We start from the raw sequence: 228291 nt of genomic DNA, 5'->3' as shown, positions 1-228291 counted from the left end.
AACGGCACTCAGTAGAGAGCAAACCTCCACCTGGTTGGCCATATCACTCAATGGTGAAGAATCACTTTAAAAATTCAACGAGCTGGATCCGGATCCGGATCTTCACCAAAATGGAATCGATTCCTCCTTGTCACACACACAACCTGTCCAACAAGTTTCGCCCAAATCCATCCATAACTTTTTGAGACGTCTTGTTCACAAACGGATAGACAGACGGGGGTGAAAATATAACCTCCGTCCACCTTTGGTGGCGGAGGTAATTAGATGTTTAAAATTTTAATTGGGTTGTTTTTCCAACACACTAACATTTAACCAGCCAGGTGTAATGTCTCCAATTTGAAGAATTATCTTTTGCTGTCCATTATTAACATATATACTGTACAATCCTTTAACAGGATTTCACCATATTTGTGGCCTCTGCAGGCATGTTTACCTCCGCCACCAAAAGTGGGTGGAGGTTATGTTTTCACCCCTGTCTGTCTGTTTGTCTGTCCATTTGTCTGTCCATTTGTGAACAAGATGTCTCAAAAAGTTGTGGACGGATTGGGACGAAATTTGGCACACATGTAGCATGTGTGACGCGGACGAAATGATTAGATTTTGGTGAAGATCCGGATTCTAGAATTTTTAAAGTGATTAATCACCATTGGGAGATAGTGCCAAAAAGATACATAGCAGGATATCTCAAAAAGTTGTGGACGGATTTCGATGAAATTTGGTGGACCGATTGGGTGTGTGACAAGGAAGAATCGATTCAATTTTGGTGAAGATCTGAATATGGATTCGGATATGAGAATTCTTTAATTTTGTAAGTGATTCTTCACTATTGAGAGATTGGGTGAAAAGCGATATATAACATGATATTTTAAAAAGTTATGGACGAGTTATGTCTAAACTTGGTGGACGAGTTGTTTAGGTGACGAGAACAAGCCGATTAGATTTTGGTGCAGATCCGAATCCTGATCCGGCCTATCAGTGGGATACAAGACATAAACTGTTCAGCCGGGCGGAGGTATGCGCTCTACCGATTGCCGTTCTAGTCTTGGTTTTATAATAATACAAAAATAATAACAATAATTATAATCTATATCTATACTAGAGGGAAGATGATGGCGCACCATTGCAAATCCCCACACCTCACACCTAAATCAAAGTTTAACTACAACGGCACTCGGTGCAGTTCATGTTGCGCATCCCACTGATAGGTCGGATCTGCATCCGCACCTGAACCAAAATCTAATTGGCTTGTTCTTGTCACCTCACCAACTCGTCCAACAAGTTGTCATAATCCATTCACAATTTACTGCAATATGCTGTATATTGTTTTTGTCCTTTCTCTTAATGGTGAAGAATCACTTAAAATTTTGAAAAACTCTTGTATCCAGTTCCGGAATTTCACCAAAATCGAATCATTCATCCTTGTCACACACCCAACCTGTCCACCGAATCCGTCCATAACTTTGAGATATCCTGCTCACAGACAGAAAAACAGACAAGGGTGAAAGCATAACCTCCATCTTCCTGTGGTGGTGGAGGTAAATATGGCAAAAGGTTACACCAAGAATGACCCAATATGAAATTTTGAGGTTTTTTTTTTCCTGTTTGGCCCTTGTGACCCTAAGTCCCCACCCCTTGAGGCATGAATAACCATTCCTTGCACGCCTTGAGACGCATAGGGCTGCCAAGGCAGTTTCATTGGCTAAGGAGTACAATCCTGAACGGGTCTCCACTCTGACGCGGGATGGCTTATTACCCCAGTAAGCTTGTACTCATTTTGCCGACTTCGGAAGGACAAGCTGCGTCAACCCACCTGGTGTTATTTAAATGGCATGACAGGAGCTTGGACTCAAGACCCGAAGATCTTAAGCCAGCCACCTTGACCGTCAAGCCAACACCAGGATTCCAACTCCTGAAAAACGTCCATCAATGCCGTCAGCCCCATACCAAAGTTGAAGCTGAACATTTTATCCACTCAAATAAAGAAGACTGTATCGCCAAAAGACAGTAAGCAGGCGATGATCCAGACTGGCCGCCATCTTTTCACCAGGTTACTTGTATTGAGCCAGAGTAGACAGATCAACCTGCGGGATGTCCTGAAGTTCACAATTGGTGCACTATAATTTCCTTTTGCAAGCTCTGATGGAGGACTTGCAAAAACCGCAAATCAACCTTGCTGACGACTATCGAGGCCAAATGCAACAAAGTGTTTAGTTTGGTCCAAGTCAAACGAGCAAAGTTTGCCACTCCAAGTGATGTCCCGATCCTTCACTGCAGTAGAGCCAATCATCAGGTGGCAATGGCCCCTCGGTGTTCCTTCGCATGTCCATCAACACAAGGACATGGCTGGGTTGCAGACTAAAGAGTTGTTGTCATACGGATGTATCGGCTTATCGCGTTATCTACATTTTGATGGAGGTCATGTCAAACGTTTGGCAACCTGGAAGGAAGACTTTATCGGTACTGTAGTCATATTTTGATCCACATCCACAATACTACTATTCCTAACCCTACGTCCGTCAGTGGCCGGTGCTTTCGTGGAATGTACGTCATTTTATCTCTTGTACAAACGGAGCAACTTCTGTCCCGTTGTTTGAGATGATTGCTATTTTCTAAGTTGCCAAGCATGACATAATGCAAATGTGCTGCTTTTTTACGTTTTGAAATCGGGTTCAATACTGTTGGTCTCTCACCACAATAAACACCACACATCTGACATCTTTAACGGTCATTGTACCCTCTGTTCCATCACAGTATCCTTAAGAGGGCTTCCACACAATCCTACCCTCTATGGGAAGTAGCCATGGTAACGGGATCATTGCCTCATCCCAGAGGGATATCTATCTTCCTGAAGTCAGCCCTTTCTCTCCGTAAAACCTTGGAACCGACCCGGTCACCTGTAACAGTTCCCACTTGCCCATAGTTGATGCTGATGAAGATCTGGTAACTGGTAACCTTGACAGCAGTGGATGGAAAGCTATGGGGCCTTGTACATGGTCCCATAAGCCCTCTTTCCGCATGGAATGGCATCTTTAATGGTTTGCTGTAACCTGGCTAAATGTCTGGCGTGCATTTCAAATTATAAAATGGAGAGCAAGTGCTGACACAATTCCCAAAGCCCATGGATGAGTGTTTGGAAAGTTATGAAGCTGTAAACATACATCAGTTATTTTCCCCTTATGAACGGATAAAGGCGTTTTCAAGTTGTCGTCATAAGGCCGTCTTTAACATTCATGGTGCCATATTTTTAGGACCATTGTAAAGTGGTGCAATGGAACTCTGACAGAAATTTGAGGTATCTGGGATCCTTGGTACAATAGTCACAATAGACGTAGTCTGGTCACACACAGTCAGTCATGGCTGTTGTCTACCGCCCTCCCAAACCACACCCATCATTCCTGTCTGACTTCTCCTACTTTCTGACCCAGCTATGTTCCCTCTCCCCCTCAATCCTCCTCCTTGGTGATTTCAATATCCACATGGACTCCACTGACTCCACGCTAACCACTGACTTCACTGATTTACTCACCTGCTTTAACCTCACTCAACATGTCAACTTTCCTACCCATAACCGTGGTCACATTTTGGACCTTGTCTGCTCTACTGGACTAATTTTGCACCATCTCTCTGGCTCTGACCTCACTCTCTCTGACCACCTAGCCATCACTCTGACCATCAACATCCCCGCCCCAGCACCAAGGCATTATCGCACTATCAACTTCCGTAAGCTAAACGCTCTTTCACCTACCTCATTCTCATCGACCCTCTCTGAAAAAATGTCCACTTCTCCCTTCGTTGACCTCCACACCCCTTCTGACCTCACTGACTACTACAACCACACTCTCTCCTCCTGCCTTGACCAACTTGTGCCTATAAAAACCAAAACAGTTTCTTTCACCCATTCTGCTCCCTGGTTTACCCCTGAACTCCGCCTGATGAAAACTCGTGCTCGCCAACTTGAAAGACTCCGCAATAAAACAGGTCTCACAGTTCACTCCCAGGCCTACAAGGACCACATACAACACTATAAAGATGCCCTCTCCCGCGCCCGCTCCGCCTACTACTCTCAAATTATCCACTCTGGCTCCGGAAACCAAAAAGCACTCTTCTCTACAATAAACAAACTCCTCAGCCCCCTGAACACCACCACCCAGTCATTCACAATAGACAACTGCATCTCCTTCCTTTCATTCTTCCAACGCAAAATTGAAAACATCTACAACAGCTTGACCACCACCGCACCCGCTCCCCCTCAAACCACCTGCCCCCCCTTATCCTGCCATCCCCTGTCTCAATTCTCCCCAGTCTCCCCTACTGACCTCTCTGAACTCCTCATCGGAATGAAAACTGCCACCTGCACTCTTGACCCCATCCCCTCCAGCTTTGTCAAGGCCTCCCTTCCTGCTCTCTCTCCACTTATCATTGCAACAATAAACTCCTCCCTGTCTACAGGCATCGTCCCACCATCCCTCAAAATTGCTGCTGTTACCCCCATTCTGAAAAAACCTGGACTAAACCCTGACACCCTAAATAACTTCAGACCCATCTCCAACCTACCCTTTCTGTCAAAGGTTTTGGAACGCGCTGTAGCCACTCAACTCAAACATCACCTCTCTGCCAATAACCTGTATGAAACATTCCAATCCGGATTCCGCTCCAACCACAGTACTGAAACTGCTCTCCTCAAAATCACCAACGACCTTCTCCTCTCCTCTGACGCTGGCAACCTCAACATTCTCATCCTCCTCGACCTCAGCGCCGCCTTTGACACCATCGATCACACCATCCTCCTCACCCGACTTGAAACCACCTTTAACATTACCGGCACTGCCCTCTCTTGGATGAAATCATACCTCTCTGACAGACGTCAGTTCATCTCCATCAATAACTGCAAATCCCCTACTGCTCCCCTCCCCCAAGGTGTCCCCCAAGGTTCAGTTCTTGGCCCCCTCCTCTTCATCCTTTACCTGTCCCTCCTCGGTCACTTAATCCGCCGTCATGGTCTCCAATTCCACTGCTTCGCCGATGACATCCAGCTTTTCATCTCCACCAAGTCCATCTCCACCGCCACCCACTCTATCCTGACAAACTGCATCACTGAAATAAAATCCTGGCTTCAAATCAACTTCCTCAAACTTAACTGTGATAAATCTGAAATAATCATCATTGGCCCAAAAACGCTCACCAAGTCCACCCATAACTTTGCCCTCAACATCGACGGTTTCCCAGTATCCACCTCCCCTCACATCCGGAATCTTGGCATCATCTTTGACCAAACCCTCTCCTTCGACAAATACACTAAACAGATCACAAAGACAGCCTTCTTTCACCTGAAAAACATCGCCCGTCTCCGTCCATCCCTCTCCTCCGTGGCTGCAGAAACCCTCATCCACGCCTTCATCACTTCCCGTCTGGACTACTGCAATAGCCTCCTTTATGGTTCACCCTCAACAATCACCAATAAACTCCAATACATTCAGAACTCCGCTGCCCGTCTACTCACCCATTCCCGGACCCGTGACCACATCACCCCCGTCCTTTACAAGCTTCACTGGCTCCCCATCTCCCAGAGAATCCAGTACAAAATCCTCCTCTTGACCTACAAAGCCCTCCATAACCTTGGCCCCATCCTACCTGGCTGACCTCCTCTCCAGACACACTCCCACCCGCAACCTCCGCTCTGCTGGTACCAACCTCCTGACCCCCCCCCCCCCCCCATCCGGACCAAATTTAGATCCTGGGGGGACAGGGCCTTCTCCATCGCTGCTCCCACCCTCTGGAACTCGCTACCTCACACCATCAGAGACTCCTCCTCACTCACCACATTCAAAACATCACTCAAGACCCACCTGTTCAACACTGTATTCAACATTTAACCCACAGCATCTAACCCCTGACTATCTCCTCTCCTTCTCCCTCCTTTGTGCTTTGAATATTTCCCTATTGATTCTTCTTTTTTTGCAATTGTTTTTATGTTTTGCTATGCATTATGTTTTGCACTCTGTCAAAGCGTCTTTGGGCTTCCTGAAAAGCGCTATATAAAATAAATGCATTATTATTATTATTATTATTAATAGTTAGAGGGACAAACATAGTCTCATGGACGGAAAATGTACTTTGTGACCCCATAGTTGCCACTTCGAGGTCATAGTGACACTATTTGGCACAGCACCTCGTGGAGAACTTTTAATACAGCACCAGGCATGGCGTTGGCTACGGAAAAATGACAAGAACACAGAGAACCATGACGTAAAAAAAAAATATATATATTAATTGGACTGCCGGGTTTCGAACAGCTGACTTCCTCCTACGCTCGGAGCAGACGGTCAAAGTATGATGTATAAACCGAGTCCGGTGTTGCGCTTCATTTATATATTTCGCTCGCTCCCGCCCTTTTCGTTGGGACGGCGTTTCGTGATTTACGTCGAGCGCTGGGCTTGTTCTTTTAGGCGGTGTATTGAATTGCATTTTGCAATTTTGGGGGGGAGGCGAAATTCCATTATGTCTGAGCCGTGGGAACTATCGACTCTCACCACGTGCTCTCGGTAGCCAGTACCTTAGTATGTATCTACAAGATTGGGGGTTCGTAAGCCTGCTTGCTGAATTCTTAAGTGTCCATTTAGTTAAGTAAGGCGTCAAAACGAAACCACTTCCGATTGCTTTGACACTTGTTTGTTTAGGATTACTGCTGAATGTGTAATTGCCCCCATCAGGCATCAGGACGTGCGTTGCACGCTCTGTATCACGTGTTCTGTTCATGACTACTCGCAAACGACGCGTGGCTGGAGGCACGTACTCCGCATTAATTACCACAACTGCGGACTGGTTCGACGACTTAGGGAGGAATGATGTTTTTGTCGGCAATTAGTTCCATCGCAAAACAAGCACGTTTCGAGTCGTTACGATCACTCTCACTGATAACGTGACGTTCAAAAAGGTTTGCGAACTCAGGCGGTGTATGTGTAAGTGTAATCGAAATTCTACGTGGCGTTTGAAAACGTTCCAAACCAGCTCGCCAGGCTAATTTTTATTTTTATTTATTTGTATTTTGGAGCTTCTTATATGACGTAACATACCATAAGTTTTCATGAGTAAAACAATCTCGCAAATAAAAGAAAGGAATCAAACATCCATTAAACAGCGCTCCTGTAACAATACACCGCCAAGGATTGTATGCTCTTCCCTACACAGCCAGCGCATACATTTCAATAAGTGTAAAGGGGGATATTAAAGCAGAGTAAAGTAGACAAAATAAATATGAAAGTATAGCAAGATTGATAAACAAGTGGAATGATTGCGCTGCATTCCGATGACGCGGATATTTCGTGGCCTTCAAAAGGATCCACATGCAGCTTCCACTCCGCGCTCCGCCCTTTATAGGCAGCTGGTCAGCAGCTTTTCCCGGATAGGGTGCTCGTGTGATCAATGAGAAGTCCTGCGCATCCGGTCTTCAACCGATTAGCTGGTCAGCTTGGTGAGAACAGGTGGAGAAGACGGGACACCTCCAGGTGAGACTGCTGCTGGGTCTTGACCAAAATGTCATTGAATCAATTGTTCGGAGAAAGATTTTTATTTTATTTTAAATTCACCAAACGTTGGGCACTGGGGGCAGGTACCGGAGAATGCAGACAGGAAGTAGATTTCCATTGAGAAGTGAATAAAACTTCTTGTCGAATTCAAACTTTGATGCACGAGAGACGTAGTTTGTAAGTTTAAAGAATAAATGGTGAAGTGGTTTTTGTTTGGAATTCAGGAATTGCAGGTAGTCGCTCTGAGGTTGAAATTGCGTCACTGACCATTCCCTTCCCTGTTCGTGTTTATATGTTTTCCGGCTCCTCCGAGGCGTCTCAACGGAGCATTTTAAAACTCTTGATGATCCATGACGTCGATGCGCAAAGAATGACGTAGCCCTCTTTTCCATTTCCATCGAGTTGGTGAGATAATTAACTTGAAATGTAATTACGTGACTATCACGTCCAATGATACCTGCCTCCGCTGCTGAAGGTGGACTGACGTGGAGGTTGTTTTCACACCTGTCTGTTTGTGAGCAACGTATTTCAAAAAGTTGTGGACGGATTCTGACGAAAGTTGGTGGACAGGTTGGGTGTTTGACAAGGAAGAATTTATTCGATTTTGGTGAAGATCCAAAACTCACAATTTGAGTGATCGTTCACCAGTGCCAAAAACAATATATAGTATGATATTTCAAAAAGTTGTGGACGGATTTGGGCGAAACTTGGTGGATGAATTGGGTAAGTGACAAAAACAAGTCTATTCGATTTTGGTTCAGGTCCGAATCCAGATCCGGCCTATCAGTGGGATACAAAACGTAAACTGTTCACCTGGTGGAGGTTTGCTCTCTACCGAGTGCTGTTCTAGTTGCTGCGTGTCGAGTCGGGATACCTCTGTTATTGGCACATCACCTGACACTATCTTATCATAACTAGTGGGGTCACCCGTGGGAATCCCACGGGCATGGAGGTGTATCGTTGCGATCGGTGCAGCCGTTTTTGCGGTACCCGGGACGATAACGTTATGCGGGAGCCCAAACCTGAAAATGCTTGAGACCAAAGCTGAAATTGGAAAAACAATATGGCCTATTTTACTCCAGGGGGTCCCAGGATTAATAATAATAATAATAATAATACATTTATTTTATATCGCGCTTTTCAAGAAGCCCAAAGACGCTTTGACAGAGTACAAAAAAACAAGTGCAAAAAGACAAAAATCAATAGGTAAATAATAATCAAAGCAAAAGGAAGGAGAAGGAGAAGAGATAGTCAGGGGTTAAATGCTGTGGGTTAAATGTTCAATGCAGTGTTGAACAGGTGGGTCTTGAGTGATGTTTTGAATGTGGTGAGTGAGGAGGAGTCTGATGGTGTGAGGTAGTGAGTTCCAGAGAGTGGGAGCAGCGATGGAGAAGGCCCTGTCCCCCCAGGATCTGAATTTGGTCTGGATGGGGGGGGGACAGGAGGTTGGTACCAGCAGAGCGGAGGTTGCGGGTGGGAGTGTGTCTGGAGAGAAGGTCAGCCAGGTAGGATGGGGCCAGGTTATGGAGGGCTTTGTAGGTCAAGAGGAGGATTTTGTACTGGATTTTCTGGGGGATGGGGAGCCAGTGAAGCTTGTAAAGGACGGGGGCGATGTGGTCACGGGTCCAGGAATCGGTGAGTAGACGGGCAGCGGAGTTCTGAATGTATTGGAGTTTATTGGTGATTATTGAGGGTGAACCATAGAGGAGGCTGTTGCAGTAGTCTAGACGGGAGGTGATGAAGGCATGGATGAGGGTTTCTGCAGCCGTGGAGGAGAGGGATGGACGGAGACGGGCGATGTTTTTCAGGTGAAAGAAGGCTGTCTTTGTGATCTGTTTAGTGTATTTGTCGAAGGAGAGGGTTTGGTCAAAGATGATGCCAAGGTTCCGGATGTGAGGGGAGGTGGATACTGGGAAACCGTCGATGTTGAGGGCAAAGTTATGGGTGGATCTGGTGAGCGTTTTTGGGCCAATGATGATTCTTTCAGATTTATCATAGTTAAGTTTGAGGAAGTTGATTTGAAGCCAGGATTTTATTTCAGTGATGCAGTTTGTCAGGATAGAGTGGATGGTGGTGGAGATGGACTTGGTGGAGATGAAAAGCTGGATGTCATTGGCGAAGCAGTGGAATTGGAGACCATGACGGCGGATTAAGTGACCAAGGGGGGACAGGTACAGGATGAAGAGGAGGGGGCCAAGAACTGAACCTTGGGGGACACCTTGGGGGAGGAGAGCACTGGGGGATTTGCAGTTATTGATGGAGATGAACTGGCGTCTGTCAGAGAGGTATGATTTGATCCAAGAGAGGGCAGTGCCGGTAATGTTAAAGGTGGTTTCAAGTCGGGTGAGGAGGATGGTGTGATTGATGGTGTCAAAGGCGGCGCTGAGGTCGAGGAGGATGAGAATGTTGAGGTTGCCAGCGTCAGAGGAGAGGAGAAGGTCGTTGGTGATTTTGAGGAGAGCAGTTTCAGTACTGTGGTTGGAGCGGAACTCCGGATTGGAATGTTTCATGCAGGTTATTGGCAGAAAGGTGATGTTTAAGTTGAGTGGCTACAGCGCGTTCCAAAACTTTTGACAGAAAGGGTAGGTTGGAGATGGGTCTGAAGTTATTTAGGGTGTCAGGGTTGAGTCCAGGTTTTTTCAGAATGGGGGTAACAGCAGCAATTTTGAGGGATGGTGGGACGATGCCTGTAGACAGGGAGGAGTTTATTGTTGCAGTGATAAGTGGAGAGAGAGCAGGAAGGGAGGCCTTGACAAAGCTGGAGGGGATGAGGTCAAGAGTGCAGGTGGCAGTTTTCATTCCTATGAGGAGTTCAGAGAGGTCAGTAGGGGAGACTGGGGAGAATTGAGACAGGGGTTGGCAGGATAAGGGGGGGCAGGTGGTTTGAGGGGGAGTGGGTGCGGTGGTGGTTAAGCTGTTGTAGATGTTGTCAATTTTGCATTGGAAGAATGAAAGGAAGGAGATGCAGTTGTCTACTGTGAATGACTGGGTGGTGGTGTTCAGGGGGCTGAGGAGTTTGTTTATTGTAGAGAAGAGTGCTTTTGGGTTTCCGGAGCCAGAGTGGATAATTTGAGAGTAGTAGGCGGAGCGGGCGTGGGAGAGGGCATCTTTGTAGTGTTGTAGGGATTACCCACTCAAATATCGTTGTGATCGTTTCAGCCGTTTTTGCGGTACCTGGGAACGGACGGATGGGCGGACGGACGGACAGACGGACGGACATTTGGTGAATTGTAAAATTAGATGTCTGGCATGTCTATCGTTTGTTTGATTACTGTTTTGCTGAATGCATTTGTGGGAACATTAATTGACGAGGATTTCCTATCCATTGACAGGATTCATTGATTGCATCAAAATCATCGACAGCTGATACAGAACAGGATTGTGCTGTGGCATGATGGGTATGTGTAGACCCTGTCTGTTCTTGCCTCCACTGCTACTGCTGGTCCTCGCCTTGAAGCACCACGACGGAGCCAAATCAAAGAGCGCTGACTGCTTCTGTCAGGTGTGTGAATACACCTTGGTCTGATTCGTCGATGACACTGCAATGGTGTATTTGATGTTGGTGTTATTTTGCTATAATCCTGAGAGTTTTTAAAGTTGGGTGACGCGTTGATAAATTTTCTATCCGCTTTCACCCACTGGAATCGTAAAGTACTGGATGGTGAGTATGGCATGGTTTAGGTTGTACATACCCTTGAGCAATTACTAACAAATTACAGGCTATTCTTCGAACCAGCAAGAGGGTGAGCAAGCATTTACCTTGCAGGTGCACCTCCCTGAAGTGCTATCAATGACTTTGGGTTTGGGTGTGGGGAGCCAAATGGCTGGCTGTAAGCCAAAATTTCCTTACAATGATTGTGTACCATTTATTTCCTTACAATGATGGTGTTGGCTTAGCGGTTAGGGTGCCTGCTTGGGATCCTAGGATCCTGGGTTCGAATCCCGGTCGATCGCTGAATTAACGCCGGGGGGGTTGACTCAGCCTGTCATCCTTCCGAGGTCGGCAAATTGAGTACCAGCTTGCTGGGATGAATGATCACGGTGTGTACCCCGATTTAGAATAGGTACACCGTATCCCTGCGCATCGAAGAGCGTGACCAAGGGTTGGCGTCAGGAAGGGCATCTGGCCATAAAAACATTGCCTCAAACAGGGAACCATGATTGTCATGGGGCCTGCAAGGCTAACCCCCGCTCTAGCGGGGAGAATGGCCTTAAAACGATCATTCATATTCATTCATTCAATGATGGTGAACCATTACAGGATAAAACTGATAATTAAAAAATGCTGAGCAAGGCTTGGTGATATAGATTGTAGTAGATCTGAGAACCAGTATGGACATGTTCGCTCGTTGACAAGCGGCACTGTTACGTAGATTTTCGTATTTCTTCGGGAAGGTGCGGGGCTAATAAGTTGCGCAATAGACTTCCTCCATCCATATCGGACGGTATGTCGGTAATGATTTGTATTGGGTGAGATAAGCCGAAGGGAGTGTCGAAGAGACCAGCTCGATTCGTTTAGACCCGTGCGGCGCAGGCTTTATTAGCAAAAACTGGACAACCTCGATGCATACCTAAGCCCGACACCTAATACAGAATTCCAACCTCTCGGCCAATTGCAATTGCAGCTATAATTTGGAATGTCGCATGGGGGGGAGTGAGAAAGAAGAACAACAACAATTAGTTGGCCTACTGTAAACGATTCTGTGACTATCACGTCACACATCAATCCTTGATATCGCAGTGACATATTGGTAATGGAATGATCTCGGGCTTGCAGTATGGAGGACCTGGAATGACATTTAGTAAAGGGCTGACAGGATGGCCTTCAGGTACACACTCGCCTCTGAGTTGTCTCGACTGGGTTCGAATCCTGACCCAGCTATAAACTGTCATCCCGCTGATTCATCAATTTGTGTGCAGTCCCTCAGATCGACGTTAAACGGACGTCCCCTCTGCCAGCATTTGTTGGTGGACGTTAGCGATCCCACGGTGTCCTTCGCGAGGAGTAGGCGATCCATCGCCGGCTCCCTGAACAAATTACAAATAATTCCTGCCCGAACCTGCCCCGGGGGCAATTCATCAGCGGCACAGCCTTGCCCTCAGCCAATGATGCTACCCTGCAGTCTTGTGCTGCATACAGACGAAGGAACATTTAGTAAAAGTTAACCTGGATAATCATTAAGTGTTATTCGATTTGTAAGTGAACTAGCAGGATATACCCATCACACAGCCAAACCTTTATAAGCAACAGGGATAAAACCACTATGGCCCTTGACAACACGCAGTTGTACAAAGGGTGAAGAAAAAAAAATGAATGATCGTTTTAAGGCCATTTTCCCCGCTAGAGCGGGGGTTAGCCTTGCGGGCCCCATGACAATCGTGGTTCCGTGTTTGAGGCAATGTTTTTATGGCCGGATGCCCTTCCTGACGCCAACCCTTGGTCACGCTCTTACGATGCGCAGGGATACGGTGTACCTATTCTAAATCGGGGTACACACCGGGATCATTCATCCCAGCAAGCTGGTACTCAATTTGCCGACCTCGGAAGGATGACAGGCTGAGTCAACCCCCTGGTGTTAATTCAGCGATCGACCGGATTCGAACCCAGGATCCTAGGATCCCAAGCCTGCACCCTAACCGCTAAGCCAACACCAGGACACAAAGGGTGAAGAGATTACACAAATTATAAAACACATGATTTATCATCTCTGTTTTGGACATGATGCACGTTTAAGATGGAAAAAAAAAAATCTACTTGTGAATAAATGAGTGTTTAGGGTTATAGGTATACGAGACGACTTTGTCTGTTTTGTTCAAGGCTGTGAGGTGGCACGATATTTATTAGGGTTTTTTTTCTTTTCTTTGTCACCCAAGGTTATTATTACTGTAACTGGTCTCCAGGTGTAGAAATCTTTTCCAGTAAATGTAATATTTATTTTTATCCATCGGTCTTTTCCATCCACCTACAACATGGGATCCATTTTGTTTATAACCTCGTTTGTTGTGTTAGCTGTACATTGATGGCTCGGCACACACAGTTGTACAACCCCCAACTTGTGAATACTTGCACCTATCAAATTGTCATTATTGCTCGGAAATTGTTCAGGTGTTTTGCGAGTGAGATGAGATGCTTACTTTGTTCAGTAAGCATCTCATCTCGTGGCATAATCTTTAATTGGATCATTTATTGGGTATTTGTTCCACATCCAAGACGTGTGGAGGAGCTTGTGATTCGGTGTCAGGGTTGGCATGAGGGGGGGTCTGGTGGGGCTTGTGTTTAATGTTCTCAATGTTGAAATGGGGGGGAGGGAGGGTTTGTGTTGGTTGCTATGATACTTGGTACCAGATGTTTATTCTCTTTTGAAAACGGTTTGATAAAAGGAATTCATTGTTTTGTGACTTAAGATGATGAATGGCCAAATTAATTGTATCTCTGCTCTAATGCATGTTTAACATGTTCATGGAGGAGCCATTACGCATGTGCAGAGACAAATGCAAACGGTTACCTTTTGGGGAGGAGATGTTTACTTCCTGGTGCTGTAGTCTGAGTACTGGTTATACCAACTTGTGATGTCATTTCCACAATCAGTGGGGCAATTGATGAGAAATCTTTTCTGCTCTCTATGGGATGCTAACTTGTATGGTTTATCTGTGCTCTATCCTAAGTGCTGAGCGTCGTGCAAAGAAGCAACACGTACCATTTTTGAATTGGTGTTTTGTATTACTCGGACGGGATTCGTACCGCCAAGCTCCCAGACTAGGTGCGCATTCTAACCACAATGCCACTGAGTTTGGTGTAATTTCCTCAAATATGTATGTTATCTCAAGTAAGCAAAATCTGTCCATTATTTTTAAATTACTTTTTTAGCGCATGTACAACTTTACCCTATTTGTAAGTGACATAAACCTGACTCGTCATCGGACTCCAACCATTGATGTTTATCGTTTGGCTCCTTGTCCACATGCTCCATTCCACCCAGTGTTAGTGCAGTGATGTTGTGCCGTATCGCTCTTTAGGTCTCGATATGTTTCAAAAATAAAAATCCAAAGCTTAGTATTTTACTTTTCAAACCCATGAGAATCTCCTTTTCTTCCTGTATGAGTTGTATAATCGTCACATTATTGATAATTGCTACAATTTTTATGTTCAGTCTTTGATACAAAGTCAAGTTTGACTGTTATTATAAACTCCTTTTTTTTTTCTTTTTTTTGTATACTGAATCGAGGCTCGTGAAAGCTAACATTTATTTCACAAACAAATCAACCAGACAAACAAAATATATAAAAGAGGGAGCGGAAGACAAGATGGGGAGAGAAGGGGAAGCACACAAACACAACATTTGAGAGCAGGGAGAAGTGTGGGAGGGCGAGGGCTTGGGGGGAGGAGGCGTGGGAAGGGGGGGGAGGTATAAAACGCAAGGAGACCAAGGACTTCCAGGACAGAAGTTGGTATTTCAAAAAAAGTGTAGGATTTAGGGTGAAATTAGTGGGGGTAGAAAAGATCAAGGTTTTGGATGGGGGAAGATAAGAGATGGTGGTGAACAGCTGTTTTAAAGACCTGGAGGGTGGAGTGGGATTGAAGAGAGTGAGGGAGTTTGTTCCAGAGGCGGGAGAAAAGAGGAATGAAGGAGTGAAGGTGAGCAGAGAGTCTTGATTTTGGCAGTTTAACCATAAGAGGGTTGCAGGCAGATCTTGTGCGACCTGTAGGAATATTTGGGGGACAGAGCCCAGAGAGAGCTGGGGGGGCAAGGCCAGAGAGGAGTCGGTAGAAGACGGAAAGACACCAACCAAACCACCAAAGACACCAACCTGCCTGCAGTGAGTGAGTGAAAGGCCCTTGGAGTTCGCTTCATCGCGGGAGATTCCAATGATTCTGAATGCTTTGGTTTCAACAGCGTGAAGACGAGCTCGGTGTGAGGCAGGAGCACCAGACCAGAGGGGAGAACAGTATTCCATAGAGCTGCGGATGAAAGCCTTGTATGTGGTGAGGAGCTCAGGTGTGCCAAGGAAGGACTTCGCACGACGGAGGATGCCCAGTCGGCGACTGGCTTTGGAGGCCAGATTTGAAATGTGGTTTTCCCAGGAAAGATCATGGCAGATAGTGAGACCCAAAAGCTTGAGTGACAGAACTTATTGGAGAGGATTATTCAGAAATTGGATGGGAGGGTTGTCCAGTAGGTCTTTTCGGAGAGACATCGTAAGAGTGTGAGATTTGTCAGGATTGAAAGACATGTTCCACTTGTTTGCCCAGTCTGTGATTTTGTCCAGGTCTGCAGAGAGTGAGGAGGCTGCAGACTGCCGATCTGAGGGATGAGGAATGGAGCGACAGAGAGTAGAGTCGTCGGCAAAGAAACTTAATTACTTTTGCCACCGAGGGTGGACGGAGGTTATGTTTTCACCCTTGTCTGTCTGTTTGTCTGGCTGTTAACAGGATATCTCAAAGTTAAGGATGGATTCGGACAAAATTTGCAAAATTTGTGTGACAAGGATGAAATGATTACCGTATATTTTGTTGAAGATCCAGAAAGGGATCCGCATACGAGATTTCATTTTTCTTTTTCAGTGATTCTTCACCTTTTGAGAGATGGGGCCAAAAACGATATTTAGCATGGTATTTCAAAGTTATTGACGAGTTATGAAAAAACTTGGTGGATGAATTGGTGCGGTTCCAAAAACAAGCTTAAATTTTAGTTAACATCCAGATCCGGCCTATCATTAGGTAAACTGTTTCTGGTTCTGCCTTTTGTTATGGTTCTGCCCCTTTGTTATGGTTCTGCCTCTTCCTTGTGATTCTTGTCATGGTTCTGGTTCTTCTTCGCTGGTTCTTCACGGCACGTCAGATTATCACAAGGTGAAATCAGTCTTGCCTCACAATAGAAGAGATGCAGGGAAAAGATCCATACAAATCTCTGGTCATGTGGTCTTGCCAATAAATTTTCAGGACTTTGCGAATTGATCAGGTGTAGGTACCATCCATTGAGTTGTTCAGGATTTACACCCATGTAGAATAATCGACTCGACACTAGTTTTGAAGATCGTTAGCTTTGTTTGCACATTGGGAGATTTCCCAAATTTGTTGAGGGCGTGAACTGCCACCCTATCCTGGGTTTTTCTGCATCGTCACGCTATGTTAGTGTCGGTGCCATTAGTGTATTTTAAAGGCATTTACTTTCTCTATTGGATTGCCATCAACAGTAGGTATCAGCAGAAGGATTGCCGTGCATATACTTAGTGTTTTTCAGCGTTGAGTACCAGTCCAATAGACATGGCAGCAGTTTCAACCTTGTGAAGTAGAAGTTCATCTTCACGTAACAAGTCCGAGGGGAGTGCCATGTTATCGGCAAAGCCCAAATTAGATGTGTGCTGGATGTCTGCGACTTCGACACCGAGAGAGAGAGTTGAACCATCCCAGTGTACTATTGATCAGTTCTTGGGGCGTAGTCCCAGGCAACGGTAAGGAGCGAGCGGATCACCTTGAACGCATTGATTTGGGAAGTTTCAGGAGTTGGTATGAGCCACTGCAGTGGTATCTTCATTCATGATTTGTATGGCCTTAACTATCGACTCAGGGATGCCATATGCATGGATAATTTGGAGAAGTTTATTCCTGTCAAAGGAATCTAAGGTTTTCTTGTCGTTGATGAAGATGATTTGTGGCTTATTTCCTCAATGATGCTCTGGAGAGCAAGAAGATGTAGATTGAAGAGGTCCAAACCATTTTTATTTGGGTCAAGGGTCTTTTCTAGTTCAGGGCGAATTCTGTTAAGGAGGTGCTTGTAGATTTTTGCTGCAGTTTGGGTTAGACATATTCCACAGTAATTTTCAGGGAGCATGAAATTTCCTTTCTTGGGTATCAGTAGGTACAATGCCTGTGCTTTGTTTCAACACATTATTTATTGTGTATTGGTATTGGGTTTTTGTATTAAAGTCTGCTTTTGTCAGATGTGTGGTGAACATTTAACAGGATAAAGGAATATATTGTTACGATGTCATAAATCATTAGGGGGGGGTGGGGGGGGGGGCGATACAAGCATACCTGACACAAGGCATTATTGTCCCCCGTCGCACCGCGGAGCGAAAGGGGGACGATGGTGCGTCCGTGCGTGCGTAAGCGAAGGACCAAATTCCAATTTGGTGTGTGGGTGCAGCCCACGTCAAAATCCAAGATGGCCGCCGCCATGTATGTGTGAACCTTGTGAGCGGAATATCTTGAAAAATAAGCGAAGTACCAACTTCTAATCTGGTGTGTGGGTGTATCTCGGCATAAGGAAGAACGCTATTGAAAATTGGGTCGCCACGTCAAAATCCAAGATGGCCGCCACCATATATATGTCTGAACCTTGTGAGCGAAATATCCCAGAAAAATAAACGAACTACTAACTTCTAATCTGGTGTGTGGGTGTATCTACGCATAAGGGAGCACGCTATTGAAAATTGGGTCACCACGTCATAATCCAAGATGGCCGCCTTGCGTCTTCCACTTTGTCAACTCACATCACTTCAACGACGGAGGACCTAGTCGTAACGCTTGTGTTTTCAGGTTGTCTGTCCGTGATAGGTTTTTGTCCCCCGTCGCACAGCGGAGCGAAAGGGGGACTATGGTTTTCCCCTCCGTCCGTGTGTCCGTCCGTCTGTGCGTGCGTGTGTGCGTGTGTAAGCGAAGGACCGCATTCGAATTTGGTGTGTGGGTGCAACCCACGTCAAAATCCAAGATGGCCGCCACTATGTATGTCTGATGCCATGTATGTCTGAACCTTGTGAGATGAATATCGTGAAAAATAAGCAAAGTACCAACTTCTAATCTGGTGTGTGGGTGTATCTAGGCACAAGGAAGAAGGCTATTGAAAATTGGGTCGCCACGTCAAAATCCAAGATGGCCGCCGCCATGTATGTCTGAACCTTGTGAGCGGAATATCTTGAAAAATAAGCAAAGTACCAACTTCTAATCTGGTGTTTGGGTGTATCTAGGCACAAGGAAGAACGCCATTGAAAATTGGGTCGCCACGTCAAAATCCAAGATGGCCGCCTCCATGTATGTCTGAACCTTGTGAGCGAAATATCATATCATAGCATGTTTTCTGCGTCTTCCACTTTGTCAACTCACATCACTTCACCGACGGGGGACCTAGGCGTAACGCTTGTCGTTACTGCGATAACTTGAGAATGGCTGAAGGGATCTAATTCAAATGTAAAGATTAACTGATTAGATTTTGGAGTCCCGAGGTCAGAGGTCATGTCAGGTAAAAATGTGACAACTTGATAGCTAAATGGATTTAAAGCAAACTTGGTTCAAGTATTATAGTGATGTAATAATGTGGGCGGAGGCATATCGGTTGATGTGACATTGAAGTGTCGTTCTAGTTTGTTTGTTTTTTCCTTCCCCTTCCCTCTTTCTATTTGCACTTGTGGGACATAGCTGGTACTGTTTTGTTTGCCGAAAGAAAAAAAAATCCTTTTGCTCAGAGTAAAATGAGAGGGTTATTGTCTGATTGACACCGACGCAGAAGACAATGACTACACTAGATGGAGCATGCTTGGATACACATGGGAAGGCAGTTCTTTAGGTGGGGATAAGGGGATGCAGGTGAGCATGAGGCCTGGACTTTCAAAGGTTGACAGAGGGGATTGCTGAGAGAATTTCTTGCCCTCTGGTAGAGCTGGAGAGGGGCAAGAAGGTTTAAATGAAAGACTACGAGACATTATAAAGGATCAAATGACTGACCAGTTTATGGCGAGAAAGGTGCAAGCCCTGCACGGCAGCTTCTTGATGGGTTCTCCGAGGAAGAGGTGTTGAACAGGTGCACCACCCTGAGAGGGAGACAACCACTCTATTGTGATAATACATCGTACATTTTTGCAGGATATGAGTTTCTTCAGAAACAAGGAAGTACTTGGCCTGCAGCAGAATGACCAGTGTTTTACCTGGATTTAGCAGCTAGCTTGGATATGTGGGCTGCCCAGGAAGGCTCATGGCGCATGGTGAGAGGGAAGTGTTTGATGCATTGAACTTCTTTCAGCAGTTGATCACAGAAATTGACTTGTGGGTTTCCTTGATTGTCCTTGTGAAGAGAAATTAAGGATGTAGGACTTGGCTGGATTGAGTCGTATTATAAATCGACGCACATGGAGTCATTGACAAAGAGTGAAAAGGAAACTCCATGACAGTGGGACCAGAGATGTAATAAGCAAATGAATGAGCCGAAAACACGAAAGAGTAGGGGAGTATGTCAGACACGGTAACCTGCAAGCAACAGGGCAAGTCAGGTTGGGCTGAAGATGTTAGAAAATATTGGAGGGGGTGGGAGGGTGGCGGGGGTGTTTGTTGGATGGCCTAGAGATGCGTATAATCGTTTACAAGCTGTAGAGCCTGGCTATAAACTCAGCCGACCCAGCTATAAACTGTCATCCTTGTGATTCGTCGGTATGTGTGCCATTCCACGGATGGATGTAAAGTGGGCTTCCCACCTGTCGGTATTGGCTTGTGGACGGTAAAATCCCATGGTGTCCTTCACAAAGGGTAGATTAGTCGTCACCGGCACCCTGACCAAACTACAAATTCCTGCCCTAAATAATGGTAACCTAACCCTAACCTTAACAGCAGACCACCTGGTATAACCCTCGCCACGGAACTACTTCGGCGTTAATGGACCTGTCTGGCTGTCTAGCGTTAATGGATCAGAATATGAATACAGAGGGAGGATGTCATTAAATGGTGGTTCTTTATATATATATATATATATTTTTTTTTTTTGGAAGGCTGCTTATAGGGATTTGGGTGCTGCTTCTCTTTTTGGGATGGGAGGGTGGAGTTTTGTTGTGTGACATCTTCAAAATTAGGATGGAGTAGGGATGTTGTCACGTAGAAAAGGCTTTTCGAAGGTGACGGAGTTTAATGGAAACCATAGTGTAACTCGTATCCCAAGTTTCTCTGAGAGGCTCGACTGTATTAGATTTTCTCTTTACACTGCTGCAGCCTCGGTGGAAATTATTTGGCTATGGTGGTAGTTGGGAAGCATTCCAGGATTTCAATCCAGCCGTGATGACAGAGTGTTTATCAATGTGCAAGTACGGATGTTGTGTGGCACTTATTTTGTGTGAAAGAGCTGACTGTTGGAGGCGATGATTATTGTAGTGATTGCGCAGAGGAAGTTGGCATACAAGGAAGGAGTGAGAAATGGGGAAGGAAGAAATGCACAGGAAGCACAAGTAAGGACCTACAGACAGGGCAATAAACCCAGTGGACTTGATAGAGAATTTATGTGTAAGCAGACGGGAAAATCTGACAGGGTAAATGTAGACGTGGATAGGACAGGAGAGTTTGTGAGAATATAAAGGACTAGCTGAAATACCTGGCGTTGCTGGGTGGTCTGGGGGCTGGTGGGGATGGAGGTAGGAGGGGGATAAGGGAGGTAAGTGATTAGGGGGAGAGGGAGGGGAAAGATGTACTACATGTACATCTTTTTGGGGGAGGGAGGAGGGTGACTTTGGCAAGCCCCTCCATTGTAGGGGGAGGGGATTAGGGAAGGAGGAAAAAAATTACTTGTGCAAAGAGTGCTTTAACCTCAGTGTTGCCCAAGTAAAAAAGGAAATTTAATAACTTCTGCCACCACCACCAGGTGGCGCTACACGGTACACATTTACATAGAGAATTTATGCCCCTCCTCCGGCCACATAGCCTATGACAAAGTTGTATTTATACCCCGAGTAAAGTATAAATTAGTTTATAGCTGGAGTACCCGGCATTGCTCAAGCAAAAAAGAAACTAACATTTTCGAAATGAGGGCAAATATAATGGAAAAGCAATTGCATCCAAATCAGAATCCATCACAAATGTCAAATCATCATTTTACCTTTTCGTTGAATATATATGCTGGTGAATGTGCCGTTGATCATGTTTCTGAGATAAGTTTGTTGACGTTCAGGAATAAGAAGACTTATCACCAACTTCGACCGCTTCCGGAATTGTTTGATTGAATCCGATTTGTTTGAATATTTGTGTTCAAATGTCTGGTAATTGTTTTGTTTATTTATGTGTGTGTGTACTTGTATATAACTTTCATCAATGAAAAAGGCTCTGGCACTATAGAGTGAATTTTTTTTTTTTGTTTGCTAAAAAAAACAAGTACAAAAAGTTTTAATTAAAACAAAAGCCGCGTCGATGTTACACAATGCCTAGATGCAGCTATGCCTATAACGTCGATGTTATAGGCACAGGACATTCCTATTGATTCGATTACTTGATGTTATTTTTGTGCAAAGTGAAAATATATCTCGGCAATTTCCCGTGTGTGGCGACGAATTTTTAATATATCTCGGCATTTTCCCGTCTGTTATTTCAGGTGGTGTATGACTGACCATGCCGCGATTAAAAAATATATATCTCGGCAATTTCCCGTGTGTGGCGACACGTGAACGAAGCTATGCTCCTCTCTCCACATTATTGTGACGACGTATAAATTAAATATTTCATCGTGACGATTGTCATCAAATGGACGAATTTTTAATATATCTCGGCATTTTCCCGTCTGTTATTTCGGGCGGTGTATGACTGACCATGCCGCGATTTAAACAAAATATATATATATCGGCATTTTCCCGTCTTATTTCGGGCGGTGTATGACTGACCATGCCGCGATTTAAAAAAAAAAAATCTCAATGGACTTGAAGTTACAGGCCTTTGAGAATTCATTTCGTTCTCTAAAGGGCAACTTTCATCGGATTTTCTTCCCATTTTTTTCAACCGAGTCTAAAACTATGTTAGCGACTGTGAAAAATGAAATGATATATCGAATTTGATTTAAAATAAAACTGTGTGAGAGAGGAAGACACCACGGGCCTACAAAACAGGCCTCAAAGCTATGCGAGTTAATAAAATGGTGGATATTTGTTTATATGAAGGCTCTCCCAGAATGGGTGGAGCTATGGTTCCCAGAATGGGTGGAGCTTTGAGGTTTTGTCTTCTCTGCAAGAACAAGAAGAACAACAAGAAGAAGAACAACAACAACAGCAGAGGGCACTCTATGAGCAGCGTCTGCGACGCGGCTAAAAATCGACTTTTTTTTTTTTTTTTTTGTTAATATTTCAAAAAGTTTGTTTTAGCAATGTAAAGGTATGACTGTGTTCAGTCTGAACTGCATGGAAATCAAAATGCCGGTGGGTGAAGTGGGCCTTCATCCTAATGTCATTGTGGGTCAGTCAGGCCAGCTGTCCAACCAATGGGTAGAAAGAGAAATATATGGACAGAAAACTGCCACTACTTGTATAGATTATATTGCGGAAACTATTCCTGGCAGGGAGATTGGATTAGATAGCGTTTACATCCCCTCTGTCACCAATCTGGGGGAAATGCCAAGCACACCAAGATGCGATCCCACCCCTCAGTAATACGTCTAATTGGGGACGTTTCAATTTAATCAAGAAGCAATGATCACCATTCATCATCCAGCCGTTTCCATGCTTGTATGTGTAAGCCGTGATTCGTACGGACGGACGGACAACCCGAAAACATAACGCCTTTTGGCGAAGCAGCCATGAGGTACGTACGTCCGTCCGTACGGGCTAAACCTCATTTTTCTCAGCAACCACATGTCCAATTGAGACGAAACTTTCAGGGTAGGCGTGACACCATGTGGAATGTTTTTATAATTGTGATGTCATAGGTCACGTGGTTTGGCAGCCATCTTGGATTAAATGCAAATAATTAAAAAATGATTGGTCGGAAACCGCTGAATGGAAAAATTTGAAACTTGCCACATTGTCAAGTACTCCAAATGGGGAACAAAAGCATAATGATGACATCATAGATGAAGTGGTATACCAGCTAAAAAATGTTTTAATCGAATTCCTTATCCTAAAAATCTGAAATTGCATGCACATGATCTATGATCCATTTCTATTGAAATATTAAATTTATGACATCATAGGTCACATGGTTTGGCAGCCATATTGGATTGAAGGAAAATATTCAATAATTATATCTCTGAAACCGCTCACCATATCGATGCGAAATTTTACAAGTATATAACAGCACTGCTGCATATCGTTTGAAAATGATGATGTAGGTCACATGGTTTGGCAGCCATCTTGCATAGAAAGCTATCCTTATCCGATCAACACAAAATTTCACAAACGTGATCCCCTAACCATACATATGCAGAGTGTACATTTTTAAAGGTCATATGTCATGTGGTATGGCAGCCATATTAGCTTGAAAGCCGATATGAAAAAAAATCCCTTCTCTGAAACTGTTCACCGATCGTTGTGAAACTTGTGATACTTGAGAACAACTGAAGGGATTTTAATCAAACTTGTTTATTTTTAGGATGGTGACTGATGGCATCTACCCATTGTGGGACTATGTGGAGGCATATTGGCGACAGTCGCATTGTTCTCGTCTTTTTTTGTGACCAGATGCCGCTCTTCCTGACACTACCACAGAATCAGCTGTGGACCTAGCCTTTGTCTAAAGAGCCATACCCTGCAAGGCTGCAGGGGGGTTTGCAATCAGTTTCATTCTCCTAGGTGGATTTCCCACCAAGGTTAAAGAACTCCACCTACTTTGTTTGCTATGAAAACTGAGCAAGTGCTGCCTGGTTGGATTTGTCAGGAACAAATAGGTTAGAGGGTAGGTGGGATGACGTGATAGGAAGTTGCTCAGCCACCAACTTGTCCATGGTGGGAGAGTAGGCATTGCACATCATACTAGGTGTCATTTTCGATGTGGTTCTTCATTGTTCAAGTTATGAGGATCGGAAGAAAGTTGATTGTTGAATCAGGAATGGCGAGTTGCTCTGGTGTATTTGTTTAGGTGGTTAGACAGGTGGTGAATGTTGATTTTTGGATCCTGTTCAGGTTTTTTTTTTTTTTTTTTTAATGGCGAAGCCATCTAGAACAGTATGTATGTATGTATGTATGTATGTATGTATATGTATGTCCCCTCGAACGTATACCAATCAGAGCTGAGGATCTGGTCACATGACAGGGTGATGTGATTACGTCTGATGTCATTACGGCGGTGCGGCAGCTGACTCTCCGCACACCGCCATTTTGATTCCAACGTCATTCAGGCCGAACATATCGTCAAACCTGTCATATATCACAATCGCCATGCTCTTCCTTTACGTTTTTCATTCAGTGTGAAACACAAACAAACCGATTGTTAAAATGATCATCAAATATCGAAAGCATAGGCGTTACGGTTCTTTCAACGACACAGTACTTGTATGTTGTAGGCCTTGGGCTTCATGCCTTCATGGCACACCTTCAAGCAGCTTCAGACAAATTAACCCAGGTTTCTTAATACAGTAGTATTGTTTTCGTAATAATAATAATGGCGTTGATACTAATAATAATCAGATGAGAACATGTATTGATCATGAACCATTTGAGTATGGTTCATGATCAATGATGAGCGGTGTTCAGCACTAATATTAATAACCGATGAAGTAGGGAATTAGCCTCAGTTTTTTTAATGGTAATAGCATTTTTGAAATCTTACTATAATTCACCAAATGCTCGTTCAAGGGTACCGCAAAAACAGCTCAACCGATCGCAACGATATTTTGGGTGGGTAATCCTAGGACCCCCTTGAGTAAAATACGCTATATTGTTTTTCCAGTTTTTCCAAACACGATGGAATAATATTTACCGATATGAACAGTGATGTGGCTTTTGTTGGAATTCTACGTACCAGGAGAGAGTAGATCGACTCCTGACGAACTCTTCCTATATAAACATGCGGCTCCGAAGTAACACGGCAGCGTGTGCAAAGCGACTGCGAAACAGGTGTAGCGGCCACTTCCGTGTTACAGATTCGGCACGCACTCTTCACACATAAACGTGCGACTGAGAAAGACATGTAGCAGCCGCTTCCGTTTTGCGGAATTCAATCTTTTTTCAAAATGGGCGCCATGTACTGTTTAGATTTTGATGATTTGCGTGTGATATGATTCAACGGATGTTTATATGAATCGTTTAAAATAAAAAAAGCCTTCAATTTCTGATATTTTGCTTTTTCATTTGGGCTTCCCAATTGAAGCTCTGCCCGTGGGGCAGGTACCGTTGCTAGTAATGATAACGTAACGTTAATATTATAGTAAATCGTATCGTAACATTAATCCCTTCGTAGTGACTGCAAACTTACTGGAAGTTAAAATATATCAGTTTTGTGTCTGTTACGTCATTACGACGGCTGACTTCACCGATCGACATTTGAATTTACAAGTATACCCGCTCACTATGGGAGTGGCAGGAAGGGTCATTCCTCTTTGGGGTATATAGATTACAGTCGATCTATGGTCGGGTCTCAAGAACATTGGGTGTGTGTTCATTTACGAAGGTTCTTGTGGAGAGATCGCCATTTGGTTTAAGCATTCGAGCAAGCACTCCAATCAAAACCATTATGGAACGGCTGGCTGCTTGGTAAATGAGCACACCTCCAACCCTTGTGGTGTACATAGATTATGGTAGATCTTCGCTCAGTTCTGTAAGTAAAACTTACCTCACGGATGTCTGGATTCCTCAAAATTTCTTTGTTTAATGTTGTAGACAGCATTAACGACTGTTTAAAAAGCTAATCATATGTGTTTGTGGTTTATAATATTTTACAAGCCCGGCTACGCCGCTGTTAGAATTTTGGTCTTGTTTTCCTGCACTTGAACTCTCTTGTATGTGGCCCCTGTTCTGCCAAAATTGTGTGAAATGCATTAATCTATCTATAATTCCAGTAATCTTTGTATGTGTGTTTGTTTGTTTGTTTGTTTGTTTGTCTGTGACCGCTGTTTCTCGACAACCACGGGTCCGATATACTTTAAACTTGCCAGGTATATTGCTGGGGACCCGAGGATGTGCCTTTTCAAGGTTTCATATTAATCGGACAAGTACTTACCGAGCTATGTCCAAAAAACGATTCAACCAATCAGAGCAGCGAGCTATCGCGTGTGCCGAACGTGGCGAACACACTCTGCCTCGGACGGCACATTTGAGAGCGTATTCATTTATTTCACGTTGGCAAACTATGTTGCCGCTATGTTGGCGTTAAACGATGTTTTAAAACTAATTAAAACTACTTTGCGATTCATCGTAACTGCGATTCGTAACTGCCGTTCGCTTTGGCTTTGCGAATGGACCAAACCATTTCATGTAAATAGAGGGGGGGGGGGGGGGGGGATTGTCACCGTACTCGCAAGCCGTTCGCTTTGGACCAAACCATTTCATGTAAATAGAGGGGGGGGATATAATTTTAGATATAGATATAGTACGGGCATGCCCTAGTAAAAATGATTTGGGCTATTTTTATTTACTTATTTAATCAATTATTATTATTTTTTTTATTTTTTTTGAGATTACTACTTTATCTAGAAAATTTGTATTATGGCATTTTAAAGTAGAGAATGCCAAATCCTTGTGTGAGAAATTGCGTACATTAGTTGCTCACCAAAATGGCAGATTCAATGCTGAACAGTTATCCGACATTGCTTAGAAACACCTGCATGCGTCTTCCAAATAAATCTTTGGCATATTCGAGAGAATATGGTATTTAAACGGAATCATGTAATACGGCACTATAGAATGAAGCAAAGTTATCAAACACTTGCGAGTTAGCTTTAATGCGTCGGATCATGGAGATCAAATAGTGAACTGTTGGGTAGTACAGTTGGTTGTGTGCTCATCTCTGAGCTGTCTGTTTATGGATGTTCCCCTTGTGAAGTAGAAAATTATTCGTTGCTCTTCCATGAGTCTCGTTCTTGTACAAGGAGACAGATGGAATGGAATGGAATGGAATGGAATGAAAAGAAAACAAAACAACAAAACAAAAATACTGTTCAAGTGCAATGCTGATGGAAGATGCAGAATCTCGAAGTATGCCGTTCCTAAAGTTGAACACAACTGATTGTCCAGTTTGTATTTTCTTAATTGCCCATGTTAAAGATACTGAATGGGATTTTAATTTTTTTTCTAGTCTTTTGTGCTAGTTATATTTCTTGCGTAATCGTGTCTTCAGAAAGTATTCACACCCAATTACTTTTTTCACATTTTCTTGTTGCAGCCTGAATTAAAATTAGGTCAAATTGAGGTTTTGTTTTGTCATTGATCTACACAATACCCCAAAATGTCAAAATGGAATTTTGTTTTTAAAAATTTTTTTACACAATAATCTACCATATATAACACGATGTGTATTTGTGTCTGTCCCCCTCCATATAAAGGTAGGTTTTAAAGGCTTTGACTAGCGCTTTAGGAGAGATTTGAGTTTGGTTTTAATGGGCGATCTTTGAACATGACTGTGTCCACCGGTTAAAAGACCTAAAAGACTAAGGATCCAAATGACCCAGAGGATCCAAATGACTCAGAGGACCCAAAATACCCCAATGACCCAGAAGAGCCCAAGGACTCTGAAGACCCAATGGACCCCAAACACCCAAAATACACCAAAGACCAAAAAGACCCTGAAGACTGAAAGGATCTAACAGACCCAGAAGACCGAAAATATCCCAACGACCCCAAAGACCCCAAAAAATCCAAAGTCTGAAAAGATCAAGAGGACCCAGTGGACCCCAAAGTCCCCAATTACCCCTAAGCCTTTTTGCAAACTCCAGGTGTGCTGTCATGTGCCTTTTTCTCAGGAGTAGCTTCTGTCTGGCCACTCTCCCATAAAGCCTAGATTTGGGAAGTGCTGCAGAGATTGTTGGCCTTCCAGCAGGTTCTCCCATCTCAGCCAATGAACTCAGTAGTTCTGTCAGAGTGGTCAGAGTGGCCATTGGGTTCTGGTTCACGTACCTGGTGAAGGTCCTTCTTGCCCGGTTGCTCAGTTTGGTCAGACGGCCAGCCATAGGAAGAGTCTGGGTTGTTACATATTCTTTCCATTTCCTAAGGATGGAGCTCACTGTGCTCTTGGGAATTTCCAACACTCTATAAATTGTTTTATGTCCTTCCCCAGATATATGCCTCCTCAAAATTATATCTTGGAGTTCTACGGACAGTTCCTTGGACTTCATAGTAGAGTTTCTGCTCTGACATGCACCATCACCTGTGGCACCTTATATAGAAAGGTGTGTATCTTTCTAAATCATGCCCAATCAATTGAATTGCCCACAGGTAGACTCAAATCAAGTTGTAGAAACATCTGAAGGATGATCAAAGGAGATTGGATGCACCTGAGCTCAATTTGGAGTGTCATAGCAAAGAGGTTGAATACTGGTGTAAATAGATATTTGTGTTTCATATTTTTATTATTTTGTAAAAATTTCTTTAAAAACCATTTCCACTTTGCCATTATGGGCTATTATATGTCGATCAGTGACAAAAAATGTCGATGTAATCCATTTTAAATTCAGGCTGAAACACAACAAAATGTGAAAAAGTCAAGGGGTGTGAATACTTTCTGAAGATAGTCAATCAATCCAATTTCGGTTTATCAAAGAATGTTATCTTTTGTGAATTAATCCACCATATGGTCTACAGTGCTCCATTCCAAAGATGGGCAGAGAGAAGATGAGCTGGTCATCTACTTAGAATGCCAACTAATGCTGGAAAGTCTCACAACCTTGTCACCAGACAACAGCGTCCGCTCTGAGTCTAGGAGGTCGGTGGTTCGAGTCATACCGAAGACTTTTGAAAATGCTATGTGCTGCTTACTTGCTTGACTCGAAGCATATATAGAAAAAAGGATAGGATGGACAAACACAGACAAACAACCATAGGGTGGCAATAGTAGTGCAGGCTTTGGGCCTCATGACCTCCTGCATCGCAGTTCCTTATAAAGGAACATATGCAAACACCTGGGTAAATGAGGGACATCAGGTATATTGAAAGCAATGGCTTCCACACAGGTGTGGCCCAAGTGTTAATTAAGCAAATAGCATCCGAGCATGCTTAGGGGCATGTCTAAAAATGCTGCACAGGCCTGGTTGCCTAGAATTATGGCTAGCATGTCTGCAAGAGGAGACCTTGGTGACTTTGGAAGAGGGGTGGTTGTTGGGGAGCGTTTGGCAGGAGCTTTAGTAACAGACAGCTCAACTTTCTGATGTTGCACGAGCACTGATGTCGGCCTGGAAATCCGAGGGAAAGACGTTAGCAAAAGGCAACAGTGGGCAGAAGCACATACTCTAGGATTGTGATATCCGTACGTTAATTTGAAGTGCAAGCCAAAGCAGGTGAAAAACTGCCGATCAATTGACTGTAAATTTCAATCTGGAGCACGAGCAACCAGTTTCATAAAAAAAACGGTCCGCAGACAACTCCACAGAGTGGGGGATACCATAGTCTGGTTGCAGTGTACAAATCACTCATCACACCTGGCAATGCGTGTTTGCGAGTCCAGTGGTGCAAAGGGCATAGGCAATGGACTACCGAGCAGTGGAGAAATGTGATATGGTCAGATGCATCAACCTTCACCATGTTCTCGACAAACGGACGAGTGCACATGTGGTGCCAACCTAAAGAACTCCACAACGCTGAGTGCCTTGTTCCAACAGTGAAGAATTCTGCCGTTTTTTTTTGTTTTTTTTGTATACAAGATCGAGGCTCGTGAAAGAGCTAACATTGATCACACAAAAACTCAAACCGACACATAAAACGCAATAAGGGGAGCGGTAGACAAGATGGGGAGAGAGGGGGAAGGACACAAACACAACATTTTGAGAGAAATTTGGGGGGAGGTGGGAGAGGTATAAAACATATGAACACTGCAAGGACTTCCAGGAAAGAAGTTGGAATTTCAAAAAAGTGTATCTGGGGTGAATTAGCAGGGGTAGAAAAGATCAAGGTTTTGGATGGGGGAGGATAAGAGATGGTGGTGAACAGCTGTTTTAAAGACCTGGAGGGAGGAGTGGGATTGAAGGGAGTGGGGGAGTTTGTTCCAGAGGCGGAAGAAAAGAGGAATGAAAGAGTGAAGGTGAGCAGAGAGCCTAGATTTTGGCAGTTTAACCACAAGAGGGTTGTTGGCAGATCTTGTGCGACCTGTAGGAATATTTGGGGGACAGAGCACAGAGAGAGTTGGGGGAGCAAGGCAGGAGAGGAGTCGGTAGATAGTTTGATGGTTTGGTTTGATGGTAGATGGTTTGGGTGCAGTCATTCCCTTAGAAGGCAAGGTCAATGCCAATCGCTACGTAATTGTACTGAGTGATCATCTTCACACCATGCTGCAGACTTTCTTTCCTGCTGGGAGGGGTGTCTTCCAGGATGACAATGCCCCCATCGACATAGCACGTGTGGTCACCCATTGGCTTGATGAAAATGACACTGATGTTATCGATTATGGCATGGCTCTCTCAGTCACCAGATGGCAACCCAATTGAACGTTTATTAGATATTTTGAAACAATGTCCGGGGGTTTGCCATTTGCATCAGACAGGTGAGCTTTGATGACGATTTGACTGAGCGGTTTGTAATTCAGAAATTTTCCCGTGTGTGTGTGTGTGTGTGTGTGTGTGTGTGTGTGTGTGTGTGTGTAACAAAATTGATGGCTTGGCCTGTTTATTCTTCACATCTGGACCCTAGGTCCTTCTTGTGGTTAATGTGCAAGTAATTGAGTTTTTTTTTTTTATGAATAAAAAAAAAACAACAAAAAACAAACAAACAAGAAAAAACAATACCAAAAGTCTAACGGTGGCGTAGCTGGGCTCGTTTGATACTTTAGTTGAAGAGGATAGTATGACCTGGGTGGAGATACCAGTTAGCAAATAATGTACGTACTGTATTAAAAATTTTTTTGCATTGAGACACTGGTTTAGTCTATGTTGAGTCAACAATGAACCCAACCATACACCGCTTCAATCTAGAAACTTTGCAATAACGACAAAGGGATTGCAGTGTTACGATTATATTTACTATATTAGTGTTGGTATTATTATTATTATTATGACGAAAACAATACTGCTTTATAATAATAATCTTACTATAATTCACCAAATGTCCGTCTGTCCATTCCCAGGTACCTCAAAAACGGCTGAACCGATTGCAACGATATTTTGGGTGGGTAATCCTGGGAACCCCTGGAGTAAAATAGGCTATATTGTTTTTCCAGTTTTTCCAAACATGATGGAATAATATTTACCGATATGAACAGTGATGTGGCTTTTATTGAAATTCTACAAATACTGTTTAGATTTTGATGAGAATTATGAACCTGCCGTGAATGCGGAAGTGGACAAATTACGGCATTAAGCTGGTTTGATAATATCCCAATACAACCTTCATTTAAAACAGTATTTTGTTAAAGTATTGTTTGTGAAATAAATGTTAGCTCTTTCACGAGCCTCGATTCAGTATACAAAAAAAAAAAAAAAAAAAAAAAAAGTATCAATGATGATTGGAATTGAGTGAATACAATTACGATTTTGAATTCGTAATTGTGTTCACCCAACCGTACGGAACTTCACCTCAGGATTTAAATATTTGTTTATGCCACAAATGTTGGTAAAAGTTTATTTTTTATATTGATGCTATTTAATTTGTGATTGGAGTTATGCTGCTTGGAATGAAAAAAGAGATATCGAGTTCGAGTGAATGCCGTGATGGTTTCTACTTTCTAAACGTGAAATTCGCGGATCGCCATATGCAGATTCGCCATTGACTGTGTATGGAACAAACATACCCGTTTGTTTGCGAACGGGTACGTTTTTCATGGAAGTCCTTCACGAACTTGCTGTCCATGTCTGACGTGCGACTGAATGTGCTACAGGAATGTGGAATTTATTGGTTTCATGCTTTGGCATTCGCCGTTTCTGCATTGTCTGTTTGCTTCTGGCCTCCCACCCGTGCGTAGCACGGGTACCTCACCAGTAATAATAATCGGTTTATTCCAAAAAGACTTTTGCAGCCATAGGCTGAATTAGTTAATTTACAAACACTGCATTTTGATTACAATAATAATATAAGATGCAGCAAGATGTAAGTTATAAAATGCATAAACCAATGTAAAGTTATTTCAACACAAAGGCCAGAAGGAAAATATGAAAGGCAATATTGTGGTAGAGCAATTTGGGTATTGCAATTTGAAATATCAAAATAATTAATTGTGGTAGAGTAGACCCAGAGTGGTGCACAAGAAAGGCACCATGAAGTGTAGCGAGAAAAAATAAATAAATAAATAAAGCTGTACCAGGCCTCTCCATGAAGTTCAACCAGACCGAAGAAGCCGTGGAGACGATGACATTGACCGTCTCCCCAACCTCCATCCCACAACTCTGGCGATATCCACAGCGTTTGCGCAGAAAAACAAAGGTCCCATGCACACGCAGCAGAGAACAGCAAGGTCCACACGCAGACCAAGCATTGGCGGAGGGGCGCAGGAACGAGCACGGTGGGCCCGATGGCGAGCAGAGGGAGTGCTGCCGTGGCATGAAGGGAGCGCTCCTCTGTGATGCCAAGGCAGATCCAAAATGTCGCCGACAAAATCGAGGAGAAGCATGCAACACAGAGCCAGGTGCGCAACACAGAGCCAGGTGCGCAACCAGGGCCGAATCGGTCAAAATCCAGGGCAGTTCCCGTTTGGCCAGCATCCCAAGGACAGCACGAAGGCAAAATGCAGAGCCAAGAATATGGCACCACTCATGACTCGCAAGTTTTCAGGCATTCTTCCATCACGATCCTTGCTCAAAACCCCGCCGATGAAACCCACCGCCAGAAACCTCCCGGCCACTGCAAGAGGAGGCCTGAAAGGTAATGAACCCGAATATCACATAAATTGCCACATCCACAAAAAGGGGCACGCAATCCATGCTGGCAAGGGAGGGAGGGTGCACCTCACTGGCACCGAGACCATTAGAGGGTCGGTCACTGCAGAACCATGTAGGCCTCAGAAGCAGAACCCCAGCACTGAACCGTGTGATACAGGGAGCTCAAGGTGTCTGGACAGTCATTATGAATCCATATTGTAGCATTGGAACTCCCTCATTTGCTAAATTTAAATATGAATTAAAATAACCTAAAAACAAAACTGCAAAACTTAAGGAATCTTTTTCACCACGAGATACGCACGATACTGGATAATCCCGGTATTACTATTAGTTTACTCTTTGTTTCGAGTCAACGATGAAATGACCATACACCGCTTCAATCTATAAACTTTGCAACAGCAACAAAGGGATTGCAGTGTTACGATTATATTTACTATATTATTAGTATTAACGCCATTATTATTATTACGAAAACAATACTACTGTATTAAGAAACCTGGGTCAATTTGTCCAAAGCTGCTTGAAGGTGAGCCATGAAGGCATGAAGCCTAAGGCCTATAACATATAAGTACTGTGACGTTGAAAGAACCGTAACGCCTATGCTTTCGATATTTGATGTTCATTTTAACAATCTGTTTGTTATGGTTTCACACTGAATGAAATACGTAAAGGTAGAGCATGGTGATTGTGATGTATGACAGGTTTGACGATATGTTCGGCCTGAACGAAATTGAAATCAAAATGGCGGTGTGCGGAGTCAGCCGCTGAACTGCTGTAATGACATCAGACGTAGTCACATCACTCTGTCATGTGACCAGATCCTCAGCTCTGATTGGTATACGTTTGAGGGGACATACATACATACATACATACATACATACATACATACATACATACATACATACATACATACATACATACATACATACATACATACATATATACGGACGGACGGACAAACGTCGTTCTAGACTGCTTTGCCATATGGGCTACGCCGTAAAAATTAGTAATATAGGAACCAAAAACATTTGCTTCGATGTTGTTGGGATGTTGGTCATATTACACCCTAATACATCTCAGTTGAATATGGCAGGATTTGAAGACTGGCAGACAGAAGACGTTTATTAGGACCTAGATTTTAGGACCTTTTTCTGAAAACTTGTCTTTGGTTAACGACTTGAACTGTATCGAGCCCCATTGGGGCACCCTCTCGTTGACTGGATTTGTGTTGTGTAGGGTATATACGTGTATCGGTTAAACTGAACAGCTCTGTGAGATATCTTGATTTTCGATGTTTTTATATGTTTTTATTTTAACCTCGAAAAAGATAAACCGATTTGAAAGTTTTTCAAATCCAGTGATCGAAACTGAGCTCCACATATGGGCAGGTGAGGGGAGTATGACAAAAACCCTCAATAGCCGCAAGAGATGCACCTAAATCCTTAGAATCTCAGGTTTAATATATATATATTAAAAATTATATATATATATATATTAAAAAGGTGGGGTGGAGGGGAGGAGGTCAAAGATTTATCTCTTTGACGTTTGACGTCGTGTTTTTCAAATTGATTTTTTTTTCTTTCCACGAGCCAAACATTGGGTGGTTAATTGGATGGAAATTAGTGGGCAATGAGCATCATTGTGTTCGATACTTTTTCTTTTTTGCCAATATCTAAAAAGCTCAAATATATTTTTGAAACTTCGATTTCTAAGGGCCCTCTTGAAGTAGTTAATGAAGCAACCAAATTTCTTGTCGTGTGAAGGACTCTGGTGTGAGTATGTAATATGTAGACATATTTGTATCGTCCACTTTCATGGTACTTTCCCAAAGGATTGCCCTGCTGGAAAATGGTTTTCTTGATTATTTTTTTCCCACACTCCGTTCTCCATGCGATTGGCTCCCTCTGATTTGAGTGCCTATGACGTTTTACGTCCACATCACACACTTCCTAACATGTGCACGCTCTGTGATGTTCCTTGTGCTTGTAAAAAGTCGTTTTAGTGATTGCAATAACTCCTAGGAAGAATGGTTTAAAGCGCTGCATTCGAGTGGCCTTATTTTGCTTGTACCTATGGCTATTTACAATCGGAAATTGAAAGCTTCGTCCTGGTTGAATGGATTCCTGCAGATTGATGAACATTCTCTTGTCTTGTCATCAATGTCTATGTGTATTGCTGCGTGCGGAGCGTGCTCTAACCTTTTCTTTCGAGCTCTATTCCCCACCGTGGCCGAGCCCGATAGGCGCCCCCGGCGGGTTTGGCCATTTTTGGTAAACTGCCGGCTCCACGGTGATGGCATATTGGTGTGGAGACTGCGACGAGAGTGTGGATGTGCGGAGTTTTCTGCTGATTTCGTGCGACTTGCCGGTACCATAGAACTCCATCGCGGGGGTGCAGAATGCGGTAGGATCGCGAACCTTTCGGACACAGGACCTGATACTGGTTCTGTTTAAAGATCTGCATCCCAGGCTCGACGGGTGATGAGTTCTTGCCAAGCTCAAGTTCTCCTTTCATTGCTGCCTCTCGCTGTAGCACTTACGCAGACCAAGGTGCACATCTTGCTGTGGCTACCTGTCAAGTCAACGAGTAGTTTGTGGGAGTCTGGTTAAGAATGGATGAACAGTCCAGTAATTGGGATCTCGTAATTCGATATGTGTAAATGTTGCGGTTGTGAAAGTGGTGGCTTCTGAGGGATGTGATTTGGACATGTACATGTGAGGTGTTGCAACCATGTTGGACTGAATGGTTATACTGTATTGTGTATTGGGGACACTCCAAAATTATGTTTCCCTTGTGCTGCTTCACCTGGGTGTACCCAGTTATCCTTGCAGATCTGTATGGGTGGATTGGTGATCTTTTCAGGGGTAAATGTAGCACACTGTGCATTCATTTTTTGATTGTATTGTGGTTTACCCCAATTCCCCTTTGCAATATTGCTTTATTATCAAGAAAACTGTGCAAGAGGAATTCCCTCCAGGTGTTAATTGCTTCGAAGTTGCAGTAGCCTGCCACTGAGATGGTGGTGTACCATTTAATATCGATTGGTTTATCTGAATCACAAACGAGGCACGAGTTTCATTTGATTGACATCTTGACATTTAACCCTATCCTAACCCAATCCTTTCACTGGTTTATTTGACCGTCGGTGACCCCGAGGCACAGCATGCTCATGTATCCCTCCCTGTCTTGCAGCTGAGCGGTGGCCTCGACGATTGCTCCTGCGATATTGAAAGTATTGATGATTTCAACAACTATAAAGTGTTCCCAAAGCTTGAGAACCTTCTGCAGAAGGATTACTTCCGCTATTACCAGGTGGGGTTGCTATGGACACCTTCCTCTGGGTAAGACCTGTGGGTACTGGCACTGCAACAAGGGACATATTCCACGTTATGATTATACAACTCGTTATGCTTTGTGTGTTTTTGTGCAATATTTTGTTACCGACGCCACTGAAGGTGGATTTGGTATGTTTTTCAACCCTGGCTGCCTTTGTCCGTTTTTGTTGTCTGTGAGCAGGATGTCTCAAAGTTGTGGATGCATTTGGACATGTTTAGTGTTTGACAAGATGAATTGATTATATTTTGGTGAAGATCTGAATCTGGATACTGTAAATTTTTAGTGATTCTTCACCATTGAGAGATGCCAAAAGCTACATACTGTATAGCACGATATCTCCACGTGGACGGATTCTGACGAAACGAGTCGGACGAATTGGTCAGGTGGCAAGATCGAGCCAATTCGATTTTGGTTCAGGTCCAGATCCATATCTGGCCTGTCAGTGGGATACAAAATGTAAACTGTTCAGCCTGGAGGAGGTATGTGCTCTACTGGGTGTCTACTGAGTGCCGTTCTAGTTTGTGATGCGATGCAATGAACTGCAAATTGCATCCTGTATATCAGGTTGGACAGTTTATGTAACACTCTACCCCCCCTCCCCCCCCCCCCCTTCCAAAGAACCCCTACCCTCCTCCCCCACAACCACTGAGGTGCTAGTCTTGTCGAAATTCCACCATTTTTCAGACATCTGTGGATTGTCTCCATTGATTTGGATGCATGTTTTTGTTCTTTTAATAACGTGTATAGTTTCTCCTCATTTCTCTCTGGCTGGCAAGCTAGTAGGTCTAGAATTATAGACCACCTTCCAGCCAGAGAGTGCCAGCCAAAGCAGCAAACTTGCACACACTATAGGTACGCACACTTGCGTCTTCTCTGCCTCTAAGCTGTCTAGCCTGGGCCCGAATCACGACGCAGCTAAAAACTGTCATCCCGCTGTTTCACGGGCAGGGCGATTCATTGTGTGCGCCATCCCTACAGATGGACGTTAAACCGTGTGTCCCATCTGCTGACATTAGTCGGTGGATGTTGACGATCTCACGATGTCTTTCACAAAGCGTAGGCGAGCAATCATCAGTGCTCTGAACAAATTATAAATTTCTGCTTTAACCTACACGGGGCACACAGCCATGCCCCCAGCAATGGTGCTGGACTCTGCAAAAGACTGCATGCAAAATGAATGACTGAATGAATGAATATGAAAGAATGAATGAATGGATGGAAACAATCTCTCGATTGGTCAACTTTGTGGGGTTTTTTTTAAATCTCCCTCCTCCTTTTGCCCATCTACTGGTTGTGAATGTAAAGCATGAATTGTTCTCGTCGATTATGGAATACCTGTGTATTGAAAATTTTGTGTAGTTTCTAGTATATCTGATACAAATTATACAAGATAGTAGCGAATTGGTCAAACTGAACCACAGTGATGGAAACGATCAGGAACATCACATCTGCCTCATCCCCACCCCTGTCTCCTCTCCCCAACCTTGTCTCCTCCCTCCTCCTCCCCCCCCCCCCACTCCACGCCCCCCCCCACTTGAACCCCAAAGTTCCCTCCACAATTTAACCTATTTGCATCTCTCCACTCCATTTTTTTTGTTCTGTCAAGCCAATCAATATCTGTCCTACTGACCACACCTCAAATTTCTGACTTTTCTGACCAGGTGAACTTGAAGCGGCCGTGCCCATTCTGGCGGGCAGATGGACATTGTTCCATCCGTGACTGCCATGTGCACCCTTGCAGCCCGGTTCGTTGGTCTTTGTAATTCCTGATCCCTTTCCTCACTACCTGTGCATTTCTTCCACCGTACATTACTTTGTCTTGCTCTCTTCTCAACCCACACCTCCTCCTCGCCATCCATTAATTACTGATCTTTTAATACGACATCCATGCTCACATAGGACCAGTCTTTACAAAAATGTCCCTCTTTATAATGTGTTTACAGAATGAAGTGCCCCAGGAAATCAAAGGAGATGAACACAGCAAGGTTTTGATTACTCATTCTTTGGTTTGAATTGTTAAATGGATAGTTAACTGTTACCTATTTTAACGCACGTGCACGTTTTGTTCCACTTTTGTTTGTTTTCTGGTTTTGTTCCTCTGCTTCCTCATCCATGATGCGCAATTGTAGATCTCTGTTCCAAACTGCATCGTCTAATCCTACGTCTCACTTTGCGCAATTGCCTTGTCTTGGTTCATGTTTTACGATTTGATACGTTTGATACGTTTGCCTATTTTTGGGGTTCTATCAAGTCTTCTATGTTGCGCTCTGATCTCGCAAACGATTGAGGTGTGCCTTGAGTTGATATTTGCCTTTTCCTGGTGGATTCTACATTGAGATAAGATGTGAAATGTAATGAATAAGGAATCAATTAAATTGCCTGATTGGCTTGTACGTTGCAGTATTTCGAGGAGGCAAACAAGATGGACATAGAGGACTGTGAGGATGAGAGCCAGCTGGGTGCCGTTGATAATACTTTGAGGTGATTAATGACTTTTGCTGCAATGCCTTAAAGTGTTCACTTTGAGTTTGGCGTTTTTGTTAAAGTTCAACACAATTAACTGAATGATTGGTGTTATTTTTGTGTTGGTTTTATTTAATTATTTTCATAGCTCTTTAATGACTCTTTGAATCTTATTTTTGTCAAGGTATCCCTGCAAAGGTACTTTTTGGCCTGAAGGGTTATTGGAGCTCTAACCTCCTGTACAAATTGTGGCGTACGTATAGACAATTATAAAATTTGTGCCTCATTCCAAGGGGCGTAACCACTCGGGTGTTCTTTCTGAACCGTGCACAGAGTTGACCACTTGTTCTCCATCCAACTCTTTCCGCCGAATCCACTAACATCAAAGGGTAATGCTATAATTGCGGATCTCTCTATGCAGGTCACTCACTGACTCCCCCAGATGTCATCTATCCAACATGAACCTTTCTCTTTCCTCCACACTCGCTTGTCTTTCCTTGGCCATTGCTTGTACTGCTTTAACAGACGCTGCACCAGTGCTGGTGGTAATGTTGCCATGTGCAGTGCCTTCATAAAGTATTGTCGCGTGACTACCCTGGGGTTAACACCGCAGGGCGACACGGATGACCAAATAAGCTTTAAACTCCAAGGCGTTCAATCCAACGGCGGACCTTCGTTACACGCAAGGGAAAGGAGGCCAAAGAGCTTACCTTCACGAGTCCACCCAACGTCCTGGACAAACAACAACAACATGCATTTTAAGGCCACTTTCCCTGCTAGAACGGGGGTTAGCCTTGCGGTCCCCATGACAATCTTCTCCATTTTGCCCTATTTTCTGCATCTCTCCTTGTTTAACCCCCTTGCCCGCATTTCTTCTTCCACCATCTTTAGCCAAGTCTTTCTCGGTCTTCCCCGTCCTCCACTTCCTTCTACATTCATTTCCATCACTCTTCTCAACCAGTCACTTTCATCCTTCCTCAACACATGACCAAACTATCTCAACCTGTTCCTCTTCACAGCATCAATCACAGGCTCTATTCCCATCATCTTTCGCAATTCATCATTTGTCTTCCTCTCTCTCAACGATACTCCGCACATCCGTCGAACCATTTGCATTTCCACCCTTTCCAGCCTTCGTTGCTGCTCTACGTTCATTACCCATGTCTCGCTCCCATAAATCATAACGCTTCTCTCACATGCAGCATACACCTTTCCCTTCAGCTTCAATGACACTCCCCTCCTCATCAGCACACCACTCAGTTCCCAAAACTTATTCCATGCATATCTCACTCTAGCAACCGTTGCCAAGTCTGATCCACCTTTTCCATTCAGCATGTCTCCGAGGTAGCAAAATGTTTTCACACCTTCCAGTTTCATGCCGTGTCCAAGATCCAACTCAACATTTCCTCCATCTGCAGCTCCTTCTGTGCACACCTTGCATTTTAATGTAGCTGCCACACTGGTTAATGACCCTCTTAGACCACTGCATTTTTGATGAACCCACTCAGCACACATTGTACATTGAATGGAGTTCACTCTGACAGTCCGACACCCTTTCTGCACACAGCACATGGCCACTTCCCAGTTCTTTCCACCAAATCAGCTCCATCAGCAAACTCCAAAATCCTTTCACCTTCTCCATTTCTCACACCATATCTGTAACCCCCATGAACTCCCTCAAAACCGTCCATACTCCTTCCTACATGTCCATTTAGGTCTCCTCCTAACACAACAACTTCCTCATCTTTCACGTTTTCCATCAGCTTCTCTATCGCACACCAGAACTTCTCCTTCTCTTCATCGCTCCGACCTACCTGCGGAGCATATCCCGAGATGACGTTCACCAAAAGCTTTCCAATCATCATTTTCACCATCATCAACCTATCACTCACTCTAGTCACAGTCACCGACGTCCTGGACCCTGCAATAAATCGACTCAAACCAACATGGAATTAAAATGTACAAAAATACTGGATTTTTTTTAAAGAAAATGCCGGTAACAAAGAAAACACGATAAAGCAATATTTCTAATTGGAGCACTCCCATACAAACCTGAATACAGACAAAGGGAAATATAACTGAAAAATAAATATGCGTTGCTTGTGGCACTTGGCTCAAATCGGCTGGGGTGTCTCGTCAGGAATTGTCAAGATTGTCTTAGGCCTTGGTGTCTTTGCGTGCGAAGTAGGCTTCGCGCGCGAAGCGGACAGCCTTGGCATGCAGCTCGCTCTTCCAGCCACGCCTGTCCTCACGATCTCTGCACGGAAAACCACAGTTCCCAGCCCGCAGTTCTGCCTCATCACGACCACTATCAAGATGTTGGAACACGACCATCTGCGATGAATCCTCCTTGTGCAAGAGAGCAAAGTGCGACCGTTCACTTATAGGGTCCAGAACGAGAAGAACCAAGAGGACATCCATGCCGAGAGAGATAAAATGTTGATGCTGAGAGAGAGCTTTTCGTCGACCGTTCACCAACAAAGTCCGGACCAAAGAGAGAAAATGTCCACCCCTCCAATTGTTTTGTACTTGAGGCTCTGACGTCATCCCACGACGTCTCCATCTCCGCTCCTATCAGTGAGTCTCATCTTACCAGTCCTTATGCCAATCAAATCCCGGACCAATCACTGCTCTTCTAGGCGTGGCCTCCTGAACCTGCCTGTGTCTGTCTGCTCACCAAGTCGGTGTTATCAGCGGTAATGCTTGATGCCTGGTTTCCGGTTGGTTTTTAATTAGTGTGGTTAATGGCCGATTTCTTACTCGGTGTTTGTAGTGCGGTGTCATAAGGAACACAGGAAAAGATTGCAGAGGCAATTACAAACAGGGGATTAATTTACCCATAATCCCTCAGTAAGTAACAAACCCCACCCCTCTCATGGGGAAGAAGATACACTTTCATGACATCCGGTCTACACAAATTTCCTATTTATTACATGGGGTTTCTTCTTCTTCACGACAGTCAGAGCACACCACTTATGCACTCTACCTGTCTCTTAGGTAATCATTGTCTACCCCCTACAAACGTAACAGCATTCACACCCATTGACTTTTTCACAATTTGCTGTGTTGCAGCCTGAATTAAAAAATTGATGAAACCGAGATTTTTTTTGTCACTGATCTGGTGAAAATTGTTAAACATTAACAAAAATCAGTGACATTATTTTTTTTACAAAATAATTAAGAATGTAATACAGAAATATCTAATTTACATAAGAATTCAACCACCTGAGTCAATACTTGGTAGAAGGGCCTTTGGCAGCGATTACAGCTTTGAGTCTTCTTGAGTATGTCTATCAGCTTTGCACATCTGGATTTGGGGAGTTTCTCACATTCTTCCTTGCAGATTTGCTCAAGCTTTGTCAAGTTGCATGGGGAGTGTCGGTGAACAGCAATCTTCAAGTTTTTTCACAGATTCTCAATGGGATTAAAGTCTGGGTTTTGACTGGGCCACTCAATGATTTTCACGTTCTTGTTCTGAAGCCATTGCAGGCTTTGGCTGTATGCTGGGGGTCATTGTCCTGTTATAACGTAAATCTTTGCTGTGGTCTAAGGTCTTTTGCACTCTGAAGCAGGTTCTCCTCAAGGATTTACCTGTATTTGGCTCCTTTCATTGTTCCCTCTATACTTAAAAGTCTCCCAATCCCTGCCACTGAAAAGCATCCCCATAGCATCATGCTGTCACCACCATGATTCATGATGGGGATGGTGTTCGATCTGCAAATCTGCAAACTGCAGCAATGTATTGTACTTCTTCTACTGCTGTTCAAACTGTAATGACTGGTTGAGTGGGCCTCAATGCTCAATTGCAACTCTGTCCTCTCCTGCTGCCCCAGCTCTTTTCCAAATCTTGTGGCAACTTCAACTGCCACCATTCTATCTGATCTCCCTTTGCATTGGTCATCACTTCAGGCCTGACCCAATCTGTTGGATTCTCTAAATGGCTCCCACTTCTTTACTAGATATGGTCATGTGCAACTACCTCTCCGAACCTTTCATCTTCCTTGACTCCCTTCGGCTCCTCAGGTCATGTATTCTTACGCCCCTGCGTTTTGTTTATTTTCTGGGCAAAGTCCTTTCTCTGCCCTCTGCTTAAGGCCTTTGGAAATGCCCAGGAAAATGGTTTCTCTCTGAGTTGGTAATGCTGATTCCAATATTGCTCCCCCAACCTCCTTGAGCACAACACCCTCCATGTTGTAATCTTGTGGCATGAGGCTGAATCTTAGGGTTTTCTTCATTCACCAGAAGGTTGTTGGAATTCAGTTTGGAACATGCTCTGTTCGGTTTGCTTCTGCAGTCCAATCCTTGCCTCACCAAGTTTCAAGTGTTCTATCTTGGGCTGTGTCATTCTCTTCATGCCGAGCCTTAACGTCTGCTCCCCATTGCTACCTTATGGCCTCTCACATGTCTACTTTTGTACTTTTTTCTATACCCACTGAAATTTGTGCCTCTTTCAACTACTCTCCTTGTGCTTTGGTGCATCGATGTGTTCTCCTACACCTGTTTCTAATTTGGCCCATTTTCGTATTTGTTGTCCAATTGCTGTCTTCTGCTCTTCCTTGAACCTCAACATGAATTTTATAAATAAATAGAGCATGTGCTCATTTGTTTTCCCCTGCTCTCTAACCCTATCTTTAGTGACCAGAGCAAGAAGGCCTTCATTGACTGGGCGCGGCATGATGATTCACTGGATAGCTTTTGTGAAGCTGATGGTGAGCTAAAATGGTTTATTTTAATCCTGCTAACCCAAATTTATTGATTTATTTTTCTTTTACAAATATCGAAAAAATTTTGGTACAACAACTAATCTCTGCACAATTGCAACATACAACTGTATTTAATTTATGGAGCACTAGCAGGAGGAGTACCTGACATTGCTGGAGGGGAGGGGGGGGAAATAAACAAATTCTACTAGCCGGATCCGGATCCGGATCTTCACCAAAATTGAATCCAACCTTCCTTTTCACACACACAACCTGTCCACCAAGTTTCGTCCAAATCCGATCCATAACGTTTTGAGATATCCTGCTTTATGTTGGTTTTAGCCTCGTCACTCAATGGTGAAGAATCACTTAAATTAAATAATTCTCATGTCTGAATCCATATTCAGATCTTCACCAAAATCGAATTGTCATTGTCACACACACAACCTCTCCACCAAGCTTTGTCCAAATCCGTCTACAACTTTTTGAGATATCTTGTTCACAGACAGACAGGGGTGAAAACATAACCTACATCCACCTTTGGTGGCAGAGGTAATTATAGATAGTAATAGTTCTTTCTCTAAGCAATACAAGTACATGGAAGGAGCACACGATCAACTCAGTGTTATAAAATATCCCCTAGTTTTGCTTGTTTTACATCTGTGATCATCACAAATGGATATGCAATATTATATTGTGAAGTACATGTTTTTGATGAAACCCATCAGCCTCGTGATGGAAGGCTCACCTATTAAGTTATGAACTGAGAAAATTACAAACTAGCAACATCGCTCCAAGCACCAATGAAATGAAACGGCCTAAATGAAAACAAATTGCACAAAAAAGTGCAAACAAACAAACATCGAAAAATAGCACTCAAAGCTGAGCAACAAAGTCATTACAAATATTTAAGCAAAAAGACATGAAGCAAATGGAAAGATGAGCTAATTGGTGAAACCAGGGTGTGTTGCATTACCACGCAGCTTGTAGTGTGCTTCCCAAGCGGCTAAAGCACCCCACCAAAACGGATGATAAAGAATGGCTGGCTTGGCAAGCGATTAGTGATTCATATTTAAGATCAGGCATTTGATGATGAGTGTTTTATCATACAGAAACAGTTGACCTGTTTCAAGGCAAGGCATTTATTTTTGTAGGCCGAAACAAAATGATGGATAAGTCCCCTGTGAGGGATAATGGGCTGATCAAGGATAAAGTCTGTTTTTGTTGTAATTTAATAAGACAGTTAATTATCTTTAAAAGCGGTGTTCAAATTTACCCAATCGCCTAGTTTTTATTCATGCACTCCCGTGGAGTTCCCTTAGTATGCGTGCAAAGTTTCGGGCTGCTAGGTTTCATGGTTTTGGAGTTGTGGAGGAGACACACACACAGACATTTATTATTATATAAATTCCATTTCCTTTATTAAATTGATATATGTGGGAAAATTACATGCCCAGACCAGGAATCGAACACAGGTCCTCTGGAAAACCGTCCCAGTGCTCTGCCATCTGGGCGATCCTGATTGAGCATGAAATATTCCCGCACATATGATTGCCGCTCTCTTTCCATCAATGCTTCCAGGGCACTCGCTGCCAACCATAGGAACACCAACGGCCTGAACGCGAGAAGGTCTTCCTCCAATGGGTGGACAAATCGATTCCTGGTCAGGGCATGTAATTTTCCCGCATATATCAATTTAATTATTTAATCCTGTTCATAAATTTAATTTCCTTTATTAGTTTATTTTCTTTCTTAGAATTTTGATATATTTGTATACAGACTTACCTGCACAACTCCATGATGAAATGCTCTAATGCTAACCTGTTTACAAAATGATAATGTAAAATCTATTTGTTTTGTTTTCTCATCGGTTTCCTTTTTTTTTTTTTTTTCTCTGGGATAATTTCCAAGCAGATGAAACGTCTCCAGACATGGAATATGTGGATCTCCTCCGAAATCCTGAGCGATTTACTGGCTACAAAGGTGCTAGTGCAGCACGAGTGTGGAATGCCATATATGAGGAAAACTGCTTCAAGTACGAGTTATTGCCTTTATTTATTTATTACTTGTGAAAATCTAAGATTTTTTTCAGTATATTGTTTGGTCTTGTGCGTTATTCTGTCTGTCTGTTTGTCTGTATGTCTGTTTGTTTGTCTGTCAGTTGCCTACAGGTCACAATTTTAAACATCTTCACAAAACTTCAAGTTGTAGAGGTCGTCACAATTGAGAAGCCTATTGATTTTGAGAAGGATATGTGAAACCTTTTTTTGTAAAACCAAAATTGTAAAAAAAAAATTTGGGGGGGAAATATCAGTTATTTAATGATATCAACAGGTTACAAATCTCACATACTGATGGAGTGATAGAGGACAAGTATACATGGACAAATAACGGTAGTCCGTCTGACCCAATCTGTAAACCTCCTAACCCATATTTCTGCAACTTGTCCGTCCTCTCCCCTGGACCCACTAATGACTAACTTTCCATCCAGTCTTTCGTGTTCCTCTTCAATATATCAATACAACAACACAACAACATGCATTTTAAAGGCCATTTTCCCTGCTAGAGCGGGGGTTAGCCTTGCGGTCCCCATGACAATCTTCTCCATTTTGCCCTATTTTCTGCATCTCTCCTTGTTAACCCCCTTGCCCGCATTTCTTCTTCCACCATCTTTAGCCAAGTCTTTCTCGGTCTTCCCCGTCCTCTGCTTCCTTCTACATTCATTTCCATCACTCTCCTCAACCAGTCACTTTCATCCTTCCTCAACACATGACCAAACCATCTCAACCTGTTCCTCTTCACAGCATCAATCACAGGCTCTATTCCCATCATCTTTTGCAATTCATCATTTGTCTTCCTCTCTCTCAACGATACTCCGCACATCCGTCGAACCATTCACATTTCCACCCTTTCCAACCTTCGTTGCTGCTCTACGTTCATTACCCATGTCTCGCTCCCATAAATCATAACACTTCTCACACATGCAGCATACACCTTTCCCTTCAGCTTCAACGACACTCCCCTCATCATCAGCACGCCACTCAGTTCCCGAAACTTCTTCCATGCACATCTCACTCGAGCAACCGTTGCCGAGTCTGATCCACCTTCTCCATCTCCTTCTAGTCTCCGAGGTAGCAAAATGTTTTCACACCTTCCAGCTTCACGCCGTCTCCAAGATCCAACTCAACATTTCCTCCATCTGCAGCTCCCTCTGTGCACACCTTACATTTGAATGTAGCTGCCACACTGGTTAATGACCCTCTCAGACCACTACATTTTTGATGAACCCACTCAGCGCACATTGTACATTGAATGGAGTTCACTCCGACACCCTTCCTACACACAGCACAGGGCCACTTCCCAGTTCTTTCCACCTCACCACATGCTTTACCACTTGCCATCACCTTCGTCTTTCCGATATTCACCTTCAGACCTTTTGTCTCCATACATTCCTTCCACGTGTTCATCTTTTCCTTCAGTCCATCCATACTTTCCGCAATCAACACCAGATCATCTGCATACAACAACTCCCACGGTAAACCCTCCTTTACGTTCTGAGCCAGCACCTCCATCACAGCTACAAATAGTAGTGGACTTATACCGACCCCTGATGCACTCCCACCTTCACCTCAAACTCACCACTGTTCCCGTCCTTCGTCCTTACAGCTGTGCGCGCTCTTTTGTACATTGCCATCACTACTCTGATCAACCATTCCTCCACTCCTAACTTCCTCAATGCCCATGTCAATACTTTGCGTGGTACCCTATCGAATGCTTTCTCCAGATCAACAAACCCAAGAAACAACTTCTTCCTCTTCTCTATGTGCTTCTCCTGCAACTGCCTCACAATGAAAAGCGCGTCTGTCGTTCCTCTTCCTGGCATGAATCCAAACTGCATTTCGTCGATCTTCACTTTCTTCCTTATCCTCCTCTCCAACACCCTTTCCAATACCTTCATTCCATGCTCCAATAACTTTATCGCTCGGTACGAGCCACACTCCAGAGGGTCACCTTTCCCCTTGTATAGAGGGACGAGGGTACTCAGTTCCCAATCCACTGCAATGCGGCCTTCTTTCACCACCAGATTACAGATCTCTGTCATTCTCTTCACACCCCAACTTCCTGCTGCCTTCAACATATCTCCCACAACTCCCGTCGGCCCTCCCGCTTTTCTACCCTTCATTGCTTTTATCGCTTCCTCAACTTCCTTCTCAGTTATCTTCTCTGCCGGTCCTAAAACTGGGTTACTCTCTATGTTGCCATCCCATTCATTCTCTGTATTCAACAGCATTTCCATATATCTTTTCCATCTTCCTTTAATTCCATCTGGGTCGACAACGATTTGTCCCACTTCATCCTTCAAGCAACTCACCCCCATCACATCACACCTCTCTTTCGCTATCTGCTTTGCAATCCTGAATACTGCTTTCTGACCCTCTTCCGAATCCAAGCGTTCTCCGAACATTTTCCTACATGCCTCCTGCGCCTTTGCTACCTCTTTCTTTGCAGCCTTCCTGGCTGCCTTATAACTTTCATGCTCTGCTGTTTCTGCTCCCGTACCCTTCGCCTTCTGCCACTCCTTGAACTTCTTCCTCTTCTCGTCAATCCTCTTTCCAACTTCATCATCCCACCACCATGTTTCCGAGTGCTTCGGTGGTCCTTTTGTCCATCCACATACCTCACCAACGGCTCCCAACAGACTAGCTTTCATCGACATCCAACCACTTTCAAGCTCAACCACATCATTCTCGACCCTACTCAGCCTCTCTTTTAATGCCTCCCTTACTGTCACCTCTTTCAACCTCCACACCTTCATTCTCGGTTGGTACTTCACCCGCCGAGCTCTCCTCGCACCTTTCACCCTTACGTCGCAGACAACCAAGTGGTGCTGTGAAACAGCCTCCTCCCCCGGGATCACCTTTGTGTCCCGGAGGTGCCCTCTATTTCGCCTACGCACCATCAGGTAGTCAACAGTTGTCGTTGACCCACCTGACGTGTATGTAACAAGCTTATTATCCTCTTTCTGGAACTGAGTATTACAAATCAACAAATCAGCTCCATCATCAAACTCCAAAATCCTTTCACCTTCTCCATTTCTCACACCATATCCGTAACCCCCATGAACTCCGTCAAAACCATCCATACTCCTTCCCACATGTCCATTTAGGTCTCCTCCTACCACAACAACTTCCTCATCTTTCACGTTTTCCATCAGCTTCTCTATCGCACACCAGAACTTGTCCTTTTCTTCATCGCTTCGACCAACCTGCGGAGCATATCCCGAGATGACGTTCACCAAGAGCTTTCCAATCATCATTTTCACCATCATCAACCTATCACTCACTCTAGTCACACTCACCACACTGTCTACAAACTCCTCAGAAAACAGGACACCAACACCATTCGCGCCCTCCGGGCACCCTTGCTACACAAACTTGTATTTCTGTCCCTGCCTACCCTTCACCATTCTCACACCACTTCCCTTCCATCTCGTCTCTTGCACACAACATATGTCCACTCTTCTTCTGACCAATACTTCCACCACTTCTCCTGATCTCCCTGTCATTGTCCCTACATTCCATTTCCCAATCCTCAGAAACCGATCTCCACTTCGGGCTGTACCCCGCTCATATGTACTTGTAATTGTCATGGTTCCCTTTTTGAGGCAATGTTTTTATGGCCGGATGCCCTTCCTGACGCCAACCCTCTTAGTCGTCTTTTACGACACGCAGGGATACGGTGTACCTATTCTTATCCAGGGTACACACCGGGAGCAATATCAATGTTGGTGCAATATCCTCATGACCTCCAATTTTGGTGTTCATATTATGTTGTAATGCTGGTGCTCTTCCAACCACCACTGCTTTTGTTGCAGGCCACGCTCTGTGTACAGACCACTTGGGGCTCAGGGTTGGCACAGCTGTGCTGGTAAGTATTTGGAAAATTAACTTCTATCCTGTCCATGTGTTAGAATACCCAGAGAGGCTTGCAATCGGTTTGTAATGCAGATTTGCTGGAGAAAAGGAATTATTTTGAAAATGGATGATATGCTGCCTGGCTTTAATTGGTGAAGAAAAATAGAGATGCGTACACGTTTTGGATCTCCACGATGTTCTATGGTCTAAGGGGTCTATTCTTTGAGGATGAACTAGTCATGGAAATTCTCTGGTTGTAATGTTCTCAATCTGTTTGGAGGAAGGTGCAATGTTTTAAAATGCCCAAGTGCCATTGAGTCAATAATTTCAACCAATGCTCTAAGGCACAAGGAATGCCATTTGGCCCATCAGGCCTGCGTTACATCTCCACCACATCATTGTAAATCTTATGTAGGAGTTTTCACTTATTTGAAGCAGACCTGTTTTACTTGTTGACAAATGGTTGAAAATGACGTACAATACATTTGTACATCTTCTTGAACAGAGCTCGCTTTTTATTTTTTATTTTTGAGACTGTACAGTTTTTGCATAGAGGGTACATTTTATGAAAATGTTTTGCACATTAAGCCCGATTCCAATAAACTAGATTATACTTCCTTGTTTCCACTCCCACAGGGCAAGACGATGGTAAGATACGAATGAGTTTGAAGGAGATGGAGGTGTTGGCGGTTTGTTTGTGAATAATGTTTTCTGTGGCTAGTGATTTGTTTAAAAATAATCAATAACGATTGATACAGTAAAAGTTTATAAAATAAAAAGCTGTACTTGGTCAGTAGAGCCGACCTTTCGGCGAGAATTCACTCACCTTGGTCACGGCAGATGTTGAATTTGTGTCCTTCAACATCTGCCCGAACCGAGACGAGTTTATTCTCGCCGCAACATCGGCTCTGCCGACTAGCAAGTCCAGCTTTTTCAATTTAATTCGACTGGATGAATCATACACCCTCATCAATTTAATAATTGATATTGGTGTTTTTGTTTATAATGTGGTGGTGGTGGTAGTGGTTGTGGTGGAGGATAATGTTCTTGTATCTTAAATGCAATATGATTATTTGCAAAGGGTAAACCATTGCTTATACACTGTTGCAAGATTTTCTTTGTTCATCCCTATCTGTTGCACTCCAACTTCCCAAACCTCTCCTCCCACCAGGTGAGAGCTTTTATGAATGGTTAGAAGGTGAGTTGTTTGCAAAATGCTCGTTACATATGAATCTTGTGCTTTGCTGGAATCTAACATCAGGACTTTGATTTATTTGTTTCTTCTGTTTGAACTATTGTTTCCTTCCATGGACATGTCTGTTTGACATTGTGCTGGATAAATCTTAGTAATACAGTCTACCTGGTTGCCCTTCGTAGTCATTGAAGGCTTTTTGCATGTGACAACCTGGTTAATTTGTTTATTATAGAGGAATTGCTACTTCGACGCCAACCACAATCTAAGACAACAAGCGGCGTAATCTGACGATGAAGAACCTCCAAGAGGACCCAACCACTCACGTTGCAGTCCAGGCAGGAATTGGTGATTTGTTAAAGATGCCAGCGATAACTCCCCACTCTTCACGAAGTACACCGTGGGGTCATTAATATCCACCAACTACACATTATTTGGTAGATGTTAAAGATCCCAGTGTCTTTTGAGAAGAGTAGGCGAGGTATTTCCAGCACCCTGGACAAATTACAAAATTCTTCCAAAATTACCTTTAATATAATAATAATAATAATTCATTTATTTTGTATAGCGCTTTTCAAGTAGCCCAAAGGCGCTTTGACAGAGTGGAAAACATAATGCATAACAATACATGAAAACAACAATTGCAAAAAGACAAGAATCAATGGGGAAATATTTAAAGCAAAAGGAGGGAGAAGGAGAGGAGATAGTCAAGGGTTAAATGCTGTGGGTTGAATGTTGAATGCAGTGTTGAACAGGTGGGTCTTTAGTGATGTTTTGAATGTGGTGAGTGAGGAGGAGTCTCTGATGGTGTGAGGTAGCGAGTTCCAGAGGGTGGGAGCAGCGATGGAGAAGGCCCTGTCCCCCCAGGATCTGAATTTGGTCCGGATGGAGGGGGTCAGGAGGTTGGTACCAGCAGAGCGGAGGTTGTGGGTGGGAGTGTGTCTGGAGAGGAGGTCAGCCAGGTAGGATGGGGCCAGGTTATGGAGGGCTTTGTATGTCAAGAGGAGGATTTTGTACTGGATTCTCTGGGGGATGGGGAGCCAGTGAAGCTTGTAAAGGACGGGGGTGATGTGGTCACGGGTCCGGGAATGGGTGAGTAGACGGGCAGCGGAGTTTTTTTTTTTTTTTTTTTTTTTTGTATACAAGATCGAGGCTCGTGAAAGAGCGAACATTAATCACAGAAAGACAAACAGACACATAAAACAAATAACATCGGGAGCGGTAGACAAGATGGGGAGAGAGGGGGAAGGACACAAACACAACATTTGAGAGCAGGGACCGAGAGACATGGAGACATCGAGAGATCTGTGGGAGGGAGAGGGCTTTGGGGGGGAGGCATGTGAAGGGGGGGAGGCATGTGAAGGGGGGGAGGCATGTGAAGGGGGGGGGGGGGTGGGAGAGGTATAAACATATGGACACTGCCAGGATTTCCAGGAAGTAAGTTGGAATTTCAAACAAGGTGGATCTGGGGTGAATTAGTGGGGGTAGAAAAGATCAAGGTTATGGATGGGGGAAGATAAGAGATGGTGGTGAACAGCTGTTTTAAAGACCTGGAGGGAGGAGAGGGATTGAAGGGAGTGTGGGAGTTTGTTCCACAGGCGGGAGAAAAGAGGAATGAAGAGGAATGAAAGAGTGAAGGTGAGCAGAGAGCCGAGATTTCGGCAGTTTAACCATCAGAGGGTTGCTGGCAGATCTTGTGCGACCTGTAGGAATATTTGGGGGACAGAGCACAGAGAGAGCTGGGGGAGCAAGGCCGGAGAGGAGTCGGTAGAAGACAGAAAGACCACCTACCTGCCTGCGGTGAGTGAGTGAAAGGCCCTCAGAGATAGCTTCATCGCGGGAGATTCCAATGATTTTGAAAGCTTTGGATTCAACAGCGTGAAGCCGAGCCAGGTGTGAGGCAGGAGCACCAGCCCATAGGGGAGAACAGTATTCCATTGAGCTGCGGATGAAAGCCTTGTAAGTGGTGAGGAGCTCAGGTGTGCCGAGGAAGGACTTCGCACGACGGAGGATGCCCAGTCGGCGACTGGCTTTGGAGGCCAGCTTGGAAATGTGGTTTTCCCAAGAAAGATCATGGCAGATAGTGAGACCCAAAAGCTTGAGTGACAGAACTTCTTGGAGAGGATTGTTGAGAAAGTAGATGGGAGGGTTGTCCAGTCGATCTTTTCGGAGAGACATAGTAAGAGAGTGAGATTTGGCAGGATTGAAAGACATGTTCCACTTGTTTGACCAGTCTGTGATTTTGTCCAGGTCTTCAGAGAGTGAGGAGGCTACAGACTGCCGATCTGAGGGAAGAGGAATGGAGCGGCAGAGAGTGGAGTCATCAGCAAAGAGATAGAGAGGATTTTCCAGAGAGTCAGAGAGATCATTGTTAAAGACCAGAAAAAGCACAGGGCCCAGCACACTTCCTTGGGGAACTCCAGCCTGAACAGGAAGGGGAGATGAGAGAAATCCATTCAGGGCCACACGTTGACTACGACCAGAGAGGAAGTCCGCAAGCCATGCATGGAGATTTCCATGGATACCATAGGAGGAGAGTTTGGTGAGCAGAGCTGGGTGCCAGACCGTATCAAAGGCCCTTGATATGTCAAGGGAGACAGCTCTGATTTCCTGTTTGGCATTGAGGACCTCCATCCATTGTTGAGACAGCAGAAGCAGCATGTCCAGAGTAGAGTGACCTGGTCTGAAACCAAATTGATGATCAGAGATCAAGCCATTGGAGAAGAGGAAAGATTTCATATCCGAAGCAATGATGGATTCCATGACTTTGCTGATAATTGGGAGCAGGCTGATTGGTCTGTAGTCGCAAGGATCTGTTTTTGCACCTTTTTTGTGTAAAGCGGTAATGTTAGCTGATCTGAGTTAGCTGAGTTCTGAATGTATTGGAGTTTATTGGTGATTGTTGAGGGTGAACCATAGAGGAGGCTATTGCAGTCGTCCAGACGGGAGGTGATGAAGGCGTGGATAAGGGTTTCTGCAGCCATGGAGGAGAGGGATGAGCGGCGACGGGCAATGTTTTTCAGGTGAAAGAAGGCTGTCTTTGTGATCTGTTTAGTGTATTTGTCGAAGGAGAGGGTTTGGTCAAAGATGACGCCAAGATTCCGGATGAGAGGGGAGGTGGATACTGTGATACCGTCGATGTTGAGGGCAACGTTATGGGTGGATTTTGTGAGCGTTTTTGGGCCAATGATGATTATTTCAGATTTATCACAGTTAAGCTTGAGGAAGTTGATTTGAAGCCAGGATTTTATTTCAGTGATGCAGTTTGTCAGGATAGAGTGGGTGTCGGTGGAGACGGACTTGGTGGAGATGAAAAGCTGGATGTCATCGTGAACATTAGAACTTTAGTCGAACATTAGACCTGGCCAGCCGGTTCGTGAAAGCCTCGGGCCAAAAACATTCCCCGACTGGCCCCACAAGCATGCCACTATTGTGGGAATAATTGCGACTGTTTGCGTAGTAGTAGTAGTAGTAGTAGTAGTAGTAGTAGTAGTAGTAGTAGTAGTAGTAGACGTAGACGACGACGTAGACGACGACGTAGACTTTCAGCACATCCTATTATAGTATATTGAATTTTCCCAAATATAAATCAGTTAATTGATGAAGTTTTGAGTAGTTTATGGTAGTTGCACCTGATATCTTGTAGGTGCTTGCTTTTTCGTTGGCAATTAAAACCCGAGTGTCGTTCCTGGATCAGAGTGGGTAAAGTTGGTGAAAGAGCTCGTTGACCCTTAATTAAATATCGATTTTGATACATGTGAACTGCATATGGGGTGAAGCATCACCTCCCCTCTTCCATATGGTTTTCCTCCTATCCATGATGCCCATCAACATTGATTGACAATTGTTGCTTTCTTATTGCAGGCCTGTGCTTGGAGAAGCGTGTTTTTTACCGGCTCATCTCTGGCCTCCATTCCAGCATAAACGTGCACCTTTGTGCCCAGTATCTCAATGAAGGTATTTTGTTCACTCTATCTAATAACTTTGGTCTCAACGACTGTAGCTAGTTCACTCTACCTGTTTGGTTTGATCTGTATTCTTGATTTTTGTCATTTGTCTGTGATGTAGTGCTGTGCATCACCAACATTTGGTTGTCTCTGAGTGTTCATTTGTTATCGGTTCATTTTTGTGGTACAGTTTAGCTTTTTATTTTGTATACAAAGTCGAGACTCATGGAAGAGCTGAAGAGCAGAGCTTGGTGGGAAAACAACCAAGCTTTTGGGTTAAAAACAACCAAGCCAAGGTTTTTTTTGTTTTTTTTGTCACTCGAGCTTTTGGGTCTCACTATCTGCCATGATCTTTCCATTGGAAAACCACATTTCCAAGCTGTCCTCCAAAGCCGGTCGCCAACTGGGCATCCTCCTTCGTGCGAAGTCCTTCCTTGGCACACCTGAGCTCCTCACCACATGCAAGGCTTTCATCTGCAGCTCAGTGGAATACTGCTCTCCCCTCTTGGCTGGTGCTCCTGCCTCACCTAGCTCGGCTTCACGCTGTTGAAACCAAAGCTTTCAGGATCATTGGAATCTCCCGCGATGAAGCTATCTCTGAGGGCCTTTCACTCGCTCACCGCAGGCAGGTAGGTGGTCTTTCTGTCTTCTACCGACTCCTATCCAGCCTGGCTCCCCCTGCTCTATCTGTGCTTTGTCCCCCAAATATTCCCACAGGTTGCACAAGATATGCCAGCAACCCTCTTCTGGTGAAATTGCCAAAATCAAGACTCTCTGCTCACCTTCAATCTTTCATTCCTCTTTACTCCCACCTCTGGAACAAAGTCCCTCACTCTCTTCAATCCCTCTCCTCTCTCCAGGTCTATAAAACAGCTGTTCACCACCATCTCTTATCTTCCCCCATCCAAACCCTTGATCTTTTCTACCCCCATTAATTCCCCCCAGATCCACTTTTTTTGAAATACCGACTTCTTTCCCGGAAGTCCTAGCAATGTCCATGTTTTATACCTCTCCCACCACCCCCCCCCCCTTCCCATGCCACCCCCCCAAGCCCTCTCCCTCCCACAGATCTCCCGATGTCCCTGTTTTCTGCTGTTGTACTTGTGTGATTTCCTCTCTCTCCCCATCCTGTCTCCCGCTCCCTTTATTTTATGTTTTGTGTGTCTGTTTTTTTTTGTGATTAATGTTAGCTCTTACACGAGCCTCGATCTTGTATACAAAAAAACCCCCAAAAAACAACAATAGTGTGTGGGGCCACTTGGAGAAAGAATGAATAGGTGAAGGGAAGAATGAGAGCAAAGTTGAGGGGGAGGACGACACTGAACAAGCTGGATGCAAGCTCCAACAAGCAGGAGGCAGAAGGGGGAAAACTGATGATGAAACAAAAGTAGAATGAAAAGGAGGGTGACTGAGAGAGGGGGAAAACACAAGAACCTAGCAATGAAGTGGTGTGCTTTGGAAAGTTAGAGGGTAGAAAAGATGGTGAGTATGAATGGGGGATGACTTGCTGGTGATCAACATCGATCTTGAAACCCAGGAGTGGGGAATGGGGTTGAACACTGACTTGGGATCTTAAGGTCCTGAGGTAAAGCCCCAGCTTTGTCAAAATAACACTAGGTGGGTCGAATAAGCCCTCCCATCCTTCCGATGTCGGCAAAATGAGTACCAGCTTGCTTGCTGTCAAGTAGTGACCTGTCCAGGATTGTGATCCCCTAGCCAATGACACTGCCTCGGCAGCCTTATGTGCCTGACTGTGATCTTTCCATCATAAGATGACGTAAAGGTAATTGAGAGACAATACTGAAGTGTGCACAGTACTGGCGTTCCATTTCGGTGGGATGAGACTGGCATCAGATTATCTCCTCACCGAGTGAGGGTCATTAGTGAACCAGTTGGATTTTGATAATCTTTCGCATTGTAATTTCCTCAAGACTCACTGAAGTTCCTTGAGAAGCTCTGAATAATCCAAGTCCATAAATACTGCTACCTTCAGCTGGATTTAAACAATTTAGCATTCCAGACTATTCTGTGTTCTTCCTCCTGGACCATAATGTTTGTATGTCATGAAAGGATGTCCTGGCGGACCCCGACATTCACGGTTGACGTGCGTGGACCCAAGGACTTGGTACTTTGTACTTGCTTGATTATCCATTTTCACCTATGGGTGTGGATCTCAGGTTAACATTGTGGACATTTTCTGTTTAAGGAAAAAGCCTGGGTTACGACGATCGCAAACCCTCTGCATGGAGAGGTGAATGAGGGTGGGGGAAGGGGGGAGGGGGGGGGGGGAGAAGATTATAGATAAGTTATGATGTGGTGAGTGGTTGCTTGGTTTCTTACACAATTTTTTTTGTCATATATTTTTATCGTGAACTGCAAGTGATTATTTAATTATTTATCTATTCTTTAGTCTCATGATTCCTTTAGTCCACATGCGATTAATGTGTAGTGTATGGCACAAATCTTGCACCGATCAGCGAGGCTGGTTCCTGGTACGTTTATAAATGAAATTCTAACACAAGGTCTGTGATGCCAGGATGTTTAAAATTATGCACTTTAAACTCCATGGTTATCTTAAGATAATCCACAATATGGTATCTTCAAGCTTAAACTCGAGGAGTTGAAACTGCAACCATTTCTGGGATCAAGATGCGTTTTGGCGACCCCACATTATTGAAGCAAAACAAACAGGTGGTTTTTTGTTTTTTTAAAATAAAATAACGACATTTTTGGCCAAAGAGTGAGCTAACCTTTTTGGAATTTTATTTTTAAGCATTTTAAATGAAACTAATCATTTGCATTCATCTATCTATAATTCCATTAATCTCTGTGTATGTGTGTGTGTATGTATGCGACAACGATTTCTCGACAACTACCGGTCCGATATACTTGAAACTTGCCAGGTATATATATTGCTGGGGACCCGAGGATGTGCCTTTTCAAGGTTTGAAATTAATCGGACAATTACTTACCGAGCTATGTCCAAAAAACGCTTCAACCAATCAGAGAGCAGCGAGCTATCACGTGTGCCGAACGTGGCGATCAGACTCTGCCTCGGACGGCACATTTGACAGCGTATTCATTTATTTCACGTTGGAAAACTATGTTGCCGTTAAACTATGTTTTAAAACGAATTCAAACTGCGATTAAATTAAAACGATTCATCGGAACTGCGATTTGCGAACTTCCGGACAGTGACGACTTCACTTCCGGCAGCCAATCACAGAACGCTTTGTTGCGTAGGCGTGGCCGATGTGAGACGAGCGGAGCTGAGCGCGTTACGAGCTGACCGCCATTACGGTACGTAATTCGATTTCTTATGCGCATTATTTCTCCCAATTCAGTCAGAGCGAAGGGCGGAAGCGAAGAGCGTTGTTTTTTTTGTTTACGGGCGTACGGGCGGGGTAGAGCGTACGGGTAGCGTTTTTTTTTTTTTTGGCAAGGAACGGGCACCCACGTACGGGCAATGCCCTAGTGTTTGTAAAATTTGAACATTTTCCCTTGTAAATCACGAACCGCCGGAAACTGGTCCCCCTTTTCCTCTTGAAACATTGCCCTGACATTTGCGGCATTTTTCAGGAACGCATCCCCCGCAAATGTTGGGGGTGCGACAGTACTCCTACATCCCAAGCATATACTTGTTAAATTAAACAATTCTTTCCTGATTTCTTTAAATATTTACCTCCGCTACCTAAGGTGGACCGAAGCAGCCTGTCATCTACCTAAGGTGGTTGGAAGTTTTGTATTCACCCCTGCTTGTTTGTCCGTTTGTCTGTGAGCCAGATATCTCAAAGTTGTGGACGGATTTGGACGAATCTTTGTGGACAGGTTGGGTGTGTGACCAGGATGAATTGATTAGATTTCGGTGAAGATCTGGATCCAGATACTGGAATTGAAGTGATTCTTCATCATTGAGAGATACGATAGGGCCAAAAACGCCATATCAAGAAGTTTTGGACAAAATTTGGCAGATGTGCTGGTTAGGTGACAATAACAAGCAGATTAGATTTTAGTTAGGCCGGATCTGCATCTGGACCTTATCAGTGGGATAGAAAACATGAAGTGTGCTCTACCGAAAACATATAGTGGAGGTATGCGCTCTACCGAGTGCCCGTTCTAGTGATGATTGCAATAATTCCACAAGTAGTTTTTGTCAGAGTCGAGGGAATATTTTAATGTTGTGATTAATTTATTCAGATTATCATATTATTTATTCATATGTTTTCTTTTTATACTCTGCCTCCCACCTGTCACATCCTTGGAGGTGTGTATGGTTCCCACTGGGGTCCAAACCCACAGGAGTTTCAACAGCGCTTTGATCCACTGCTAACTCGTGGTGAAGGGCCACGGCGTCTACGTAACCTCTACTTCCTCTACTTGATTGAACTGCGGGCTCTCTCTAAAGCAGCAACCTATTTCCAGCGGCCTGGCTTGCGACTCTACACTGGCAGTGGACCCACTGATGCTGATACAAAAGCATTTTTGCTGGGCCTGCTGAATCTGACACTGTGAGGTTTACTTTGCTTTGTTGCTCTTTTGCTTATCCTGTCCATATCCATGTTTCACCAGGTGCAGTTATCTAATTTTAAAGTTTAAACTATGGTACACCATTCATTGTCACTGAAAGGTCGAGGGATATGAGCTGCTTATTTCATGTTTTGTTTTTATTATTATTAGTCCCCAAGCTGGAGGGGACTACTGTAGGTTTGCTGTGTGTCTCCGTCTGTCTGTCCGTCCAACCTGTGGTTTTCTGCACTTTTCTTCCATACCCTTTAACATATTCAACTGAAACTTGGCACATGGCTTTATTATAAGTTACAGAACATGTTCGAGTTCCTGGGTGTTTCTTCAATTTTTTTAAATTCTGTAAAAAAAAATCTAACATTTATTGACACCGGTAGGGGATTATTATTATTATTATTGTTTTTTTTTGTATACAAGATCGAGGCTCGTGTAAGAGCTGGCACATTAAACACACATTAGCACATATAACAGAAACATCAACTGACACATAAAACAATAAAGGGAGGGGGAGACAAGATGGGGGAGAGAAAGGGAAGCACACAACCACAACAGTAGAGAACAGGGACATCGGGAGATCTGTGGAAGGGAGAGAGCTAGGGGTGGGGGGGGGGGGGGTGGAGCAGGGGGAGGGAAGGGGTACACGGTATAAAACAAATTGACACGACAAGGAATTTCAGGAATGAAGTCTGAGATTGAAAGACGTGGATTTGGGGTGTTTTAATGGGGGTATAAAAGATCAAGGTTTTGGATGGGGGAAGATAACAGACAGAGGGGAGTCGGGTATCGTAAAGCAATTCTCACCCTGGTTTGCTGAGGTTGATGGAATGGCAAGATATCTATTGAATTAATTTTGGCAATACAAGTACGGTACTGTAATGCTCTCTCGAGGCAATTCTTCCCGTGTACCCCACCATTTGAAGGGGCTGGGGCTTCGGATGTTTGCAATTCCCATGGAGGCTCATCAGTCATGTCGTATCCTGTCTGTTCCATATGTGTGAAGATTCTTATGTTTCCTTTTTAAGCTGATCAACTGTGATTGCTTCCATTATTCTTCGTCAAACTATTCCACACTATTCAACACTATAACTACTCTAAATAAATTAAGATCTTGCTATTTGTAGCTGTTTTCCTTTCTCTTCAAGTTGCCTTCTCCTAATTTTCCACCACGACTCCCAAATTAAATCTGCTTTTGTTTACTTGGTAACGATCCTTTTATATATGTAACTCATTTCTGTCATGTCTGCACATTATCTTCCCCAATGTCTTGTTTGATCTATGCTCTTAACCAAGACTTAACAGCCCAGGAACCAACATGGTTACTTTATGCTGAACCTTTTGTGCAGCTGCAGTGGAGTTTCCTTAAGAACACTAGTAATGAATCTCGTTGTAGCGAACATCACTTTTGGTAGACAATATATTTTTTATGCCTCTGCCGCCAAAGTCGCTGGAGGCATTATGTTTTCGGGTTGTCCGTCCGTCCGTCTGTCCGTGATAGGTTTTTGTTACTGCAATGACTAGAGAACGGCTGAAGGGATCTAATTCAAACTTAGAGCAGGTATGTATAATGAAGTAAAGATTAACTGATTACATTTTGGGGTCAAGAGGTCAAAGGTCAGAGGTTATGTTAAGTAAAAATTATGTTGCCGTACCAACTTGTGAACCAGTAATGGGATTTTGAACAAACTTGGTATAAGTATATATTTTGTTGCAAAGATGAACTGGTTATTTTGGCATCAAAGGTGAGTAGTGAGGTGATATTGGTGGTCAGAGGTCATGTCAGGTAAAATGTGATACTTGAGGGCAGCTGAATGGATTTAAATCAAACTTGGTGCAGGTATACATAATGATGTAATAATGTGGGAGGAGGCATATCGGTCGACGTCTTAACATCGAAGTGTCGTTCTAGTTTATAATAAATCGAATTAAGTATGGTGAATCGTAACACACAGAATATTTAAATTAAAAATAAAAACTTTATTGAAATATTGTGGAGAAATTAAGTGAAGCTATTGTGTCTGATCCAACAAGTGTGATTATGGTCAATAATGACTCAAAGTTGAAAAACAGGTGAAAAGTATAAATTTACATTTTGATTTTTTTTTTTGTGCCTTTTCATCTGTGAAATTATGATGGAATCTCACTCACCATTGGTTGTTAAAATTCATAACTGCATTGTTCCGGTGTTTCTGGTTTGGTCCAACTTCCTTTGTAGTTTAATGTCTCCTGTTATCTGTCGCCCCTCTTCACTTGCCCAGTTCCTTCCCCATGCACTTTGATGAGACTTCAATGTTTTGTGGGGATGGACAAGCTGTAGAATCATTGAAGGTAGGATTATTTTATCTTTTGCCAAACCTCTAATCTGTCTTGTATGAATGAATGAATGAATGAATGATCGTTTTAAGGCCATTTTCCCTGCTGGAGCAGGGGGTTAGCCCTGCTGGAGCAGGTTAGTCATGGTTAGCCCCATGACAATCATGGTTCCCTGTTTGAGGCAATGTTTTTATGGCCGGATGCCCTTCCTGACGCCAACCTTTGGTCACGCTCTTACCGCAGGGATACGGTGTACACACCGTGATCATTCATCCCAGCAAGCTGGTACTCAATTTGCCGACCTCGGAAGGATGACAGGCTGAGTCAACCCCCCTGGCGTTAATTCAGCGATCGACCGGGATTCGAACCCAGGATCCTAGGATCCCAAGCCGGCATGCTAACCGCTAAGCCAACACCAGGGCTCGTGGGAATTGGGAATTCGGACTGTAGGGATAATGGGAATTCGGACTTTTTTGGGGGAATGAATAAGGGAGGGATATTGGATCCTGGCTTTGGGGATCTAAAGCACCAAGCCCAGGTAAACACCAGTGATGTCTCGAACATCAATAATTGAAGTTTATTATGGTTATGTATAAACAGCATTAATAATTAATGAGTAATGATTTAAATTATTCATCCTTCACAGGAACAATTCCGCCTGCATTTCAAGAACATCTCACGAATCATGGACTGTGTCACCTGTGATAAGTGCAGGCTTTGGGGAAAGCTACAGGTGAGAATGTGTCAATCAAACACTCTCTCTCCTTTCATCCCTTCACAGGACCTCCCTCCCTCCTCCTCCTCCCTCTCCACCCCAACCTAAGTCAATAGACACAAGCCCCCTCTAGGTAATTGGGGGGCTTATGCCGAGAGCAATCTCACCATAATTTCTCGACTTGTTAGGTGGTGCATAACGAGGTTGTAGGCAATTGAAGAATTTGCTTGAGGAAGTACGAGGTTATAAATGGCATTTTCCATTAAGGTTTGACCCCAATCCTCGTGCTAGAGTGTAGACTATCTAAGCCTGCACTGGACTTCAATTGACCCACCCACCCTACCCCTTTCCCCATTTTGAATGATTTAAAGAATGACATTTGACATTTTAGATGTCATCAACTGTGGCAATTGACTAACAATGGTTCGGGTTCGCACAAACTCTTGAATCGTCTAAAAATGTAAATAACTCCAGAGTTTAATGGGTACTCCAAAGCCTCAATAATCCACCCTTTTATGATTCCTGACCTAACAAAGCCCATGATCTTGATGTTTCTGACATTGGCCTCTATCGTCAGACAAACTGCAAAGCCCTGCGATAATTAATATGCAACTGGAGCTGATTGGTCGGCTCACTCACAAAGTTTACGAGGTTAGAAATTATCTTTTTATATAGCATCCTTGATTATCGGCTTTTTACATATTTTGATACGCATTGCCCTCTGCCTAAAGGATGGTGCAAGTTTGACGATGAGCAAATGGTTAGAAATGACACTTTGTAATACATGGATTTCCTGAGATCCCAGCAGAGATACACATCTCATCAGGTGCAAACTGTGAGTGAACAGGATAAATAAAATCAAACGGAACGGAATCAAAGGAAGCGGTTCAGTTTGGCATTTTTAATATGAAATAGGCAAAGCCTAGAAACAAACGAAACCCTTTGGAATTGCCCTTTGGAATTACCCTTTGGAATTGCCCTTTGGAATTACCCTTTGGAATTGCCCTTTGGAATTACCCTTTGGAATTGCCCTTTGGAATTACCCTTTGGAATTGCCCTTTGGAATTACCCTTTGGAATTGCCCTTTGGAATTACCCTCTGGAATTGCCCTTTGGAATTACCCTTTGGAATTGCCCTTTGGAATTGCCCTTTGGAATTGCCCTTTTGAATTGCCCTTTTGAATTGCCCTTTTGAATTGCCCTTTGGAATTGCCCTTTGGAATTACCCTCTGGAATTACCCTCTGGAATTGCCCTTTGGAATTGCCCTTTGGAATTACCCTTTGGAATTGCCCTTTGGAATTGCCCTTTGGAATTGCCCTTTGGAATTGCCCTTTGGAATTACCCTTTGGAATTGCCCTTTGGAATTGCCCTTTTGAATTGCCCTTTTGAATTGCCCTTTTGAATTGCCCTTTTGAATTGCCCTTTTGAATTGCCCTTTGGAATTACCCTCTGGAATTACCCTCTGGAATTGCCCTCTGGAATTGCCCTCTGGAATTACCCTTTGGAATTGCCCTTTGGAATTGCCCTTTGGAATTGCCCTTTGGAATTACCCTTTGGAATTGCCCTTTGGAATTACCCTCTGGAATTACCCTCTGGAATTGCCCTCTGCAATTGCCCTCTGGAATTGCCCTTTGGAATTGCCCTTTGGAATTGCCCTTTGGAATTGCCCTTTGGAATTGCCCTTTGGAATTGCCCTTTGGAATTGCCCTTTGGAATTGCCCTTTGGAATTACCCTTTGTAACCCTTTAGAATTAAACATAGTGGGTTAGAAAGGTTCTCCATTTTTAACGGATGGAAGGAAGGAAAAGTCAATTATTGAAGCAGCTTCACCACTTAAAAATATATTTTTAATTATTTGTTAGAAATGTTACCAATAGTCCAAAAAGGTTAGGTCGGTCTTTTGACTGCCACTGGTAACATGTAACGCAGTGCTACCTGCCACATGGTCAAGTAGTCAGCGACTAAACCGACTGCCCTCACTGGCTTGCTAATGGGGAGGGTGACTGACACCCTGCAGAACAAAAAACTATACCTGTTAAAGGGCAGATGAGCTCCCTTGGGGAGCCAACGGCCATCCAGTAAGGAGATGGTGTCTCCTAAAAAAACACCCATCGGGTTGGACTGGTCTTTTCTGTAGTAGGTTGTAGGTTATAGACAGCAACCGCCCAGGGTAGTACTCCCATTCTGACTTAGGAGCATTAAAGTGGTGCCCAGAACCATCTTGCACTCTCCGTGTCAGGATTGCTGGTCTTACTTTCTGTCTCACTCGTACTACAGCTAGCTCGTACTACAGCTACAGCTAGCTCGTACTACAGCTAGCTACACTAGCTAGCTAGTGCAGCCTAGCTTTAATCTCTTCCTTGCAAACAAACGTCATACACTTTTCTGACTCATTTTCACTCATCACGTTTATATTCTCTTATTTCTCTTTATGCAGTTATTTTATTTAAGGCCTGGCCTCGGTAAGGACTATATAGTCCGTGACTGGAGCCTTCAACATAAAAACGTCCAATAATTCCAAGGAAAAGGTGAAAAACGATGCACATTTCATTCTAATTGGATGAGGGACTAAAGGCCTTCAATAACTTGTGTGTATGCTCGTCCTTTTTCAAAATGAGCAGGTGTTGTGGAAGAAAAGTGGTAAAAAAAAGACTTTAAAATATTTCCTTTTTCATTACAGTGAAAGTTTTTATTTTTATGGAAGAGTTCAGTAATGCATGTGCTCCAATTTTTTTATTCCATTGTTATAGCATTGAAAAGGAGTCATTTTATTGTGAAAGAACTGAACGAGACTTGCTTTACTCTGCCAAACCCCCCGATTCCTTTCTTACCTGAATGCGGACCCTGAATGTGGTGATCAATGCCCACAAATGAGCGAAAGCGTTGCAAATAATATCGACGTTCTTGCATCTCGATTCGTGAAGAAAGATATTCCATATTCCATATTCATTGTGATTGTCACTGAATAGTTATGCAGCCATTTTATGCCGCGATCCATTTTCCCCAGATAATTATTCGGTGAGTCACTCACCCTCCTTTTGGAGATGAGCAATTACGATTGTTTTGCCATGAATGGTGACTTCAAACTATTCGAGATGATTCTCGGTAAATAAACGAGGGGTGTTGCTCTTGGAGTGTGGATTTTAACAACTGGTTAGCAAACGTCAAACCAATGCGAGATACAAAATGAGGTGTGCAACATTATTTTATTTTTTTTAATTTTTTTAAATACACATAATCGAGGCTCGTGAAAGAGCTAACATTTATCACACAAACAAATCAAACAAACAAAGTGTATAAAAAGGGGAGCGGTAGACAAGATGGGGAGAGAAGGGGAAGCACATAAACACCAACATATGTGAGGGACATCGGGAATGTGTGGGAGGGAGAGGGCTTGGGGGGAGGCGGTGTGGGAAGGGGGGGGGGGGGGTGGGGAGGGGGGAGAAGTATAAACACAAGGACACCAAGGACTTCCAGGAAAGAAGTCGGTATTTCAAAAAAGAGGATTTGGGGTGAAATTAGCGGGGGTAGAACAAATCAAGGTTTTGGATGGGGGAAGATAAGAGATGGTGGTGAACAGCTGTTTTAAATACCTGGAGGGTGGAGTGGGATTGAAGGGAGTGGGGGAGTTTGTTCCAGAGGCAGGAGAAAAGAGGAATGAAAGAGTGAAGGTGAGCAGAGAGTCTTGTTTTTGGCAGTTTAACCATAGGGTTGCAGGCAGATCTTGTGCGACCTTTAGGAATATTTGGGGGACAGAGCCCAGAGAGAGCTGGAGGAGCAAGGGCGGAGAGGAGTCTGTAGAAGACAGAAAGACCACCAACCTGCCTGCGGTGAGTAAGTGAAAGGCCCTCGGAGGTAGCTTCATCACGGGAGATTCCAATGATTCTGAACGCTTTGGTTTCAACAGCGTGAAGACGAGCTAGGTGTGAGGCAGGAGCACCAGCTCAGAGGGGAGAGCAGTATTCCATTGAGCTGCGGATGAAAGCCTTGTATGTGGTGAGGAGCTCAGGTGTGCCAAGGAAGGACTTCGCACGATGGAGGATTCCCAGTCGGCGACTGGCTTTGGAGGCCAGATTTGAAATGTGGTTTTCCCAGGAAAGATCATGGCAGATAGTGAGACCAAAAAGCTTGAGTGACAGAACTTCTTGGAGAGGATTATTCAGAAAGTGGATGGGAGGGTTGTCCAGTCGGTCTTTTCGGAGAGACATCGTAAGAGAGTGAGATTTGTCAGGATTGAAAGACATGTTCCACTTGTTTGCCCAGTCAGTGATTTTGTCCAGGTCTGCAGAGAGTGAGAAGGCTGCAGACTGCTGATCTGAGGGATGAGGAATGGAGTGGCAGAGAGTGGAGTCATCAGCAAAGAGATACAGAGGATTTTCAAGAGAGTTGGAGAGATCATTGTTGAAGCCAGAAAAAGCACAGGGCCCAGAACACTGCCTTGGGGAACTCCAGCCTGAACAGGAAGAGGAGATGAGAGAAACCCATTCAGGGCCACACATTGACCGACTAGAGAGGAAGTCCGCCAGCCATGCGTGGAAATTTCCATGGATACCAAAGGAGGAGAATTTGGTGAGCAGAGCGGGGTGCCAGACCGTATCGAGGGAGACAGCTCTAATTTCCTGTTTGGCATTGAGGACCTCTATCCATTGTTGAGACAGCAGAAGCAGCATGTCCAGAGTAGAGTGACCTGGTCTGAAACCAAATTGATGATCAGAGATCAAGCCATTGGAGAAGAGAAAAGATTTAATATCCGAAGCAATGATGGATTTCATGACTTTGCTGATAATTGGGAGAAGGCTGATTGGTCTGTAGTTACTAGGATCTGTTTTTGCACCTTTTTTATTCTTACCGTTAAAATCATTGAGAAAATGAGAGCTCTTGAAGGTTGACACGGCGTTGACATTGTCGAACTTGTGATAATAGTAGATTGCTGAAACCTTGTGCAATGATGTTCAGAGTGTAGAACGAGTTGGACAGGAAGTGCCAACGCTGTTCGAATTAATTTTCTCCAAGATGGCGGCCAACATAGTCACGTGGCCTGTGGGCTAGGTAGATATTGAGGTCCTTTTGAAGGAGAGCGTCAAACTAGCTGATGTTCACAGGAGACGGTCTGCCGAATTTTATCCTTTGCTTTCACGCAGTTGTTTACATGAGGCAGGGAGTTTTAAAATGGCCACAAATTAGTATTTCATTTTGAGCATTCTTGTCTAAAACAAATTGCTACCACTCAAACAAACGAACTTGGCAAAGCTCTAATTTGGCTAATTGCTGGATTTCTCTACTGGGAATTGCAGAAGAATTGGATTACTGTCTTGGAAGCGAGTCCGACAGGATGGTGCACAGGTAGTGCACTTACCTTTTGAGCTGTATGGTCTGAGTTCATTAGGCACCTTTGAAATGACGTAATCTGCCCCAGATTGTGTGCATACCTCCAGGCTATCTTGCCAGTCATGCATGTACAACAAAAGAGAACACACATGTCGTGGTCATGCTATTTTCAGGCCCCCAACATGATAGGAAATATGGGAGGACTATTCGTGAAGTACCCTGAAGCCTTTAATGAAGAGGGTTGGGTCAGGAAGTATTAATGGTGGGGGTAAGAAGTGGAACATTTAATGGAAGAGACAGATCGACCTCAGTTGGAAGAATCCGGATTTTCTCGCACATAAAAAATATCACGGTACTGGTATTTGTTGTTTTGAGCACAATGTTATTGTTACGGACGCGGTTTGGATGTTATTTTTGACCGAGCGGTTGGTATGACCGCGACCGAACAGTTATTCCCCGACTAGACCCCGATTCCACCCAGACGTTGACCAAATCGCGCTATGCTAAATCAATGATGGAAAGGACACAACGACTGGGATAGATGAAACGACGCAAGGGTACAGTTCTCAAGACCTCCGGAGGAGGGTATAATTACAGTGGTGGAGAAAAGGGGGTAGATTACACGGTAGTGAGGTAAAGACACAGAAGAGATAGGCACTTAAATTACAGTCTTATCTTAGCCCAGACAGACCACAGACAAACGGAACAAGGCTGACTTACACAGGGATTGATGGCAGGAAGGGACAGGTAGTCGATAGCACAAGGTGCACCTTGGCTCGGGGACAGGATAAAGCACGGTCCAGTCCAGAGATGCGGGGAGGCCTCACAGCGCTCGGAGGGTACGTCTTGCTTGCTCCAAGCTCAGCGCGCATCTGACGTCACCTCCCTCTTCCTGCGCATGCTCAGCGGGGAGTGACACGCCCTCGGCTGGTTGGCTCCGCCCCCCTGGGGCCGGTCCGCCGCTTCCATTGGGTGCGGGGGTTACCGGGCTCCGCCCTTGACGAGGAGCTGACAGGGAGCCCCTATTTGGTAACCCCGTCGAGCACATGTTCGATGGCGGCTCGCTGGGAAGGCCTCATGCCCTCCCAACACCCCCTACCAACCAAGTCGGAGTGAGGACGCGCACTCCCTGTGCACGCCGCCGCCGTTGCTGTTGTTGTTGTTGTTGCTGAACCGTGAGGAAGAGCTGCGGGGAGGTATTGGGAGGTCCTAAACTTCCTAACGGTGCCATACAATCACATTCTGGTGCAACGAAGGGTCAGAATTAATGGAAACGAGTCCTTAACTGACATAGACTAAGAATAACTAGCAAGATGTCCTATAGTTGTCTTACATGAGATGCGGTGAACCTGGGCACGACATTTAATGGGGGAAATAGGGGGAGGTCGGGTCTACAGAGTGTTGTTTACAGAAAATGGGACTAGGGAATGGGGGATTGGGGATAGTTGGGAAGTATTGAGGAAATAGGGGAATATTTACAAGCGGATATGGATGGATGCAAATCCCATATCCGCAACATTGCACCCTTCTCTACCTCGGGGCGTCCCGACCCGATAAATTTTTACCTACTTTAGTGTGGCACTCAGATGTAGTTCCCTCTACTATTAACTCAACCCTGAGTGCGACAGTTTTACAGATGTTCACAAATGAGTAAATATGTCCCCCTGCGACGTTGCACCCTTCTCCTAACAGAAACACACCCACAGGATAACCGAATCGCGGAAAGCATCCTCAAACTAAACATACAGCCGGTAGGGAGCATTATTTATACAACACTGATATTTACACTACGATCCAGGACCTGTTCTTTGAGGAACACATGCAGATGTTATGCATAGGGAGAGCACGCATGCCAGCATCGATACACCAACCCACGAGTGCCCTGTGGCCCTACGGCCTTTAATAATGTGCAGAGCACCCCGTCCAAGCACCAAAAGCACCACCCCATACGCACAGTCAGCACCATCCGGTGCACCAATAAAGTGTTCAATAACAATGCACAATCAAGTGTCCATGGTCACCGGTGGTGTCGCAGCCGGCCGATGTTCTGCCGCTGGTCTTGCCTTCATGGAGTGCACTTGGCCTTCTGGCTTCTTTAGAAATAAAGAAAGGCGCCAACCGCGTCCATTTCTAAATTGTGGCCGTCAGGGGGGCCAACTAAAAGTGGTTCACCTGTATGGCATAGGTGCCACGTTGACCCAGAGGTCCATCCACGGGTGGTGCTTGACCGCAAAAGAACTGCGGTCCATTGTGGGCGGCCACAAAAATTGTGGTCCATATGGTGTATCGATCCAGGCAGCAAGCAGCGGAAGTACAGGCCCACAACTGCGGAGCCAGCACCTCTCTCTCCTCTCTCTCTGCCCCAAAGCCAGATCCTCGGAGGTGGGAGACAAAAGAAGACAAGTGAGTAAGGTGGTAAGGGCGCAAAAGTGCATGCAATTCAAGGTAATGCACACTGGGGGCACATGGGAACCAGGTGAGACAGGCACGTTCCTACCGTACGCCCCCCCCCCCCCACCAGGTAACCTACATTGCCCCTCCCTTACCCCTTACTGTATCCACAAAACACAACACTACCCATAAACATATACTTTACACATCAACAAACGTCCCTACTGTCTTCCCCGTTCCTCCCATAAACCAAATTCGTCTTCTCTCCCTCCTAACCAATCAAATTTGCCATTTCCAACTCTCATCAAAATTTGCCATCTCCAACTCAACATCAAAATTTGCCATCACCAATTCATCATCAGTCCCTCCTAAGGAGGGAGAGATGGAATCACCCCAATGTCTCATCCACGTCGTGATGCGTCTCACAAATCCACACAGCAATTCTCCTTTCCTGCAACACAGAACAAAGGAACACAGGTGTGGAGTCATCATCACCACCTCACGTAAGTGGCTGTGTATGGTGCGACAGGTTCATCAATCCTAACTATTTCCTAAATGACTTTAACAACTTTACATTACCCGGGGTCTTTCCCTGCCAATCCATTGGCCAACTTACACTATGGGTTCTAAAAACCAATTCCCATTGACCAAACTGTGGTGCTTCTCAATTTGGGGTCTCACTCCCCCGATTCAACACTCGGTGCCCCCGCACAATTTCGGTGGCTGGGTCGTGTGACGCTCCCAGCTGGTCCGCCCACCTGCACACCTCTACCACTGTTGTTGCCTACCGAGCTCACCTGCTCCTCCCCCTAACCTAACTAACTGGGGAAGGCCCTCTCACACTCTCACCCCCTCAGTGCCCTCTCTGGCACGGGCTGCCCGATCCACACCCGGGATCCTCAGGCACCCACTGACACTAACGGCTCCCAGAGCCCACCTGCGGCCTCACCTGGCCGACATCTAACAGTGGCGGAGTGCCCAACCATTCACACTCATACTAACAGGCCACACGACCAGCCAATTTCACCACACCAATGCACCCATCCACAATACCATTCTGCAACCGCACCACAAATGCCAATATCCAACCACAATTTACCTATACCTTCTAACTATTCTTTAAACTACCCTCCCCGGGTACTCGTGAAAAGGGGTCCACTCTTCCCCCATCCACACCTTCGCACCATGCACACCACTCCGTACCACTTACTCCAACTCTCTCCACACCACTCATTCTCCGCTCCATATATTCCACACACCTGTACTTGCACACCTGTGCTCGCATACTTGGTGCCGCCTGCACCCTTCTCTCCCCCAAGCGCATTCGCGCTGATCCACGACACTCACTACTCACCATGACACTCATCCGCAATGCTCTCTCATTCATCACTTGTACACTCACACACACCTCGGAGCATTGCCTCACCGATGCCTCATTTGAAGCTGCTCACCAGCACTTCCATTCACACTGCATCATCTACTCTGTCTACTCCCTTCTAAAACTCGCGCTCCTCCGTCTTCCCTTACACTCAGCGCTCCCACGTCATTATCATCCACTCTAATCTACCTGCGTCCCCTCTACAGGTATCCTTGTCACTAACTAATCTTAACGTTACCTAATGTCATCTTCGCTAGATCCCTACACAATATCCTAACCCACCCGGGCTAGTTTTCACTGCCATACACCCCATAATCTATAGCGCATTTGCCCCATTCATGGGAAGGGTGGCAGGGATGCCACCCTTACCCACAGGGCCCATCGCTCATCAATCCCCCAGTCCTCTGGCACGAATAAGCCCCCCTTATTCAGAGGCACTGGGTCCCGCCTCGGCATCTAAAGCCGAGGCAATCCACGGGGGCGCCTGCTCGCCGGTGTAAGGCCTTATCCGGTCGGCGTGGACGATCCGAGGGAGGGCTCGTGGCCCCATTTTGATTTTTACTACCACGTCACAGACTTGCGACAGGACGACCCCCGGGCCTTGCCAGGGAGAGGTGAGTTTCGGGCACCTACCCTTCCTCCTCCGGGGATTGAAGAACCAAATCTTCATCCCCGGAGTGTACTGACTCCCCTGGCTCCGGTGGTCGTACCTGCGCTTCATCTTCTCCCCCGCCAGATGGAGTTGGCGGCGGGCGAAGGCATGGACTAGCTCCATGCCTTCCTCTAGGTGACGGGCGTACCCCTCCCTCGGCGGGTTAACCACTGTGTCTGGCACGGGACCGCATAGCAAGTCGGCGGGAGCCCGTAACTCCCGCCCATACATAAGCAACGCTGGACTGCATGCGGTGGCCCCGTGCTGGCTGGTTCGGTAGGCCATGAGCAAATAAGGGAGATGTTCGTCCCAGTCATCCTGACGGGTGGCGGTGAACAGTGCCAGTTGTTGGATTAAAGTTCGGTTGAATCTTTCCACCATCCCGTCAGATTGAGGTCTTAAAGGCGTTGTTCTTGTTTTCCGAATTGACAGGAGACTGCACACATCTTTTAGCAATTTGCTCTCAAAATTTCGTCCCTGGTCGGTGTGCAACTCCTGTGGAATCCCATGCCGGCACACAAATCCTTCCACGAAGGCCTGCGCTACCACCCCTGCTTCTTGGTTGGGGAGGGCGTAGGCCTCCGGCCACTTGGTGAAGTAGTCCATCACAACGAGGATGTACTTGTTACCTAGGCGGGTGCGGGGTAGTGGCCCTAGGATATCCATGGCCACCCGCTCTAGGGGGGCCCCCACCTGGTGTAATTGAAGGGGGGCCCTCATCCTCCGTGCTGGTCCCTTTTTGGCAGTACAGGCGTTGCATCTCCGACACCAGTCCTGTATGTCGCGCCCCATATTCACCCAATAAAACCTCCGGCGTACCTGCGATGTCGTCTTTGTCCTGCCCAAATGGCCACCGGGGCGGGTACCATGCACCTGTTGCAATATATCGGTCTTAAATTTATTTGGGACTACCACCAGCCAGGAAGTTTTATCAGAGGGAACCTCCACCCACTTGCGATACAAGATGTTATCCTTCAATTCCAGGGTTTTCCACTGAGCCCAATATGCCTTGGTCTGTGTCCCGAGGGGGGTGACCTCTTCCCCATTAGGTCTTTGCCCCAATCTCACCCATTCGTGCACCGGCCCCAGTACGGGGTCCTCCCGCTGGGCCGCGCTCCAAGCCAAAGTTCCGAATTCCTCATCTGCGGTTAGTGGCAAAATTGGCCCTCTCACCCGGGTTGCACGGACAACGAGGGTCGGGTCTGAATCGCCCAATTGTTCCCTCTCCTCGTGTCTCGCACAAAATTTGCAGTTTTCCCCCAGACAAGGACGCCGAGAGAGTGCGTCCGCATTACCATGGGCCTTCCCGGCCCTATGGGCCACATCAAAATCGTACTGCTGCAACTTTTCCAACCACCTTGCAATTTGGCCCTCCGGTTCCTTGAACCGAAGGAGCCATTGCAAGGAGGAATGGTCAGTTCTAACCAAAAATTTCTGCCCGTACAAGTACGGGTGGAAATGGTTCATGGCAGCCAGCATAGCCAATAACTCTTTGCGAGTGACACAATAATTTCGCTCAGGCCTACTTAAGGCCCGACTATAGTAACCAATCACTCTCTCCACGCCCTCCTGTGTCTGAGACAAAACTGCGCCCAATCCTTCCTGGCTCGCATCCGTGTCCAGGGTAAATGCCCCGTTGCTAGTGGGGTAAGCTAGAAGGGATGCGGATGTTAGACACCCCTTCAATTTTTGGAAGGCCTCGTGGCACTCCCTTGTCCAATTAAATCTCGTCCCCTTCTCCGTAAGGCGGTGAAGGGGCCGAGCCAACTCCGCAAATTTCGCCACGAAGCGCCGGTAGTAGGAGCAGAGTCCCAAAAATCCCCGCACCTCTTTGATGGTACGTGGTGCGGGCCACTCCTCTACCGCTTTAATTTTGTCTGGGTCTGTTTTTACCCCCTCGCAACCGATGACGTGGCCTAAATAGGCCACCTCCTTGGCAAACAAGGTGCACTTACTGGGGCTCAGTTTCAACCCTGCCTGTCTGAGGCACCTAAACACCTGGTCCAAATTAGCTACTGCCTGGGGGAACGTTTTGGCATGTACTAGGACGTCATCCAGGTACACCAGGCATGATTGCCATGGCATGCCGCCTAGTACATGTTCCATCAATCTTTCAAAGGTGGCGGGGGCGTTACACAAACCAAACGGCATCACAGTAAACTGATACAGTCCCTTACCTGTGGAAAATGCCGTTTTCTCCTTCCCTGCCCTATCCATCTCCACCTGCCAATACCCACTCTTGAGGTCCAAAGTTGAGAACCAATTTGAGCCCGCAACGGCATCGAGGGTGTCATCAATCCTTGGCAGGGGATATGAGTCCTTGAGTGTCACGTTGTTTAGCTGGCGATAGTCCACACAGAACCGCGTGGTCCCATCCTTCTTTTTGACCAGCACAACAGGTGACATCCAAGGACTTCCCGAGGGCTCGATCATGCCTGCGTCGAGCATTTTTTCAACCTGCTCGTCAGCTTCCGCCCTCTTGCTCCAAGGGAGCCGTCGGGCGGCCTGACGAATAGGCCGGGCCTCACCGGTGTGGATCTGATGTTTCACCAGGCCCGTACGTCCAATATCCTCGGTGGACAGGGAGAAGAGGTCCAAATGGGACCCAACCAGTTTGTGTAAGGCCTCCCTCTGGGTACCTCCCAACTCTACGCTACTACGATTTACCATCTCGCAAATGGGATCGGGCCAATTCCTACTTCTTATTGAAGGCTCCCCCCGGGGCTGGCTCGGCTGGACGTTCTCGCCCCTCACTGTCGCGACTTCCTCAACTGGGGTGCAGCCAGCTACCCTCGTGCCCCTTACTATAGTGCGTGGTTCTGTACTTATATTTATTACTCGGACGGCCACTACCGGTCCGTCCGTTTTTAGAAGGGTGCGGCCCACGATTAAACCCGGTATGGACTGTGCTGCCACCGGTTCGACCAGGCCGCAGGACTCCTGCCATGTTGGGCGAGCTGCCCATTGGGCCGGCACTATCGCCTCGGCCCTTGGAGGGATGGTCACGGCCTCGGAAGCCTCCAGCTCCGCTCTCTCGGCCGTGCTCACTCCCTCTAACAGCAGCTCTTCTACTCCCACCTGCAGGATCCCCCGGCACACGTCGATTTTACAACCGCTGGCAGTCAACAAATCCAACCCTATTAAACATGGGTCGCACACCTCCGCCACCCAAACATCTATCTCCCTCCTTACCGACCCTAACTTGAGGGTCATAGAACCACGCCCTATGATCGGGGCCGTTACCCCGGTAGCAAGTTGCAAACTATAATTTTGCAGGCGCTGGATCTTATCCCAGCCACCTGCGCTCGAATCAAGGACCACAGGGCTGATGATCGTGGCGCTAGCTCCTGTGTCCACTACGGCGTCTACCCCCACGCCGGCAATTTTGCATCTGATTGTCAGGCTACCGGTTCCAATTTGGCCACAATAAATGACCTGTCGCGTCAATGAGGGCTCTCCTCCATCCTCTTCTGCCGAACACCGCCCTACGTGCCCGACACCTTCTAGTTTCCCGGGGTCTGGCGGGGGGGTGTCTGGGGTCGGCTAACCCGCTCCCCCCTGGGCGGAGTTGAGGACCTCAACCGCCGGGGATCATCCCGGCGCGTGGCTCGACAGTGCCGCGCCAGGTGACCCAGACGGTTGCAAGTATAGCACCTCACCTGATAAGGTGCTTGTCTCCGGAATTCCAAATCCCCCCCCCCCGAAGGTCCGAATTGGATTACCCGCTCGTGGTCCACCGCGGGCCACCTCCGGGGCCGCCTGCCATGGTCCAGGTCCCACCAGGCGCTGGTCCACCAGCCTCCGGACCATGCCCGCCAGGTCAGGACTCACGTCGGGGGCGGGCCCCCTAAGGGGTCCGCCCTCCATCGGGGGTCCCACCTGGCGGACCACCATTGCGTGACGCTCGCTCCCCCGGGCCAGGGGCCTCGCTGCTTCCCAACGGGCTGCAGCGTCAGCCGCCTGGCTCAGAGTCTGCGGGCGCCACATGGCGAGCTGTTGCCGGAGCTCAATATCCGGGAGGGCCTGGATAAAATGGTCCAGCGCCAGGCTTTCCCGGGAATCCGCTGCCATGTTAGCATGTGCGATCCCCACTGCGCGGCGAATGTCGTGGGCAAGTTCCCCGATGGCTTCCTGGGGCTTGCGTTTTCGCAGCGCGAGCTGAGCTTTAACAAGCTCGCTCTGCTGTTCAATGCCGAATCGATTAATTAGGGCGTCGCGGAGGGCTGGCAGGGTGAGAGCACCCGGTGGTAATGCCGTCAGCACCTCCGCCGCCGCGCCGCGCAATGCGGCCACCAGGTGTACTCCACCTTCGTCCTCACCCCAACCGTTGCCCTTACACACACAGTCAAACTGCGCCAGGTACGCGCGTAGATCACTCTTGCCGTCATACGGCGCGAGTGGGACCTTGTGGGACCACCTCGTATGCGAGTCGTTGCCCGCCTGCCGGACCCCGTGCGTCGCCCCTTGCGGGGTCAGCGCGGGGCCGAACTGGCCGGGCCCCCACAGTACATTACCCCCAAGGGGCTCCCATGCCTCCCCTGTCCCTCTAAAAACTACCCCTGTTGGTGTCGATGCATGGGGCACACTTCCGCACCCCGCTACCCATTCCATACCACCACAACCTTGCTCACTCACACCTCGCACCTCTCCCATCACCGGACCCTCTCGCTCGCACTCTCGTTCCATACCCTCCGGACCAGCCATACACCTCACTCTTGGCCTCTCACGAACATCCGGGTCCATCTCGACCCCCAAGCTTATTAAATCACCTGGCGCATCATACGCACGACCATATTGGTCACCACTTACACCGGGTCCTCTTTCTCTTCGCTTCTCCTCCATCACCTGCGAATCCCTCATCCGGTTAATGAGCACATCATCACGATCCGAACACAGACTTTGGACCAATTCTTTTACTTCCTCCTTTATCTCTTTCTTATCCTCTCTCCGTCGCTTCTTAATTTCGCTCACCCCTTCTTCCACTTCTTCTAATTTCTGCTTCACCTCCATCTCCTCGTGCGCCCCCTTAAGTTCTTCCTCTAACTCCACCTTATTTTTTTCTATGTGCTCCCGCACCTCCCGCTCTTTAACCTCCATCACCTCTACCACCTTGTTCATTTTCCTCGTCAGGTCCTCATGTACCGTCTGACACTCTTTTTTAATTACCCCTACGTCCTTTTTCATCTCCTTCTGTGTCGATTTTAAACCCTCTATTACCGCTGTGTTCTTCTTTACCTGGTCCCCCAACTCCTTTTGTCCCACTGTCGGTTGTTCTACTCCCAGCGTCAACTCCTCTATACCACCTTGCAATTTTACAGTCCCCTTTCTCACCTCCTTCTCCATGCGCTCCTTACAGTGCCTCACCTCCTCGCGCACTCCTCCGACCTCCTCACTCACACCTCTTCTGATCTCCTCTCCCATCACTTGCATCTCCTGCCCAGATGCCACCCTCATCTGCTCCATTTCCTCCCTGTGAGCATCCAATTTAGTTTCTACCCCCATTCTGACCCCTCTATCTGCTGCCCCATTTTTTTAACTTCCCTTTCCGCTTGGTCCCTCATGTCCCTCAATTTGCCTTCCATACTGTTTTCTAACCCCTCTAACCCCTTTTTCATCCCTTCCATTTGATTCTCTTGAGCGGCCATTCTGTTTTCTACCCCCATTAACCCATGTTTCACCCCTTCTATTTGATTCTCTTGAGCGGCCATTCTGTTTTCTACCCCCATTAACCCATGTTTCACCCCTTCTATCCCATTGTCTAACCCCTCACCGGTACCCCTCGCTTCGTCCCTCATTACCCCCATTTGGCCCTCCAATCGCTCACCCAATCACTCAATTTGGCTCCCCATACTCATCTGTACAGCTGCCTGTAGCTGCGCAATGAGGGCTTGCATGTCAATCGGCTGCATGTTAAAGCTCGTTGATACAGCGGGCTCGGCTACCGCGCGCTCGTGCGAGGCGCCTTTTTGCGCGCCTGAAACCTCGTGCGCGAGGACGCCATTTTGCGAACCTGCCGCCCTCACTGCTTCGCTCTCCTCATGTCCCTCAATTTGGTCCTGGATCGACCCTGCCTCACTCTCCTCTACCGGAACCCAGCCGTCTTGATCTCCCATAGCGCGACTTTCAAAATTCGGGTTTTTTGTAAAACAAAATCAAATTTCGGTGTCTTTATAATTTTGACCAAATTTTTTTCCTACATGTTTTTTTTAAAATTTGGTTCGGGCCTCGAATCTCACTCCTCGACACCAATTGTTACGGTAATAACACAATTGGTGTCCAAAATTTGGGCTAAATAAATTTAGTCCCAGGTTCGAATCCCACTCCTGACACCAATTGTTACGGACGCGGTTTGGATGTTATTTTTGACCGAGCGGTTGGTATGACCGCGACCGAACAGTTATTCCCCGACTAGACCCCGATTCCACCCAGACGTTGACCAAATCGCGCTATGCTAAATCAATGATGGAAAGGACACAACGACTGGGATAGATGAAACGACGCAAGGGTACAGTTCTCAAGACCTCCGGAGGAGGGTATAATTACAGTGGTGGAGAAAAGGGGGTAGATTACACGGTAGTGAGGTAAAGACACAGAAGAGATAGGCACTTAAATTACAGTCTTATCTTAGCCCAGACAGACCACAGACAAACGGAACAAGGCTGACTTACACAGGGATTGATGGCAGGAAGGGACAGGTAGTCGATAGCACAAGGTGCACCTTGGCTCGGGGACAGGATAAAGCACGGTCCAGTCCAGAGATGCGGGGAGGCCTCACAGCGCTCGGAGGGTACGTCTTGCTTGCTCCAATCTGACGTCACCTCCCTCTTCCTGCGCATGCTCAGCGGGGAGTGACACGCCCTCGGCTGGTTGGCTCCGCCCCCCTGGGGCCGGTCCGCCGCTTCCATTGGGTGCGGGGGTTACCGGGCTCCGCCCTTGACGAGGAGCTGACAGGGAGCCCCTATTTGGTAACCCCGTCGAGCACATGTTCGATGGCGGCTCGCTGGGAAGGCCTCATGCCCTCCCAACACCCCCTACCAACCAAGCCGGAGTGAGGACGCGCACTCCCTGTGCACGCCGCCGCCGTTGCTGTTGTTGTTGTTGTTGCTGAACCGTGAGGAAGAGCTGCGGGGAGGTATTGGGAGGTCCTAAACTTCCTAACGGTGCCATACAATCACATTCTGGTGCAACGAAGGGTCAGAATTAATGGAAACGAGTCCTTAACTGACATAGACTAAGAATAACTAGCAAGATGTCCTATAGTTGTCTTACATGAGATGCGGTGAACCTGGGCACGACATTTAATGGGGGAAATAGGGGGAGGTCGGGTCTACAGAGTGTTGTTTACAGAAAATGGGACTAGGGAATGGGGGATTGGGGATAGTTGGGAAGTATTGAGGAAATAGGGGAATATTTACAAGCGGATATGGATGGATGCAAATCCCATATCCGCAACATTATTATTACTGTTACCCATGCTCTGTGTATTGTGTTGCAGACACAAGGCTTGGGCACTGCTCTGAAGATCTTGTTTTCAGAACGGGAAATTCTTTCTTTGCCTGTGCGTGGTTCCTCACAATATTTCCAACTCACCCGTCAGGAAATCGTTGCCCTTATCAATGCCTTCGGCAGGTAATATCGCCTTTCACCCTCTTCACACTGCCCCTCCCTAGCATGTATAGCATATGCAGCATTGTATAACCAGTTTTTTCAGGTGTATGGCTCGCACCCAAACCCACAAGCGATGAAAGACTGGAACCGTAAATGCCGGAAGTTCATAATCCCACGGATAGCTGGCTTGAGAGTCAATTTGGACGTTGTGACACGGCTGTGTCTTGTGCATACCTAAATGCAAGGGATTGGCTTAATTCCCCTCCAGGTGTTTCCAATTAACCAGATCAGTGGAAAATGTGGTGGAAACCAGACATGCATGCATAAATTTCGAAATTAATAATTTAATTGCACACATAAATTGCATCTACGAGACAGATGGTATCGAAATACCAAACATAAAAATAATACGATATAATAAACACAATTATTAATACACAGTACTTGGTACAATAAACCTGATCCTGACGGAGGGCCCACACAGTCATTCACACTGAACTGGGCGAGATAATTAAAGGGGGTTTAGTTTTCATCCCCATGATGAACACAGCGGGTTCTTTCGTGCTGGAGTTGGCAAAGTTCACAACTCGAGTGTGGTGTAGTTCAGCGAATGGGCGAGAGAGTGAGAAGTAGGTCAGCTGCCCCACCTTTTTTGGACTGCCCTCCCACCCAGTCCTCAAGGTGTTGTTGCCAGTGTCTCGCAGACGAGCCGATGAACTGCCATGCTCGCGCATGGAGACCGTGTCAGCCAATCGACGCCAAGCGACGCAGGCCAATGGCACTGACCTTGAAAATGGAAACAAAAATGGAGTTGAATATTTGACACGGAGTTCGGTGAGGTTAAGGGTCTATATCGTAACTTATTGGTGCCATTATTTTAGGTCTTATGGCTATGCGGTTCGATGATCTAGTTCTCGTATTGAAGGATCTTCTAGTTTGCACCACACTTTATTCCATGGCTAAAGGAGGACATGGGAACTGCCGTAACCTTGCTTTAACTTTAGTGACCGCACTGGCTTGGTGTCTACAACAACAAACAACATGCATTTTAAGGCCATGTTCCCTGCTAGAGCGGGGGTTAGCCTCTGTCATCATTTATTGCTGTCTGTCATCAGGTGTCTGTCATCATTTATTGCTCTGAAATTGATGTTGATGCAATTTTGTCTGCAGGCTTTCTACAAGTATCCGGGAACTGCAGAACTTCAAAGACATCCTGGAGAAAACCAGCTGAGGTCATCAATTATTGCGATCTACGTTTAATTTATTTTAAAAGGCCATGGCAGATAACACCACCCCACCCCACGCCACCTCCTTTCCATTGAATGTCGATGTTGCCTCGCTTATCTCTGTACTCGATGCACCACTTTGCTTTCAAATTGTCAGCAAGGCCATACCTTGGACATTATTGTGAGCAATGCTTTGTCTCACCCCCTCTGCCCACCACCTCCCTCCGGTTTGGTTTGAAACTTGCTTTGGAAAAATTTTCCACACTCTCGTATCGTGTTCCATTATGAGTGCGTTTACACACACTTTAACCACTTTTTAACTGTTACATTGTACGTCAGCATTTTAAAAGACTGAATCATTCACAATTTGATCAGACAGCAAATATACAACAACAACAGGCATTTTAAGGCCATTTTCCCTGCAAGAGCGGGGGTTAGCCTTGCGGTCCCCATGACAATCTTCTCCATTTTGCCATATTTTCTGCATCTCTCCTGGTTAACCCCCTTGCCCGCATTTCTTCTTCCACCATCTTTAGCCAAGTCTTTCTCGGTCTTCCCCGTCCTCTACTTCCTTCTACATTCATTTCCATCACTCTTCTCAAACCAGTCACTTTCATCCTTCCTCAACACATGACCAAACCATCCCAACCTGTTCCTCTTCACAACATCAATCACAGGCTCTATTCCCATCATCATTCACAATTCATCATTTGTCTTCCTCTCTCTCAACGATACTCCGCACGTCCACCGAACCATTCGCATTTCCACCCTTTCCAGCCTTCGTTGCTGCTGTACTTTCATTACCCATGTCTCGCTCCCATAAATCATAACACTTCTCACACATGCAGCATACCCCTTTCCCTTCAGCTTCAACGACACTCCCCTCCTCGTCAGCATGCCACTCAGTTCCCGAAACTTCTTCCATGCACATCTCACTCAAGCAACCGTTGCCGAGTCTGATCCACCTTCTCCATTCAGCATGTCTCCGAGGTAGCAAAATGTTTTCGCACCTTCCAGCTTCACGCCGTCTCCAAGATCCAACTCAACATTTCCTCCATCTGCAGCTCCCTCTGTGCACACCTTACATTTGAATGTAGCTGCCACACTGGTTAATGACCCTCTCAGACCACTACATTTTTGATGAACCCACTCAGTGCACATTGTACATTGAATGGAGTTCACTCCGACACCCTTCCTGCACACAGCACACGGCCACTTCCAAGTTCTTTCCACCTCACCACATGCTTTACCACTTGCCATCACCTTCGTTTTTCCGATATTCACCTTCAGACCTTTTGTCTCCATACATTCCTTCCACTTGTTCATCTTTTCCTTCAGTCCATCCATACTTTCTGCAATCAACACCAGATCATCTGCATACAACTCCCATGATAAACCCTCCTTTACGTTCTGAGCCAGCACCTCCATCACAGCTACAAATAGTAGTGGACTTGGTACTGACCCCTGATGCACTCCCACCTTCACCTCAAACTCACCACTGTTCCCATCCTTCGTATCAGACAGCAAATATGTCAAGAAATATTTATTATATGAAGACAAATTGATTTCCAATTTTCCTAAAACCAATTTTCATCCAATCGACCTGAAATTTCAATTTACCATTTGAGTTTTGTCATCAAATTTTCAACAAAGCTTTGTTATGATAATATGGAGAAGGGAAATTAATAATTTGGTGAAAAGGTCAAAGGTCAGCATCACATAAAATCATCAATTTTCATCCAATCGACCTGAAATTTAAAGAATTTGCATTTTGGGTCACTTGCATTTGTTGACCAATGAAAAGCTGCAAGGCGATTTTTTTTTTTTTTTTTTTTTTTTTTTTTTTATCAAAGATCAAGGCTGCATAAACCGTCGATTTTCATTTTGTATTTCTTTTAAACTGTTTTCGTCTTGTTGAGCATACGGAATAAGAAATCTGAATACAAGTGGACACGGCCGGGCTTTGCATTATCAGATGCTTTCTAATTTGATTTGAGTTGTTGCGTTTAGTCGTGCAAATGTTCTATAAAAATGTAACTTTGGCTCTGGGATTTAATCCTGGGATCAGTTACTTACAATGCTCGAAGTGAAATACTCAATGGATTGATTTGAATTTTGGACCAAGACAAGTTTGTAGAGGTCATTGTTACTATTGAGGGGGGGTATATCGTACTTACAAATGCACTCTCCCTGTAATTCTGTTTTGGTCTGTAATTAAAATTGAGCCGAAAACAAACAGTTCCCATGAAGACCAGACTAAGTGCTAAAGATATATATATATATATATATATATATATATATATAAAGAAGTTTTGAGAATGAAAAACAAAATATGGGTAATTGAAATGTTTTATGTTTTATGTATTATGTGGTTGAATGGGGGAAGGAAGTTTGAAAATAAAAAATTGGTGGATTATTTTTTGCCAATTAGCAGACCACAGATTATTGTGGATGTGGCAATGGTGATACAATGTAAATACAGTGTGCTCGTACAAAATGTTTGCAGGTGATGGATGGAAGGCAGAGATGGGTGTGAGCTTTCGTGCTCTTCCGCCAATACTCTTTTGACCATTTAAGATGAACAGCAACCCCTGTTATGAAAGGTTGTGCAATTCCAAGATTATACAGTTTGTTCGATATTCCATGGATCCTTTATGTATTTTTTTTTTCTCTGTATCGCTCACTTGTATTTGATTGTACAAGGATATAATATCATTTTCTGCATAACAATGTGTAAAACGCCTTTCCAGTTTACGGTAGCTACACTGTCAAGCCACACGATTGCTCAACGATCACGTGATCTCTCGTTGTGGTCACCAAATCTGCCTCAAGCTTCAGCTTGCTTTGTGTTCCGACTTTGCTGTTTCATTCTGCTATATGAACTTGTACAAATGGTTATTAAATAAATGAGCTAAGTTTTACACGTTGTCTTTCCATTGCTATTTAAATTGTCTTTTGTTAAGGTGGCAGGAGAATGTGAGCTGTGCAATGCCAAGATCAAGATTCCTCAAGGATTATGTGTCTATATTGGAATGAATGCTATTGTTTCCATTGTTGCTCAAACTGGATGGTGGTATCTGGCGGCCTCTTTTGTCTGACATGGCAACCTCACCTGACACCATTGAGGTCACCTGCAGCAAATTTTCTTCAGAAGTTTGAAATAATAATAATAATGTCGAGTTTACTGCTACCCACCACGACTGTTAACCAGTCAGATGTAAGACTGTAAAACGCCGAAGGAGTCGTTTCGTGGATAGGGGAATCCCTGAGTATGCTGGGTGGTTGCCTACTCTGCTTTTTATTTATTTATTATATTAAACAAAGTGTCTAAGCATACTTTGTCTGAACCCCCAAGGATTTGCCAATGGATCTCTTGAGGAATGACAATAATTTATTAAAACACAACGCAACAAACGGACAAGCCCTCATGAAACAGACTTTGACATTAATTAATAAATACACACTTAACCATGCAGAGAAACAAAGTAAGGCCCCATTACCATTTGCCAAATCACCAGGTGTTTTGTTTATGTTTGATTTTGCAAGTATATTGGTCGGTTGCATTTGTGGTTCTGTCTGTTTGTTACTTGCCGGAATAGATTCCGGCAAGTATGTTGGTTGGTTGGTTTGTCTGTCTCTGTCTTTGTGCGCAGTACTACGTCTACATCGTTGCACATAGCATCACCATACTTTACCCACGTATTTGTCTTGCACTGGAATAGACTGTGCCCAATTTTAACTCTATAGGCCCAAGGTCAAGCTCAAGGTCATCCAAAACTTGAAATCAGGGGGGTTGAGTTTTCATTTAAAATATATTTCAAACCACTATAACTCAAAGTACAAGATATATGCATACACTTACTTTTGCTGACATATAGGAAGTCACATACAACATTTCATTTGGCTCAATGACCTTTGACCTTGAGTGACCTTGAAAGGTCAAACTCAAGGTCAATAAAAAAGTACATTCCGGCAAGTCCTTGGTCTCTGACCAATTTCTAGTTTGTCTGTCACCGGCCTGCAGGTCACAATTCTAAACCGATCGTCACAAAACTTCACTAAGTTGTATAGGTCGTCCCAATTGAGAAGCCTATTGATTTTGAGGTCAAAGGTCATCTGGAGGTCAAATTTCTAAAATCGCCATTTTAAATCCGATTGACTTGAAAATTGAATAGCATTTGTATATTGTCACTAAATTGGAAAATAAACTATTTTTGAGGTCAAAGGTCACCTCAAGGTCAAACTTCTAAAATCATGTTTCATCTGAAAAATCGTCACTTTTTATCCTGTTGACCCGAGCTTTGATCAAGATCGTCAATTTTAATCTTGTTGAAATGGACAATTTGCTGTATTAATGGCAACCTTGGGGGGGGGGGGGGGGGGGGGGGGTGGATTTTGCAAGTACTGTGTCATGCGTTGCATGTTTATTTAGTTTTTTAGAGCTGTGGCATCCTGGATGGTGGAACGGAGCTGCTGGCAGACTGCATTTTCTCCTTCCACGTCAAGGCGTGTTGCTGTTGTGGCTGACGGCCATCTCCAGAGGGAGTGGGACAGTACCAGAAGAGCGGAGGAAAAACCTCTCACGAATAATTTGGTAGCCTCAGGAACCCTAGCTGTCCATCTTTCTTTCTTTCCTTTTTTTTTCTTTTTCTTTTTTTTGTATACAAGATTGAGGCTCGTGAAAGAGCTAACAATCAATTAATCACATAAAACACAAAATAAGGGGAGCGGTAGACAAGATGGGGAGGGAGGGGGAAGAACACAAACACAACATTTGAGAGCAGGGACATCGAGAGATCTGTGGGAGGGAGAGGGCTTGGGGGGAGGTGGGAGAGTGTTACGTGCTCCTCCCCAACCCCCTGGTCACGGTGTACCTCTGAGCCCTGAGAGGAGTCACGGCAGAAAAATGTGTTATTCTGTATGTCAAAGATCAATGGTGAAGCCACACCAATTGTTACCAACAAACAAATATTGTATTAAGATCACACAAGAACAACAGTACAACAATAATAGTAATCAAAAGTACAATCAATATATATCCTATGATTGTACCATCAGATTCGTACAATATAACTCACTGTGCTCCAAGTGAGCGAAAAGAAGAAGATTCCCAATGTCTCTATTCCTGCATCAAGCCAAAGTCGTATTCCGGCATCAAGCTAAAGTCGATCCCGGCTTCAAGCCAAAGTCGATCCGCTCCAGCGATCGTCAGAATGATGTCTAATCGAGACCAGAATCCCGTTCGGATGACAGTCACAGTCACGTGGCCAAAGCTGCACCAAGACGACGGAAATCCAAAGGCGCCTGGGAAATCACACCCTCGGGTATGGACGTTTCACGGCTCACAGTCGGCGAACCTCAGATTTACCTTCAAAATCCGTGTTGCACACACACACACCAGATAAACGTCTGACTGCGGTGAGAATGGCTGAAGCGAAGCAAAGAGACCTTGCTCGACGCACAAAGTGCGTGAGTCAAAATGGCCGACGGCCCGTACTCGAGACAACGGCACGACGAGGATTCTCTTCGGAATCAATCGCAAAACCTGACACGCAGGTGAATCTGTCACAGCGATAACAACTCTGTCGCAGGAATCCCTCTCCTGGGAAACCCGAAGTTCATGCGTGACTTGCTCGCCAACGTTCGCTCCAGACCGCAAAGCAACTATGCTTCTTGTCCGACTTCACTCGCTCCGCCTTCTTTTCTCCTCTCTTCTTCCTCTTCGTCATCGTCCGGTTCCTGATCCGGTTTCTTTTCACACTAACTTTTTCACCTTTTGAAAACAGTTCATAAACAATAAACCTTTTGCAAACAATAATTGTACATGGAATCAAAAATGTTTACAGTGGATGAAAACCACAACAACGGAAGTGACGAATCCGTAACAAAGAGGTATAAAACATATGGACATTGCAAGGACTTCCAGGAAAGAAGTTGGAATTTCAAAAAAGTGTACCTGGGGTGAATTAGCAGGGGTAGAAAAGATCAAGGTTTTGGATGGGGGAGGATAAGAGATGGTGGTGAACAGCTGTTTTAAACTGGAGGGAGGAGTGGGATTGAAGGGAGTGGGGGAGTTTGTTCCAGAGGCGGGAGAAAGGGGGAATGAAGGAGTGAAGGTGAGCAGAGAGCCTAGATTTTGGCAGTTTAACCATAAGGGGGTTGCTAGCAGATCTTGTGCAACCTGTAGGAATATTTGGGGGGCAGAGCACAGAGAGAGCTGGGGGAGCAAGGCCGGAGAGGAGTCGGTAGAAGACAGAAAGACCACCTACCTGCCTGCAGTGAGTGAGTGAAAGGTCCTCGGAGTTAGCTTCATCGTGGGAAATTCCAATGATTCTGAAAATTTTTATTGCCTCCCTTCACTTCACACACTCACACAGCCCCCCATGACTTTGGGCAGGGCCAGAGTCATCCAACGCCAGAGGGAAATACAACCAATGTCCAGGTGCCATGACTCGCCGCAATCCCTCACGTGCGTCTCATGAGATTGAGAGTCCACGAATCGCGTGGGGAAACCTTGAGGCCATCATGCCTGAGAAGAAAGGCGTTGCACCGTTTTAGACACTGCTAGCCCAGACGGACTTGCTCGGCTCAGACAAGAGGGACATAAATCAAGATGTCCTTAGCCTAAGCACTAAATTGGATAAATCCTGCCACCCCTACTTCCATGCAGGTTATGCATTGGACAACTTCTGTTTGAACATAGATTAAGACAGGAAATGATGCTGAACTCCACATGAGCCCATTACCATTATGAGCATCAAGGACCTTGCTTCTGACTATTATCCTCCCCTTGAACATACCTTGACTTTGAGTAATGGCCACAGCAATTGTAGGTGTGCATCAGCACAGCTGTTTGTGCTTGTCAGAAGTCGCTCGACTTCCTATGTAGTGCACTCCATAGGTTTAATACAACAAAATCCTCAAAATAAATCAACCAAGATGCAAACTTGGTATCCTATAAAGTACCTACCAGTCGTCTGGAGGATTTCACATCCAATAACATGAAGCTCTTGGACAGCATAGCTAAGTTATAAAACTGACCGACGCAAAATAGACCGATTTGTAATCGTATTATTCTTTTCAGACAACCGAACACAAAAATTGTTTAAGTTAAGGACTTTGTTTAAACACGAATTGACTGCCTTTTATAGTTGGAAGGTCCATGACTCCTGGAATTTTTCACAACTTGAAAGGATTCCATGAAAATTAAGCAAAATTGTATTGGAGGGGAAACGAGGTGCCAATCACACCTAAATAGGTGTTGGGTAGGTATATATTGCGTACAGTCCAACAGTGGGGACAACAGACCTAGTTTTAAACCTGACCGTCTCCAGTTTAGACCTTTCACACTCCTTAGACCCCTTCAGCTCTTCTTTTTAGACCTATCATTTGCAATCGAGGACCTTTCCTTTCATTTTAATAAATATGTACACTCCATGCCATCTACAGACTTGGCATTTAATATGGAATATTTTTTTTTTCTTGACTTGTCTTTACTTTCTTAACTCAGTATATCAATCTGGTGAGTTTCTTTTACACTTTGGTGATTTATTTGTTAAAAGAACCATGTCACTGATTGTCGCAGCAAGAAGTCAACAACAGGATTATATCACAGGTGGCGTGGCAAAATGTACGGACAGGTGCATTTGATGATTGGCTTCACAGTCGGGTATACAAGGGTTGTTGCGTTCTGTATTAGTGGAAAACAACTGCTGCACGTCTCCAAAAGTTATTGCCGCTTCCTCTGGAGATGGTCCGTCAACTCGACAATGCTGTTTGTCATGGAGTGGTGGCTTTACGAAATTACGGCATGAAACAGCATGCTATTGCTCGGCAGTATGGCATCACTCAAGGTCAGGTGTCAAAGATCCTGAAACGAAATGCTCAGAGGGGTGTCCCTACTCCAATACCGAGGCTAGGACGTCCCCGCAGAACCACAAAGAGGGATGATCGCCAGCTGCACCGGTTAGTCCGCAATGGCCGTACCAGTCAGCTAATCGGCTTAGGGCTGAGTGGCAGCAACTGACAAATGTGCCTGTATCCAGAAGGCTAGTCAACCAACGACTGGCTCAAGCAGGCTATTGTGCCAGGCGTCCCCTGAGAAAGCCACGCCTGACCAGACAACACCGCCAGCGCCGATTGCAGTGGGCCAGAGAGCACCGTCAATGGCAGCCAGGACACTGGAATCACGTGATCTTCAATGACGAGTCTAAATTTCTGGTCTATCGTCAAGATGGCCGCGTCCGAGTGCACAGACAAGTGCATGAAGCCTACAACAAAGATTGTATCGTGCCAAGAGTCCAAGCTGGAGGTGGTGGGGTGACCGTTTGGGCTGCTTTTCATGCAGGGGGCAAAACTGACCTGGTTGTTCTGAATGGAAACCTGAACCAGTTCAAGTACAGGGCCATTCTGGAAGAAACATTGCTTCCATTTGCTCGTGCAGCCTTTCGAGGAAACTTTGTCTTCCAAGATGACAATGCACGGCCTCATCGTGCTCGCATGATCCAACACTTTCTTGCTGACCGTGGTGTAGAGCATATGGAGTGGCCTGCCATGTCCCCAGATATGAATCCGATAGAGAACTTGTGGGCAGAATTAACGCGGAGTGTTAACCTCCCCACTGCCAAATCGACAACTTGGACCAGCAGCCGACGTCTGTGCGTGAATTGCAGCAGACTATTGTCACTGCATGGCAAGCGATTCCTGTCCAAACCTTGACAAATCTCATGAACAGCATGCCTCAACGTGTACGTGCTCTCCTGAATGCTCGTGGGGGTTACACGAAGTACTGAACTGTAATTTTACTGTCCGTAATCCCAGTCGTAATTTAACTTTTGTTTTTGTTAAAAAAATTTTTGGCTAATGTGCAAAATAAAGAGATACTTCTGGAAAACGTACAGAAGTTTAACACAGTACTGTCCATGAATTGAGTTCGATATCAGTTTACATCACTTTCAAGGATCAATTTATTTGTTTCGAAATGTCAAATGTGGTTTTTGTTTCTTTTAAAGGTCACATTAACAAAATCTAGAATAATTTCAACATAATTCCAATGAACTTTTGGTTCTAAGACATCTTGAAAAGTAAGTTCACCCCCACAAAAAAAATATTCCATATTAAATGCCAAGTCTGTATATACAGTATATAAAACCTAAAAACATGGGTGGTGAAGCGTTGGTTGACTCACTTGAGCATGTCTATTAATAAGGTACTGTTTGAACACGAGTTTGACTGTGACTACGTCTGTTAATAATGTACCTTAGGTCCATTAGACTTTTAAGACCCTTTATACACCTTAGTCCATTTTCAGTTGTTTAGACCCTTTTTGACTCTTCAATTCAGAGTGAGTAGTTTACCTACTTTACTGGATTATGCATATCATGGCGGAGTGGCATCCCGTCCAGGATTGTACTCCTTGGTAACCCTATGTGGCTCACGGTGTGAAAGGAATGGTTGCTGTACTGTGCATGCGTGTAATACACTTTTGGTAAAACAAACTCACTACAAACTATAGCTACATGCGTCTGAGGCCAAAAAGTTAGAGGAGGATTTCTAAATCAGAATTTTGTGCTGATCATGAAAACTGATTTCTTAGTTGACGCAGCTGCTGACGTTTTGGTGAAAACGCCAATGTGCCAAAGATTCGTTTTTCATTTTAAATATTCGCCAAAGAGGAATAAAACGTTTTATTTGGACAAACATTCCTTTACATGTAATCCTCACGGTTTTCATTTAAGTATTTTATTCATATATTTGCTCCATCGTTCATCCCAGCTAACACAAAACATTTTGACATTTGAAAAAGGTTCGTCAAACTTTATGAAAAAATTTTTTTTGAATGTGCAAACTAAAAATCGCGAAAGCATTATGAGCAAACTTTGCATGCTAACAGCTTTTGAAAACATTTCCACGTTTGTGATGTTAATACCAAAATATTTTTCAATTTTTGGAGAAACCGTATCCCACCACATTCACCATTCTACTGTTTGCATGAAGGCAATGTTACTATGCAGCTTGGCTCCACTCGTTCTTTAGGCTCCGCCTCGTTCTTTAGGCTCCGCCTCGTCCCCTTCGCTCCGCCTCGTCCACTCATTCGACTCCTCCCTGATTTTTCTCACCGCCGGTTCCCCCTCCCCTCATCCCCCCACGCCCAGCTAGCATCTGGATGCACATGGCGCATGAATACGCGAGCTAGAACCACCGAGCGCATTGCTTCCTGTGACCCAGGGCTCCACGACCAAAGGTCTAGCTCGGTCCAGCCTCCAGGTTGGTCGATCCATCCATCCATCCCTCGATCTTACTGGCCATCGCGTCCGCCGTGTATTCGTGTCCCATTCTCCATTCCATAATTCCTCCGTTGTAATTCCAATAGTCGTATTGTTATTTTCCATCTCAAAGCATCCTCTATAATATCCATTCCTCTCATCTGTTCACTCTATCGACTCATTCTAATCCTTAATATCCGTTTTGTTTTTTCATCCATTTAATATCCATCCTTGTTTTATTTTGTTGGCTCGTTTGCATCCATTCGGTTCATCTACCGCCATTCATGTTTCCAACCGTGAGTCATTCACTTCGAAATCATTGTGGTGTGTACATTGGGCAATTGAGACGCATTAACACAACGTGTCCATCCCTCTTGTTAATATGTCGTCCTCTTCTTCTCCGTATCCCTCGGCATTCATCAGGTCCACACTACCGAGCCTCCCCGCGCCCCTCCATTCTTCTCATCTCCCAACTTATCCCCACCTCCATTATTGATCCCCCTCCTTCCCTACTTATCCCCTTCTCAATTATTCATTAATGGCGTTGCACAGCGGGACTCTCCCAGGGTGCCTGCAAAGCCGGCGAGGTCGCCCACGGAAGCTACTCCCGGCCTTCGATCGCTTTTCTCTGCCTCCAAGCGTGAATCTCCGCCTCCAAGCGTGAATCTCTGCCTCCAAGCGTAAATCTCCGCCTCCAAGTGCGAATCTCCGCCTCCAAGCATGAATCTCCGCCTCCAAGCATGAATCTCCGCCTCCAAGCATGAATCTCCGCCTCCAAGCGCGAATCTCCGCCTCCAAGCATGAATCTCCGCCTCCAAGCGCGAATCTCCGCCTCCAAGCGCGAATCTCCGCCTCCAAGCGTGAATCTCCGCCTCCAATCGTTAAAAAAAACAATTCCGGCAGAACATCCACTGGAAAATTGTAAATTTGAATCATTGAATGACCTGTTCTTTCGAACAATAGTACAAGCAAGTCCTTAGAGCGGCTAATACTGTAACGTATTGGTATGAACACCATCCCAGAACTACTAATAAATTGCTGATTATTGCCTGTTTGCGTTTAACAGTAGGCCTCGAACCAGGGTGCATTTTGTAAAAAAATTCCAGGGGGAGGATAAAATTGACAGACATCATGGCAAGCCTTACTACATCTGTGGTACATAATCTAACCCTAACCAAACTGGGTGATTACGAGCTTTAAAACACAGAATAAATTACAGGCCAATTAATTTACACCATTGGTGTCCTAATGCATGTAACCCTTATTCACATGTGTTTGTTGTGCATAAGGGTGTGCAAAAATTGCAGTGTTTTAGGACATGTGACTACTAATTGTCATGTGACACCTGAACGGTAGATCCAATTTGAACGTATGTGGTATCAAAATGTGCGCAACACCCTCGGGGAAAAAATGTCACGAGAGGAGAATTTGAAATTCCAAGCGGTTGCAAAAAAAGTTTGGGTGGGCCTCCCAGCCCCCTCACCCCCAGTGTGGTTAGGGTTAAACAGTTTAGATTAATCAATAAGTATGATAAGATAATAAGATAATTATATAATGAAACAATTTGTAAAAAATATTTTGGAATCACATGTTTGCCAAATCTGCTGTCATGCATAATGCATTTATTTTGTTATTTTTCCTATTACAACTTACAAGTAAAACATTGCAATAGCGACATGAAGCTGAAAAGTAACATGACAATTAAAATATATCGCTAATACATTTATCACACTGAAAAAAAGTAATGAAAAAATAATTTTGTAACTATGTAAGCTCTACATATTATACAGATTCAAAAGTTATTACCGCTTAAATCAAAGTTTGATATTTTTCTTGATACGAGTAAAACCTAGATAAAAAACAATTGATAAACTTGCCATTTTGCCGAAAGGCTGGATCATTCTAACAGAACAGTTTGGTTTGGTAGGAGACAGTTTCCTCTTTCCTCATCTTTACTGTAGGGTTGTCCTCAGCGGGGTGGTGCCCCTCTTTAATCCACAATTTTGCACATTTCTCAGCTTCAGATATCACATTTTTCCATTTCAGATATATGGCACAAGACAGGAAATACCACAGGCTGCACCCAGCAAGATGCAGTGAGTTACAATCAACGACACACCTTGTCAGGGACAGTCTCAGGCTGCCTGGGTACGCAGCTGACATGAGCGGGGAGAGTGGGCGTAGCTTATTGGATTGGGGTGAGACTGCCAGCTGTGCTGCAAAAGCCTGTTCTGTGGGGGAACCCCGACAATGCGCTCGCACAGACTCCATGTCTCTAAGCACAGAGCCGGACATGCCTTTTATACTCTTGACCCCCCACCACAATCCATGACACACTTAAGCCTTCTCCGCTCGGAATTATTGGTGTTTTACTCAGTCCGTGGGTGGGGCTGCCCTCCCTCCTCACCCCCCGCCACTCAGCGCTTTTGTGGCGCTCCACTGTCTTGACAGCCTTCCCGCCTAACCTCATACCCCCAGCCTGCTGGACACTTTAAAATAACATTTAAGACAGATTACAGAGGTTGAGAACATTAAAAAGGGTATGAATGAAAAGTGGTTTTAGACACACACACACACACACACACACACACACACACACACACACACACAGCCGCCGAGAGGTGGGAGGAGGGGAGGGGGGTGACCACCCCGAGGCCCGGACCTAATAGGGGCCCGTAATTATTCGTTCAATTTTTTTTGTTTCATATAATGATTGTTTGTGATGATGAAACACTGTGCACAGCTTTATTTTGTGTCTCCCTCCAAGTCACTCAGGGCATTCCCCTGCATACTATTGCCATGGGCAGTAACACCCTCCCTCGTGAAAGAAACTACTGTGGGAACAACTTACATTATGATAATTGCGGTGATGACGGAATGACGTAAATTAACACAGGAATGTTGTCCAAACCCCATCCGGATGAAATGAGTTAATAAACTAATCCGTTCAGTCTATACCATAAGAGAGCAATGTGTGTATATGTATGTTTGTGTGTGTGTGTATGTGTGTGTGTATGTGTGTGTGTGTGTGTGTGTGTGTGTGTGTGTATAATATTAAATATAAATTATTTTTATTGGGTGTAGGTAGGGGAGTGTTTCAGGCACCAATAAAATAAATAGAAAAAAAACAAACAAATTGATTTCCCTTAACCATGGCATGTGTTTGGTCTGACGAAAATACGGAAACCTCCTATAGGTTGATTTGAAAAATTAAAAATTTTTTTATTGAAGGGGGCCTGACACTTGGTATTGCCCCACGGCCCATTCTGGCTCTCAGTGGCCCTGCACACACACACACACACACACACACACACACACACACACACACACACACACACTGGGGGCTGATAGATGACATCTTTCTATGTATAAAGGTTTGCATATTCTCTATCACAATTAATTATCACACTTATTCTAATACATACAATATGGGAAATAACTATCACTATACTTCGTGTTATGGATTCGGCCCTAATTATTGTTGGTATTATTCTTATTGTTGGTTCTCAGTAAGGGTTATTGTGGTTAAAAGGTTTAAAAGTGCTCCTGGTAAAATGTGGCCGGAAATCGGATGGTGACCCGGAAGGCAAAAAGGGAGCGAGGAAGAAGAGCGCGTAAGGCGGCAAAAAAAACGAGGCGTTTGGGAACAGTTCCACAGTCCACACCCAGCTTGGTCGAGCGTCCATGGAGAGGGAACTTTGAGTCCTGGAAAGGAATCTCGTGCGATCGTTGATACCGCTGGTGTCGTGGAAAAGCCTGTGAAGCTAGGTACAGGTGGGAGATTCCGGAGAATCTTCGCCTAGCGGCTGCGACCCGAGGAAGAAGATACCGCCATTTCGGGGACCTCACGCGTCGTTCGCGGACCCTTGATTAGTCGCGTCCGCTGGTTCAGCCCTCCGGTGGTTTGCCGAGGATGTGGGTGCGCGACAGCGGCCTTTGAAGAATACGGTGCGGTTCGCGACTGCACGGTGTAGGTGCACGTTTGGATAGCGTCTTTTGGGATTCCTCTTTCCACCGCCAATTGGGGTTGGCTGGGACCACGTGACGGTCCCCGCCTTACCCTCTTACCCTCATCTCCGTTCCCGCCTCATCGCCATCGCCTCTACGCCGGGAGCACCGTTGTGTGCTAGAGACATTGAGAAGGGCTCTGCTTCAGTCCCTGGGGGTGCCGTGAGTCTGAGCTGGGGTACCATCTTAAGATTGGATTGCAGGGGTGATTGCCCCCATTGTTGTAGGGTGCTTTTTGGTGTGCTTTTAATATAATATTTGTTCATAACCCTTGGGGTGGTTTCATTATTGATTTGATTGTTTCATTTGATGGTTTCATTGAGAGTTTCATTATTGATTAATTTCAACAAAGGATAACATATTTTTCTGCCGGGGACCCTCTCGGGGTTCGGAGGTTTACCAAGACCAGGGGATAGGGGAGGACCCCGTAACATTTGCTAAGTTACCCCTACAAAACATTGCCATAACATTATCAACAAGAAAGAGCAATCAGAGATTGCAGACAATCACCAGGATGTGTTTTAGTGGTTTTAGGGCTTTTGTGTTAAAACAAATATGGCGGCCGAACCACGTGACCGATGACGTCATCTTTTTTTCTCCACCAGTTTATCCTTAGATGACGCTCACGAAATTTCATCTTGATCGGTTGAAGTTTTCTCCTTGTTGAATTATGACATCATAATGGAGGCACCTATGACATCATTAACATATATTATTCCCCATGGAGAGTTCTTTACAATGAGTCATTTCCCAATTTTTTCTATTCAGCGCTTTCGGAGATATAAAAGGTGCAAAATTTTTGGGTTTTTCCAAGATGGCGTCCATACCACGTGACCTATGACGTCATAATTATCATTAAAATTTATACAGGAGGATATGCACCCATGGTGAAAATTTCCTGTCAATCGGACCAACGGTTGCAGAGAAAATCATATTGATTCTGTGCGGACAAACAGACAAACGGACTCAAATAGCGTATTTTAGGTAGTAGGTCAAACTGACTACCCTCACTGGCTTGCCAGTGGGGTGGGTAACTGTGACACCCTGCAGAACTAAAAACGATACCTGTTAAAGGGCAGATGAGCTCCTTTAGGGAGCCAACGGCCATCCAGTAAGGAGATGGTGTCTCCCAAAAAACACCCATCGGGTTGGACCGGTCTTTTCGGTAGTAGGTTGTAGGTTATAGACAGCAACCGCCCAGGGTCGTACTACCGTTCTGATTTAGGAGCATTAAAGTGGTGCCCGGAATCATCTTACACTCTCCGTGTCAGGATTGTTGGTCTTACCTTCTGTCTCACTCAAACAATATCTACCGGGCTAGCTTCAATCTCTCTTCCTCGCAAACAAAGATCATACACTTTTCATCATACACTTTTCATCATACACTTGTCATCATACACTTGTCATCACACACTTTTCATCATACACTTTTCATCATACACTTTTCATCATACACTTTTCATCATACACTTGTCATCATACACTTGTCATCACACACTTTTCATCATACACTTTTAATCATACACTTTTCATCATACACTTTTCATCATCATCATCATCATCATTCACTTTTCTTCATACACTTTTCATCATACACTTGTCATCATACAGTTTTCATCGTTCACTTTTCATCATACACTTGTCATCATACACTTGTCATCATACACTTTGACAAGAGGACACTTTGACAGTCATACACTTTGACACTTTGACACTTTTAACACTTTGACACTTTAACACTTTTTGACACTTTGACACTTTGAACCTTTGAAAGTCATACACTTTGACAAGAGGGTACTTGTCATCATACACTTGTCATCATACACTTGTCATCATACACTTGTCATCATACACTTTTCATCATACACTTTTCATCATCATCATCATCATCATCATCATCATCATCATCATCATACACTTTTCATCATCATCATCATCATCATCATCATCATCATCATTCACTTTTCATCATACACTTGTCATCATACACTTTTCATCATCATCATCATCATCATTCACTTTTCATCATCATCATCATCATACACTTTTCATCATCATCATCATACACTTTTCGTCAACATCATCATCATCATTCACTTTTCATCATCATCATCATACACTTTTCATCATCATCATCATACACTTTTCATCATCATCATCATCATCATTCACTTTTCATCATCATCATCATACACTTTTCATCATCATCATCATACACTTTTCGTCATCATCATCATCATCATTCACTTTTCATCATCATCATCATACACTTTTCATCATTCACTTTTCTTCATACACTTTTCATCATTCACTTTTCTTCATACACTTTTCTTCTCTTTTATTTCAGGCCTGGCCTCGATGAGGGTTAAATAGTGCGTGTGTGGTGCCTTCAACATAAAAAAAAACATTGCAATAACCTCTTCTCTGGCGAGGGTAATAAGAAATCTATACCATAATAGAACATCGTCCCTCAAATAGTATCCTCAAACACCTTCCTGCTGAAATTAAATGTCCTGAAGCAACACTTAGTCGTGAAATGAGAGTGGATCTTTCCAGACTCCGGTGCAGACACCACCCCTCATTATACAATATCAACAAAGGCTTCAACCCACACAAAACCCAACATGTCCTCTCTGTCTATCCGCCCCACAGAGCACCACATATCGTGACTGGCTGCCCCCAACCTGGTCCAACACAGACATCTCTTTAACAGCTCTTCTTCACTGTCTCTCTGGAAGCGTCTGGTGGACGCTGCTGGATACAATCGAGTTCCTCCTGTCTTCCTGCTTGACGAGGGAAAGAGGCAGCAGCAGGAACAACAACAACAACAACAACAGTACGTACTCAATTAATCTCGACCTCCCCACTTTAATTTCTTCCATGATGGTTTTCTTTCTACCTCCTCCTTGCTCACTCTATCTGGTCAAAAGATTCGCAATGTTGTTTTTGTGCTCGATAAAAATAAAGGATTCTCATTTCTGTGCAATGATTTTGGTGAATTTCCAAGCTCTAAATATCCAAATAATAGAACCGATTTTACATTCGTTTAAAAATCTGAAACCTCGTTTCTGTTTTGTATTTTTTGATTTCGAGATTTCACTCATCCTCATTATTTACAGATTTCACTCATCCTCATTATTTACAGATTTCACTCATCCTCATTATTTACAGATTTCACTCACCCTCATTATTTCCAGATTTCTCTCATCCTCCTTTATTTCCAGATTTCACTCACCCTCATTATTTCCAGATTTCTCTCATCCTCCTTTATTTCCAGATTTCACTCACCCTCATTATTTCCAGATTTCACTCACCCTCATTATTTACAGATTTCACTCACCCTCATTATTTACAGATTTCACTCACCCTCATTATTTACAGATATCTCTCATCCTCCTTTATTTCCAGATTTCACTCACCCTCATTATTTACAGATTTCACTCACCCTCATTATTTACAAATTTCACTCACCCTCATTATTTACAGATTTCACTCACCCTCATTATTTACAGATTTCACTCATCCTCATTATTTACAGATTTCTCTCATCCTCATTATTTACAGATTTCACTCATCCTCCTTTATTTCCAGATTTCACTCACCCTCATTATTTCCAGATTTCACTCACCCTCATTATTTACAGATTTCACTCACCCTCATTATTTACAGATTTCACTCACCCTCATTATTTACAGATTTCACTCACCCTCATTATTTACAGATTTCACTCATCCTCATTATTTGCAGATGTCACTCATCCTCATTATTTACAGATTTCACTCACCCTCATTATTTACAGATTTCACTCACCCTCATTATTTACAGATTTCACTCATCCTCATTATTTACAGATTTCACTCATCCTCATTATTTACAGATTTCACTCACCCTCATTATTTACAGATTTCTCTCATCCTCCTTTATTTCCAGATTTCACTCAACCCTCATTATTTACAGATTTCACTCATCCTCATTATTTACAGATTTCACTCATCCTCATTATTTACAGATTTCACTCATCCTCATTATTTACAGATTTCACTCATCCTCATTATTTACAGATTTCTCTCATCCTCATTATTTACAGATTTCTTTCATCCTCATTATTTACAGATTTCTTTCATCCTCATTATTTACTGATTTCACTCATCCTCCTTTATTTACATATTTCAATCATCCTCATTATTTACAGATTTCACTCATCCTCATTATTTACAGATTTCACTCATCCTCATTATTTACAGATTTCTTTCATCCTCATTATTTACTGATTTGACTCATCCTCCTTTATTTACATATTTTACTCATCCTCATTATTTACAGATTTCACTCATCCTCATTATTTACAGATTTCACTCATCTTCATTATTTACAGATTTCACTCCTGCTCCTTTATTTACAGATTTCACTCATCCTCATTATTTACAGATTTCACTCATCCTCATTATTTACAGATTTCACTCATCCTCCTTTATTTACAGATTTCACTCATCCTCATTATTTACAGATTTCACTCATCCTCCTTTATTTACAGATTTCACTCATCCTCATTATTTACAGATTTCACTCATCCTCCTTTATTTACAGATTTCTCTCATCCTCATTATTTACAGATTTCACTCATCCTCATTATTTACAGATTTCACTCATCTTCATTATTTACAGATTTCGCTCCTGCTCCTTTATTTACAGATTTCACTCATCCTCATTATTTACAGATTTCTCTCATCCTCATTATTTACAGATTTCTCTCATCCTCATTATTTACAGATTTCTCTCATCCTCATTATTTGCAGATTTCACTCATCCTCCTTTATTTACAGATTTCTCTCATCCTCATTATTTCCAGATTTCTCTCATCCTCATTATTTACTGATTTCTCTCATCCTCCTTTATTTACAGATTTCACTCATCCTCATTATTTGCAGATTTCACTCATCCTCATTATTTACAGATTTCACTCATCCTCATTATTTACAGATTTCTCTCATCCTCATTATTTACAGATTTCTCTCATCCTCCTTTATTTACAGATTTCACTCATCCTCATTATTTGCAGATTTCACTCATCCTCATTATTTACAGATTTCGCTCATCTTCATTCTTTACAGATTTCGGTCAGCCTCATTATTTACAGATTTTACTCATCATCATTATTTAGAGATTTCACTCATCCTCATTATTTACAGATTTCACTCATCCTCATTATTTCCATATTTCACTCATCCTCATTATTTCCATATTTCTCTCATCCTCATTATTTCCATATTTCTCTCATCCTCATTATTTCCATATTTCTCTCATCCTCATTATTTCCAGATTTCACTCATCCTCATTATTTACAGATTTCACTCATCCTCATTATTTCCAGATTTCTCTCATCCTCATTATTTACAGATTTCACTCATCCTTTATTTACAGATTTCACTCATCCTCATTATTTACAGATTTCTCTCATCCTCATTATTTACAGATTTCTCTCATCCTCATTATTTACAGATTTCACTCTCCCTCATTGTTTACAGATTTCACTCATCCTCATTATTTACAGATTTCACTCATCCTCATAATTTACAGATTTCACTCATCCTCATTATTTACAGATTTCACTCATCCTCATTACTTCCAGATTTCACTCATCCTCATTACTTCCAGATTTCACTCATGCTCATTATTTACAGATTTCTCTCATCCTCATTATTTACAGATTTCACTCATCCTCCTTTATTTACAGATTTCACTCATCCTCATTATTTACAGATTTCACTCATCCTCCTTTATTTACAGATTTCACTCATCCTCATTATTTACAGATTTCACTCATCCTCCTTTATTTACAGATTTCACTCATCCTCATTATTTACAGATTTCACTCATCCTCATTATTTACAGATTTCACTCATCCTCATTATTTACAGATTTCACTCATCTTCATTATTTACAGATTTCACTCCTGCTCCTTTATTTACAGATTTCACTCATCCTCATTATTTACAGATTTCACTCATCCTCATTATTTACAGATTTCACTCATCCTCCTTTATTTACAGATTTCACTCATCCTCATTATTTGCAGATTTCACTCATCCTCCTTTATTTACAGATTTCACTCATCATTATTTACAGATTTCACTCATCCTCCTTTATTTACAGATTTCACTCATCCTCATTATTTACAGATTTCACTCATCCTCATTATTTACAGATTTCACTCATCCTCATTATTTACAGATTTCACTCATCTTCATTATTTACAGATTTCACTCCTGCTCCTTTATTTACAGATTTCACTCATCCTCATTATTTACAGATTTCACTCATCCTCATTATTTACAGATTTCACTCATCCTCCTTTATTTACAGATTTCACTCATCCTCATTATTTACAGATTTCACTCATCCTCCTTTATTTACAGATTTCACTCATCCTCATTATTTACAGATTTCACTCATCCTCCTTTATTTACAGATTTCACTCATCCTCATTATTTACAGATTTCACTCATCCTCATTATTTACAGATTTCACTCATCCTCATTATTTACAGATTTCACTCATCTTCATTATTTACAGATTTTACTCCTGCTCCTTTATTTACAGATTTCACTCATCCTCATTATTTACAGATTTCTCTCATCCTCATTATTTACAGATTTCTCTCATCCTCATTATTTGCAGATTTCACTCATCCTCCTTTATTTACAGATTTCTCTCATCCTCATTATTTCCAGATTTCTCTCATCCTCATTATTTACTGATTTCTCTCATCCTCCTTTATTTACAGATTTCACTCATCCTCATTATTTGCAGATGTCACGCATCCTCATTATTTACAGATTTCGCTCATCCTCATTATTTACAGATTTCACTCATCCTCATTATTTACAGATTTCTTTCATCCTCATTATTTATTGATTTCACTCATCCTCCTTTATTTACATATTTCACTCATCCTCATTATTTACAGATTTCACTCATCCTCATTATTTACAGATTTCACTCATCCTCATTATTTACAGATTTCTCTCATCCTCATTATTTACAGATTTCACTCATCCTCATTATTTACAGATTTCGCTCATCCTCATTATTTACAGATTTCACTCATCCTCATTATTTACAGATTTCTCTCATCCTCATTATTTACAGATTTCTCTCATCCTCATTATTTGCAGATTTCACTCATCCTCCTTTATTTACAGATTTCTCTCATCCTCATTATTTACAGATTTCTCTCATCCTCATTATTTACAGATTTCTCTCATCCTCCTTTATTTACAGATTTCACTCATCCTCATTATTTGCAGATTTCACTCATCCTCATTATTTGCAGATTTCGCTCAGCCTCATTATTTACAGATTTTACTCATCCTCATTATTTAGAGATTTCACTCATCCTCATTATTTACAGATTTCACTCATCCTCATTATTTACATACTTCACTCATCCTCATTATTTGCAGATTTCACTCATCATTATTTACAGATTTCACTCATCGTCATTATTTACAGATTTCTGTCATCCTCATTATTTACAGATTTCACTCATCATCATTATTTACAGATTTCACTCATCCTCATTATTTACAGATTTCACTCATCCTCATTATTTACAGATTTCACTCATCCTCATTATTTACAGATTTCACTCATCCTCATTATTTGCAGATTTCACTCATCATTATTTACAGATTTCACTCATCGTCATTATTTACAGATTTCTGTCATCCTCATTATTTACATATTTCACTCATCATCATTATTTACAGATTTCACTCATCCTCATTATTTACAGATTTCACTCATCCTCATTATTTACAGATTTCACTCATCCTCATTATTTACAGATTTCACTCATCCTCATTATTTGCAGATTTCACTCATCCTCCTTTATTTACAGATTTCTCTCATCCTCATTATTTACAGATTTCTCTCATCCTCATTATTTACAGATTTCTCTCATCCTCCTTTATTTACAGATTTCACTCATCCTCATTATTTGCAGATTTCACTCATCCTCATTATTTACAGATTTCGCTCATCTTCATTCTTTACAGATTTCGCTCAGCCTCATTATTTACAGATTTTACTCATCCTCATTATTTAGAGATTTCACTCATCCTCATTATTTACAGATTTCACTCATCCTCATTATTTCCATATTTCACTCATCCTCATTATTTCCATATTTCTCTCATCCTCATTATTTCCATATTTCTCTCATCCTCATTATTTCCATATTTCTCTCATCCTCATTATTTCCAGATTTCACTCATCCTCATTATTTACAGATTTCACTCATCCTCATTATTTCCAGATTTCTCTCATCCTCATTATTTACAGATTTCACTCATCCTTTATTTACAGATTTCACTCATCCTCATTATTTACAGATTTCTCTCATCCTCATTATTTACAGATTTCTCTCATCCTCATTATTTACAGATTTCACTCTCCCTCATTATTTACAGATTTCACTCATCCTCATTATTTTGCAGATTTCACTCATCCTCATAATTTACAGATTTCACTCATCCTCATTATTTACAGATTTCACTCATCCTCATTACTTCCAGATTTCACTCATCCTCATTACTTCCAGATTTCACTCATGCTCATTATTTACAGATTTCTCTCATCCTCATTATTTACAGATTTCACTCATCCTCCTTTATTTACAGATTTCACTCATCCTCATTATTTACAGATTTCACTCATCCTCCTTTATTTACAGATTTCACTCATCCTCATTATTTACAGATTTCACTCATCCTCCTTTATTTACAGATTTCACTCATCCTCATTATTTACAGATTTCACTCATCCTCATTATTTACAGATTTCACTCATCCTCATTATTTACAGATTTCACTCATCTTCATTATTTACAGATTTCACTCCTGCTCCTTTATTTACAGATTTCACTCATCCTCATTATTTACAGATTTCACTCATCCTCATTATTTACAGATTTCACTCATCCTCATTATTTACAGATTTCACTCATCCTCATTATTTACAGATTTCACTCATCCTCATTATTTACAGATTTCACTCATCCTCATTATTTCCAGATTTCACTCATCCTACTTTATTTACATATTTCTCTCATCCTCATTATTTCCATATTTCTCTCATCCTCATTATTTCCAGATTTCACTCATCCTCATTATTTACAGATTTCTCTCATCCTCATTATTTCCATATTTCTCTCATCCTCATTATTTCCAGATTTCACTCATCCTCATTATTTACAGATTTCACTCATCCTCATTATTTACAGATTTCTCTCATCCTCATTATTTACAGATTTCTCTCATCCTCATTATTTACAGATTTCTCTCATCCTCATTATTTGCAGATTTCACTCATCCTCCTTTATTTACAGATTTCTCTCATCCTCATTATTTCCAGATTTCTCTCATCCTCATTATTTACTGATTTCTCTCATCCTCCTTTATTTACAAATTTCACTCATCCTCATTATTTGCAGATGTCACTCATCCTCATTATTTACAGATTTCGCTCATCCTCATTATTTACAGATTTCACTCATCCTCATTATTTACAGATTTCTTTCATCCTCATTATTTACTGATTTCACTCATCCTCCTTTATTTACATATTTCACTCATCCTCATTATTTACAGATTTCACTCATGCTCATTATTTACAGATTTCACTCATCCTCATTATTTACAGATTTCTCTCATCCTCATTATTTACAGATTTCACTCATCCTCATTATTTACAGATTTCGCTCATCCTCATTATTTACAGATTTCTCTCATCCTCATTATTTACAGATTTCTCTCATCCTCATTATTTACAGATTTCTCTCATCCTCATTATTTGCAGATTTCACTCATCCTCCTTTATTTACAGATTTCTCTCATCCTCATTATTTACAGATTTCTCTCATCCTCATTATTTACAGATTTCTCTCATCCTCCTTTATTTACAGATTTCACTCATCCTCATTATTTGCAGATTTCACTCGTCCTCATTATTTGCAGATTTCGCTCAGCCTCATTATTTACAGATTTCACTCATCCTCATTATTTACAGATTTCACTCATCCTCATTATTTACAGATCTCACTCATCCTCATTATTTACAGATTTCACTCAGCCTCATTGTTTACAGATTTCACTCATCCTCATTATTTACAGATTTCTCTCAGCTCATTATTTCCATATTTCTCTCATCCTCATTATTTGCAGATTTCACTCATCCTCATTATTTACAGATTTCACTCATCCTCATTATTTACAGATTTCACTCATCCTCATTATTTACAGATTTCACTCATCCTCATTATTTACATATTTCTCTCATCCTCATTATTTACAGATTTCACTCATCCTCATTATTTCCAGATTTCACTCATCCTCATTATTTCCAGATTTCACTCATCCTCATTATTTTACAGATTTCACTCATCCTCATTATTTACATATTTCACTCATCCTCCTTTATTTACATATTTATCTCATCCTCATTATTTACAGATTTCACTCATCCTCATTATTTACATATTTCTCTCATCCTCATTATTTACAGATTTCACTAATCCTCATTATTTACAGATTTCACTCCTCCTCATTATTTCCATATTTCACTCATCCTCATTATTTCCATATTTCTCTCATCCTCATTATTTGCAGATTTCACTCACCCTCATTATTTACAGATTTCACTCACCCTCATTATTTACAGATTTCATTCATCCTCATTATTTACAGATTTCACTCATCCTCATTATTTACAGATTTCACTCAACCTCTTTATTTACAGATTTCACTCATCCTCATTATTTACAGATTTCTCTCTTCCTCATTATTTACAGATTTCTCTCATCCTCATTATTTCCATATTTCACTCATCCTCATTATTTCCATATTTCTCTCATCCTCATTATTTCCATATTTCTCTCATCCTCATTATTTCCAGATTTCACTCATCCTCATTATTTACAGATTTCACTCATCCTCATTATTTCCAGATTTCTCTCATCCTCATTATTTACAGATTTCACTCATCCTTTATTTACAGATTTCACTCATCCTCATTATTTACAGATTTCTCTCATCCTCATTATTTACAGATTTCTCTCACCCTCATTATTTACAGATTTCACTCTCCCTCATTATTTACAGATTTCACTCATCCTCATTATTTACAGATTTCACTCATCCTCATAATTTACAGATTTCACTCATCCTCATTATTTACAGATTTCACTCATCCTCATTACTTCCAGATTTCACTCATCCTCATTACTTCCAGATTTCACTCATGCTCATTATTTACAGATTTCTCTCATCCTCATTATTTACAGATTTCACTCATCCTCCTTTATTTACAGATTTCTCTCATCCTCATTATTTGCAGATTTCACTCATCCTCCTTTATTTACAGATTTCTCTCATCCTCATTATTTCCAGATTTCTCTCATCCTCATTATTTACTGATTTCACTCATCCTCATTCTTTACATATTTCTCTCATCCTCATTATTTCCAGATTTCACTCATCCTCATTATTTACAGATTTCTCTCATCCTCATTATTTGCAGATTTCACTCATCCTCCTTTATTTACAGATTTCTCTCATCCTCATTATTTACAGATTTCTCTCATCCTCATTATTTACAGATTTCTCTCATCCTCCTTTATTTACAGATTTCTCTCATCCTCATTATTTACATATTTATCTCATCCTCATTATTTCCATATTTCTCTCATCCTCATTATTTACAGATTTCACTCATCCTCATTATTTACAGATTTCACTCATCTTCCTTTATTTCCAGATTTCACTCACCCTCATTATTTACAGATTTCACTCACCCTCATTATTTACAGATTTCACTCACCCTCATTATTTACAGATTTCACTCATCCTCATTCTTTACATATTTCTCTCATCCTCATTATTTCCAGATTTCACTCATCCTCATTATTTCCAGATTTCACTCATCCTCATTATTTACAGATTTCTCTCATCCTCATTATTTGCAGATTTCACTCATCCTTTATTTGCAGATTTCGCTCAGCCTCATTATTTACAGATTTTACTCATCCTCATTATTTAGAGATTTCACTCATCCTCATTATTTACAGATTTCACTCAGCCTCATTATTTACATATTTCACTCATCCTCATTATTTACATATTTCTCTCATCATTATTTACAGATTTCACTCATCCTCATTATTTACAGATTTCACTCATCCTCATTATTTCTGTATTTCACTCATCCTCATTATTTACAGATTTCACTCATCCTCATTATTTCTGTATTTCACTCATCCTCATTATTTACATATTTCTCTCATCATTATTTACAGATTTCACTCATCCTCATTATTTGCAGATTTCACTCATCCTCGTTATTTACAGATTTCACTCATCCTCATTATTTACAGATTTCACTCATCCTCATTATTTAGAGATTTCACTCATCCTCATTATTTACAGATTTCACTCATCCTCATTATTTCCATATTTAACTCATCCTCATTATTTACATATTTCTCTCATCATTATTTACAGATTTCACTCATCCTCATTATTTGCAGATTTCACTCATCATTATTTACAGATTTCACTCATCGTCATTATTTACAGATTTCTGTCATCCTCATTATTTACAGATTTCACTCATCATCATTATTTACAGATTTCACTCATCCTCATTATTTACAGATTTCACTCATCCTCATTATTTACAGATTTCACTCATCCTCATTATTTACAGATTTCACTCATCCTCATTATTTGCAGATTTCACTCATCCTCCTTTATTTACAGATTTCTCTCATCCTCATTATTTACAGATTTCTCTCATCCTCCTTTATTTACAGATTTCACTCATCCTCATTATTTGCAGATTTCACTCATCCTCATTATTTACAGATTTCGCTCATCTTCATTCTTTACAGATTTCGCTCAGCCTCATTATTTCCAGATTTTACTCATCCTCATTATTTAGAGATTTCACTCATCCTCATTATTTACAGATTTCACTCATCCTCATTATTTCCATATTTCACTCATCCTCATTATTTCCATATTTCTCTCATCCTCATTATTTCCATATTTCTCTCATCCTCATTATTTCCATATTTCTCTCATCCTCATTATTTCCAGATTTCACTCATCCTCATTATTTCCAGATTTCACTCATCCTCATTATTTACAGATTTCACTCATCCTCATTATTTCCAGATTTCTCTCATCCTCATTATTTACAGATTTCACTCATCCTTTATTTACAGATTTCACTCATCCTCATTATTTCCATATTTCTCTCATCCTCATTATTTCCATATTTCTCTCATCCTCATTATTTACAGATTTCACTCTCCCTCATTATTTACAGATTTCACTCATCCTCATTATTTACAGATTTCACTCATCCTCATAATTTACAGATTTCACTCATCCTCATTACTTCCAGATTTCACTCATCCTCATTACTTCCAGATTTCACTCATGCTCATTATTTACAGATTTCTCTCATCCTCATTATTTACAGATTTCACTCATCCTCCTTTATTTACAGATTTCACTCATCCTCATTATTTACAGATTTCACTCATCCTCCTTTATTTACAGATTTCACTCATCCTCATTATTTACAGATTTCACTCATCCTCCTTTATTTACAGATTTCACTCATCCTCATTATTTACAGATTTCACTCATCCTCATTATTTACAGATTTCACTCATCCTCATTATTTACAGATTTCACTCATCTTCATTATTTACAGATTTCACTCCTGCTCCTTTATTTACAGATTTCACTCATCCTCATTATTTACAGATTTCACTCATCCTCATTATTTACAGATTTCACTCATCCTCATTATTTACAGATTTCACTCATCCTCATTATTTACAGATTTCACTCATCCTCATTATTTACAGATTTCACTCATCCTCATTATTTCCAGATTTCACTCATCCTACTTTATTTACATATTTCTCTCATCCTCATTATTTCCATATTTCTCTCATCCTCATTATTTCCAGATTTCACTCATCCTCATTATTTACAGATTTCTCTCATCCTCATTATTTCCATATTTCTCTCATCCTCATTATTTCCAGATTTCACTCATCCTCATTATTTACAGATTTCACTCATCCTCATTATTTACAGATTTCTCTCATCCTCATTATTTACAGATTTCTCTCATCCTCATTATTTACAGATTTCTCTCATCCTCATTATTTGCAGATTTCACTCATCCTCCTTTATTTACAGATTTCTCTCATCCTCATTATTTCCAGATTTCTCTCATCCTCATTATTTACTGATTTCTCTCATCCTCCTTTATTTACAGATTTCACTCATCCTCATTATTTGCAGATGTCACTCATCCTCATTATTTCCAGATTTCGCTCATCCTCATTATTTACAGATTTCACTCATCCTCATTATTTACAGATTTCTTTCATCCTCATTATTTACTGATTTCACTCATCCTCCTTTATTTACATATTTCACTCATCCTCATTATTTACAGATTTCACTCATCCTCATTATTTACAGATTTCACTCATCCTCATTATTTACAGATTTCTCTCATCCTCATTATTTACAGATTTCACTCATCATTATTTACAGATTTCTCTCATCCTCATTATTTGCAGATTTCACTCATCCTCCTTTATTTACAGATTTCTCTCATCCTCATTATTTACAGATTTCTCTCATCCTCATTATTTACAGATTTCTCTCATCCTCCTTTATTTACAGATTTCACTCATCCTCATTATTTGCAGATTTCACTCGTCCTCATTATTTGCAGATTTCGCTCAGCCTCATTATTTACAGATTTCACTCATCCTCATTATTTACAGATTTCACTCATCCTCATTATTTACAGATCTCACTCATCCTCATTATTTACAGATTTCACTCAGCCTCATTGTTTACAGATTTCACTCATCCTCATTATTTACAGATTTCTCTCAGCTCATTATTTCCATATTTCTCTCATCCTCATTATTTGCAGATTTCACTCATCCTCATTATTTACAGATTTCACTCAACCTCTTTATTTACAGATTTCACTCATCCTCATTATTTACAGATTTCTCTCTTCCTCATTATTTACAGATTTCTCTCATCCTCATTATTTCCATATTTCACTCATCCTCATTATTTCCATATTTCTCTCATCCTCATTATTTCCATATTTCTCTCATCCTCATTATTTCCATATTTCTCTCATCCTCATTATTTCCAGATTTCACTCATCCTCATTATTTACAGATTTCACTCATCCTCATTATTTCCAGATTTCTCTCATCCTCATTATTTACAGATTTCACTCATCCTTTATTTACAGATTTCACTCATCCTCATTATTTACAGATTTCTCTCATCCTCATTATTTACAGATTTCTCTCACCCTCATTATTTACAGATTTCACTCTCCCTCATTATTTACAGATTTCACTCATCCTCATTATTTACAGATTTCACTCATCCTCATAATTTACAGATTTCACTCATCCTCATTATTTACAGATTTCACTCATCCTCATTACTTCCAGATTTCACTCATCCTCATTACTTCCAGATTTCACTCATGCTCATTATTTACAGATTTCTCTCATCCTCATTATTTACAGATTTCACTCATCCTCCTTTATTTACAGATTTCTCTCATCCTCATTATTTGCAGATTTCACTCATCCTCCTTTATTTACAGATTTCTCTCATCCTCATTATTTCCAGATTTCTCTCATCCTCATTATTTACTGATTTCACTCATCCTCATTCTTTACATATTTCTCTCATCCTCATTATTTCCAGATTTCACTCATCCTCATTATTTACAGATTTCTCTCATCCTCATTATTTGCAGATTTCACTCATCCTCCTTTATTTACAGATTTCTCTCATCCTCATTATTTACAGATTTCTCTCATCCTCATTATTTACAGATTTCTCTCATCCTCCTTTATTTACAGATTTCTCTCATCCTCATTATTTACATATTTATCTCATCCTCATTATTTCCATATTTCTCTCATCCTCATTATTTACAGATTTCACTCATCCTCATTATTTACAGATTTCACTCATCTTCCTTTATTTCCAGATTTCACTCACCCTCATTATTTACAGATTTCACTCACCCTCATTATTTACAGATTTCACTCACCCTCATTATTTACAGATTTCACTCATCCTCATTCTTTACATATTTCTCTCATCCTCATTATTTCCAGATTTCACTCATCCTCATTATTTCCAGATTTCACTCATCCTCATTATTTACAGATTTCTCTCATCCTCATTATTTGCAGATTTCACTCATCCTTTATTTACAGATTTCGCTCAGCCTCATTATTTACAGATTTTACTCATCCTCATTATTTAGAGATTTCACTCATCCTCATTATTTACAGATTTCACTCAGCCTCATTATTTACATATTTCACTCATCCTCATTATTTACATATTTCTCTCATCATTATTTACAGATTTCACTCATCCTCATTATTTACAGATTTCACTCATCCTCATTATTTCTGTATTTCACTCATCCTCATTATTTACAGATTTCACTCATCCTCATTATTTCTGTATTTCACTCATCCTCATTATTTACATATTTCTCTCATCATTATTTACAGATTTCACTCATCCTCATTATTTGCAGATTTCACTCATCCTTGTTATTTACAGATTTCACTCATCCTCATTATTTACAGATTTCACTCATCCTCATTATTTAGAGATTTCACTCATCCTCATTATTTACAGATTTCACTCATCCTCATTATTTCCATATTTAACTCATCCTCATTATTTACATATTTCTCTCATCATTATTTACAGATTTCACTCATCCTCATTATTTGCAGATTTCACTCATCATTATTTACAGATTTCACTCATCGTCATTATTTACAGATTTCTGTCATCCTCATTATTTACAGATTTCACTCATCATCATTATTTACAGATTTCACTCATCCTCATTATTTACAGATTTCACTCATCCTCATTATTTACAGATTTCACTCATCCTCATTATTTACAGATTTCACTCATCCTCATTATTTGCAGATTTCACTCATCCTCCTTTATTTACAGATTTCTCTCATCCTCATTATTTACAGATTTCTCTCATCCTCATTATTTACAGATTTCTCTCATCCTCCTTTATTTACAGATTTCACTCATCCTCATTATTTGCAGATTTCACTCATCCTCATTATTTACAGATTTCGCTCATCTTCATTCTTTACAGATTTCGCTCAGCCTCATTATTTACAGATTTTACTCATCCTCATTATTTAGAGATTTCACTCATCCTCATTATTTACAGATTTCACTCATCCTCATTATTTCCATATTTCACTCATCCTCATTATTTCCATATTTCTCTCATCCTCATTATTTCCATATTTCTCTCATCCTCATTATTTCCATATTTCTCTCATCCTCATTATTTCCAGATTTCACTCATCCTCATTATTTCCAGATTTCACTCATCCTCATTATTTACAGATTTCACTCATCCTCATTATTTCCAGATTTCTCTCATCCTCATTATTTACAGATTTCACTCATCCTTTATTTACAGATTTCACTCATCCTCATTATTTACAGATTTCTCTCATCCTCATTATTTACAGATTTCTCTCATCCTCATTATTTACAGATTTCACTCTCCCTCATTATTTACAGATTTCACTCATCCTCATTATTTACAGATTTCACTCATCCTCATAATTTACAGATTTCACTCATCCTCATTACTTCCAGATTTCACTCATCCTCATTACTTCCAGATTTCACTCATGCTCATTATTTACAGATTTCTCTCATCCTCATTATTTACAGATTTCACTCATCCTCCTTTATTTACAGATTTCACTCATCCTCATTATTTACAGATTTCACTCATCCTCCTTTATTTACAGATTTCACTCATCCTCATTATTTACAGATTTCACTCATCCTCCTTTATTTACAGATTTCACTCATCCTCATTATTTACAGATTTCACTCATCCTCATTATTTACAGATTTCACTCATCCTCATTATTTACAGATTTCACTCATCTTCATTATTTACAGATTTCACTCCTGCTCCTTTATTTACAGATTTCACTCATCCTCATTATTTACAGATTTCACTCATCCTCATTATTTACAGATTTCACTCATCCTCATTATTTACAGATTTCACTCATCCTCATTATTTACAGATTTCACTCATCCTCATTATTTACAGATTTCACTCATCCTCATTATTTCCAGATTTCACTCATCCTACTTTATTTACATATTTCTCTCATCCTCATTATTTCCATATTTCTCTCATCCTCATTATTTCCAGATTTCACTCATCCTCATTATTTACAGATTTCTCTCATCCTCATTATTTCCATATTTCTCTCATCCTCATTATTTCCAGATTTCACTCATCCTCATTATTTACAGATTTCACTTATCCTCATTATTTACAGATTTCTCTCATCCTCATTATTTACAGATTTCTCTCATCCTCATTATTTACAGATTTCTCTCATCCTCATTATTTGCAGATTTCACTCATCCTCCTTTATTTACAGATTTCTCTCATCCTCATTATTTCCAGATTTCTCTCATCCTCATTATTTACTGATTTCTCTCATCCTCCTTTATTTACAGATTTCACTCATCCTCATTATTTGCAGATGTCACTCATCCTCATTATTTACAGATTTCGTTCATCCTCATTATTTACAGATTTCACTCATCCTCATTATTTACAGATTTCTTTCATCCTCATTATTTACTGATTTCACTCATCCTCCTTTATTTACATATTTCACTCATCCTCATTATTTACAGATTTCACTCATCCTCATTATTTACAGATTTCACTCATCCTCATTATTTACAGATTTCTCTCATCCTCATTATTTACAGATTTCACTCATCCTCATTATTTACAGATTTCGCTCATCCTCATTATTTACAGATTTCTCTCATCCTCATTATTTACAGATTTCTCTCATCCTCATTATTTACAGATTTCTCTCATCCTCATTATTTGCAGATTTCACTCATCCTCCTTTATTTACAGATTTCTCTCATCCTCATTATTTACAGATTTCTCTCATCCTCATTATTTACAGATTTCTCTCATCCTCCTTTATTTACAGATTTCACTCATCCTCATTATTTGCAGATTTCACTCGTCCTCATTATTTGCAGATTTCGCTCAGCCTCATTATTTACAGATTTCACTCATCCTCATTATTTACAGATTTCACTCATCCTCATTATTTACAGATTTCACTCAGCCTCATTGTTTACAGATTTCACTCATCCTCATTATTTACAGATTTCTCTCAGCTCATTATTTCCATATTTCTCTCATCCTCATTATTTGCAGATTTCACTCATCCTCATTATTTACAGATTTCACTCATCCTCATTATTTGCAGATTTCACTCATCCTCCTTTATTTACAGATTTCTCTCATCCTCATTATTTACAGATTTCTCTCATCCTCATTATTTACAGATTTCTCTCATCCTCCTTTATTTACAGATTTCACTCATCCTCATTATTTGCAGATTTCACTCATCCTCATTATTTACAGATTTCGCTCAGCCTCATTATTTACAGATTTTACTCATCCTCATTATTTAGAGATTTCACTCATCCTCATTATTTACAGATTTCACTCATCCTCATTATTTCCATATTTCACTCATCCTCATTATTTCCATATTTCTCTCATCCTCATTATTTCCATATTTCTCTCATCCTCATTATTTCCATATTTCTCTCATCCTCATTATTTCCAGATTTCACTCATCCTCATTATTTCCAGATTTCACTCATCCTCATTATTTACAGATTTCACTCATCCTCATTATTTCCAGATTTCTCTCATCCTCATTATTTACAGATTTCACTCATCCTTTATTTACAGATTTCACTCATCCTCATTATTTACAGATTTCTCTCATCCTCATTATTTACAGATTTCTCTCATCCTCATTATTTACAGATTTCACTCTCCCTCATTATTTACAGATTTCACTCATCCTCATTATTTACAGATTTCACTCATCCTCATAATTTACAGATTTCACTCATCCTCATTACTTCCAGATTTCACTCATCCTCATTACTTCCAGATTTCACTCATGCTCATTATTTACAGATTTCTCTCATCCTCATTATTTACAGATTTCACTCATCCTCCTTTATTTACAGATTTCACTCATCCTCATTATTTACAGATTTCACTCATCCTCCTTTATTTACAGATTTCACTCATCCTCATTATTTACAGATTTCACTCATCCTCCTTTATTTACAGATTTCACTCATCCTCATTATTTACAGATTTCACTCATCCTCATTATTTACAGATTTCACTCATCCTCATTATTTACAGATTTCACTCATCTTCATTATTTACAGATTTCACTCCTGCTCCTTTATTTACAGATTTCACTCATCCTCATTATTTACAGATTTCACTCATCCTCATTATTTACAGATTTCACTCATCCTCATTATTTTCAGATTTCACTCATCCTCATTATTTACAGATTTCACTCATCCTCATTATTTACAGATTTCACTCATCCTCATTATTTCCAGATTTCACTCATCCTACTTTATTTACATATTTCTCTCATCCTCATTATTTCCATATTTCTCTCATCCTCATTATTTCCAGATTTCACTCATCCTCATTATTTACAGATTTCTCTCCTCCTCATTATTTCCATATTTCTCTCATCCTCATTATTTCCAGATTTCACTCATCCTCATTATTTACAGATTTCACTTATCCTCATTATTTACAGATTTCTCTCATCCTCATTATTTACAGATTTCTCTCATCCTCATTATTTACAGATTTCTCTCATCCTCATTATTTGCAGATTTCACTCATCCTCCTTTATTTACAGATTTCTCTCATCCTCATTATTTCCAGATTTCTCTCATCCTCATTATTTACTGATTTCTCTCATCCTCCTTTATTTACAGATTTCACTCATCCTCATTATTTGCAGATGTCACTCATCCTCATTATTTACAGATTTCGCTCATCCTCATTATTTACAGATTTCACTCATCCTCATTATTTACAGATTTCTTTCATCCTCATTATTTACTGATTTCACTCATCCTCCTTTATTTACATATTTCACTCATCCTCATTATTTACAGATTTCACTCATCCTCATTATTTACAGATTTCACTCATCCTCATTATTTACAGATTTCTCTCATCCTCATTATTTACAGATTTCACTCATCCTCATTATTTACAGATTTCGCTCATCCTCATTATTTACAGATTTCTCTCATCCTCATTATTTACAGATTTCTCTCATCCTCATTATTTACAGATTTCTCTCATCCTCATTATTTGCAGATTTCACTCATCCTCCTTTATTTACAGATTTCTCTCATCCTCATTATTTACAGATTTCTCTCATCCTCATTATTTACAGATTTCTCTCATCCTCCTTTATTTACAGATTTCACTCATCCTCATTATTTGCAGATTTCACTCGTCCTCATTATTTGCAGATTTCGCTCAGCCTCATTATTTACAGATTTCACTCATCCTCATTATTTACAGATTTCACTCATCCTCATTATTTACAGATCTCACTCATCCTCATTATTTACAGATTTCACTCAGCCTCATTGTTTACAGATTTCACTCATCCTCATTATTTACAGATTTCTCTCAGCTCATTATTTCCATATTTCTCTCATCCTCATTATTTGCAGATTTCACTCATCCTCATTATTTACAGATTTCACTCATCCTCATTATTTACAGATTTCACTCATCCTCATTATTTACAGATTTCACTCATCCTCATTATTTACATATTTCTCTCATCCTCATTATTTACAGATTTCACTCATCCTCATTATTTCCAGATTTCACTCATCCTCATTATTTCCAGATTTCACTCATCCTCATTATTTCCAGATTTCACTCATCCTCATTATTTTACAGATTTCACTCATCCTCATTATTTACATATTTCACTCATCCTCCTTTATTTACATATTTATCTCATCCTCATTATTTCCATATTTCTCTCATCCTCATTATTTACAGATTTCACTCATCCTCATTATTTACATATTTCTCTCATCCTCATTATTTACAGATTTCACTCATCCTCATTATTTCCAGATTTCACTCATCCTCATTATTTCCAGATTTCACTCATCCTCATTATTTTACAGATTTCACTCATCCTCATTATTTACATATTTCACTCATCCTCCTTTATTTACATATTTATCTCATCCTCATTATTTCCATATTTCTCTCATCCTCATTATTTACAGATTTCACTCATCCTCATTATTTACATATTTCTCTCATCCTCATTATTTACAGATTTCACTAATCCTCATTATTTACAGATTTCACTCCTCCTCATTATTTCCATATTTCACTCATCCTCATTATTTCCATATTTCTCTCATCCTCATTATTTGCAGATTTCACTCACCCTCATTATTTACAGATTTCACTCACCCTCATTATTTACAGATTTCATTCATCCTCATTATTTACAGATTTCACTCATCCTCATTATTTACAGATTTCACTCAACCTCTTTATTTACAGATTTCACTCATCCTCATTATTTACAGATTTCTCTCTTCCTCATTATTTACAGATTTCTCTCATCCTCATTATTTCCATATTTCACTCATCCTCATTATTTCCATATTTCTCTCATCCTCATTATTTCCATATTTCTCTCATCCTCATTATTTCCATATTTCTCTCATCCTCATTATTTCCAGATTTCACTCATCCTCATTATTTACAGATTTCACTCATCCTCATTATTTCCAGATTTCTCTCATCCTCATTATTTACAGATTTCACTCATCCTTTATTTACAGATTTCACTCATCCTCATTATTTACAGATTTCTCTCATCCTCATTATTTACAGATTTCTCTCACCCTCATTATTTACAGATTTCACTCTCCCTCATTATTTACAGATTTCACTCATCCTCATTATTTACAGATTTCACTCATCCTCATAATTTACAGATTTCACTCATCCTCATTATTTACAGATTTCACTCATCCTCATTACTTCCAGATTTCACTCATCCTCATTACTTCCAGATTTCACTCATGCTCATTATTTACAGATTTCTCTCATCCTCATTATTTACAGATTTCACTCATCCTCCTTTATTTACAGATTTCTCTCATCCTCATTATTTGCAGATTTCACTCATCCTCCTTTATTTACAGATTTCTCTCATCCTCATTATTTCCAGATTTCTCTCATCCTCATTATTTACTGATTTCACTCATCCTCATTCTTTACATATTTCTCTCATCCTCATTATTTCCAGATTTCACTCATCCTCATTATTTACAGATTTCTCTCATCCTCATTATTTGCAGATTTCACTCATCCTCCTTTATTTACAGATTTCTCTCATCCTCATTATTTACAGATTTCTCTCATCCTCATTATTTACAGATTTCTCTCATCCTCCTTTATTTACAGATTTCTCTCATCCTCATTATTTACATATTTATCTCATCCTCATTATTTCCATATTTCTCTCATCCTCATTATTTACAGATTTCACTCATCCTCATTATTTACAGATTTCACTCATCTTCCTTTATTTCCAGATTTCACTCACCCTCATTATTTACAGATTTCACTCACCCTCATTATTTACAGATTTCACTCACCCTCATTATTTACAGATTTCACTCATCCTCATTCTTTACATATTTCTCTCATCCTCATTATTTCCAGATTTCACTCATCCTCATTATTTCCAGATTTCACTCATCCTCATTATTTACAGATTTCTCTCATCCTCATTATTTGCAGATTTCACTCATCCTTTATTTGCAGATTTCGCTCAGCCTCATTATTTACAGATTTTACTCATCCTCATTATTTAGAGATTTCACTCATCCTCATTATTTACAGATTTCACTCAGCCTCATTATTTACATATTTCACTCATCCTCATTATTTACATATTTCTCTCATCATTATTTACAGATTTCACTCATCCTCATTATTTACAGATTTCACTCATCCTCATTATTTCTGTATTTCACTCATCCTCATTATTTACAGATTTCACTCATCCTCATTATTTCTGTATTTCACTCATCCTCATTATTTACATATTTCTCTCATCATTATTTACAGATTTCACTCATCCTCATTATTTGCAGATTTCACTCATCCTCGTTATTTACAGATTTCACTCATCCTCATTATTTACAGATTTCACTCATCCTCATTATTTAGAGATTTCACTCATCCTCATTATTTACAGATTTCACTCATCCTCATTATTTCCATATTTAACTCATCCTCATTATTTACATATTTCTCTCATCATTATTTACAGATTTCACTCATCCTCATTATTTGCAGATTTCACTCATCATTATTTACAGATTTCACTCATCGTCATTATTTACAGATTTCTGTCATCCTCATTATTTCCATATTTCACTCATCCTCATTATTTACAGATTTCACTCATCCTCATTATTTACATATTTCTCTCATCCTCATTATTTACAGATTTCACTCATCCTCATTATTTACAGATTTCGCTCATCCTCATTATTTACAGATTTCTCTCATCCTCATTATTTACAGATTTCTCTCATCCTCATTATTTACAGATTTCTCTCATCCTCATTATTTGCAGATTTCACTCATCCTCCTTTATTTACAGATTTCTCTCATCCTCATTATTTACAGATTTCTCTCATCCTCATTATTTACAGATTTCTCTCATCCTCCTTTATTTACAGATTTCACTCATCCTCATTATTTGCAGATTTCACTCGTCCTCATTATTTGCAGATTTCGCTCAGCCTCATTATTTACAGATTTCACTCATCCTCATTATTTACAGATTTCACTCATCCTCATTATTTACAGATCTCACTCATCCTCATTATTTACAGATTTCACTCAGCCTCATTGTTTACAGATTTCACTCATCCTCATTATTTACAGATTTCTCTCAGCTCATTATTTCCATATTTCTCTCATCCTCATTATTTGCAGATTTCACTCATCCTCATTATTTACAGATTTCACTCATCCTCATTATTTACAGATTTCACTCATCCTCATTATTTACAGATTTCTCTCATCCTCATTATTTACAGATTTCTCTCATCCTCATTGTTTACAGATTTCGCTCATCCTCATTATTTACAGATTTCGCTCATCCTCATTATTTACAGATTTCTCTCATCCTCATTATTTGCAGATTTCACTCATCCTCCTTTATTTACAGATTTCTCTCATCCTCATTATTTACAGATTTCTCTCATCCTCATTATTTACAGATTTCTCTCATCCTCCTTTATTTACAGATTTCACTCATCCTCATTATTTGCAGATTTCACTCATCCTCATTATTTGCAGATTTCGCTCAGCCTCATTATTTACAGATTTCACTCATCCTCATTATTTACAGATTTCACTCATCCTCATTATTTACAGATCTCACTCATCCTCATTATTTACAGATTTCACTCAGCCTCATTGTTTACAGATTTCACTCATCCTCATTATTTACAGATTTCTCTCAGCTCATTATTTCCATATTTCTCTCATCCTCATTATTTGCAGATTTCACTCATCCTCATTATTTACAGATTTCACTCATCCTCATTATTTACAGATTTCACTCATCCTCATTATTTACAGATTTCACTCATCCTCATTATTTACAGATTTCACTCATCCTCATTTTTTGCAGATTTCACTCATCCTCATTATTTACAGATTTCACTCATCCTCATTATTTCCAGATTTCACTCATCCTACTTTATTTACATATTTCTCTCATCCTCATTATTTCCATATTTCTCTCATCCTCATTATTTACAGATTTCTCTCATCCTCATTATTTACAGATTTCTCTCATCCTCATTATTTACAGATTTCACTCATCCTCATTATTTCCATATTTCACTCATCCTCATTATTTACAGATTTCACTCATCCTCATTATTTACATATTTCTCTCATCCTCATTATTTACAGATTTCACTCATCCTCATTATTTACAGATTTCGCTCATCCTCATTATTTACAGATTTCTCTCATCCTCATTATTTACAGATTTCTCTCATCCTCATTATTTACAGATTTCTCTCATCCTCATTATTTGCAGATTTCACTCATCCTCCTTTATTTACAGATTTCTCTCATCCTCATTATTTACAGATTTCTCTCATCCTCATTATTTACAGATTTCTCTCATCCTCCTTTATTTACAGATTTCACTCATCCTCATTATTTGCAGATTTCACTCGTCCTCATTATTTGCAGATTTCGCTCAGCCTCATTATTTACAGATTTCACTCATCCTCATTATTTACAGATTTCACTCATCCTCATTATTTACAGATCTCACTCATCCTCATTATTTACAGATTTCACTCAGCCTCATTGTTTACAGATTTCACTCATCCTCATTATTTACAGATTTCTCTCAGCTCATTATTTCCATATTTCTCTCATCCTCATTATTTGCAGATTTCACTCATCCTCATTATTTACAGATTTCACTCATCCTCATTATTTACAGATTTCACTCATCCTCATTATTTACAGATTTCACTCATCCTCATTATTTACATATTTCTCTCATCCTCATTATTTACAGATTTCACTCATCCTCATTATTTCCAAATTTCACTCATCCTCATTATTTCCAGATTTCACTCATCCTCATTATTTCCAGATTTCACTCATCCTCATTATTTTACAGATTTCACTCATCCTCATTATTTACATATTTCACTCATCCTCCTTTATTTACATATTTATCTCATCCTCATTATTTCCATATTTCTCTCATCCTCATTTATTTACAGATTTCACTCATCCTCATTATTTACATATTTCTCTCATCCTCATTATTTACAGATTTCACTAATCCTCATTATTTACAGATTTCACTCCTCCTCATTATTTCCATATTTCACTCATCCTCATTATTTCCATATTTCTCTCATCCTCATTATTTGCAGATTTCACTCACCCTCATTATTTACAGATTTCACTAATCCTCATTATTTACAGATTTCACTCCTCCTCATTATTTCCATATTTCACTCATCCTCATTATTTCCATATTTCTCTCATCCTCATTATTTGCAGATTTCACTCACCCTCATTATTTACAGATTTCACTCACCCTCATTATTTACAGATTTCATTCATCCTCATTATTTACAGATTTCACTCATCCTCATTATTTACAGATTTCACTCAACCTCTTTATTTACAGATTTCACTCATCCTCATTATTTACAGATTTCTCTCTTCCTCATTATTTACAGATTTCTCTCATCCTCATTATTTCCATATTTCACTCATCCTCATTATTTCCATATTTCTCTCATCCTCATTATTTCCATATTTCTCTCATCCTCATTATTTCCATATTTCTCTCATCCTCATTATTTCCAGATTTCACTCATCCTCATTATTTACAGATTTCACTCATCCTCATTATTTCCAGATTTCTCTCATCCTCATTATTTACAGATTTCACTCATCCTTTATTTACAGATTTCACTCATCCTCATTATTTACAGATTTCTCTCATCCTCATTATTTACAGATTTCTCTCATCCTCATTATTTACAGATTTCACTCTCCCTCATTATTTACAGATTTCACTCATCCTCATTACTTCCAGATTTCACTCATCCTCATTACTTCCAGATTTCACTCATGCTCATTATTTACAGATTTCTCTCATCCTCATTATTTACAGATTTCACTCATCCTCCTTTATTTACAGATTTCACTCATCCTCATTATTTACAGATTTCACTCATCCTCCTTTATTTACAGATTTCACTCATCCTCATTATTTACAGATTTCACTCATCCTCCTTTATTTACAGATTTCACTCATCCTCATTATTTACAGATTTCACTCATCCTCATTATTTACAGATTTCACTCATCCTCATTATTTACAGATTTCACTCATCTTCATTATTTACAGATTTCACTCCTGCTCCTTTATTTACAGATTTCACTCATCCTCATTATTTACAGATTTCACTCATCCTCATTATTTACAGATTTCACTCATCCTCATTATTTACAGATTTCACTCATCCTCATTATTTACAGATTTCACTCATCCTCATTATTTACAGATTTCACTCATCCTCATTATTTACAGATTTCACTCATCCTACTTTATTTACATATTTCTCTCATCCTCATTATTTCCATATTTCTCTCATCCTCATTATTTCCAGATTTCACTCATCCTCATTATTTACAGATTTCTCTCATCCTCATTATTTCCAGATTTCACTCATCCTCATTATTTACAGATTTCACTCATCCTCATTATTTACAGATATCTCTCATCCTCATTATTTACAGATTTCTCTCATCCTCATTATTTACAGATTTCTCTCATCCTCATTATTTGCAGATTTCACTCATCCTCCTTTATTTACAGATTTCTCTCATCCTCATTATTTCCAGATTTCTCTCATCCTCATTATTTACTGATTTCTCTCATCCTCCTTTATTTACAGATTTCACTCATCCTCATTATTTGCAGATGTCACTCATCCTCATTATTTACAGATTTCACTCATCCTCATTATTTACAGATTTCACTCATCCTCATTATTTACAGATTTCTTTCATCCTCATTATTTACTGATTTCACTCTTCCTCCTTTATTTACATATTTCACTCATCCTCATTATTTACAGATTTCACTCATCCTCATTATTTACAGATTTCTCTCATCCTCATTATTTACAGATTTCACTCATCCTCATTATTTACAGATTTCGCTCATCCTCATTATTTACAGATTTCTCTCATCCTCATTATTTACAGATTTCTCTCATCCTCATTATTTACAGATTTCTCTCATCCTCATTATTTGCAGATTTCACTCATCCTCCTTTATTTACAGATTTCTCTCATCCTCATTATTTACAGATTTCTCTCATCCTCATTATTTACAGATTTCTCTCATCCTCCGTTATTTACAGATTTCTCTCATCCTCATTATTTACATATTTATCTCATCCTCATTATTTCCATATTTCTCTCATCCTCATTATTTACAGATTTCACTCACCCTCATTATTTACAGATTTCACTCACCCTCATTATTTACAGATTTCACTCATCCTCATTATTTACAGATTTCACTCATCCTCATTATTTACAGATTTCTCTCATCCTCATTATTTGCAGATTTCACTCATCCTTTATTTACAGATTTCGCTCAGCCTCATTATTTACAGATTTCACTCACCCTCATTATTTACAGATTTCACTCATCCTCATTATTTACAGATTTCACTCATCCTCATTATTTACAGATTTCTCTCATCCTCATTATTTGCAGATTTCACTCATCCTTTATTTACAGATTTCGCTCATCCTCATTATTTACAGATTTCACTCACCCTCATTATTTACAGATTTCACTCACCCTCATTATTTACAGATTTCACTCATCCTCATTATTTACAGATTTCACTCACCCTCATTATTTACAGATTTCACTCACCCTCATTATTTACAGATTTCACTCATCCTCATTATTTAGAGATTTCACTCATCCTCATTATTTACAGATTTCACTCATCCTCATTATTTACATATTTCACTCATCCTCATTATTTACATATTTCTCTCATCATTATTTACAGATTTCACTCATCCTCATTATTTACAGATTTCACTCATCGTCATTATTTCTGTATTTCACTCATCCTCATTATTTACAGATTTCACTCATCCTCATTATTTCTGTATTTCACTCATCCTCATTATTTACATATTTCTCTCATCATTATTTACAGATTTCACTCATCCTCATTATTTACAGATTTTACTCATCTTCATTATTTAGAGATTTCACTCATCCTCATTATTTACAGATTTCACTCATCCTCATTATTTACATATTTCACTCATCCTCATTATTTACATATTTCTCTCATCATTATTTACAGATTTCACTCATCCTCATTATTTACAGATTTCACTCATCCTCATTATTTCTGTATTTCACTCATCCTCATTATTTACAGATTTCACTCATCCTCATTATTTCTGTATTTCACTCATCCTCATTATTTACATATTTCTCTCATCATTATTTACAGATTTCACTCATCCTCATTATTTGCAGATTTCACTCATCCTCGTTATTTACAGATTTCACTCATCCTCATTATTTACAGATTTCACTCATCCTCATTATTTAGAGATTTCACTCATCCTCATTATTTACAGATTTCACTCATCCTCATTATTTCCATATTTAACTCATCCTCATTATTTACATATTTCTCTCATCATTATTTACAGATTTCACTCATCCTCATTATTTGCAGATTTCACTCATCATTATTTACAGATTTCACTCATCGTCATTATTTACAGATTTCTGTCATCCTCATTATTTACAGATTTCACTCATCATCATTATTTACAGATTTCACTCATCCTCATTATTTACAGATTTCACTCATCCTCATTATTTACAGATTTCACTCATCCTCATTATTTACAGATTTCACTCATCCTCATTATTTGCAGATTTCACTCATCCTCCTTTATTTACAGATTTCTCTCATCCTCATTATTTACAGATTTCTCTCATCCTCATTATTTACAGATTTCTCTCATCCTCCTTTATTTACAGATTTCACTCATCCTCATTATTTGCAGATTTCACTCATCCTCATTATTTACAGATTTCGCTCAGCCTCATTATTTACAGATTTTACTCATCCTCATTATTTAGAGATTTCACTCATCCTCATTATTTACAGATTTCACTCATCCTCATTATTTCCATATTTCACTCATCCTCATTATTTCCATATTTCTCTCATCCTCATTATTTCCATATTTCTCTCATCCTCATTATTTCCATATTTCTCTCATCCTCATTATTTCCAGATTTCACTCATCCTCATTATTTCCAGATTTCACTCATCCTCATTATTTACAGATTTCACTCATCCTCATTATTTCCAGATTTCTCTCATCCTCATTATTTACAGATTTCACTCATCCTTTATTTACAGATTTCACTCATCCTCATTATTTACAGATTTCTCTCATCCTCATTATTTACAGATTTCTCTCATCCTCATTATTTACAGATTTCACTCTCCCTCATTATTTACAGATTTCACTCATCCTCCTTATTTACAGATTTCACTCATCCTCATAATTTACAGATTACACTCATCCTCATTACTTCCAGATTTCACTCATCCTCATTACTTCCAGATTTCACTCATGCTCATTATTTACAGATTTCTCTCATCCTCATTATTTACAGATTTCACTCATCCTCCTTTATTTACAGATTTCACTCATCCTCATTATTTACAGATTTCACTCATCCTCCTTTATTTACAGATTTCACTCATCCTCATTATTTACAGATTTCACTCATCCTCCTTTATTTACAGATTTCACTCATCCTCATTATTTACAGATTTCACTCATCCTCATTATTTACAGATTTCACTCATCCTCATTATTTACAGATTTCACTCATCTTCATTATTTACAGATTTCACTCCTGCTCCTTTATTTACAGATTTCACTCATCCTCATTATTTACAGATTTCACTCATCCTCATTATTTACAGATTTCGCTCATCCTCATTATTTACAGATTTCTCTCATCCTCATTATTTACAGATTTCTCTCATCCTCATTATTTACAGATTTCTCTCATCCTCATTATTTGCAGATTTCACTCATCCTCCTTTATTTACAGATTTCTCTCATCCTCATTATTTACAGATTTCTCTCATCCTCATTATTTACAGATTTCTCTCATCCTCCTTTATTTACAGATTTCACTCATCCTCATTATTTGCAGATTTCACTCGTCCTCATTATTTGCAGATTTCGCTCAGCCTCATTATTTACAGATTTCACTCATCCTCATTATTTACAGATTTCACTCATCCTCATTATTTACAGATCTCACTCATCCTCATTATTTACAGATTTCACTCAGCCTCATTGTTTACAGATTTCACTCATCCTCATTATTTACAGATTTCTCTCAGCTCATTATTTCCATATTTCTCTCATCCTCATTATTTGCAGATTTCACTCATCCTCATTATTTACAGATTTCACTCATCCTCATTATTTACAGATTTCACTCATCCTCATTATTTACAGATTTCACTCATCCTCATTATTTACATATTTCTCTCATCCTCATTATTTACAGATTTCACTCATCCTCATTATTTCCAGATTTCACTCATCCTCATTATTTCCAGATTTCACTCATCCTCATTATTTCCAGATTTCACTCATCCTCATTATTTTACAGATTTCACTCATCCTCATTATTTACATATTTCACTCATCCTCCTTTATTTACATATTTATCTCATCCTCATTATTTCCATATTTCTCTCATCCTCATTATTTACAGATTTCACTCATCCTCATTATTTACATATTTCTCTCATCCTCATTATTTACAGATTTCACTAATCCTCATTATTTACAGATTTCACTCCTCCTCATTATTTCCATATTTCACTCATCCTCATTATTTCCATATTTCTCTCATCCTCATTATTTGCAGATTTCACTCACCCTCATTATTTACAGATTTCACTCACCCTCATTATTTACAGATTTCATTCATCCTCATTATTTACAGATTTCACTCATCCTCATTATTTACAGATTTCACTCAACCTCTTTATTTACAGATTTCACTCATCCTCATTATTTACAGATTTCTCTCTTCCTCATTATTTACAGATTTCTCTCATCCTCATTATTTCCATATTTCACTCATCCTCATTATTTCCATATTTCTCTCATCCTCATTATTTCCATATTTCTCTCATCCTCATTATTTCCATATTTCTCTCATCCTCATTATTTCCAGATTTCACTCATCCTCATTATTTACAGATTTCACTCATCCTCATTATTTCCAGATTTCTCTCATCCTCATTATTTACAGATTTCACTCATCCTTTATTTACAGATTTCACTCATCCTCATTATTTACAGATTTCTCTCATCCTCATTATTTACAGATTTCTCTCATCCTCATTATTTACAGATTTCACTCTCTCTCATTATTTACAGATTTCACTCATCCTCATTATTTACAGATTTCACTCTTCCTCATAATTTACAGATTTCACTCATCCTCATTATTTACAGATTTCACTCATCCTCATTACTTCCAGATTTCACTCATCCTCATTACTTCCAGATTTCACTCATGCTCATTATTTACAGATTTCTCTCATCCTCATTATTTACAGATTTCACTCATCCTCCTTTATTTACAGATTTCTCTCATCCTCATTATTTGCAGATTTCACTCATCCTCCTTTATTTACAGATTTCTCTCATCCTCATTATTTCCAGATTTCTCTCATCCTCATTATTTACTGATTTCACTCATCCTCATTCTTTACATATTTCTCTCATCCTCATTATTTCCAGATTTCACTCATCCTCATTATTTACAGATTTCTCTCATCCTCATTATTTGCAGATTTCACTCATCCTCCTTTATTTACAGATTTCTCTCATCCTCATTATTTACAGATTTCTCTCATCCTCATTATTTACAGATTTCTCTCATCCTCCTTTATTTACAGATTTCTCTCATCCTCATTATTTTTCATATTTATCTCATCCTCATTATTTCCATATTTCTCTCATCCTCATTATTTACAGATTTCACTCATCCTCATTATTTACAGATTTCTCTCATCCTCATTATTTACAGATTTCACTCATCCTCATTATTTACAGATTTCACTCATCCTCATTATTTACAGATTTCTCTCATCCTCATTATTTACAGATTTCTCTCATCCTCATTATTTACAGATTTCTCTCATCCTCATTATTTGCAGATTTCACTCATCCTCCTTTATTTACAGATTTCTCTCATCCTCATTATTTGCAGATTTCTCTCATCCTCATTATTTACTGATTTCTCTCATCCTCCTTTATTTACAGATTTCACTCATCCTCATTATTTGCAGATGTCACTCATCCTCATTATTTCCATATTTCTCTCATCCTCATTATTTGCAGATTTCACTCATCCTCATTATTTACAGATTTCACTCATCCTCATTATTTACAGATTTCACTCATCCTCATTATTTACAGATTTCACTCATCCTCATTATTTACAGATTTCACTCATCCTCATTTTTTGCAGATTTCACTCATCCTCATTATTTACAGATTTCACTCATCCTCATTATTTCCAGATTTCACTCATCCTACTTTATTTACATATTTCTCTCATCCTCATTATTTCCATATTTCTCTCATCCTCATTATTTACAGATTTCTCTCATCCTCATTATTTACAGATTTCTCTCATCCTCATTATTTACAGATTTCACTCATCCTCATTATTTCCATATTTCACTCATCCTCATTATTTACAGATTTCACTCATCCTCATTATTTACATATTTCTCTCATCCTCATTATTTACAGATTTCACTCATCCTCATTATTTACAGATTTCGCTCATCCTCATTATTTACAGATTTCTCTCATCCTCATTATTTACAGATTTCTCTCATCCTCATTATTTACAGATTTCTCTCATCCTCATTATTTGCAGATTTCACTCATCCTCCTTTATTTACAGATTTCTCTCATCCTCATTATTTACAGATTTCTCTCATCCTCATTATTTACAGATTTCTCTCATCCTCCTTTATTTACAGATTTCACTCATCCTCATTATTTGCAGATTTCACTCGTCCTCATTATTTGCAGATTTCGCTCAGCCTCATTATTTACAGATTTCACTCATCCTCATTATTTACAGATTTCACTCATCCTCATTATTTACAGATCTCACTCATCCTCATTATTTACAGATTTCACTCAGCCTCATTGTTTACAGATTTCACTCATCCTCATTATTTACAGATTTCTCTCAGCTCATTATTTCCATATTTCTCTCATCCTCATTATTTGCAGATTTCACTCATCCTCATTATTTACAGATTTCACTCATCCTCATTATTTACAGATTTCACTCATCCTCATTATTTACAGATTTCACTCATCCTCATTATTTACATATTTCTCTCATCCTCATTATTTACAGATTTCACTCATCCTCATTATTTCCAGATTTCACTCATCCTCATTATTTCCAGATTTCACTCATCCTCATTATTTCCAGATTTCACTCATCCTCATTATTTTACAGATTTCACTCATCCTCATTATTTACATATTTCACTCATCCTCCTTTATTTACATATTTATCTCATCCTCATTATTTCCATATTTCTCTCATCCTCATTATTTACAGATTTCACTCATCCTCATTATTTACATATTTCTCTCATCCTCATTATTTACAGATTTCACTAATCCTCATTATTTACAGATTTCACTCCTCCTCATTATTTCCATATTTCACTCATCCTCATTATTTCCATATTTCTCTCATCCTCATTATTTGCAGATTTCACTCACCCTCATTATTTACAGATTTCACTCATCCTCATTATTTACAGATTTCACTAATCCTCATTATTTACAGATTTCACTCCTCATTATTTCCATATTTCACTCATCCTCATTATTTCCATATTTCTCTCATCCTCATTATTTGCAGATTTCACTCACCCTCATTATTTACAGATTTCACTCACCCTCATTATTTACAGATTTCATTCATCCTCATTATTTACAGATTTCACTCATCCTCATTATTTACAGATTTCACTCAACCTCTTTATTTACAGATTTCACTCATCCTCATTATTTACAGATTTCTCTCTTCCTCATTATTTACAGATTTCTCTCATCCTCATTATTTCCATATTTCACTCATCCTCATTATTTCCATATTTCTCTCATCCTCATTATTTCCATATTTCTCTCATCCTCATTATTTCCATATTTCTCTCATCCTCATTATTTCCAGATTTCACTCATCCTCATTATTTACAGATTTCACTCATCCTCATTATTTCCAGATTTCTCTCATCCTCATTATTTACAGATTTCACTCATCCTTTATTTACAGATTTCACTCATCCTCATTATTTACAGATTTCTCTCATCCTCATTATTTACAGATTTCTCTCATCCTCATTATTTACAGATTTCACTCTCTCTCATTATTTACAGATTTCACTCATCCTCATTATTTACAGATTTCACTCTTCCTCATAATTTACAGATTTCACTCATCCTCATTATTTACAGATTTCACTCATCCTCATTACTTCCAGATTTCACTCATCCTCATTACTTCCAGATTTCACTCATGCTCATTATTTACAGATTTCTCTCATCCTCATTATTTACAGATTTCACTCATCCTCCTTTATTTACAGATTTCTCTCATCCTCATTATTTGCAGATTTCACTCATCCTCCTTTATTTACAGATTTCTCTCATCCTCATTATTTCCAGATTTCTCTCATCCTCATTATTTACTGATTTCACTCATCCTCATTCTTTACATATTTCTCTCATCCTCATTATTTCCAGATTTCACTCATCCTCATTATTTACAGATTTCTCTCATCCTCATTATTTGCAGATTTCACTCATCCTCCTTTATTTACAGATTTCTCTCATCCTCATTATTTACAGATTTCTCTCATCCTCATTATTTACAGATTTCTCTCATCCTCCTTTATTTACAGATTTCTCTCATCCTCATTATTTTTCATATTTATCTCATCCTCATTATTTCCATATTTCTCTCATCCTCATTATTTACAGATTTCACTCATCCTCATTATTTACAGATTTCTCTCATCCTCATTATTTACAGATTTCACTCATCCTCATTATTTACAGATTTCACTCATCCTCATTATTTACAGATTTCTCTCATCCTCATTATTTACAGATTTCTCTCATCCTCATTATTTACAGATTTCTCTCATCCTCATTATTTGCAGATTTCACTCATCCTCCTTTATTTACAGATTTCTCTCATCCTCATTATTTGCAGATTTCTCTCATCCTCATTATTTACTGATTTCTCTCATCCTCCTTTATTTACAGATTTCACTCATCCTCATTATTTGCAGATGTCACTCATCCTCATTATTTCAGATTTCGCTCATCCTCATTATTTACAGATTTCACTCATCCTCATTATTTACAGATTTCTTTCATCCTCATTATTTACTGATTTCACTCATCCTCCTTTATTTACATATTTCACTCATCCTCATTATTTACAGATTTCACTCATCCTCATTATTTACAGATTTCACTCATCCTCATTATTTACAGATTTCTCTCATCCTCATTATTTACAGATTTCTCTCATCCTCATTATTTACAGATTTCGCTCATCCTCATTATTTACAGATTTCGCTCATCCTCATTATTTACAGATTTCTCTCATCCTCATTATTTGCAGATTTCACTCATCCTCCTTTATTTACAGATTTCTCTCATCCTCATTATTTACAGATTTCTCTCATCCTCATTATTTACAGATTTCTCTCATCCTCCTTTATTTACAGATTTCACTCATCCTCATTATTTGCAGATTTCACTCATCCTCATTATTTGCAGATTTCGCTCAGCCTCATTATTTACAGATTTCACTCATCCTCATTATTTACAGATTTCACTCATCCTCATTATTTACAGATCTCACTCATCCTCATTATTTACAGATTTCACTCAGCCTCATTGTTTACAGATTTCACTCATCCTCATTATTTACAGATTTCTCTCAGCTCATTATTTCCATATTTCTCTCATCCTCATTATTTGCAGATTTCACTCATCCTCATTATTTACAGATTTCACTCATCCTCATTATTTACAGATTTCACTCATCCTCATTATTTACAGATTTCACTCATCCTCATTATTTACAGATTTCACTCATCCTCATTTTTTGCAGATTTCACTCATCCTCATTATTTACAGATTTCACTCATCCTCATTATTTCCAGATTTCACTCATCCTACTTTATTTACATATTTCTCTCATCCTCATTATTTCCATATTTCTCTCATCCTCATTATTTACAGATTTCTCTCATCCTCATTATTTACAGATTTCTCTCATCCTCATTATTTACAGATTTCACTCATCCTCATTATTTCCATATTTCATTCATCCTCATTATTTACAGATTTCACTCATCCTCATTATTTACATATTTCTCTCATCCTCATTATTTACAGATTTCACTCATCCTCATTATTTACAGATTTCGCTCATCCTCATTATTTACAGATTTCTCTCATCCTCATTATTTACAGATTTCTCTCATCCTCATTATTTACAGATTTCTCTCATCCTCATTATTTGCAGATTTCACTCATCCTCCTTTATTTACAGATTTCTCTCATCCTCATTATTTACAGATTTCTCTCATCCTCATTATTTACAGATTTCTCTCATCCTCCTTTATTTACAGATTTCACTCATCCTCATTATTTGCAGATTTCACTCGTCCTCATTATTTGCAGATTTCGCTCAGCCTCATTATTTACAGATTTCACTCATCCTCATTATTTACAGATTTCACTCATCCTCATTATTTACAGATCTCACTCATCCTCATTACTTACAGATTTCACTCAGCCTCATTGTTTACAGATTTCACTCATCCTCATTATTTACAGATTTCTCTCAGCTCATTATTTCCATATTTCTCTCATCCTCATTATTTGCAGATTTCACTCATCCTCATTATTTACAGATTTCACTCATCCTCATTATTTACAGATTTCACTCATCCTCATTATTTACAGATTTCACTCATCCTCATTATTTACATATTTCTCTCATCCTCATTATTTACAGATTTCACTCATCCTCATTATTTCCAGATTTCACTCATCCTCATTATTTCCAGATTTCACTCATCCTCATTATTTCCAGATTTCACTCATCCTCATTATTTTACAGATTTCACTCATCCTCATTATTTACATATTTCACTCATCCTCCTTTATTTACATATTTATCTCATCCTCATTATTTCCATATTTCTCTCATCCTCATTATTTACAGATTTCACTCATCCTCATTATTTACAGATTTCACTCCTCCTCATTATTTCCATATTTCACTCATCCTCATTATTTCCATATTTCTCTCATCCTCATTATTTGCAGATTTCACTCACCCTCATTATTTACAGATTTCACTCATCCTCATTATTTACAGATTTCACTAATCCTCATTATTTACAGATTTCACTCCTCCTCATTATTTCCATATTTCACTCATCCTCATTATTTCCATATTTCTCTCATCCTCATTATTTGCAGATTTCACTCACCCTCATTATTTACAGATTTCACTCACCCTCATTATTTACAGATTTCATTCATCCTCATTATTTACAGATTTCACTCATCCTCATTATTTACAGATTTCACTCAACCTCTTTATTTACAGATTTCACTCATCCTCATTATTTACAGATTTCTCTCTTCCTCATTATTTACAGATTTCTCTCATCCTCATTATTTCCATATTTCACTCATCCTCATTATTTCCATATTTCTCTCATCCTCATTATTTCCATATTTCTCTCATCCTCATTATTTCCATATTTCTCTCATCCTCATTATTTCCAGATTTCACTCATCCTCATTATTTACAGATTTCACTCATCCTCATTATTTCCAGATTTCTCTCATCCTCATTATTTACAGATTTCACTCATCCTTTATTTACAGATTTCACTCATCCTCATTATTTACAGATTTCTCTCATCCTCATTATTTACAGATTTCTCTCATCCTCATTATTTACAGATTTCACTCTCCCTCATTATTTACAGATTTCACTCATCCTCATTATTTACAGATTTCACTCATCCTCATAATTTACAGATTTCACTCATCCTCATTATTTACAGATTTCACTCATCCTCATTACTTCCAGATTTCACTCATCCTCATTACTTCCAGATTTCACTCATGCTCATTATTTACAGATTTCTCTCATCCTCATTATTTACAGATTTCACTCATCCTCCTTTATTTACAGATTTCACTCATCCTCATTATTTACAGATTTCACTCATCCTCCTTTATTTACAGATTTCACTCATCCTCATTATTTACAGATTTCACTCATCCTTCTTTATTTACAGATTTCACTCATCCTCATTATTTACAGATTTCACTCATCCTCATTATTTACAGATTTCTCTCATCCTCATTATTTACAGATTTCACTCATCTTCATTATTTACAGATTTCACTCCTGCTCCTTTATTTACAGATTTCACTCATCCTCATTATTTACAGATTTCACTCATCCTCATTATTTACAGATTTCACTCATCCTCATTATTTACAGATTTCACTCATCCTCATTATTTACAGATTTCACTCATCCTCATTATTTACAGATTTCGCTCATCCTCATTATTTCCAGATTTCACTCATCCTACTTTATTTACATATTTCTCTCATCCTCATTATTTCCATATTTCTCTCATCCTCATTATTTCCAGATTTCACTCATCCTCATTATTTACAGATTTCTCTCATCCTCATTATTTCCAGATTTCACTCATCCTCATTATTTACAGATTTCACTCATCCTCATTATTTACAGATATCTCTCATCCTCATTATTTACAGATTTCTCTCATCCTCATTATTTACAGATTTCTCTCATCCTCATTATTTGCAGATTTCACTCATCCTCCTTTATTTACAGATTTCTCTCATCCTCATTATTTCCAGATTTCTCTCATCCTCATTATTTACTGATTTCTCTCATCCTCCTTTATTTACAGATTTCACTCATCCTCATTATTTGCAGATGTCACTCATCCTCATTATTTACAGATTTCACTCATCCTCATTATTTACAGATTTCACTCATCCTCATTATTTACAGATTTCTTTCATCCTCATTATTTACTGATTTCACTCTTCCTCCTTTATTTACATATTTCACTCATCCTCATTATTTACAGATTTCACTCATCCTCATTATTTACAGATTTCACTCATCCTCATTATTTACAGATTTCTCTCATCCTCATTATTTACAGATTTCACTCATCCTCATTATTTACAGATTTCGCTCATCCTCATTATTTACAGATTTCTCTCATCCTCATTATTTACAGATTTCTCTCATCCTCATTATTTACAGATTTCTCTCATCCTCATTATTTGCAGATTTCACTCATCCTCCTTTATTTACAGATTTCTCTCATCCTCATTATTTACAGATTTCTCTCATCCTCATTATTTACAGATTTCTCTCATCCTCCTTTATTTACAGATTTCTCTCATCCTCATTATTTACATATTTATCTCATCCTCATTATTTCCATATTTCTCTCATCCTCATTATTTACAGATTTCACTCACCCTCATTATTTACAGATTTCACTCACCCTCATTATTTACAGATTTCACTCATCCTCATTATTTACAGATTTCACTCATCCTCATTATTTACAGATTTCTCTCATCCTCATTATTTGCAGATTTCACTCATCCTTTATTTACAGATTTCGCTCAGCCTCATTATTTACAGATTTTACTCATCCTCATTATTTAGAGATTTCACTCATCCTCATTATTTACAGATTTCACTCATCCTCATTATTTACATATTTCACTCATCCTCATTATTTACATATTTCTCTCATCATTATTTACAGATTTCACTCATCCTCATTATTTACAGATTTCACTCATCGTCATTATTTCTGTATTTCACTCATCCTCATTATTTACAGATTTCACTCATCCTCATTATTTCTGTATTTCACTCATCCTCATTATTTACATATTTCTCTCATCATTATTTACAGATTTCACTCATCCTCATTATTTACAGATTTTACTCATCCTCATTATTTAGAGATTTCACTCATCCTCATTATTTACAGATTTCACTCATCCTCATTATTTACAAATTTCACTCATCCTCATTATTTACATATTTCTCTCATCATTATTTACAGATTTCACTCATCCTCATTATTTACAGATTTCACTCATCCTCATTATTTCTGTATTTCACTCATCCTCATTATTTACAGATTTCACTCATCCTCATTATTTCTGTATTTCACTCATCCTCATTATTTACATATTTCTCTCATCATTATTTACAGATTTCACTCATCCTCATTATTTCCATATTTTACTCATCCTCATTATTTACATATTTCTCTCATCATTATTTACAGATTTCACTCATCCTCATTATTTGCAGATTTCACTCATCATTATTTACAGATTTCACTCATCGTCATTATTTACGGATTTCTGTCATCCTCATTATTTACAGATTTCACTCATCATCATTATTTACAGATTTCACTCATCCTCATTATTTACAGATTTAACTCATCCTCATTATTTACAGATTTCACTCATCCTCATTATTTACAGATTTCACTCATCCTCATTATTTGCAGATTTCACTCATCCTCCTTTATTTACAGATTTCTCTCATCCTCATTATTTACAGATTTCTCTCATCCTCATTATTTACAGATTTCTCTCATCCTCATTATTTACAGATTTCTCTCATCCTCATTATTTGCAGATTTCACTCATCCTCCTTTATTTACAGATTTCTCTCATCCTCATTATTTGCAGATTTCTCTCATCCTCATTATTTACTGATTTCTCTCATCCTCCTTTATTTACATATTTCACTCATCCTCCTTTATTTACATATTTATCTCATCCTCATGATTTCCATATTTCTCTCATCCTCATTATTTACAGATTTCACTCAGCCTCATTATTTACATATTTCTCTCATCCTCATTATTTACAGATTTCACTAATCCTCATTATTTACAGATTTCACTCCTCCTCATTATTTCCATATTTCACTCATCCTCATTATTTCCATATTTCTCTCATCCTCATTATTTGCAGATTTCACTCACCCTCGTTATTTACAGATTTCACTCACCCTCATTATTTACAGATTTCATTCATCCTCATTATTTACAGATTTCACTCATCCTCATTATTTACAGATTTCACTCATCCTCATTATTTACAGATTTCTCTCATCCTCATTATTTACAGATTTCACTCTCCCTCATTATTTACAGATTTCAGTCATCCTCATTATTTACAGATTTCACTCATCCTCATAATTTACAGATTTCACTCATCCTCATTATTTACAGATTTCACTCATCCTTATTACTTCCAGATTTCACTCATCCTCATTATTTCCATATTTCTCTCATCCTCATTATTTGCAGATTTCACTCACCCTCATTATTTACAGATTTCACTCACCCTCATTATTTACAGATTTCATTCATCCTCATTATTTACAGATTTCACTCATCCTCATTATTTACAGATTTCACTCAACCTCTTTATTTACAGATTTCACTCATCCTCATTATTTACAGATTTCTCTCTTCCTCATTATTTACAGATTTCTCTCATCCTCATTATTTCCATATTTCACTCATCCTCATTATTTCCATATTTCTCTCATCCTCATTATTTACAGATTTCTCTCATCCTCATTATTTCCATATTTCACTCATCCTCATTATTTCCATATTTCTCTCATCCTCATTATTTCCAGATTTCACTCATCCTCATTATTTACAGATTTCACTCATCCTCATTATTTCCAGATTTCTCTCATCCTCATTATTTACAGATTTCACTCATCCTTTATTTACAGATTTCACTCATCCTCATTATTTTCAGATTTCACTCATCCTCATTATTTACAGATTTCGCTCATCCTCATTATTTACAGATTTCTCTCATCCTCATTATTTACAGATTTCTCTCATCCTCATTATTTACAGATTTCTCTCATCCTCATTATTTGCAGATTTCACTCATCCTCCTTTATTTACAGATTTCTCTCATCCTCATTATTTACAGATTTCTCTCATCCTCATTATTTACAGATTTCTCTCATCCTCCTTTATTTACAGATTTCACTCATCCTCATTATTTGCAGATTTCACTCGTCCTCATTATTTGCAGATTTCGCTCAGCCTCATTATTTACAGATTTCACTCATCCTCATTATTTACAGATTTCACTCATCCTCATTATTTACAGATCTCACTCATCCTCATTATTTACAGATTTCACTCAGCCTCATTGTTTACAGATTTCACTCATCCTCATTATTTACAGATTTCTCTCAGCTCATTATTTCCATATTTCTCTCATCCTCATTATTTGCAGATTTCACTCATCCTCATTATTTACAGATTTCACTCATCCTCATTATTTACAGATTTCACTCATCCTCATTATTTACAGATTTCACTCATCCTCATTATTTACATATTTCTCTCATCCTCATTATTTACAGATTTCACTCATCCTCATTATTTCCAGATTTCACTCATCCTCATTATTTCCAGATTTCACTCATCCTCATTATTTCCAGATTTCACTCATCCTCATTATTTTACAGATTTCACTCATCCTCATTATTTACATATTTCACTCATCCTCCTTTATTTACATATTTATCTCATCCTCATTATTTCCATATTTCTCTCATCCTCATTATTTACAGATTTCACTCATCCTCATTATTTACATATTTCTCTCATCCTCATTATTTACAGATTTCACTAATCCTCATTATTTACAGATTTCACTCCTCCTCATTATTTCCATATTTCACTCATCCTCATTATTTCCATATTTCTCTCATCCTCATTATTTGCAGATTTCACTCACCCTCATTATTTACAGATTTCACTCATCCTCATTATTTACAGATTTCACTAATCCTCATTATTTACAGATTTCACTCCTCCTCATTATTTCCATATTTCACTCATCCTCATTATTTCCATATTTCTCTCATCCTCATTATTTGCAGATTTCACTCACCCTCATTATTTACAGATTTCACTCACCCTCATTATTTACAGATTTCATTCATCCTCATTATTTACAGATTTCACTCATCCTCATTATTTACAGATTTCACTCAACCTCTTTATTTACAGATTTCACTCATCCTCATTATTTACAGATTTCTCTCTTCCTCATTATTTACAGATTTCTCTCATCCTCATTATTTCCATATTTCACTCATCCTCATTATTTCCATATTTCTCTCATCCTCATTATTTCCATATTTCTCTCATCCTCATTATTTCCATATTTCTCTCATCCTCATTATTTCCAGATTTCACTCATCCTCATTATTTACAGATTTCACTCATCCTCATTATTTCCAGATTTCTCTCATCCTCATTATTTACAGATTTCACTCATCCTTTATTTACAGATTTCACTCATCCTCATTATTTACAGATTTCTCTCATCCTCATTATTTACAGATTTCTCTCATCCTCATTATTTACAGATTTCACTCTCCCTCATTATTTACAGATTTCACTCATCCTCATTATTTACAGATTTCACTCATCCTCATAATTTACAGATTTCACTCATCCTCATTATTTACAGATTTCACTCATCCTCATTACTTCCAGATTTCACTCATCCTCATTACTTCCAGATTTCACTCATGCTCATTATTTACAGATTTCTCTCATCCTCATTATTTACAGATTTCACTCATCCTCCTTTATTTACAGATTTCACTCATCCTCATTATTTACAGATTTCACTCATCCTCCTTTATATACAGATTTCACTCATCCTCATTATTTACAGATTTCACTCATCCTCCTTTATTTACAGATTTCACTCATCCTCATTATTTACAGATTTCACTCATCCTCATTATTTACAGATTTCACTCATCCTCATTATTTACAGATTTCACTCATCTTCATTATTTACAGATTTCACTCCTGCTCCTTTATTTACAGATTTCACTCATCCTCATTATTTACAGATTTCACTCATCCTCATTATTTACAGATTTCACTCATCCTCATTATTTACAGATTTCACTCATCCTCATTATTTACAGATTTCACTCATCCTCATTATTTACAGATTTCACTCATCCTCATTATTTCCAGATTTCACTCATCCTCCTTTATTTACATATTTCTCTCATCCTCATTATTTCCATATTTCTCTCATCCTCATTATTTCCAGATTTCACTCATCCTCATTATTTACAGATTTCTCTCATCCTCATTATTTCCAGATTTCACTCATCCTCATTATTTACAGATTTCACTCATCCTCATTATTTACAGATATCTCTCTTCCTCATTATTTACAGATTTCTCTCATCCTCATTATTTACAGATTTCTCTCATCCTCATTATTTGCAGATTTCACTCATCCTCCTTTATTTACAGATTTCTCTCATCCTCATTATTTCCAGATTTCTCTCATCCTCATTATTTACTGATTTCTCTCATCCTCCTTTATTTACAGATTTCACTCATCCTCATTATTTGCAGATGTCACTCATCCTCATTATTTACAGATTTCACTCATCCTCATTATTTACAGATTTCACTCATCCTCATTATTTACAGATTTCTTTCATCCTCATTATTTACTGATTTCACTCTTCCTCCTTTATTTACATATTTCACTCATCCTCATTATTTACAGATTTCACTCATCCTCATTATTTACAGATTTTACTCATCCTCATTATTTACAGATTTCTCTCATCCTCATTATTTACAGATTTCACTCATCCTCATTATTTACAGATTTCGCTCATCCTCATTATTTACAGATTTCTCTCATCCTCATTATTTACAGATTTCTCTCATCCTCATTATTTACAGATTTCTCTCATCCTCATTATTTACAGATTTCACTCATCTTCATTATTTACAGATTTCACTCCTGCTCCTTTATTTACAGATTTCACTCATCCTCATTATTTACAGATTTCACTCATCCTCATTATTTACAGATTTCACTCATCCTCATTATTTACAGATTTCACTCATCCTCATTATTTACAGATTTCACTCATCCTCATTATTTACAGATTTCACTCATCCTCATTATTTCCAGATTTCACTCATCCTACTTTATTTACATATTTCTCTCATCCTCATTATTTCCATATTTCTCTCATCCTCATTATTTCCAGATTTCACTCATCCTCATTATTTACAGATTTCTCTCATCCTCATTATTTCCAGATTTCACTCATCCTCATTATTTACAGATTTCACTCATCCTCATTATTTATAGATATCTCTCATCCTCATTATTTACAGATTTCTCTCATCCTCATTATTTACAGATTTCTCTCATCCTCATTATTTGCAGATTTCACTCATCCTCCTTTATTTACAGATTTCTCTCATCCTCATTATTTCCAGATTTCTCTCATCCTCATTATTTACTGATTTCTCTCATCCTCCTTTATTTACAGATTTCACTCATCCTCATTATTTGCAGATGTCACTCATCCTCATTATTTACAGATTTCACTCATCCTCATTATTTACAGATTTCACTCATCCTCATTATTTACAGATTTCTTTCATCCTCATTATTTACTGATTTCACTCTTCCTCCTTTATTTACATATTTCACTCATCCTCATTATTTACAGATTTCACTCATCCTCATTATTTACAGATTTCACTCCTCCTCATTATTTACAGATTTCTCTCATCCTCATTATTTACAGATTTCACTCATCCTCATTATTTACAGATTTCGCTCATCCTCATTATTTACAGATTTCTCTCATCCTCATTATTTACAGATTTCTCTCATCCTCATTATTTACAGATTTCTCTCATCCTCATTATTTGCAGATTTCACTCATCCTCCTTTATTTACAGATTTCTCTCTTCCTCATTATTTACAGATTTCTCTCATCCTCATTATTTACAGATTTCTCTCATCCTCCTTTATTTACAGATTTCTCTCATCCTCATTATTTACATATTTATCTCATCCTCATTATTTCCATATTTCTCTCATCCTCATTATTTACAGATTTCACTCACCCTCATTATTTACAGATTTCACTCACCCTCATTATTTACAGATTTCACTCATCCTCATTATTTACAGATTTCACTCATCCTCATTATTTACAGATTTCTCTCATCCTCATTATTTGCAGATTTCACTCATCCTTTATTTACAGATTTCGCTCAGCCTCATTATTTACAGATTTTACTCATCCTCATTATTTAGAGATTTCACTCATCCTCATTATTTACAGATTTCACTCATCCTCATTATTTACATATTTCACTCATCCTCATTATTTACATATTTCTCTCATCATTATTTACAGATTTCACTCATCCTCATTATTTACAGATTTCACTCATCCTCATTATTTCTGTATTTCACTCATCCTCATTATTTACAGATTTCACTCATCCTCATTATTTCTGTATTTCACTCATCCTCATTATTTACATATTTCTCTCATCATTATTTACAGATTTCACTCATCCTCATTATTTACAGATTTTACTCATCCTCATTATTTAGAGATTTCACTCATGCTCATTATTTACAGATTTCACTCATCCTCATTATTTACATATTTCACTCATCCTCATTATTTACATATTTCTCTCATCATTATTTACAGATTTCACTCATCCTCATTATTTACAGATTTCACTCATCCTCATTATTTCTGTATTTCACTCATCCTCATTATTTACAGATTTCACTCATCCTCATTATTATCTTGCCAAAACGAAGTTTTTGCAAGATGTATTAGTCTGCTTGTATGTTTGTTTGTTTGTTTTTTTGTTTTTTTGTTTGTGGTTAATCATTTTTTTTTCACGTTTAGATCACTCTGTAGACCACAGTTATTATTGGAAACTCCTGTAACTTCGCATATCAGAGTCCTATAGAGATACCCTTCAGCACACAAAATCTTGAAGGTCAAGGTCAAAGGTCAAGGTCACTTTGCGGTCAATCATGGAGGTCGACGAAACCCTTATTTTTTGAGTAACTTTGATCGGATCGTCTCCAAACTTCATGGGAATCTAGTATATGGTCCGGCGCTCAGCTGATTAGTTTTTGGTGGCGATCGGCCTTGACCTTCATGGTTAGCGCTGGAGGTCGAAAAATTATTGACCCCAAGGTCAAATTTTGAAATCGTAGGTACCATATTGAGTAATACCTCATATGAATGCCCTTGATGAGTGCTTCCCAGATCTGTAAACAGTTTGACGCTATGACGTCATTTGATGACGTCATGACGAAAAAACGGAATTTTCATGAAAAAATTATTTCCTCAGTTCTCATCAAAATCTTTCAATATTTCATGTGCGTTGGTCATGGAGACATACTATTCACCATACGAAATTATTAAGGTCAAGGTCAAATGGCAAGATACGGTTCACCCTGTGGGTGACATATGTTCATTTCTGTATTTCACTCATCCTCATTATTTACATATTTCTCTCATCATTATTTACAGATTTCACTCATCCTCATTATTTCCATATTTAACTCATCCTCATTATTTACATATTTCTCTCATCATTATTTACAGATTTCACTCATCCTCATTATTTGCAGATTTCACTCATCATTATTTACAGATTTCACTCATCGTCATTATTTACGGATTTCTGTCATCCTCATTATTTACAGATTTCACTCATCATCATTATTTACAGATTTCACTCATCCTCATTATTTACAGATTTCACTCATCCTCATTATTTACAGATTTCACTCATCCTCATTATTTACAGATTTCACTCATCCTCATTATTTGCAGATTTCACTCATCCTCCTTTATTTACAGATTTCTCTCATCCTCATTATTTACAGATTTCTCTCATCCTCATTATTTACAGATTTCTCTCATCCTCATTATTTACAGATTTCTCTCATCCTCATTATTTACAGATTTCACTCATCCTCATTATTTACAGATTTCACTCATCCTCATTATTTACAGATCTCACTCATCCTCATTATTTACAGATTTCACTCAGCCTCATTGTTTACAGATTTCACTCATCCTCATTATTTACAGATTTCTCTCAGCTCATTATTTCCATATTTCTCTCATCCTCATTATTTGCAGATTTCACTCATCCTCATTATTTACAGATTTCACTCATCCTCATTATTTACAGATTTCACTCATCCTCATTATTTACAGATTTCACTCATCCTCATTATTTACATATTTCTCTCATCCTCATTATTTACAGATTTCACTCATCCTCATTATTTCCAGATTTCACTCATCCTCATTATTTCCAGATTTCACTCATCCTCATTATTTCCAGATTTCACTCATCCTCATTATTTTACAGATTTCACTCATCCTCATTATTTACATATTTCACTCATCCTCCTTTATTTACATATTTATCTCATCCTCATTATTTCCATATTTCTCTCATCCTCATTATTTACAGATTTCACTCATCCTCATTATTTACATATTTCTCTCATCCTCATTATTTACAGATTTCACTAATCCTCATTATTTACAGATTTCACTCCTCCTCATTATTTCCATATTTCACTCATCCTCATTATTTCCATATTTCTCTCATCCTCATTATTTGCAGATTTCACTCACCCTCATTATTTACAGATTTCACTCATCCTCATTATTTACAGATTTCACTAATCCTCATTATTTACAGATTTCACTCCTCCTCATTATTTCCATATTTCACTCATCCTCATTATTTCCATATTTCTCTCATCCTCATTATTTGCAGATTTCACTCACCCTCATTATTTACAGATTTCACTCACCCTCATTATTTACAGATTTCATTCATCCTCATTATTTACAGATTTCACTCATCCTCATTATTTACAGATTTCACTCAACCTCTTTATTTACAGATTTCACTCATCCTCATTATTTACAGATTTCTCTCTTCCTCATTATTTACAGATTTCTCTCATCCTCATTATTTCCATATTTCACTCATCCTCATTATTTCCATATTTCTCTCATCCTCATTATTTCCATATTTCTCTCATCCTCATTATTTCCATATTTCTCTCATCCTCATTATTTCCAGATTTCACTCATCCTCATTATTTACAGATTTCACTCATCCTCATTATTTCCAGATTTCTCTCATCCTCATTATTTACAGATTTCACTCATCCTTTATTTACAGATTTCACTCATCCTCATTATTTACAGATTTCTCTCATCCTCATTATTTACAGATTTCTCTCATCCTCATTATTTACAGATTTCACTCTCCCTCATTATTTACAGATTTCACTCATCCTCATTATTTACAGATTTCACTCATCCTCATAATTTACAGATTTCACTCATCCTCATTATTTACAGATTTCACTCATCCTCATTACTTCCAGATTTCACTCATCCTCATTACTTCCAGATTTCACTCATGCTCATTATTTACAGATTTCTCTCATCCTCATTATTTACAGATTTCACTCATCCTCCTTTATTTACAGATTTCACTCATCCTCATTATTTACAGATTTCACTCATCCTCCTTTATATACAGATTTCACTCATCCTCATTATTTACAGATTTCACTCATCCTCCTTTATTTACAGATTTCACTCATCCTCATTATTTACAGATTTCACTCATCCTCATTATTTACAGATTTCACTCATCCTCATTATTTACAGATTTCACTCATCTTCATTATTTACAGATTTCACTCCTGCTCCTTTATTTACAGATTTCACTCATCCTCATTATTTACAGATTTCACTCATCCTCATTATTTACAGATTTCACTCATCCTCATTATTTACAGATTTCACTCATCCTCATTATTTACAGATTTCACTCATCCTCATTATTTACAGATTTCACTCATCCTCATTATTTCCAGATTTCACTCATCCTCCTTTATTTACATATTTCTCTCATCCTCATTATTTCCATATTTCTCTCATCCTCATTATTTCCAGATTTCACTCATCCTCATTATTTACAGATTTCTCTCATCCTCATTATTTCCAGATTTCACTCATCCTCATTATTTACAGATTTCACTCATCCTCATTATTTACAGATATCTCTCATCCTCATTATTTACAGATTTCTCTCATCCTCATTATTTACAGATTTCTCTCATCCTCATTATTTGCAGATTTCACTCATCCTCCTTTATTTACAGATTTCTCTCATCCTCATTATTTCCAGATTTCTCTCATCCTCATTATTTACTGATTTCTCTCATCCTCCTTTATTTACAGATTTCACTCATCCTCATTATTTGCAGATGTCACTCATCCTCATTATTTACAGATTTCACTCATCCTCATTATTTACAGATTTCACTCATCCTCATTATTTACAGATTTCTTTCATCCTCATTATTTACTGATTTCACTCTTCCTCCTTTATTTACATATTTCACTCATCCTCATTATTTACAGATTTCACTCATCCTCATTATTTACAGATTTTACTCATCCTCATTATTTACAGATTTCTCTCATCCTCATTATTTACAGATTTCACTCATCCTCATTATTTACAGATTTCGCTCATCCTCATTATTTACAGATTTCTCTCATCCTCATTATTTACAGATTTCTCTCATCCTCATTATTTACAGATTTCTCTCATCCTCATTATTTACAGATTTCACTCATCTTCATTATTTACAGATTTCACTCCTGCTCCTTTATTTACAGATTTCACTCATCCTCATTATTTACAGATTTCACTCATCCTCATTATTTACAGATTTCACTCATCCTCATTATTTACAGATTTCACTCATCCTCATTATTTACAGATTTCACTCATCCTCATTATTTACAGATTTCACTCATCCTCATTATTTCCAGATTTCACTCATCCTACTTTATTTACATATTTCTCTCATCCTCATTATTTCCATATTTCTCTCATCCTCATTATTTCCAGATTTCACTCATCCTCATTATTTACAGATTTCTCTCATCCTCATTATTTCCAGATTTCACTCATCCTCATTATTTACAGATTTCACTCATCCTCATTATTTATAGATATCTCTCATCCTCATTATTTACAGATTTCTCTCATCCTCATTATTTACAGATTTCTCTCATCCTCATTATTTGCAGATTTCACTCATCCTCCTTTATTTACAGATTTCTCTCATCCTCATTATTTCCAGATTTCTCTCATCCTCATTATTTACTGATTTCTCTCATCCTCCTTTATTTACAGATTTCACTCATCCTCATTATTTGCAGATGTCACTCATCCTCATTATTTACAGATTTCACTCATCCTCATTATTTACAGATTTCACTCATCCTCATTATTTACAGATTTCTTTCATCCTCATTATTTACTGATTTCACTCTTCCTCCTTTATTTACATATTTCACTCATCCTCATTATTTACAGATTTCACTCATCCTCATTATTTACAGATTTCACTCCTCCTCATTATTTACAGATTTCTCTCATCCTCATTATTTACAGATTTCACTCATCCTCATTATTTACAGATTTCGCTCATCCTCATTATTTACAGATTTCTCTCATCCTCATTATTTACAGATTTCTCTCATCCTCATTATTTACAGATTTCTCTCATCCTCATTATTTGCAGATTTCACTCATCCTCCTTTATTTACAGATTTCTCTCTTCCTCATTATTTACAGATTTCTCTCATCCTCATTATTTACAGATTTCTCTCATCCTCCTTTATTTACAGATTTCTCTCATCCTCATTATTTACATATTTATCTCATCCTCATTATTTCCATATTTCTCTCATCCTCATTATTTACAGATTTCACTCACCCTCATTATTTACAGATTTCACTCACCCTCATTATTTACAGATTTCACTCATCCTCATTATTTACAGATTTCACTCATCCTCATTATTTACAGATTTCTCTCATCCTCATTATTTGCAGATTTCACTCATCCTTTATTTACAGATTTCGCTCAGCCTCATTATTTACAGATTTTACTCATCCTCATTATTTAGAGATTTCACTCATCCTCATTATTTACAGATTTCACTCATCCTCATTATTTACATATTTCACTCATCCTCATTATTTACATATTTCTCTCATCATTATTTACAGATTTCACTCATCCTCATTATTTACAGATTTCACTCATCCTCATTATTTCTGTATTTCACTCATCCTCATTATTTACAGATTTCACTCATCCTCATTATTTCTGTATTTCACTCATCCTCATTATTTACATATTTCTCTCATCATTATTTACAGATTTCACTCATCCTCATTATTTACAGATTTTACTCATCCTCATTATTTAGAGATTTCACTCATGCTCATTATTTACAGATTTCACTCATCCTCATTATTTACATATTTCACTCATCCTCATTATTTACATATTTCTCTCATCATTATTTACAGATTTCACTCATCCTCATTATTTACAGATTTCACTCATCCTCATTATTTCTGTATTTCACTCATCCTCATTATTTACAGATTTCACTCATCCTCATTATTATCTTGCCAAAACGAAGTTTTTGCAAGATGTATTAGTCTGCTTGTATGTTTGTTTGTTATCTTGCCAAAACGAAGTTTTTGCTAGATGTATTAGTCAGCTTGTATGTTTGTTTTTTTGTTTGTTTTTTTTTTTGTTTTTTTGTTTGTGGTTAATCATTTTTTTTCCACGTTTAGATCACTCTGTAGACCACAGTTATTATTGGAAACTCCTGTAACTTCGCATATCAGAGTCCTATAGAGATACCCTTCAGCACCCAAAATTTTGAAGGTCAAGGTCAAAGGTCAAGGTCACTTTGTGGTCAATCATGGAGGTCGACGAAACCCTTATTTTTTGAGTAACTTTGATCGGATCGTCTCCAAACTTCATGGGAATCTAGTATATGGTCCGGCGCTCAGCTGATTAGTTTTTGGTGGCGATCGGCCTTGACCTTCATGGTTAGCGCTGGAGGTCGAAAATTATTGACCCCAAGGTCAAATGTTGAAATCGTTATTTTTTGAGTAACTTTGATCGGATCGTCTCCAAACTTCATGGGAATCTAGTATATGGTCCGGCGCTCAGCTGATTAGTTTTTTGTGGCGATCGGCCTTGACCTTCATGGTTAGCGCTGGAGGTCGACCTTGACCTTTGACCTTGACCTTCAGATCACTGTAGACCACAGTTATTATTGGAAACTCCTGTAACTTCGCATATCAGAGTCCTATAGAGATACCCTTCAGCACACAAAATTTTGAAGGTCAAGGTCAAAGGTCAAGGTCACTTTGTGGTCAATCATGGAGGTCGACGAAACCCTTATTTTTTGAGTAACTTTGATCGGATCGTCTCCAAACTTCATGGGAATCTAGTATATGGTCCGGCGCTCAGCTGATTAGTTTTTGGTGGCGATCGGCCTTGACCTTCATGGTTAGCGCTGGAGGTCGAAAATTATTGACCCCAAGGTCAAATGTTGAAATCGTTATTTTTTGAGTAACTTTGATCGGATCGTCTCCAAACTTAATGGGAATCTAGTATATGGTCCGGCGCTCAGCTGATTAGTTTTTGGTGGCGATCGGCCTTGACCTTCATGGTTAGCGCTGGAGGTCGAAAATTATTGACCCCAAGGTCAAATTTTGAAATCGTAGGTACCATATCGAGTAATACCTCATATGAATGCCCTTGATGAGTGCTTCCCAGATCTGTAAACAGTTTGACGCTATGACGTCATTTGATGACGTCATGACGAAAAAACGGAATTTTCATGAAAAAATTATTTCCTCAGTTCTCATCAAAATCTTTCAATATCTCGTGGGCAGACATTCCTCAAAGAGTCGCTTCTAGTGGATAGCAGTTCTGTTCACCTCAGTGTGACCTGAAGCAAGTCACTCATGTTCACATTTTGGCAAGATACGGTTCACCCTGTGGGTGACATAGGTTTATTTGTTTTTTTGTTTTTTTGTTTGTGGTTAATCATTTTTTTTTCACGTTTAGATCACTCTGTAGACCACAGTTATTATTGGAAACTCCTGTAACTTCGCATATCAGAGTCCTATAGAGATACCCTTCAGCACACAAAATTTTGAAGGTCAAGGTCAAAGGTCAAGGTCACTTTGCGGTCAATCATGGAGGTCGACGAAACCCTTATTTTTTGAGTAACTTTGATCGGATCGTCTCCAAACTTCATGGGAATCTAGTATATGGTCCGGCGCTCAGCTGATTAGTTTTTGGTGGCGATCGGCCTTGACCTTCATGGTTAGCGCTGGAGGTCGAAAAATTATTGACCCCAAGGTCAAATTTTGAAATCGTAGGTACCATATCGAGTAATACCTCATATGAATGCCCTTGATGAGTGCTTCCCAGATCTGTAAACAGTTTGACGCTATGACGTCATTTGATGACGTCATGACGAAAAAACGGAATTTTCATGAAAAAATTATTTCCTCAGTTCTCATCAAAATCTTTCAATATTTCATGTGCGTTGGTCATGGAGACATACTATTCACCATACGAAATTATTAAGGTCAAGGTCAAATGGCAAGATACGGTTCACCCTGTGGGTGACATATGTTCATTTCTGTATTTCACTCATCCTCATTATTTACATATTTCTCTCATCATTATTTACAGATTTCACTCATCCTCATTATTTCCATATTTAACTCATCCTCATTATTTACATATTTCTCTCATCATTATTTACAGATTTCACTCATCCTCATTATTTGCAGATTTCACTCATCATTATTTACAGATTTCACTCATCGTCATTATTTACGGATTTCTGTCATCCTCATTATTTACAGATTTCACTCATCATCATTATTTACAGATTTCACTCATCCTCATTATTTACAGATTTCACTCATCCTCATTATTTACAGATTTCACTCATCCTCATTATTTACAGATTTCACTCATCCTCATTATTTGCAGATTTCACTCATCCTCCTTTATTTACAGATTTCTCTCATCCTCATTATTTACAGATTTCTCTCATCCTCATTATTTACAGATTTCTCTCATCCTCATTATTTACAGATTTCTCTCATCCTCATTATTTACAGATTTCACTCATCCTCATTATTTACAGATTTCACTCATCCTCATTATTTACAGATCTCACTCATCCTCATTATTTACAGATTTCACTCAGCCTCATTGTTTACAGATTTCACTCATCCTCATTATTTACAGATTTCTCTCAGCTCATTATTTCCATATTTCTCTCATCCTCATTATTTGCAGATTTCACTCATCCTCATTATTTACAGATTTCACTCATCCTCATTATTTACAGATTTCACTCATCCTCATTATTTACAGATTTCACTCATCCTCATTATTTACATATTTCTCTCATCCTCATTATTTACAGATTTCACTCATCCTCATTATTTCCAGATTTCACTCATCCTCATTATTTCCAGATTTCACTCATCCTCATTATTTCCAGATTTCACTCATCCTCATTATTTTACAGATTTCACTCATCCTCATTATTTACATATTTCACTCATCCTCCTTTATTTACATATTTATCTCATCCTCATTATTTCCATATTTCTCTCATCCTCATTATTTACAGATTTCACTCATCCTCATTATTTACATATTTCTCTCATCCTCATTATTTACAGATTTCACTAATCCTCATTATTTACAGATTTCACTCCTCCTCATTATTTCCATATTTCACTCATCCTCATTATTTCCATATTTCTCTCATCCTCATTATTTGCAGATTTCACTCACCCTCATTATTTACAGATTTCACTCATCCTCATTATTTACAGATTTCACTAATCCTCATTATTTACAGATTTCACTCCTCCTCATTATTTCCATATTTCACTCATCCTCATTATTTCCATATTTCTCTCATCCTCATTATTTGCAGATTTCACTCACCCTCATTATTTACAGATTTCACTCACCCTCATTATTTACAGATTTCATTCATCCTCATTATTTACAGATTTCACTCATCCTCATTATTTACAGATTTCACTCAACCTCTTTATTTACAGATTTCACTCATCCTCATTATTTACAGATTTCTCTCTTCCTCATTATTTACAGATTTCTCTCATCCTCATTATTTCCATATTTCACTCATCCTCATTATTTCCATATTTCTCTCATCCTCATTATTTCCATATTTCTCTCATCCTCATTATTTCCATATTTCTCTCATCCTCATTATTTCCAGATTTCACTCATCCTCATTATTTACAGATTTCACTCATCCTCATTATTTCCAGATTTCTCTCATCCTCATTATTTACAGATTTCACTCATCCTTTATTTACAGATTTCACTCATCCTCATTATTTACAGATTTCTCTCATCCTCATTATTTACAGATTTCTCTCATCCTCATTATTTACAGATTTCACTCTCCCTCATTATTTACAGATTTCACTCATCCTCATTATTTACAGATTTCACTCATCCTCATAATTTACAGATTTCACTCATCCTCATTATTTACAGATTTCACTCATCCTCATTACTTCCAGATTTCACTCATCCTCATTACTTCCAGATTTCACTCATGCTCATTATTTACAGATTTCTCTCATCCTCATTATTTACAGATTTCACTCATCCTCCTTTATTTACAGATTTCACTCATCCTCATTATTTACAGATTTCACTCATCCTCCTTTATATACAGATTTCACTCATCCTCATTATTTACAGATTTCACTCATCCTCCTTTATTTACAGATTTCACTCATCCTCATTATTTACAGATTTCACTCATCCTCATTATTTACAGATTTCACTCATCCTCATTATTTACAGATTTCACTCATCTTCATTATTTACAGATTTCACTCCTGCTCCTTTATTTACAGATTTCACTCATCCTCATTATTTACAGATTTCACTCATCCTCATTATTTACAGATTTCACTCATCCTCATTATTTACAGATTTCACTCATCCTCATTATTTACAGATTTCACTCATCCTCATTATTTACAGATTTCACTCATCCTCATTATTTCCAGATTTCACTCATCCTCCTTTATTTACATATTTCTCTCATCCTCATTATTTCCATATTTCTCTCATCCTCATTATTTCCAGATTTCACTCATCCTCATTATTTACAGATTTCTCTCATCCTCATTATTTCCAGATTTCACTCATCCTCATTATTTACAGATTTCACTCATCCTCATTATTTACAGATATCTCTCATCCTCATTATTTACAGATTTCTCTCATCCTCATTATTTACAGATTTCTCTCATCCTCATTATTTGCAGATTTCACTCATCCTCCTTTATTTACAGATTTCTCTCATCCTCATTATTTCCAGATTTCTCTCATCCTCATTATTTACTGATTTCTCTCATCCTCCTTTATTTACAGATTTCACTCATCCTCATTATTTGCAGATGTCACTCATCCTCATTATTTACAGATTTCACTCATCCTCATTATTTACAGATTTCACTCATCCTCATTATTTACAGATTTCTTTCATCCTCATTATTTACTGATTTCACTCTTCCTCCTTTATTTACATATTTCACTCATCCTCATTATTTACAGATTTCACTCATCCTCATTATTTACAGATTTTACTCATCCTCATTATTTACAGATTTCTCTCATCCTCATTATTTACAGATTTCACTCATCCTCATTATTTACAGATTTCGCTCATCCTCATTATTTACAGATTTCTCTCATCCTCATTATTTACAGATTTCTCTCATCCTCATTATTTACAGATTTCTCTCATCCTCATTATTTACAGATTTCACTCATCTTCATTATTTACAGATTTCACTCCTGCTCCTTTATTTACAGATTTCACTCATCCTCATTATTTACAGATTTCACTCATCCTCATTATTTACAGATTTCACTCATCCTCATTATTTACAGATTTCACTCATCCTCATTATTTACAGATTTCACTCATCCTCATTATTTACAGATTTCACTCATCCTCATTATTTCCAGATTTCACTCATCCTACTTTATTTACATATTTCTCTCATCCTCATTATTTCCATATTTCTCTCATCCTCATTATTTCCAGATTTCACTCATCCTCATTATTTACAGATTTCTCTCATCCTCATTATTTCCAGATTTCACTCATCCTCATTATTTACAGATTTCACTCATCCTCATTATTTATAGATATCTCTCATCCTCATTATTTACAGATTTCTCTCATCCTCATTATTTACAGATTTCTCTCATCCTCATTATTTGCAGATTTCACTCATCCTCCTTTATTTACAGATTTCTCTCATCCTCATTATTTCCAGATTTCTCTCATCCTCATTATTTACTGATTTCTCTCATCCTCCTTTATTTACAGATTTCACTCATCCTCATTATTTGCAGATGTCACTCATCCTCATTATTTACAGATTTCACTCATCCTCATTATTTACAGATTTCACTCATCCTCATTATTTACAGATTTCTTTCATCCTCATTATTTACTGATTTCACTCTTCCTCCTTTATTTACATATTTCACTCATCCTCATTATTTACAGATTTCACTCATCCTCATTATTTACAGATTTCACTCCTCCTCATTATTTACAGATTTCTCTCATCCTCATTATTTACAGATTTCACTCATCCTCATTATTTACAGATTTCGCTCATCCTCATTATTTACAGATTTCTCTCATCCTCATTATTTACAGATTTCTCTCATCCTCATTATTTACAGATTTCTCTCATCCTCATTATTTGCAGATTTCACTCATCCTCCTTTATTTACAGATTTCTCTCTTCCTCATTATTTACAGATTTCTCTCATCCTCATTATTTACAGATTTCTCTCATCCTCCTTTATTTACAGATTTCTCTCATCCTCATTATTTACATATTTATCTCATCCTCATTATTTCCATATTTCTCTCATCCTCATTATTTACAGATTTCACTCACCCTCATTATTTACAGATTTCACTCACCCTCATTATTTACAGATTTCACTCATCCTCATTATTTACAGATTTCACTCATCCTCATTATTTACAGATTTCTCTCATCCTCATTATTTGCAGATTTCACTCATCCTTTATTTACAGATTTCGCTCAGCCTCATTATTTACAGATTTTACTCATCCTCATTATTTAGAGATTTCACTCATCCTCATTATTTACAGATTTCACTCATCCTCATTATTTACATATTTCACTCATCCTCATTATTTACATATTTCTCTCATCATTATTTACAGATTTCACTCATCCTCATTATTTACAGATTTCACTCATCCTCATTATTTCTGTATTTCACTCATCCTCATTATTTACAGATTTCACTCATCCTCATTATTTCTGTATTTCACTCATCCTCATTATTTACATATTTCTCTCATCATTATTTACAGATTTCACTCATCCTCATTATTTACAGATTTTACTCATCCTCATTATTTAGAGATTTCACTCATGCTCATTATTTACAGATTTCACTCATCCTCATTATTTACATATTTCACTCATCCTCATTATTTACATATTTCTCTCATCATTATTTACAGATTTCACTCATCCTCATTATTTACAGATTTCACTCATCCTCATTATTTCTGTATTTCACTCATCCTCATTATTTACAGATTTCACTCATCCTCATTATTATCTTGCCAAAACGAAGTTTTTGCAAGATGTATTAGTCTGCTTGTATGTTTGTTATCTTGCCAAAACGAAGTTTTTGCAAGATGTATTAGTCAGCTTGTATGTTTGTTTTTTTGTTTGTTTTTATCTTGCCAAAACGAAGTTTTTGCAAGATGTATTAGTCAGCTTGTATGTTTGTTTTTTTGTTTTGTTTTTTTTTTGTTTTTTTGTTTGTGGTTAATCATTTTTTTTCCACGTTTAGATCACTCTGTAGACCACAGTTATTATTGGAAACTCCTGTAACTTCGCATATCAGAGTCCTATAGAGATACCCTTCAGCACCCAAAATTTTGAAGGTCAAGGTCAAAGGTCAAGGTCACTTTGTGGTCAATCATGGAGGTCGACGAAACCCTTATTTTTTGAGTAACTTTGATCGGATCGTCTCCAAACTTCATGGGAATCTAGTATATGGTCCGGCGCTCAGCTGATTAGTTTTTGGTGGCGATCGGCCTTGACCTTCATGGTTAGCGCTGGAGGTCGAAAATTATTGACCCCAAGGTCAAATGTTGAAATCGTTATTTTTTGAGTAACTTTGATCGGATCGTCTCCAAACTTCATGGGAATCTAGTATATGGTCCGGCGCTCAGCTGATTAGTTTTTTGTGGCGATCGGCCTTGACCTTCATGGTTAGCGCTGGAGGTCGACCTTGACCTTTGACCTTGACCTTCAGATCACTCTGTAGACCACAGTTATTATTGGAAACTCCTGTAACTTCGCATATCAGAGTCCTATAGAGATACCCTTCAGCACACAAAATTTTGAAGGTCAAGGTCAAAGGTCAAGGTCACTTTGTGGTCAATCATGGAGGTCGACGAAACCCTTATTTTTTGAGTAACTTTGATCGGATCGTCTCCAAACTTCATGGGAATCTAGTATATGGTCCGGCGCTCAGCTGATTAGTTTTTGGTGGCGATCGGCCTTGACCTTCATGGTTAGCGCTGGAGGTCGAAAATTATTGACCCCAAGGTCAAATGTTGAAATCGTTATTTTTTGAGTAACTTTGATCGGATCGTCTCCAAACTTCATGGGAATCTAGTATATGGTCCGGCGCTCAGCTGATTAGTTTTTGGTGGCGATCGGCCTTGACCTTCATGGTTAGCGCTGGAGGTCGAAAATTATTGACCCCAAGGTCAAATTTTGAAATCGTAGGTACCATATCGAGTAATACCTCATATGAATGCCCTTGATGAGTGCTTCCCAGATCTGTAAACAGTTTGACGCTATGACGTCATTTGATGACGTCATGACGAAAAAACGGAATTTTCATGAAAAAATTATTTCCTCAGTTCTCATCAAAATCTTTCAATATCTCGTGGGCAGACATTCCTCAAAGAGTCGCTTCTAGTGGATAGCAGTTCTGTTCACCTCAGTGTGACCTGAAGCAAGTCACTCATGTTCACATTTTGGCAAGATACGGTTCACCCTGTGGGTGACATAGGTTTATTTTTTTTGTTTTTTTGTTTGTGGTTAATCATTTTTTTTCCACGTTTAGATCACTCTGTAGACCACAGTTATTATTGGAAACTCCTGTAACTTCGCATATCAGAGTCCTATAGAGATACCCTTCAGCACCCAAAATTTTGAAGGTCAAGGTCAAAGGTCAAGGTCACTTTGTGGTCAATCATGGAGGTCGACGAAACCCTTATTTTTTGAGTAACTTTGATCGGATCGTCTCCAAACTTCATGGGAATCTAGTATATGGTCCGGCGCTCAGCTGATTAGTTTTTGGTGGCGATCGGCCTTGACCTTCATGGTTAGCGCTGGAGGTCGAAAATTATTGACCCCAAGGTCAAATGTTGAAATCGTTATTTTTTGAGTAACTTTGATCGGATCGTCTCCAAACTTCATGGGAATCTAGTATATGGTCCGGCGCTCAGCTGATTAGTTTTTTGTGGCGATCGGCCTTGACCTTCATGGTTAGCGCTGGAGGTCGACCTTGACCTTTGACCTTGACCTTCAGATCACTCTGTAGACCACAGTTATTATTGGAAACTCCTGTAACTTCGCATATCAGAGTCCTATAGAGATACCCTTCAGCACACAAAATTTTGAAGGTCAAGGTCAAAGGTCAAGGTCACTTTGTGGTCAATCATGGAGGTCGACGAAACCCTTATTTTTTGAGTAACTTTGATCGGATCGTCTCCAAACTTCATGGGAATCTAGTATATGGTCCGGCGCTCAGCTGATTAGTTTTTGGTGGCGATCGGCCTTGACCTTCATGGTTAGCGCTGGAGGTCGAAAATTATTGACCCCAAGGTCAAATGTTGAAATCGTTATTTTTTGAGTAACTTTGATCGGATCGTCTCCAAACTTCATGGGAATCTAGTATATGGTCCGGCGCTCAGCTGATTAGTTTTTGGTGGCGATCGGCCTTGACCTTCATGGTTAGCGCTGGAGGTCGAAAATTATTGACCCCAAGGTCAAATTTTGAAATCGTAGGTACCATATCGAGTAATACCTCATATGAATGCCCTTGATGAGTGCTTCCCAGATCTGTAAACAGTTTGACGCTATGACGTCATTTGATGACGTCATGACGAAAAAACGGAATTTTCATGAAAAAATTATTTCCTCAGTTCTCATCAAAATCTTTCAATATCTCGTGGGCAGACATTCCTCAAAGAGTCGCTTCTAGTGGATAGCAGTTCTGTTCACCTCAGTGTGACCTGAAGCAAGTCACTCATGTTCACATTTTGGCAAGATACGGTTCACCCTGTGGGTGACATAGGTTTATTTGTTTGTTTTTTTGTTTTTTTGTTTGTGGTTAATCATTTTTTTTTCACGTTTAGATCACTCTGTAGACCACAGTTATTATTGGAAACTCCTGTAACTTCGCATATCAGAGTCCTATAGAGATACCCTTCAGCACACAAAATTTTGAAGGTCAAGGTCAAAGGTCAAGGTCACTTTGCGGTCAATCATGGAGGTCGACGAAACCCTTATTTTTTGAGTAACTTTGATCGGATCGTCTCCAAACTTCATGGGAATCTAGTATATGGTCCGGCGCTCAGCTGATTAGTTTTTGGTGGCGATCGGCCTTGACCTTCATGGTTAGCGCTGGAGGTCGAAAAATTATTGACCCCAAGGTCAAATTTTGAAATCGTAGGTACCATATCGAGTAATACCTCATATGAATGCCCTTGATGAGTGCTTCCCAGATCTGTAAACAGTTTGACGCTATGACGTCATTTGATGACGTCATGACGAAAAAACGGAATTTTCATGAAAAAATTATTTCCTCAGTTCTCATCAAAATCTTTCAATATTTCATGTGCGTTGGTCATGGAGACATACTATTCACCATACGAAATTATTAAGGTCAAGGTCAAATGGCAAGATACGGTTCACCCTGTGGGTGACATATGTTCATTTCTGTATTTCACTCATCCTCATTATTTACATATTTCTCTCATCATTATTTACAGATTTCACTCATCCTCATTATTTCCATATTTAACTCATCCTCATTATTTACATATTTCTCTCATCATTATTTACAGATTTCACTCATCCTCATTATTTGCAGATTTCACTCATCATTATTTACAGATTTCACTCATCGTCATTATTTACGGATTTCTGTCATCCTCATTATTTACAGATTTCACTCATCATCATTATTTACAGATTTCACTCATCCTCATTATTTACAGATTTCACTCATCCTCATTATTTACAGATTTCACTCATCCTCATTATTTACAGATTTCACTCATCCTCATTATTTGCAGATTTCACTCATCCTCCTTTATTTACAGATTTCTCTCATCCTCATTATTTACAGATTTCTCTCATCCTCATTATTTACAGATTTCTCTCATCCTCATTATTTACAGATTTCTCTCATCCTCATTATTTGCAGATTTCACTCATCCTCCTTTATTTACAGATTTCTCTCATCCTCATTATTTGCAGATTTCTCTCATCCTCATTATTTACTGATTTCTCTCATCCTCCTTTATTTACATATTTCACTCATCCTCCTTTATTTACATATTTATCTCATCCTCATGATTTCCATATTTCTCTCATCCTCATTATTTACAGATTTCACTCAGCCTCATTATTTACATATTTCTCTCATCCTCATTATTTACAGATTTCACTAATCCTCATTATTTACAGATTTCACTCCTCCTCATTATTTCCATATTTCACTCATCCTCATTATTTCCATATTTCTCTCATCCTCATTATTTGCAGATTTCACTCACCCTCGTTATTTACAGATTTCACTCACCCTCATTATTTACAGATTTCATTCATCCTCATTATTTACAGATTTCACTCATCCTCATTATTTACAGATTTCACTCAACCTCTTTATTTACAGATTTCACTCATCCTCATTATTTACAGATTTCTCTCTTCCTCATTATTTACAGATTTCTCTCATCCTCATTATTTCCATATTTCACTCATCCTCATTATTTCCATATTTCTCTCATCCTCATTATTTCCATATTTCTCTCATCCTCATTATTTCCATATTTCTCTCATCCTCATTATTTCCAGATTTCACTCATCCTCATTATTTACAGATTTCACTCATCCTCATTATTTCCAGATTTCTCTCATCCTCATTATTTACAGATTTCACTCATCCTTTATTTACAGATTTCACTCATCCTCATTATTTACAGATTTCTCTCATCCTCATTATTTACAGATTTCACTCTCCCTCATTATTTACAGATTTCAGTCATCCTCATTATTTACAGATTTCACTCATCCTCATAATTTACAGATTTCACTCATCCTCATTATTTACAGATTTCACTCATCCTTATTACTTCCAGATTTCACTCATCCTCATTATTTCCATATTTCTCTCATCCTCATTATTTGCAGATTTCACTCACCCTCATTATTTACAGATTTCACTCACCCTCATTATTTACAGATTTCATTCATCCTCATTATTTACAGATTTCACTCATCCTCATTATTTACAGATTTCACTCAACCTCTTTATTTACAGATTTCACTCATCCTCATTATTTACAGATTTCTCTCTTCCTCATTATTTACAGATTTCTCTCATCCTCATTATTTCCATATTTCACTCATCCTCATTATTTCCATATTTCTCTCATCCTCATTATTTACAGATTTCTCTCATCCTCATTATTTCCATATTTCACTCATCCTCATTATTTACAGATTTCTCTCATCCTCATTATTTCCAGATTTCACTCATCCTCATTATTTACAGATTTCACTCATCCTCATTATTTCCAGATTTCTCTCATCCTCATTATTTACAGATTTCACTCATCCTTTATTTACAGATTTCACTCATCCTCATTATTTACAGATTTCACTCATCCTCATTATTTACAGATTTCGCTCATCCTCATTATTTACAGATTTCTCTCATCCTCATTATTTACAGATTTCTCTCATCCTCATTATTTACAGATTTCTCTCATCCTCATTATTTGCAGATTTCACTCATCCTCCTTTATTTACAGATTTCTCTCATCCTCATTATTTACAGATTTCTCTCATCCTCATTATTTACAGATTTCTCTCATCCTCCTTTATTTACAGATTTCACTCATCCTCATTATTTGCAGATTTCACTCGTCCTCATTATTTGCAGATTTCGCTCAGCCTCATTATTTACAGATTTCACTCATCCTCATTATTTACAGATTTCACTCATCCTCATTATTTACAGATCTCACTCATCCTCATTATTTACAGATTTCACTCAGCCTCATTGTTTACAGATTTCACTCATCCTCATTATTTACAGATTTCTCTCAGCTCATTATTTCCATATTTCTCTCATCCTCATTATTTGCAGATTTCACTCATCCTCATTATTTACAGATTTCACTCATCCTCATTATTTACAGATTTCACTCATCCTCATTATTTACAGATTTCACTCATCCTCATTATTTACATATTTCTCTCATCCTCATTATTTACAGATTTCTCTCATCCTCATTATTTGCAGATTTCACTCATCCTCCTTTATTTACATATTTCTCTCATCCTCATTATTTGCAGATTTCTCTCATCCTCATTATTTACTGATTTCTCTCATCCTCCTTTATTTACATATTTCACTCATCCTCCTTTATTTACATATTTATCTCATCCTCATGATTTCCATATTTCTCTCATCCTCATTATTTACAGATTTCACTCAGCCTCATTATTTACATATTTCTCTCATCCTCATTATTTACAGATTTCACTAATCCTCATTATTTACAGATTTCACTCCTCCTCATTATTTCCATATTTCACTCATCCTCATTATTTCCATATTTCTCTCATCCTCATTATTTGCAGATTTCACTCACCCTCGTTATTTACAGATTTCACTCACCCTCATTATTTACAGATTTCATTCATCCTCATTATTTACAGATTTCACTCATCCTCATTATTTACAGATTTCACTCAACCTCTTTATTTACAGATTTCACTCATCCTCATTATTTACAGATTTCTCTCTTCCTCATTATTTACAGATTTCTCTCATCCTCATTATCTCCATATTTCACTCATCCTCATTATTTCCATATTTCTCTCATCCTCATTATTTCCATATTTCTCTCATCCTCATTATTTCCATATTTCTCTCATCCTCATTATTTCCAGATTTCACTCATCCTCATTATTTACAGATTTCACTCATCCTCATTATTTCCAGATTTCTCTCATCCTCATTATTTACAGATTTCACTCATCCTTTATTTACAGATTTCACTCATCCTCATTATTTACAGATTTCTCTCATCCTCATTATTTACGGATTTCACTCTCCCTCATTATTTACAGATTTCAGTCATCCTCATTATTTACAGATTTCACTCATCCTCATAATTTACAGATTTCACTCATCCTCATTATTTACAGATTTCACTCATCCTTATTACTTCCAGATTTCACTCATCCTCATTATTTCCATATTTCTCTCATCCTCATTATTTGCAGATTTCACTCACCCTCATTATTTACAGATTTCACTCACCCTCATTATTTACAGATTTCATTCATCCTCATTATTTACAGATTTCACTCATCCTCATTATTTACAGATTTCACTCAACCTCTTTATTTACAGATTTCACTCATCCTCATTATTTACAGATTTCTCTCTTCCTCATTATTTACAGATTTCTCTCATCCTCATTATTTCCATATTTCACTCATCCTCGTTATTTCCATATTTCTCTCATCCTCATTATTTACAGATTTCTCTCATCCTCATTATTTCCATATTTCACTCATCCTCATTATTTCCATATTTCTCTCATCCTCATTATTTCCAGATTTCACTCATCCTCATTATTTACAGATTTCACTCATCCTCATTATTTCCAGATTTCTCTCATCCTCATTATTTACAGATTTCACTCATCCTTTATTTACAGATTTCACTCATCCTCATTATTTACAGATTTCACTCATCCTCATTATTTACAGATTTCGCTCATCCTCATTATTTACAGATTTCTCTCATCCTCATTATTTACAGATTTCTCTCATCCTCATTATTTACAGATTTCTCTCATCCTCATTATTTGCAGATTTCACTCATCCTCCTTTATTTACAGATTTCTCTCATCCTCATTATTTACAGATTTCTCTCATCCTCATTATTTACAGATTTCTCTCATCCTCCTTTATTTACAGATTTCACTCATCCTCATTATTTGCAGATTTCACTCGTCCTCATTATTTGCAGATTTCGCTCAGCCTCATTATTTACAGATTTCGCTCATCCTCATTATTTACAGATTTCACTCATCCTCATTATTTACAGATCTCACTCATCCTCATTATTTACAGATTTCACTCAGCCTCATTGTTTACAGATTTCACTCATCCTCATTATTTACAGATTTCTCTCAGCTCATTATTTCCATATTTCTCTCATCCTCATTATTTGCAGATTTCACTCATCCTCATTATTTACAGATTTCACTCATCCTCATTATTTACAGATTTCACTCATCCTCATTATTTACAGATTTCACTCATCCTCATTATTTACATATTTCTCTCATCCTCATTATTTACAGATTTCACTCATCCTCATTATTTCCAGATTTCACTCATCCTCATTATTTCCAGATTTCACTCATCCTCATTATTTCCAGATTTCACTCATCCTCATTATTTTACAGATTTCACTCATCCTCATTATTTACATATTTCACTCATCCTCCTTTATTTACATATTTATCTCATCCTCATTATTTCCATATTTCTCTCATCCTCATTATTTACAGATTTCACTCATCCTCATTATTTACATATTTCTCTCATCCTCATTATTTACAGATTTCACTAATCCTCATTATTTACAGATTTCACTCCTCCTCATTATTTCCATATTTCACTCATCCTCATTATTTCCATATTTCTCTCATCCTCATTATTTGCAGATTTCACTCACCCTCATTATTTACAGATTTCACTCATCCTCATTATTTACAGATTTCACTAATCCTCATTATTTACAGATTTCACTCCTCCTCATTATTTCCATATTTCACTCATCCTCATTATTTCCATATTTCTCTCATCCTCATTATTTGCAGATTTCACTCACCCTCATTATTTACAGATTTCACTCACCCTCATTATTTACAGATTTCATTCATCCTCATTATTTACAGATTTCACTCATCCTCATTATTTACAGATTTCACTCAACCTCTTTATTTACAGATTTCACTCATCCTCATTATTTACAGATTTCTCTCTTCCTCATTATTTACAGATTTCTCTCATCCTCATTATTTCCATATTTCACTCATCCTCATTATTTCCATATTTCTCTCATCCTCATTATTTCCATATTTCTCTCATCCTCATTATTTCCATATTTCTCTCATCCTCATTATTTCCAGATTTCACTCATCCTCATTATTTACAGATTTCACTCATCCTCATTATTTCCAGATTTCTCTCATCCTCATTATTTACAGATTTCACTCATCCTTTATTTACAGATTTCACTCATCCTCATTATTTACAGATTTCTCTCATCCTCATTATTTACAGATTTCTCTCATCCTCATTATTTACAGATTTCACTCTCCCTCATTATTTACAGATTTCACTCATCCTCATTATTTACAGATTTCACTCATCCTCATAATTTACAGATTTCACTCATCCTCATTATTTACAGATTTCACTCATCCTCATTACTTCCAGATTTCACTCATCCTCATTACTTCCAGATTTCACTCATGCTCATTATTTACAGATTTCTCTCATCCTCATTATTTACAGATTTCACTCATCCTCCTTTATTTACAGATTTCACTCATCCTCATTATTTACAGATTTCACTCATCCTCCTTTATTTACAGATTTCACTCATCCTCATTATTTACAGATTTCACTCATCCTCCTTTATTTACAGATTTCACTCATCCTCATTATTTACAGATTTCACTCATCCTCATTATTTATAGATTTCACTCATCCTCATTATTTACAGATTTCACTCATCCTCATTATTTACAGATTTCACTCATCCTCCTTTATTTACAGATTTCACTCATCCTCATTATTTACAGATTTCACTCATCCTCCTTTATTTACAGATTTCTCTCATCCTCATTATTTCCAGATTTCACTCATCCTCATTATTTACAGATTTCTCTCATCCTCATTATTTCCAGATTTCACTCATCCTCATTATTTACAGATTTCACTCATCCTCATTATTTACAGATATCTCTCATCCTCATTATTTACAGATTTCTCTCATCCTCATTGTTTACAGATTTCTCTCATCCTCATTATTTGCAGATTTCACTCATCCTCCTTTATTTACAGATTTCTCTCATCCTCATTATTTCCAGATTTCTCTCATCCTCATTATTTACTGATTTCTCTCATCCTCCTTTATTTACAGATTTCACTCATCCTCATTATTTGCAGATGTCACTCATCCTCATTATTTACAGATTTCACTCATCCTCATTATTTACAGATTTCACTCATCCTCATTATTTACAGATTTCTTTCATCCTCATTATTTACTGATTTCACTCTTCCTCCTTTATTTACATATTTCACTCATCCTCATTATTTAGAGATTTCACTCATCCTCATTATTTACAGATTTCACTCATCCTCATTATTTACAGATTTCTCTCATCCTCATTATTTACAGATTTCACTCATCCTCATTATTTACAGATTTCGCTCATCCTCATTATTTACAGATTTCTCTCATCCTCATTATTTACAGATTTCTCTCATCCTCATTATTTACAGATTTCTCTCATCCTCATTATTTGCAGATTTCACTCATCCTCCTTTATTTACAGATTTCTCTCATCCTCATTATTTACAGATTTCTCTCATCCTCATTATTTACAGATTTCTCTCATCCTCCTTTATTTACAGATTTCTCTCATCCTCATTATTTACATATTTATCTCATCCTCATTATTTCCATATTTCTCTCATCCTCATTATTTACAGATTTCACTCACCCTCATTATTTACAGATTTCACTCACCCTCATTATTTACAGATTTCACTCATCCTCATTATTTACAGATTTCTCTCATCCTCATTATTTGCAGATTTCACTCATCCTTTATTTACAGATTTCGCTCAGCCTCATTATTTACAGATTTTACTCATCCTCATTATTTAGAGATTTCACTCATCCTCATTATTTACAGATTTCACTCATCCTCATTATTTACATATTTCACTCATCCTCATTATTTACATATTTCTCTCATCATTATTTACAGATTTCACTCATCCTCATTATTTACAGATTTCACTCATCCTCATTATTTCTGTATTTCACTCATCCTCATTATTTACAGATTTCACTCATCCTCATTATTTCTGTATTTCACTCATCCTCATTATTAACATATTTCTCTCATCATTATTTACAGATTTCACTCATCCTCATTATTTGCAGATTTCACTCATCCTCGTTATTTACAGATTTCACTCATCCTCATTATTAACAGATTTCACTCATCCTCATTATTTAGAGATTTCACTCATCCTCATTATTTAGAGATTTCACTCATCCTCATTATTTCCATATTTAACTCATCCTCATTATTTACATATTTCTCTCATCATTATTTACAGATTTCACTCATCCTCATTATTTGCAGATTTCACTCATCATTATTTACAGATTTCACTCATCGTCATTATTTACGGATTTCTGTCATCCTCATTATTTACAGATTTCACTCATCATCATTATTTACAGATTTCACTCATCCTCATTATTTACAGATTTCACTCATCCTCATTATTTACAGATTTCACTCATCCTCATTATTTACAGATTTCACTCATCCTCATTATTTGCAGATTTCACTCATCCTCCTTTATTTACAGATTTCTCTCATCCTCATTATTTACAGATTTCTCTCATCCTCATTATTTACAGATTTCTCTCATCCTCATTATTTACAGATTTCTCTCATCCTCATTATTTGCAGATTTCACTCATCCTCCTTTATTTACAGATTTCTCTCATCCTCATTATTTGCAGATTTCTCTCATCCTCATTATTTACTGATTTCTCTCATCCTCCTTTATTTACATATTTCACTCATCCTCATTATTTGCAGATGTCACTCATCCTCATTATTTACAGATTTCACTCATCCTCATTATTTACAGATTTCACTCATCCTCATTATTTACAGATTTCTTTCATCCTCATTATTTACTGATTTCACTCTTCCTCCTTTATTTACATATTTCACTCATCCTCATTATTTACAGATTTCACTCATCCTCATTGTTTACAGATTTCACTCATCCTCATTATTTACAGATTTCTCTCATCCTCATTATTTACAGATTTCACTCATCCTCATTATTTACAGATTTCGCTCATCCTCATTATTTACAGATTTCTCTCATCCTCATTATTTACAGATTTCTCTCATCCTCATTATTTACAGATTTCTCTCATCCTCATTATTTGCAGATTTCACTCATCCTCCTTTATTTACAGATTTCTCTCATCCTCATTATTTACAGATTTCTCTCATCCTCATTATTTACAGATTTCTCTCATCCTCCTTTATTTACAGATTTCTCTCATCCTCATTATTTACATATTTATCTCATCCTCATTATTTCCATATTTCTCTCATCCTCATTATTTACAGATTTCACTCACCCTCATTATTTACAGATTTCACTCACCCTCATTATTTACAGATTTCACTCATCCTCATTATTTACAGATTTCACTCATCCTCATTATTTACAGATTTCTCTCATCCTCATTATTTGCAGATTTCACTCATCCTTTATTTACAGATTTCGCTCAGCCTCATTATTTACAGATTTTACTCATCCTCATTATTTAGAGATTTCACTCATCCTCATTATTTACAGATTTCACTCATCCTCATTATTTACATATTTCACTCATCCTCATTATTTACATATTTCTCTCATCATTATTTACAGATTTCACTCATCCTCATTATTTACAGATTTCACTCATCCTCATTATTTCTGTATTTCACTCATCCTCATTATTTACAGATTTCACTCATCCTCATTATTTCTGTATTTCACTCATCCTCATTATTTACATATTTCTCTCATCATTATTTACAGATTTCACTCATCCTCATTATTTGCAGATTTCACTCATCCTCGTTATTTACAGATTTCACTCATCCTCATTATTTACAGATTTCACTCATCCTCATTATTTAGAGATTTCACTCATCCTCATTATTTACAGATTTCACTCATCCTCATTATTTCCATATTTAACTCATCCTCATTATTTACATATTTCTCTCATCATTATTTACAGATTTCACTCATCCTCATTATTTGCAGATTTCACTCATCATTATTTACAGATTTCACTCATCATCATTATTTACAGATTTCACTCATCCTCATTATTTACAGATTTCACTCATCCTCATTATTTACAGATTTCACTCATCCTCATTATTTACAGATTTCACTCATCCTCATTATTTGCAGATTTCACTCATCCTCCTTTATTTACAGATTTCTCTCATCCTCATTATTTACAGATTTCTCTCATCCTCATTATTTACAGATTTCTCTCATCCTCATTATTTACAGATTTCTCTCATCCTCATTATTTGCAGATTTCACTCATCCTCCTTTATTTACAGATTTCTCTCATCCTCATTATTTGCAGATTTCTCTCATCCTCATTATTTACTGATTTCTCTCATCCTCCTTTATTTACATATTTCACTCATCCTCCTTTATTTACATATTTATCTCATCCTCATGATTTCCATATTTCTCTCATCATTATTTTCAGATTTCACTCAGCCTCATTATTTACATATTTCTCTCATCCTCATTATTTACAGATTTCACTAATCCTCATTATTTACAGATTTCACTCCTCCTCATTATTTCCATATTTCACTCATCCTCATTATTTCCATATTTCTCTCATCCTCATTATTTGCAGATTTCACTCACCCTCGTTATTTACAGATTTCACTCACCCTCATTATTTACAGATTTCATTCATCCTCATTATTTACAGATTTCAGTCATCCTCATTATTTACAGATTTCACTCAACCTCTTTATTTACAGATTTCACTCATCCTCATTATTTACAGATTTCTCTCTTCCTCATTATTTACAGATTTCTCTCATCCTCATTATTTCCATATTTCACTCATCCTCATTATTTCCATATTTCTCTCATCCTCATTATTTACAGATTTCACTCATCCTCATTATTTACAGATTTCACTCATCCTCCTTTATTTACAGATTTCACTCATCCTCATTATTTACAGATTTCACTCATCCTCCTTTATTTACAGATTTCACTCATCCTCATTATTTACAGATTTCACTCATCCTCCTTTATTTACAGATTTCACTCATCCTCATTATTTACAGATTTCACTCATCCTCATTATTTACAGATTTCACTCATCCTCATTATTTACAGATTTCACTCATCTTCATTATTTACAGATTTCACTCCTGCTCCTTTATTTACAGATTTCACTCATCCTCATTATTTACAGATTTCACTCATCCTCATTATTTACAGATTTCACTCATCCTCATTATTTACAGATTTCACTCATCCTCATTATTTACAGATTTCACTCATCCTCATTATTTACAGATTTCACTCATCCTCATTATTTCCAGATTTCACTCATCCTACTTTATTTACATATTTCTCTCATCCTCATTATTTCCATATTTCTCTCATCCTCATTATTTCCAGATTTCACTCATCCTCATTATTTACAGATTTCTCTCATCCTCATTATTTCCAGATTTCTCTCATCCTCATTATTTACAGATTTCTCTCATCCTCATTATTTGCAGATTTCACTCATCCTCCTTTATTTACAGATTTCACTCATCCTCATTATTTACAGATTTCTCTCATCCTCATTATTTACTGATTTCTCTCATCCTCCTTTATTTACAGATTTCACTCATCCTCATTATTTGCAGATGTCACTCATCCTCATTATTTACAGATTTCACTCATCCTCATTATTTACAGATTTCACTCATCCTCATTATTTACAGATTTCTTTCATCCTCATTATTTACTGATTTCACTCTTCCTCCTTTATTTACATATTTCACTCATCCTCATTATTTACAGATTTCACTCATCCTCATTATTTACAGATTTCACTCATCCTCATTATTTACAGATTTCTCTCATCCTCATTATTTACAGATGTCACTCATCCTCATTATTTACAGATTTCGCTCATCCTCATTATTTACAGATTTCTCTCATCCTCATTATTTACAGATTTCTCTCATCCTCATTATTTACAGATTTCTCTCATCCTCATTATTTGCAGATTTCACTCATCCTCCTTTATTTACAGATTTCTCTCATCCTCATTATTTACAGATTTCTCTCATCCTCATTATTTACAGATTTCTCTCATCCTCCTTTATTTACAGATTTCTCTCATCCTCATTATTTACATATTTATCTCATCCTCATTATTTCCATATTTCTCTCATCCTCATTATTTACAGATTTCACTCACCCTCATTATTTACAGATTTCACTCACCCTCATTATTTACAGATTTCACTCATCCTCATTATTTACAGATTTCTCTCATCCTCATTATTTCCAGATTTCTCTCATCCTCATTATTTACAGATTTCTCTCATCCTCATTATTTGCAGATTTCACTCATCCTCCTTTATTTACAGATTTCACTCATCCTCATTATTTACAGATTTCTCTCATCCTCATTATTTACTGATTTCTCTCATCCTCCTTTATTTACAGATTTCACTCATCCTCATTATTTGCAGATGTCACTCATCCTCATTATTTACAGATTTCACTCATCCTCATTATTTACAGATTTCACTCATCCTCATTATTTACAGATTTCTTTCATCCTCATTATTTACTGATTTCACTCTTCCTCCTTTATTTACATATTTCACTCATCCTCATTATTTACAGATTTCACTCATCCTCATTATTTACAGATTTCACTCATCCTCATTATTTACAGATTTCTCTCATCCTCATTATTTACAGATTTCACTCATCCTCATTATTTACAGATTTCGCTCATCCTCATTATTTACAGATTTCTCTCATCCTCATTATTTACAGATTTCTCTCATCCTCATTATTTACAGATTTCTCTCATCCTCATTATTTGCAGATTTCACTCATCCTCCTTTATTTACAGATTTCTCTCATCCTCATTATTTACAGATTTCTCTCATCCTCATTATTTACAGATTTCTCTCATCCTCCTTTATTTACAGATTTCTCTCATCCTCATTATTTACATATTTATCTCATCCTCATTATTTCCATATTTCTCTCATCCTCATTATTTACAGATTTCACTCACCCTCATTATTTACAGATTTCACTCACCCTCATTATTTACATATTTCACTCATCCTCATTATTTACAGATTTCACTCATCCTCATTATTTACAGATTTCTCTCATCCTCATTATTTGCAGATTTCACTCATCCTTTATTTACAGATTTCGCTCAGCCTCATTATTTACAGATTTTACTCATCCTCATTATTTAGAGATTTCACTCATCCTCATTATTTACAGATTTCACTCATCCTCATTATTTACATATTTCACTCATCCTCATTATTTACATATTTCTCTCATCATTATTTACAGATTTCACTCATCCTCATTATTTACAGATTTCACTCATCCTCATTATTTCTGTATTTCACTCATCCTCATTATTTACAGATTTCACTCATCCTCATTATTTCTGTATTTCACTCATCCTCATTATTTACATATTTCTCTCATCATTATTTACAGATTTCACTCATCCTCATTATTTGCAGATTTCACTCATCCTCGTTATTTACAGATTTCACTCATCCTCATTATTTACAGATTTCACTCATCCTCATTATTTAGAGATTTCACTCATCCTCATTATTTACAGATTTCACTCATCCTCATTATTTCCATATTTAACTCATCCTCATTATTTACAGATTTCTCTCATCATTATTTACAGATTTCACTCATCCTCATTATTTGCAGATTTCACTCATCATTATTTACAGATTTCACTCATCGTCATTATTTACGGATTTCTGTCATCCTCATTATTTACAGATTTCACTCATCATCATTATTTACAGATTTCACTCATCCTCATTATTTACAGATTTCACTCATCCTCATTATTTACAGATTTCACTCATCCTCATTATTTACAGATTTCACTCATCCTCATTATTTGCAGATTTCACTCATCCTCCTTTATTTACAGATTTCTCTCATCCTCATTATTTACAGATTTCTCTCATCCTCATTATTTACAGATTTCTCTCATCCTCATTATTTACAGATTTCTCTCATCCTCATTATTTGCAGATTTCACTCATCCTCCTTTATTTACAGATTTCTCTCATCCTCATTATTTGCAGATTTCTCTCATCCTCATTATTTACTGATTTCTCTCATCCTCCTTTATTTACATATTTCACTCATCCTCCTTTATTTACATATTTATCTCATCCTCATGATTTCCATATTTCTCTCATCCTCATTATTTACAGATTTCACTCAGCCTCATTATTTACATATTTCTCTCATCCTCATTATTTACAGATTTCACTAATCCTCATTATTTACAGATTTCACTCCTCCTCATTATTTCCATATTTCACTCATCCTCATTATTTCCATATTTCTCTCATCCTCATTATTTGCAGATTTCACTCACCCTCGTTATTTACAGATTTCACTCACCCTCATTATTTACAGATTTCATTCATCCTCATTATTTACAGATTTCACTCATCCTCATTATTTACAGATTTCACTCAACCTCTTTATTTACAGATTTCACTCATCCTCATTATTTACAGATTTCTCTCTTCCTCATTATTTACAGATTTCTCTCATCCTCATTATTTCCATATTTCACTCATCCTCATTATTTCCATATTTCTCTCATCCTCATTATTTCCATATTTCTCTCATCCTCATTATTTCCATATTTCTCTCATCCTCATTATTTCCAGATTTCACTCATCCTCATTATTTACAGATTTCACTCTTCCTCATTATTTCCAGATTTCTCTCATCCTCATTATTTACAGATTTCACTCATCCTTTATTTACAGATTTCACTCATCCTCATTATTTACAGATTTCTCTCATCCTCATAATTTACAGATTTCACTCTCCCTCATTATTTACAGATTTCAGTCATCCTCATTATTTACAGATTTCACTCATCCTCATAATTTACAGATTTCACTCATCCTCATTATTTACAGATTTCACTCATCCTTATTACTTCCAGATTTCACTCATCCTCATTATTTCCATATTTCTCTCATCCTCATTATTTGCAGATTTCACTCACCCTCATTATTTACAGATTTCACTCACCCTCATTATTTACAGATTTCATTCATCCTCATTATTTACAGATTTCACTCATCCTCATTATTTACAGATTTCACTCAACCTCTTTATTTACAGATTTCACTCATCCTCATTATTTACAGATTTCTCTCTTCCTCATTATTTACAGATTTCTCTCATCCTCATTATTTCCATATTTCACTCATCCTCATTATTTCCATATTTCTCTCATCCTCATTATTTACAGATTTCTCTCATCCTCATTATTTCCATATTTCACTCATCCTCATTATTTCCATATTTCTCTCATCCTCATTATTTCCAGATTTCACTCATCCTCATTATTTACAGATTTCACTCATCCTCATTATTTCCAGATTTCTCTCATCCTCATTATTTACAGATTTCACTCATCCTTTATTTACAGATTTCACTCATCCTCATTATTTACAGATTTCTCTCATCCTCATTATTTACAGATTTCTCTCATCCTCATTATTTACAGATTTCACTCTCCCTCATTATTTACAGATTTCACTCATCCTCATTATTTACAGATTTCACTCATCCTCATTACTTCCAGATTTCTCTCATCCTCATTATTTCCATATTTCTAGTCGTCGTCAACGTGTGGCCCTGAATGGGTTTCTCTCATCTCCTCTTCCTGTTCAGGCTGGAGTTCCCCAAGGCAGTGTTCTGGGCCCCGTGCTTTTTCTGGTCTTCATCAATGATCTCTCTGACTCTCTCGAAAATCCTCTCTATCTCTTTGCTGATGACTCCACTCTCTGCCGCTCCATTCCTCTTCCCTCAGATCGGCAGTCTGCTGCCTCCTCACTCTCTGAAGACCTGGACAAAATCACAGACTGGTCAAACAAGTGGAACATGTCTTTCAATCCTGACAAATCTCACACTCTTACTATGTCTCTCCGAAAAGATCGACTGGACAACCCTCCCATCTACTTTCTCAACAATCCTCTCCAAGAAGTTCTGTCGCTCAAGATTTTGGGTCTCACTATCTGCCATGATCTTTCTTGGGAAAACCACATTTCCAAGCTGGCCTCCAAAGCCAGTCGCCGACTGGGCATCCTCCGTCGTGCGAAGTCCTTCCTCGGCACACCTGAGCTCCTCACCACATACAAGGCTTTCATCCGCAGCTCAATGGAATACTGTTCTCCCCTATGGGCCGGTGCTCCTGCCTCACACCTAGCTCGGCTTCACGCTGTTGAAACCAAAGCTTTCAGAATTATTGGAATCTCCCGCGATGAAGCTATCTCTGAGGGCCTTTCACTCACTCACCGCAGGCAGGTAGGTGGTCTTTCTGTCTTCTACCGACTCCTCTCCGGCCTTGCACCCCCAGCTCTCTCTGTGCTCTGTCCCCCAAATATTCCTACAGGTCGCACAAGATCTGCCAGCAACCCTCTGATGGTTAAACTGCCGAAATCTCGGCTCTCTGCTCACCTTCACTCTTTCATTCCTCTTTTCTCCCGCCTCTGGAACAAACTCCCTCACTCCCTTCAATCCCACTCCTCCCTCCAGGTCTTTAAAACAGCTGTTCACCACCATCTCTTATCTTCCCCCATCCAAAACCTTGATCTTTTCTACCCCCGCTAATTCACCCCAGATCCACCTTGTTTGAAATTCCAACTTCTTTCCTGGAAGTCCTGGCAGTGTCCATATGTTTTATACCTCTCCCACCGCCCCCTTCCCATGCCCCCCCCCCCAAAGCCCTCGCCCTCTCTCAGATCTCTCGATGTCTCCATGTCTCTCGGTCCCTGCTCTCAAATGTTGTGTTTGTGTCCTTCCCTCTCTCTCCCCATCTTGTCTACCGCTCCCGATGTTATATGTTTTATGTGTCGGTTTGTCTTTCTGTGTGATTAATGTTCGCTCTTTCACGAGCCTCGATCTTGTATACAAAAAAAAATAAAAAATAAAAAATAAAAATTTCTCTCATCCTCATTATTTGCAGATTTCACTCACCCTCATTATTTACAGATTTCACTCACCCTCATTATTTACAGATTTCATTCATCCTCATTATTTACAGATTTCACTCATCCTCATTATTTACAGATTTCACGCAACCTCTTTATTTACAGATTTCACTCATCCTCATTATTTACAGATTTCTCTCTTCCTCATTATTTACAGATTTCTCTCATCCTCATTATTTCCATATTTCACTCATCCTCATTATTTCCATATTTCTCTCATCCTCATTATTTCCATATTTCTCTCATCCTCATTATTTCCATATTTCTCTCATCCTCATTATTTCCAGATTTCACTCATCCTCATTATTTACAGATTTCACTCATCCTCATTATTTCCAGATTTCTCTCATCCTCATTATTTACAGATTTCACTCATCCTTTATTTACAGATTTCACTCATCCTCATTATTTACAGATTTCTCTCATCCTCATTATTTACAGATTTCTCTCATCCTCATTATTTACAGATTTCACTCTCCCTCATTATTTACAGATTTCACTCATCCTCATTATTTACAGATTTCACTCATCCTCATAATTTACAGATTTCACTCATCCTCATTATTTACAGATTTCACTCATCCTTTATTTACAGATTTCACTCATCCTCATTATTTACAGATTTCTCTCATCCTCATTATTTACAGATTTCTCTCATCCTCATTATTTACAGATTTCACTCTCCCTCATTATTTACAGATTTCACTCATCCTCATTATTTACAGATTTCACTCATCCTCATAATTTACAGATTTCACTCATCCTCATTATTTACAGATTTCTCTCATCCTCATTATTTACAGATTTCTCTCATCCTCATTATTTACAGATTTCACTCTCCCTCATTATTTACAGATTTCACTCATGCTCATTATTTACAGATTTCTCTCATCCTCATTATTTACAGATTTCACTCATCCTCCTTTATTTACAGATTTCACTCATTCTCATTATTTACAGATTTCACTCATCCTCCTTTATTTACAGATTTCACTCATCCTCATTATTTACAGATTTCACTCATCCTCCTTTATTTACAGATTTCACTCATCCTCATTATTTACAGATTTCACTCATCCTCATTATTTACAGATTTCACTCATCCTCATTATTTACAGATTTCACTCATCTTCATTATTTACAGATTTCACTCCTGCTCCTTTATTTACAGATTTCACTCATCCTCATTATTTACAGATTTCACTCATCCTCATTATTTACAGATTTCACTCATCCTCATTATTTACAGATTTCACTCATCATTATTTACAGATTTCACTCATCCTCATTATTTACAGATTTCACTCATCCTCATTATTTCCAGATTTCACTCATCCTACTTTATTTACATATTTCTCTCATCCTCATTATTTCCATATTTCTCTCATCCTCATTATTTCCAGATTTCACTCATCCTCATTATTTACAGATTTCTCTCATCCTCATTATTTCCAGATTTCACTCATCCTCATTATTTCCATATTTCACTCATCCTCATTATTTCCATATTTCTCTCATCCTCATTATTTCCAGATTTCACTCATCCTCATTATTTACAGATTTCACTCATCCTCATTATTTCCAGATTTCTCTCATCCTCATTATTTACAGATTTCACTCATCCTTTATTTACAGATTTCACTCATCCTCATTATTTACAGATTTCTCTCATCCTCATTATTTACAGATTTCTCTCATCCTCATTATTTACAGATTTCACTCTCCCTCATTATTTACAGATTTCACTCATCCTCATTATTTACAGATTTCACTCATCCTCATTACTTCCAGATTTCTCTCATCCTCATTATTTCCATATTTCTAGTCGTCGTCAACGTGTGGCCCTGAATGGGTTTCTCTCATCTCCTCTTCCTGTTCAGGCTGGAGTTCCCCAAGGCAGTGTTCTGGGCCCCGTGCTTTTTCTGGTCTTCATCAATGATCTCTCTGACTCTCTCGAAAATCCTCTCTATCTCTTTGCTGATGACTCCACTCTCTGCCGCTCCATTCCTCTTCCCTCAGATCGGCAGTCTGCTGCCTCCTCACTCTCTGAAGACCTGGACAAAATCACAGACTGGTCAAACAAGTGGAACATGTCTTTCAATCCTGACAAATCTCACACTCTTACTATGTCTCTCCGAAAAGATCGACTGGACAACCCTCCCATCTACTTTCTCAACAATCCTCTCCAAGAAGTTCTGTCGCTCAAGATTTTGGGTCTCACTATCTGCCATGATCTTTCTTGGGAAAACCACATTTCCAAGCTGGCCTCCAAAGCCAGTCGCCGACTGGGCATCCTCCGTCGTGCGAAGTCCTTCCTCGGCACACCTGAGCTCCTCACCACATACAAGGCTTTCATCCGCAGCTCAATGGAATACTGTTCTCCCCTATGGGCCGGTGCTCCTGCCTCACACCTAGCTCGGCTTCACGCTGTTGAAACCAAAGCTTTCAGAATTATTGGAATCTCCCGCGATGAAGCTATCTCTGAGGGCCTTTCACTCACTCACCGCAGGCAGGTAGGTGGTCTTTCTGTCTTCTACCGACTCCTCTCCGGCCTTGCACCCCCAGCTCTCTCTGTGCTCTGTCCCCCAAATATTCCTACAGGTCGCACAAGATCTGCCAGCAACCCTCTGATGGTTAAACTGCCGAAATCTCGGCTCTCTGCTCACCTTCACTCTTTCATTCCTCTTTTCTCCCGCCTCTGGAACAAACTCCCTCACTCCCTTCAATCCCACTCCTCCCTCCAGGTCTTTAAAACAGCTGTTCACCACCATCTCTTATCTTCCCCCATCCAAAACCTTGATCTTTTCTACCCCCGCTAATTCACCCCAGATCCACCTTGTTTGAAATTCCAACTTCTTTCCTGGAAGTCCTGGCAGTGTCCATATGTTTTATACCTCTCCCACCGCCCCCTTCCCATGCCCCCCCCCCCAAAGCCCTCGCCCTCTCTCAGATCTCTCGATGTCTCCATGTCTCTCGGTCCCTGCTCTCAAATGTTGTGTTTGTGTCCTTCCCTCTCTCTCCCCATCTTGTCTACCGCTCCCGATGTTATATGTTTTATGTGTCGGTTTGTCTTTCTGTGTGATTAATGTTCGCTCTTTCACGAGCCTCGATCTTGTATACAAAAAAAAATAAAAAATAAAAAATAAAAATTTCTCTCATCCTCATTATTTGCAGATTTCACTCACCCTCATTATTTACAGATTTCACTCACCCTCATTATTTACAGATTTCATTCATCCTCATTATTTACAGATTTCACTCATCCTCATTATTTACAGATTTCACTCAACCTCTTTATTTACAGATTTCACTCATCCTCATTATTTACAGATTTCTCTCTTCCTCATTATTTACAGATTTCTCTCATCCTCATTATTTCCATATTTCACTCATCCTCATTATTTCCATATTTCTCTCATCCTCATTATTTCCATATTTCTCTCATCCTCATTATTTCCATATTTCTCTCATCCTCATTATTTCCAGATTTCACTCATCCTCATTATTTACAGATTTCACTCATCCTCATTATTTCCAGATTTCTCTCATCCTCATTATTTACAGATTTCACTCATCCTTTATTTACAGATTTCACTCATCCTCATTATTTACAGATTTCTCTCATCCTCATTATTTACAGATTTCTCTCATCCTCATTATTTACAGATTTCACTCTCCCTCATTATTTACAGATTTCACTCATCCTCATTATTTACAGATTTCACTCATCCTCATAATTTACAGATTTCACTCATCCTCATTATTTACAGATTTCACTCATCCTTTATTTACAGATTTCACTCATCCTCATTATTTACAGATTTCTCTCATCCTCATTATTTACAGATTTCTCTCATCCTCATTATTTACAGATTTCACTCTCCCTCATTATTTACAGATTTCACTCATCCTCATTATTTACAGATTTCACTCATCCTCATAATTTACAGATTTCACTCATCCTCATTATTTACAGATTTCTCTCATCCTCATTATTTACAGATTTCTCTCATCCTCATTATTTACAGATTTCACTCTCCCTCATTATTTACAGATTTCACTCATGCTCATTATTTACAGATTTCTCTCATCCTCATTATTTACAGATTTCACTCATCCTCCTTTATTTACAGATTTCACTCATTCTCATTATTTACAGATTTCACTCATCCTCCTTTATTTACAGATTTCACTCATCCTCATTATTTACAGATTTCACTCATCCTCCTTTATTTACAGATTTCACTCATCCTCATTATTTACAGATTTCACTCATCCTCATTATTTACAGATTTCACTCATCCTCATTATTTACAGATTTCACTCATCTTCATTATTTACAGATTTCACTCCTGCTCCTTTATTTACAGATTTCACTCATCCTCATTATTTACAGATTTCACTCATCCTCATTATTTACAGATTTCACTCATCCTCATTATTTACAGATTTCACTCATCATTATTTACAGATTTCACTCATCCTCATTATTTACAGATTTCACTCATCCTCATTATTTCCAGATTTCACTCATCCTACTTTATTTACATATTTCTCTCATCCTCATTATTTCCATATTTCTCTCATCCTCATTATTTCCAGATTTCACTCATCCTCATTATTTACAGATTTCTCTCATCCTCATTATTTCCAGATTTCACTCATCCTCATTATTTCCATATTTCACTCATCCTCATTATTTCCATATTTCTCTCATCCTCATTATTTCCAGATTTCACTCATCCTCATTATTTACAGATTTCACTCATCCTCATTATTTCCAGATTTCTCTCATCCTCATTATTTACAGATTTCACTCATCCTTTATTTACAGATTTCACTCATCCTCATTATTTACAGATTTCTCTCATCCTCATTATTTACAGATTTCTCTCATCCTCATTATTTACAGATTTCACTCTCCCTCATTATTTACAGATTTCACTCATCCTCATTATTTACAGATTTCACTCATCCTCATTACTTCCAGATTTCTCTCATCCTCATTATTTCCATATTTCTAGTCGTCGTCAACGTGTGGCCCTGAATGGGTTTCTCTCATCTCCTCTTCCTGTTCAGGCTGGAGTTCCCCAAGGCAGTGTTCTGGGCCCCGTGCTTTTTCTGGTCTTCATCAATGATCTCTCTGACTCTCTCGAAAATCCTCTCTATCTCTTTGCTGATGACTCCACTCTCTGCCGCTCCATTCCTCTTCCCTCAGATCGGCAGTCTGCTGCCTCCTCACTCTCTGAAGACCTGGACAAAATCACAGACTGGTCAAACAAGTGGAACATGTCTTTCAATCCTGACAAATCTCACACTCTTACTATGTCTCTCCGAAAAGATCGACTGGACAACCCTCCCATCTACTTTCTCAACAATCCTCTCCAAGAAGTTCTGTCGCTCAAGATTTTGGGTCTCACTATCTGCCATGATCTTTCTTGGGAAAACCACATTTCCAAGCTGGCCTCCAAAGCCAGTCGCCGACTGGGCATCCTCCGTCGTGCGAAGTCCTTCCTCGGCACACCTGAGCTCCTCACCACATACAAGGCTTTCATCCGCAGCTCAATGGAATACTGTTCTCCCCTATGGGCCGGTGCTCCTGCCTCACACCTAGCTCGGCTTCACGCTGTTGAAACCAAAGCTTTCAGAATTATTGGAATCTCCCGCGATGAAGCTATCTCTGAGGGCCTTTCACTCACTCACCGCAGGCAGGTAGGTGGTCTTTCTGTCTTCTACCGACTCCTCTCCGGCCTTGCACCCCCAGCTCTCTCTGTGCTCTGTCCCCCAAATATTCCTACAGGTCGCACAAGATCTGCCAGCAACCCTCTGATGGTTAAACTGCCGAAATCTCGGCTCTCTGCTCACCTTCACTCTTTCATTCCTCTTTTCTCCCGCCTCTGGAACAAACTCCCTCACTCCCTTCAATCCCACTCCTCCCTCCAGGTCTTTAAAACAGCTGTTCACCACCATCTCTTATCTTCCCCCATCCAAAACCTTGATCTTTTCTACCCCCGCTAATTCACCCCAGATCCACCTTGTTTGAAATTCCAACTTCTTTCCTGGAAGTCCTGGCAGTGTCCATATGTTTTATACCTCTCCCACCGCCCCCTTCCCATGCCCCCCCCCCCAAAGCCCTCGCCCTCTCTCAGATCTCTCGATGTCTCCATGTCTCTCGGTCCCTGCTCTCAAATGTTGTGTTTGTGTCCTTCCCTCTCTCTCCCCATCTTGTCTACCGCTCCCGATGTTATATGTTTTATGTGTCGGTTTGTCTTTCTGTGTGATTAATGTTCGCTCTTTCACGAGCCTCGATCTTGTATACAAAAAAAAATAAAAAATAAAAAATAAAAATTTCTCTCATCCTCATTATTTGCAGATTTCACTCACCCTCATTATTTACAGATTTCACTCACCCTCATTATTTACAGATTTCATTCATCCTCATTATTTACAGATTTCACTCATCCTCATTATTTACAGATTTCACTCAACCTCTTTATTTACAGATTTCACTCATCCTCATTATTTACAGATTTCTCTCTTCCTCATTATTTACAGATTTCTCTCATCCTCATTATTTCCATATTTCACTCATCCTCATTATTTCCATATTTCTCTCATCCTCATTATTTCCATATTTCTCTCATCCTCATTATTTCCATATTTCTCTCATCCTCATTATTTCCAGATTTCACTCATCCTCATTATTTACAGATTTCACTCATCCTCATTATTTCCAGATTTCTCTCATCCTCATTATTTACAGATTTCACTCATCCTTTATTTACAGATTTCACTCATCCTCATTATTTACAGATTTCTCTCATCCTCATTATTTACAGATTTCTCTCATCCTCATTATTTACAGATTTCACTCTCCCTCATTATTTACAGATTTCACTCATCCTCATTATTTACAGATTTCACTCATCCTCATAATTTACAGATTTCACTCATCCTCATTATTTACAGATTTCACTCATCCTTTATTTACAGATTTCACTCATCCTCATTATTTACAGATTTCTCTCATCCTCATTATTTACAGATTTCTCTCATCCTCATTATTTACAGATTTCACTCTCCCTCATTATTTACAGATTTCACTCATCCTCATTATTTACAGATTTCACTCATCCTCATAATTTACAGATTTCACTCATCCTCATTATTTACAGATTTCTCTCATCCTCATTATTTACAGATTTCTCTCATCCTCATTATTTACAGATTTCACTCTCCCTCATTATTTACAGATTTCACTCATGCTCATTATTTACAGATTTCTCTCATCCTCATTATTTACAGATTTCACTCATCCTCCTTTATTTACAGATTTCACTCATTCTCATTATTTACAGATTTCACTCATCCTCCTTTATTTACAGATTTCACTCATCCTCATTATTTACAGATTTCACTCATCCTCCTTTATTTACAGATTTCACTCATCCTCATTATTTACAGATTTCACTCATCCTCATTATTTACAGATTTCACTCATCCTCATTATTTACAGATTTCACTCATCTTCATTATTTACAGATTTCACTCCTGCTCCTTTATTTACAGATTTCACTCATCCTCATTATTTACAGATTTCACTCATCCTCATTATTTACAGATTTCACTCATCCTCATTATTTACAGATTTCACTCATCATTATTTACAGATTTCACTCATCCTCATTATTTACAGATTTCACTCATCCTCATTATTTACAGATTTCACTCATCCTACTTTATTTACATATTTCTCTCATCCTCATTATTTCCATATTTCTCTCATCCTCATTATTTCCAGATTTCACTCATCCTCATTATTTACAGATTTCTCTCATCCTCATTATTTCCAGATTTCACTCATCCTCATTATTTACAGATTTCACTCATCCTCATTATTTACAGATTTCTCTCATCCTCATTATTTACAGATTTCTCTCATCCTCATTATTTACAGATTTCTCTCATCCTCATTATTTGCAGATTTCACTCATCCTCCTTTATTTACAGATTTCTCTCATCCTCATTATTTCCAGATTTCTCTCATCCTCATTATTTACTGATTTCTCTCATCCTCCTTTATTTACAGATTTCACTCATCCTCATTATTTGCAGATGTCACTCATCCTCATTATTTACAGATTTCACTCATCCTCATTATTTACAGATTTCACTCATCCTCATTATTTACAGATTTCTTTCATCCTCATTATTTACTGATTTCACTCTTTTTTTTTTTTTTTTTTTTTTTTTTTTTTTTTTTTTTTTTGTATACAAGATCGAGGCTCGTGAAAGAGCGAACATTAATCACACAGAAAGACAAACAGACACATAAAACAAATAACATCGGGAGCGGTAGACAAGATGGGGAGAGAGGGGGAAGGACACAAACACAACATTTGAGAGCAGGGACCGAGAGACATGGAGACATGGAGAGATCTGTGGGAGGGAGAGGGCTTTGGGGGGGAGGCATGTGAAGGGGGGGAGGCATGTGAAGGGGGGGAGGCATGTGAAGGGGGGGGGGGTGGGAGAGGTATAAACATATGGACACTGCCAGGATTTCCAGGAAATAAGTTGGAATTTCAAACAAGGTGGATCTGGGGTGAATTAGTGGGGGTAGAAAAGATCAAGGTTATGGATGGGGGAAGATAAGAGATGGTGGTGAACAGCTGTTTTAAAGACCTGGAGGGAGGAGAGGGATTGAAGGGAGTGTGGGAGTTTGTTCCACAGGCGGGAGAAAAGAGGAATGAAAGAGTGAAGGTGAGCAGAGAGCCGAGATTTCGGCAGTTTAACCATCAGAGGGTTGCTGGCAGATCTTGTGCGACCTGTAGGAATATTTGGGGGACAGAGCACAGAGAGAGCTGGGGGAGCAAGGCCGGAGAGGAGTCGGTAGAAGACAGAAAGACCACCTACCTGCCTGCGGTGAGTGAGTGAAAGGCCCTCAGAGATAGCTTCATCGCGGGAGATTCCAATGATTTTGAAAGCTTTGGATTCAACAGCGTGAAGCCGAGCCAGGTGTGAGGCAGGAGCACCAGCCCATAGGGGAGAACAGTATTCCATTGAGCTGCGGATGAAAGCCTTGTATGTGGTGAGGAGCTCAGGTGTGCCGAGGAAGGACTTCGCACGACGGAGGATGCCCAGTCGGCGACTGGCTTTGGAGGCCAGCTTGGAAATGTGGTTTTCCCAAGAAAGATCATGGCAGATAGTGAGACCCAAAAGCTTGAGTGACAGAACTTCTTGGAGAGGATTGTTGAGAAAGTAGATGGGAGGGTTGTCCAGTCGATCTTTTCGGAGAGACATAGTAAGAGAGTGAGATTTGGCAGGATTGAAAGACATGTTCCACTTGTTTGACCAGTCTGTGATTTTGTCCAGGTCTTCAGAGAGTGAGGAGGCTGCAGACTGCCGATCTGAGGGAAGAGGAATGGAGCGGCAGAGAGTGGAGTCATCAGCAAAGAGATAGAGAGGATTTTCAAGAGAGTCAGAGAGATCATTGATGAAGACGAGAAAAAGCACAGGGCCCAGAACACTGCCTTGGGGAACTTCCTCCTTTATTTTTCCTCCTTTATTTACATATTTCACTCATCCTCATTATTTACAGATTTCACTCATCCTCATTATTTACAGATTTCACTCATCCTCATTATTTACAGATTTCACTCATCCTCATTATTTACAGATTTCTCTCATCCTCATTATTTACAGATTTCACTCATCCTCCTTTATTTACAGATTTCGCTCATCCTCATTATTTACAGATTTCTCTCATCCTCATTATTTACAGATTTCTCTCATCCTCATTATTTACAGATTTCTCTCATCCTCCTTTATTTACAGATTTCTCTCATCCTCATTATTTACATATTTATCTCATCCTCATTATTTCCATATTTCTCTCATCCTCATTATTTACAGATTTCACTCACCCTCATTATTTACAGATTTCACTCACCCTCATTATTTACAGATTTCACTCATCCTCATTATTTACAGATTTCACTCATCCTCATTATTTACAGATTTCTCTCATCCTCATTATTTGCAGATTTCGCTCAGCCTCATTATTTACAGATTTTACTCATCCTCATTATTTAGAGATTTCACTCATCCTCATTATTTACATATTTCACTCATCCTCATTATTTACATATTTCTCTCATCATTATTTACAGATTTCACTCATCCTCATTATTTACAGATTTCACTCATCCTCATTATTTCTGTATTTCACTCATCCTCATTATTTACAGATTTCATTTATCCTCGTTATTTACAGATTTCACTCATCCTCATTATTTACAGATTTCACTCATCCTCATTATTTAGAGATTTCACTCATCCTCATTATTTACAGATTTCACTCATCCTCCTTTATTTACAGATTTCTCTCATCCTCATTATTTCCAGATTTCTCTCATCCTCATTATTTACTGATTTCTCTCATCCTCCTTTATTTACAGATTTCACTCATCCTCATTATTTGCAGATGTCACTCATCCTCATTATTTACAGATTTCACTCATCCTCATTATTTACAGATTTCACTCATCCTCATTATTTACAGATTTCTTTCATCCTCATTATTTACTGATTTCACTCTTCCTCCTTTATTTACATATTTCACTCATCCTCATTATTTACAGATTTCACTCATCCTCATTATTTACAGATTTCACTCATCCTCATTATTTACAGATTTCACTCATCCTCATTATTTACAGATTTCTCTCATCCTCATTATTTACAGATTTCACTCATCCTCCTTTATTTACAGATTTCGCTCATCCTCATTATTTACAGATTTCTCTCATCCTCATTATTTACAGATTTCTCTCATCCTCATTATTTACAGATTTCTCTCATCCTCCTTTATTTACAGATTTCTCTCATCCTCATTATTTACATATTTATCTCATCCTCATTATTTCCATATTTCTCTCATCCTCATTATTTACAGATTTCACTCACCCTCATTATTTACAGATTTCACTCACCCTCATTATTTACAGATTTCACTCATCCTCATTATTTACAGATTTCACTCATCCTCATTATTTACAGATTTCTCTCATCCTCATTATTTGCAGATTTCGCTCAGCCTCATTATTTACAGATTTTACTCATCCTCATTATTTAGAGATTTCACTCATCCTCATTATTTACATATTTCACTCATCCTCATTATTTACATATTTCTCTCATCATTATTTACAGATTTCACTCATCCTCATTATTTACAGATTTCACTCATCCTCATTATTTCTGTATTTCACTCATCCTCATTATTTACAGATTTCACTCATCCTCATTATTTCTGTATTTCACTCATCCTCATTATTTACATATTTCTCTCATCATTATTTACAGATTTCACTCATCCTCATTATTTGCAGATTTCATTTATCCTCGTTATTTACAGATTTCACTCATCCTCATTATTTACAGATTTCACTCATCCTCATTATTTAGAGATTTCACTCATCCTCATTATTTACAGATTTCACTCATCCTCATTATTTCCATATTTAACTCATCCTCATTATTTACATATTTCTCTCATCATTATTTACAGATTTCACTCATCCTCATTATTTGCAGATTTCACTCATCATTATTTACAGATTTCACTCATCGTCATTATTTACAGATTTCTGTCATCCTCATTATTTACAGATTTCACTCATCATCATTATTTACAGATTTCACTCATCCTCATTATTTACAGATTTCACTCATCCTCATTATTTACAGATTTCACTCATCCTCATTATTTACAGATTTCACTCATCCTCATTATTTCCAGATTTCACTCATCCTCCTTTATTTACAGATTTCTCTCATCCTCATTATTTACAGATTTCTCTCATCCTCATTATTTACAGATTTCTCTCATCCTCATTATTTACAGATTTCTCTCATCCTCATTATTTGCAGATTTCACTCATCCTCCTTTATTTACAGATTTCTCTCATCCTCATTATTTGCAGATTTCTCTCATCCTCATTATTTACAGATTTCTCTCATCCTCATTATTTGCAGATGTCACTCATCCTCATTATTTACAGATTTCGCTCATCCTCATTATTTACAGATTTCACTCATCCTCATTATTTACAGATTTCTTTCATCCTCATTATTTACTGATTTCACTCATCCTCCTTTATTTACATATTTCACTCATCCTCATTATTTACAGATTTCACTCATCCTCATTATTTACAGATTTCACTCATCCTCATTATTTACAGATTTCTCTCATCCTCATTATTTACAGATTTCTCTCATCCTCATTATTTACAGATTTTGCTCATCCTCATTATTTACAGATTTCGCTCATCCTCATTATTTACAGATTTCTCTCATCCTCATTATTTACAGATTTCTCTCATCCTCATTATTTACAGATTTCTCTCATCCTCATTATTTGCAGATTTCACTCATCCTCCTTTATTTACAGATTTCTCTCATCCTCATTATTTACAGATTTCTCTCATCCTCATTATTTACAGATTTCTCTCATCCTCCTTTATTTACAGATTTCACTCATCCTCATTATTTGCAGATTTCACTCATCCTCATTATTTGCAGATTTCGCTCAGCCTCATTATTTACAGATTTCACTCATCCTCATTATTTACAGATTTCACTCATCCTCATTATTTACAGATCTCACTCATCCTCATTATTTACAGATTTCACTCAGCCTCATTGTTTACAGATTTCACTCATCCTCATTATTTACAGATTTCTCTCATCCTCATTATTTACAGATTTCTCTCATCCTCATTATTTACAGATTTCACTCATCCTCATCATTTACAGATTTCACTCATCCTCATTATTTCCATATTTCACTCATCCTCATTATTTACAGATTTCACTCATCCTCATTATTTACATATTTCTCTCATCCTCATTATTTACAGATTTCACTCATCCTCATTATTTACAGATTTCACTCATCCTCATTATTTCCAGATTTCACTCATCCTCCTTTATTTACAGATTTCTCTCATCCTCATTATTTACAGATTTCTCTCATCCTCATTATTTACAGATTTCTCTCATCCTCATTATTTACAGATTTCTCTCATCCTCATTATTTGCAGATTTCACTCATCCTCCTTTATTTACAGATTTCTCTCATCCTCATTATTTGCAGATTTCTCTCATCCTCATTATTTACAGATTTCTCTCATCCTCATTATTTGCAGATGTCACTCATCCTCATTATTTACAGATTTCGCTCATCCTCATTATTTACAGATTTCACTCATCCTCATTATTTACAGATTTCTTTCATCCTCATTATTTACTGATTTCACTCATCCTCCTTTATTTACATATTTCACTCATCCTCATTATTTACAGATTTCACTCATCCTCATTATTTACAGATTTCACTCATCCTCATTATTTACAGATTTCTCTCATCCTCATTATTTACAGATTTCTCTCATCCTCATTATTTACAGATTTTGCTCATCCTCATTATTTACAGATTTCGCTCATCCTCATTATTTACAGATTTCTCTCATCCTCATTATTTACAGATTTCTCTCATCCTCATTATTTACAGATTTCTCTCATCCTCATTATTTGCAGATTTCACTCATCCTCCTTTATTTCCATATTTCTCTCATCCTCATTATTTGCAGATTTCACTCATCCTCATTATTTCCATATTTCTCTCATCCTCATTATTTCCATATTTCTCTCATCCTCATTATTTCCATATTTCTCTCATCCTCATTATTTCCAGATTTCACTCATCCTCATTATTTACAGATTTCACTCATCCTCATTATTTCCAGATTTCTCTCATCCTCATTATTTATAGATTTCACTCATCCTTTATTTACAGATTTCACTCATCCTCATTATTTACAGATTTCTCTCATCCTCATTATTTACAGATTTCTCTCATCCTCATTATTTACAGATTTCACTCTCCCTCATTATTTACAGATTTCACTCATCCTCATTATTTACAGATTTCACTCATCCTCATAATTTACAGATTTCACTCATCCTCATTATTTACAGATTTCACTCATCCTTTATTTACAGATTTCACTCATCCTCATTATTTACAGATTTCTCTCATCCTCATTATTTACAGATTTCTCTCATCCTCATTATTTACAGATTTCACTCTCCCTCATTATTTACAGATTTCACTCATCCTCATTATTTACAGATTTCACTCATCCTCATAATTTACAGATTTCACTCATCCTCATTATTTACAGATTTCTCTCATCCTCATTATTTACAGATTTCTCTCATCCTCATTATTTACAGATTTCACTCTCCCTCATTATTTACAGATTTCACTCATGCTCATTATTTACAGATTTCTCTCATCCTCATTATTTACAGATTTCACTCATCCTCCTTTATTTACAGATTTCACTCATTCTCATTATTTACAGATTTCACTCATCCTCCTTTATTTACAGATTTCACTCATCCTCATTATTTACAGATTTCACTCATCCTCCTTTATTTACAGATTTCACTCATCCTCATTATTTACAGATTTCACTCATCCTCATTATTTACAGATTTCACTCATCCTCATTATTTACAGATTTCACTCATCTTCATTATTTACAGATTTCACTCCTGCTCCTTTATTTACAGATTTCACTCATCCTCATTATTTACAGATTTCACTCATCCTCATTATTTACAGATTTCACTCATCCTCATTATTTACAGATTTCACTCATCATTATTTACAGATTTCACTCATCCTCATTATTTACAGATTTCACTCATCCTCATTATTTCCAGATTTCACTCATCCTACTTTATTTACATATTTCTCTCATCCTCATTATTTCCATATTTCTCTCATCCTCATTATTTCCAGATTTCACTCATCCTCATTATTTACAGATTTCTCTCATCCTCATTATTTCCAGATTTCACTCATCCTCATTATTTACAGATTTCACTCATCCTCATTATTTACAGATTTCTCTCATCCTCATTATTTACAGATTTCTCTCATCCTCATTATTTACAGATTTCTCTCATCCTCATTATTTGCAGATTTCACTCATCCTCCTTTATTTACAGATTTCTCTCATCCTCATTATTTCCAGATTTCTCTCATCCTCATTATTTACTGATTTCTCTCATCCTCCTTTATTTACAGATTTCACTCATCCTCATTATTTGCAGATGTCACTCATCCTCATTATTTACAGATTTCACTCATCCTCATTATTTACAGATTTCACTCATCCTCATTATTTACAGATTTCTTTCATCCTCATTATTTACTGATTTCACTCTTCCTCCTTTATTTACATATTTCACTCATCCTCATTATTTACAGATTTCACTCATCCTCATTATTTACAGATTTCACTCATCCTCATTATTTACAGATTTCACTCATCCTCATTATTTACAGATTTCTCTCATCCTCATTATTTACAGATTTCACTCATCCTCCTTTATTTACAGATTTCGCTCATCCTCATTATTTACAGATTTCTCTCATCCTCATTATTTACAGATTTCTCTCATCCTCATTATTTACAGATTTCTCTCATCCTCCTTTATTTACAGATTTCTCTCATCCTCATTATTTACATATTTATCTCATCCTCATTATTTCCATATTTCTCTCATCCTCATTATTTACAGATTTCACTCACCCTCATTATTTACAGATTTCACTCACCCTCATTATTTACAGATTTCACTCATCCTCATTATTTACAGATTTCACTCATCCTCATTATTTACAGATTTCTCTCATCCTCATTATTTGCAGATTTCGCTCAGCCTCATTATTTACAGATTTTACTCATCCTCATTATTTAGAGATTTCACTCATCCTCATTATTTACATATTTCACTCATCCTCATTATTTACATATTTCTCTCATCATTATTTACAGATTTCACTCATCCTCATTATTTACAGATTTCACTCATCCTCATTATTTCTGTATTTCACTCATCCTCATTATTTACAGATTTCACTCATCCTCATTATTTCTGTATTTCACTCATCCTCATTATTTACATATTTCTCTCATCATTATTTACAGATTTCACTCATCCTCATTATTTGCAGATTTCATTTATCCTCGTTATTTACAGATTTCACTCATCCTCATTATTTACAGATTTCACTCATCCTCATTATTTAGAGATTTCACTCATCCTCATTATTTACAGATTTCACTCATCCTCATTATTTCCATATTTAACTCATCCTCATTATTTACATATTTCTCTCATCATTATTTACAGATTTCACTCATCCTCATTATTTGCAGATTTCACTCATCATTATTTACAGATTTCACTCATCGTCATTATTTACAGATTTCTGTCATCCTCATTATTTACAGATTTCACTCATCATCATTATTTACAGATTTCACTCATCCTCATTATTTACAGATTTCACTCATCCTCATTATTTACAGATTTCACTCATCCTCATTATTTACAGATTTCACTCATCCTCATTATTTCCAGATTTCACTCATCCTCCTTTATTTACAGATTTCTCTCATCCTCATTATTTACAGATTTCTCTCATCCTCATTATTTACAGATTTCTCTCATCCTCATTATTTACAGATTTCTCTCATCCTCATTATTTGCAGATTTCACTCATCCTCCTTTATTTACAGATTTCTCTCATCCTCATTATTTGCAGATTTCTCTCATCCTCATTATTTACAGATTTCTCTCATCCTCATTATTTGCAGATGTCACTCATCCTCATTATTTACAGATTTCGCTCATCCTCATTATTTACAGATTTCACTCATCCTCATTATTTACAGATTTCTTTCATCCTCATTATTTACTGATTTCACTCATCCTCCTTTATTTACATATTTCACTCATCCTCATTATTTACAGATTTCACTCATCCTCATTATTTACAGATTTCACTCATCCTCATTATTTACAGATTTCTCTCATCCTCATTATTTACAGATTTCTCTCATCCTCATTATTTACAGATTTTGCTCATCCTCATTATTTACAGATTTCGCTCATCCTCATTATTTACAGATTTCTCTCATCCTCATTATTTACAGATTTCTCTCATCCTCATTATTTACAGATTTCTCTCATCCTCATTATTTGCAGATTTCACTCATCCTCCTTTATTTACAGATTTCTCTCATCCTCATTATTTACAGATTTCTCTCATCCTCATTATTTACAGATTTCTCTCATCCTCCTTTATTTACAGATTTCACTCATCCTCATTATTTGCAGATTTCACTCATCCTCATTATTTGCAGATTTCGCTCAGCCTCATTATTTACAGATTTCACTCATCCTCATTATTTACAGATTTCACTCATCCTCATTATTTACAGATCTCACTCATCCTCATTATTTACAGATTTCACTCAGCCTCATTGTTTACAGATTTCACTCATCCTCATTATTTACAGATTTCTCTCATCCTCATTATTTACAGATTTCTCTCATCCTCATTATTTACAGATTTCACTCATCCTCATCATTTACAGATTTCACTCATCCTCATTATTTCCATATTTCACTCATCCTCATTATTTACAGATTTCACTCATCCTCATTATTTACATATTTCTCTCATCCTCATTATTTACAGATTTCACTCATCCTCATTATTTACAGATTTCACTCATCCTCATTATTTCCAGATTTCACTCATCCTCCTTTATTTACAGATTTCTCTCATCCTCATTATTTACAGATTTCTCTCATCCTCATTATTTACAGATTTCTCTCATCCTCATTATTTACAGATTTCTCTCATCCTCATTATTTGCAGATTTCACTCATCCTCCTTTATTTACAGATTTCTCTCATCCTCATTATTTGCAGATTTCTCTCATCCTCATTATTTACAGATTTCTCTCATCCTCATTATTTGCAGATGTCACTCATCCTCATTATTTACAGATTTCGCTCATCCTCATTATTTACAGATTTCACTCATCCTCATTATTTACAGATTTCTTTCATCCTCATTATTTACTGATTTCACTCATCCTCCTTTATTTACATATTTCACTCATCCTCATTATTTACAGATTTCACTCATCCTCATTATTTACAGATTTCACTCATCCTCATTATTTACAGATTTCTCTCATCCTCATTATTTACAGATTTCTCTCATCCTCATTATTTACAGATTTTGCTCATCCTCATTATTTACAGATTTCGCTCATCCTCATTATTTACAGATTTCTCTCATCCTCATTATTTACAGATTTCTCTCATCCTCATTATTTACAGATTTCTCTCATCCTCATTATTTGCAGATTTCACTCATCCTCATTATTTGCAGATTTCACTCATCCTCCTTTATTTCCATATTTCTCTCATCCTCATTATTTGCAGATTTCACTCATCCTCATTATTTACAGATTTCACTCATCCTCATTATTTACAGATTTCACTCATCCTCATTATTTACAGATTTCACTCATCCTCATTTTTTGCAGATTTCACTCATCCTCATTATTTACAGATTTCACTCATCCTCATTATTTCCAGATTTCACTCATCCTACTTTATTTACATATTTCTCTCCTCATTATTTCCATATTTCTCTCATCCTCATTATTTCCAGATTTCACTCATCCTCATTATTTACAGATTTCTCTCATCCTCATTATTTACAGATTTCTCTCATCCTCATTATTTACAGATTTCACTCATCCTCATCATTTACAGATTTCACTCATCCTCATTATTTCCATATTTCACTCATCCTCATTATTTACAGATTTCACTCATCCTCATTATTTACATATTTCTCTCATCCTCATTATTTACAGATTTCACTCATCCTCATTATTTACAGATTTCACTCATCCTCATTATTTCCAGATTTCACTCATCCTCATTATTTTACAGATTTCACTCATCCTCATTATTTACATATTTCACTCATCCTCCTTTATTTACATATTTATCTCATCCTCATTATTTCCATATTTCTCTCATCCTCATTATTTACAGATTTCACTCAGCCTCATTATTTACATATTTCTCTCATCCTCATTATTTACAGATTTCACTAATCCTCATTATTTACAGATTTCACTCCTCCTCATTATTTCCATATTTCACTCATCCTCATTATTTCCATATTTCTCTCATCCTCATTATTTGCAGATTTCACTCACCCTCGTTATTTACAGATTTCACTCACCCTCATTATTTACAGATTTCATTCATCCTCATTATTTACAGATTTCACTCATCGTCATTATTTACAGATTTCACTCAACCTCTTTATTTACAGATTTCACTCATCCTCATTATTTACAGATTTCTCTCTTCCTCATTATTTACAGATTTCTCTCATCCTCATTATTTCCATATTTCACTCATCCTCATTATTTCCATATTTCTCTCATCCTCATTATTTCCATATTTCTCTCATCCTCATTATTTCCATATTTCTCTCATCCTCATTATTTCCAGATTTCACTCATCCTCATTATTTACAGATTTCACTCATCCTCATTATTTCCAGATTTCTCTCATCCTCATTATTTACAGATTTCACTCATCCTTTATTTACAGATTTCACTCATCCTCATTATTTACAGATTTCTCTCATCCTCATTATTTACAGATTTCACTCTCCCTCATTATTTACAGATTTCACTCATCCTCATTATTTACAGATTTCACTCATCCTCATAATTTACAGATTTCACTCATCCTCATTATTTGCAGATTTCACTCATCCTTATTACTTCCAGATTTCACTCATCCTCATTACTTCCAGATTTCACTCATGCTCATTATTTACAGATTTCTCTCATCCTCATTATTTACAGATTTCACTCATCCTCCTTTATTTACAGATTTCACTCATCCTCATTATTTACAGATTTCACTCATCCTCCTTTATTTACAGATTTCACTCATCCTCATTATTTACAGATTTCACTCATCCTCCTTTATTTCCAGATTTCACTCTTCCTCATTATTTGCAGATTTCACTCATCCTCATTATTTACAGATTTCACTCATCCTCATTATTTACACATTTCACTCATCTTCATTATTTACACAGATTTCTCATCCTCATTATTTACACATTTCACGCATCCTCATTATTTACACATTTCACTCATCCTCATTATTTACACAGATTTCTCATCCTCATTATTTACAGATTTCACTCATCCTCATTATTTACACATTTCAGTCATCCTCATTATTTACAGATTTCTCCCATCCTCATTATTTACAGATTTCACTCACCCTCATTATTTCCAGATTTCTCTCACCCTCATTATTTACAGATTTCACTCATCCTCGTTATTTGCAGATTTCACTCACGCTCATTATTTCCAGATTTCTCTCACCCTCATTATTTACAGATTTCACTCATCCTCCTTATTCACAGATTTCACTCATCCTCATTATTTACAGATTTCTCTCATCATTATTTGCAGATTTCACTCATCCTCCTTTATTTACAGATTTCACTCATCCTCATTATTTACAGATTTCACTCATCCTCATTATTTACACATTTCAGTCATCCTCATTATTTACAGATTTCACTCACCCTCATTATTTACAGATTTCACTCATCCTCATTATTTACACATTTCAGTCATCCTCATTATTTACAGATTTCACTCACCCTCATTATTTACAGATTTCACTCAGCCTCATTATTTACATATTTCTCTCATCGTCATTATTTACACATTTCACTCAGCCTCATTATTTACACATTTCACTCATCCTCATTATTTACAGATTTCACTCATCCTCATTATTTACAGATTTTACTCATCCTCATTGTTTACATATTTCTCTCATCCTCATTATTTACACATTTCACTCATCCTCATTATTTACACATTTCACTCATCCTCATTATTTACACATTTCACTCATCCTCATTATTTACAGATTTCACTCATCCTCATTATTTACAGATTTCACTCATCCTCCTTTATTTACAGATTTCACTCATCCTCATTGTTTACAGATTTCACTCATGCTCCTTTATTTACAGATTTCACTCATCCTCATTATTTACAGATTTCACTCATCCTACTTTATTTACAGATTTCACTCATCCTCATTCTTTACACATTTCACTCATCCTCATTATTTACAGATTTCACTCATCCTCATTATTTACAGATTTCACTCATCCTACTTTATTTACAGATTTCACTCATCCTCATTATTTACAGATTTCACTCATCCTCATTATTTCCAGATTTCACTCATCCTCCTTTATTTCCAGATTTCACTCATCCTCCTTTATTTGCAGATTTCACTCCTCCTCATTATTTCCATATTTCACTCATCCTCAATATTTCCATATTTCTCTCATCCTCATTATTTGCAGATTTCACTCATCCTCATTATTTACAGATTTCACTCTCCTCATTATTTACAGATTTCATTCATCCTCATTATTGACAGATTTCACTCATCCTCATTATTTACAGATTTCACTCAACCTCCTTTATTTACAGATTTCACTCATCCTCATTATTTACAGATTTCTCTCATCCTCATTATTTACATATTTCTCTCATCCTCATTATTTACAGATTTCACTCATCCTCATTATTTACAGATTTCACTCATCCTCATTATTTACAGATTTCACTCATGCTTTATTATTTACAGATTTCACTCAGCCTCATTATTTCCAGATTTCACTCATGCTCCTTTATTTACAGATTTCACTCAGCCTCATTATTTACAGATTTCTCTCATCCTCATTATTTCCAGATTTCAGTCATCATTATTTTCAGATTTCACTCATGCTCCTTTATTTCCAGATTTCACTCATCCTTATTATTTGCAGATTTCTCTCATCCTCATTATTTACAGATTTCTCTCATCCTCATTATTTGCAGATTTCACTCATCCTCCTTTATTTCCAGATTTCACTCTTCCTCATTATTTGCAGATTTCACTCATCCTCCTTTATTTACAGATTTCACTCATCCTCCTTTATTTACAGATTTCACTCATCCTCATTATTTACAGATTTCACTCCTCATTATTTACACATTTCACTCATCCTCATTATTTACACAGATTTCTCATCCTCATTATTTACAGATTTCACTCATCCTCATTATTTACACATTTCAGTCATCCTCATTATTTACGGATTTCACTCATCCTCATTATTTACGGATTTCAGTCATCCTCATTATTTACGGATTTCTCTCATCCTCATTATTTACAGATTTCACTCATCCTCATTATTTACAGATTTCTCATCCTCATTATTTACAGATTTCACTCATCCTCATTATTTACACATTTCAGTCATCCTCATTATTTACGGATTTCTCTCATCCTCATTATTTACAGATTTCACTCATCCTCATTATTTACGGATTTCTCTCATCCTCATTATTTACAGATTTCACTCATCCTCATTATTTACGGATTTCACTCATCCTCATTATTTACAGATTTCACTCATCCTCATTATTTACATATTTCTCTCATCCTCATTATTTACACGTTTCACTCATCCTCATTATTTACACAGATTTCTCATCCTCATGAATGTTGGTCTTCCTTTATGTATTCTTTGTACAACATACATTTATTATATAGAAGCAATTACACTTCAATACACACCCAGTGGTGTTTATAATAGAGGACATGGATTTGTCCCCCCAATGGAGGAAGACCCTATCGTGTTCAGGCCGTTGATGCTCCTCTGGTTGGCAGCGAGTGCCCCGGAAGTATTGACAGAAAGGGAGTGGCAATTCTGTGTGTGGGACAATTGCATGCTCAGTCAGGGTCACCCAGATAGCTCAGATGGCGGAGCACTGGTCCGGTTTTTCCAGAATACGTGGGTCTGATTGCTGGTCTGGGCGTGTATATATACATATATATACATATATAATCCCGAACTTTGTGTGTAAAATCCTTTGTGTTGTGTTGAGTTTTTGCACCCATCCTTATTGTATCATGACGGCTTATTAAAAGCTGATATATTTGGTTATCTGATTTTATTTCCCACCATATTTTGATTTGATTTTATTACCAGACAGGGACACCAGTGGTGATCTTTTTGGATTCGGAATTCCACTTTCCGTATCAACTTTTGTTGATTCCGTGAACGTCATCGTCTGTTCTGTGTGTGTTCTTGCTTTTCCACGAGCCTTGATCATGTAAAAAAAAAAAAAAATCCAGTATTATTTTATTTTGCATCTCTTTATTAATATTAATTGTGTATTAATAAAGTAGTGCCACAAGTGCATAAGATCGCCGTCCATGTCGGTGATTGTTGTTGATTCGGGTCCCAGCGGAGTGTTTCTGTGTGTATGTCCACACACTGCACGACATCTTCTTTCACTGGTAACGTATTTCGCCCCCAGAAACGTCTGTCTGCGGTTTTGAACTCCAACTCTGTACCTTCACCTGATTTATCTACCGTTGCAAAGGTAATCATCAATTTACTTGGTTGAAAAAAACCTTTGGCATGGTTACGTGCACGTGAAGATGAGTGGGGAAGAGAGGGGAGACAGGTGAGGGAGAGAGGGGAGATGGGGGATGGTGAGGGGATTTGGGAAGGTAGAGGGGAGTGGGGAAGAGAGGAGAGACAGGAGAGGGAGGGAGAGGGGAGACAGGTGAGGGAGAGAGGGGAGTGGGGAAGAGAGTGGAGAGAGGGGAGATGGGGGAGGGTGAGGGTATTTTGGAAGGTAGAGAGGAGCGGGGGAGTGGGGGAAAGAAGGGAGACAGGGGAGGAAGGGAAGATACAGGGGAGGGTGAGGGGATTTGGGAAGGTAAAGGAGAGTGGGAGAAAGAAGGGAGACAGGGGAGGAAGAGAAGATACAGTGGAGGGTGAGGGGATTTGGGAAGGTAGAGGAGAGTGGGAGAAAGAAGGGAGACAGGTGAGGGAGAGAGGAGAGTGGGGAAGAGAGTGGAGAGAGGGGAGATGGGGGAGGGTGAGGGTATTTTGGAAGGTAGAGGGGAGCGGGGGAGTGGGGGAAAGAAGGGAGACAGGGGAGGAAGAGAGGATGCAGGGGAGGGTGAGGGGTTTTGGGAAGGTAGAGGGGAGAAAGAGAAAGAAGGGAGACAGGAGAAGGCGAGGGGAGACAGTGGAGGGAGACAGGACTGGGGGAGAGAGGAGAGAGGGCAGGGGATCCTATGCTGGCTTTTCCCGTCATTTTGGGTGGGTACTCTTCCTATTAATATACTCGTAGATAGAACAAAATGCCAAAAAAAAAACTGTATCATCATTGTGTTTCTTTTGGTTTGGTTGTGATCTATTTTTAAACCGGAACAAGGCTTTGTGGACAGCCTGTACTTTGTTCATAACCCTAAAACGATCTCCATATAATCCAAGGTAAGTTTACCCAATCAAATGTTTTGAATAAATCAATAAGTTGGTAAACTCATTTTACTTTCTCCTTTTCTTGAAGTGGCAGCTGCAGACAACACCTCAATGCATTCCTTATTGAATTTGAACCTCTCATTTTGAGCTCTTTCAACAAGTGTAAGAATAAAAGGCCTTTTGAGCATCTTTCCACTTTATCGTTATCTATAATGTATGTCCAAACGATCTTTGTTTTGCAGTCTCTCCCTGGCTGACTTCCTTCATCACACCTCCATCACGGCACGTCCCAGCTCGGATATGGAAAGTTGAACATCTGTCTCGATATGCCCCCTGGTATGTATGCTCTGCCGACTCATCGTGGCCTTTTCATTAGTATCCCCAAGCTTTTAAAACAAAATGGGGGGATATTGTAATCAGCTTCGTCTGTCTGTCTGTCCATCACACTATCTCCTCCTAAAAGGTTGTGCAGAAATTTACCAAACCTGATAGTTATGATCACCGCATGGAAAGAAGATGAGAGCGCAGTATTATTTTTGGTCCCAACCTTTCGGGCCCTGGGGATAGGTCAAAAGGTCAAGGTCAAAACCCACAAAATGCTATTACAGGCACGTTTTAAACATTTTTTTTAAATGAGTCTTTATATGGTATATGCGATCAACATTGGGGGACGTTTGAATGGGTTTGACCCCCAGTGCATGCCCCAGGAGAGCATGAACTAAGCTAAATAAACCAAGACCTATTTTAATAATTCATGGACTTAGGGTCACAGCTCACAGGGTCAAAACAACATTTTTTTTTAAACTCAAAATTTGATATTGGGATCATTCCTGGTGGAACGTTTTGCCGTCTTTCAACTTTGCTTAAGGCACGAAGCGTGGGGATATGCGATGGCTCGTCATCGACTTCACTCCTGTTGGATTTGTTTACATAAAATTTAATTTGTAATGAAAATGATATTACTATAACTACTGAGATACCCGTGCATAGCATGGGTGGGAGGCCATAAGCAAACAGGCAATGCAGATACGGCGAAAGCTGAAGTATGAAACCAATAAATTCCACATTCCTGTAGCACCTTCAGTCGCACGTCAGACATGGACAGCAAGTTCGTGCAGGACTTCCATGAAAAACGTACTCGTTCGCAAACAAACGGGTACGTTCACGTATAGAAACATCGATCGTCGGTCCGTGGCGAATCTGCATATGGCGATCCGCGAAGTTCACGTTTAGAAGTAGAAACCATCACGGCATGTCGTCATTCACTTGAACTCGATATCTTTTTTCATTCCAAACAACATAACTCCAATCACAAATTAATCACAAAATAAACTTTTAACAACATTGTTAATGTTTCCTTTATTGTAAGAACTACCAAGTCAACAGTGAAAAGGATTTGGAGCCGATAGGTGTTACGGTCTTGGCAAGATCGATGGAGACAGCGATCTGTTAGCGTATACACTGCCCAAATAGTTATGTGGAATTCTCTCATGTAGAGATTAAACTCACGTCGTTTGAACTTTGGCCGAGGTCATTATTTACTTTTAATGATGTTTATATACGAATCAAAAAGAAGATAATTGGTTTTGCGTCGTCCTTCCCGCATATCTCGTGGGATTGTGAGTTGGAGAGACCGTGATGGTGGGGAGGGGGTTGGCATTCTCTCAAGCAGGGATTCAACGGGGAGGGGGTTGGCATTCTCTCAAACAGGGATTCAACCCATGTCCTTATAAAAGGTCTTTGTCCGAGGTCACCGAGTCCGATTGGTGCAGCCGATCGGTGCAGCTGTGCAGCGCAGCTGTGCAGCACCCGGGAAAATAACGTTATGCAGGAGTCCAAACCTGAAAATGCTGGAGGCCAAAGCTGAAATTGGAAAAACAATATACCCTATTTTACTCTAGGGGTTCCCAGGATTACGCACTCAAAATATAGTTGCGATCGGTTCAGCCGTTTTGCGGTACCTTCGAACAGACGGACGGATAGACAGACAGACGGGTGGACATTTGGTGAATTATAGTTAGATTGAGCAAATGTGGATGTCACCAAAACTCCAAAATTGACATTTAACAGTTACTTGGCCTACGTAGAGGTTCCAAACACCCGCTTCTACCTCTGTTTCCAACACCAATACTGGCCTTAAGTGGAAACCCAAGGCCAGCAGACGGGCACGTACTCTAGCCTGACTCCGGTGCACGTACTCCAGCATGTACTCCAGCATGTACTCTGGCCTGACTTCCAGAAAACTGCGAAGGGTACTCTCGCCCAGAGGGTGGGGGGTACCCGCTTGTTTTTATAAGGATTAAATTGGTAGTCTTATTACCCTCACCATAGGAGAGTGTATTATTGCATTTGAGTCAGTTTGTCTTTCTGTTTGTTACTTGCAAAATCGAAGATTTTTCAAGTATATTGGTCCGTTGTGGTTGTTATTCTCTCTGTCTGTTTCTTACTTGCAAAATCGAAGATTTTTAAAGTATATTGGTCGGTTGTGTTTGTGGTTCTGTCTGTCTGTCTGTTTGTTTGTCTGTTTGTTTGTCACCGGCCTACAGGTCACATTTTTCAACCGATCTTCACGAAACTTCACCAAATGGTAGAGTTGGTCAAAAGCAAGAAGCCTATTGTTTTTGGGGTCAATAGGTCAAAAGGTCAACATAGGCCAAAGGTCACCAACTTTGCTAAATTTCTAAAATCCTCAATTTTCATCCGATTGACTTGAAATTTGAAGAGGACTTGCAAATCTGGTCACTGAATTCAACCACCAAGTATTTTTGAGGTCAGCATAGGCCAAAAGGTCAACATAGGCCAAAAGGTCAACATAGGCCAAAAGGTCAACATAGGCCAAATTTCTAAAATCCTCAATTTTTATCCAATTGACTTGAAATTTGAAGAGGACTTGCATAATTGGTCACTGAATTCAACCACCAAGTATTTTTGAGGTCAACATAGGCCAAAAGGTCAACATAGGCCAAAAGGTCAACATAGGCCAAATTTCTAAAATCCTCAATTTTCATCCAATTGACTTGATATTTGAAGAGGACCTGCATATCTGGTCACTGAATTCAACCACCAAGTATATTTGAGGTCAACATCGGCCAAAAGGTCAACATAGGCCACATTTCTAAAATCCTAAATTTTCATCTAATTGATGTGAAATTTGAAGATGACTTGCATATCTAGTTACTGAATTCAACCACCAAGTATTTTTGAGGTCGCCATAGGCAAAAAAGTCAACATAGGCCATCATGCATCATTGGAAAACTTTTGGGGGAGGGCGGATTTTGCAAGTATCGTGCTACGCATGACGTCTTCTTGTTTGTTTGTTTGTCACCGGCCTACAGGTCACAATTCTAAACCGATCGTCACGAAACTTCACCAAGTTGTAGAGGTCGTCACAATTGAGAAGCCTATTGATTTTGAGGTCAAAGGTCATCTAGAGTTCTAATTTCTAAAATCGCCATTTTTTATCCGATTGCCTGGAAAATTGAACAGCATTAGTATATTGAGTCGCTAAATTGGGAAACCAACTATTTTTGCGGTCAAAGGTCAACTCAAGGTCAAACTTCCAAAATCATCAATTTTCATCTGAAAAACGGTCAATTTTCATCCAATTGACTTCAAAATTGAACAGCATTTGCACATTGAGTCAATAAATAGGGAAACCAACTATTTTTGAGGTCAAAGGTCAACTCAAGGTCAAACTTCCAAAATCATCAATTTTCATTTGAAAAATCATCAATTTTCATCCGATTGACTTGAAAATCTAACAGCCTTTGCATAGTGCCTCACTGAATTGGGAAACAAACTGTTTTTGAAGTCAAAAGATCAAAGGTCATCTCAAGGTCAAACTTCCAAAGTCATCAATTTTCATCTGAAAAACCATAAATTTTCATTTGATTTATTTGAAAATTGAACAGCATTTGCACATTGAGTCACTAAATAAGGAAACCAACTATTTTTGAGGTCAAAAGGTCAAAGGTCAACTCCAGGTCAAACTTCTAAAATCATCCATTTTCATCTGAAAAATCGTCACTTTTCATCCTATTGACGTGAGTTTTGATCAAGATCGTCAATTATAATCTTGATTAAATGGACAATTTGATGGATCAATGGCAACCTTTTTTTTGGTGGTGGATTTTGCAAGTGCCGTGCTCGGCATGACGTCTTCTTGTTTGTTTGTCTGTTTGTCCACACAGAATAAATATGATTTTCTCTGCAACCGTTGATCTGATTGACAGGAAAATGTCACCATAGGTCTGCCTCCTCCTGTAGATTTTAAAAATTATAATTATAACATCATAGGTCACGTGGTTCGGCCTCCATCTTGGAAAAACCGAAAAACTTTGCACCTTTTATATCTCCGAAAGTGCCAAATAGAAAAAATTGAGAAATGACTCATTGTAAAGAACTCTCTATGGGGAATAATATATGTTAACGATGATGTCATAGGTGCCTCCATTATGACGTCATAATTCGACAAGGAGAAAACTTCAACCGATCAAGATGAAATTTCTTGAGCGTCATCTCGGGATAAATTGGAGGAGAAAAAAAATGATGATGATGTCATCGGACATGTGGTTCAGTCGCCATATTTGTTGAAACACAAAACCCTTCAAAACCACTAAAAACACATCCTGGCGAGGGTCTGCAATCTGTGATTGCTCTTTCTTGTTTTTGTTTGTTTTTTTGTTTGTACTTATTTGTTTTAACACCTTTTTACTGCTCATGGTATTGACACGTGAGGGTAAAGGACAAATGTGGTGGTGAGCTGTTGGTATCAAGTGCGACAATTCATTAAAAATTGGACCTGCTGGATCTTTTGAATGAATGTTTGGCTGAGAATCGAATGGGGTGCAAAGGACACATTAGAGGTAGAAGGCAAAGATGTGAACTTTTGTTCTGTGTCCATTTGAATGATTACTATTTATTTAATTGTTAATTAATTTAAAGTTTAAAAGTCATCATAGTTTGACTTTTGACTTGTGAAGATTGCTGCATATCTCCCTTGTGGAAACATTTTCAGGGGTTACAGTGGACAAGTCACAAGGATTCTAGAGATTGTGGGTTCAAATTTTGTTCCGAGGCAGCAGTGTTAATGATTTGGATTCCAAGCTTCTGGAAGCTGACGTAGTCTCAGGAGAAATACCTGGTATGTCACTGCTGGATTTTCGGTTGAATACTCAGGTGTCTCATTAGTGACCTTCAGGGAGGGGATAATCTGCCTGCAATAGCTGGTGTAGTCTACATGTGGTGCTAATAATCCACATTTTGTAGATTCCTTAAAATTACATAAATAAGTAAATATCCTTACAAGAGAGAAACTTGAGATGGGCATTAAAACGTTACCAAAAAGCCAGTTGTGCCCACATCCCTTTGATTGACGAAAAAGCCAAAATATAATGCAGAGGAAGGAGAGTTTACAGATTCGTCATCGCAGGTGATTTAACCAATATTGGACAAGACATGGCTGCGTCCACACAAAATTTCAGGTAATTCACTGCGATTGTATTTGACGTTTTAAGAAAGTGATAACATTATCATGATCAGATCTTGTAATTCTCAGATTTTTGAATCTGCCCCTTTTTTACTTTACAATTCACAGCCTCTAAACACAGAAGGGTGTGGGTGTTTAGAGAATCTTAACATGAAATTGATTTCCTTTTTTAAATTCGGATTTACTCCATAAAAAGAGAAATTAAGCCGGCTATCTCATCTGATAGCATTCAACTGTGGGGATTAAATATTTCATGGTACCCTTAGAGAAAGAGTGCCGGTTAAAGGTACTCTTAGAAAAAGAGAAAGCCATTGTGTGCCGGTACCCTGGTAAAATTCACCCTACTTGTCGTTGTTGACCGCTGCTTTGTTAACACCCTGCAATGGAGTGTGACGAGTCCAGTGGTGTGGAAGCATTCATGATTACGGGTATCACTGAAACCCCTCCTCTCCCCCCCACCTTACCCCACCCCCACCTCAGAGCGGCCGAGTAACATCAGAAGAATAAAATCATTGCTTTTCTCTCCATGTTTCAATGGTTTTATAATTATCATTATTTTGTATGCAGTCTGTGCCTGCTGGTTCCATCATTGCTGGGAGCAGTAAGCTGGTACCCATTTTGCTGACCTCGGAAGGATTACAGGTTGAGTCAACCCACCTGGTGTTATTTAACGGCACAATAGGGGCTCAAACTCAAGACCCTAAGATCTTAAGCCAGCTACCTTAACCGTTAAGCCAATAAGTAGAAGTTTTTTTTTTATTATAGGCAAGCATCACCGACCTGCTGCGAGATATCAATTTAGGTTTATTTATTTATTTATTTTGCAGTCGCGTTTATCGCTTTTTACGTAAAATTTCATTGAGATTTTTATTTCACAGTTTACAGTTATAGAAATTACAATTTACAAATGCTAGATATGCGTTTACCGGTTATTTTCATTTACGGACGCTTCAGTGATTTTTTCGGTGTAGGGTTTCGATGTCCGTCGGCACGCCAAATTTCAGCTTTCTACGACACCCGGAAGGTACCGAACATTAATATCAGTGAGTCAGTGGTCAGAAAGAGCTTTATATACTCGATATTAAAATTAATAAAATATTTTAGACAATGCAGCAGGCGGACCTTTTGTAAAATGCATTTACACTCGAGCCTGGGTTAGACCTGTGCCGTTATATAGGTCATGTACGAAGGCTTAATCGCCACACTAAACCAATACCCATTTTAACAATTGTTGCAATTTTGATTTTAAAAATTTGAATTAACTTTGATAATTTTGTTATATTGTTTGTTCCATGCACATGTGAATCGCTGAGTTATACTGTGATGATGTGCAGTTGACTACATTTTTGATCCAGGTATACTAAATTATCTATCAATACTACTCTTGGCACTCACGCAAAGAAGCTTTGATTAATACCTACACACGTACTACACCACACCTGATTGTGCAAAGCATTATAAATCTAAATCACAAATGTGAAAGGGCCAAACAATATTAGTCACGACCCGTTTGTGATCCTTTGCTAAATACCGGTTATGGCGTTTCCTTTTACTGATCACCACTCATCCTCTCTGTGTTCCAGGCCGAGCGAAAGAGATGGGCGAGGGTGCGAGCACCACAAACATTTTCCAGGCACGCAAGGTGGTGGAGCAGTTGAAGTTGGAAGCGAATATGGACAGAATAAAGGTGTAGTTTTTCAGAAAGCATTTGAAGCATGGTTAAAGAAGGTTGTTCCAATTGAACCCCATCATGTTTATTGATGTCTCAGTCTGAGCCAGTAACAGCCGGTGTCTGTTTGTTCGTGTGGGATTAGATGTCGTGTTTCTTTGGGCACTCTTACATTAGGCTCAAGCTTGCTTGCCTAATATAACGGGGCATTTGCTTTGCCCTGACTGTGCCCGATGACGTTTGCTGTACAGGATCCAATACGTTTGGCTTGGGAGGCAATATAAATGTGGCAAAGGCCCAATTCTCCATAAGGCAGGCCTGTATGATGCATCTGTGTGGAATTACTACCATCTGACTCGACAAATGCTAGATATGCGTTTACCGGTTATTTTCATTTACGGACGCTTCAGTGATTTTTTCGGTGTAGGGTTTCGATGTCCGTCGGCACGCCAAATTTCAGCTTTCTACGACACCCGGAAGGTACCGAACATTAATATCAGTGAGTCAGTGGTCAGAAAGAGCTTTATATACTCGATATTAAAATTAATAAAATATTTTAGACAATGCAGCAGGCGGACCTTTTGTAAAATGCATTTACACTCGAGCCTGGGTTAGACCTGTGTGCAATTGTGCAATTATGTGCCTGTATGTGCAATTGTTAACTCCAAAAAAGAATTTCTCTGAGAAGTTAACTTTTCGGTTCGAAAGATCTGTCTCCAACGAGGCCATTTGTTGTAACCTCCGCCAATGAAGTTGGATAGAGGTTATGTTTTCACCCCTCTCTGTCTGTCTGTTTGTGCCTGTGAAAAGGAAAGCTCAAAAAGTTGTGGACTGATTCGGACGAATTTGGTGGACAGGTTGATGTGTGACAAGGACGGATTGATTCCATGTTAGTAAAGATCCGAATCTGGATCCGAGTATTTTTTCAGTGATTCTTCATCATTAAGTGATAGGGTAAAAACAGATATATAGCACGATATCTCAAAAATTTATGGACGGATTCGGATTTTGGACAAGTGCGACAATAACGAATTGACTAGATTTTGGTTCAGGTCAGGATCCAGATCTGGCCTATCAATGTATACAAAATGTAAACGGTTCACCCTGGCGGAGATATTGCTCTCTACTGAGTGTCGCTCTTGTTAATGGATATTATCCCTGGCTGCAGCATGAACATGATTGATTATGAGTTAGCTATAGTTAATTGCACCTACACTCACAGGTGGGACAACTGACTGGAACTAACTTTAAATTACCTACCTGGTATGTGCAGTCGTGGCCAAAAATATTGGCACCCTTGCCCTTTTTTCAAATAATGCACCATTTCTTCCAGAAAATTGTTGAAATTAAAAAATCTTTTGGTATCCATATATGTATTTCTTTTGTTTGCAGTGGAACAAAACAAAAAAAGCTGAAAAAAATTACTAAATCTTAGCTTGTTCCACGCAGAAATCCTAAAATGGCCCGGACAATATCATTGGCACCTTTTACACGTTGTTACAAATAATTACATTTCAAGCAGGTGATTCACCTTTACTTTGGAATTCAACTCACCTGTGGCCTACAATATAAAAATCACTCATTCAACCAGTTTGAATAGAGAAATGGAGTTATTCTGCTGTTTTGTTTCACTGTGTGTACCGCAATGAGCATGGGGAATGAAAACCAGAGAATTGTCTGAGGAGGTCAGACACAAGATTGTAGCTAAGCATGGACAATCTCAAGGCTACATGTCCACCTCCAGAGACCTTGATGTTGATGTGTCCACCGTACGCAATGTTATCAGGAAGTTTAAGGCCCATGGCACTGTAGCCAACCTCCCTGGACGTGGCCGCAAGAGAAAGCTTGATCGAAGATTGCAGCGAAAGATTGTTTGAATGGTGGAGAAAGCACCTTGATCAACTGCCAAACAGATTCAAGCTGACCTGTGGCAGAGAGAGAGAGAGAGAGAGAGAGAGAAGAGAGAGGAGAGAGAGAGAGAGAGAGAGAGAGAGAGAGAGAGAAAAAAAAGAAAAAAAGAAAAAAAAAGAAAAGAAAGCCCGACTGGAGCTTGTCAAAACACACCTGAACAAGCCAAAATCTTTCTGGGAGAATGTCCTGTGGACAGATGAGACCAAATTAGAGCTTTTTGGTGAAGCACATCATCTCTATGTTTACAGAAAACAAAATGAAGCCTGAAAAAAAAAAAGAACACCTTCCCTACAGTCAAACATGAGGAGGTTCACTGATGTTTTGGGGTTGCTGTGCTGCCTCTGGCACTGGGTACCTTGAATGTGTGCATGGCATCAGGAGATCACCAAGGCATTTTAGAGCACAATGTTCAACCCAGTGTCAGAAAGCTGGGTCTCTGTCAAAGGTCATGGGTTTTGCAGCAGGACAATGACCCCCAAACACAATTTTAAAAAAAACCCAGGAATGGTTCAAGACAAAACGCTGGACTGTTCTGACGTGGCCAGCAATGAGTCCAGATCTAAATCCCATTGAACACCTGTGGGGAGAACTGGAGCAGTTTGCACCAGAAGAGTAGGCCAAACTGCCAGTAGAGAGGTGGGGGAAGCTCATTCATGGCTATAGGAAGTGCTTCACTGCAGTTACAGTGCATTCAGAAAGTATTCAGATCCTTTCACTTTTTTCACATTTTGGTATGTTGCAGCCTTATGCTGAAATCGTTTAAATTCATTTTTTCCCTCATCGATCTCCACTCAATACCCCATAATGACAAAGAGAAAACAGGACTTTAGAAAGTTTTGCAAATTTATTAAAAAGAAAAAACTGAAATATCACATTGACATGAGTATTCAGACCAAACACCTTTGGCAGCGATTACAGCCTCGAGTCTTCTTGGGTATGACGCGACAAGCTTTGCACACCTGGATTTGGGGATTTTCTGCCATTCTTCTCTGCAGATCCTCTCAAGCTCTGTCAAGTTGGATGGGGACTGTCGGTGGATAGCCATTTTCAGGTCTCTCCAGAGATGTTCGATTGGGTTCACTTCAGGGCTCTGGCTGGGCCACTCAAGAACCTTCACAGAGTTGTCCCTAAGCCACTCCTGCGTTGTCTTGGCTGTGTGCTTAGGGTCATTGTCCTGTTGGAAGGTGAACCTTCGGCCCAGTCTGAGGTCCTGAGCGCTCTGTTTCAGGTTTTCATTAAGGATATCTCTGTACTTTGTTCCGTTCATTGTTCCCTCAACCCTGACCAGTACCCCAGTCCCTGCTGCTGAAAAACACCCCCACAGCATGATGCTGCCACCACCATGATTCACCGTTGGGATGGTATTGGGCAGGTGATGAGCGGTGCCTAGGTTCCTCCAGACATGACGCTTAGAATTGGGGCCAAACAGTTCAATCTGGGTTCATCAGACCACAGAATCTTGTTTCTCACAGTCTGCGAGTCCTTTAGGTGCTTTTTTGCAAACTCCAAGCGGGCTTCCATGTGTCTTTCACTGAGGAGAGGCTTCCGTCTGGCCACTCTGCCATAAAGCCCAGATCGGTGGAGTGTTGCAGTGATGGTTGTCCTTCTGGAAGTTTCTCCCATCTCCACACAGGTTCTCTGGAGCTCAGCCAGAGTGACCATCGGGTTCTTGGTCACCTCTCTTACCAAGGCCCTTCTCCCCCGATTGCTCAGTTTGGCCGGGCGGCCAGCTCTCGGAAGAGTCCTGGTTGTTCCAAACTTCTTCCATTTAAGAATTATGGAGGCCACTGTGCTCTTGGGAACCTTCAATGCAGCAGAAATTTTTTTTTGTAGGCTTCCCCAGATCTGTGCCTCGACACAATCCTGTCTCTGAGCTCTGCAGGCAGTTCCTTCGACCTCATGGCTTGGTTTTTGCTCTGATATGCATTGTCAGCTGTGAGACCTTATATAGACAGGTGTGTGCCTTTCCAAATCATGTCCAATCAATTGAATTTACCACAGGTGGACTCCAATCAAGGTGTAGAAACATCTCAAAGATGATCAAGAGAAATGGGAGGCACCTGAGCTAAATTTCAAGTGTCATAGCAAAGGGTATGAATACTTATGTAAATGTGATATTTCAGTTTTTTCTTTTTAATAAGTTTGCAAAACTTTCTAAAATCCTGTTTTCTCTTTGTCATTATGGGGTATTGAGTGTCGATTGATGAGGAAAAAATGAATTTAAACGATTTCAGCATAAGGCTGCAACATAACAAAATGTGAAAAAAGTGAAGGGGTCTGAATACTTTCTGAATGCACTGTATTTTGTCCAAAGGCTGTGCTACCAAATATAAAGTCTCGCGTGTCAATAATTTTCTCAATGCCATTTCTTTTTATTTTCTGAATTAAAAGGATATATTAAGTTCTGAATCAAAACAAAGGGTCTGTAATACTAACAGTGAAATAAAGAATTGTGGAGACCAAATACTTTTGTCAATTTCAACTTTTTGTTAGAGAAAATTGTGAGTTATTTGAAAAAAGTGCAAGGGTGCCAATCTTTTTGGCCACGACTGTATAAAAGGGCTGGCATTATAGCCGAGACTCTAGAGCTGTCTAGCCTGGGTTTGAATCCTGACCCAGCTATAAACTGCCATCCTGGTGTTTTAGATGTTGGTTTTCCATGGATGTGCGTGTGCCATCCCTCGGATGGGCGCTGAGCCTGAAGACCTGTCTGCCAGCACTGGTTGTTGGTGGATGTTAAAAAAAACATCCCACGAAGATTAGGCGAATTGTCGGTCTTATATTTGACGATGCTAATACCCTCATAGTCAGATTGAACGAAAACTCCATTACCAACAAAGGGTGATGCATCAGCATTGTAAACTGACTTTGTTAACCTTTCTTTTTCTTTTTTACGAATAAGCATTGAAAAACAGAAATCAGTGCTCACTTATACCATGAAAACAAAATATCAAAAGTGCAAACGAAAAAAACGAACCAACAATACTATTAGAATACGATATTATAAGTATATTAGGCTTTAAGGTATTTGTGTGCTCTGCAGCAGAAAGCGTTAGTCGCTGATGTTGTTGGGTGACTGGCAGTGGCATCCAGTAGAATGTTCCACACAGGTATTATTTTGGGCATATAAGAACAATCATGTGACTACTTTCAGTCTTGCCAGTAAGACCCTGCACAGCCTAGCTTCCAAAGGAGGCACTTACTTATTGGAGTCCATGATGGAAGGAGCATGGAGCTTCCTCTGTGTGTAGTCTGTACATCAGACCCAGACCTGCTGCAGTTCACCTGTGCGTTAGGAGGTTGATATTCAATTCCTGTGGAGGGGACTTCATGATACATACAGCACGGCATTGTACGTCACCCAGCTCTGAAGATGCTTGGTACTTGCAGACATCCATGCGAGAGGAGCATACTCCGTTGTGATCCAAATATGGAGCAATACCATGAAGGACACTCTTTTTTTTCTTCTTTTTTTTTTTCTTTTTGTGTACTGATTCGAGGCTCGTGAAAGAGCTAACATTATTTCACAAACAAATCAAACAGACAAACAAAATATATAAAAGGAGGGAGCGGAAGACAAGATGGGGAGCGATGGGGAAGCACAAAAACACAACATTTGAGAGCAGGGAGATGTGTGGGAGGGAGAGGGCTTGGAGGGTGGAGGCGTGGGAAGGGGGGGGGGGGGGTGGGCGAAGTATAAAACACAAGGACACCAAGGACTTCCAGGACAGAAGTTGGTATTTCAAAAAAGTGGATTTGGGGTGAAATTAGTGGGGGTAGAAAAGATCAAGGTTTTGGATTGGGGAAGACAAGACATGGTGGTGAACAGCTGTTTTAAAGACCTGGAGGGTGGAGTGGGATTGAAGAGAGTGAGGGAGTTTGTTCCAGAGGCGGGAGAAAAGAGGAATGAAGGAGTGAAGGTGAGCAGAGAGTCTTGATTTTGGCAGTTTAACCATAAGAGGGTTGCAGGCAGATCTTGTGCGACCTGTAGGAATATTTGGGGGACAGAGCCCAGAGAGAGCTGGGGGGGCAAGGCCAAAGAGGAGTCGGTAGAAGACGGAAAGACCACCAACCTGCCTGCGGTGAGTGAGCGAAAGGCCCTTGGAGTTAGCTTCATCGCGGGAGATTCCAATGATTCTGAACGCTTTGGTTTCAACAGCGTGAAGACGAGCTAGGTGTGAGGCAGGAGCACCAGCCCAGAGGGGAGAGCAGTATTCCATTGAGCTGCGGATGAAAGCCTTGTATGTGGTGAGGAGCTCAGGTGTGCCAAGGAAGGACTTCGCACGACGGAGGATGCCCAGTCGGCGACTGGATTTGGAGGCCAGATTTGAAATGTGGTTTTCCCAGGAAAGATCATGGCAGATAGTGAGACCCAAAGGCTTGAGTGATAGAACTTCTTGGAGAGTATTGTTGAGAAAGTGGATGGGAGGGTTGTCCAGTCGGTCTTTTCGGAGAGACATCGTAAGAATGTGAGATTTGTCAGGATTGAAAGACATGTTCCACTTGTTTGCCCAGTCTGTGATTTTGTCCAGGTCTGCAGAGAGTGAGGAGGCTGCATACTGCCGATCTGAGGGATGAGGAATGGAGCGACAGAGAGTAGAGCCATCAGCAAAGAGATAGAGAGGATTTTCAAGAGAGTCAGAGAGATCATTGATGAAGACCAGAAAAAGCACAGGGCCCAGAACACTGCCTTGGGGAACTCCAGCCTGAACAGGAAGAGGAGATGAGAGAAATCAATTCAGGGCCACACATTGACTACGACCAGAGAGGAAGTCCGCAAGCCAAGCGTGGAGATTTCCATGGATACCAAAGGAGGAGAGTTTGGTGAGCAGAGCGGGGTGCCAGACCGTATCGAAGGCAAGTGATATGTCAAGGGAGACAGCTCTAATTTCCTGTTTGGCATTGAGGACCTCCATCCATTGTTGAGAAAGCAGAAGCAGCATGTCCAGAGTAGAGTGACCAGGTCTGAAACCAAATTGATGATCAGAGATCAAGCCATTGGAGAAGAGGAAAAATTTCATATCTGAAGCAATGATGGATTCCATGACTTTGCTGATAATTGGGAGAAGGCTGATTGGTCTGTTGTTGCTAGGATCTGTTTTTGCACCGTTTTTGTGCAAAGCGGTGATGTTGGCTGATTTCCAAGCAGATGGCAGATGACCTTGAGCAAAAGATAGGGTGAAGAGAACAGAGAGAGGGAGTGAAAGAGTGGAAGAACAGGATTTTAGGACCCGTGGGCTGATGCCGTCAGGTCCAGTTGCAGAATCAGAGTCGAGCGTTGACAGAAACATTTCCACCTTGTCAGGAGGAAAGGACACAGAGTCCAGGAGCAGCTGGGTATGACTGGGTACAGTGGGTACAGAGAGAGATGGGTTTGGGACACAAGATTCTCTTTAGAGGCAAACACAGAGTTGAGGCATTCAGCTTTTTCACTTGCGGAATCAGCCGTGTAGCCATTTGAGGTGAGGGAAGGGATGGAGGGGGAACAAACACCAGAAACGGATTTGACCAGACGCCACCAGGATTTGGAAGAGGGAGACAGATAAGAGAGTTCGGTCTTGAGAACGGAGAGATATTGTTTCCTGGCTCTCCTGAGGGTGGACACACACTTGTTTCGGGCTTTGTGAAAGGAAATGAGATTTCCTTCCGTTGGATTTGCTTTCCAGGAGACGAAAGCAAGTTGTTTCTGGGCAACAGCCTCACCACAAGATTCCGTGTACCATGGACGGGAGGAAGGGTATGACAACTGAAGACGAGATGGGATAAATCTGTGCATGAGAGAGAGCAATTTACTTTAGAAGAATTCCCAGGATGAGTTGATGTCAGAGGCGGTAGAGATGGGAGACCAGTCCAGATGATTGATGGCTGCTTGAAGACCGTGCCAGTTGGCCTGAGTGAAATGCCAGACTCGTCGACGCTGAGGAGGCTCTCTGAGAATGGTCAGAGAGATGTCCACTTTAACAAGCACATGATCAGATGAGCCGATTGGAACAGAAGAAGAGCAGCAGACATTTTCAGGGAAGTTAGTCATAACCAAGTCCAGAAGAGAAGATGCTCCATTGCCTGAGATCCGGGTCGGGAAATTGACAGATTGTGTCAGTCCCAGTGAGTCGCAGAAGTCCTTTGCTGAAGAGCCATGGCTGGTGAGAGAGGTGCCCACACCCAGCCAACTGGCATGGTGACAATTGAAATCACCACATATGGGGAAGAGAGAGTTGAGATGGGTAGATAGAAGTTGGTCCATATTATCAGACAGCGAGATGTAGATGGAGTCATCACTGTTTGGTGGACGGTACAACACACATATGAACAAAAGGTGGGAGCGAAAGGGAAGCCGTAGCCAAAGGTATTCCTGGGGGTGAGGTGGAGAGAGGGCAATGCAGGGCGAGTGAGGAAGAGAGTTTTTTATAAAGATAGCAACCCCACCTCCAGGACGAGGCTCACGTCTATCATACCGGAGGAGGGAGTAACCTGGGAGAGATACCAAGGAATCAGAGACATCATGAAGGAGGAAAGTTTCTGTTAAGCAGATCACGTCTGGTTTGTCAGAAGCAACCTGTATGGAGAGATCAGTCAAGTTTGAGCGAAGGCCCCGGATGTTTGAGGTCCATACCGTTAATGAAGAGGAAGGGGGAGCATCGGATACAGAACAGGGGGGGGGTGGGGGAGGGGTAGGGTAAGATGTGGAAGAGGTAGGGAGAGCTGTTGAAGGTGTGTCAGAGATTTCAGAATAGCTTGGAGAAAGGGAAGAATGGGGCAGACAAAAGGTTTGATGGTGATTGGGTGAGGCACAGTGAGGTGTTATTTGAGGAGGGGGAAGAGCGAGGCAGAAGGTTGGGGGAGATGAAGGTGAAAGTTGGAAGGGGGAAGAAGCGGGGAGGACGCTTTGAGGAGGAGGGGTGAGAGGGGAGTCTCGGAGGGGAGGAGTGAGGGAGAGTCTCAGAGGGGAGGGGTGTTGGGGGAGTTTAGGAGGGAAGGGGCAAGGGGAGAGATTTGAAAGGGATGGGCGATGGGGAAGATTTGGAGGGGAGGGGCAAGGGGGTAGATTTGGAGGGGAGGGTTGATGGGGAAGTTTTGGAGGGGAGGGGTGATGGGGAAGTTTTGAAGGGAAGGGGTGATGGGGAAGATTTGGAGGGGAGGCGTGAGATTGGATTTTGAAAAGTGTATGATTAATGGGAAACGAACATTTATTGCAAAATGAGTTTCTTGAGACTTTCGAGTCAAAAATACGTTTGAGGACGCTGAAGGAGGGGAGGAGTGCAGGAGAGTTTCGGGAATGTAGAGAAAAGGAACTGTAAGAGATGGAATTTTTTTTGGGAATGAATAGATTTGTTGAGCAAGTCGAAAGCATCCTTTTATAGAAGAAGAAGAAAAAGGTGTTATAATATATGACAGAATACAGTTCTTCAGGGGAAAGTTTAAACATTTTTTAACAACGTGATCACGTGATCACGAACAACGTGATCGAAGAGCGAACGAACAAATAAGAACAACGTATAAACGAATAAGAACAGAGAAGGAAATGTTTTTTGGGGGTTTTTTTTTTTAGTTGAGATTTTAAACAAGGAAGCAAGGAAGTATGGGGTGAAAGACTGGGACAAAAAACAGAGAACGAAAGTAATTGCAGCGCAATCGACGGACCGCTGAGAGAAAAACAAAGCTTCAAGGTCGGACACGGTAGCCTACTAGGCCTCAGAATACATGACACGAATTTACTGACGATTTTGTATACAGGTATGAAAAAATTAACACCGAGAATCTTACTAAAGACACACCATAGGTACACACACCGAGAGATAGATACAGTTTTGACAAAAACACAATTGTGAAAAATTACTTAACTTCGAAAGCGTGAGCGCATGGACAGCTTCGAAAAGACGTGACCTCCAATCTTGCGCATCAACTCACTCTTTGTAACTCGCTCTTTGTAAAGCTCTAACGGCAATGGAGTTCATGTGAGACTGGAAGCCCAAGCTTTGGGAGAACCTGACTCCAAGTATCTTCAGCTCATGTGCTCGCTGCAGGAGCTTTCCACCCATAAAGAGCCCCGGAGGCTGCTCACTAGGTAGTCAACTACTGAGAGGCGTGACCTTGTTATTTCTCAATAGCGAATAGGACCTTCCATTTCTGCCCCCATTCGTAGGTCTTCTGCAAGTTCTCCCTCAGAGAAATGATGGCCTTCTTTTTATCAACCAGGCAGTAGAGTGTAATCTGTAGATGATACTATCATTGGCATAAAGGCAGGTAGGATTATGCAGGTATTCACACACATTGTTAATGTAGACTAAAAAGAAGGTGGGCCCAATAATCGATCCTTGAGGTACTGGCACATTAACTGGAGTTAAGTTTGATGTTTGGCCATTGACCACTACCTGGATATGTCTACCCATGAAAGCTGGATAAACACTGCAACAGCTGCCCTCTGACTCCTTTAGCATCCAGCTTGGCCAGCAATCCCAGTGCCATACTCTATCAAATTCAGCTTTGATGCTGAGTACCACAATTATACCCTCCTGACGTCTGTTGAGACAAGACATCCACTCATCGCTCAGGTATGCAAGTCTCGGGCCGAATAACCAGGAAGGAAGCCAAACTAATTCGTGCTGATGAGGTCATTTTGAGATGTTTCCTCAGTGCAATGTTGATAACTCTCTTCAAAGCTTGTAATGCAGCTTAGGAGACTGACGGGCCTGTGATTGTCTGGAATGGAGCGAGAGTTCCTCTTATACACTGGCACTGCATTGGCTATCTTTCAGGGGGAAGGGCAGTGGCCACGGCTAAAGCAGAAACGGAACAGTTTGGCAACAGGTGTGGTAAAGACTGGTGCACACTCTTTGAGAATTATATGTCATCTGTCTAATCTACATTCCATTTGTTGAAAAGGTAGGCCATTGTGTTCAAGTACCATGACAAAGTTACCAGTTTGGGGTTAGCTATATAATTCATAATCTCCATGATGTGAAATTCCTGGGTGTGGTGGATATGGTACATTGGTACATGCATGATGGGCCAACTGGCTTCCCCCTGTGCCTAAATTTCCTTGTATCTCTTTTGTTTCAATCAATAGGTTCAACAAATGCACAAATATTTTATGACCAAGTGTGGATACTAACCTTTCTGTAACCCTCCTACCAGGTATCAAAGGCTGCAGCCGATCTCACATCTTACTGCACCTCACACGCAAGTGAAGATCCGCTTTTGGTGCCCGTCCCTTCGTCTGAAAACCCATTTAGGGAAAAGAAAATGCTGTGCCTCATTCTTTAACCGGGCCTGGTCCACCGGGCAGGTCTTTCTTGTCCTGCCATAGACCGACCCCATTGTAAGCTCCTTTCCAATGAGCTTCCTTATTTGGTGAAGATGTGGTGCCTCACCATACCCCAGGACCTAATCACCACGATTATTATACTATCTTGCTAAACCAGTATTTTCGAGAAGGTTGTAAGATCCTTTTTTGTTTGGAATATTTGGATTTGAGGTGTATCCTTCATTTGCTCTGGTGTAGGCCAAGAGTTTTAAGTCAGGAAAATGTAGCAAACGGTGCTCTTGATAGCGCTCTGGTCTCCGACTCGCTTCTCTGACTGGCTCCGAGACCTCCTTGGTCTTGGTCTGTTTGACGAAAACTTGATGTTATAAATCAACGGATATGTGATGTGATACACATCTCGTAGTGGCTCGGGGCATGCGATTTGTTTTCCACAATGGAGCAATTTCTTATGCACACCGCACCTCAATTTGAAATCGCACCCACGAGTTAAACATTTCACTGGAGACTTGAAGAACACAAACTGACATCGAGTTGTTTTGATACCGATGCATCACTTCCACCACTTGACGCATTTCCACTCTGCTTCCACATTGGTTGATATTTGAAGATAAATAAAACCAAGCTTGGTTTATTTCACCACCAATGCCGTCGCACGAGGATGCGGGTTTCTAAAGAAGCATGTTTGTTGCAGCCCGACATTTTGGCATAGATTCTTACTTCTACGAGTAGCTATAGAAACACCACGAGAGTGCGGCGTTATGACTGTTCCTGCTCCGATCCACAGCAAACGGTAGCTACCAACCGGCTTTGGCCCTCAAGCGACACCCAGACTGCACCAGAGTGCTCAAACGTAATTTTTTATTTTCAATCTGACACCGTTATCTAAGTGCTTTAATACCCTTGCCTCATAAACTTTGTTTAGTTCTGCTACGGCTGCCCTTTGCTTCCACCACATCTACTGAACGTTATGGGATTTTAAAAAAACACCTCGATTGAACGGTTATTTATTTTCTGTGCTTTCTTTATGCATCGCCACCTTTCGTAAATCATCCTCCATCGCATCGTCAAACACGATTATCAAAGCTAGTAATTACTGTTGCCGATCAAGCTCCAGGATGGTCTCAGGGTACGCACAAGCTGTCTTGCAAGCCGACTAACCTGAGTTTGAATCGTGACCCAGCTCTAAACTACCATCCTGATGTTTCACAGGCAGGACAATTCACCAATGTGCGTGGCATTTCTTAGATGGACGTTAAACTTGGCGTCCTGTCCACCGGAACTAGTTGGTAGACGTTAAGACGTCACAGTATTTTTGATGAAGAGTAGACGAGCTGTTGTCGTCACCTTGAACAGCGGTGACGCATCCAGGATTGTAACCCCAGCTGAGAAACTGCTTCGGTAGAATCGACGAAGTCCTGTAAAGAGCATCGTTCCTGAATCGTCTTGCTCTTATTTAACAGCGTGTTCAAAAAGAAAATGGCCGCGTTTCCGACTTCAGTTTCACTCCCAGAGAGCTAAACTAAGGTGCATCAAGGAAAGTCTACACAGCTGGTCAGATATCGGGGTCTATCGAAGTAACGCAAGATGATAGAAGTACGAGTTTAAATTTCACATTGCCAGTTTCCATAGCTTCAGTTGATCCCTGCTCACTTAATGCACACTTGATGTCTCATGCTTCCACCGTTGCCTCACGGAAGTGGAGTCAATCTTGTCGGAAGTCTTTGTACTGATAAACAAGTTCACAGTGATGTTGTGATATTTTTCTGGCCCAATGAGCTCTGTCCTGCAGCCGTGAAGCTTTTCTGTCCATCGCACTTGTGTAGTCGCCTTGCGGCAGATGCCGCATCATGGCCGCCATGACAATGTGCGGCCCCTGATAACTTTGCTATTGAGAAAAAGGTGTGCAGGAACACCTCGGTCACTTTCCGTGGTTTCGGTGCATTCCTGCACGGTCACATAAAGGCTTCCTTAACACGTCGTCGTATGCTGATGAAGTGGCAGTGACAGTTAACGGCCATGTAAGTTTTTTTCTCGGCCTGTTTTGTACTATGACGTGTTTTGGTGCTCAGCTGGATTGCTTACCGTTGTTGATAGCAGTTCTTGATGTTTTTGTCGGTTTTTTTCTCTCCTTATGCCGAACTGCAACTTTATTTCCAACCATGGTATTACAAAAGGGGTCTGCTCAATATTGTGCTGAGCCACAATTGGTCGAAGTTGAAATAATGGAGCTTAAAAGTGACTTATTCCTCCATTCACGTAAATGGTGAAAGATGTGCTATTAATTCACCGAGTAACATCTTTTATTTCATTTATTTGTATACAAAGTCGAGGCTCATGGAAGAGCTAAAACAGAGCAGAGCAGAAATAACACATTGCAAATCAGGGGAAACAGTGGGTTTGAGGGGCACTTTGAAGAAGAATGGGTGAGGGAAGAGTGAGAGCGAGTGGAGGGGGAGGACACGCGGTGGCTTTCTTAAGATGTCATCTTACTTTTTGTTACACCATTTGTTGTCATTTTTCAAACTCCATTAACTATACATCGACCAATCGTGGCTGAGCACCATATTGTACCAACAGCCTTTGAGTTTTTGGTGGAATAATCGAAACCTTGAACACCGGGTCTCCTCGGCTTTCCGGTTCAGGAGGGAAATCGGGAAACAGAGGGAGGCAACAATGTTCATGGAAATCAAAATGTCTGGACCTTATCTTCCAAAGATACCTCTCCATCCACACTAGTGTGCAATTGGCTGAATTTGTGGATGGCGACCGTACATCGTCCGTTGTTGTGCGGAGTATTTCTGGATTTTCCTACTGCCTTCAGCTGGGTATAACAGCATATTCCAACCGAGTGTTGCGGAAAGCTAATTGTACGTGCCTCCCTGTGAAGCTCAATGTCGTCGTCGTTCACTCTTGTTTCATGTGTATCTTTCTTGTGCAACACCAGGATGTGTATGTACATCATTTCAATGACGCTTCGCTTGCTTTCGTTCTGTTTGGTGCTGTCAGACTGTTGCGTTTCATTTTGTAGTTTCCTCTTAACCCTCCTCTCTCCTGCTCTTTTTATGTATTTCACCTTTTGATAACAAGTTGATTTTAAAATAACTTTTGTACATCTTGTACAAACCAGACATGCACATAACAGATTGCCAAAACCAACGATGTTATTCTGGTGTCTTTGAGGAAAGTCTTTCGAAGTTCCCAAAGTCGTGCATGGCTGGAGGTTGCTCGTACCAATCGATTCTAGTTGCTGCTGTTGCCACGCGAGGTGTTCCCTGTTGCTTTGTGATGAACTGTCAACCACAAAAATGTCCAATTTGTCATTAAATTGGTCTCATCTAAAAGTATGATTCGAGAGTTTCTTTTTAGTTTCTTGAAATTTTAAAAAACTCTTGCAATGTTTCCCAACTTTTAGTTGCACACACTGATTTTTTTTTGGTTTTGTTTGGAAACATAATCGAGGCTCGTGAAAGAGCTAACATTTATCACACAAACAAATCAAACAGACAAACAAACAAAGTATATAAAAAGGGGAGCGGTAGACAAGATGGGGAGAGAAGGGGAAGCACATAAACACAACATTTGAGAGCAGGGACATCAGGAATGTGTGGGAGGGAGAGGGCTTGGGGGGACGAGGCGGCGTGGGAATGGGGGGGGGGGGGGGTGGGAGAAGTATAAACACAAGGACACCAAGGACCTCCAGGAAAGAAGTTGGTATTTCAAAAAAGTGGATTTGGGGTGAAATTAGCGGGGGTAGAAAAGATCAAGGTTTTGGATGGGGGAAGATAAGAGATGGTGGTGAACAGCTGTTTTAAAGACCTGGAGGGAGGAGTGGGATTGAAGAGAGTGAGGGAGTTTGTTCCAGAGGTGGGAGAAAAGAGGAATGAAGGAGTGAAGGTGAGCAGAGAGTCTTGATTTTGGCAGTTTAACCAGAAGAGGGTTGCAGGCAGATCTTGTGCGACCTGTAGGAATATTTGGGGGACAGAGCCCAGAGAGAGCTGGAGGAGCAAGGCCGGAGAGGAGTCGATAGAAGACAGAAAGACCACCAACCTGCCTGTGGTGAGTAAGTGAAAGGCCATCGGAGGTAGCTTCATCATGGGAGATTCCAATGATTCTGATCGCTTTGGTTTCAACAGCGTGAAGCCGAGCTAGGTGTGAGGCAGGAGCACCGGCCCAGAGGGGAGAGCAGTATTCCAATATTCCATTGAGCTGTGGATGAAAGCCTTGTATGTGGTGAGGAGCTCAGGTGTGCTAAGGAAGGACTTCGCACGACGAAGGATGCCCAGTCACGGGCTGACTGGCTTTGGAGGCCAGATTTGAAATGTTGTTTTCTCAGGAAAGATCATGGCAGTTAGCGAGACCCAAAAGCTTGAGTGACAGAACAGTGACAGTGACAGACAGATTTGTCAGGTTTTATACTTGAATTCATCTAGTGTGCTAGGTACACCGTCCGGTGTACCCTAGATACACCCACCAGGCTCCATTTCACTCAGGTAATAGTTCAAATATCAGTAATTCGAACATTAAAGGTAGTGCACTTAGCAAGAGCTGACAGGATGGGTTGAAGGTAGAGCATTTAGCAAGGGCTGACAGAATGGGTTGAAGGTAGTGCATTTAGCAAGGGCTGTCAGGATGGGTTGAAGGTAGTGCACTTAGCAAGGGCTGACAGGATGGGTTGAAGGTAGTGCATTTAGCACGGGCTGACAGGATGGGTTAAAGGTAGTGCATTTAGCAAGGGGTGACAGGATGGGTTGAAGCTAGTGCATTTAGCAAGGGCTGACAGGATGGGTTGAAGGTAGTGCATTTAGCAAGGGCTGACAGGATGGGTTGAAGGTAATGCATTTAGCAAGGGCTGACAGGATGGGTTGAGGGTAGTACATTTAGCAAGGGCTGAGAGGATGGGTTGAGGGTAGTGCATTTAGCAAAGGCTGACAGGATGGGTTGAAGGTAGTGCATTTAGCAAGGGCTGACAGGATGGGTTGAAGGTAGTGCACTTAGCAATGGCTGACAGGATGGATTGGAGGTAGTGTTACGTATTACCTCCCTAAACCCCGGTTATGGTGCACCTCAGAGTCTCGAGAGGGAATGCGGCAGAAAGATTTGCTATTTTGCGTGTTCTAATAAACTATGGTAAAACCACAGCAATGCAATTGTAGAACAAAACAAGTAATTGTATTAAGAACTCGCACATACACAATAACAACACTATTAAAGAAAGTACAATGAAAATGTCACTTGCATCAAATCAACAATACATATGATGCTACCATCATTCCCTCAATGCTCTCAAAGCAATAAACTCACGATACAACAAACGGAAGTGGAATGTAACATTCCCCAAGGTCCGTGCATTAATCCCCGTGCTGGTTGAAGCCGTGCAGAATGACGAAAACAGGCAGGTATCGGAACGACAGCGGATGAGGAGTTACGAGGTGAGAGGTCGATATGGGAATTAAGCCGATATGGGAACTAACGGCAATCCACACGATGATGTCGATATGGGAATCCCAATGACAAAACAAGATGCACCAAGCGGACAGTCTGTTCGAGGACAAAATTGCGTATCGGCCTATAATGGAGGCGCTTGATTTCTCTCCAACAATAACTCACTCTTTGTGATAAAACCTGAGACGCAGGTTTAATTGCAATTGCAATATGTGACGATGTCGCCGGCAATCCCTTTCATGGGAAGCCTCAAATCAAAAAAAATATCAAATTTTGCCTATTTGTGGAAGCCTCAAATATATAAATACCAATATCAAAAAAAGCCCGCTCGCAGCCCCGATGCGACCTTACGGCTGTATCTCTGTCATGGCCATCTCCTCCTCTCTCTGCCGACTTTTCTTTCTCCTCTTCCGGCCTCTTTGCCGTGTCTTCCTTTTTCCTTCACAAACATTAATTTTCACCTTTTACTAAAGTCATCTCCATTTCACACAAAAATCTTAACAACAATATTACCTGAAACTAAAAATCCTAACAGTATATAATAACAACAAATGCGGAAGTGACGAATTCGTAACACTCCCCACCTTCAAGGAAGAAAGTTTGAACATGGTGAAAACTTTGTTTCCATACAAAAAGTATCTCTAACAACCAAAAGTAATACTCACACCCATAAAACAACAAATCAACTATGGCTAATCAAATCCCGTAAGCAACAAAAATTCCAAACAACGCACAGGAATCCTCAAGGTTAATTCACTCTGGATAAAGCATCTGCGACTACATTGTCTCTGCCCTTTACATGCCTAATTTCCAAGTTAAGCTCTTGCAAAGACAAGCTCCATCTCATCAACCTCTGATTTTTATTTTTCATTTTTAAAATGAAGGTTAAGGGGTTGTGATGGTTAAGAGGAAAGGTAGTAGTTCCCATATACACCTCATAATGCTGTAGAGCTAGTAGGAGGGAGAGCAAGGGTCTCTTTTTCCACAGTGGCATAATTTTTCTGATGCCCGTCAAACTTCCTCGAATAGTAACACACCGGGTGATCAATGCCATCATCAACTTCCTGCAGTAGAACTGCCCCAGCCCCCACATCACTTGCATCGATGGCCAATTGGAAAGGTTTTTGAAAATCCGGCGCTGCAAGGACAGCAGAGCTCATCAATATCACTTTGACTTGGGCAAAGGCAGCCTGGCATTTGTCATCCCAAACAAACTTGGTCTCTTTCCTCAGCAAATTCGTTAAAGGGGTACCACGTCAGAAAAATTCCTGCAGAACCGCCGCTACCAACCAGCCATACCCAAGAATCTCATAAGCTCCTTTTTCCCTTTTGGAATTTGGAAGCGATCAATGGCTTCTATCTTGGCTGTCAGTGGTTGCACCTGACCCTGACCTACTACATGGCCTAGCAACACCACCTGTGCTTTTACAAACTCACTCTTAGCTAAGTTGATGGTCAACCTTGTCTCGGTCAATTTGTTGAAGAATGCATGAATTTGTTTAAGATGATCTTCCATTGTCATGGTGTGGATGATGATATCATCCAGATAAGCCTCCACCCCCTCAAGGTCTGCACTAAGCTTATTTATTAACCGTTAAAACGTAGCAGGCCCGTTTTTCAACCCAAAGGGAAGAACCTTGTGCTGATACAACCCATTTGGTGTGACTAAGGCCAAAATGTCCTTTGCCCGATCGGTAAGAGGAATCTGCCAATACCCCTTCAGCAAGTCAAATTTGCTTACAAATTTAGCTGGGCCTATTCTATCAATACAGTCATCAATCCTTGGGATGGGATAGGAATCTGTCTTCTGTCCTAAAAGGGTTCATCCAGTAGGGGAGTTGTTTCACGGGAATGGCCTCCCCCACATCAATATCATGATGTACCAGATCGGTACGACCAGGTACATCTGTGAACAAATGCACAAACTCAGAAATTAGGTTGGATAATTGTCCTTGTTGTTCCCTTGTCAAATGACCTAATTTCTGGTCTGGGTTCCTTAACACTTCAGTGTTCATAAATCTGGGGCAAGCCTGGTCATCAATGCTGTCAAACTTCACACTGGCCTCAAACTCTGGATTCTCTTGCATACCGACTACAGGTACGACAGGTGAGACAGGCTTCCTCTCATAATATTTCTTAAGTCTGTTCACGTGACACAGCTGCTGCTTTTTCCGTCGGTCGGGAGTTGTCACCACATAATCCGTTTCATTGACCCTCCTTACGATGGCATAGGGACCAAAAAACCTAGCCTGTAGTGGCTGACCTGGAACTGGAAGCAACACGAGCACTCGGTCCTCAGGACTGAAATTTCTTATCTGAGTCTTGTCACGTCTCACTTTCATTTTGTCCTGTGCTGCTTTCAAGTTTCCTCTCGCTACTTCACAGGCCTCAGCCAATCTTTGCCTAACAGTTGTCACATACTCTGACACAGTTGACTGTGACTTCTCCTGTAGCCACTGTTCCTTCACCAGTTTCAAAGGTCCTCAAACTGTGTGTCCAAACACGAGTTCAAAAGGACTGAATCCCAATGACTCCTGAACAGACTCCCTCTCAGCAAACAGCAATAAGGGTATTCCCTCGTCCCAATCCTTGTAACATTCAAAGCAGTAAGTTCTGATCATATTCCTTAATGTCTGGTGAAACTTTTCCAAGGCCCCTTGGCTCTCGGGATGGTAAGCATTTGACCTCACTTGCTCCACTCCCAACAGGTGTACCACTTGCTGAAAAAGCGTTGACATGAAGTTGGAACCCTGATCAGACTGGATGACCTAAGGTAGGCCAACCATTGTGAAAAATTTAATCAAGGCCTTCGCAATAACTGTCGCAGTAATTTTCCTAAGAGGCACCACTTCTGGGAACCTAGTGGAAGCGCACGTGATGGTCAGAATATACTGATGTCCAGCCTTAGTTTGAGGAAAAGGACCTACACAGTCAATAATGACCCGGCTGAATGGCTCTTCAAACGCTGGAACCGGTTTTAAAGGCGCTGAAGGGGTTTTCTGATTCGGTTTGCCCACCAGCTGACAAGAATGACAAGATTTACAGAACTCCGCCACATCACGTCACAATCCTGGCCAGAAAAAATGTGCCAGAAGTCTTTCACACGTCTTGTTCACTCCAAAGTGCCCGGCCAAAGGTGTCTCATGTGCCAAACTCAATATCTCCTTCCGGTATAGTTGGGACACCACAATTTGGTAATGGACTTTCCACTCGTCATTCGCTGGTACCTCTGGTGGTCTTCATTTTCTCATAAGTATTTACCCTTTCATGAAGTAACCAACAGGTACCTTCATAGCCTCTTCCATTGTGATGGCTTTACCAATCAAACTCCGGAGTTTAGAATCTCTGTGTTGTTCTTCAACAAGTCTCTTCCATACAAGCACCGTTTGTTCAGCCTCGTTCCCAGATGTCTCCGACAGACACTCCATGTTATCCTTTGGTCCAGATGAAACCTTATCATTAAGTTCCTTGGTGTCAATCCCTTTCCTACCGTGTC

The 228291-nt window shown here is 39.6% G+C and overlaps 2 protein-coding genes across 5 annotated transcripts; both read left to right on the top strand.

Annotated features, from left to right (window-relative positions):
• Positions 1-7308: 7308 nt before the first annotated feature.
• Positions 7309-83811, top strand: LOC137413863 (ERO1-like protein beta). Of its 3 annotated transcripts, none has more exons than XM_068099299.2 (18): positions 7309-7505; positions 10859-11028; positions 36398-36517; positions 38203-38286; positions 38485-38526; positions 38943-39022; positions 43640-43713; positions 45619-45739; positions 49580-49632; positions 50256-50267; positions 50791-50817; positions 54676-54768; positions 59023-59266; positions 61538-61607; positions 62239-62325; positions 79552-79685; positions 80835-80896; positions 83397-83811. In XM_068099299.2, exons 2-17 carry the CDS (start codon positions 10918-10920, stop codon positions 80893-80895), a joined length of 1413 nt encoding a protein of 470 aa, XP_067955400.1. In that variant the 5' UTR covers positions 7309-7505; positions 10859-10917; the 3' UTR covers position 80896; positions 83397-83811. The 3 variants fall into 3 exon arrangements, with proteins under 3 accessions (XP_067955400.1, XP_067955401.1, XP_067955402.1); XM_068099300.2 differs by lacking the exon at positions 7309-7505 and adding an exon at positions 7762-7931; XM_068099301.2 differs by lacking the exons at positions 7309-7505; positions 10859-11028 and adding an exon at positions 35601-35754.
• Positions 83812-91019: 7208 nt separating this feature from the next.
• On the top strand, positions 91020-222694 carry LOC137418629 (guanine nucleotide-binding protein G(I)/G(S)/G(O) subunit gamma-2). 2 transcript variants are annotated; one of them, XM_068104720.2, is made up of 6 exons: positions 91020-91156; positions 97816-97999; positions 200062-200127; positions 201263-201356; positions 208092-208195; positions 219224-222694. In XM_068104720.2, the coding sequence occupies exons 4-6, from the start codon at positions 201347-201349 to the stop codon at positions 219350-219352; spliced, it is 243 nt and encodes an 80-aa protein (XP_067960821.1). In that variant the 5' UTR covers positions 91020-91156; positions 97816-97999; positions 200062-200127; positions 201263-201346; the 3' UTR covers positions 219353-222694. The 2 variants fall into 2 exon arrangements, with proteins under 2 accessions (XP_067960821.1, XP_078642769.1); XM_078786643.1 differs by lacking the exon at positions 91020-91156 and adding an exon at positions 207076-207150 and having other exon boundaries at positions 97839-97999.
• The last annotated feature ends 5597 nt before the right edge of the window (positions 222695-228291 follow it).

The sequence above is a fragment of the Myxine glutinosa genome, chromosome 11, assembly GCF_964187855.1.
Source record: "Myxine glutinosa chromosome 11, kmMyxGlut1.1, whole genome shotgun sequence".
Classification (NCBI taxonomy): Eukaryota; Metazoa; Chordata; class Myxini; order Myxiniformes; family Myxinidae; genus Myxine; species Myxine glutinosa.
The sequence above is the reverse complement of the archived record's forward strand: the minus strand, read 5'-3'. Positions and strand labels throughout refer to the sequence as shown.

Excerpts from the sequence above, each read along its gene's own strand:
- LOC137413863 (XM_068099299.2), top strand. The coding sequence starts at position 10,918 with ATGATGGGTATGTGTAGACCCTGTCTGTTCTTGCCTCCACTGCTACTG. Across the intron at positions 39,023-43,639 it reads GCCGTTGATAATACTTTGAG|TGACCAGAGCAAGAAGGCCT; the intron begins GTGATTAATGAC and ends CCCTATCTTTAG. Across the intron at positions 45,740-49,579 it reads TATGAGGAAAACTGCTTCAA|GCCACGCTCTGTGTACAGAC; the intron begins GTACGAGTTATT and ends CTTTTGTTGCAG.
- LOC137418629 (XM_068104720.2), top strand. Across the intron at positions 208,196-219,223 it reads CGAATATGGACAGAATAAAG|GTATCAAAGGCTGCAGCCGA; the intron begins GTGTAGTTTTTC and ends CCCTCCTACCAG.